The 254,780-nt window shown below is 27.4% G+C and overlaps 2 protein-coding genes across 2 annotated transcripts; one reads left to right on the top strand and one right to left on the bottom strand.

Annotated features, from left to right (window-relative positions):
- Nucleotides 1-13,613: 13,613 nt before the first annotated feature.
- LOC107456718 (Translocon-associated protein delta) lies at nucleotides 13,614-25,372 on the top strand. Its single transcript, XM_016074664.4, has 6 exons — nucleotides 13,614-13,832; nucleotides 14,939-15,057; nucleotides 16,450-16,524; nucleotides 19,507-19,596; nucleotides 20,326-20,391; nucleotides 25,216-25,372. The coding sequence occupies exons 1-6, from the start codon at nucleotides 13,778-13,780 to the stop codon at nucleotides 25,318-25,320; spliced, it is 510 nt and encodes a 169-aa protein (XP_015930150.1). The 5' UTR covers nucleotides 13,614-13,777; the 3' UTR covers nucleotides 25,321-25,372.
- Nucleotides 25,373-76,407: 51,035 nt separating this feature from the next.
- On the bottom strand, nucleotides 76,408-226,220 carry LOC107456705 (glycine receptor subunit alphaZ1-like). Its single transcript, XM_016074642.4, has 9 exons — nucleotides 225,966-226,220; nucleotides 141,929-142,014; nucleotides 128,465-128,532; nucleotides 118,834-119,057; nucleotides 115,147-115,229; nucleotides 99,807-99,941; nucleotides 98,120-98,493; nucleotides 95,773-95,808; nucleotides 76,408-78,114 (listed from the first exon to the last, which is right to left on the bottom strand). The coding sequence occupies exons 1-9, from the start codon at nucleotides 226,040-226,042 to the stop codon at nucleotides 77,932-77,934; spliced, it is 1,266 nt and encodes a 421-aa protein (XP_015930128.1). The 5' UTR covers nucleotides 226,043-226,220; the 3' UTR covers nucleotides 76,408-77,931.
- Between the last annotated feature and the right edge of the window lie 28,560 nt (nucleotides 226,221-254,780).

Raw genomic sequence — 254,780 nt, 5'->3', positions numbered from 1 at the left:
TACAGAGATATTATATATATATATATATCCGCTTGGCCGGAATGTTCAAATTTTAGTTTGTGTCTATGGACATTATAAGTTTAAGTTTCAGTAATCTTCCTACAGCTAAGCGTAAAATTTCTAGCTAAATGGAATTTATAGTCAATTCAAATGTAGACCTTTTTTTAAGAAGGAGAGATTTCTCCGACATTTACTTATAGATGAGCTGTTACTGCATTCTCACTCTATTTTCAATTGTTTTCTCTCGATTCTCTATTTTTAATTGTTTACTACCGAACAAATTGATGCCACTTGACTCTACAATTAACAACAACTTATTGATAAATTTAAAGTGCAAAATAATATGCATAAAAGTTAGAGGAAGAAAAAAATTAAAGTAAAGCAAACATTTTAGAAACTTCGTTTTCAATTGGCCTAAAAGAGAGAAAAAACTCGATCAAACCTAAAATGTACAGCAAAGGATGTAACATCTCGGTTGTAATAAAAAGTTAGCTCAAAGGTATGCGAATGATGCTTTAATTCAAATGAAGGTTTGATTTTATAAAGGGAAGATATGACGTTATGAATTTTAATATAAGAATATAATAAAGCTTTTGAAAGCTAATTTGAATTCAAAAACTTTTTTTGTTCTAAAAAAGTATCTCTTATATCAATACTTTGTCATTCGCCCTCCAACTCTTATAACTTCAGACATTCGATTCGGCAGACTGTAAAATAAATTTTCAATCATTATCTTGTTTGAAGACAAAGAAATCCATGCATCCCAAACATTATTCCATAAAGTGTCTGGTGAATTTGACCTACTCCGGCAAACGTTACTCTTCAAAGCAGGCCAGACATTTTCGATTAGGTTAAAGTCTGGGAATCTGCTTGGCCTTGTCATGATATTAAATATCTGTAGGTAAAACTATTCTTTGCGAGTTCGCCATGATTAATTCCGGCATTATGATGCTGAAAAGCAAAGTGATCATCGTTAAAATCTAATCATAATGCATCTGATATCATGATATGCTCATGCAGATCCTGATAACACTCTACACAAATAAAAACGAATAAAGCAATTTGGGTGAGCGGATGTCATGTACTTACGAATAAATTGAAAAAAATTATTTAAAAATATTTTCGTAACAAAGCAGCCAGTTTATAAAATATGGTAGGTAGGTTCTTTATTTACATCACACTAGAGTTGCACAATGGGCTATTAGCGACGATCTGGGAAACATCTCTGAGGATGATCCAAAGACATGCCATCACAATTTTGATCCTCTGCAGAGGGGATGACTTCCTCACTTTGGTAGCCCGACGACTTGCGAGAAAAATTGAGCATTTTACTGTAGAACAGTTTAAAGAAGACCGATACCGCCTACCCTCGGTTCCTACGCAGGCTGATCAAAGTGGCCACACTCCCGCTTACTGAGGGCAGCCATACAAAATATAAAATTAAAGCGTAGATAGAGGTTAATGGGATAAATTTTTAAGGCGTGCTCTTACTGAAATTAAGAACCGCATTTGATTTGTCTGTTACCTTGGATTAGCTACTGAAAAATGGATTTGCGCAAGGTAATAATATATTGTTCTGGATAATTCAAAAACTATAATTATTAAAATGTCGAATTTTAAATACAACATTGTCGTTCAAAGATATGCATAACATATATCCTATTATTTGAGAACCAGATTTCATGAAACTACAGTTATTAAAATACATTCGTTTAATCATACATTCATTTATCATTTTCTCAAAAATTCAAAAATCATTGTTATCCGGGAAACAGGGAAAAATCATCTGTATGCTTGAGTTTCACCAGCTATAACCAGGACCGCCTAACTTAGACCGCAGTTGGTTGAAACAAGCGACATTAAGATCATATATATTGCTAAAATAGAGACTGTCAGTTTGAGAAATTTTCATTATTTTTTACGATGAGAAAATTGTTTGAAGCTTGTTTTAAATCAAAATCCGAGCGTCAAATTGAAAGAAAATAAATAAAATATTAATTGAAATATGTATAGAAAATTTTTAAAAACGGTTTGCTTAGTTCAAAACAAGCTACACTGAGAGCATGTACTTCACTAACATAAAGACGGACAGTTTGAGAATTTTTATAATTTTTTGCAATGAGGAAATCATTTGAAACTTAGTTTATACTAAAAAGCTTCCGTCAATTTGAAAGAAAATGTAGAGATATGCAGAGAAATAAGTTAAAAAAACTTTTTTATAGACGATTGTTTATTCCGAAACAAGCTTCTTTGAGATCATACATATTGCTAACGTAGAGACGGACGGTTTGCGAAATTTTAAAAATTTTTTTTCAAAAAAGAAATACATTTTCAATACAAAAGGAATACATTTTCAATACAATTAACGAATATACAAAGATATGCAGAGAAATATAAATAAAATTTTTTTACAGAGATATGTTTAATCCGAAACAATCTACATTAAGATTCACATAGATTGCTAACAAAGAGACGAACAATTTGTGAATTTTTATAGTTTTTAGAAAAGATGAAAGACAATTGTAAGTCCTTATGTAATAAGAAATGTAAGTTATTTTGAGAGAAAATACATATTCCATGAAATATAGATAAAAAAATTTTGAAAAAGGTTTTTAGTCCAAAACAAACTACACTGAGAACTTATATATCGCTAAAATAGAGACGGGGAGTTAGTAAATTTTTTGCTATAGGGAAATGATTCGAAACTTATTTTTTATTAAAAAGTAAGCTCCAATTTGAAAGAAAATACAAAGAATTGCAGAGAAATATAAATAGAAAATTTTAAAAAAACTTCATTTAGTCCGAAATAAGCTTTACTGAGAGCATTTATGTTATGTTTATGGAAGCGGACAGCTTGCAATTTTTTCTATAATTTGTTTTCATTAAGGAATTGAGACTTAATTTATGTTAAAAAGTGTACATCAATTTGAGCAAAAATACAAAAATAAGCAGAAAAATATAAATAGAAATTTTTTTACTTAGGTTTGTTTAGTCTGAACCAATCTTCATTAAGATCATATATACTGCTAACAAAGAAGCGGAGAGTATGCGTTTTTTTTTATAATTTTTTTGCAACAAGTAAGTCGTTTGAAACTTAATGTTTTGTAGTAAAAAGTGAGTGTCCATTTAAAAAGGAAAAAAAAAGATATGTGGAGAAATGTGAATAGAAATTTTTATGGATGTATGTTTAGTCTGAAACCAGCTTTACGGGGAGCATTTGTATCTCTGACATAGAAACGGACAGTTTGAGAAATGTTTATTATTTTTGCAATGAGCTTGAACGAAACTTGATTTATATTAAAAATTAAGTTTCAAATTGGAAAAAAAATACAAATATAGGCAGAGAAATAAAAACAGAAAAATTTTAAAAAATAGTTTGTTTAGTCCGAAAAAAACCAGAGTGCAAATATCTCTAACAAAGAGGCGGACAGTTTCAGAATTTTGTATACTTTTTTGCAAAAAGTAAATCGTTTGAAACTTATTTTATAGTAAAAAGTGAGTGTCGATTAAAAAGAAAAAAGATATACAGAGATATATAAATAGATATTTTTATAGACGCATGTTTATTCGGAAAGCAAGATTTATATACGGAGAGCATTCATATCTCTAACATTAAAAAGGATAGTTACCGAAATTTTGAATCGATGAGGAAATCGATTCAAAAATGCAATGAGAAAATCGATTTAAACTTGATTTATATTCAAAATTGAATTTCAAGTTGAAAGAAAGTAGAAATATATTCCATAAAATAAGAATTATAATATATTTGTAAAACATTTTTGAAAACTTTTGCTTTTGTCCCAATTTCTCTATGCCCAAAGCAGAGGTGGCACTTAAATCGTTGATTGCACAATTATGATGTGAGAAGAAATGAAAAAAACCTTCAAAGCCTTATAGTTAAAGGGTTCAAGTTTCAATTTCGTTACTTCGGATTTTCTTGCTTTATTAATATAATATTAATAATTGTTGAATTTAAGGAGTTCAAATAAAGGACAATTTATATATTTTTTTATAATTTTCTAGTAAGTGAGAGAAATTTGATATTAATATCAAGTGAATGGATGGACGTCACATTTTTCAGAAACTCACACAAAAACTATAATATATATTTTTAAGACATTTTTAAAAAAAAAATTCTTTTGTCCTAGTCTTTCTATGCGTAAAGTAGAGGTGGCGTTTAAATCGCTGTTTATACAATTATGATGTGAGACAGGAAGAAAAAATATTCGAAACCGTACGTTTATCGGGTTCATTTTCAGTCTCGTTATTACGCTGTAGTTTTCGTAGTTTGTTGTAGTTTATTTACGTCGCACTAGAGCTGCACAATGGGCTATTGGCGACAGTCTGGGAAACATCCCTGAGGATGATCCGAAGACATGCCACCACAAATTTGATCCTCTGCAGAAGGGGTGGCACCCCCGCTTTGGTAGCCCGACAACCTGCACGCGAAGTCGAGCACTTTACTGTAGAACAGTTCAACGAGGACCGATACCGCACACCCTCGGTCCCTACGCAGACTGATCCAAGTGGTCACCCACCCGCACACTGACCGCAGCCAGTGATGCTTGACTTCGGTGATCTGCTGGGAACCGTGTCTTAGCGATCAGTCCACTGCGGAATCTCGTTATTACGCATTTCCATGTTTTATTTACATAATATTTTTAATTGCTGCATTTAAAGGGTTTAACTACGAGGAAGTTTAGAATTTTTCATAATTTTCTAATATAAGAGAGAACTTAGATATTATTATCAAGTGAATGGATAGTCGTAAAATTTTCCAAAAACACATACATTTGCTAAAACATATTAGTAAAGCATTTTTAAACATATTTTCAATTGTCTTAGTCTTTCTATACCTAAATCGAAGTAGCTCTTAAATCTCTGATTTTTACGATTATGATGTGAGACGGGTTCAAAATGTCTTAGAAGTCATAAGCTTAAAGGAATTAAACTCAATTTTCTACTTACACAATTCCGTATTTTATTTTTTAAAAAAAATATTATTTGCTGTATTTGAAGGATTGATCTAAGGGAGTGGTTATTAACTAGTTTAGTGTGAGAGAGATCTTTAAGATTAAATTTAAATAACTGGTTACGTGTCAAATTGTTCAAAACACATACATATTTTCATTTATCTTAGTCTCTCTATGCCTGAAGTAGAGGAGGCGCTTAAATTGCTGATTATAGAATTATGACGTGAGATAGGTTGAAAATGGCTTAAAATCCATACGCTTAAAGGGTTCAACTCTCAATATAGTTATTGCACATTTTCGTGCTTTATTTACGTAATATTATTAACTGCTGCTCTTGAGGGGTGCAATAAAAGGACAGTTTATTAATTTTGTATAATTTTCTGGTATAATAGAGAGAACTTTGATATTAATATCAAGTGAAAGTATGGGCGTCATATTTTCAAAAAATATATACACATGCTATAATATATCATATTTGTAGGATTCAGTGCTAAGATTTAATCTCATCAGAAAGTGTCATACCACAATGCATTTTATTAGAACATTAACTGTATTAGCATTAATTTCGGAAGAACACCCAACAGTAAGCAGCAACTACTTGATAATTAAATGAATATCATTAGTGATCGTGTTATTCAAAAACACTTTTTATACTTATAAAATGTGCTATAGAAATTGATTAATAGTCTAACAAAATAGTTACTCAAATTATAAAGCCTCTCTACCTTAGAATAAATTTCAACATATTTTTGAAGTAAGAATATTGAAATCGTCAAGTATTGAAATTCGTTAAATTTTTTTATTAAGAGACAATGCATTAGCCAATACAAAATTAAAAATAAACTGAACTCTCAAAATAATGTTCTTTTTATTTACTTCATAAATAAAAGTTTTTTTTTTACTTTTATGATTCAACTTCATAATGTGTACTTTTTAAGTACCTTAGAACTAAAATTACTTTAAATTTGAAAATATATTTCATGTACATGACTAATGTCAGTAAATGATTGTTGCATGCTTTTGCTTAAATATTGATCATTTTTCTTTTTGTTAAATCACGAAGGTTAACACAATTAAAAGTGTTTTCTCAAATGCTTTTTTTAAATTATATTTATTTTATTATTTAAATTATAATTATATTTAAAAAAATATAAGTGGAAAAATAACCATGGATATTTGATTTAAGCTTAATTACGCGAGATATGTTAGTAGTTTCCATTTTCTTGTTTACTTACAGTGCAAAATTTCTGATGGGATAAATATATTCTGACGTCATTAGAGATTGTGGGAAGAAATAGATAACAAAATCTCTTCTTAAATCAGTGTTTCACTTAAATATCTATTTAAAACTAGTATCGTAACTTCCCGAAATTAAGATCATCGTAACTGTCGAGTGGTGTGTCTACAGACTGTTGCAGTTGAATTCCAACCTTGAAACTTATTTTATATAAAAAGTGTAAGTCAATTTGAAGGAAAATACAAAGATATGCAGAGAAATAAAAAATTTTTATAAAAGTTTCTTTTGTTCGAAACAAGCTTCAATAAGATCATATATTTATTGCTAACATAGAGACGGACAGTTGGCAGTTTTTTCATAATTTATCTAAATGAAGTGATCGTTTGAAACGTGTTTTATATTAAAAATTGACCATCAAATTCAAAGAAAATACAAAGATATTCCATAATATATGTTGCAACTTTCTAAAAACGGGCTTAGTCCCCAATAAGCTTCACTGAGAGCGTATATCACTAACAAAGAGCCGGACAGTTTGTGAATTGCTTATAATTTTTTTACAAGAAGATAATCTTTTAAAAAAATTTTCTAGGTGGTTTAGGAAAATATTACCATTTTTTCCTTCAACTATAATGATCCAATTTCTTTATTCAATTATTTTTTATCTTTTTAGGGAATTTGATGATATATCCAAGTCATTTTCCAGGAAAAAGTGAAAAAATTCCAATTCTTGTTTACCCTTCAGGAGTATATAAATGAAATTCATTGGAAAGGATCGAACTTTTAAAGATTTTAAACTTATTTCAATTTTTTTTTTATTGAAAAGTTAGCATTTTTTTATTTCCTGACAAAACTATGCATGCGATTCAAGGGCGCCGGCAGCGGGGTGCAAGAGGGTGCACTTGCAACCTCCTGGCTATAATAAAAAAAAAAATAATAATAATTAAAGCGATACAGAAAAACAATATTGGCATAAAAATTTATTAAAAATATTTTTATTCAAAAACAAATAATTAATACATAACAATTAAAAAATTGTTTAATCAAACAAGAATTGTAATAGTCTTGTTTGCTGTCTAAATCTGTTTATAACTTTTTCAATGAATTCTGAGTCATCTTTGATTCTTTTCTTATGCACACAGAGCATGCTCGAACCTGGTAGATATCTAAGCTATATTTTTAAATTTCATTAAATAAAATATAAATAATATTATATTTTCTATTAGTTATTCAGTTCAACAAAGGTGTATAACGCAAACTGACTTATCACAACTGTAAAACTTCATCAACACAATAAATACCAATGCTAAGCGTGTACAAACACGTTAGTATACGAAACTACTGTTTGTAGTTATTTGTGTTTCAAAGTCAGTAGCTATGCCAGCGCCATCAGTACAGTTTCTACTGGCAAAATTTGCAAGTACAAGAAATTCATACCTTTTTTTAAATACCTCGTTAACAATGAAAAAATGTATCTTGAAAAAAATTAACAGATGAAAGTATGCAATAACAAAACAAGATGCAATGACGGAAAATTTTAATTTTTTTGGGAGGGGGAGGGGTAGTTGGTTAGAGGGTTGCACCCCCTTTTATATTATTCTGCCGGAGCCCTTGATGTGGTTAATTTTGCAATATGGAAAATCTGTAAAAAAGGGATCATTCGCGATCGCAATCCTCGAATGCGCCTTCTGGGCAGAAGACTGGATCCATGTCTTTACACTCTCCACTACTCTTTCTAGTAATGATTCGTATATAGGAGCATATTACGATATTTCCCCCTTCCATTATATTTTTCGCCTTTAACTGTCAAAATTATTTTAAGGAATTTCCATGATGCTCTATTTCAGAACTATATTTAATGCGGTTCTGAATTTCTTATAGTTTCCTAACTTAAAGAAAACTCAATTAGTTTGAAGATCATAACACACTATAGTACTATTGAACTTTAACTTATGAACTCTGTTCCCTTATCACACGCTAATGGTGAAAGAATGTGAATAAGTGCTGCCATAGGTAGACAGTTTTGACAGTAGATGTTTGCCCGGGGGTGGATCAACGCCTCCTAGAAGAAGGAAGGCCTCAGCACTGATCAATTTAGTAGTCCGATGAGACGAAGTTAACTGCGCAGTAGATGAAAAATAAGTAAGATGTCATTACGTTCGGGGTACTAAGCTGCGCAGTGGTTGAAAATACAAAATATGTCATTACGTTTGGACTACTAAAGGATATTTATGGTAACCTGTGCTGAGGTCTGCTCTTTTCTAAGAGGTGTTGGGTGGCTACGAGTTATGCCTTTCGAGTTGGTTCCTTTTTTCTGCGGTGCTTTTTTTTCTTTTAGTTTCTTGCTGGCTGCCCGGAAGTTGCCAAGACTTGGCGATTATTCGGCCACAGATCACGATACGGAAATCTCCCCATTTTATTAAAAATGCTCAAAAAACAATCGAAATTTTCCTGTTTTCTTCGTATAAGCTTGTGCGATGTATAAAAATTAAATCATTTAATTTGATATATTTTTGTATCAGAATATGCCTGAATGTTCACTCCAACTAAAAGTAGATCTGAAAATTTAAGTTTTCAACTGGTGGTAGACTATAATGTCTTAGCCACTTTTTCCTTAAACCTAATGAGTTGGTGACTATGGAAACCTAATGTTGGAAACCTAATGAGTTTTAATAAGTGATAGTTTGCTTGGGGTATTTATGAGCTAAACTCTTTTAGTTATTCTCCTTCCCACTGTGTTATTATTATTAATTTTATTTAATTTTTTTTTTTTATGTGGCACTGCCGAAATTTTTTGACGCAGGTATCGATACCGGAATTTGCCCATTGAATTTCATTGTTAAGGATATTGCAATTTTTCAAATTAAATAATTTAAGTTTCAAATAAATATCCAATGTTAAATAGTTTTAAATTCGGTTTTTTCATAGCAAAATTTATTTTATTTTATTTTATAGTTTCAGCTACAGCTCTTTGTTTTCAAATGTCTCTTCGAATGAAGCTTCTTCTCGGAGTCAATCCAATTTTGAGAAGGACTGTTGGATACTACAAATGGGGGAAATTGCGCATTCTGATAGAAAGCTAGGAGTTCTAAGTTCTATCCTCATAGCGAATGAAGCAAACAGTGGGGATATTAAGCAAGGAAAACTTTAAATCTGTCACGGCGGAAAGTCCTCATATTGATTGTGGTGTTGAAGTTTGAAGAAAGAGGAAAACCTGTGAGATTCATCCCTGTTTTGCATGGTACGCACATTTTTAATTGCTGCTGAACGCTTCATAAATGCATTCATTGACCGCTTGAAAATATAATTTCAAGTAAATAAAGACTTACAATTGGAAAAATAAACTCAAACTGTATCAAATAGTTCTAAAATCGTAAGAAAAAATATATTTTTTAAAAGCAATTATGTATTTTTAACTTGCGTTTTACTAGAAGGCTATTGATGTTAATTTTAAACAATGAAGGTAATGTATTGCATTAAAATTGGACGAAATTTAATTTATAGTGCGTTTTGTTTTTAAATGCAATTATTATGCTGTGAAATGGTTATGTTTATCATGGATTTTTTTTTAATTACTGTAGTGTGTAATTTTTTCTACAACTTTGCAATAAATCTTCAACATTTTAAAAAATTTGATTTGTTAGGTATGATATTTGCATTGATAAAATTTTATAAAATATAGCGTTAGAAAGTCTTTATAGTAAATAGTGGTTAAGTGTCACGAAAACAGTTGAATATATTTAAAATTAGGCTATTTTTAATCTTTCAGTATGATATCGGACGCAATTTTCTTTTAACGCTGATTTTAAAGTCTATCTCAAACTTGTGAGTATTTTTATTATCAACATTGTATTTATTCGGAAATTTCGGAAATTTTCTCATGATTATTCATTTGAAATTTGAGACCAAAAGCTTATGCTCTTTTATTTTTATCATGCTTAAAATAATATAGCTGTAAAATAATCATTATTGTGAAAAGTTCTTTAACTTTAAGCTGAATAACATTTGCATTATGATGAAAATTCCCTATCAATGTAGAAAAGAATATTGCTTAAACTTTCATCTAATAGGTCTTGTATATTCTTAATGAAAACATGTTGTGAGATTGAATCTTCTTTTTTTTAAAGAGAAAGTCCCATTTAAGACGTTTACACATAATGTTATGTTTGTTTTTTGTTTTTACTATGTTTATAATGCATAATCTCTTACCAACAAAATACAAACAATGGAATTGATTGATTTTGAACAAAAATTTTGTGATAGCAGAATTCTCAAAAAGTAACGGATGGTAGTCAAATTTGAATCATTAATACAAAAAGCAACTTATAGTAAAAAAAAGGTGTTATTTTTTTGTCTCATTTTTGTACGCAATTAAATGTTTGTGCAAATTTAATTTTGAAGAAAATACAATGCTTGCTACTTTTTTTTGGTTTCGAAATTTAAATGTTACCTGAGTTTTTTGACTAAAATTGTTGGTTAGTAAATAGTAGCTTTAACTAATTATCGAATCGCTAAAAATTTCTGATGCGCCAAAGTAAAATTATTTTTGCATTACAAAAAGTTTTTGGCAAATGTTTTAATAAAAAATATTAAAGACTTTCCTGGTTGCACTCCCTGAAAATATTTCTACCGGTGCCTTTGCGTTTGTTTAAAGTGTTTTATTAAGTAAAATTTCAGATTCTAAAATGATAAAGTTATGTAAGCATTTTTCCATTTAATTTCAGTGAAAAAAGAAGTGAAAAGGTGTTTGCAAGTAAGTAATTTGAATATTTTAAAATTTTACTTATTGTCTCAATTATTACGAAAAATAAGAATTTAAAAATTTGAGATATAATTTTATTTTAATATTTTTGGAAATGAATAACATAGCTATATTTAAATAGAAAAAAAAGTTTAAAGATAAATTTTACACTAAATTCAAATGTAAATTTAACTTGGTAATTATGAACTGTGGTTTTTTATTATAATTTCAGAATATAAATAATGACAATTGTGAAATTACAAAGAGCTGAACGACTTTTATAAAACATGTTTTACAAACTACCAAATTCAATTGAGATTTTAATATAATTGGCTGATTTCCAAAAAAATTTATGAATACATTTTTAAAGACTTGAAAATTATTAATGATATAAAATACAACAGAAAACCCCATGTCTGAAGAAAAGAAAAAAATAACATGAAAAGTTGTAATATAGTATTATTTCTTAAATAAATTTGAAATGTTCAAGAATTTAGCTGAACATAAGATATACTTTTGAGAAAGAGGGAGGAAAGTGGATGGTAGCAGAGCACTAATATAATTTTATTTAGTATTTCCGTATTGCTAAGTAAACAATGCATGGATAGCCATTATAAAACTACTGTTCTATGTTTTACTGCTTCACAGCAATGCAGAAAATTAAGAAAAATTATATTGCAGAATTATTCTACTGCCATCCAAATCTTCCTCCTGCTTACTTTAAAAAATAAGAAACAACGCAATTACAAAATTTAATATTATATAGTATTAAAACTAATGCAAAATAATCTTACGGCAAGAACTAGATAATATTAGTTTGCATAGAATCTAATATTATAAAAAGCAGAGCAAAAAGTGATCTTTTGTATTCTTCGAATGTTAGAAGTTGTGCAAGATAACGTAAAATTTTACTGTTTTCTGATGTTATTTAATATTAGGTGTTACTTGGGAATGGAACTGCAAACTACATTGAACATAGTTCCAAAAGAAAGCGTCATGAAAATTTTAAAAGTCATTTGTGACCATTAAATGCAAAAAATGATAGGAAAGGGGAAAATACCATAGTACATTCCTATACCATTGCGCATTGCGAGGAGGAGGAGAGGGAAATAGAGAGGGTTAAGACATGGAACGGGTCTTCTCCCCAGATGGCGTTGCGATTGCGAATAAATTTTTTGATGACTCCAATAAACAGAAGAAGTATTCAGAAATAATATACTTCAACTCGAACAGAAATAATTTTTTTAATAATTAAAATGGTAAAATTGTCAGTTTTCCAATATTATGAGCATTATTACCCTCCTAGCCTGGTTCTATAAGTAGTATTCACACTGCATGCGAAAAATATGCGTCGTGCGTAATCAGTTAAGTAAAGAGAGCAACTAAGTAGAAATTATTTATCGCTTTTGGCGAAAAAGCACCCTTCACAAATTTGGAGAGGGTAAACTAACCAAAATCGTCTCACTGATTTTGTATGTAGTTCGAGCGCACGTCTACAGCACTTAAATGTATTGAATGATCAGTATATAGTGAATGATCAGAACAGCAGTTCTTAAAATCGTATAAATAGTGGTTTCAATATAAATGTTGTTGTTGTTAATTTACGTCGCACTAGAGCTGCACAATGGGCTATTGGCGACGGTCTGGGAAACATCCCAGAGGATGATCCGAAGACATGCCATCACAATTTTGATCCTCTGCGGAGGGGATGGCACCCCCGCTTCGGTAGCCCGATGACCTGCGCGCGAAGTCGAGCACTTTACGGTAGCACAGTTTAACGAGGACCAATACCGCACACCCTCGGTCCCTACGCAGACTGATCCAAGTGGTCACCCACCCGCACACTGACCGCAGCCAGTGATGCTTGACTTCGGTGATCTGCTGGGAACCGTGTCTTAACGATCAGTCCACTGCGGGACTTCAATATAAATGTAAACAACAACAATCTAAAACTTTTGACCTTGTCTACTTTCGGTAAAGAAGTATACAGCTGTTCACTACAGCGTATTCTGCGAGGCGATATTTTCAAACAGTTAATTTTGCTTTTGATAAAAGAAAAAAATTATATAATTTCTGAGTTCAAATCTGATGTATTTCATAAGATATTAATGATATTAAGTAATTCTGGTAAGTTTGAAGGGAAAATTTGTTTTAGTTATTCGAAAATGTATTGTTGAAAAAGGTGACATGGTTGATAGATTTGAAAAAAAAATTGCTTTTCCGGCATTTCTGATTTGGCCACTTTTTATTTTTTTATTACTGTCTGTTTTTGATGCAAGCCGTGAACCATCATACATTAGTATTAACAAATTGTTCGAGCATCGAATAAATTTCATTTTAGAAATTATCATTTAGGTTTGAATTTCAAAGTTGGTATAGTGTTTACAAGGTAAGAAATGTTTTATAACGATTCTTTTTTCAAATGACAATTCTTATGTTTTAGAATGACAGGTCTTCAAAAGATGATTCTTCTTTCAGACAGAAATAATAAATCAGTTAACAAATAAACGTATAAAGGAAATACTGTTCACGAGAGCCTAAAAACACAAAGATCACGTTGAGGTAATGTAGGCAGTCAAGAGCTCGCAGCGTTCTCTAGTGTAGAAAATACCATTTATTCCACGCAGGTTACTATGATTAAAAAACAGATTTTTTTGGTGATAATAAATACGGATAGAAACAGAGAGCCGGAAGCGTGCAACAAAATATGTTCTACTTGTATTGTTGACGTGACGTTGCTTTTGCCGATGTGTATCTTGCCCCTCTAGAATATCTAATTTAAATCAAAATCTTTAGCAATTAAATTTTATTCATAAGTTTGATTTCAAGATGTCATTAATATTATTACAACTATTTTCTCTTCTCATTTTTCACAGTGCATTAGGTGAGAATTGTTAGAATTTTAAAATAAATCTTAAATATCTCCGGTTACTTTAAGTTTATCTTAATACTAATTATAGTCTCGGTGAAAAAATTTTGCTATGCTTTCAGATATTTTGATTTTATAGTTTTCTATAAAACTATCTTGTGCTTAAATTGCATTTCAATGCTCTACGTTTATATTTCTTATAAGATATATGATATTAGGGTATTTCTCAAATTGTGCTTTAAAACTAGTCACTTAAAATTGTTTGTAGCCTCCTACTCTAAAAAAGAAAGCCTTGGTACACATTATTTATTTTAAGATTAGGTTCCTTACTTAATTGATTCTGTTTTAAAAATCTTTTCTTATCTGATCCTTCAACAACAGCATTGAAAATTCATATGTTGGTCTTTTGAAAAAATTACAATTTCTGTAAATGAGCAAAAAAACTTTTTAACTAAAGTATTTTTATTGCTCATAGAATCCAACGTTAGGTTTTGAAAGTTTTTGATAAGCACCAAAAAGAGCATCAAAAACTGTTTAAAACTATCAAAAACCTGTGGATATAGTCACCCATTTGTAATGCATGCAAAGACATTTTATGTAAATTAATATAAGGGAAAAATGGGGTGCAGTGGACCACCTCCTTTTAAATCTATTTTTATCCAGTATTTTTTTGCTCATATGAAGCTTCGTAACTGGTAGCATAGTACTAGTTATATACAAATAAAAGAACTACATGGGAAATACCAAGGAAGCCATTTTGATCAGATTTTAACTTTTGAGCTGATTAAAGTAATTTTTTTAATTTTTAGAGATTGAATTACTCCCTTTTAAGTATTTCCAGAAAAGAAGTATTGTAGCTTTTATATTTTTAAAAATTATTTGCATTTGTATAGTCTGTATAAAATTTCAGTATTTCTTTTTCCATATGAGGTACAGTGGATCATCATTCACCGTTCCTAAAAATCTTTTGAAAACTTGTGTCTTTTGTAGTTTTGGTAAATTTTATTCTAAATTTTCTAAAAATTTAATTCCAAAATGTCTCTTTCATTCCATAAATTCCTTAATGCAGTCAATAAATCTAAATAGTGAAAATATTGCATAGTGCTTTTTGTTTTTGATAGGTGAAATATGTAAAAGTCCGAAAGTGGAGCAAAATACTTACACAACTACTGATGGCATGGTGGTGTCTGAGGTTGCTCTCATAAGTGAAATTTCTGTTTCTTGTACTCCATATGTTAAGGTAACTAATTTTATTACTTTTAATGTGAAAATGTATGCATTGTTATATTTTTCTAAAGATTTTGCTTCTTTTTTTCTTTCTTTTGGTTAAAATTTTTTGTTTTCTGAAACACATGGTTAACAAACAGGAATCTTTCAACGGAAATAATGTAGTTTGATAAAAGTTTATAAAATGTTCCAAAGTTTTTTTTAATTAGGAAATTTAAATTGAGTTTGAAAGTACAGCAATTTTTTATTCAATAATAAAGATATTTTCAAGTTGAAATGGTATTTAATCATTTAAAAACTAGCTAGTTGTTCCTCCAAAATCCTAAAGCTGCTTTATATATTAGTCTGTAGGAAAATTTCTTAGTTGTTTTCTCATTAACTATAAGTTTAAGGCCTTAATTGCTATTTTTGAAGAAGAAAAAAAATTTAGTTGAAATTTTACTTACTCTCAATTTTTTTAGTGTAGTGAATATAGTGAAAAAATTTTAAAAGTATTTTAGGAGGTTAAAACTAGTAAATTTCTGGCCCTATTTTATCAATAGACCTTTTTTTCCCTTTTAAAATTAAAAGTTTAAAAAAAAAATTCATTTAAGAAATTTTTAAAGAATATTAATAGAAATATTTTTAAAATTATTTTTTTTTATTGGAATTTTCTAATTCTGACCTTTGTCCATAAAGAGCTAAATGAAAAATCATTCATAAACAAAGGGACATCCACTGTCCTTGCCTTACATAGAATTAAACGGAGTTTATGGTAATTTATTGCCGAGAAATGGCTAAATGCTGGGTTAAGAAGTGAATTTACTATTTTCATAAATTATTTATCATGCTTTTGTTTTTATTTTTTAAACAAATTGTATTTTCAGTTTTGTTTATTTTTATATAAAAATGTATTGTATTGTTAATTCATATTCAAAGAAGTGAATCTTTAAAGTGTTGTTTTTATGTATCACAAAACATATTTTAATGGCTTTATATGTATCAATTATAATTCAATCAAGTGACCAAATAATGCCAAGCTTTTCTTTTTGTTTATTTCTTTGATGATTTAATACATAAACCAATGAAAAAAAGATATGAGATTAAAAATATACAAATATTTTAAGTAAATTCTATATCATAAACATAATTTTACATCAAACATAGCAGTTTTAAACTTCAATAATTTGAGTATATAAATGTCTTCAATTTATAATAAATTAAGGTTTTAATATAATTGTATATCTTTGCAATAATATAAAAATTATAATTATTAAAAACCTCACTCACATGAAATTCTTTAATTAAAATTAAAATAATTACAAAAATTTGCATTTCTGATATTATACCAAAAGTTTTATACTTAAACATGAATAGTTCAATCAGTACTATGATTTATAGGTGGTTGTTTCTTTTTTTTATGCAGGAACTTGCTTTATATGCTGAAAAATCTGGCAAATCTGTTCCAGCTGTAAAATCTCCTGATAATTTAAAATACCAGGTAGTTTTTCAATATATTTTGTAATTGTTTGTGTATTGTATTAAAAGGAAATTTATATTTCATTTATCATGATTTGATTTTTTTGTTCATTATGAACTTATGTTCATATTAAGATAAAAATATATTGATCTTCGTCATTAAAAAGGGTATTTCAATGTTCTGCACATAGTAATTACTTTCATCAAGTGTGTGTACTTTAAGATATAATGCTGTAGCTTCTAAAATGTACGCTTTATTCTATATATTTTTTTTAAATACTTAAAAATTTGGAATGTTTTTTTTTTTTTTTAATGTAGTGATGAACTTACAACTTAGAATAAAAGAGAAAAAAAGAATTAATAATTTTTAACGATTTCAGCCATGTATTATATTCTTGAAGTACAATTTTAATAACTTCTATTTGAAGCAAGTTGGCATTGCATTTTGTCTAGCATTTCTTGTCTGTTATTCAAACTAAAATGGTTTAGTGGTGAATGATTTAGACTAATCCCCTTATCAGTCACCTTAGTAGTTATTAGCTTTTTCAAGGACTGACAAAAGTTGTAAAATCGTAGGAGCTAGTGGAATCAGAAAAACAAAACTGCAATCCGCTTCATAAAATAATCGTATGTTTAAATTAATAAACAATTCTATTTTTAATTAAAGCAGATGTGATTCCACATTACGAAAAACTTGCAAATGATACCGCACTTCCAAGGAGTCAGAATTTATTCGACAGGAAAAGATTTTATTTTTATTAATCGGTGTCAAATAGATAAATATATTTTTCTCCACCACTAGCATAGCTGCCAACTGTTCAGAATTTTTCGGATTTGTTCCTAATTTTTAAATCCAATCTGATATTTTTATAAAAAATCTGAATTTTCATAAAATTTTTGATTTTAAACCAATCCTTTTTTTCTGATTGCCACAAGCACGCATCCTGTGATTATTGTGCTAAAGTAATTTTTAGTAGCTTTTTATTGGAAAATACTATTCCAATAGCTGTTGCTGATTATTTCACTATATTATTATTTTTTGAAAATTTTTCTTTGTAGTATTTAAACCAGAGTTGGCAAGGTTTAGGACAGAATGGATTTGTCCACGGTTTAAACCGTCCTGTCCAAAACTGTCTTAAACTGTCCAAAACCCTTTTACAAAAATTATGTCACAATTTTATCTGAACAATATTTAAAGGTAAAATAAACATAAAACTAATAGCATATTGATAATTAAATCTACTAGAGAATATTTGTTTTTAAAAGTCTAATGTTTTATTAATATTGTTTGACTCTTCAATTTAAACATTAAACAAAGAAAGATTAATCGGTAATCAAGTTCAATTGCTCCTCTCATTCAATAGTACATAACTGAAGTTTGACCTAGCCATGCAGGTTAAGCTAATAGGGACTAAGTGCTTGGTTAGTCATAAACAGGTTTATTTTTCTATAGTACGAGTCAAGAATACTTTTATTTCATTCATGTTCGATTTTTTTAGCATAGTGGTGATACATCACCAGTGTCAGTAACTGAAACTGATGTTATGCCCTTCAAAACTGTTAATACATTAAAATAGATGTCTTTTTTTATCATCCTGTGATGCAGAAATTATAACATTCCTTTAAAAAAATATTGCGAAAAGTAAAAGGTTAATTTTTAAACAAATTTAGTATTTTGTTTAAAAAATTATTACTTTTTAATATTGCTTTATCTATCCTTATGCGAAAACATTATTTATCAGTATTTAAAGCATATTTATATTTAAAGGATAAGGTATTCAATTTTGTTGTTCAATGAATTATGGATCTTCAAAAATTATAAACCTTTTCATATTATATTATTTTCCTTTAATAAGTTAAAGTAAATTGTATAAAAAATATCAAATATTTATTGATACATGTAATTATTATGTGTACAATGGTTACACCTATAGAATTTTTATCTTTTTCCAAAGTTCAAGGTTTTGGACACTTTAAGACAGTAAAACCCACGTGTCCTGTCCAAAACCAGTTTAGGACATCCAAAACCGCAAAAATATTTGTTTATGATGTAGATTATTATTTACCTGTGTTTTATAATTTGGAGATAAATAATTATATATTAATAGGTAATGTTTGTTTTTAATCTATTATACCGGTATTCCTAATTATAAAATATTAATATCATAAGTTTCCCACAAAAGATAGTGTTTATAATTTTGTTTTACTAATTTACATATTTAAATATATGTCTATTAATGTTATGATTTAATAGTTAAATTTTTGTCTTACTCCTGTAATTAGTGCGTATAATTTTGTCGCATATAGTGTTCCTAATTTTTGATTCCTAAGGTTGGCAGCTATGCACTAGCATGCCACTCCTTTGAGTTTGATTGACGGCCTAAAAGAGAAAATAAAACATTCCTCCCTTCCCTGCCTCCTCTCAATCTAAAGATCTTCAAGGTCAAGGAAGAAATGATGTTTCTCTGGGTAAACGGGTGAAAAAATGCTCCCCTTCCTCACATTTTCCTCTACTCAATTTCAAGGATGAGTCCAATTTCCGCTTTTTTTTCATAATTGTTCTAGTTTAAAATGGCGGGAAAACCGAGAAAACTTTTTCCCGGTTATCTGGATACCGGATAAATGTTTCTCTACTGTATTGTTATTTTTTTTAAGAATTTGTAATCTAAATTTGTTTATGATGCGTTAAAATACAAATTGATAAATTATAAAGTATGATTTTTTGATATATTTTATCAGATTTCTATGTTATATGATTCAGTTTGATATATTTTATCAGTATTTAAATTATAAGTTAGCTCATATTTTTAATTATTGCTTTTGTTTTGGAAGAATGTAATCAAATAAATTGCCATAATTATGATTTGCTTATTTACAAAACAAAAATATTCCTTTTTTTTTGTCTTTTAGTGGAATTTAATAGAATGTAAATATTTTAGAATTTTGTTTCACTCTTTCGTCACATATTTCTTTTTAAATCTGATGGAATGAAATATCTTTTCAGTTCAGCTGGACTGAAAATGCAGAACAGATATTTAGTGGTGAACATGGCGTGAAAGTTTATGATGAAGAAGGATATGCTGCTATCAGAAAGGTGTGTTTTTTTCTTATAACATCTTTTAGTTTTCTTGCCCCGAATGAGATAAACAGTTTTAATAAGTATTCCCTTTACAGGCACTTGGTAAAGTTGTAATTATCAAAATATTATGGGGACTGAAAAGTAATGTCGTTTCGGCGAGTTAAATACTTGTTAGTCTTAAAAACCAATTCATTTTTTTTTATTCACCTTCAATCCGGCATTGAAAGGTTGTTGCTAACGAGGATGAAACATTATTAATTAAAAATAAAATCTTGGTAAGAGATATCAAATGCACCGAAACGACATTACTTTCCGGTTACCCTAATATAGTAGAAAGAATATTAAGATTAATATTGCAATGCTTGAGTTTGATATCTAATAGATATATGAGTGCATGTTTATATATATATTTATATATAGATATGTATATATATACACACATACATATACATACTTGCATACATGTTTACAGTGGTTATCGATAGTGTACAACTGTTTAAATTGAATCTTTTGTTAATGTAAATTGTCTCCCCCCCCCATCTTTAAGTATAGAAATACACAGGTTATTGAGACAGGAAGAAGTTTGATATTTCTTGAGCAAATATGATATTACTGTACATATGAGTTAAATGAGTTTATTATTACTGCTAAACTACAGAAGCCATATTAGTCTTGTTTTCTTGAGTGCTAGAATGCTTCCTCAAACTGTTTTGTTTGATTTAATTTTATATTTTTTACATGCAGGCACAGCGCAACAGTGAAGATGCATCAAGCATTCCATCTGCATTTTTCCTGTCACTTTACCATAGGGTAGGTATAAAACCTGATTTAATATTCTGAAAATTCAGGAGTCCTTAGCTTAGATCTAGAATATTTTTTTTCTTCAGTAATATGCCTGAAATTTAGTATTTTCTTTATGATTTTATAACAGAAGTTAATAATCTTTATCGAAAGTAGTTAGGGCTCTATAAAATATGCAGCAATATTTTTGAAGCCATGCAACACTGATGCCGTGTGAAAAACTTGACAAAAATACAAAAATTAACCTGAGTAAAAGTATCAATAATTATTATAGTGCTAATGAAATTTTTTTTAAATATAATTACTTTACATCATCTGCTGAAAGATCTTAAAAGCATTGTTTTTGTTTTTATATAAATGAGATAGACCAAAATGCAATACTGTGCACCCCTGAAACTAGTTCTGCTTTCCGGCATTCAGTTACATTTATATTCATTTTTGTTTTGTTTTTTTACAAACTTGGTGCTTATAGTATACAAAAAAGAAAAAATAATAATTTTCAAAACTTAGGTCTTGGCATTTTTTAACCAGCTTACTCAATGTTAATTGTCATTTCACTACAGTTTTAGTCCAACATTATAACTACAAAAACTCCATTGTTATTTTCCTTAGTAGGATGTATCAACACTGAGTTGTAATTTAGATCTCAAATAAATTTTATTAGTATAATCTTGTTTGAGTCACTAATATTATTAAGTTAGTTATATATAATCAGTCAATTATATTATAAAATCGGTCATATGCATGTCAGTTTTGTGTAATTTTTATAAAAATACAGGGTGCAGCAAGAAAAACTAAACTATTTTCATTATAAATTTACGTAAAATAAACTTAACAAAATATAAGAAATAATAAGAATAATAAGACTTTTAAAAAAATAATAATTTAATTGTTTTCAAAGTAGCTGCCTTTTATAGCAATGCAGAGATCCAAATGCGTGTTGAAATTCTCAGCAATGGATGCAAGTCTTTTATCTTTAATCTATCCCATTCTTGCTGAAGCGATTGCTTTAGAGAGTCCTAACTTTAGTGTGGTTTAGTGTATTCCCTAGCATAAGAAACTTAATTCCTTGCCTGGAGTTTTGAGTTAGTTGCCTAAATATTTCTATAGCAGATCTATTGCTTGACATTGTAAAAAAGCTGAAAAATAATATTTATACTAAGAGATATATTGAAAAAAAGATTTTATAACTGAAGTGGGTGACAACACACAAAAATTATAAAAAAAATAGTTTACTTCTATTCTGTGCTGCTATAACTTTTAGTTTTTTGCCACACTCTGTATAGTGTTATAGTGCCTGCCACTTCTTAAATACACATTTATTCTGAGACAATGTTTAATTTTATAAAGCAACTGATTTTATATACTGGCATATCCAAATTTTAGAAGAAAAAATACAAGGCTTCTAGGTTTAAATTTGCTAATGCACTGAAAGCTAAATTATTTAATGCATTTATATTTTATTTTTTTGTTTTATTTCACATTTACTTGTTAACTAAAATTTATAATTTGAAAAATATTAGTGTATTGTTTTTTGATTAGCAGAATTTAAAATAATTCAGATTCATAATTTCCTTAAATAGGTTAAGTTAATTTAAAACATATTTTGTAACTTTCAAATATTATCTCATATTTTCTGTAATGTTTATTGTAAGTTTATTGTTTGCTTTTCTGATATTGATTCTATTCGGGAGGACAGGATTGGAACTGTTATTTCTTTATTCTCCAAAACAGACTTCTCTTTTTCTTGGAATTTGAAAAGATTTTTCTCCTGAAGTTTCTAAATTATTATCTCTTGATACATAGTGTAAAATATTTCATAACGCATGGTTAATCTTTAACTATTTTTACATTTGATGATTCATTTTTAATCTGTAACATGTGTTCTGGATGTACAAAGAAAAATAATTATAGTTTATTTTTATGAAAAAATTCACCTGTTTTATAATCTTCAATCAATATATCCTTTACTCTAATTCTCAGCTGATGCAGAATATGTATCTTGCTGTTCTGTTTACTTTCTTTAAAGCCAGAATTTCCAAATAGATTAGCAAAGTCTTGTGTCTTTATGTAAAAAATAAATTGCCTTTGACAGGGAAATTTTACAATCATGCATATTTTTGAATCATTCCAGCAAAACAATTTTGATTTCTCTTGATTTTCTTTACATTCATGTCCTATTAATAATTTTTTCTCTTTTTCATTTCATCAGAATTATTTTTTGCCTCTTTTGGAATGTTGAAAATTGGCAGCTTGAAAAGTTTTTAATTTAGTTGCTACTCCATGTTGACTACATTTGGGAAGTTTGTCGTAGATTTGTAGAATTTTAAATTTATCTTTGACATGCAAATCTTGCTGTTTAAGTATGTTGCTAGCTAACATATTTTCCTCACTAAATGTAAAAATGCGCCATCAACTTTTATTCTTATCTGAATCATAGTAGAACATGAACAAAAACTAATTAAACTTGGTCAAGGACTGTTGTGATGGCTTTATACTTTCTTTTTTTTTTTTTAACTGAGAAGGTTTATCTTATTGAGTAATAAGATGTACCAATACACACAAGACTGTTTTGCTGATGCGTGATGGTATGTGATATTGAGTGGTGGTGGAAATGCAATGAATTTCCCAGATTCATAAGCAATTTTTATATTAATTTTTAATGATATTCCTCCTTATCTAAATCTGACTCTTCAATCTCACCGATAAGTGTAAAAATACCTCTGCCAGTGGTGGCTGACTGGAGTTACTTATCTGTATTTTGCAAAATTTGAGGGAAAAAATTTATTAGTTATGAGACAAGAGAAAGTTGATTTATGTCATGTCCCTTCCAAGAGTTTTATTTTATAAAACCAGCTGCAATAATGATTTAATTTATGGGTGGTTTTGATATTGTAGTGATTCTATTATTGTAAATTTAATTTTTAAACTTAGCCAATATTATAATTGACTAGTCATCTGCACCTACCAACTGGTCTGCTTGCATGAACTCTTCACATCCTGGCTCTATGTTGTTTCCTGTTGCTTTTGACAGAGTTGTTCGGATTCTGAAGCATTAGTATTTTAAGTTCAAATTAGAGGATTCAAAATCATTTTCGGACTTGCTTGCAACAGCCAGTTGGTATAGCTACACAAACCCACGGTATACCACTATACCATTGGTATAGCTTCACGGTTCCACATTGTCCACCTGTATTAACTTTCCCCTTTGTGGTTTGATGGCACAAAAGCTGTAATCAGTTTGTGATATGCCAAATACTTGGTGGGAATTTGCATTACTGTCAATTAGACTAATTAACACTGTCAAATAACGAAAACTCTTTTTAGTTTATCCTTATAATTTAATATGAAACATATGGTTCACATTTGAAACTTTTTATTTTGGTTGGAATGTGTCTTTTGCATTATTGTAAACCAAGTCAGAGGGATTACTACTCCTAATTTACCTGACAATTACAAAGCATCAGAATAAAACGTTCTTAGTTTTCCCTTTATCTATTAAGAAACATTTTGCCTTAATTTGAGACCTCTGTCTTATAGGCAATTTTTTACTTAGCATAACTTTCAATTGGGTTATTACACAAGTAAGTAATATCAAAATGAAACTCGTTTTAGTTTTTCCTTGCACATGAAATCGAATACATAGTTGAAACTTTAATCTTGGTAAAAACATGCTATTTTACATAACTGTCAGTATTCTAATTAATCCAATTATTACAAAATATTAAAATGTAACCTTTTTGGTTTTACTATTTATCTCATAAAGAACATAATTAGCTTTATAATTTCAAATGGAATAGGAGAATTGGTAAGGAGTAAGTGAGTGAAGGCCTTGTCTCTTAAGTAATAAATTAGTTAGGGTCTGTGATGTGATACAGAAAATTTATTATTGTTCATTGTAGCAAAAAATTTAAAAAAAGTGATTAGAAGGAATATTTCTTTTATTTTTTCCAAAATAACCAATATTTTTCATTTTTGTTTCTTTTTATTAGATTTTTGATAACTAAATTTCTAAAAAGAGGTTTTCTTAAAAATCCTTGCATCACCATACATGCTAATCTTTTCACTTTCTGGGGAAAAAACACTATAGACTAATCATAAAGATGTGGTTCCCAGTAGATCACTGAAGTCAAGCATCACTGGCAGCAACTAGATAGATTCTTTGATCAGCCTGTAATGAGGCCGAACCTCATTAAATCTTCCTATTATAAAGTGCTCAACCTCACATGCAAGTTTTCAGGCTACCATACCTGCCAACTTTTAATCCCTTCCACTATCATTTTTTCCAGTGGTATTAAAATGGAATTAAAACTTAAATTTTAAGCAAACAAATACGTTGTATTTGAGAAAACTTAAGTTGACAACCATGATAGTAACGCACATTAATATATGTGATTAATTTTTGTGAGAATAGTGGTGATCAAAATCATTTAAAAATTAAGTTTATAAAAGAAAAAATAGTATATATTTACTACCACTTTAAATATGAAAATAAAATCTTCCGGAAAATCCGGAAGAGTTGGCAGGTATGGGCTACCAAAGAAAGCCATTTCCTCTGTAGAGGATCAAAATTGTAATGAGTAGTCTAAGACCACATGTTTGCTAGTTGAATAAGGTACTACTTATTGAGGGTGATTTTTTTCCAATAATTTATAATTAGTGAAGATTAAAATCATTTTAAAATAAATAACATTATTTTTTTTAAAAAAAATATTTTTTTTTTGTTTTATTAATAAATGCCTTAATATGCTGAATCCTAATTCTGTGATATAACTTTACCAAATGTGAATCATTGAGAATTATTTCTAATTTTTAAAATTGCTTTGTTTTTAGGGTACATATTATGGTCCCATGGTATCTACTGAATTCATTGCTGCTGCTACAAGTATGGTCCTATGGTATATTGCCTTTACTCAAAAAGCAAATTTATGTTCTTGAAATTTTCTTAATGTGTACTTAACGATGATTTTAATAAATTTGTAAATAAAAATATTGTCTGCTTTTTTGCATATTTTTATAGCACTAATGACTAGGTGCCTCTGAAATAACTAATTTGAAAAATATAAGAAGAACAGTGAAAATATTTAAATGCATGGTTTGATTTTCTGTATTTTTCTCAGAAATGCTGTTAATTTATTCCCATAAACTGCTGTGAAAGCTCAATGTAATCAGTGTGGAATATTATGAGAATTCTGCTGTTCCAAGACTTTAATTTTAAAAAAATTACTCTTATTTACTTGTTTTTCAAATTTTTTAAATCCAATTTATTATATGCACTCAGCACAAAATTTAGTAATATGTTTTGTACATTTACCTCAAATAGAACTTGAATAAACATCTTTCGTTTTATTTTCACATTTTGAACTAAGGCATTGAACTCGTTTACACTTAACTTGTTGTTCGTCGTTTTCAGTGGTTGCTTGTACACCTGTGATATTTTTTTCTGTTAGGAGTGAACAAATTTTTCTCGGATCTCTTCAATTAGGCCTTGAATAAATTGGCGTCTACTAGTAGACTTTCCAGTTACAGCTTTGTATAAAACCCAAGCATTGATAGCAGCTAGGTCCAAAATGCTGTCTTCACCAAATTTAGTTGTAGAAAGCAATGGTATCGGGTTATTTTTTTGAAATATTTGTAATTTCATCAGTTGGATGAAGACTACTTAGCAAAACATTTTCATCTTTTCCCCCTGATAAACAGTTAGATTGATGTCCTTATGAGTTAGTACAGCAGTCTAATGCAATTTGGATTTGGACACTTTTACGGAGACTGGTATTTCTCTTAAGCATTTTACAGTTCCTACAAGGCTGGTGTTTTCGGATTTTAATGCCTCTGTAAGTTTCAATGTAGTAGAAATGTTATCTGTAGTAACATTTCTACTCTTGTTCTCATATGAACTTATTAGTCACAATACAGCATGTTCGGAAAGAGGAACATTTGATGGACACTGGTGATCTTTTCCAAGATGTGGGAATCCATTTATCAGTTATTTTGAGTCAACATCTGGAGAGTCATAGAAAAAGGAAGTACGTTAGTTTCACTCTTGATTTTCATATAGATTAAAATCTTTTTAGTTGGAAAACTATATGGAACTGAAAACTACATTAAATATAGTTCTAAGGATAAACACCACGGAAATTTTAAAAAATATTTTTATTAAATAAAAAAGAAAAATATTAAGAAAAGGGAAAATATCGTAGTATATTCCTAAACAACTGAAAAGAGGAGGAGATGGAAGGGAGAAGGGCCAAAGGCATGAAACCGGTCTCTCCCCAGATGGCGTATTCGAGCGTTGCGATCGCCAATTGAAAGAAATAGGGTTCGAAATATGTTCAAATGATCGCCGGTTGGAGTACCGATAAAAAAGATTCTGGATTAAAGTAATGATCATATGATAGTAGCATAAAGTACTTATTAAATGTTTGTGGGTTCGAGTACCTATAAAAATAGTGGATTGAATTATTGATCAATTTATAGTGGGTTCGAATACAGAAAAATGAAAACGGGTTCAAGGACCAATAAAAAGATGGTGGGTTTATTTATTGATAAAAATAGATTGGAGATTCGAGAACCTGGCTAGGTTTTAAAGTGTTAAATGATAGCGGGTTCTAGTACCAAAGAAGAGATAGTGGATAACTGGAAAACTATCTAGATCACGTTTACCATTTGCGTCCACAAGTGGGAAATTAATAAAACTTCTAGGGCAAGGATGCTGATGACAATTTTTATTTTTAAGCCCTATTTGGTTGCTTTTCCTGCATAGGATATCATTCATCGGTTTTGAGTCCTTTCCCCCACTTTTTGGTTATGTTTCAGTAAACCATAAATTTTGAATAATATATATAATTTTAAGAGCATTTAGCGTGTGGACAAATTTCTTTTCTTACAAACTAGCCTAAGTTTTGTAATAATTTTTATTATTTTAAGTATTTTTAACTAACAAGTGTTAATAGTGTTTTTCAAGATATAAGAATTTGCATTTGGGCACTTTTACTTTTTATGTTGATTTGTGATTTTTTTTTTTCTTTTGCATCTTTTTTTAAGATAATCAACATCCTAGTTCTGGCAATGATCTAGTATAGTTTTTCAGTTAGTTCAACAGTTATGTAAATAATTAAGGAGCACTCTCAACACTGAAAAAGAGTATATAAAGTAAATTAAAAATAGTAGCATAAACACAACTTGCTTCTTATTTTTTAAATTGATCCTGGTTATTTTATTGTTTAAGACACCCATTTTTTCTAAAATTTAAATACCTTTAAAACAAAATTTCTGTTATTCACAATTAAAAATGGTAGTTTTATAACATTGCTTTACATAGTTTTCTTTTGTGACCTTTTTTTATTATTTGTTTCTCTTATACATTTACTCTCATATTCATCTTGTACAGCAGCTGCTTGTTCCGACTTTCTAGTGAATAGAATTTCCTGAATCGCCTTTTATCGGACTAAACTCCTTCTGATAAAATTTCTCCAGTTTTAGTTTAAAGGCATGCAGATCAATACGGTTGCAAATCTCTGCAAATACAGGACTTTATTCCCTTGTTGTTTCCTCATTTTAGACCATGTATATTATTCATTAAAATGAACTAAAATGATCTCTTTAGGTATTTTTTTTAAAATTTCTTTTTTGCTTTAATATGCAATAAAATATTAAATTGGTTAAGGGTTACTAAAGTTTTTATTATTTAATTTGAACTGCGTTCACAAAGAACTGGAAATTAAAAAGATTATTCGAAAGTCTTTGAAATATACGAAACAAAGAAAAATCACACAGTGAAGGTTAAAAATACACAAATTAAAAACTATACATTTTTAAAATTGTATAACTTATATTACAGAATCAGCATAATGGAATAAATATTTAATTTTGCTATTCATTTAAAACAAAATTTAATTTTTTTTAACTAACTATTATAGAAACAATATAAAAATTTAAACAGTAGCTTTGAGTTTTAAAAGTACATATTTTGTAAAATTTAAAAGCAAAATGATGATGCTTAATATTAAAATAAAAAATAATTATTGCGATGTAAAAAAAGATATATTTTTCTTGTGTTTCTTAATTAGAATCCTATTTAAAATTTTTAAAGCATAGCGATATTTATATCAATTGAACGCTCAGGGAAAAAAAGAAGCAGTAATATATTTTATGTAAAAAAAATTATATTGTATGCAAAAAATAACAGTAATATATAAATTTTTTAAATATATTGACTTTCATAATTGTATGATAAAAAAATATTTTGCAAATACGAGTTACAAACATCAAATAAAGTTCATTCTGTTTAAATGAAAGTAGTATTTCATTCTCTATTTTTTGAGTGCGTAAAGTTATTTAAGTGCTGCCATCTAATGTAAGTCAGCTAAACTAGCTTTTATAGGTCTTAAAATACAGAGAGAAAATACTGTGACAGAGACAATGTAATTTCAATAAAATAAAATTAAACACGCTTGTTGAATTTTGTCACGAAATAGTTTTGAAGGTTGTAAAATCCATACGTACAATATTTCAATTGAAAACGAAATGTGACCATATTCCTCAAAAACATTAAATATTTAATTAAGAAGATCCAGCTTTCAATATGCTATTCATAATATTTAGTTTTCAAAAAGTTGTAGTTTTAAGATTATTTTTGAATATTTTGGTACAGGAAAACTCTTTATTCAAAATTAGGGAATTGACTTTTTAAAGTTTATTATCTGTTAAAGATTCAATATTAATTCATAAAATGTTTTGAAGAATTTTATTTTATTATTTCGTATTGTAGGGGGAGGAAAAAAATTCCTTAATAGAAATTGATTTTCATTTGCAATTAAAATTTTTATTTTAAATTTTTGAATAAAATTTTGTTCTAAGTAGGGGCACGATATGAATTATGTTTTTGGCAGCACACAGGAGCTTTAATAATTTCTATACGCATTCAAATCTTAAATTATTTAAAAAAAATAAGAAAAAGGAAAAAAGAAATAAATTAAAAGCAAGAATATATTTTAACACCGCCACTGACATCACGACAGTTTTTGAGCTTTGCGTAGTAGAGCAGATATAATAAAATTTAAAAGCTGATCTCAAAATATTTCTGATAACATTAGTATTGAAAAATACTCAAGTAAAAAATTATTCTGTGCAAAACCTTTAAAATAAGGTTTTCTAAAGGAAAGTAAAACTAAATTTTTCCTGATCATAAATGAAATTATTCAGCAAGCTTAATATTTCTGCAAACTTAAAATTTCGACAATTATGTTATTGAAGCACTGCTAGCAGACTGCACCTGCATGATAAATTGTTTTGTTTGTCCGATTTCAAGAAAAAAAAAGGTGTAGGGGGTTCGTTCATCAGAGAGGTTAGAAGGAAAAAATCTCTACTTTTTTATTTGAATTCTGCTTTATTTGGGAATTTTATTTACTCAAAAAAAATTAGATATTGCCTTGATAGAAGTTTATTATTTTAATCTGCATATGGTGTGATAATCTGCAGCGCTTGCTTCCGTGATGGAAGGTTTCTGCAATCAAGTTTCTATATAAAAGACTGAAATTAAGCGCAGTAGTAATAATATTGATAGCTTATTTTTACACTGTAAAAAATTCCAGATCAAAATATGGTATAAAGTACCGGCACTTTAGGCGCATCATTAATAAAATACACTTTATAGTAAAATAATATATCGTAATGTTCACCGTAATATTCATTTAATTCGAGTAATTTAATGATTTTACAGTAATTATTACTTTTAATTTACGGTATATGACATTTTTTTTGTTTCCTAACATGTTACTATACAAATGCTTTTTACGGTAAAATGTACCTGTACCCTGAATTCACTTTATACCGTAATTTGAATTTTTTACAGTTTACATGGTACAAACGACAAGATCGATGAAAATATTTATAATTATTGATGTAAATATTATTCATATAAATATTATTTATATCTAATTTTATATAAAACATATAGAAACGGAAAAATTTTTTCTGAGCTACTTCAATTGTACCCAACAGTCTACTTTTACTACCTTTGTGAAAATTGGCAATCTTGGTAAAAAATATCAATAGCAATTTACGACGTTTTATCGTGGCACTTTTTTCTGGCGATAATAAATTTATTCACTACATTTTCTCTCAGCTGAATTGCATGAACTTAAAAAAGACAAATTCCAGCTCAGTTAGTAATGAATAACCCATGTTTGATTGGACATAACTAAGACATTTCCAATTTTATTTCGACACATATGAAAACAGAGATGGTATTCATCAATAAAGAAAGAAAACCTTGTTGTTTTGTCAAAAGTAAAACGATGATTGTTTGTGTATAAATAAAATGTTGATATTTCATCTCGTGTCTTCCAGACTTAAGGATTTCCTGACTTTAAATTCCAGGTTGAAATGAACTCACGTCAGAATTAGCTAGGATTAAAAACGCAACAGAGATTCAATATTCGCCCGATATTTCGCTCGCTTAAATTGAACTCATAACTGTTTAGGTTTTGTGGTTTTGTTAACAAAACCACAAAACCTAAACAACAAAACCACAAAACCTAAACAGTAAACTTACAATCTATTTAAAAAATAATAGAGTGTGTTGAACCATTCGTCACATTTTCTACAAATCTAATATGATGCCAAGTGATCGTGTACATTAATCCTTCTTAAACCTAATTACACGATTGTATGGTTAATTTGCCTAACCTAATTGCATGAATATAGAGTGAACCTAATTACACGATTATGTGGCTAAATTCTAATTACTTGAACAGAAAAACTGCACAATTTAACTCCTTACTAAAGTTACAGCAAATTCTGGTGCCAGTATTATGGCTCAACAGTAAATTATTTATTTCTTTTTCTCTATTTTTTTTCTTGAAAAAATAAATATGCTTGCAATATAATACTAGAGACTCCAAGACAGGTATATGTAAATTTATCATGTTCTAATTTTTTGTAATTATCTAAGTTTTAAACTGTCTTACATGCTCTATTCTAGTAACTTATTATTTGTATTTATTTGAAACATACATGGAACTTCAATTGTCAAATTAAGTTCTTTAACAATTATTTATAGAAATCATCAATCATCCATTTTTGTTGTAGTTTTAATATCTTTTAATAGTATTTGTCTTTTATTAATAATAATTGTCTTTTGTTTTCTGTTATTGTCTTTTATCTTTTATTAATAATTATTTTATTTCAATTTCAGATACTATCACTTTAACTTTTACGTAAAAAAATAAATCAATAAAAATCTTAAAATATTGTTGAAAAGTTTAAAAATAAACTATGTAACTATGTTAAGAAACTAATAAAAAATGCAATATTTTGAAATTTTATTTTTGTTGCATTGCTATTTTCATTTATTGAAGTTATTCCATCTTTTAGTTTCACAAGTGAGAAATAAAATTATTATATTAATTATTCTTAAACTATTTTGTTAATACGTTCCACATGAAATTTCTCAGTACAATATCATACATGAATACATAAAAATAATTTTTTCATATGGATGAAAAAACACGTGCAAAATCATAATTTATAACTGTCCTTCTGCCTTGGGAATCACCCATTGAATTTTTAACTTTATGAAGCATAGATAAAATTGTTTTGAAAAATAAAACGTTTCACATGCTCTTTCCCAGGCATTACTTAGTAAAATAAATAATTGAGCTCGGAAAATTCCTTTTATAGCCCATTAGCATTTTACTACTCTACGTTCTTGTATTTGTTGATCAGAAAGTACCAACCAAGCGTCAAGGGGAAAATCTTGAGGCACATTTTTCTTATAATCGATTCCGTATATTACTAAAGTAACATTTACTACTTAACGCCACAATAAGGACATAAATGACCCGTTCTTCTTTGAAAACGGGTCATTGACTATTAGCAAAAAGAGTAGTTATGAAGTTTAGACGGTGTTAGATGATAGTAGTCATCTATTACTGCGAATAAAGCTAAAATTTTAAAGATATCTTATTTCTGAAGACATTTTCTTAACTTCTAGACTTATTTTCAAAAGTTTATCTGGGGTACATTTTTATTTATAAATTTTATTTATTTATTTATAAACCAAAACAAATAACATCATTTATTGAATACAATTATTGTTTCGCTACAACTGCATACCAAGTGCTAGAGTTAGAAATAAAATTATAAAACATTATTTTTGTATGAATTTTCTTTCATGGTAGTTTTGGCTATTTAAATACGCACAATACTTTATTGAATTCAGATTACATTATAAATTTCTTGGTAAATGCAGTTACTTAACAGGTTTAAACTCTTGGTGTTTATTCATACAGTACTAATACAAGTATTAAATTACTAAAAAATGATTGTAGCGGTTTCAATTTCCCCCAAAGTATTATATCAACTTTAAAAGTATACAGTGTCAAAAAAAGTACTGTATTTTAAAATTAAATAATTTTGAAATTGTTGGGAATAAAAGGATAGAATAAACAACAATTGTATTGATAATGAAACCAGCAAGAATTATCTTCGTTATTTTTAAAATTACTATATTTTTAAGCATTTACAATAGCTGAAAGCTGTTCAGTGCTCTTGAGATGGGTTGCATTACAATAACAGGTTAGAGCACTGATCTTTTGGTCATTTTTGTTGATTTCCAAAACTGTATACAGTGTACAACGCCATATGCTGAGAGCTTTAGAAACTATTTCTGATAATTATTTATAAAAATATTCACAATTAATATCTTGTTTACTTCACCATTTTTATTTCCAATTGATACAGAAAAGTTAACGATTTGAGGTTGCTTTTAAGTTTTTGATGTTATTTAAAAGTTTGCTGTGTTTTGTTGTCTCGAAACTATTTTTTCATCTAGAATAGCTTCCTCTGTATAAATTTTTTTATCGACGAATTGTCTTTAAACTTAACATGTGTAAATTGGAGGAAACCGTTCCTTCTTATTCTCTACGAATTAAGAGTAAAATAAAGACATTTTTGACAGATACATTGACTATTGAGTACCAATATTTGAATGCGTTTATGTCTGTTTTAGATGGCAAGACAGCTGCAAGGAAATATTTATTTAGTTCAGCACTTCACTAAAAAAATTTAAAAAAAAATCTGTGATGTTTAAAGGAAAATCTGAAAAAAATCTGTGATGAAAAGTTTATCTAAATAGTGCAACTTCGTCAGTCATGCAATGCACAAACTCAAGATTAAATCAATTTTACACATGGCGTGCATTCTTGAATCAATATTTTAGATTATAACTTCTTTTTCAGCCATCATTATGGTATTATTACGCTGTAAAAAATTACTTTAAAAAGTAGTGAAACCCGGGTGCTGGATTCGTAAAAAACCTTTAACTGCAAAATCTATTTTTACCATTAAAAATTTCATAACGCAATTTTAGCAGCAATATTAATTTAATTACAGTGATTTAATAATTTTACAGTAAATATTACTGTTAAAATTATAGTAAATAAAAGTTTTACGATGAAATGGATTTTACGGTTAAAAGTACAGGCATCCTGAGTGTCTGTACTTTTTACCGTAAATTGATGATGAATTACTTACAGTGCAATTCTTTTCCCAGAAATGCTTATGCTCGATCATATTTAAATTTTTTTTTTGTGCAAAAATATTTTCCGTAGCAGTTACATTAAATGTAACAATTATGTTAAATGTATAAAAAAATGCATCTATCCATTACTGACAGCATAGCTTTGTGGTATCAAATTCACGTATGAAGAACTCTGAATTCTAAAGTTTCAGTTTGTAAGTTCATAATTAATAGGTTGAATTGTCTGAACATTTATTACAAAGTTTCGAAACAAAGTTTTTCTCTTCGTTGCATGGGATGCGTCGCCGACCGTATGGGCACAAAAACGCCGATGCACAGCCGACAGAGAAGAGGTTAGTTCTTTACAGTAGGTAAAATTTTGAAAAAAATAAATAAATAAACTTTAAAAAAATAAATTTAAAAAATCCAAGTAATTTTAGGTAATAAGCTAAATGAATTTCGTTTTATAAATTATTCTCAATCCAGAAAACATAACATGACTAGAAAAAAAAAAAACAGCTCTGTAAGAGACTAATATTAATTAAAAAATATACTATTTGGCAGTGTTAAGTAAGTTTAGTCAAAAATGAATGCATTTGCGTACAATAAATTTTAAATTTCCATACTCAAAAGCCACATATCACATAAAATTACTAGGTAATTTCATAAGACACAATACAAAATTTAAATGTGAAATTATTCAAGCAAACTTTTATGCTTAAAAAAGCAAGAAAATATAATATTGTTTGGGTACTTGCATAACTAAATACATAGTTGTGTCTAATCACATGGTTGTGCATCTCGTGTTAAGGTTACAGCTTTAAGGCTCTGTTTATTCAAAGAGAAAAGTAATGTGCTGCGTGAGAAAAAAAAAAACAACTGACCACCCTGAATTACTTTTGATCTAATGATCGGATCGTGACGTTCTCGGACTCAATCTTAAAGGTTCGCGGGGGTGACCTCAAATGAGCAGACGATAATTTAAGTTACTAAATCAGACACAAAAACGCACTTTCTCTGAATAAACATATCTTTTTTCGACAGATTCAGGTATCTGGTACCCAAAATATAGGGGAATATTGTCTGCAAACTGGGCAATATCGTCCCAATTGTTTGGTCAGGTGAGCGGTCTAAAGTTTGTATCCTTAATATTAGTTTTAGTTTTTGCGTATTTCTCCATACCTCAAACTTTTTAAACGAATTGAAAATTTTTCACGAAAATTCGTTTGACCTAAGATAATTTAATGCAAAAAAAATAACTTTTAGTAAATATTTCTTATTATACTTAATAATGGTCAAAAAGCTTTTGCATTGTAAGGAATTTAATTTTCACATAATTTTCAACAATGCAATTTTAAATGGCATAGTACAAAATTTGAGAGAAATCTGCCAAAACGTTCTTGAACATTTAAAAAAAACTTCAAAATTATATTTCTCAATAACTATTTGACTGATTACGCTCAAATTTTATATTTTGCTTTTTAAAATTACATTCTTTAAAATGGCGTTAAAAAACTTACTTTACAAGTCAAAGGTTTTCAACAGTATATCTGTATATATCTACTTTATTTAATATGTTATTTTTGCATGGAATTATCAATCTTTGCATAAACTCTGCTTTGTGATAGTTGAATGTGGTTTTGTCGGAGTTTTAATTCAGTTTAATACAGACTTTAGAGACTTAGATTGAACCAAACCTAAATTAAAACTAATCCAAGAGTATAAACAAGGTCACTTAACTAGGGACATTACTGATCATATCTAACTAAGGAAAGAAAATCTTCTTGAAGAGAAATGTAAAAAGATTTTCATCCTTCGAACCTTCAATACAGTACAGTGAAGCTAAGAGATTAGACAACGACTTCGTTTTAATTGTGTTTGAAATATATTAAAATAAAATATTGGAAGGCGTAATTTAATAGGCCAGTCATTCTTTCAGACACATTTGTTTTTATTTAACAATAAAGTTCAGAATTTAACTATTCATAAACATTTTTAATTTTTATCCTGGTCGAATTAGAAAATTGTTTGTTTAAAAATCCTAGTATGACTTTCATTGACACCTTTTTCAGACTTTTCTCAAAAATACATAAAAATGGAAGTTTTCTGAAGAACTACTTATCTTCAAACTTTCTTTTTTAACTGAGATCAAATATTGAAAGAATTCCTATCTATATAATGAAAAAATTTGGAAATAAAAAGAAATTTGTTAGAAAAATATCGGCCGTTTGTGCGTAATCACATTTTAAACTTGCAAGTGTTGAGGAAAAATATTGTACTAAACTTTCCCTGCTGTACAGTGCGCAAAGTAATGAACCACTCTGAATAATTTTGATCTAATGATCGGATCTTCATTTTAGACTCAATCTTAATGGTTCGAGGGGGTGACCTCAAATATGCTAATTTGTGCAGACGATAATTTAAGTTACAAAATCAGACAACAAAACGTACTTTCTCTGAATAAAAATCCCTTTTTTCGGCAGATATGGGTTTTCGGCTCCCAAAATATAGGGGGTAGCCGCAATCTGGGTAATATTGTCCCAATAGTTTGGTCCGGTTAGAGGTCCAAAGTTTGTATCCCTTAATTTTAATTTTACTTTCTTCGTATTTTCACCATAACTTGAGAACTTAGTAAGCGAATAGCAAAATTGCTAACACCCAAATATAAAATTGGTTCATGCCAAGTAAGTGTAATATTTTTTGAGAAGAAGTGTTTTTTCTTTTGAAAGGGAAATGAATTAAATAATAAAGAAGTAATGGCTATGAAATAAAGCTAAGTTAGTTATGGTTTGGAAATTAAAAGAAATTATAAATATATATGAAATTGATCTGAAGATGGCAGCACTGCACTAATTTTTGATGACGTTAATAAAACGTAATCGTTCGTGTATAATTTTATTTACTTTTGCATCATTATTACATCATGTTTTTCTTCAGAAAACACAAATCAGTACAATTCTTTATTTTTTTAAAAATAAATAATTTAAAAAATAAAACTTATGTTAAATGAAATAGTTTTAATCACACATTCTGTAATCTGTATTAATCACTATGTTATACTTTATATAATGACATTGATAAAATATGGATAAAACCCAAACGTCACCTAATGAAATCAATTCAGTAAAATTTTGTGAGAAATAGATATAATGGCTCTATCACGTTCTGTAATCAGTATCCATTAAACTTTATAGATACTTTTGAATAATTCAATTCCTAATTTGAAAATAAAGTAAATTATTCTCAATATTATCGAATCAAATAATAAATAAATTTATAAATATGTTCATTTTAATCAAATTATGACTGAATAAATACTGTGAATATATTATTATTCATTTTTTAGTAGGAAAATAAATATTTTTTCATAAACAAATATAAATTAATATTTCATAAATATCTTTATTAATACTTACTGGAGCTCCTGTAATATCGAGAAACTAAATATGTCTTCCGCTTTCACAACTAGCAACGATTCACTACTAAACTATATTTATTTTGCTCATTAGTGTAATTACCCAATTGGTTAATTAATTTGTAATAAAAGATGGTGTCATTACATCTTACTATGCGAATTCTTCTCCAAATAAACGGAACTAAAAAGTGTTGACACCTCAAAGAGTAAAACAAAAATTCTAAGTGTTAAAATCAAAAATAATGAAAAATCAAAACCGATGTTGTCACCGGAAAATATATAAAGACTTCCGGCAAGCAAAAATAAGCCAACTTTCAATTCGCAGAATATTTTCATTTCCCCCATGGGCGGAAACAAGCACCTCTTGACGTCCCATGGTAACGTAACTTCCGTCCCCTATACAATGCGATCTACTACTAGTGTGAAAGCCTATTTTTTTTTTTTAAAAAAAAACCTTATATTTATAAATTATAAAATTATCCCAAAAAGGAATAGGGCGATTGACGCTGCAGTGCTGTCCCTCACCAACGCAAGAAGGAAAAAGCTAGTTAAATTTTTACATGTTGCGAAACCCAATGAATTTAAAAATATTAATTACTAGCCTGTTTTCGTGACTCGTTTTGACGTAAAAATAATTCTGGGCTCACATTATAAAAATATCCAGTATGTAGATTAAAATGTGAAAATTTCGTACAAATCAGAAAGGGATTATCACATACTGTTTTACATACATCCGTCGCTGAACAGCCGACCAAATTTTGTGTTCACGACTACTAATGTTCAACTCCGTAGCCTTGTAATTCTGCACCAATCCAGAAGAGAAGGAAACTCCTGGATCAGTACCCCCAGAGGTTTTGATTTGTTATTAGAATATGGAAGACTTTGCAATTCGACAGATTTAACTTGCAGAAGTCACCATTTACTACACAGGAAGATTTCGGCAGTCGGGGATCGAACCCTCGAACTCATGGACATGGGCCCAGCACCCTACCAACCAGACTATCCCGGCCCCCACATAATGGTTTGGTCATCGCAGGTGGTCAGCCGACCCACGAAGCAGGTTTTCGTCTTTTTGCGACCACTGCGTATGCTTTCTCCCCACATTTCCGGAGGTCCGCAGGACCCAGGCCCCTTGGAAACGGAAACCACACAGCAGTCACCCAGAAGACGCGTGTGCGGTCTCGCACACCTTGTGCCCTACAGACATACTAAGCCCGTTTGCCAAGGCTCACTGTAAGGGAAGAGAGTTAAGACGTATAATATATATATATATATATAAACAAATAGAGGAGCATTATTAAAACAATAGGTTTTAATAATGCAGTAATTATTATAATCACAATTTCGATTGATTTAAGTGTTACATTATAATTAATTTTTCAGGCAGTCTTAAAGTTTAATGGGAAAACATTATCACTTACGGAACAAGTTATCACTTACTGTAACACTTTAGATATGTAAATAAAAATAAATAATTTTTCTCGATTGCTTTTGTTTTATATTTTATTTTTAGAAAATATAGTCCTTAAATAATTTACCATTTACGCTAAAAGACAAACGCATTGATTATTTTGCATTCACTCAAAGTATTTCGATTATTTTAAGTATTAAATTAAAAAACTTATTCTCGACTTTTTTTTATTGGTAAAAATTATCTTAGAATAAATTATCATTTACATTAATAAATGAAGTATTGAGCTAATAATTGTAAAATAAGTTATTCCTTACATTAATGGAGATACTCAATTCCACAGGTTTTAATAATGCAGTAATTATTAAATATTTAATCAAAATATCACAATTTTGATTGATTGAAGTATTTAACAAAAATGAATTTTTCCTATACTGATTTTTGTTTTATTAAAAATAATCTTAGAATAAGTAATAACTTACGGTAATAGACGTACTCAACTCCATTGCTTTTAATAATGCAGTGATAATTTTGTGTTCAGTATTTAGTCAAAATATCACCATTTCGATTGGTTTAAATATTTAACTGAAAAGTAATTTTTTCTCGACGTTTTAAGTACTTAATCCTGGTTTATGTGTAAGTATTATAACTTACGGTGACTTAACTAAGTAAAATATGACACAAAATCCAGATTACTTGTAGAGAGAAGAATTTTAATTCGTGAGTTTTTTTATCTTTTGTTCACTTAATATATTCTTTTTAATGCTTATAATTCCTGCGTAGCTAATGAAAGGATAGTAATTGAATAACGCATTTGTAGATTTTCTACAATTTAATAGCTTCTACAAAGAATCTGATAATTTGTAATGCAACTTTCTAATAATAAATTTAATTTTTGATATGATTTTAATTTCTAATACTATAAATCTACGATAAAAGAAAAAAAGTTTCTGCATAACCTTCAAAACTATTGGGCATAAGTATTCTTTGAATAAGGGATCCTAAAGTGTTTTTCCTCTTAAGAAAAAATCCAATTTTGCGGATAAGACACACAATTCTTACCTGACTGCGCTTAAAAGTGAAGCTTTAACATTTTAGGTATCAATAAATTACCTAAATGAGTAAATCCTGACTATTTATGGGGCTGTTTTTATGGACTATTTATAAGATTTATTTAACTAACAGAGTTTTATTTAGATCGTTTTTCATATCATAAATAGTGCCTTATTTAAGCAATATTTGGCCTCTGTAAGAGTTGCAACTGCATGTAATGCAGAAATAACATAATTTTTCGTTTTTGAAATTATAAATTCACCTAATATGTCTTAAAGAAAACAGGTAGTTTTCTTGAAGACTTTTTTGCAACCTTTTACCAATTTTGGTATAATCTTCTTACGATGCAATATGCAATGCCATTTTTTCTTTGTTAGTTGCAAGCTGGACATAACTTCCTCGTAGCAATAAATCATTTACTAAACATGTCTGACCCTCACTCACTGCGAAATAGAGAAGTGATCTGCCTTCAGAATCAACTGTTTCTTGTCCTAGCAAATAATCAATTAGTGATTAATTCGACAAGAAAGCATGCAGTCCGTGCCTAAATTATTAGACGCACTATAACATTCTTTGTAAAATCTTAGTTATCAGGTGATACTATACAGCTTTATTCTTTTAACGCTCCTGAAACAGGTTTACATTTGTTTACGTTTCTGTATCAATTGGTTAACATTGTAATGCAATGCGTTAAAAATAAATACAAACTGGAATGTATATAAGAAATCTCCTAAGTAAAAATCCATTACATCTATGTTTAAATATAAAAGTATTGCGTATAAATTCGCGCAAATCATGTAATTTATTACAAAACTACAGTGTGTCTAATAATTTGGTCTAATTATTATAATATACCAATATAATGCTTGCCATAATAAATATTCTATATTTACATAATATATCGTCTAATTTATCCCATCGTCAAATGTATATTATATATTGTCTAATTTAACCAATTGATACACGAAAGTAAACTAGTGCAAACCGGTTTCAGTCACATAAAAACAATAAAGCTGTATAGTATCACCTAATGATTAAGATTTTACATAGAATCTTATATTGCATAGGTTCTAAACCTTTTTAACGTTGCCGCCCCCTTGAGGAGCAAAAAATATTTCAACGCCCCCCTTTACAAAAATCCTGTTATTTTGAGCATGGGGACAGAGGGATGTGTGCTGAATTATAAGAGGCAAATTTTTTAAGCAATTTTTTTACTCTTTGAATTTGTTTGGTTTTTTAAAAAAGAATAAATTAACTCGATAATTTTCTCACGACAGGTAATCGCCGTCTATTTGTTATGATCAAAATAAATACGTTGAATGAAAAAAAAATACAACTAAGAAACCTATGCTTAAAAAGAATAATTTATTCTAAATTAGATAATTAAAATAACACCCAAAATAATTTTGTTACACTAAAAAGTAGTATCAACGAAACATTCAAGTAACTATGTTAGTGGGATGATTGTACTTAATGGTTCAGAACCAATTCCTTAACGCTCGGTTCAATACTTTTAGTGAGATGAAGATGCAAATACCCACGTTTGCACAATTTCGAGTCGATTTCTTCTTTTTGTGACAAGATCCGTAACAGCACTGAATCCACATTCGACAAGTTAGGAGGCAGGGAAGGCAATTAAAAAATTTTTAACGATAGTCTACAGTCCAAGATAGAGACGACTGTTACCTTTAACACTACATTGCCCATGGAAGTCATTTTGACTGCCTTTTAATTTCAATTAGAAAAACAATGATAACACAATTTCTTAGAATTTTGTGACTTTTTGTACAACATATAATTTTTTATTGTTAATATTTACAAATAACTTGTTATATAACTGAAAATAATAACAAAAATATTAAATTTTATTTTAAACAAATTTCGTTATACATTAGTTATGCTTTCTTTATTTATTAGTTATTCTATGCAGTCATTTTGACTGCTTTTGAGCAATATAGGTATTTCAGTCTTTGTAGGCTTAAGTAAAAATTCTGTGAGACGATCACCATTTCAAAGTTTCATTAGTTAAAAGTTCGACCAATTCCTCGTAAATCTGAACCTCTGCTGTTTCAATATTTACAAAAGGGTTCATAAACCCATTGAGGGACTTCGAGGGAAAAAAACATCTTTAAAATGGTAAGAAAAGTCCATGTGCAAAGAGTCAAGGTGTTGACAACATTCTTGTGCATGTGCATCATCAGAGAGAATTTTGCCTGCATGGCTGAACTCATTCCAAACAAAATTCTGCTAAAACAAAATCAGTTTTTTTAGAAAGGCGAAAATAACTTATTTTTTAGGGATCGAATTGAGCACGTCGCCTTGAAGTTGCAAATTAATGCCATTAAATTTTACAGATAAATCAGCCAAAGTCTTTCTTAAATTCTAGCAATCTGTCTCTTAGAGCTACATTTCTGTTTTCGAGGAACTCAAGCACAGAGTCGAAAAGATTTCAATACCTATTGAGACGGAAGCTTTTGGAAAGTCAGTGAATCTCGGTGTATATTGCAAGCGATTGAATTCTTCATCGTTTTTCGTACACAGTTGTCTAAATAATCGATCTTAGAGAGCATTACTGTGAATTTTGTTCCCAGCAGATACGACATATTGCAATGATTGATGCAAACGGTCACTGAGATTTTTTCTTACTAAATACTGTCTGTGAATCACGCAGTGAACAGCTAAAATATCTGGTACCTCCCTTTCCAAAAGGGAGATAAACTCACGATGTCAACCCACCATTGCAGGAGCCTATCAGTGGCAATGGACATAATATTCGCAAGAGGAATGTTTTTCTCTTTAAAATAATCTTTGACAGTACTAAAAATAGATTTACCTTTGATATCTACAATCAAGCTTCCTGCAAAAGGAATATCTTGCATAATTTTCCCTTCCTTTACAAACCGGACCTATGCCTACAGTAAAGCCTGCATTACTTGGCAAGGTAGATTCATCAACTTGAACGGAAAATTCGTTGGACATCAAAAGTTTGCATAAAGAAATTTCAACGTCTTTACCCATCTCATCATTTCGTCGCCGCACTGAATCGTTGCTTATGGGATAGTTTTTTATTACATTGGATGATGTAAAACTGTTTCTAAAACTTCCTTGACAACTGGCAGTATCAACTCTACTCCGATGGTTTGAGCTTTCCCAGATTTAGCAATAAATTTTGATATATTATAAGAAGCGATCAAACCATCGTCGCATTTTTGTGATGACGTTACTAGTAACCCTGAGACCGAAGGTGCCTTCAGAAACGTGAAAAAAGACGTTCGTCAAAAATGACAAATCTGTATCTAGTTTTTTGCAAATGCTTTTGCTAACGGTAAGATCTCCTTACCTCATTAGATAAAACTTTATTACAAAGTAAACACATAGGTAATTGTGAGTTCAACAGTAATTGAACTAATCCCAACTTCAAGTACGTGACACTGTATTGATGACACTTCTTTTTGTCAACCGACATTGCTGGTGTCAGCAAAATACAAACGATGAAAGAAAATCAACTATTTCTCAAAATTAATAAATACTTTATGATACTATAAAGAATTAATTCGCGTATGTACCAGGCCAAATAAACTATGAGATCTAATCGAAACTGGGGAAAAAAAACCGCAAGAAAGCTAACGAAAATCATTATAAGAAACAGGGGTCCAATCAAACATTCATACTGAATGCGCATGTACTGCAATTTCAACCAAATGGCTTGAATGAGTCAGAGGCAAAAACTACTGGCTCATGCGCTGAGCTGTGTTGGTTCGGATCGAAGAATAGGTGTCGTATAAGTTCGTTTTATTGCTGTTTCAAATAGTGTAAAGGATAATCTTTATTTATTATATTAATTTAATCTTTTTTTCTTTATTATAAATTTTTTTTATTAAATTAATCTTAATTTAGTAATTTTATTTGTAAGTTTTAAAATTAAATTTGAATGACAAAACATGCTCAACTGTAATTATTGACTTTTTTTTATTCATAAAAGGAAAAGAAGCAACGCAATTGCACGTCCTAGCAAATTATCAATGGGTAAAATATTTGCTAGAGAACAGTAATCACTGTTATTGTAACACATAAACTTGCTGATGAGGTTTGATTTAACAGGTATAATGCCTGCTAACGAAGCCAACTCGTTTTTCCTTCCTTATGCGATCAAGCTAAAATTTTTAAACTCAATTCTTACGCTTTTGAGTTATCATTTCAAGAAAAATTCAAATTCTCATTTTTTTCATTATTTTTTACGATATTGCACATAAAAGATATTAGTCAATTAGGAAAGACAAGAAGACACTAATGTAACCTTTTCTCAAAATTTGCATTATACAGAAATTATTACGACTGGCTTTTGTTTTCATATGGAAACAGCGTATAAGTTTATTTTTAAAAAAAAAATCGGATTATTAAATAAATTATAATAATTTATTTCTTTTATATCAATCACATTTGAGTTTCTTCCTCAATTCTAAATCCATGTGCTAGGGTTTCTAAAAGATCCATTTACGAAAGAGATGATACATTGCAAAAATAAATTTTATTTGAAATTCGATATACAATTTCTGTTAGTTTTATTTGAGGAGGTAGATATATGCATGCTTCTAATTTGCTTTTCAAAGAAAAAGAAAAAACAACAATTGTTTGATTTTCACTCCTAATTTTTCTCAGTTCTCTTATCGATAATTTTAAAACTAAACAACACAAGTTTATTAAAAAAAAAGAGAAAAAAAGAATTTTTAAATTTCTTTTTAATTAAGATTCTTCTAATACAAATGGGTTAAGCGTTATTGTAGAAAAATGAATGGGGCATATACAGCAAGTACTACTTCATATTTTAAGCAACTCCAACAATTTATGCATTAAAGTTCAAATAAAAATATTTTAATAGAAAAGGCATTATTAAAGAGTTATTTAAATGATTGTTTGAACTCTTAATTTTCTATAATTGTATACCTATAATTCTATAATTGTATAAATTTATCTTGATTAATTTCTAATTTTGGTTCATGTAGTATTTAATATTATTTAATTTAAAGTAATACATTTGGAGTGCCTTGGATAATATAGTGATTGACCACATTTTTACCTGATTACTTTTTTCAATGGTCATGATTTTCCATCAAACTGTTTTCCGTATAAGCCTTTTGCAAGTTTCCGAAATTTGCTTTTGATGATAGCACATTAAAGAAATATATTTTGCCTATACGAAAATCGTGTTGTTTTTAACCGAAAATGTCTTATGAGAAATTGAAAATGTGACTTATCGCTATTTTACCCCAAGCCCTTTATTTCAAATTTATGATGTAAAATAAAATTAAGGAACAAATGCTTATATCAACAGTTTTATTATATTTTAATCCTAACAAAATACTTCAAAAATAATATATCAATGTTTAGCATTATTTTCTGAAATTGAATCAGACGTAGAAATACAATATAAAATGAATCATACATTTCACAAATCTATATATTCACACATATCTGCAACAAAATTTTTGAAGTATCATTTTCTTTACAGAATGGAAAAAAAGAATTACAGAAATCTATCATAAAGACGTTTGTCAGGATATTTGTGGGTATTCTCTTTTTTATATAAACGGAACTAGTATCCTTCTGAAATTGATGGCCTTACATTTATATATCCGAAAATAAATTTGGCTGGTTGACTCACCCCTTTATCATGACCAGAAATAAGCCTTGGCACCTTTTTGTTGATGCAGATGGTAAGTTTTATCTTTCAAGAATTGTATCAAGTCGTTACTTTTATATATTTATTAAAATTTATTAAGTTATATTCAGATTTCAGTCGAATATAAATCGAATTTGGTTGGAAAATAAATAAGATAAATTTGAATATTAGGGTTTAAATATTACTTATGTGCTAAATGTTTGAGTTATTTTCCAGAGCTACGTTGTTTTTTTATTATATCTATGGATACTTGTTTAAATGCTATGTAAATGAAGATAAAAATGACAAGAAGAAGGAATTGTTTAAAACTATTTAGTAATTTTGTTATATGTTTAGTGTTATTTGAGCATTTAGTAACATTCATAATATATCTGTATGGATTTGTATAGCTTTCTGATTTTAAATACGTTTTTATAAATTATTTGTCAATCAGATTTTAGTGTATACTTTTATATTTTTATCCTGTAAATATTTTTCAACATATGTCTGGGTATCGGAAATTATTTTCTCCTACTTTTCAATTGCTCATTAAAGTTTGAAACATTTTCAAAATGTGTTCAGGACAAGCAAAATGCCTTTTTCAAAGTGATGCATTTTATTATATTTGGTGTTGGCAAAATTGTCTCCGCTTAACCTGCTAGTATTATCTGTGTCCTCGGAGTGTGTGGTTGCACTTTTCTACCAATAGACTAATTTATTATTTTTTTAATCAAGACTTTCAATTATTTGTTATTGGGTTGTTTGTTCTAAGTACGATTGCTCTTAAAATTAAGAAAAATTAATCCTGAACAAGAATATAAAATTAAGTTTCAAAATCAAATATCCCCTTAACCTAAACAAAATAAACTATTTTTTCCATATTATGCTTTTATTAAAGATTTGTTGTACATAAATAATGACATACGATTTGTATTCATGTTTTTAATAAAAAATAACAATATCAAATATAGTAAGTGTAGAATAACATATGGGTTACCCTGTTAGCTGTACAAACTGTATTTTTAATACAGCTTATTAAATTATCAATTATTAAAAATTGATAGTAAAATGGCTAAAAGTAAACATCGGATGCAAATTAATCAGCTATTTAAATTAATTAAAATGATTTAACTTGAAATTAAATGAATGAAATTGTTTTCATAGGCAACAATAGTGTTTTTTACAACTAATCTTTAAGATAAGTAACACCTGCGAAATTATAAAATATTTAAATTTATTTCCTTTTGGCCACAGAATTGGATTTATTTTCCTTTTCAGGTACTGTAATGCAAATCATAGTTTAAATATTTCTTAAAGATAAATATATTCAGTTTAGAAAGATTTAAATAAACATTATTTGCTCGAGGTTTAATTCAAAGCACGGGGTTCAAATGCTTTTAAATATCAATTTATTAGTTGAAAAATGAAGGAAATGATTATATTTCAGCCTGGAAAATATTTATGCTGCATTTGGATAAATACTTGTGTTGAAAGAAATTAATTTCAAATGCTTAATATTTTGAAATGACAATGTTTAAAAGTAGAAAATTGATACTGAGTTTAAAAGTGTTACGTGAATAAAATAGATTAAGATTTGCGAATAAATGTAAATTCTATAATAAGTAGTTTAGGATGCATAAAGTAGGATAATTTTTATCAATGTGATGCATGGCTATTTTATGGTGTGTTTCAGCTGTTAGTATTTAATTTCACTTTAATGAAATATTTTCCAAGTTTTTGATATTATTTTTGAGGATAAAGTAAATGAGTACAAAAACTAATTGTGTTTTCGAGTTCAATTGCAAAATAAATTTACATATAAATAAGTTTGTGTTACATTGACGTGATGATCGTTTTTTTTTAAAGGACTGAATTTCTATTCCCGGGGGCGACTTAAATGTATTTATTTATTTTGCTGGCACTGTGTATTTTTAAAACGAGTAACGTTTATTCCAAATGGACATTTAAAAAAAATCGATTATTTAATAGAAAATCCGAAATATAAAGGACAATTTTAAATATACATGCAATCAAAAAAACTTGCTTTAATGACTTAAAATGTAAAAAAAAGCGTTTAATTATTATCTCCATAAATTGTCAAAAATTATTTTATGAAACTTGGTGCGTAAGGTTCTCTTGGGTATGCTTACTTGGCATACAAAAAGTTTGACTTCTACAACTGAAAATGAAAAAATATTATATAAGGTACATTGTCTCTTTTTCAAGATATATAGTTAATGATTTAAGCTCTATTTTAAAGAATTAACGTCTTCAAACGTGTTTTAAAATATTTAATAGTGTGAAAATTATCCGTACTATAGTTTTGTTTGTACTCAAGTATCGAAAAATTTATTTATTTATGCTGTTTAAAACTGCAATGCATGAACATACAAACATTTGATCTAAAGTTATTAAAGATGAATTTTTTTGTCGACTCTAAGTTTATTTGAATGTTTAAAAGTCTGCTTATCATTTACACATTGTCTTATAAGGTTATTTTAAAATGAATAGTTTTTCTTTTTAGCAATAATTTTAACAGTACAAAGAAATAGTTGAAATTTTCTCTTACACACAACATTCCCAAAAATATCTAATATTAAAAAAAAAAATGTTCTGCATCGTAATATGTATTTTATTTGTTCACGCGTTACATCATGTTTAGTTGCACGAAAAAAAATCAAGAAAAATTCTTCATTTATAAGCAAGGAAAGACTGCCTTTAACTTAAGTATTTGTAATAATGGCAGATATAACTCAAGGTTTAAACTTATCACTGCTCTTAGGTTTGACTTATATTCTCTTCATTTTAATCATTATTTGCATTTTAGGCGAGCATTTTTTCTGCTTTATTATGTGCATTTTCTATTTAAAAATTTTTTTGGTTTCTTTTTCTTTTTATTATTATTGCTGCAAGCATTATGAGATACGCTAAACTTCCTAATCTTCCGCTTTGAATGTATAAAAATTCATACAGAGAAGCTGTAACAATGATGAAAGAAATGAGATGTATATTTTATCAGAGAGAAAGTCAAAAAATGTTAGGAGTAAACTTGAAAGTCTAGATTTAAATGAGATTTTATCTATTGTATCATATATGGGTTTAGGAAAATTTCTTTTTTGAAACACAAAAGGAAAGTTTCTTATGGAATTTTCTTACGAGTGGAGATCATTAAGAAAAATATCTCTTGAATAAAAATGTTTAAGTGATTGCCGGAAAGTTTACTAACTGATAATTTTTGTTTATAAAAGTAGAATGCCAAGAAGTTACACATTAAAATAGATTGAATCAAAATTTCGAGTTACTCACTATGAAGTTGAAAGAAAACTCTTTGAAGTATATGTAGAAAAATGGCATTGCCTTACAGATAATATTAGTATGAGTCATTAATAACTTCGGGTACTTTCTATAACTCACAACTGGGTTTAAAATTTTGAATTAAAAATGAAAAGGAAAACAAATTGACTACATTAGGTTGAGGCATAACTGTAATTCACTATTAAGTTTTAAGTAGTATGAAATCAGTAATTTTTGTGCAAGGAATTGCAGATTTTAAAGGCAAATTCGGATGAAATATTAAAAAATTCAGGTATATACTATACATTCCATATATTCATACTATATAAAGGGTATAATATTACAGATTATATTAGGATAAGGACCGACCAGGTGGCCGAGTGGTTAGCGTGCCTGACTGCGGAGCCGATGGTTGCGGGTTCGAATCCCGCTCAGGGCATGGATGTTTCTTTCTCTCTGTGTTCTATGTCCTTTCGCCTATGTGTGTGATTGCGTGAATGCGACCCGCCCTTGAAACGGATTTGTGACTGTGTGGAGTAGGCGACGCTGCTCCACCACCGTGGCTTCGCCACAGGTGCAAACTGGGTAACTAGAAGAGAGTAACAGTTCTGGCACTCCTGATCAATGGGACAATACATCCCAAGTGTCAGTCCTTAAAAAAATATTAGGATAAGGAATATAAAACTTCCTGTGCTTCCTGTAATCAATTGAGTTAAGAATGAACTTTTTAAACGGCACACTGTAAAACATTAAGAATCAAATTTCAGTAAAATGTACCGACATAAAAGGTGCTGGTTTTTCTACCATAAAATCAATTTTTACCGTAGAATTTTTGCAGTAATACTTATTGCAAAATCAAAGTCGTTAAATAATTACTGCTGCAAAATGTACAGTTTAAAATTATACGATAAAAATGAATTTCATGGTAAAATTAATTTTATGGATGATGCACACAGAGTGGCAGAATTTTTTACCGTAATTTGATCTGAAATTTTCTCAATGTATAGTAAAGAGTATAGAATAATAGTTGATATTTGGTTGAGTCGCAAATAATTTTTTTGGTAAATCGGTTTAAAATTTTACAACTGGGATCAATTCTAAGAAGATCAATTCTAGAACAGAGTCGAAAATCTAGAGCCTAAGCTCAAATCGTACTTTAGTTTTATCAAAATTAATCGGAAATATTAAAATAAAAAAAAATAAATAAATATTAACATTTATTTTTTTTTGAAAGTTTGTTTGTTTTAAATATAAATCAAGTAAAGTTTTTTAATCAATAAATATGTTACAATTGGGGTAAGGGTAAATCTAAAAAAGACGATTTTTTATTGGATTATTTTTAAATTATGATGGCATATCAGTGACATAACTTGAATGGAAAAGCTTGGAAACAATAGAAAAATAATTTTTAGGTCATAACTACTTTTTTAATTGTTGATACTTATAAAATTCCTTGCAAAGCAGCTTAAGTTTTTTCTAAAATTTTTACTAAATATAATATTGATACAAATTTCGATAGAGTTAAGTGGCTTTAATGAGCAAAATAATTAATTAAGTACATTTGGAAAAAAGCACGTTTCAATTGTATTTCTTGAAGAATTTGGAAACTAAATAAGAGCATTTAGCTATTGAAAACCCTAAAAATTATGTAAGATAAACCAATGAGTATTTGAAAAAAAATTATTTAAATAAAGCAAAAAATTACACATGAAAATTTCTTAAGGTTGTAAGGAAATTGAAAAATTCCATTATGGGCAAAAGAAGCTTTGTAAACAGGAACTACATATTGATATTTAGAGTATAAAGAAGCGCTTTTGAATATATTTATATTGTTTAGAGGTATAGACATAAACACGTAATTATAAATCTAAAATAAAAAGTTAAGTTCAGTCATTTTCTTCAATGCTGCTACTCAAGCAAGCATTGTTTTTAACTTTTGAATCTAAAACTAAAACGTAAGTCCGTGATCTTACTATTAAATTATTGCTTTAATTTTTTGATGGATATTTAAATGAATGCAGTAGTTTTTACTTACTATACTTGTTTAATTCAATACTTAACTAAAATAGGATTGCTCTTGATTGAACGAAACTGTACGTGATGGAGCATCTTTGAAGAAAAATCTGAGGCACATTTAAACTCCAGAAATACACAGTAAATACATTAGAATGTGTCAAATTTTATTAATTTTGAAATATTGAAATGAAATAATAATTGACAACGAAACTAAAAATATTTAACTGCTTTAATTAGTTTTCTAAATACTTTATTTATTTATTATTTTGAAAATTAAAGCTGTATATTTTCAGCTTCAAAAGAAAATAAAAATTAAATATATGAATATGAAATGTAAGTTTTATATTCATATAAAGAAGGAAAATAATGAAATAAGAAGGGGAATAATAATAAGTAGAAGTTGAATATGAAGAGAAGAAGATGGAGAAACTCAAGTAGGAGTAGAAGAAGAAGAAAAAGAGGGAGACAGGACCAAGATAATAAAAACTTTCGCCATAATTTGACAAAAGAACAAGAAGGTTTCATAATAGTAGGTGTACCTTTATCAAATAGGTAATTTTGTAACCAGAATCGGATTCCTTTTTCCGAACAAATGATATAATTCCAAAGAAGCTGGTGATGAATGAATTAATTGGCTTCTACTAAAAATTATGAGAATAAAAATTCTTAACTAAGTAAAAGGGAGAAAAAAATTAACGACACATTTCACTTTTTTTAAGAAGGGATGACGATTCTTCAAGTTTTAGACCTGGATAGTTTTTTTTTTATAATTCAGCTGCTTATATTTTCTGTTTTTTTATAATTCAGGTGTTTCATTTTAATCTTACGATATACTTTTCTCAATTTAGTTATGCATTAAAATCTCTTTTTAGTAAATATTTACGCAATTATTCATATGGGCGTCAGCTTTGTTCAAATAACCTTTGGTACTTTAAGAAGGGGCACCTTTAAATAAAATGCTTTTGTCAAATTTATGTATATTTTTTAATTTATTCTGAAAATTTGTAGTTTTAGTTCTATGAGTAAGGATATGAGGATTTAGTTCTATGAGTAAGGATGCATATACCATTTTCACTCAACTGTTCAAATTACGATGAATGAATGTTAAGTGTGAAATTTACCAAAATATCATTTTATTGTGCCCTCCTTCTATATAATTGCTTACAAATTGAAAGTGTCCTAACTTTTGTAAATTTTTTTTAATAACTCAAAATTTCAACATTGAATATTTGAAGGGTTTCTCTCATTCTGAGCAACCACTGATCCTTTAAAAAGTCTAATGATTGGTAAATCGAAATGTAAACCTTTATTACAGAGCCTGTAATAGAATTTTTTATGCTTTGTTCCCCTTTTTACCGTATATAAAAGGGGTAGTTTGGTTTAATATTTTTTGCTAGAGCTTTTCATCATATTTTTTTTAAAAAACTTGTTTCGTAAATTGTGAGTTTCTTGGTGCAAGTATTATTAATTAACTTTTGAATCAAAATTCACAGTTGAACTAATATAAAACTATTTATTCTAAAATTTAAACACGAGATTGCATACGATTTAAGTAATTATTGGATAATTTTTTTGAAAAGTTAAATCATTGTGCTTTTTAAGGTACTAATGCTTTAACTTTAACTATAATTTTTTGTTTAAATCCATGAATAGAATTTAAACATTAGTTATTTTCAAATGTAGTGACATGATGATGAGGACCGTAAACTGACGTTTTCCAAAAGCATTTAAAAATTAACCTATTAAAAAGCACTTTCAGAAATTAATTATTTTAGCATAAAAATTAAGTAAATTAATCTTTACATGCTATAAAAAATTGAATAGCTGTGGCATGAAGTCATAAATGCGTTTTTTTTCGGTATATGTATTTTGGCAATCAGACCACTTAAATTTGGTCATTTTGTTGCATGGAATATTGTATGAAAAAAGTTTTTTTTTCTTGCAGTTTCTTTTAATCTAGTCAAATAAACTATATTTTCATTAATAAGAAAATACATAGTTTACTTTCAAAAAGTTTTTTAAAAATAACTTGGTACTGTTGAATAAAAAAATAATGTAAATTCATTTTTATGAAAATTTCGCATTTATATTCAAACTTAGGCAAAGATTTAAACATTTTTACACACTTGTTCAACCAATAGATATGATATAAATATAGCATCACTTTTAATAATTAAAAAAAGTGTATTTTACTATTTTGTTAACTTACGTTTTTACCCTCTTCACAAAGCACGAGTGCTTTAGAAAATATTCTGTTCAGTTCTTTGTCTCAAGTATCTCTCAATAGCTAGGTTATTCTCCCTAAATGTGGCGGAAAAACATTTTTGCCCTTCTGGAATACTAAACACAAAGTCCAATAAAATAGTACGTAAAAATACTGACATTGATTTATGTGGGAAAAAAAGAGTAAAGGAATATAATTCCCGAGCTTGTACTCGTAAATCTTTTCCTTACATGTAAGAACAAATACTATGTGAACAGCTGATACTGATACAATGCTTAGTATTTTTGAGACGCCCACTATAATGACAAGTCACAGAAATCTATTGCTTTTGGGAGTAGTTTCAATATAATGATATAGTGATGAAAAATCAACGAAGTTTATTGGGTGAATTAAACAAGATAATCGATTTTTTTTTCATATTAAAGTTTCAGATAAAAGAAGAATTTTATTTGAATCAAAAATTTATATAAGACTTTTGTTTTTATATGAAATAACATGTTGCTTGAAGAGAAAATTGTTATAATTTTACAGTTGCTGGAAACTTTTTTTATATTGTATTTTTTATGAAGTGCTTTATCAGCTTAGTATTTTTGAGTCATCTACTACAACGTTATTTTTCAAACATCTACTTCTTTTGGGAGTAGTTTAAACCTAATGATTTAGTGATGAAAAGATCAAATAAATTTATTGGTGGAGTTAAATTTTATGCAATTTCTTTTCTCGCTGAAGTCTCAGATAAAGATGACTCTCGTTTGAATCAGAAACTGTAATTTACTTGAAATTCTGAAAGATCTCAGTTTTAGTTATAAAATATTTCCTGGTTATAGTAAAATTGAAATGTGCTGCTGAATCAGACCGCTTCTAACGTCACCTATTGTCTAAATTCGAAGTTAGTGTTATGAACTTGAAAATGATGATTAGAGGAAAAGTCTTTTAAAATGATTTAAGAGTAAGCTATGCCACGGAAAAAACTCTTTATCGCAAATTCTGTTTCATCCCTATTATTAACGTAAAATTTTAAAATATACAAAAACTGAGTTCAGGCAAACCTAGAGTTAGAGCCACGATGGCTCAGGGGATAGATCGTTCACCTTCCAATGAGGTGAACTTCGTATCCCAGCGATGGCTGGTCGATACGAGTTCCGCACCCGGCTTACACCAACCACTGTGCAGAAGTGAAATATCCTCAGTGGTAGACGGATCATGGGTTAGATCCCCTTGCCGTCAGGCTAACCGTGGGAGGTTTTCGTGGTCTTCCTCTCCATGTAACCCAAATTCGGGTTAGTTCCATCAAAAAGTCCTTCACGAAGGCAAGTTTTTCCCAATACTCCATCCAGAGTTTCTTAGTCTTCTGGATTGGGTTCAAAGTTACAATGCTACGTAGTTGAACGTTAATAGTCGTAAACCCAAAAATTGGGTCTGCTGTACAACTACGGTTATAAAATAAAAAATATATATAATCTATAGTTTTAAATCATCGAACTGCTACAATTGTAAAGGACTTACATTGAGGCACCGTTTCGACGGAATTTTTTTTTTTCGACGGAGCTTCGAAAAGCAGCGTTAAGGAACAATGATGAAGATTACAACGATAAAATAAAAATTAANATATATATATATATATATATCAAAATGCAAACAAATCATTGGAAGAGAACTTCCTCATTGCGTTATCCTAAGTTATCCTCTTATGATTTGTTTTCATTTTGATGTTTTGAAAATTTCTTTGCAGTAATTGAAACTTCTTGTCTTACTCAAGGTTTTCTTTAAATCTCTTTTTCTATACTTTAAATTTTAATTTACTTATGGAGGTGATAGCGAATTTGTCATGGAAAGAGATACGATTTTTTCCCGTTGTATAGCATTCTTTCAGATAACAAAATTACGTAAATATGTTTTGTGTATTGACTGAAATATGAAAATGGTGTATTTCTACTTAATATAAAGGAGTAAGAAAAACTTCTTACTTATTTATTAATAATCCTTTTTTTTAACAAATAAAATACACTGAAATTGCACTGCATAGGTTTAACTACATGCGTGTTTTTGTACATAGAGGATTTTAACTAACACATGAAGTAAAGTGTATTCTTATTTGGTTTATGCAGTTATTTCATATAAATGACATCGTGAAAAAATTCAATAAGCTTCACAAAATAACTAAGAATAGTTTTATTTCCTGTAACTAATAATCAATGTATGTAATGCCAATGCATTTTTAAATATACATAACATAAAGATTTAAAATTATAACAATGTTACTTGCTGGCACGTTTATCAATATGTTTATTTTAGAAGCAAATTGAAATCAACTCAACTATGTAGACATTGATTAAAATAATAACTCTAAGCAAAAACAAATGGATGATAGATTAAAAAAAGGACATACGTGCAAGAAAGTTTGTAGATTAAAAATAATGCAAGGCAGTTTTTTAGTCTGTCTCTCCTATCTCATGGATAAACTTTTAACTCATGAATTTGTCATGCTGGTTTTTAAGCACCAAGTTTTTTTTAAAGGATTTCTCTAAAATATTATCAAAATACTCTACATTCTAGTAGTATAAACAGTTATAATATGAAAAAATCAATACTGATTATAATATTTTAGTTATTTTGGCATTATAATTAATCATTTTTAAATAAATTTCAATTTTGATACTTGCCTTATTTATTACACTGAAATCACATTTCCTTTTTTCCAAGATTCTTAAGCTTACCCTAAGATATTTCTTTAAAAAATATTGAAAAACATATTAGATTATAGTACTTAAAAAGTTTCCAACAACAAGAAACTTTCAGTTCCATCAAAATTGCATGCTTTACTTAAGGTTTGATTTTGAAAATGAAAATTGGATTCCCTTTTATTGCGCCTAGGTAAAAAATCGATTTTCAGCCTTTTCTTTGGCAAGAGAAGCTGAAATATGTCATTTAAACTGATGAGCTATATTTTATCCAAAAATATTGAAGCATATATTTTCTGAGACGAGTTGAAAACTGATTGCAAGGAAAAGTACTTTTCCTTTTCAGTTTTTTTTATCATTTAAGGCTTAGCAAGGGATTTGTGGCTTAAACTTGAATGATTTAAGTCTCGATCTACTTGCGTATTTTCAATCAACATTTCTATTATAAACAAATTTCCGACATAAAGCTTTGGAAGCCTAGAAAAATTCGCATTTATAACTTTTAATAGTAATTTAAAAATTAGAATATTTATGAATTTTTCATTCTATATTATGACAACAAGGGAACACAAGATACGTGAAAAATACTCAGTTGTGCTTTGGAAGAAATTTTGTCAAAAAGTTCAATGTTGTGTTGTAAGTTTATCAAATTTTCTTCGGTTGAGCAACTGAGAAGAGTTTGGTGAAATTCTTTAATTTTCCCCATCAATACTCGATTCCCACTCCCCATAGTTTGCTTAACAACGGATTTCCCTAGATTGAACTCACGACCGCTTTCGCTAACTGGATCGAGCTTCATTTGACTACGTCAAGCCGTAAAAATGCCTATTGTATCTCAACACTAAAAATGGTTGCAACAATTTTACATCTTAAACAGTAAAACGTTGTACGTTACTCTGGGATCTAGATGTTGCACTGCAACATGAACCAAGGACAGTTCCTGATGCAGTAAAGCAAAAAGAATGCTCTTTTTGACTATTTGGTGTAAAGTAGTCGCCACCATTTTTGTTATTCAGCAACGCTAGAACTCATAATTACTGTAAGATACAATAAACATTCAATAAATTTATTTTTAAGATGCAATATAAAGTAAGAAATGCTGGTTTAGGATTCATATTTATAATACTCTATAAAATAAGATTAGTTAATCAAGCGAACACACATTAGTATTTTTGAAATATATCTTATAATATTTATTAATACTTATTATTAATTAATTACTTACATAATTGCATAGTAATATTCTTGAAAATATTTAACGCATGGTGGGAATGCGTGTGATGGGATATAGATATTTTACATTATAAGTGATTCAACCACATCCTTTAAATTGGATAAGAAATGTCTATTTGATCTTAACTTGATAAAATGAAGTCTTCCTTCAAGCAATTCTTTTGGGTTGATCAGCATCGAATTCGGAGAAGTAATATACCACAGTTCTTACAGTGCAGAGAATGCACGCCAAACGCGCTGTTATACGCAGCTGCGTCAATCACATAAAATAATTCAAATATTTAATTAGTTTGATTATTTCTTTAAATAGACATTCAGAATTTACTTGTCTTACAGTTTTTTATCACAGAAAGATCAGAAATAAAAAATAAAAAGGTGCCCAATTGTATTTCTCTGAAAAATTATTATCTCGGATTTCAAAAAAACACTGGGATATACAAGAGTAAAGCTAAATAAAGATAACAAAAGAAAAAACACTATAATTTTTTTTTTTTTAAAAAGTACCAGCACGTAGACTGCCAGTATTTTTTATCGTATAATTTATTTTTACCGGAACATCTTACGGAACAAAGAATCTGATATACCGTAATTTTTAAAGTGATAATTACTGTATAATATTTTACGTTGAAAATGAGTTTTATTATAAAATGGATTTTACAGATGATGCACTCAAAGTGCCAGTACTTTATACCGCAATTTCATCCGGTATTTGATCCGGTATTTTTTTCCAGTGCATTTGAAAAGGTGCGTAGAATGTATTATAATGAGGACATTGGGGTTTGCATTCCATTTTCTTGAATATATGTAAATTCCAACTACATTTAAAAAAATTTTATGTCTTGAAAAATAACAATTATAGTCCTTTTCCAGTCTTGCAATGACTTTTCAAAAATAATTAAAATACTCTCGACGTTAGGTAAAGAAGTTTTTTCGACTACACATGAAGATTTTTACGTACTAATTAAAATTATTTGTAATGCTTGCTGGACCGAGTAAAAGTTTTATCAAGCACTTGTTATATAGTATCTGTTCAGCTAATTATTATATTACAAAACTTTTATTTGTTGTTATATTTAAAACCCATTTTTCAACAAATTAACATCACTTCAAATCTCTTTTTAATTTAAAACTTTCTAGTTAAGAAACAAAATACAACACAATGCTGATACCTAAAACTTTTAGAACAGTTTAAGAGAGTTAGCCTTCGCTTATTTCGAGATTTACCGAGATAAAAAAAGCACTTACAAACGAGGCAGAAAAACTTCAAGCAAAAGTTCTTAAAAATCTAATCTTCAAGTGCAAAACCATTAAAATTTACAACCTAGGAAGCATTTTATAATTCTTAGTGAAGCCATAAAAATGTTTCTTTGCAAAAATGAGTGGAGTATGCATAAAGAAAATATTTTCCATGTTGAATGACGTGTTCTCTAACAGCTATAAAATAGAAGAAAAGAATGTTATTACATAGAAAAACAGCATTAAATCGTGCTTCATTAAACGTTTAAATGATTCTTTATACATTATCTATTAGTATAAAGCCACCTAAATATATAATAATGGAACTTTCTCATTATAAAGGGTTATAATGAGATCATTGAATTGACAGTAGACTTGGTTATAATTTTACACCTCATCTAACGAGATATTTAACCTTTGATTTAGGTTTAAAAATTGAGGATTATAGTTGTTAATACATAGTAAACCTAACTTAAAAGTTTTAAAGCAGTAATCAATCTAGATTCTTAATGATTCAAAAACAAAGCTGAGAAGTCGATTAGAAGTTAACAACTTCTCATTACGTTAAAGCCTTGCATTTAAATTTACGATAGAAATTTAGAGTAAAAGCTATTTAGAGCTTTTGAAGGCCATTTAACCATTTTTTGAATGTGTTTCAATGTTATTTTCAGTTATAAATTATTTGTGTTCACTTTCTCTAACATTATTTTCTGTCAGTTGTGTGAAAACTAATTCACTCGCTTAAATTCAAGTGAAGTAAGTTTCAATATTAGGTTAGTCCTAGTTAGCCTTAGGTTACCCCAGGTTAGCTCTATAGAGGCAAAATGGAATGAAATGGAAATTAAAAAAAAGTGAATTGGCCATGTTCTGTGTAAACTTGAGAAATTTAAAGTAAAGCAAACTTTTGATTGGGACCCTGAGGGCAATAGAAAAAGAGGAAGACTTAAAATACTCAACGAAGGACAATTATAAATGAATTGAAAACAATAGGCAAGGCATGGACAGAGGCAAACTATATGACCACAAATAGTGTGAGATGGTGTGAGATCATGCATTAAATGTTTCTTCATATGTATTTTCCATAGCTTCAAAAAATTTCAAGATTTGACATGACTCAACAGTACTAATACATATCAGTATTTGAGTTTCTCTTCTTCCGAGTCATTACATTGTAGTCACTATATACGAGGTGTTGTGTCAAGACCACCCTTAATATGCATTTTTATTGTCCTTATTAAAAATAAACACAAGAAAGCAAGATATTGGGGGTCGCATATTAATATTTTAGTGTGGAAAAAACAAAAAAGCTGTTGAAATTTGACATATCACAGCACAAGAAGGCAGACGTATTAAATAATAAACCAGGTTTGGTTTGGGGGAAAGTAGTTGTTTCCAATAATTATCTTTCAACTACTTTCTGTTTCCTCCAGGAATGAAACCTTTCTTGTTGTTGATTGCATTCGCCTTGCTGTACTGTGAATTGTCAGATTTCTGAAGCGTTTTTGTTTCTTAATCGATACAATATTAATTTGAGACCACCAATGTTACTTTTTAATTTTCATTTTCTTTTAAGGATTTTCAAAATGTATATTAGGGACAGTCTTTAAGGAACAATCTGTATATTGCTTACTGTATTTTCTTTTGTCATTAAAATTATTTCTCATTACTTCTGATATTATTTGATTCTTTCAAATTATTTCCTTTGCTATATCAGAGAAAAAGTAAAGCAGTTGCTGATTAAAAGAGTATACCGTAATACATTTACAACATTGTACCGAAAAAAACGCCACTTTCCTAGCTAAATCCAAAATATCGTTAAATTTGGAATCGTTATATGGGGTACTATAATAGATAAAAAAAATTAAATTGGATTAAAAAGAAGACACTACAATATTAAATGTTTCAAAACAAGTTGAATAAATTTGAACTATATAATTGTCTATAGATCATAAAGTTAGGAAAAATTAAAAATGAGGATGACAGTTTCATAATAAATTTTACACTCGACTTACTATCGATTTATTGAGAATTCGAAGCATGTCGCATCGAGTAATGGTGAATTATGTGGTCTAAGCTTACATTTCATTTTTATTTCACGTAGAATGAAGGATAATTATCCAGTTTAGAAAAGGTGTTTAGAAAATTATTGATTTTATATGTGATTGAAAATAGCGCGAGCATTATTTTAAATAGATGTGCTTGTGGTATTATTACAATAAATACATTTGAGTTATTGCACAAATGTGCTAGCGATTGAGAGCACTATTACAGAGCCATAAACTTGCATTAATATTGTTAACTTAAGGCTGTAACCACTTTCTTCAGCCTGATTAAAGTTAAAAATGCTAACAGTTTTAAGTACACTGTAAAAATTTCCAGTTAAAATTATGGGGAAAAGTAGTGGCATTCAAGTTGACGGTACCTTTTACCATAATATCCACTTTTACCAGAACATGTTATGGTAAAAAAAATCAATCTGATATACAGTAATTTTTGCATTTATTACTGCCTTAAAATTATATGGTAAAAAGAAATAATGATAAAATTACCGTACTGTATGGTAATGGTATTTCTGGTGTAAAAGCATAATTATGTTTATTAAAAATGAAACATATGGTATTTAAACCATTTATTTGGTAATTTTTTATTTATATGGAAACGGTTAACCAGAAATTGTGGTTTTCAACATTTATTATTCTTGTTATCATAAATTTAGTAAAAATAGAAAACTAAAAATTTAAATTTAATGTAATAAAGTTTTTTTTTGGCATGCTCTTAAATTTGATAAAATACCAAATTTACCCAGTCCCGCAGTGGACTGATCATTGAGACACGTTTCCCAGCAGATCACCGAAGTCAAGCATCACTGGCTGCTGTCAGTGTGCGGGTGGGTTACCACTTGGATCAGCCTGCGTAGGGACCGAGGGTGTGCGGTATTGGTCCTCGTTAAACTGTTCTACCGTAAAGTGCTCGACTTCGCGTGCAGGTCGTCGGACTACCGAAGCGGGGGTGCCATCCCCTCTGCAGAGGATCAAAATTGTGATGGCATGTCTTCGGATCATCCTCAGGGATGTTTCCCAGACCGTCGCCAATAGCCCATTGTGCAGCTCTAGTGCAACGTAAATGAACAACAACAACAATCAAATTTACCTCAACTACACAGTACCAGTTTTATCACAGTTTATCAAACTATATTTTTAATTTTACCAAAATCATTTACAAGGCCCTTTAGTAAAGATTACTGAACTTTTTGGTGTTCCAATAAAGCCAAATACATGGTAAAATTTACCATATTCTGTTAGATTTTACCATACTCTTTATCTCAGTGCACTGACACTAATTAAATGAATATTATTGTAAAAAGTACTGCATAATATTTTTTGGGTAAAAATGGATTTTAAGGTAAATTTAACTTTATGGTAAAATGAATTTTAGGGATGATGCCTCCAAAGTGCCTGTACTTTTTACCGTAACTAATCAGGAACTTACCGATAATTTAAGCTGAAATTTTTACAGCGGGTTTGAATTTTTTGACAGTGTAAGCAGTGCTGCCTGTCCAGACGGCCTGCGGCCTCAAGCCTCAAGCAAGTTCTGAAGACGGGCTCTCAATTAAGCTTCATCTGCTTATGCCATCCGGAAGTTTGAAGAATTGGTGTAATTTTCCGTTAATTTTGTTTTCTCTCAAAATAAATTAAATTATCCATTTTAATTATCCTTTCGCTACCATTAGACCGGTTTCTTTCTTGCGCGATTTTCTTTATTTGTTGCAATCAGTAGTAGACACTATCAGTTGACTATTGTGTACACTTTATGAAGTTAGAAAATTTTCATCCTTATTGCAAGCTATTTCATGTTTAAAAAACGCCTGTAGAAGAAGATACTAATTTTGAACTTCAAATATTTCACTGTAAAGTAATAATAAACACCAGTGAGATGTTTTAAGAGCATCAGTTGTTACTCATAAATTTTAAGACTGTGCTGAATCAGCCATATTTAGCCCTACTTACAATGGGTGTATATTTTGAAGTCAAATTCACGCATATGTCATTTACCGACTGCGTGGTCTTCATTGATCCCGTTTGATTTGCTATAAATATGCTGGTGACCCAAATTTTTTGAGTTATACCAAAACATACAATACAAAAAAATACCTTTGTATTGGATTTATTAAAAACATATAATGTAATATCTAAGCTTGTAAGTAGGTATTAATCTAAATTTATTCCCTCCAGATGGACACTGTCCAGTGCGCACAAAAAACGGACCACCCTGAATAACTTTTGATCTAATGATCAGATCTTCACGTTCTAGGTCTCAATCTTAATGGCTCGAAGGAATGAAATCAAATTTGCTAATTAATACGTTCTAACGATATTAAGTTACGAAATCAGACACAAAAGCACACTTTCTCTGAATAAAAATACCTCTTTTTCGACGATTTCGCATTTGTGACCCCCAAAGTATAGGGGGTAGCCGCAATCTGGGAAATATGATCTAAATAGTTTGGTCAGGAGAGCGATCCAATGTTTTGACCCCTTAATATTAATTTTACTTTTTTGCATATTTCACCATATCTCGAAAGCTTTTTAAGCGAATTGAAAAATTTTTGCATAAAATTCGTATTTCCAAAGGTAATTCCATGTTAAAAAATTTCCGATTCTATTAAAATTTTTCTTTAAAATTATTACTAAACTTATTACTTAGTGATAAGCAGGTATTTCTGCTCAATTATTGAAAAACATGTCTAAAATTAAGACTGAGCTTAAAAATGTGCTCTACCATCTTACATTTGTCTTTTTCAACTTTAAAATACCTTTCTTATATAAACTGGAGTATATAAAACATGTTTAGAGCAACAAGGTGCCTTTTAGCTATAAATTTTGTAATCTTTCGAGGTTAAATTTAACCGAAGAAAATAAAACAAGAGAATAGAGAATTTGACTGTTAGTTTACTTCAGGGAGCTGCTTTGTATATTTATTTAATCACATAGTCTAACAGTATTGTTAATAAAGTTTTACCTAGATATACTATATGGTCTTACGGTTTTATTCTTTTTAGATTTAATTATAACTTTTAACATATTAATTAGAGTCAAGAACTATAACGCATACAGTTTTAATATTTTTGCTATGTTCTCATTTTTGCATAAATAAAAACTTTTTTTCTAAAATTTTTTTTGATTGAACTGATTTTCATAATAATGATTGGATCATTCATTGTCAGTAAATTAATTTCCAAAAACGCGTTTAACATGTTTTCCATTAAGCTTAAAGATACAAGTTGAGTTTAATGGACCTGCCAAGATTTATTGTCTTTTTCAATCACATACTGAACTTTTAAAAATAATCTAATAAATAATTTTACTTGAATTTTTTTCCAATTTTCTGAAAAAAATATTTTTGTATCTTAAAGTTAATGGTCGAAAAAGGTTTTCTAATCGATTTTGAAAGCTTTTCTGAATAAACAATAATAATATCTTTTTCTTTAAGCATCCGTTTTGGCATTGATTTTATTTTCAATTGAATAATGCGAACTGATTATCGTTAATGCTATTTCCATTACTAACAGTTCGACCAATGCAAGTTCACTATTATCTGTATTATTCATTTTCTACTCACCTTTATTTTCATAATCAATTTTTTACATCATCATATATGCTTGATTTTGAAGTTTTTTTACATCTTGCAACATTTAAAATGTTTGTAATAATATTTGTAACAATTTAGAAGGGATGAACGGAAGGATATTGATTTTTACGTTTACTATCTTTTTTGAGCAAACTGTGAAAAAGAAGCAACTAAAAATATCATAAAATAAGAATGATGTCCAAATGTGTATGTCTAGAAAATGATAAGTTTCATTATAAAATTTGAAAATAATTTATTATGACATAATGAATTATTAGGAAATCTTTCATTATTATAAAAAATCATTATATTGTGAGTACAAATATGAAATTTAATATGTATTTTGGGCTTTCAATATAATGATTTGTTAAATATGCAGCATTTATTTCTTTTACTTTGTATACAGTTTTAAAGTTTAAGCGTTGTTAATTTGCTACTACCTTATTTAATATATTGAGAGTGATTAAAATTTAATTGCAGTTAAAATATTTAAAATTTTTATGTTAAACTAATACCTTTTAACTAATACTTTTTAACTAATACTTTCTAATACTTTTTTAACTATACTTTCCAAACTAATACTTTATTGTTTTCTGCTTTACTTAAAAAACAAAGGCATTTGGAAGAAAAATTATCAAGCATATATTATTTTGTAATTATAATTTAAAGTGTAAAAACAGTGCAGTTTGTTCGTATAAAATATTTTAGGATAGCAGTAAATATTTTCAGAATTATTAAATTTAAACTTTATTTTTAAATAACCTTGAGAATAGAGAGCTTTTTTATTGCAAAATTGCTGACATTTAAATTTACAGTTATATTAAGAATTAAAGTGGTTAACTGAATTTGATTGATGCCAAATAGATTAGGTAGTTTTTTTTCCCATCAATGACAGTTTGGAAACTAATTTTAAAGGAATGATACAGGTTAGGGACTGTTGTAAGTAGCTTTTTAAAGTTGTTATACGATTAGATTGAAAGAAATATTGGCAGTTTTTCGGAAATCAGTGCCATATGCTATATCAAGAAGTCAGTGCCATGAACTGTTTTTAAGGATGAGAGAGAAATTAAGTATAAAAGAGAATATATTATATTATTATTATAATCGGAAAGCTTTTTTTTCTAATGATGAATTGAATGTTATTAAAAATTTATATAAAAAAATGTTATATGAAATTAAAAGAGGGAAATTATGCATAAAATATAATTTATTGATTGGAAAAAGTTGACCACAACTATTCTAACGTATACATGTCACTCGCATTTTTGATTTCTTGATGGACGGAGGTGTTCAGTGAGTCGAGCTTGACCCTGCAGCCACACCCTCTGATCCATTTTCAAAATTTATAATTTTATTTATTTATCTATGCACAGTGCTTCAAAAAAAAGGACCACCCTGAGTAGTTTTTGATGCAATGATCGGATCTTCACGTTTTACCACCTTATCTGAATGGTGAGTAAGGGTGACCTCAAATATGCTAATAAATTAGCGCTGACGATATTTAAAGTTACGAAATCAACTGCAAAAACCTTTTATCCAAGGTTAAACATACCTTTTTCCAATGAATTTCGCTTTCTGACCTCCAAAATATAGAGGATAGCCTCAATCTTGGAAACATGGTCCCTATAGTTTGGTCAGGAAAGCGATCCAAAGTTTTAACCCCTTAATGTCAACTTCACTTTTTGCATATTTCGCCATATCTTGATCACTTTTTAAGTGAATTGAAAAATTTTTGCGCACAATTATAAAATTCGTTTATCCAAAGATAATTCCACACAAACATAAATGTTAGTAAATACTTATTATTTTTTATTATTTTATTTCATAACAGTACGAAAATTCTTTGATTGTAAATTGTAATTGTTTTTAACATAATTTTAAAGTATATATTTGTAAATGGCAAAATAGAAAGTTTGAACTATTCAACTGATTTTGCTCAAATTTTGTATTTTGCCATGTAAATTTACATACTTCAAAATGATAAAACAAATTGCATATCTTATCATTCAAAATGAATTGAATAAAATAATATTGAACAAATGTGGTAATATTGAACAAATGTATAACTATTGAACAAATGTATTAAATAAAATAATAAAAACAAATAAATACTTAATAAAATTTATTTTTTTCATAGAATGGTCTTTGGATAAGCGAATTTTATAATTGTACGTAAAAAGTTTTCAATTCGCTTAAAAAGTTCTTGAAATATGTTGGAATGCGTAAAAAGTAAAATTAATAATAAGCTGTCTAAACTTTGGATCGCTATCCTCACCAAACTGAGGGGACCATATTTTTCAGATTGCGGCTAGGCCTATATTTTGGAAATCAGAAAGGCGGATTCATAGAAAACAAGGAATGTTGTTTATTCACAGAAAGTACGTTTTTGTGTCTGATTTCGTAACTTAAAATATTGTCAGGGTGGTCCATTTTTTTTTCTTGCCGCTCTGCATACTGAAACATAAAAATGCCTTTTATTTTGATGGAGCATATTTTCATAAATAAAAGATTTTGATTATTTATCATATTTAATAAGTAATTGCTTATCTTCATCACTCTAGGCAATATAATATTTGGACAAATGAGTAAAAATAATTTCCTAAAATGATTCAGATTTCTTCAAACATTGTTTCCAATGAATTATTAATTCTTTTTCAACTAGTGATAAGTATCATATTTAGGATAAATAATCTACTAATATTGCTTTCCTCCAAATTCTTTCAACAAACCAAATTTTCATCATAATGTCAAACTAATAACTTTTCGTTAAATAATTTTAGAGATATTGTAAAATCTTAGGGGAAACATAGTTATGGCAAATCTTTATGGTATTATATATATATATATATATATATATATATATATATATANGATATATATATATATATATATATATTTATATAATGCATTAGCCTTGGAAATAAAGAGTATCTATTAATAGAGTTTGATTTATCTCTCAGTAGTGCCTTCATGGAGAGAGCTTTGAGAAAAGAAATACAGGGTTATATACAAATGCAAAAAAAAATTTAACGGAATTAAGAAGCTAGGAAATATTTAACGCTTATAATTGAATAGCCAGTATGAAGTTCTGGAGAAAAAAATAGACAATATATAGAGCAATAAAATTAATTTTAACTTGTTCCGTAAATGCATTATTAATTAGTAATTATTTTCTTTTTTGACATTATAAATTCAATAATTAATCATCCTAAGTTAATTTATCCCTCGGAAGCACAGCTGTTTTAAGGTATTTTAAACTAATAAATCTTTTATCTACCGCTTTAAGCATATTCTCTTATATGTCCTTGCTCTCACCCCATTTTTTAAAAATTAATGAAAAGCATCACTAAAAAGAAAATGGTTTAAAATAATTTTTTAATACTCCTGCAATATTATGTAGAGTGAAAGAAAGTTCTGTAAAATTACTACAGAAAAATATAAATTTTTTACAGCGTTCTGTAAAACGTATGTTTAACTTGTTATGTAAAAGTTTGTTTACCCTATTCAATCCTATAGCTTAGAACTCGTAATGACAAGTAATCAATAATATTGTGTTAAGACTTTTTTGATTACCTATTATCCCGGTAACAGCATTTACGGAGTGAATCTGCAGCACTGTTTTCATTCCAAATTTCTCTTAGATCTGATCGCAATCAGACAAAAATTATTATTGTAAAAATTTAGCTTAATCTAACATAAATGTAGAAAATTTGTAAATACAGTTTTACATAGATTTTTACATAGAGTCCTTATGTAGCTTAAATTTATGTTGAATTTCGTACAATGATGCTGAAAATAGGGAATAAATCCATATGCGGTTAAGCCTGCTATCAAGTAAGAGAAAAAAAAAAACATTTCTTAATTTTTGTTCATTGTAAACATTTCTTTGAATTTATACAGCTCACAGCATCAATTCAATTTCTCAATTTTTATCAGGAGCGAGTTTAGATACATTTGGAAATGGAGTCTCAGCAATTTTTTTCTGTTTATTTGGTCGCTTTTTAAAAATAAAAGGACAACTTAGATGAAAATTAATCAGTAGACACTGTAATACTGTAATCAGTAGATACTGTAACACCTGCTGCTATGCTAGGGGGTTTCGGCTACCAGGCTTGTAATCAAGAAAGCTTGCATTCTAAATTCTCCATGCATTTCATTACATTTCAAAACTTTCTAGTCCAAAATAAATACTTAGTTTCAATTTTAGAGTTTCATGCAGGTGCTGTTGTAGCATTAATATTTAAATAGTTTAATCAAAGTCGTCGTCTCGAATAATGGATCTAATGTCAATTTAAAGGCCTTGCTCGTCTCGAAAACAATGATCATTCTTTTATTTAATGAAGGAATCAATTATCAAAAACATTGTTTCCAACCTATTAAATATTCTTGAGCAACTTATTTAAAGTTCTATAACATGTAAAATCCTTTACTTTGAAGGGATTTTAATTAAAAATGAGTCTTTTTCATTCATTTTTTGGCCTTATTTAACCAGTAAAGACGTTTTATGCGATGAAAAGTTTTTGTACATTATGCAGTTTGGTAGTATTGTGATTCCTTTACAATCTAGATTTACTGGTCGTGATTGGTTCCTTAGAAGATAAAATGTATAATGAGTTTAATCAAATGAAGTTTAATTAATGATCTAAATGTCACTAGTGATTATATTAAATCATCACTACTATCTTAGCGAGACAGGAGCAACATAGAACATTATTAGATTTAAAATATGTTACAGATTAAGCTTACTTATATAAGCGTGTGTGCTAATTGTCTTTTAGAGAAATTCGACTAATTGTAAGGTGATCATATTTAAATTTTAAATTTTTTTTCACCGTGGTTCTTATTGAATTCTCTGCAAAAAAATATTGTAGTGAGGTGAAAAAATTGTGATGAAAAAAAAATTTGGTGAAGTTTTGCAAAAAAATAAATAAATAAATTCTATTGTTCTGAATAAATAAATAAATCTAAATTGGTCATTGATACTTAAGCTTTATATTGTCGTAATGATATGATTTTAGATTGATATAAAGACACTTACAATTAATGAAATATAATTTTTTGTTTTGTTTTTAGAGAATAAATGCAGATGGTGAACTAATTTAGCTATATGTCTTTATTTTTATTAAAAACACTGACTGTTCCTAAATTGTGAATAAATTGGAAAAAAATTAAATTAACAACTGTGTTAAGAATAAGGCTAAGGTTCAGAAATTCTTTATAATTTCTTTTTTGAAAATCAGTGCCTTTTGTATATTTATGTTTGTTTTGCAGTGTTGTATTTCAACGGTACCAGGTACCAGGTTAAAGGTAAAAGGAGAAGTTTTGCTTTCTTTTTCAAAAGTTCAAGTATCTTTTTTTTTATTTCAAACGGGAAAAACAATATTTAACTACAAAATTATGCTTGAATATTTGCAACTAAACAGTTTCCGCTTTCAGGGATGTTGTGCCTCTTACGGTAAATTCAATGTTTATTATAAACATTAGTGACAGAAAAAAATAAGTGAAAGAAAAAAATAGTGAAGTATGATTGAAGGATTACTCAGTAATTGCCAGAATTCAAACGCGGAGAAAAACATGTAAACGTATAATCCCTGTAGCATGTCATCCTTCAGTGTCAGTGGCTTTAAAATCAAATAAAACATGTAAGAAAACTGATAGTGACGCCATGCAGGGTAAAAAAGAAGCTACCATGGATCTCCAATAACGTTAAACTCGACTACTTTCCCATTATAATTTTCAGTAACATTGGGATACTGTACTTTATTGTAAAATTGTAGGAACAAAATTTTCCAGTAATTTTTATCTCAAAAATTTTTTGGAATCTTTTACAAGAAATTTTTATTCAAACTAAGTTCAACTTATAACTTTTTATGATACGAAGTAACGAATTCATTGTTATAATTATTTCCTTTCACAGAAAATCTGCCGCTTCAAGATAAGGAATTCTTCCTATTCTTTAAATGAAAAGCTATATTTAACTTGAATTTCTTCTTTAGTTACGTACTATATTCCTACTTTGGAAGAAAAGAAATTTATTTTACTTTAGAAAGACCTGAAAGGTTACTAATAAGTTTCAATATATCTAGTTGAATACTATAAATTTTTATAATGTTCTTTTTTCTAATAACCATAACTTAGATTCAAGTATTTTTGTAAGCTTTTTAAGTAAATTTGTTTTTTTAACACCATATTTTGATGGAATTTGCATTATCTATATTTATTTTTCCAAGAAAATACTTTTTCTTATTTAACGATTTCTGGAAAAAGTTTAGCTGAGTTTGGTTAAGACTTACAATAAAAGTATAAAAACATACATTGCTCATACACATAAAGCGTATCATTACTACTACAATTGTATCAAATATATTAATTTTATTATATAGTGGGGGCTTTGTTTTCTTATATTGAACTAAATATTGGCAAACAATATATAAGTATATTGGATATTGGCATTTTTATGTTCGTGTATTGGATATTGAAAATGAGAAGTTACATTAGTTTGGTTACTGAAAACTTAAAATACAGAGTTTTAAAATTAACTTTTTAAATAAAAATATTTTTGAGTTTAAAGAGAGGAATGATCTAAATATCACGTGTAGGTCATTTAATCATTGATTCATTTTAATAAATCATATGATTTATTATAATGGGTACTGAAAATTGGAGTTTAGAGAATTCATATTAAATATAGTTTAATTATTGATTATCTATAAAACAAATTTGAAAATAATAATTTTTTTTACCTATTTTTACTTTTAAGGAGAAGGATGATATAAATTTAATGGTTTATTTTACCAGTAAGAGCTAATTTCATTTACTAAAACGAAAACTTATTTCATTTGCTATAATTTAATCTTTCTCGTGATCAGATTGAATAATCCGATAAATTATTGCCATTAAAGATTATTTAATTAGGTCAAATGTAGTATTATATAACTCTCAATCCTGATACGCCAGATGCAAATGATATTAAATCAATTTTAGAATTTTGGATTTATCAACTTCATCATACGTTGATATGAGGTTAAGATTTGAATTTGTTATAAATGCAATCCCTTTCGCTCAAAGGCTTCAGTTGTTGATGAGCCGGTTGTGAGATAATGTAGAAATTTGATATGTGTGATACAATAGCTGATTTAATGCATTTATGTTTATTATATCATAATGATTTCTTATTCATTTGTTTAATAAAATTTTAATCTTATGATACTAGACATAACTGAATAGGTTTTATTTCGATCGAATTGCTAATTTGTATTATGATTTTTAATATTTAATGTAGTAGATATAAATACTGTACCAAATAATTGAAATAATATATATTTCTAAAATGAGAGTATAGTAATTTCTTATAAAATATTTGTCTAGATATAGTATTATAAAGTTTAAATGTTTTTATTCGCCTGAAATAACTAAGTTGAAAATTAATTCGTTGCAAAGGTTTTAAAAAATAACAATGGAATATTTTGATTTTTAGGGCATTACTTTCAATTCTGATTTTTAAGTTGTCAAAAATGAAATCTCTAAAATAAAAATTAAATATCTTAATTTTGTGTTAAAACACTTTTTGCAATCATAGCTAAATTTAGATATAAAAGTTGTTCAGTAAACCAACAAACACTTATTTAATACTATATATAATGCCTAATTTGGCCTTTATTTTGTTTGCATGTATACTGTTTCACATGCTATTAAATTAAAAGTATTTTGATTCTTAAATTATGGTTCTGTCAATAATTATGTTACTCAATTTGAAAGAGATCTATAAAATCTTCTTAATTGAAAATTAAAAGTTATATGGTTTATCTTAAATTAAAAATTATATTGTTTAAAAATTTATATAAATGAAAAATATTCTGCACTGTTTTTGCATAAACATGTGTTAGGGTGAAATTAACTTTAGAAAATTTAAAAAGGGGCGTTTTAACAGAAAAAATATTTTTTAGTAATATTTATTTTAACCAAATATTTTCTTTACCAAACAATTTGATTCAATATTTAGCTATGCAAAGTGTATAGCTTCCATAGAATGCATAGGTTTATTTTTCAATTACGAATATAGATTTTTATTAATTAATTGATAATCTCAGACCTCTCTAAAAGTCAGAATTAACTGGGAATTTATAAAAGGAATAAAATTAATTCAGCTAACAAAGAAACTTCATGATCATTTGCTGTAAATGTGTAACTAAACTGAATAAAAATCTAGTAAGTATTGTGTTTGCGTTTGTTAAAGATATTTGTTTGAGTAACAACACTAAAAATATGGTATCCATACGCACATCTATTTCCCCATTTGTTTTAGACCTGTAAGACTGAAACGAAATAATTTCTTTGTCAAAGTCATCATCAGAATAAATTACGTAGCTACAGCTGCCCTTGTACAGTTTTAAATTAACTTAATAATAAATTCAAGCTTTCACGAAAATTGGAGATTAATATTTGACTGATCAAAAATTATAAGCGTACACAGAAGCTACATTAGTTATGTAATTTCTCTCTAAATTGAACTTATTCTTGTGCTTAGGAATCTGGAAGTCATTTTTGTAATAAAAAACATAAATGGAAACTTGTGAGAACTTATCTCAATTATACTCACATCACTACAAAAAATACATGCTATATCATTATTTCTTATTTATATGAGTTATATAACGTGATAATTTAACGATTAAAATGATTGAGTCCACGATAATTACCATTAATAACCACGATTGCACTTTTAGAATTGTTTTTTTTGATTACACATATAAAGTTTTGATAAAACTCAGGTGTTTATATAAGTCAGGGTTCAGCATTTAAATAATCAAAAATTATAAACAGAAAGAGTTTAGACTTGTAAAAAAATTCTGTAAAAATTACTGTACTGAATGGCAATGGCATTTCTTGTAAAAATAACAACAACACAATTCTTTAAATTAAAACCAAAATATAAGGTATTTAAACCATTCCTTTGGTAATTTTTAAGTTCATAAAATGACGGATTTCCAGAAATTCGAGTTTTCAAAAATACAGTTGTTCTTATAACTTTTAATAAAAAATATAAAACTAAAAAGTAAATTTAACAAAAAAAGTTGTTTTTATGCCATGCTCTTGGGTATCACAATAAAATTACAGAATTTTTACACATTTGCCAAATTTTTTCGCAAATTATGAAACCATTTTTAATAAACGGTAAATTTTTCCGTATTATAATAGTTATGGCCATACTTTTTTCTCAGCTCAGAAAATGCAAAGTTATACATACTATTTTAATTTTATAAATAAACAAAATAAAAATTGAAGTGACTATTATGTTTCGAGTGCAAAAGACTTTGTTGATGCCATTAAAAATCTGTAAAGACTTACTTCATTCACTGACATGTCAATTCAAAAAGTACCACAACAGTTATTTCGTTTATATAGGAGAAAAGACGTAACTTCCTCGTACCAAAGATTTGATCTATTGTTAACAGTATGCGTATAAAAGTGAAATGTTATTTCTCTCTCCTGAAGAATTTCATAACTACTTGATTTGAAATCAAATGATATCACTCAGTTTTAATGTGATTCAAGTTTTTTTATGACTCGAGTATAAATGTTAAAAGCTATAATAATCATTCAAAAACATGTACACAGTGTATGCTTTATTTCTAATTTGGCACATAAAAATTTACAAGTCATTGTTGTTTTCCAATTTTTCAGAGTTTCTTGAAATGTGAAACACTTATGCAGAATGAATTACAGATAAAGTGCTGCCATTAACATATACAATAAATCTACATTCTAAACATATAATAAAACAATAATCTTAAAATAATTTGAGAATAAATCAGTGAAATAGTTTCGTTAATAAAATTGAATAAACATTGCTAAAGACTTAAAAAAGCTATTTTTCAAAACGAAAAAAGGAAGAAAAAAAACAAACAAATAAACAAACTAGTTTTTAAATTTTATAATATTTAGGCAAAGACAAATTTTACTGAACTCAGTTCAAATCACCAACTAATTTTTCACAGCAGTTTCGTTTTTCAAACCATCGTCGCTTAAAAATTCCGATGTTTACTTAACACTTAAATATACAACAATGTATTTACAAGTATCACTGGCTCAGATATCTGTTACAATCAGCAAAACAGCATATCATTTTAATATATGTTTGCTTTGGAAAATAAAATTTAAACATTTTTAGAGAAAAGTAATTTTTTTAAAAAAAATTACGCAACATATATTTACAAGTCTCACTAGCTTAGATGTGTGTTACTATAAAGCAAAATACAACATCTTTTCACATGTTAAAATTGATTAAAATATCAAATAAGTTAAACATGTTTTTTCAAAAATAAAATAAATAAATAAGCACATAATAAATTATTTACACTTATCACTAGCTCATATGTATAAAGAGTACAAAACACATTATCTATATTACGTATTTTTTTCAAAATTAATCATGAGAAACAAAAGAAATGGAATGTGTGTTTTAAAATTTTAAAATCAAATAAGCAGAATAAATCACTATAGCTAATATGTAAAGATGAAAATACTTTTATTGACTGGACAATTATTGGTGCACTATAACATTACTTTCAAATTTATATTTACAGTTCTCTCTACAATGTGATAACTACAGTAATAATATTGAATACAGTAAAAAAAGGAATAATAGTTAAAACAATACCGATGCAATATTCTGTTTTTAAATAAAACTTAAGTTAATAGAATATTAGAAGAAATAAAATATTTATATAGAACAATTGCAAATAAATACATAGTTGTACACATTACATAATTCTACCTGACGAAGCTCAGATTTTGATGTTACGCGCTTCGTCAAAATAATTTTACTAAAGTAATTCTAATTAGGATTAAATAATTCTATTTGACAAAGGATTCTATTCGAAAATGTAAGTTTTGTAATGGCTGTGAAGAAAATAGTGAAAAATTTACTTATAAAGTAAAAAATGAGACAGAAAAGGTAATAGATATTCCAATTTAAAAACGTATTTGTACTTGAAAAATTTTGCAATATATAGAACGAGAAAATTTCTTCCATACTACCCAAGAGTATGAAGTCAAAAATATAAATACAATATTTTTAGATTTAGATTAAATTTTGTAATTCAAAGATGATCTACTGTGTTCCAGTCTCAAGTCACAGTGGACTATTTTTTCTAGTTTCGAACTATAACTCTTTATAAAAATTTTTAAGAATGCCCTACTTTTGCCCATTCAAGTACATTCATATATATTGTAGACAGTGTATAAATGAAATAAACACTGTCATATGAGTATATTTATATTAGGGTGGAGAAAAATTTCAAATATATTTAAGAAATGTGAAATTTCGATTTTTTCTTCCTGCAATTCTATGTCTGTAACTAGTAAACTTGAGTTTTCGCACTTTTTTCGACACTACGAAGTCTACAAAATAGGCATTTTTACTTTCATTTTTATTTAGTTTTCATTTAGACATTTGATATTTTACATTAGGGAATGATTTTCATCTATGTCGAATAAAAGGTAAGTTCAAGAACTTTAAATTCACCGTGAAAAAAATAATAATGTTTATTTTAGCTCGCATAATGAAGCCAAATATGACGATCTTAGTGATCTTTTTGGTTTTCCATGTAGTTATAAATTCGGTTATGGACATTGAAGAATGAATTTTATTTCTGCCAAATTAAGGTTTAACATGCTGTTCAAATTTAATTTTTAATTAATGAAAGTTAGTCTTTATGTATAACGAAAGTAGATATTTTGGGTACTGAATAAAAGTTTTGATCAATAGTATTTCTTTTTAGCATGCCTTTCTTTCACCATGAATGTAACTATTTTCTAATGCTCAAAATTGAGTTTATATGAAACATTTTATTGCGCTTAAGAACGGCCATTTTTGAACAATTTACTGGAGGTTAATAGCTTAACAAAACTTTTTACTGCAGTTTGTTTAAAGTTTTGAACAGACATTTCATTCGCCACCAGTTAAAAACCACTCCCTAATGTAAAAATTAAATTCTTAGAAAAATTGAATAATTATAATATAACGCGAATTTCCTCAAAACTTAATAAGATGCTAAATTGAACCATGTTCATATTTAATTTGCACCATAAAACAATGCTAACCAAGGTTAGAAGGATTTAATTTGCACGTCTTTGGTTTAGTGTAGCATTCTTTGAAGGTTACAGAAAATTTTTGCAATATTCAGTTCACTTTCTGAAAATGTACAAAAATGGCCGTTTGTTTATTCTTTGTGAAAAAGTAGTGTATTATGAAAAATCCGTGTAATATCTGTCACCAAAATCTTTCAAAACGCTTTAAAATACTTTCGAAATTTCATGCGGACAACAAATTGAATTATTGATTCACTCAAATGCACATATATATATATATTATATTGTTATAATGATCAGCAAAGTTCTAATTAAATAGTGCATAGCTACTTTAATATTGAGGTAAGAGTTTAGACTTTGTGATAATGTATTTAATGCATAATATAAGAAAAATGAAGTGAACAAGAAAATACTATTTAAAATGTTACGTTTTTAAACCATATTGCACATTTTTTCTCTATATGTAAGACTTGACATGTCCTTTTTTACATATTTTTTATTTTAATTGTTATCCTCAATATACCCTAGGGCTATTTAGATCTCTCTTTTGAAATAACAGATTTTCTTTTTGTTATTAGATATAACATTTGTTTTCTTTTCCCCTTCAAAATCAGATAAAAATTAGATTACATTTATTACTTATAGATAAGAATAAGGTACTTCCTTAATTATAAACTATTTTAAATTTCTTTTAACTTGAGTCCATATTTTTATTTAAATTTATAAATTACAGCAAATTAAGTTAGTTTATCCGAGAGAAATAATACTTTAGTACGAGGACATTATATAAAGAAAATATGGAAGAAACAAAATATATTCTACGTTCATATTTTTATAAGAAAAATGTAAACAAAATATTTGATCTTGTTTAAAATTGAATTACTATTTTGATTTACTTTGTACTATTTTAAATATATTTGTATAATATATAGATTAGTTAAATACAAAATATGTCTGTATTAGATTCAAAATTTGTTCTCTTCTCATTTATGTTAACTTTTACTTACTGTAATGACTATATTTATATTAGGTAAGTATTTGGTAGAATATATTAAATGCATTAGCCCATACTATACGTTTTCAGTACTTATCTTTTCCCTAACAGTATCGAACTTACAATTCGAGAAAACATGAGCTGTGCATGATAAATCTGATCATATATTTCTATAATTAATTTATTTAAATAGTTGGAAAAAGAACAACATTTTGATTAATATTTACAATGTTGACTTACTGATTGCACCTTCATTTGAAAGACTCATTGAACTCAATAATATATAATTATTAACTATTATCTTTATTAGGTTCAGAAATACGTATAAAGAAAGCTATAGAAAGTCAATTTCAAATTTATCTTACCATCTGCAGAATTTATATTTTTAATGAAAAAATGCCTAAAACTAATTATATTTTTATCTATGCTGTTTTTCGTAGTTTCTTTTCTTCCTCAATTGTAAAGAAAGTGTAATGCATTTTTTTTTTGTAAATCAACCAAATTTCCATAATTAATTAGCATCTGTAAATTTAGAAGATTCAAAAAATAATAAAGTAACCATTTACAAATAAACAATTCATCAACTTAATCTATATATTTTAAAGATTGATGAAACAGATTAGCAAAACCGAAAAAAACAAATATCGCATATTTGCAATTAAAATTACAATTATAGCTGTAAATTTTTATATGAAATATGTATATAATGTTAAATTTGATGTAATATTTGGCACTTTAAATATAAATATCAATATATTCTAAGGAAAAATAAAAGTACAAATTCTGTTAAACTAAGTGTACAAGTTTAAAAGTAAATTATTTCTGTATACAATATTTCATTGATATAATTCGTATCTCTCATAGAAATCTCCTTTATATATTCATTTATCGAAATATTATTCATTAATAGAATGTATTTTAATGGCATAAGGTAATTGTGAAAATAAAGTCTATTAAAGCTTCTGAATGATTTTGTAATGACATGGAATACCAAATTAAATTTAAAACTGAGATGAATTAACATTGAGACAGATTCGGTGCCATTTTACACCAACTTTAGTGAGAATTAAAGTAACTTAAACCCATCTCTTTAAACAATTAAGTAATACGGCCAATAACAAATATTGAACACCAAAAACAAAATAGGAAAACCCACTCTGCAGACTTGATCAATGCGCTTGGCTGATATTTTGTGCGTCCCAGCGTATGCTTTGACTCTAACATTCTTTCCGACATTCGGCTCATCATCTTCAGATTCCTGCAGTTTTATTGCCTAAAAAATAAACATTTAAATGATCAGAGTGTAAAATTACCAACTATTTTTCTAATAGAAACTGTAAGCAAGATTTAAATTTATAAGTTTTGCTTTTTAGAAGTTTTTAGTGGTTAAGGTACTGAGGTTTCATGGTGAAGGACCGGGGTTCTTTCTTGGAGGTGTCTTGAAGTCCGCTTAGCTTCGGATTGATGGATGTTAGCAAATCAGGGAAATAAGGAATGTCTGCCTGCAATACTGATTCGATTGGCACCATTATGCTGTTGGTATCAAAACTGTAGAGCATTTTATCTCTGTGATCCTCCAACACCTACAGCTGGCCATTGCGAAGGTACTTTACTTATTTTAGGATGTGTTACTTTAAAGGAATATAAGTTATAAGAGGAAAATATTGAAATGATATCAAGATAACTAACTTTAATGACTAAATATCTTAAGGCCAATGGTTTTGAAGTCATATTTTTACATTAAAATTAAGAAAGATAATATTATTTAATTTTATTAACAAATAATACTTAATTTTTTACTTGAAACATAAAAGTCAATATTAAGGGCTTAGTTTTAATAAAGGTCCTTAAATAAATGCTACTTAGCCTTTGCTTTTAAATAGTATTCTTTGATTATTTAAATTTAAGACTAATCAAATAATATTTTTATTTTTGCACTTTTTTTATTTTATTTACATTTGTTTTTAGTAGATAGAGTTGATTTCCATTTTGCTATAAGAGCGGTTATTTTTGATTTCAATACTCCATATGCATGTTGAAAATGTTTTTCATATTTTAAAAGGAGATCCTTGCTTTATCTGATTACAATCGTTTTTTGATCACTAAAAGCAAATTTTTATTGCCATTTTATCACAATCAAAACTTCGGCTACTTTCTGAGTTAATCAAATTAACTTAAGTTTCTTTTTCCTTTTTCAAATAAAGTTTTTTAAAATAATGATTTTCAAAAACACAAATTATTTCTCTTTGTCATACATAAGACAGAAGACGTAAACGTGCACCACTCTCCTAATAAACTTTTTTCCTTTCCTAAAATTTCCCCAAGTTTTCCATTTGAAGTGAGGAGATGTTTTCTATATTTTTTCTTTCTTAGTCCATTTGGAAAACGTGTTTTTTCTAAATTTCATATTTTAATTTTTTATTAAAAAAATAACACTTATGTGATTAGTACTTGAAGCAACAAATCAAATGATACAAATTCAGAACTATATTTTCTATAGTTGGAAATATTAAATTCAAATTTATAGCTAATTTTTCCATTAGCTTTACTAAAAGCACTACTATAATGCGTTAAAATTGTTTATGATCGAGAAAAACTTTTATTTTTTTATAGTTAAAATTATGTTTTACAATAAAGATTTTTATAAATATAAATCTTATTATGTATATTGTCAGTAAAGATTCATTATTCCATTTAAAATAACATACACAGTTTGCAAGTTCATTAACTAAGCTACACAAGATTAACTAAGAAAATATAAACTATACGACTATAGCATAACAAAGATAATTTTTAATATCAGGGAAGATATGTTTTTACGCAGAAATAAATTAGAAAATATTAATTTGTAAAAGATTAAAAATTTTAAAATGTATATATTAATTTTAATGAATATCTTTATTTGTAATGTTAACATAAGGATTCTAAGATATTTCCGAAACTCAATCTGAAGTGAAACAAAATCCGAAATACTGACATAATTTATTCGTAGATTATTACTCACACTCTTTGATTATTATTCTTTTACAATAATTTATAAGCCTTGACTTACACTGCGAATATAATTTACCATATTTTTGAACAAAGTCAAGTTGGAAGAAAGGATCAGTAAATTAATGATTTAGTATTGTTTAGCTCGCTTTTCTTCTTTCGGAGAATCTGAAATCTGAGCAATGTACATTTGTAGATGAGAGAGCAGCCATTTTTGTCTTATAAATTTTGCAACTGCATAAATCATCGAAAATTTCGCTCATTATTATTTCACAACAAAGCTATTATACATAAAAGCAACCTTTAATAAACGAAAAGTAATTAGTTTATTTATATATTTATAGTAGAGAAAATCAGTCCGCGGAAGAAAGAAAAAAAAGAATTTTGAATAAACTTAAAATCTAACGAAATTATTTAAAAAAATTGAAATCAATTTAAAATTCAGCTAATATTAATTAAATCTCACCTAAACTAAATTATCTCAATTTGAAATTATACACTATTTTTACGACAATTTCTGCTGTTAAATTTTGATTCTCTTTTTCGATACAATAGCAATGAGTTAAAATTTTGAAAAAAGCTTTAACAAAAATAATTGAAGCTAATGCATTAATCATGTAATTTAATCTGGCAATATTCATTAAACTATATTTGTATTTTAGAATGTATTTTTTTCAGCATTTATGTTACTAATTTCGTATATCTCTTTTTTACAAATGCAAAGCGAAATAAATGTCGTCTCTTTTTAAGAAGCAAGACATAATATTTTGTTTGACTGAATAGAGTATTGTCAGCGATATTTTTTCACTAACTATTTGTTAGAAATCATAAATATTCATTCTTGGAGAAAAATCTCTCTTTCTATACTAGCCTATTCAGCTACAATGTGTTGTGCAAAGCGAGCTACAATTTTTACCATTGTTAAATATAAAGAATGACGATGAAAAATTTGTCTACAAAGGACAAAATTGAAACATTACTTCTATAGTAGACATTTAAACACTGTAAAATAATGGATGCATCTCTATAGAAAATACTCTTTTATATTTTCTTTAAAGAAGAATGAAAATGTTTTTTATTTTTACATTTTACATCAACACATCATTTCTGGGATATTAAGAATTCCCTCAAAAACAAAAATTAAAATAAATTCTTTCTTATAAATGATAACAAAATAAAACACAAGTGTGGAACCGAAAAACAAATATTAACACTTCTTAAATTATATCAGATGAAAAAGAAGCAGAAATTTCTGTTTATTTAGAATGTGCTTCAAAAACGTTTTTATTTATCTTTTTAAAACTATATGTACTCTTTATTACTATTAAAGTTCCCGTTTACGTTTTATAAAGGTCTTTTATATATGGCAAGTACACTGCAAAAAAGTCCGGATCAAATTACGGAATAAAGTACCGACACTTTGAGTGCACCATCCATAAAATTCTCTTTACCGTCAAATAAATTTTTACCTTAAAATATTACTGCATAGTTTTTTCACCTATATTTAGTTGTTTAGAGTGATTCAGAAATTTCACGGTAATTATTACTGTGAAAATTACAGTATATAAGATATTTGTTCTTTATATGTTCCGGTAAGAATAAATTTTATAGTAAAAAGAGTTCCGGCACCGGTTATCCGGAATTAACAAAGAACAATAACAAAGTTTTCATTATTCATAAAAATTTCTTTCAAAATTTTTATTACTTCTTTCAGAAAATTTGACATCTATTTCTTTTTAATTAGTGCATACTTTCTTTCCTATCGAATTATGAAATAGTTCACTCTTAATTAATATATTTAAAAGAAAATTTTTAATTCATCTAAAAGTTTTATTTACCGATTAAATTAAATAATTTACTTATTAGAAAAAATTTTTTTGTTCCCTTAATAAATCATGGAATTCATAATTTCTTGTATATAATTAAGTTTCTTGTGCAATGTGGATATTTTATGTTTAATTAAACGAGAACATAAGTCAAATAATTTCATGAAAAAATATAGAATATTGTTTTTATTCACGAATCATTTTGATGGCATCTTTTCAAAAATGACTTACAGCAATATAAATAATATCCTCGGTCATTAATCCGAAGAAATATCTTTAATGACTGACATCTTTAACTTTTTCCAACCTTTCGATATTTCAATATCATGACATTTTTACAGATTTTAAGTAATGTTTTTTCTTGTATTAATTTGCATTTAAATTGAAATATGCTTCCAGTGTTCTTTTCTACTTAAATCACTAAAGGAGCTTAAATCACTAAAGCTTTAAGAAAAAAGAGCAATATATTGTTTCATTTTAAGCATTATACGACCCTAATCAACGGCTGAAATTAGTTTATAATAAGTACTTAATGGCAAAAAATAAATAGTATTCGCATACAATTATTTTAAAGGAAAATTATGATGTAAATGTGTTTAAAAACAAATTACTTATGTTCTTCAAAGCGTATATGAGGACTTTTACGTTATGCGAAATATTTTTGCATTCAAACTTTATGATAGAATTTACGGTATTAGGAGGAATAAACTTTTATTGCAATAAGAGACAAATTCTTTTAAGAAATGGCGTGGTAAGACAGATATGAATCAAAAATCTAATTTTGATACTTTTATTCTTGGAGAGGAAAATATTATTTTAATTTCCTTTTTTTTTACTTTCTTATTATTTTATTGCTATTATTTGCACAGTCAAGAACATTATGACATATTTTTTAAACATAATTACAAAAAATTAGGGTAGTTTTTATTTCTTTCATCAACACTTTTTCTGTATTTCATTTTAGTTTCTCTTTTTTTCTTCAAATAATCAGTTTTAAATTGTAATAATTCTTAAAGTAGCTTCCATTATGTTTTAATTTTAAAACATTGTATGTGCACATTTACAATGAGAAAAAAAGTATTGTCATAACTACCAGAACATGGTAAAAACGACATTGTTTCTGATTCTATGGGAATATCAAGACGCTGACTAATTTTGAAAATAATTTAATTTGGTAACATTTTTGGCTTTAGAAAAATAAACAACGAAATATGGTTTTAAAACATGCAATAAGTTTTGGTAAATGTAATAAAATTTGATCTTTATTATCATGATACCTTAGAACATGCAATAAAAAACCATTTATTCGGTTAGATTTGCTTTTCAGAATTGTTTTTTTTACTAAATGCATAGTAAACTAATATTTTGAAAGAACTAATATTTTGAAAACCCAGATATCGCTGTAAACCATTACCATATGAATGGAAAAATTTCCAAACGAATGGTTTAAATACCGCATATTTTAATTTTGTTAACCAAAATTATGTTTTTTTTTTCCTTTTTTACTTACCATATGTCCATACAGAACGGAAATGTTATTAAAATCTGTTCTCCGTGTGGTATTTAAACATGATAGATATTTCGGTTTTTGCTAAGAAAATTCAAGTTTTTAAATGTAAGTCCCACAATATCGTTTTATTTTTCCATTCAAATTTATTGGAATTAATTCAATCCAATTGGTTCCAATCACTTGAGTTCTTTCAGCCGTTTAACACGCAATTGTTTTAAGCTTAAAATTAATTAGTTTTAAAAGTATTTATAACTGAAGTGGCTAAATGTTTTAAATAAATTTTTATTTTTACGTTTTTCGCATATTTCACAGAAACTGAAAATCTTTTATTTTTATTTTTTTAATAATTCCAAATAAAGATTATCAATGATTATCATTTTTAGGCGAAGTAAAAACTAATATTTACCTTTTTACATATTTATGTGAGTTTCACTGTTGTGTAACTCAGATCATATAAGAGTTATTAAATTCACGTATAGAGTTACACCTAGTCTAGCTTCGGTCTGTTTGAAACTTATAATGATGAAAATTCTTCAGCAGATGGTGTTCACCATAAAATTCAATTCAATTTTTTGAAACTTCAAGATAAGATAAGATAGCAAATATATCAAGAAAAAAACTGGTATATTTTTATCTATAAAAATAGAATATATATTTTTTTTTTCAAATAAAAATGCAAACAAAACTAGAAATTACAGTGAGAGGCATTAAATTGATTTTTACGTTATTTTATCTCTTGAAAATTCTTGAAGTATTCTATTCGATTGGATTTTAAAAATTATCTGAATTCGAAATTTTTTTTTTAGTTTCTTTTACAGTAGATAATATTTTTTTATGATTTTATTCTCCGTAAGAAAAAGAATATAAATAAAATATAATATTTTTTCCATTAATTGAATTGAGGAGTTAGAAAATATGCCCTCTACATTATATTTTCTGAAGAGATTGTCTGTTTTATACCACAAAGATTCATTTTTTTTAAATTTGATTTATGCAATCCAAAAATAGCTTCTCAACCTATAAGACACAAGATCTACCATTAAAGGAACAGTTAAATTTTCTTTTCTTTTCTTGCTTAGGTGTGTAATTTAAATTTTAATATTTCATCGCGAAATATAAACTATTATAACCTCAGAGTAATTTTTAGGACAGAAAAAATATTTTCAAAGTCTTCAAATATACGATAAAAACGAGCAAAGTTGATAAAAAGTTTCTTTCTATTTCCGTTTTTGGATATAAATCGCAAAAAAATTCACTTTAGGTTAATCTTTGTAAATTATTTTTAATGTTTAACTAAAGCTGAGTAAAAAAAAATATAAAAAATAGCTCATAATAGCTTCCATATTTAATGTTCTCTTAAAGGAAGTTTTGTTTTGACGTATAGTTCAATTTTCGTGCTCACCCTTTCCTCCTTGACATTGAGCTTCAATATTATGGAATTTCTAGAAAAGAATAGGATTCTTACTAAGACCAGGTACCACTTAACTACTTATTAAGGTACTAATTACTAGTATGGTGCTAAGGTACTAAGAACCAGGTACTAATTACTACTTATTTAAGACCAGTAGGTATCATGGAAGTTAAGGCTCCGCTATATCGTAATCAATGGCATGACAGGGTTAAAGTGGTAAAAATTTCACACCGACCGCCTTTACTTCCCGGATAATCCAATACTAATCAATCTGAAGTTGGGTGGGCTTCAAGCTGCCACTAGGAATCGAATTTCAGTGCTTCTCAATGAAAGTTTGCCTAAACCAGTAAGCCATCGCGGTTCGAAATAAGATTATTTTTTGTTTATCGTTATCTATCCCCAAATACTGGAAAAGAAAATGGGTAATCTTGTAATAGTTGTTTTGGAAATGTTATTCATTTTTTCCAATTATTTTGACTAATGAATTGCTGTCGTCACATTTTCCCCCAGAACTTAGAAATACATTAAATCTGTTTAGAGCAAAATACATTGAAAATACCGTACGATCCGTACTTAAGTGGAACTCTTAAATGATGATGAACTGTTTGTTAATAATTAAATTGTAAATTTTCTTCCTGAATCTTAACTTATAAAATTTGAACGTTATACTAAAGAAACGTGTTGTTTTGAGTTATTATATATTTCGAAATATTAGAAATAGCAATTTTATTCGAAATTTATCCCTCAAATGAATAAAATTATTTCAATTCTACGAAGTTTTAGTAAAGTTTTCGCTCGCTTTTTTTTATTTAAAGTATTGTTTGCGCAAAATCCAATTAATCAATATATANTTTCAAAAACTCCAAGTTAAATTAAAATGCATATATATATTATTAAAATTAAAGAATACAACAAACGCGTTTCCCATCTATCTTTTCATAAAAAAAGGAACAACATGGAAAGTTGATATATATGTATTGTTGAATAAAAAAAATAAATGATTTTTTGGAAGATTACTTTCAGGTATATTAAATAAATAAAATTCACTAAAAGGTGAGCATTATAAATTTATGATACGTAATTAAAAATGACAGTGGATGATTATTTTTGGAATATCAAAGAAAACAGTTGTCAGAAGCAAGTTTACCTCGAAAAGTTACATCAAATAGTAAAAAAAACTATTGGTGATATTAATCTTATCAAATTGTAAAACTTTCTTGAAGAAAACTTTGAAGAAGTAGCACTTTTAAGAAATCCTTTTTACTTTGATAGTGAGCTATAAATTTTAACAATAAAAAATATCTCACAACTTTATTTATAGTGTTTTATGTTTGAAAAATCTTATTTACTTTCAGTTTCAAAGTTTTAGTCTTCACAGATTTCATTTTAATGCTTTACTGCTTTAAGTATTCCTTTTAGTTTTCATTTTATTTTTATGTTGTTTCCATAAAAAATAACTTGACGAATACGAAAGTTCGACTATTAATCAAAGAAAAGTTAAAAAAAGTATACAAATATTTGTCCATATTAAGCTACTTTAAATTTTCTAATTTAATGTTTTAAGATTGTTTATAAGATTTCGTTGTCATCATTTCTAACGCCAGTTTAAATTTATACAAGTTCATGATTTTTATTCATTGCATTTAAAAAAGGATTACAATAGAATTAACAATGGAAAAGATTACAAAAGATAACAATGAATTAAATAGGTAACTTATTTATTTATTTCGAAAATTAATTGAATGGGGCAATTGAAATATTCATTTTCATGAACGATTAGAAACTTTTTCAAAAGTGAAACGGCTTTGTTAATTTAAATGGAAGCTTAAAAACGTTTTCAATGGTTAATACTTTGAACTTTCTTTTATGAAGAAAATTACATACTAATGAAATAAATTAGAGGAGACTTTCTTATAGATAATGTTAATCGTAAGGAGAATGACGATAAGAATACTGATAAGAAATTTTTGAAAAATTTTTTTAAATAATAATTTATTCAACTGATGTTTAACAATATATTCAACCAAAACATTCAACTAAGTACGAAAAAGAGATATTATTCAGGTTATTAACTGTGAGAAATTGTTTATTTACTTTTTTCACCTTAAACCGTCAGGCAACTGAAATGAGTCAACTAGAGTAATTTTATTTCGTGCAACTGGGTACGTACTACAGCCGAGATTAATTAATTAAGCAACAATCCGCGCTTCAGTTAGCAAAATACAACTCAACCACAGTCTATTTTAAATGTCCACTACTCAAAAAGTGTAACAGCTCAATCATTTAAACGATTGCCTTTCATTTCAATATCAAACCTTAATAGCAAAGAAGAGTAAAAGTATCTGTTGAGTACAGTGCCGCAAATGCAATATTTTTGGGGAAAGTGTATCGTATTCGAGTGATGAGATTAGAATACGATTTGGTCATACCATAGTTCAGAAAGCAACCATATTGGAGAATCAAATATAGTAGGATCATTTAGATTGCTAAATGAAGAATATAAAGGGTCATGTAATCCATGGAGTTAATGAATATAATATTCAAAAATATTGTATAGATATGTATCTAAGATTGAATTATTTTAGTATTAAATTCTGTGATTATATAAGACAATTTTATTCACATCATTCATACAAAAGCATATATGGAATTGTAATTTGTGATTGTCTTCCTGATGTGGAATAGCCCTAAAATTATCAAGCCCTAAAATTTACAAGCTAAAATTATCAGTTACTTCTCATTAAATGCAATTATACAATTAATATAGATGTGTATCTAAGATTGAATTATTTTAGTATTAAATGCTATGATTAGATAAGACAATTTTATTCACATTATTCATGCAAAAGCATATATGGAATTGTAATTTGGGATTGTCTTCCTGATGTGGAATAGCCCTAAAATTATCAAGCCCAAACATTTACAAGCTAAAATTATCAGTTACTTCTCATTAAATGCAATTATACAATTAAACGAACTCCGGATCCGAACCGTTGGTAGTCAAATCTACCAACAAAATATTCCAAGTATATTCAGCAGTGTTTTTGGTGGTAGTAGAATACATAGTTTCATACAAAAGATTATACAATAGACTAGTTAGAAATTCTAAAATTATATATATATATATATATATATACAATATATATATATCGCCATGGAATTACTCTACTGATGTTTTTCACTACACGCAACTAAACGCTAGAGTTTGCAAAGTATGAAATTAATATATTTTTTATTCTTTTGTAAAAAGTCTTATTATTTAATAAAAGTTAATTTAAGAAGTTATGATTTATTTTGGTTAGCTTATGATTTGATAATGTGCATTGAATGTTATGTATTATACTTAGAATTTGCTGCAGAATATTATTAAAAAACTGATATATGATCTATAAATATTTCAGCTCAGAAAAATTTATTTTTACACCAATGATTGTCACATTTTTTTCTTTGTCAATACTAAATGAATCTCATTTGAAGGAAATAGAAAGTGCATTTATTTTCAATTTTATTTACTACAAAGCAACTTCAGTCACGACTCTTTCGTATAGCAAACATCACTTTTTGGTTTTCAGTTTTTCCATTGCTTAATGGACCATTCTTTCTATGCTTGGTGTTGAAATTCTTTTAACAAAATGAAAACTCTAGAAATTGCGTTGAGCTTTCTTCCTACTGTATATTTCTTTTAATAGAAAATAAGCTTTCAAAATTCTACGTTTGATATGTTCTTTTTCCAGCATAGTTTTTGATATGTGTCACAGAAATATGAAAAATAAAAAAAATTAACTCAGTTTATTTTTTATTTTCTAACCTCCGTGCGGTAAAATCTAAAACGATAGGACGTAAGAAAAGCATCCTGTTTGTTTTTTGAAAGCTTAAGAAATAAGTTATTTTATTATATTACAAAATGTTAAAAGAGAAAAAACAAACAAAAATAGGTTTATTTTTTTCAATGAATTTATTTCTATTGACGTTTGTTCTCAATTTGCTAGACATTTCTAAAAAATCGAAAGTTTCAGAAGTAAAGTATTTTGTCTTTTAAACAGACATTTCAAGCAGACATTTTCAAAAGATTTTTTTATGCTTTATCATGTATTTATTTGCCTTGTTGAAATATTTCAAAAGTTTAAAATAAAGGAATTGGAATAATTGGCAAAGCGTATTTCTTTCAATAGTTTCATGTTTAAAAAAGATTGCTTCGCTCAATATTTAACAGGCTTTAAGATTTAAATAAAACTCACATTTAATAACTTGATCAAACACAGCACTTGTTTTTAAATCAAGTTCGCAGTTTACGTAAGTAATCGTGAAATACCTTATTGAAGGAACTAGGAGATTTACACAAACATTAATGAAGTAAATGATGGGGTGAAAAGTTTGTACCGTTAATTTTCAAAAGCTGCTTCAACCCAAAATTTCTTTAAGATGGGTACTTGGCGAAGTTTTAATTTAGACTCTTTAATCTCTTTTCTCCTCGATTTTGAGGAAGTCAAACACGTTATAAACTAGGCAAAATGTTAAAATAAATGAATAAAAAAAGACTCACATGCTCAAAGGAGTATGCTTGGAGATGCTCAAAGGAGTATGCATGCGTAAAAAGTAAATTTATTTAGTTGCTTTTCAGTAGCGGCAAGATTATTAAGAATTTACTTTGCCCAAAGGATATTTTGACTTTAAATAAACTAATTTGATAGAATAATAACTGGATCCTATAATTTCTTATTTATCAATAATTTTGAAAAATATCCTTGGAATTTTGTTTTTTATTGTGAAATAAATCCTTTCAAACAATTCTTAACTTCTTCTTGTACTTGGGTATGAGTATATGTGAGTAGTTCTTCTATCGTATTCAAACGATAAAAATTAATGTTCATAAAATTGAAGTTGCATTTTTCAAAAAATAAAGATTAAAGAAATTGCTCAAGTTACTTATGATGAATGAATCAAGTTATTTATGAGTGATATGAAATACACATATGCAAATAATTTAAAACATTTTCATCCGTAATATTTAGTGGAATTTGATTTTCTTTTGTTGATGACCATTGTTTTAACACATACATAATTTTACTAAAATGAACATAATAAAATTTTATTAACAATATCTGAAATTGTTGAAACATTTATATGTATCTTCTTTAAATGAACTATTCAAAAATATTTTGCTTGAAAATTTTTTAAAAGCATTTTAAATATAAAGAAAAAAGTGCTAATTTGATAATATTTTTAATAATGATTTTAAAAATTACCATTGATAGAAAAGTATGTAGTAATATCTTTAATAGGAAATGATATTGTTATTAAAGTTAAAGGCCTAAGGATAATAACTTTAATAGGAAAATGTTAAAAACTCAGTGATGGTCCACTTTCAGGCATAAGGTTTGCTCCTTGTATGATTATTGTATTAGTTTTTGTAAAATCTTGATTTCAAAAACTCCAAGTTAAATTAAAATGCATATATATATTATTAAAATTAAAGAATACAACAAACGCGTTTCCCATCTATCTTTTCATAAAAAAAGGAACAACATGGAAAGTTGGTGAGTTGAACCTTCTCAAAAAGGTTACGTAATTTTATTATGCGCTTTCAGAAATGCTTCTTTGTTGTGAAGCGAAATCAGTCAGGATAGAAAAATATTTACATCTTCCCCGATCCTTACACAAATAATAAGTATTAGTCAAAAGAATTCATTAAATAGAATTTGTTAGCGACTTTACCCGGAAAAAAATTCCTGTAAATATTTACAAAGAATTTTAAAAGAAAATAGGAAACTTTTATTAAAAATTCTCTTATTAAATTCCATTTCAACGAGAGAAAAAAACACGTGACTTCAATCGCTTACATTTTCGAGTGGATTGTTATGTTCTTACATAATTTAACAAAGGAAACCAAATGCGTTGTGAATTCCCAGTTTATATGATTTTTTTTCTCTTTTCATATGCAGTAATGAATGGAATTTCAGAATAACCTAATTCACTCGAAAGTGAAAGATCTTTCCAACACAGAATTGCACACATTTTTTAATTTTAGCAAAAAATTTCCAATTGAAATATATTACTTAAAAAACTTTTTTATTTAAAGGCGATGAGCAACCTATATTTTTATAAAAAAGAAAAGAAAAAAAACAAATACAGTGACAAAAAATATCTTACCCATGGAGAATTTAATTCTTGTTTCTGTTTCAATTTTTATTTCGTTTCCGCGTTATCATATGAAAATTGAAGTAACGCTATTTAATGTATGATTTACAAGGACTTTTTTTATTTCAATTTTTCTTATTTCGGTCTCAGAACGAATTATGTTTTCCCAAGCTGCGTCCTAGAAAGCAGGGCTTAATGTGTAACATTTTAGTTGAGTATATTACTCATAACATTGTAAAACGCAAATTTGACTGCTGTGCATCGGTGAGAATAATTTAAGGCAGCAACGCCGGTCCAGTTAATGTTTCAGTACTGTTGTCATTTGTTTGCCGTTGCCATTCGGTACCACTGCCTTTGTTTTAAGAAACACATAATTTTGCTAAATTGAATATAATAAAATTTTATTAGCAAATGTATGAAATTGTTAAAATAAATTTATGTCTTTATTAAAATGAACAGTTGTTAAAATGAAGCTTTATTTCATGGCTAAAAATTGAAACTTCTTAAATTAAGTACTTTTTTTAAATTAAAATGAATATAATAAAAATTGTGTTTTTTTTCTAGTATCTTTAGACAAGAAATAACGCAAATAAATTTAAAATATGCTTTTTCCATTAAATACAACACTAAACATAAGGTTCTGCTTTGGAAAATCGTGAAAGGAAATTTAATATCACAGTTGGGAACGTATCCAATATTGATTGACATACAGAAATACAACATACATTAAGAAAACGTGTGTTTCTTTTTCATCACTATTTCTCAGAAGAAAGAGAAGCTGAGATTTATTCTACCCTTTTTCTGGTTTTAGTCATCCATCTTAGTTATTTTTTATGTAGGTAAAGAGTGTATCGAAAAAATCAAATTAAACCTTGACGTAAAAGAGAATTCCCAATTAATTTTTTTTGCTTTATTAGTAGAAATCATGTATACAAAAACATACTAGAAGCAATTTATTCACTTACGTATTTGCAGTGTTTTTTAACCAGAAGGAAGTATGTACTTATTTATTATTAGATTACCATTAATTTTATTCGATTAAAGACGAAGGCAAGTAATTCTCAGCAAAAGATTAATAGAGTAATTTGCTATTATTTATGTATACTGATATCATAATGGCTGAGAAGAAAATATATATCTACATACTTAATTAAAATACATATTATTTTTATTTTTATGTATTGATAAACTATCAATATATGTTTAAGATAATAACTTACTTGCATCGAGTAGATTAAATAATATAGTCCTATAAACTACTCAAATATATTTTATTTGAAAAATACATAAAAGCGTTTTAAACATAAAAAATAATAATTTGATAATATTTCTAACATTAATTTTAAAAATTACTTTCGAAAAAAAGTACCTAGCAATATTTTTAGAATGAAGTAAACAAGGACATTAAAGTTGCATGCCTATAAATAATAACTTTAAGAGAAAAACGTTAGAAACTCAATGATAGTCAGTTTTCCATCATAAATTTTGCTCCTTTTAATATTATTGTATAAATTTTTGTAAAACTTTGAATTCCAAAACTCTAGTTTTTATTAAAAATGGATCTATATTTATATAATTTAAAAATACAACAAGCGCGTTTCACTTTAAAAAAAGGAAAAAAAAGGAACAGCATTGAAAAGGGGGGTTTGAAACTTCTCTAAAACATTACGTAAATTCATAATGGTCTTAAAAATGTTTCTCTGGTGCAACCCCATGAGCGAAATTAGTCAGGACCGAAAAATATTTGCATCACCCCCCTTTACACAAATAATAAGTATTAAAATAATTCACTAAATAGAACTTGTTACGGTCATTATCCAGAAAAAAATTCTAGTAAATATCTGCAAAGAAATTTAAAAGGATATAGGGAACTTTTATTTAAAATTCTCTTATTAAATTCCATTTCAACGAGAGAGAAAAAAATTTGAACTCAATCATTCACAGTTTCTAGTAGATTGTTATATTCGTACATAAATCAGCAAAAGAAACAAAATATATTGCGAATTCTCTACTTTTTATGTTTTTTCTCTATTTTCATGCGCAGTGATGAATGGAATTAAAAGAAAACCTTATTCACTCGGAAATCTTTCCAATACAGAGTTATATAAATTTTTTGTGCTTTTAGCAAATAATTTCCAATTGAAATCTAGTGCTTAAAAAACTATTTTATTTAAGGGAGGTGCACAGTCTAAACTTTTATCAGAAAAAAAAAACAAATATACACAGAGACCAAAAAATATCACCCATGGAGAGTTAAATTCTCGTTTTCAATTTTCATTTTGTTTTGCATTATCAGCATATGAACTTAGAAATAACGTTATTCAATATATGATTTGCAGGGATTTTTTTAATTTTTAAGAATTCCGTTTCAGATGGAATTATGTTTTTTTAAACTGCGTCCTAGAAAGCAGGGTTTAATGTGTAACATTTTAGTTGAATAAATGACTCACAAAATCGGAAAAGGCATCTTTAAAAATGAATACGGCAAATCTGATTGCTGTGCATCAGTAAAAATACTTTAAGGCCGTTGTCACCGGTATACGACATTTTGGTCCCACTGTTTTAGTCCAGTTGCTGTTTCAATACCGTTGCCATTTCAGCCCTGTCCCGAATCAGTTCCATAACTGATTTATTCTTACCATTAAATTAATACCATTTTCACATTTTTATCACGGTGGTTTTTCAATGGCCTTAAAAAAACTTTTTTAGTTTACTAAATTAATTATTTATTATTTTTAATATGATAAAACAAGAGATTATAAATGATTATTAACTATTTATAAACTAAAGTTTGGGAAGGAGAAAATTGAGTTTTATTTTTAACTCCTTTATTCCCATTCTCTCAATGACTTAACTGCGGAAGGGGTATGGGACTCCCTCCCTCACTATAATATGAAGTCCAAATGCAAATTTCCATTATTCAAATAATTTTATTATTAATTATGGAATAATGAGTAATGATTTTTAAGCTCGGAAAGAAAATAAATAAAAAAATAAGGATTTCTTCAATAAATACCTTCACCAAGTGCAATTTTGTAACTCTTTTCAAATAATTCCCATGTTTGAAGAACGAAAGTTTTTGAAAAGAGGCTAAATGCTAGGGGCCAAATATTAATGAAATAAAAATTATAAAAATAAGCATCATTTCAAGTACATTTGATTTTTCATCTGAATGAGAAAAACCGAAATAGCGAGAAAAGGAATGATGTTAAAGTCAATGAAACAGCCACGAGACCGTAATGACAGGACCAAAACATCCTGCTTCGCGCGTCAGATCAGAGCTCGTGTCCCAACGAAAATGGTAAAATACTTAACAATCGAGATATGGTGAATAGTGAGCAAGATTTCCTTTTTAGCGGAACAGAATTCCATTATATTTTTGTATAATTTCCCCCCTTTACTGCTTGATATATTAGTTAATTTAAAAAAATGAAAAGCTGTAATACAGGCTATGATACAGCATTTAAAACTATTTTAAACGTTTTCACGACATTTATGATGGGTGACCGATGCTTAAATATTCGATTTGTATAATGGTAATCATAAATTTCGTATTATAATATATTGATATAAATTATTTATTTTTCAAAACTACAATAGACAGTTAAGGAAAATAAAATTTTATTAAAATTGAATTCAGTCTAAACCATAAATATTCATTATAATTTCTAATTTAATTAAAATAATTTGGTTAAACGCCATTTTTACCAATCCTTGCATTCACGAATAAATTTTGACGAACTTTTTATATGAATGCTTTTTTGGCAGCTTTCGGCTTCAGCCTTTAAAATATAAAGAAATCTATATGAAAAGATGTTTCCGTAACAGGTGGTATCGGTTTTCTTTCAGTGTGCTTCTGCTTCATAGCACCGCATTTATTAGATGTTGATGGTATAAGCGACTACTTAGTTCATCGATTTGATTTTTATGTCTAATTATATGAATGGGCAATTTCTGTCTTTCAAACCTCATGATAATTAGTTTTGGATGTAGAAGTAAAAGAGGCAGAAGCTTTAACAATTTATTCGTAAAAATTGTTGAGAGAGAGCTCACCTATTATTGTTATAAATATTGTATCTTTCAAATTAAATTATTACTAAGATTTTTCTATAGACAATTGTAAGGTTCTAATTGAAATCTGTTATACATAAGCAATATTGTTATACATATTATGTAACAAATTGTGGAACACTATCAAAATAAATGACATTAAACAATAATGACAATTTTGCACTTTTCAATGGAGAAAAAAATCCCGGTAAAATTATTGCTGATGAAATTTCATGGTGATGAAATTTCTGGTAATAAAAAAACAACAACATAATTCTGGCCTATGGAGCCAAAATATTCGGTATTTGAAACATTTATTGGGGGAAGAGTTTATCAATGAAATTCTGGTTTACAAAATTATGATTCTTATTGCCACATATTTAGTAAGAAAAATAAAACAGCAAAGTAAATTTAGCCGAATATATGGGTTTTATGCCATGCTTTGAGATATCATGTTTAAATGATCTAATTTTACCACATTTACCAAATTTCGTCACACGTTATGAAACCATATTTTATTGTTAATTTCACTGAGATTATAACGAAAGCGCTTCGGTAAAAATATTGGGAGGGCTTGATGTTCCCATAAATCCAGAATTACGGAAAATATTACCATATTCTGGTAGTTTCGCCATACTTTTTCTTCTCAATGCGTTATTTAAAAATAGTTTGAATGTATCAAAATCTTATTCCCAGATTTTGATATTATGCTTATGAGTTATTGCTAATTATTTGCTGTTAATTTATTTCTTAATATTAATTGTTTCTAAATACAATATGATTAGTATCATAGTCCCAATTTATTTCATTTAAAGATTCTGAAATTTACTATAAAATACATTTAGTTAAAATTCATGTATTAAAGCTAAGATTCAATGTTTATTATTTCGAAATGCTTGTTATGTAAATAGATCTTAATACGGGAAAATAAGCATACAGTTTTGGGTGTAATTTATTAAACAGTATTAATGTTGAAAAAACGAGATTAATGTAAATCATACAAACCTTCTTAGTTCCATTGCATTCTTCCTTATCTTCATACTACAATAAAAAGTAACATGATTCATTCATGTATATAAAACTGTTTTTTTTAGTGAAAATTATATCGTTAAATTGTAATTTAAGAGAGGATAAAATTGATAGAAATTCTAATGGCTAATTTTCTCAATACTTCCTTACACTTACATAGATTCAGAAAAAAACGAATAAATAGAAAAAAAAGAAAAAAAGAAAAAATGAAAAAAAACTTTTTATATTGTTTTTAGGTTCCACAAACCTTTGCACTAACGTGCATGACTAAACAGCTTACTTTTTGTTAAATGCATTTATCTAAGTTTTGTTTTGTCGGTTTTTCTTTATTACGTGAACAGAGCGCAAAACCGAAAATTTAACATCTTAATAACTTTTATAATAACTTATTGTATAATGATCAGGTAAATTCTTTTTCAGTCGGATCTGTTAAGCGTATTTAGAAACAAATGTAAAGATTTAAAAGACTCACTTTGAAATCGCCAATCATTTTGTGCAGATATATTTTAAGGCTTAAAATTGAAATATTAAGACTTCATCTGAATAAACATCTTTCGAAGGATTTAGTCCTAACACTTCATAGTTTTTAACCATTTCCTTTTAAGGTTGTTATTTATAGGTATGCAACTTTAAGGTCAGTTTCATTTTATATAAAAATTTTACTTGGCAGATCTGGATTCCACCAATTGTCGTTCGTAAAATGAATGTTAAAAAAAATACTATTCAAACTATTATTTTATAAATTTACTATTATTTTTTTGTTTACTTTTAAAATGCTTTTGTGTATATTTCAAACAAGATGTATTTGAATATTTTATAGAACTACATAATTTAATTTATTCTAATATGGCGTATGTGTCAATTAAAAAATAAAATCTGATCAATTCCTTGAATATTTAAGATTGAATCTTAGTAAATAAAATGTTGACTTTTAGATAAAAGGTTATTCAGGTATTTTGTTGTTTTTTACTTTGTACATTATAAAGTCCTTTAAAGTTTTTTATTTTAAAGTTATTTCATTAAAATGCGAAATTAAAAAAAGTAAATTAAAAAAATACCCTAAGCGCTTGTAAGTAACTTGAATTTCAATGCAATTAATACATAATTTTACTAGTTATAAATCCTTAACTCTCTGTGTATTAAATTAAAAAATCAAAATCAATTAACATAACCTTGTATATAATTATATAATTTTCCCTAATCATAATAAAAAGTTACCAATTTTATATATTTACAATTATTTTTAACAGATTTGTTCTGTAAGAGACTAATACTTTTTCAATTAAATAAAATTTTTACATAAATTATTCAACATTAATTTTATAAACTCTTTATTAAATTATTTTGGATTACAGAAACTCTTCATTTATTGTATTTAGGTTTAATTTTGTTTTAAGTTCAGCTCTTTGAGTTATTTTTATGATGCATGCAACAGTGGCAGTTTTCACTTTTCAATTAATGTATTCATGTATTAGATAATTTATATTATTAGCAGTAATACGAGATCTGTTTTTCAAATGAGGGCTGTAAAAACCAATGGAATAAATAAAGGAATACCAAAGGAAAGAAAATGTTCATGAAGCAAATTTATTTTTTGATTCGGCATACGTTTCTCTTTTCTTCAAAATAGTTGCCAAGTTTACTTTAATACTTATCATACCTTACAACTAGATTTAGAATTCGTTCTTCATAGTAACTTACCAAAAGTTCCGATAACCAAGAGGTCACGACCTATTTCGCATCGTTGTATTGATTGCCGCCAAAAAGATGTTTGAAACATCGGGAAGGATGAAAATCACTTAGCGCAAGATCTGGGCGGTACTGAGGGTTAGTCTGAAACTCTCCAGACAGAAGAGTCCAATAAAGCTCGGAACTGAGCTGTCGAGAGAGTCATTCTCATGGAGAAGCAAAATTTTCTGTCAGCATGCCAGTAGGAAGCTTCGTAAACTGCACAAATCTGCCATTTAATGTATGCAGCAGATCAGCTTTTTGCGAATAGAAACGCATCACTAACCGTGCCTCATACGCGGAGGGCGATTTGTTAAACTTGAGCATTTTAAAGACACAGAACTGATAGGTTACCCACACAGCGAACTGATAAGTTACCCACACAGCGAACTGATAGGTTACCCACACAGCGAACTGCTAGGTTACCCACATACATAGGTTACACACACCACTAAGCACAGTTGTGCCCAAGATATGCCAGAACACGAAGCAAGCACTCGTTGCGACGCACGAGTCAGCTATTAGGGCACACAACAAAACGGCCCTTACTTTGAAAACAGAACTTGTAAAATTAAAAAAAAAAAATATCTTTTACCATTCTTAATGATATATTTTCATCAGCCACTTTTACGTTTGGAGGAGGAGAACCTCTTTTTCGCCACAAGTAATTTACGAATGTAAATTCCAGTAAAGCAGTGAAAACAAAGGTTGTGCAAGCTCCCATCCAGACGTCAATAGCTTTTACATAAGAAACGGGTGGCAAGTTGCTTTGGATTCCTGAACTCTTAGATGAAATGGTCAGCAAAGTAGTAACGCCAAGGGTAATACGGGCTGGAATAGCTTCAACGTCCAGCCAGAATGATACCCAAGAAATGACTACTATCAATATCGTTGGCAAGTATGACTGGACAAGATGGTAGCCAATTGAACGCTGCAAGTTGAACTCTGCTTTTAAGCAACTGTATTCACCTAAAATAACAATTTGTAGCATTATTTGATGGCATTCAAAGATTGAAACCATTATTAAGTCTTTTTCAATTGTTATAAATTCAATTAAACTAATTTTAAGTTAATTTAAAAAAAGTATGAGGGGACAAGTGCAATAGACAATTTTTTGTATGGCTCTTTTTTTTTCTAAAAAATGATTAAATAAACAAAATATCAGTTATAGTTTAGAAAAAAAGGCTTAACAGAGTTGAGAATAGCATCCCACTTTTTTTTTAAATTTGTAGGTTGAGAGAAAATATTTGGTTTGTTTGTAACCAAAAATAATTAAGAAATATGAAATTTGTTTTTAAACCCCTCATAGTTGAATTTTTTATTAAAAGTTATAACGTCATACCAATTTTTTTTATTAGTTTCATGATTTATATTTTAGAAAATAAATGAAAGTACGTAAATTTATATGAATTACTTGAACTTGATCTAAAATTTCTTTATTTTCATTAATTTATTAGTAAAATATTCCTTTATGTGTTTGCGTGACTCCCTTTTTGTTTGTGTTAAACGTTTCGTAAAAAATAGGACTTGTTTATATGCATTTTACCATATAGAAATGATGTAGTAAATAAAATAAATTTATTCTTTTATTTATAGAATATTTGCAATAAATTGAAATTGTATAAATACATTAAAACAATTAAAAAATTTCTGATTTTTTTTATCTGAACCAAGCAAGAAATGAATCATCTAATAAAATAAAGTAAAGTAAAGAACTCAAATCAAAAATAATAAAATATAACCACCAGGACACCCTCTCCGTGGTATGGATATTCCTGAGGAGTTGAGACATCCACAATCTACCCTTGCATGCAGGTTTATATTGCCGTTTCTTCACCTGTGTGTTGGATCTTTCCTTTGTGATAGTTTTTAAACTTCTTTCCCCATCTTCAACGATTGTGTTAAATGTTTATAGTTTATGATGAATTGTTAAACGTTTGTTTAACAAAAACAAAATAAAATGCATTGAAATTAATTGCGCATATGAAATAAAATGATATAAAACTAATAAAGTTTAATGTAAGGAAAAAATAATTAAATAAAATTAAGATTAGACATTATAGCAAATATAGCGTTAATTTTTTATATTGATTTCGCAGGATACTTTGAATAAAATGCTATTAAATTGGAACATGCTTCAAAAATAAATATTTTTAGAAGTTAATTAATTTTTTTAAAATTTGAGCAATTACTTATTCATTACAATTATCTTGACATTTTTTTTACAATTTACTCTTAACATATTAAAATACATATAAACATATTGTTTGTAATCTACTCACCAATATGAAACTTCTCACTGCACAAGGAAGTGGTAACATTTTTAATTTCAAACTGGGGTAGTTTCAGCTTCTCAAAAAGGTTCACCGGATTTTTTTCAGACCATTTCAAATGAAGTTCACTCGTCGTTTTAGAGACTGTGTATTAAACATAGTTTAAAAATTATTATTTATACCGATATTGAAATCATGGTGGTTGCGTTAACGTACCATATTAAAAAATCGTAGAGTATAGAAAAAAAGTTTTTTGTCATTAAATTTTTATAATTCAGAAAACTCAATTCAACGCTTAACCATAAAGTTATCTTGAATTATAATATTCTGCAAATTTGTTGCAATCTTAATATGGTGTCAAATTGAATTAAATCAACGTGAAGAATTTTAAACTCCTTTAAAAAAAACTGAAAAGCTGTTCAATTTAGTGGGCCAATTAATTAAAACTAAAGCAAAATATGGCGTAATATAGTTTAAAAAGGATTACTTTTCGTAAAAAAAATAATTCAATTCTGCCCCACATGAAGGTTACAGCATACTTGCACGATATTGTGATTACGCACTCATCAAGGAAGTTCATAAAATATGCCGTAGCAGTAGGCGTAGTTAAAGAGAATAATATTATAATTTTATAACTTAGTTCATGCATGAAAATAAAAATAATTTTAATTCATAAGTCGAGTTATTAATTTTTTAGAAAAAAAAATCAGATTCTTAAGATTTTGTTTCAGCTAGATTAGATGCATTTATAGGGACTTGCAAAATATCTGATAGTTTTTTTCTTAAGCTATGCACGAATTTTACAATGAATATACAGGCACGACCTGAGTAGTTCTTATTCGAGTGAAATGATAGATATCCGAAACGGCCGAAGATCTTCAGTTATGTTTTAAAATGTCAAAACTCAATTTGAAAATGGAATCACTGAAACAAAAATGTAGCTGTTCATTGGATTCGATTCCCGAACACCGAAGATTTTCTGGAAATGAGAGAGCTGACAAATTAATCAAGAAGGGAACATCTTTATAAAATATAATAAGCCGGTCCTCTTACTGGTTATAAAAAGAAAAGTTGTTATTAATCTTCATTTATAATTACTAGAAAGAACTATTAAGATTAAGTGGGCAGATCTCAGACTTTCCTGACTGGATATACCATGAACCAGCGGCGCAGTTTCGAATTTTCATAGGACATGTCGGTTTGGACACACATCTGCACCACTATGGTCCACTAAGTCGTACTGTTGGCCAATTCTTTATGGCCTCTACCTTATCCAATGAAGTGCTCGTTGTGAAATGTATATTGCAGAATGGTGTAGGAAAGCAAGATGATAAAATGAGGAAATGAGTATTTATTTTATTGTTTTGTTACTTTCCGCGTTCTTTTTGCTATTGTTAAGATACCACCATTCGATGCAAAGAGTGGGCAGTTTTTAGCCACCCGTAATTTAGTGATTTCTATTAGTTTCATTTTATGATTATAAACTAACAAATAATTGAAGTGAAGGAACTGTTACTAAATTATTATATGGTATAGGATTAAAGAATAGTTTTGAAATTTTATCAAGGAGCTGTTAGCTATTTATTGCTTAAAATTAATGAAAAAATTTTTTCGCAATACATGCAAGTTGCATGCATTGATTATTGACATGTAAATCAACTTTCATCTATGAGTTATTTGGAATTTATCATTGAAAAATCATTGATTTATGATTTGATTACTGAAGAGTCAATAATTAATAGAAATTTATTTTTTTCAGTTACTTAAGCCAAAAACTGAGTGAGAAATTAAAAGAATATGCTGATAATTTTTATTATAGTTTAAATTTTTTCATGAGTCGCACAATTTCTTTCATAAGTATTTATTATGCGTTTCATAATAAATACTAGAAGGTCAATAATTTTTTTTGTTGAAAAAACTATGAAGGACTTTAAATGTATATGCATGCCGAAAAATAAAAAAATAGAATAAAATGAAACCTTTATTTAATATTTTTTTAGAATTTATTTAGAGTTTACTTCTGATGAATAAATTCTTCCTATTTATCCTACCTTCAAAATCAAAGTTTATACATAATTTATGTTAACAAAGCTGAAAATTGCTAAACTGCTATTGAGTAGAATTGAATAAATACATTTCAAACTGAATTATTAATGCTAATTCAATCAATGAATAACATTACAATCATAGTTTATTCATGAAATACGATTCAATGGTATTGCAACAGCAAAGCTCACAATACTATGCAATATGAGGAAATGTTATAATGCAAATATAACCTTTGCACGTTTTGATTTGGCATTAAATTAATTTTTAACCATAAAATGTCAAGTTTTGGCGTATTATCTATTACAGAACATGACATATTTGCTAATAAAGCGAGAGGAATGTTATCTTTATATTATTAGTTGTTCTTGAAGGTATATGTATAATTTTTAAATTGGATTTCTTCTATATATATATATATTAAATGTCGAATGCTTTGTTCATTAAAATCTTAATATACCCAAATAAATGATGAAGTATTAGAATGAAAGAAAAACATTAAAATTAATAAATATTTTAAATAAAGGTATTTAATAAAGAAAGATAATACGTTTACTTCAATTATAATTTGCCTTAAACAAGAGTTTGAAGTGTTCTTTTTAAACAAATGCATTTCAGTTTCTTAAATCTGAATGGGAAAGTATATCTAGCATTTCAAACGTTAAATCAGTTTTTCAATATAGTGTCATAGGCTCAGCTGAAATGTCAAAACATAAAAAAAGAACCACTTTGACCAATTCCAATCAAGTGAGAGAAATTTGGTTTTCACTCCTAATTTATTGTTTGTTATTAAAAGGATAATCATTAATGAAATAATGTATGAAAATTGGATACAAACATTGAATGGAAATAATAAATATAAACTAAAATGATGCCATAATAATGGAATTCTAATATTTTAGTGAAAAAATATAAATATTCTAGAACAATTAGCAGTTTAATTTAAAAACCAAAAAAGGACCAAAACGTAGAATTCATATTGAGCAAGGGAAATATTTTTAAATGTGGGAGTATTTTTGTCGTAACTGTAAAGACTTACGTCTTAGTAGCTGGCATTGAAGTAGTAGAACACAAAATAAGTGTGAGAGTCTTTTCAAAAAAAATATACTACATATAAATTTATGAATATTTCGTGAAAAGTTAGAAAATTTTCAGTTATAACCTCAAAAAAATAAAAAAAACTTTAAAAAATTTTTTTTTCTCAAAAAAAAAATCCAACCCTGCCTGATTTAAAAAAAATAGCATTTAACTTCTCATTTAATATATTTTATTATTTTATTAAAAGTGAAAATATTATTAAAAATTAATAATTGAAATAAAATAATAATATTGCATAGAAGTTGTAGTAATGAAATGAAACAATACCATAATAATAAAATTCTTACATTAAATCAAATTTTATGAATAACGAACAATATGCAATTTATAGTACATGTTCATAATTCGAACAATAATCAGTTACAAAACTTCCGGCTGAGAAATAATGTTTTAAGTTTAAATAAATTAATATATATTTTTTCTCGGTTAAAAAAATATCAAGTTTTATTAATTTAACATAAATGATTTATCAGCAATAAAAATATATGATTATGAAAAAAATTGACTTATTTTTGAAAATCTATTTAGTGAGCAATATTATGCATTCAATTCGGTATTTCTAAAATTTGAAACACTCTTTCTATGGTTGAAAAGCAAAAATAACCTACACTGTTTGATATTTCTCGGAAAAAATGGGCAAATAACAGTTTATTGAATGGTTATTTTACCATATTTAATCAAAACGGTCAAATAACCATAAATAAAATGGTAGTCAAACTGTTAAATTTGAGAAAAACTGTTTATTAACTGCTTTTACCTAATACGGTATAACAACCAAAATTTTGACGCACTAACTAGACGACCTAATGAAGTTACTTAGTTGTTTGCAAAAGCGTACATATCATAGCCGAGCGGCTTATCTGTCAATCTCATGACTGGCAGAACTTGAGTTCGAGTCCTAGTGTTGACATCACAATATTTCCTCCATTCCCTTCAGCACATAAAGAACTTCCAGTGTCCGGCACTATCCAATGCCTATTGCCTTATTAAAAGCCGAGCTCCCATGTCTAGTTACATAATTTTTTCTTAACGTTTCTGAAAAATGCTAGTTTCAAATGGTTAAAAAACCGTATAGTTTTGTATTCATGGTTTTATAACCATACTTTTTGTAAATGATTTCAAAACCATAAAGGAAGAAAATTTTCTTTACCGTAAACTTAACGGTTAATCGGATGGACAGACAGCTGCCAGTTATTTTATCATAATTTTAGAATGAAAATTTTAACATTGTATGATTTTATTGAAAAACGCTTTTTGCATTTTATTGTCAGCATTTTAATAATAATAAAAGAATTCAATACCTTAAACATCCTTTTCTTAATTCACTTATATTTTACAGCTTTTTTATACAGCTTATTTATAAAGAAAACCAACTACCTAAGCTATTTGCACAAATGTTGGTGAGACTTTATGACTACGTAGTTTCTACTTTTTTTTAACAGCTTTTCCTTTTTGCTTAGCATAGATATTGGAAATTTAGACATTATTGCAGAACAACTTTTGATGTGTTCACTTGTATTAATACTTTTTTCATCAAAGCAGCAAGTGTCTTTATTAAAACTACCTTGAAGAAGAATATTATTAAGAATGATACTTGGTGTCAGAAATACTTTACTGAAGAAACTGTACTGTGTATGGTTTGATTATTTAAAATATTCATAAACAGCCTGTGGTATCTGAAAAACTGCGAAGAATATTAAAATATAATGCAATGCAAATTAATTTCTCAATCCTTTTATGGATACTAATATGGAAAACGTTTGTTGAGTTTTTGGTTTCTGTTTGTTTCCTTTCCGAATGTGTCTGAATCAATTTCGAACGTTTTTTCAAATATCTAAATGATTCCATGCTTTACTAATTGTAGAATTTAAGGCAATATGCAAAGTACCTTATTTCTCATATGTAATATTTTTATATCACACCTTTCCTTCATTTCTGGTAAGTACTTAACAAGTACTTTTAATTATAAGTACTTAACAAGTTTCTGAAATGTCTGTTAAATTCGATTTTTGTTTCTAGACGAGTTGATTTAAATCCACAATAGCGTCGTGGTTTTTTGTAACTACCAATTTTATGTAGTAATCTTACACATATTTACAATAAAATTGGACCAACTTATTTGAAATGTGAGGATTCATTTTAATGAGGGCAGTTTTCAAAATTTTTACAAAAAGTTTTCATTTAATTTAAATTTCAGGAAACTTGTAAGTAATAAATAATTGGTACAGCATAAAGTAGTCATCAATTGCTATCAATAGATTTAAGCAGTATTTTTTCCTTTTTTTTGCTTTATATATTTTTTTCCTTAACACATATTTACAATAAAATTGGACCAACTCTTTTGAAATTTGAGGATTCATTTTAATGACGGTAGTTTTCTACATTTTTGTAACAATTTTTCATTTAATTTAAATTTCAGGAAACTTGTAAGTAATAAAAAATTGGCACAGCATAAAGTAGTCATCAATTGTTATCAATAGATTTAAGTAGTAATTTTTCCTTTTTTTCTGTTTTATATATATTTTTTTCAAAGTTTGGACACAAATTCAGTAAATTTTACTTCTTATTTGTACATTTTTGTTCAGACAAATACGAAACGAATTTAATGTATAAAATGAAATGTAATTCTTTTTCTTTAAGGATAGTATAAAAATTTAAAGAAGTTTCAATCCTCTTTTAAGTATTATTTTGCGTGCTCTTTCTGTCTGAAATACGAAAAAGTATCACGCAATAATTCAAGACTCATCTAAAAGTAAATAATCTAATGAAAGCTAAAGTAATCCGTAGCCATAATGCGTGCATATATTATTCAGAAATTATAATTTATGCTAGTTTTAATTAAGTAAGAATAATTTGAATAGACGTTGAGGAGGGAAAACCAATAATTGGGATGATAGAAATTTTGAATAATATTCTAATCAGAATTTCCCTTCGAATTAGAACCTTGATTACTTTTATGATTGATATATATGTCAGAAAAATAATAGAAATAATTAATAGAACATAAATTTTATAAGAGTATATATCTACTAATTAACTTTGTACCTCTTTGTATTTTTTTAAAATAAATATCTTAGAAAAGTGGAAATAAATAAACTTTTTGTTTGATTATTAAAAGTTCATATTTTAAGCCAAAAATATTTTTACCAAACACATCTACTGGCTGTATACTCTTTAACTAATTTGAGAACTCAATTGTCAATGAATTTCTAGCCTTGATTCGTAAGATAAGCTAAGTTCAGCTATTATCAATTAAGTATTTTATCTGGTGAAAAATAACTTATACTAGAAAAATACTAGAGGGTGGGTCAAATTAAGCGTGCAGTTGGTAAGGTTAATGGTACAAGGTAATAGGTAATTTTCCAAAAAACCACGAAGTGTTTTAAAATTTTGTTATGGTAAGCTGTTTGTGTAGAAGTTTTGTTCTGCCAGGTTTTTAAATAATATGTTTCTTAATTTGAAAATTCATTTCTGGTCATTAAAATTGCCACGCCATCAAGGTAAGTGAAAGAATGATTTTATTGGACTCACATATCATAGTGGAAAAAAACAAAGCAAAAGTAAATAAATTTATACCACGTTAGAATGTACAAATCCTGGGAATTCAGCATCTGAAGTTGCCACTTCTGGTATAAATGGCATTATTCATTGTACATCATGATATGTATGTCGCATTGTTCACTGTTTAACAGACATTGTAGGACATTTTTAAGGACCTCAGTAATACAATTTCATGCCAATGTTCCAGTTCATTGGCAGTATTGATTGGTGAATCGTGATGCAACAATAACTTGGAAACCACTGATCTTGCGTTTTCAATTATTCAACGCTTGTTAAAATGTGCTGGACGTGACTGCAGTTGCAAATGATATGGATCAACAAAAATCGAAACAGAATAGACAACATGCTGTCGATATTTTCTTGCTGATAAGTTAGGCCTGGAAGAAATATCCGAACGTGCCTTATCACGTCCGCAATGTAACGGTAGATGTTCTAATTATCTGTAATGTAAACAAGTAGTGATTGACAATTGTATTCAATGACGCACCTTAACATCATTCCAAGTGATGGGTGAACATGACAATGTCCAACGTACGTTTGTGACATACGTTCTCCATTACGTTGCTCAATATGATTGGTGCTTATAATATTATATATACATAATCTGGATTCGTCTGAGGTACCATCAGTCTTTTTTCTAGAATTGTCGTTAATCACATCCCTGAAAACACTTCTGTCTGTGACTCACGCCCGTATTCACCATTAACCCTAACCCTCAGTCAGAGCTCAAAACAGGTTTTATGAGAGCAACTCTAGGCCAGAGTCCAAAATTTCATTTCACCGTCTACGTAACTGCGAGTTACTCTAACNGAAATGAAATTTTGGACTCTAACCTAGAGTTGCTCTCATAAAACCTGTTTTGAACTCTGACTGAGGGTTAGGGTCAATGGTGAATACGGGCGGAAGATATTCCCGGTTAGAGTAACCGCGCATGCGCAGTAAACGAGTGTCTGTTCATTTACTTCGTTGGTATTTATTTATATTTCTGCTCTTTTTAGTTTGATAATTTTAAATGTTTTGAATTTCGATTCTTTTTTTTTTGTATTTTTAACCTGCAGATTTCCCCGGTTTGAGCAAACGCGGATATGAAGAAAGAGATTTTTTATTTATTTATGTTTTCAAAAATAGCACTTTTGATGTTCCGTTGCTTATGTTCAATGAGGTCAATTTTTTCACTTGATGCAACTATAATTAATTTATATCTTTGCCCTGCCTTCAAAAAAATATAGCATACCATAATATTAATAAAATGAAAATTAAATAACACTTTATTTTGATGTTCGGTTGCTTTTTTTCTGTTTAATAAGATCATTTTTTTTACTCGATTTAACTATTATTAATTTATATCATATAAATGCTTATTAATAAAATGAAAATTAAATTTTCTTGAATTAATATCTTCTACAGAAGATACTATATATATTTCTCAAATTATTATTAGCAGTCGTTACAGCACTTAAATAATTTTTCACTCGAAAAAAAAGTCGTGGATAATAAAGATTTCGGCTACAATAATTCAAATGAATAGTGTAAGTAAGAAGATTGTAAATAATTTAACTAACTTCTACTTACCTTTTTAAAAGAAAGAAAACAATCGATACTTGAAAGAAATATAAAATTTAAAAAAGAATATAATTCATTAAATGTTTTTAGATTTCGATAATATCTATCGAGAAGATAGATCTTGCCCAAAAATTAAAATAGTTTAGAGTTGAACTTCCAAAATAATGTGCAATATTTAGATATGAAGATAACGAAGAGAATTTAAAATTTTTTTAATCCATAAAATAAAGCTATTAATTAAATTTAAAAACATATACATTTTTTAAAATATATATTAGAAATTATGCTGAAACAAATATTACTTAATCTATGCAAATTTTGATCCGAGGTAACATTTTAACTACACAATAATTTGCATCAATTAACTTTGCAAATCAGGAAATTTAGAATTTTATAAGCATAAAATAATCTGCTGAATATTTCGAAAAAATAGGATCATTTGGAAGAGATTTATTGCTTAAAACTATATGAAATTGAAATGCCCGTCTTTAGTTATAATTTTTAATATATAGCCTGACTACTTTATGACATATGGGGCATTTATACAACTGATATATTTCCATGTATAATTATCTAAATAATTAAATTTTTAAAGGCATAATTCTTTTTAAAATTTTAAAGTTTCGGAATATTTGTTCCGATTATGACATTTTCCTTTAAAAAAATAGTTATCTTATTCACCATATCACAGACGTTGATTCTCTCTTATCATCAGCAGATGGCAGCACAATAGTAGTTATTTATAACTTCTGAATAATATGAATGTGTTGATTTATGCTTATCTGTGCTAAGAAGTTTATTATGTACAATTTCATTTAAAATTTAAAAAAAAAATTCTTCTCAATGGTTTAAGTTATCGATTATATGTTATGAAGGGGAAGAAAAGAAAAGATTAAAAATACGCGAATAAGGATGATAATGATGTTAGCATAATCCCCTTGATCATAGTGTAAAATAAAAGTATTAAATAATTGTATGAAGTAAAAGTATTTTTAATTGAATTTCAGTTACATTTCTATGGTTGCTTGCGGCTTTATGATATCCATAATAATAAAATATCTAAATTCATTATAATAAAGCTCGGATCCTTTTGCTCATCAATACAAGTCAGTTAGGAAAACGAAATTAAACATATCTTTTATTTGACCAGTGGAAGAGAGATTCAAATTTAATTACTCGATGCAATCTTTTTTTCTTCTTCTTTTAATAGAAATTTAAAAATAAAAAAAATAACAGCGAAAATTGAAAACAAACGCTGTTAATACAGATATAAATCTACGGCCGGGATGCAATCTACCTCCTGTAACTGCAGGTCAAGTAACCCGCAGTTAAGAAAACGACGGTCAAAAAATAATGGTGGATTCGCTTTTGAACTGTCGGTCAAAGTTTCCAAACCGGGGGTTTTGGAACTGGGAGTTACGCGTTAGGTCAGAGTCAATGGTGAGTACGGGGGTCAGTGACAAGAGTAACTGAAGCCATGGTTGCCACGTTGAAAATTCATTTTTCTGCATCGTCAAATCGTTCAAGCAAAATTTTGTTTTCTTACAAATGATTCTACTTCTCAAATCATTGTTAGTAATATGATTGTGCTATCTCCTGTAGTTATGTGGATACAATTTCTGCCATTTCGGCTGTTAGTAGCAGAGAGTGTTTAAATTTCGTTCTATGAGCGTTTTGAACCCATTGATTTAAAATTCTGTTCACAGTTAATGCTCTCGGATGAAGCTAGCTATAGTGCTGTATGATGAATTGCAAACCGAGTAGATAATAATCATTCTTCATTCAAAGTCAGGTACGCGCTAAACGTTTTTTATTCATTTATCACTTTTTAATTATTTTTTACACGATACTACATTACGACTTCTTTTCTTGTCGAAAATAGCGTTCAAATGCAAATTGAGTATGACGAAGTTGCTGCCAAATCTCTGCTTTTATGCAAATTTTAGGTATCTTTGCTGCCACCTGCTTTGTATGACTGTGCTGAAAATCTAACCATTTGCTTAGCACACGAAGTTTTATTCGTTCAGAAAATTACAAGCGTGTGACATACCGCCTTTTTAATGTCGGAATGTTAATTGCTAGTAGCGTATACTGCATTCTGTGAACAGCTTTCCGCCGATGCTACATTTCAAAGCAGTTCTCTTTCAACTCTCTAAAATGTTACTGCAATTGTTTTTGAGCTAATTTGTTCATGTTTTCAAAATATGTTTTGTTTTATTTTGTTTTTATTGCTAAAAAGTTTCTCCTCTAAGATTTATTGTGAAAAGTAAGTAGTTGAAAATATTTTCAGCTGATAAAATGATGGAATCTATTTGCCTTCGATGCTTAGAGATGTCTTTGGAAAAGATTTAGAGACGCAGGATTATTTTATTTAAAATCTCCAAAGCGTTGAGTCTCTAGACAAATTTTTATTGAAATATCACTGCTATACACTACTTTTCTATTGAATAACGTAGCAACATCCAAGGTTTTGATACAGGAAAGCCAGCAGCACAAATTTCAGAAAAATTCCGGACTAATGCTCGGATTTTTTTGACTTTTCAATGCTTCGCACCCATCGAATGAATACACGCTTTTTAATCATATCAATAACATTACTTTTCAGACAGGCAATCTATATTCACTCCCTTAAGGTTCATCGAATGCAATTGAATCACTGAAACATATGTAACATAAAAGTTGCATGCTATAAACATGCAGCTTCATATACGCATAAAAGTTGTATGCTGCGAAAGAGGCTAAGTATTAGAGCAATATTTATCTTACATGAGTACCTAATTAGGCCTCGAAACATCATTGACTCCCACAATTCACTGGAATTATATAAGAGGGTGAAAGCAGTTTCGTCAAATATTGTGTTCATCAAAAATGACAATATATCGCGCCAGCATTCCTTAATCATGATAAAATATTTCTGAATAATAAATTATTAAAATGTCATTCATATTTTATTATCAATATTGAGTTTAAATCAATGTAAAAGAGTTTTCTCAAAGAAATCAAATCGTGCTATACCAATATGGGAATTTTTTAAATCTAGTCAAATTTAGAAGTTTTTCTTTTAATTTTTATCTAATAAACAACTTATTAAAACACTTTCGAATATTAAGAAAATTTAAACAGTCAATTAATGATCCACAAAGCTACAGCAATAATTAAACTAAAAACAATTCTTAATCTGTTTGAAAATTAGAAAGCAATCAACGTGAAAGTTTATTTAATTTTTCATTCATAATTACTTGAAACTTTCTTAAATCAATACTTTTGGCCATTTTATAGTTCTGTCTTATAAAAGAGTTTAAGAGAGATAAAATGCAGAAAGGATAATTGGGTTAATGACTCTCATTAAACAAAATAGATGCATTTTTTAGTCAAAACGATAAGAACTTTTCAAATTCATTATTGAAAATTGTTATGAATGCGCAGATGGAATTGTCTTGCAATTAATCTTTTTTGAATCATATTTGTGTGTAAGAATTCACATTTAGTTTTAATCTTCTGTTATCTATTTAGTTTGAGTAAAAAAATATAGGAATTTAGTTATAGCATTAAGTGATATAAAAATCATTGATTGTTTCTCACGCTTTATTTTTATAAATTACACTTTACTGCAAGCTTTTAGTTTTAAATTGCTTGCTTCAAAAAAGTATAAATTATCTTTTTTGAATAAAAATATTTTATAGCTTTTATATAATCTTTTTAATTATTTTTTCAACTCATGAAAATAAAAATTACCCCTAGATAGTTATGTTTTAATCATTCAGTCAAATAAAATGCGTCGTAAAAACCAGTGATTGTTTAAAAATTGGAAATGTTCACTTATTTGAGGCTGCAATTTTCCCTGACTTCTTTAAACTGCTGTTTCTAATAAAGCAAACCATATAATTTTTAGATTTTGGAAAGATAATTTTACTTTCGAAAGTTAAATCTGATTAGTATAAAAATTACTGTATATTTTTTTGCTTCTATTGGAAAAAAATCACCAACAAAAAATATTTTTGCCATTTTTCATGACTTTGCGCAAAAGTCATAAAAATTGCAAAATGTTTTAGATTATGTGTTTGAGATAGCGTAGGCTCGATAACTAATATGACCAAAAGCTAGAAGCAATCCGATAATTAAGAATCAATCTAGTAAGAATATAATTCCAAAATTAATAATCGTTAAAATGTTTGTAAAGCTTGATTTAAATAGTTTTAGTGTAATATATATTTTTACAAAATGCATGCTGAAATATAGCAGTTTATTTAAAAAGGTTTTCAGTCAAAATATAATGTAATACATACTTTTTTAATTTCAACACCTCAAAAAGCTGAAAACAAAATTAGTTAATAATTTCTGATGAGTAGTATCATTCTGCGGAAGCAACTAGGCATGTCAAAAACTAAATTTAAATTTTGAATTAAACTTATACGGTGAAAATAATTTAGCTTGTCTAAAGAGCCTAAACTTATTAAAAAGGTAATATATTTTAAATAAAATCTTTTTTCACAAACTTTTCACAATAAATTGATTCCCAAAAGCTTGGGAGTTCAGTTAGTAGATGGAAAAAATTGCTTAACGTTTAATCCAGTCAATTGTTTACTCGATTTAAATATTAAAAGTAGCTTGACATTTGCTTTCATGTTATTTGATGGAATTTTGCTCATTTTATCGATAATTCAAAATTTATTTAAATAGTTATTAATTTGGTGAAAAGCTAGATATAATTAAGAATTAAAATTATGTTTTTATTTTTTTCCAACTTTAGTTAACAGTGCAACGCAAAAGTCTATGGACTATATGTTTTTTACATCTTTCTTCAACTTCTCGATGTTTAACTTAAATCTTAAGAAAGATTAGTATAAAAACCGTTTATTGGAAGCACAATGCTTGATTTGAAGGGCAAACTAATTCAATTTTAAATTTTAAGAAAAATTTATGGAAGGAGACTTTTACGCGTTACTGTTACCAACATATAAGTATAAATAAAACAAATGATATTTTTTTAGCAATTTGAACGTAATAATGAATGATTTGAAGAAGAATGCACCTTTTACTGATTGCTATTATAAAAGTAATAAATTTGAATTTGAACTTGGAAGTATATTAATGAAAGTCTCATACTTTTACAGGCGATGAACATTACGTCTGTATTACATAATTGTCCATTTCAACTGAGAATTAGTTACAATTGTGTTAAAACTTTATTTCAAGATGACGCCATACTTTTGCTACAAGGGGGAACTATCATGGAAGTGCTATTACATAGTGTTTCAGTCACACGTGGTGGCAAAATTTAGATTTATTTGAGCACAGTATACGTAAAATAATTTTCTAAAAAAATTCTAAGGAAAGTGTAGGGCAGAAAAGGGCAATTTATTTTTTAAAAAGTATTTTTAATATTAACTTTCAAACTGAGTCAGTCATTTACAGTGTTTATTCACCTGTTTATATCAATATGCATTCAAATGAGACAATATATTAGATTATTGCTCGGCTAAATGCATAAATAAAGGTTAACGATTTTTTAATTTTAATTCATCTCCCATGCAAAAAAAAAAAAAAAAANAAAAAAAAAAAAAAAAAAAAAAAAAAAAAAAAAAAAAAACAGTCCCAGAAATAAACTACTTAACCGTCATATGATTTGCTCGCATATCAGTTTCAGGAAATATTTTTTGTCACATTATGTAAAGTTGCAAGCGCAAAATGAAATTATAACCATTGGGAAAATAAATTGAATAAAAAAATATAACAGATAAAATTTTATAAAGATATTAATGGAACTTTTGGCATCCTTCCAATCCAGAAACACATGTATACTAAATCATTAAAGAGATATAACAGCTTTATATTCTTTTTTACTATAAATATCAAAATTAGAAAAATTTTTTAAATTTAAATGTCTCCACATCTTTTTAACGGTATTACTGCAATTTCTTGTAGCCGAAAAATAATGTTTACCAATATATTAATAGCTTTTATACTTTAAAATTTTTTATTTTATGCTATAGTTATATGCAATTTATCTTGTACAATTTTATTTATTTGATTTTTTTGCAAATACCCTCCTGTAGCTGTTGTATTTTACTTTTGCAAAATTACATTCTTTTAATTTAATATTCAATAGCAATATATTATAGAATATTCAATATGATAAAAGTAATTATTTTATCATATTGCATTATACTTTAAAATTTGATACCCTGGTGTTCAAGAGACCCTGTTAGTTATTAGACGACCATATGAAATATTACTTTTTAAAAACTCAAAATGGTTGACAGTAATGTTTAAAACGCTAGTGTTTTTTTTAAAAAAAAAATGGAACAGATGGTGAAGGAAAATTACAGTTAGTTTTTAGAACCTAGAGTAGAATCAAGCAATTTCTTTGGCATGTATAGAATATTTGACATGTTATATGAAAAATGACATTTCATTTTACCATTATAAATTTGTTTAAAAACTGTTAAAATTGATAACGTATTACTATTAATAATTAATGATCCCAGAAAATAGAATTTCAAAAATATTGTTAAGTATGTTTATTGAATATTATATTATTTGCATTGATATTTACCCAACTTTGATAGAATTATTCGTTATTTTATTTATGTCTGTGCTGCTTTTTTGAAATAAATAATGGACACGGTTTGATAAAATTCTATCAAAAGAAAATCTATCGCAAGCAATGATTACATGAGCAATGAAATGGGTGATACACGAAAAGAAAATAAGAAAATGTAGAGGCAAAAAATTATATTATAATTAATGTTGTTATAATGATATTTTAAGCTTACATTTCAATTTTAATTTAATGTAGATAGATCAGGAATAAAAATTCAGGTTTATATTGATGATTATTTGAAATTTGTTGTAAGAAAATAGATAAAATTATTTGTTCGCTAGTTAAAAAATTCTTTATTTCCAAGTTTTGTTTATAATATAGAAATCCGATTTGGTTGAGTTCTACTTATCGCTTGTTAATAAAAGTTTTTTTATATTTCCACTAATTGTCGGTAGAAAATTATTTAAAATTTTTTAAGAATTTAATTTTTGGGATATTTTTTAAAGTAGTAAAAAGAAATGTACAAAACAAACTTACATGAAGCTAATTCGATAGTACACACTTGAGAATCCAAAGGAAATCGGTACAGGTCCATCATACAAGAAAATGTTAATTTTAGCCTAAAAAATGCAAAACTTTAAACCTAAGAAGATGATAAGTAACAAAATCAAAACATGTTTGAAATTTGTAATTAAAAACAAAAGATTTCTTTTCTTTTCAAAATGATTTTTATTTTCAAGAACTCTTAAATATAGTATTCTTAAAAAGATCATTATGTGTATGGTTGCATTGAAATTTAAAGCGATCTTTATATTTTTATTATGACATATTTTTTTAAAAAAAAACTTTAAGCAGCATTTCGTATGTATCACTTTAGAATCAAGTTTTATGAAAAAAAGAAAACACTATAAAAATGTATCGTGACCAGCATTTATAATTACATGCAATTTAAAGTAATCAAGGCAACTCCTATCCTTTGTACCCACGTGAATCATACAAATAAGTATTATTTTAGAGAGAGAGAGAAATCAATTTATAAGTATATGATAATGGTTGAAACAACTTTGTACAAAATTTGAATACATAAAGAAGATTTTATTAATGCTTGTATCCAAAAAATATTCGTAAAAAGTAATTTTTTTAATTGTCTTTGACATTGAATTGCCCTTAAGTTATTATTTTAGACCATCAACTTTTAATATTTGTTTTTAATGGAACATTGTGCATTAATAAATCTTAATAAATAATGAACACGAAAACTTTAGATTTCTAGTAACAGAAATTAAAAAAAATATTTTTAAGGTCCACTGACTCCTTTTGTTTTAGGGATATAAGCACCACTTACTTTTGAAAAGATAATTTTATTAATTAAGGAGAGCCAAAACTAAATACTGCGAAAATTAGCAGTATTATTATTTAATTGATGCTCCGAAAGTCTTTTCACTTGTAGTTGTATTATTTAATTTTTTTTCTAGGAACTAAGCAGTTGAGTTGAATAGTAAAGTCAGTCAATAGTACACTGTTAGAAATTTCTCGGAAAAAAATGGTTATATAACAATCTATTTTACTCTTATTTTAATATATTAAAACAAAACATTCAAATAACTATAACTAAGATGGTATTCAAATTGATAAAATTGTGAGAAAAACAGCTTATTAAATGCTTTCACCAAGTATAGTTAAACAACCAGAACTTTATCACAGTAACTAGGCCTACCTAATTAAGTCATTTAATACCTTGCAGCTGCGTGCATATTAAAGCGGAGAGAGCGAATCTGCAGTCTTATGACCGGTAGAACAGGCCTTCGAGCCCCAAAGTTAATGTTTCCTCCAACATATGAAGAGTTTCCAGTGTCTTACACTCCCTAATTTGTGACCCTGGACTATTAGAATACGATACTCTCATTCACGCATAGATGAATGCATGATAAAGCTGCATAACACAAAAAATGTCAAGTATTTCTCATCTCTGATAATGGGTAAAACAACCAGATAAACTCATTTGATAAAACAGAACTCGATTGCAACCTAACATCAGTGTCCATTAATTATCGAAAAGACTAGCTCCAATGTCCATTAAACTTTCTTTTTACATTCAGGAAACAAATGATGGTTGCAAATTGTTAAAAAAAACTATATAGTTTTGCATTTATGCGTTTTTAACCATGCTTAATAGGCTTTGAAACTGTGAAAGTAAAAAATTTTATTTACTGTAAACTTTGCGCTTAATTGGATGGGCCGACTGCTGCCATTTATCTTACCGTAATTTTAGAATGAAAAGTGTAATAGTGTAATTAAATTCTCGTTAGTTTACACATTTTGCATAGCAAAATCCTTTAAAATTTAAGTATTAATAAGACAAGTAGTTCTCGCTGTAATAATATAAAGCTTTAATTTTTTTCAATACGTAATGAATATTATAAAATGAAAGGGTTTTAAAGAAATTTATCATTCTTAAAAGCTTTCAGTTTAATTTTTTTTAAACTTTATATCACGAAACATTTAACTTTTTATTTTGCAATAAATCATACTATATTTTTGAAATCATACTTCACTGTAACTGTAATGATCATATTACAGGAGGCGTGGAAAATGACATCGCAGTAGTTAGCCATTTCTGCTCTCATTCATAAAAAAAGATATTGCGCGGAACCATCCATAAAAAAAGGAAAACAAATTACTCGTGTCTTTTTCGCTAACAGTAAATTTAAGAGTAAATATACTTGCGGACATCATTTAAGTTTTATGAGGTTTCTTGTAAAACTTAACTTTAGAAAACAATGTTCTTTCAATGCATCCAAAGTCTTGTAAGATAAAATCTATTTCGGTGTGATAAAATGAGATACAGTGGCTTCAGTCGTTGAAGGAGCAAATTTAACAGAAAAAAGACAAAGTTTTCTGTTATTAATCTTACTCTTTTGAAAGCCTCTTGACATATTTTTCTCAAATAAACTATTTGCTAGCAGATTTCACTTTAAAAAGTAACTTTTTTTTATAATTATATTCCATTCGCTTTCATATATATTAACTTCTTTTGTAAAGGAATTTTTTTTTTAGGTTACATTAAAATGGTTTTTTAGTAAGTAATATCTTTTTCAAAAGTTTTAGTTACCATTGTTACCATTATTCCACACAACATAATATTTTATTTGTTGTTTCTTTTGATTGACTGAATAAGATTGACTGGTTTATCATTATTCCTACAAAGCAAAACTGTTACAATGCAAATATAAGATTGAAAAAATTCACGCCTTTACAAAAAATATATAATTTTGTAGTTTTTATTTCAAACCATGTTTTTGAACTTTTTCTTTTCTTTTGTATGTTAAGGTCCTCCAACTGAATTATAAGAAATATGAAACATTTTCAATGTTGTTTGAATGATAGAATAAAAAAGATGCACGCATGTTTGAATGAAAATGGCTGTACTCGTAGTGTTTTAGTTGATGTGGAAATACAGTAAAAATATTTCGGAATACTAAGAATAAGAAATTTCGTGTTTTACTAAGAATTAAAATCTATTAGGTATCAAATACTTAGTTGTAACTTGTATTGTTTGAATAGAATAATTTATATGCAAAGATTTTAACGAAAAATATGGTAAACTGCACTGTTCGAAATTTCTAAAAAATTGGTCAAATATCAACTTATTCATTTGTTATTTTACCATATTCAAACAAAACAGTCAAATAACTATAAATAAGATGGTATTCAGACTGTTAAGTATGAGAAAAGCAGTTTATTTCCGGCTCTTACCTAATACATTTAAACCACTAGAATTTTATTGCACGAACTAGTCCGACCTCATGAAGCCACTTAGTTCGTTGCAGATATGAGTACATATTTTAGCCAAGAGGACTGATCTGTTAATCCCATGACCGACAGAACGGGGGTTTAAGTCTCAGAGTTGACATCACAAAATTTCCTCCATTCCCTTCAACTCATAAAGAGTTTTCAGTAACCTGCACTCTCTAAAAGTTCTTTCTTACAATTTTGTTGTAAATGGTAAAAAAAAATCGTATAGCTTTGCATTCATGATTTTTTAACCATACTAGTTACAAATGGTTTCAAAACCATTAAAATAAACGATGTTCTTTACCTTAAGCTTTACAGTTAATTAGATGGACCAGTTTAATAAAATGTTGCCGGTTATTTTAACATAAATTAAGAATGAAAATTCTGACAGTGTCGGAAGTTAATCTAAATAATAAGATATAGAAATACCTGAGCATGTACAGCAAATATCCACTAGGGTCTATTCGAACTAAGACATTAGGTACTGTCACGTATTGAAATTCAGCATGTTTAGCATTGGCAAAAAATACTTCTGGTTTCCATATACGTTGAACAAGTTTAGGATCATTCAAATCCAAAGGTCTGGACATTTCAGGTTTCTTTAGTCTCTCATCATACCATTTTTGCCTTAAGTACAAATCAACTTCATAATCCTATAGAAAATAAATATTGAGACCATAATGGCGAGAATCAGACCTGTATAAATATTTTTTCATAAAGAGACTATGCTAGTAGGGAAAAAAATGAGCACCTCACTCGACCATCTAAGGCTTGATGATCTCTCTTATTATAGTGTTATGGGATAAGCTCTTCACCCACTTCGGATCGATGACCTCTCTCCAATAGGATGAGCACTACACCCAACTTCCACAGTATGGATGAGAGTTCAACCCTGCTAACAATCTCTTAGTAGAGATGACGTAACATGGTTTGGTCTAAGCAAATGCTTCTTAAAAGGTTAGGGTATTTATTTCTTCACATATATGGTTATTTTTTGAAAAATTTGACACTATTTTGCAATCTGAAAGAAGTTTTAAATGAATTTCTAATTAGAGAAAGTTACAAAAAGTTCTCAAAGTGTCCTCCTTCATTTTTAAATGCATGCTCTTCACGTATACTTGTTTGTACTAAAAATTGCTTCTAATAAATTTTTAGTTAACTATTTTTGACATATACGGCTATTTTTGAAAGAATTGACGATCGCTTCTTAATTTTAATCAAGTTTCAAATGTTTTCCTCATTGTAAAAAATTATAAAATATTCGGAATATATCCTTCATTATGTTAACTATAATAATGCACTTAACGTAGCAGGGTTTTACTAAGCACATATATATCTTTAAAATTTTTGGTAATTTTTTCCCATCTATTGGTATTTTTGATAAAAAATTGACACTTACTTTGTGTTCTGAAACAAGTTTTAAAATATACCCTCATTGGTTATAATCCTCATTATCCACTATATATGTGTGCATTTTACGTGGCACTTACGTAGCACTTACATGTCAACTTTGGTCTAAAAATGCTTCTTAAAAATTTTGGATATTTATTTCTTCACATTTATGGGTATTTTCTAAACATTAGATGCTTACTTGACCATGCCATTATTTGTACTGTGCCACGTTGAGTGCATATATATGGTTAATGTAATAATGGACATTTTGTGATTTTTTTTAAATATTTTTTCACAATGAGTAATTCATTTGAAACTTGTTCCATATTTCAAAGTGAGCGCCACTGCTTTTTTCAAGAAAATACCAGTATGTTTCAAGGAAATAAGTATTCAACATTTTTAGGAGGGATTGTTTACTCACTGTATGAGCATATTTATATGTAACATAATGGAGTTCATCTTGAGAATTTTTTATAATTATTTGAAACAAGGGATTAATTTGAAACTTGCTTCAGATCAAAAAGTTAGCATCAAATTTTAAGAAGTATTTGCTTAGTTCAAATCATGCTACATATAGAGCCATGCTACGTCATTCCTACTAAGAGCTTATAAGTGCTTAATATAATAATAAGAGCTTAAATATTTAAATTCAGCTTTAGGACATAATTATTGCATACGCATAAAATTGATGCAATTTAAAACTCCCTGATTCCAAAACGACTATTAGAACATATATCTTCAAAAAAAAAATTTTTTTTTTTAAAATTTGAGTTTATAATCTCTGATGGAGGGCTGATAAGTGTATCAAAAATTGTTTTAACATTCAGATGTGGAATCAGTACTTCTAAAATAGATTTCTTTTAAAAATTCCACCCAATAAATTGTACAAAAATCTTCAGTCTAAGAAATATTTCAGTAAATAATTTCCTACGTAATTAAAGAATGAGCAAAATTTATATTGAAATGCAATTATGAACATTATAGTTGAGCTTGTATTTTTATAGGCTGTAGAATAGTATTTTGTTAAAAGAAGGCTTAAAATGTTTCTAAAATACTTGCAAATTTTTTTAGTGAAATAAAAGGTGCATAAATAAGTTTAAGACAAACCATAAATCAAAGTTTATGCTTTAATAAAGTTGACATTTTTACCAAAAGTAGTCTTTTATGTGAGAAACTTCAACATTTTAATATTAATAAAAAAAATTTCTTGCTTTTAAACTTAGAATAATAAATTGAAATGGGTCATTTAGAAAAACATCCTTGATTCCCCGTTTCGTTAAGAAATTTTATAATGATCATTTTGTGTCGTATGATTTATTCCATGCACGCTATAAAATGATACATACTTACACTTTAAGTATGTAAAACTTAATATGTGATGATAAATAAACAATTATAGATTTTTTTAACAAAATAACGTAGTTTGAAAAGTATATTTATATTTTTAATTGGGTTAGGAAGGTAATTTGCATCACCTGCTTCTTTAAAAAATTTCATTTTCTTCGCAACAGCCTCCATCAGGGAGACATTAGACTTGAAAGAAGATATCATACTTTCTTTATTAAACATGAAATTTTTCAACTTAGATTTTAAAATAAATTTTTAATAGGAAAAAGCATTTTATATTTTATTAAATTCTGGTTTGTGAAAGTTTCAAAAAATAATAAAAAAAAGTTTTGCTACTGAAACAGGGTGTATCTTTATACTATTATTATATACCTTAGCAATCTAGGCATTTTTTAAATAAGTGCTCGTTTTTTTCGTATTAATAATTATTTGATCACAAAATAAAATGATAATTTGGTACCTTCAGGATAATAAAAAAATTTCGAGATGGTAGTTAAATAGGTACGTCTGAATGATTATATGCCTTTGAATTTGTTGAAAAATTATAATTCTCTACTTCGAGTCTAAAATAAATTTTTATTTATGGTCAAAGAAATTTATTTATGTTTCATTAGCTAACTATATTCATGATTGAATAAAACAATCTAATTTTAAATACACATTTTTGTTTTAAATTTATTTGATGTTTGTATTTTCTAAATTGCACTGTACTAGGAATAAAATAAATGGGATCTGTACGCGTTCATTAGTGTTGTATCATTTTGGAGAATTCAGGTTTTTTAGTAAGTAATATCTTTTTCAAAAGTTTTAGTTACCATTGTTANATATATATACAATAATAATTTGGGAAATAGTTCAATTCTTATGGGGTAGATAAAATGAATAAAAAAAAGAGATACAAACACAGAATTTGTTTTTGGACTCTTCTTGTTTTTGTCTTTATTGCGTTTGCGTGATTTAAATGTCTATTTTGGATATATTATATGCAAATAAGTTGTTTTGACGCTTTGTATTCTTACTGTTTCTATTTTTGGTCATATACACAACAAGTAGAAACATGTTTTAAATACCTTTTTTCGAGTAGGCAGCAGTTCTTAATAATACAAATAGTTGAGCAATAATTATGTATTCAAACAGAGTTATATTATTACGAATCATGTTTGCTTAGTGAGCCTTAATAAATTGCTGTAATTATAAAATTTTTTAGGCGTTACATTATAGGATTATATTATTAAAATTAAGTAATTCATTACTATTTATTTGCTAAACATATGTTAGGGGAAAGTTGACAAGTCTCACGGAAAATACTTTTTTGGCACTCGTTTCATTGCATTTGTTTACATAAATATTTTGTTATTTTCAAATTTCTTTGTTTACGTAAATCTTTATTTTTACTTCTATTTAAATATCATTATTAGTAAAACTGTTTAAGCTTTACTCACATGCCCACACATGCGAAAAATGAGTTAATTAGTTTTAATATCCTGCAGATTTTGAAATAATAAAATCTTCTTTAATATTGAACTGTATACATATTATTTTTATAAATATTGAAGCGAATGTTATTATTGTTATTTAAAGAAATTTAATTTGGAGTTGTAGAATTTGTGTAATGATTTAATTTTGCTTTTCAGTAGGGTTTTTTTTCCAATTTACTTTCCGGAAAAAATAATTTACTGTGTTTATGCATAAAATATTGCAAAAAATGTTTCAAAATTCCCTGAAAACCATGAATTGAAGTTTAGCATTTCAAAGATGTTCAATTTGTAGTTTAAGTTTTGACGTACGAAGGAATACTTTTACAAATAAACTATCCTTAAAGTGAAAGATTTAGCATTTTAAATTAAATAAAACCAATTTTAATTTTTGTCAATATTTCTAATGCAATGCAAATTTATTGCTAATTTGATGCATATTTCTGTAGATAATCTTTGCAGCTTAGTTTTTCCTCTTTCTCGAATTTTCTATTATGATGTGTAAAGCGTCGAAAATTATTTCTTTTAATCTTGTCGAACTTCCTTTATTAAATTCATTTGGCTTAAAGCTATGACATGACACAATCTGATATATTGATTGTAATGTAAGACGCATATTTTTCTTACGCAAAAAAGAAAAATTTATGTTTCCACCAAAAAATACAGAAAACTGCCCGAAGGAAGAAAAATTTGACTCGATGACAGGATTGCAACTTTTATTTCTTATAAACAAATGTCACTAACAGTATTCGTTCCCTAAAGGTTTCAAAAGCCTCAGACACTGTTTAGAAAAGTGTTATTTCTTTTATCAGTTGAGAGTTACAGAAACATCGGTTTGGCTTTTTAGAGCTCTATAACGTTAAACTGATAATCAATAAGTCCGTTGTGATAGAATGTTTTAATAATGGCCTCTGGATAGTAAAATAAAGAATTTATTTATTGTTCGATTGAAGGAGAAACATTGTAATTTCTACTGACTCTTCTTAGGTTAATTTCTTTGCAAAGTTTGATATTGTGTAGTGCTTAAAATAAATAAATGAAAAGCTAAAATGAAATTATAAAAGCTCTTTTAAGTAACTTTTAAGTTAATGATCATATTTTTACACCTTCGGCGAGCTATAAGAGGTGATTTTCCTGGTTGAGGAACCCGCTTGAGCTATACCAAAGATTTAATTTAGTGCTAACAATGACTTAATTTAACAAATAAGACAAAATATACTTAAACATTGTTATATTTACTCCACAATTTAAATATATTTACATCAATTATTAAAATGATCTTTTTTACTAAACACATTTCTTGATGAATTTAGATATTAGACGCTCGAAGCAGTAGGTTGACTCTGAAATCTGGAATCGACGGTTGGTCACAAAGGTCTAAACAGAAGACTAGTTGAAAATTTAGACCTCCTAATGTAAATATTTGCAAAAAAAATTTTCCTACCTTTATCTTTGCTTAATTTTTCACTTTTTTTTCAAATTTAATCTTAATGGGGAAATTTTCAAGCATTAGTTCTTTACTTGAGCACTATAAACAATTATAACAACTAACATTAAAATTTTTTATAACGTTTTGATACCTGTACTAAAAAAATGAATTAAAAGTTTACTCCATATTTCATACAGAAGTAGGAGTATTTCATATTTCATGCAAAGTTTATACAAAATAAAAAAGCGGTGCTAAACATTAAGATATTACAGATAAAATTACGGTATAAAGTACTGAAACTCAGGGTTCCGATATCTTTTATTGTGAAATCCATATTTACAGGAACAAGCTAAGACAAAAATATTCCGATATACCGATGAGATTTTACCGTAAAATGGATTTTACGGTACAATTGGTTTTATTGGTTACAATTGGATGATGAACCCGAAATGCTGGTAATTTATACTGTAATTTAATCCGGAATTCTCTATAGTGCGCGAAGCGAATTATAACCTAAAAGAGGATTTTGGGAATTACATTAAATGAGTTATTGATTATAGTACATTATTACAGTTAATGATCGCAAAATAATTATGTATGAAAATATATATCTAAGTATCTAAAACGACTTTTCTACTGATTTACAGTGACAATAGTTAGAAACATAACAGCAAAAAATGTTTTTTTATTGCAGGATCCTAATTAAAATAAACCACTTATTTTTCAACCAATTTAAAACACTTCGTAAAATTGGTATTTAAAATGCAAATGTTTTTGACGGTGTTTTAAAATAAAAAAATAACAGACATACAAGTTTTTTTTTTTAATTTTTAAAGTTTAGTAACAGTTTCGTTTATTTTTCCTTAATAATAAATTTTCTGATTTAATTTCTATTGGTCTATTTAAAGTATAAAAGTAGAAACACCTTTCACTTTTAAGCTTAAAATGAAGTCAAAAGATTTTAAGTGTCTTGAAAGAGATAGACTTTTTGAAATCACTATGAACTCAAACCCGATTCTATAAAATCGGCTTTAAAGGACTTTAGAAGAAAGTCTTTTCCCATTTACTGTCTGATCCTCGGAATTAGAGGTTTTATCTTTTGTTTTTCTTGCTACTGTTTCTTCCAAACACTTGAATCGTGGTTCTGACTGTTTAGGAAGTCACTTTGTGAATGTGTATAATACATTTGACTGGAATTCTCTTGAACGTCGGTTCACGTCGACGTAAGAAACAACTTTAGTGAAATAAAAGTTTTTATTTTCTTAACGTATTTTGAAAAAGATTCTTTTAATACGGTAGTTAAAACGTACAAATTTTAATCAGCAGTTGGAAGAAAACTTTTTGTTGGTTCAGAGTCTGTTTTGAAGTTAATTAGTTTATAGAATCCTTCGTTACAAAGTTTTATTTACCGTTATGTTTCCAAACATTATTTTCTAATTAAGGGCATTCAAGGTAGCTCAAAAGCAATCTGAAATTCCTTTGAAAATAAAATTGCATTGAAAAGGAGTTGGTTAGTTGAAAGTTTTTAAATGTTTTTGCTTTGTCAGTATTCTGGATTAAATAAATTGCAATCGAAATAAAGCTCATATATTTTCCCGGTCAAAATTTCCACAGTATGGCAAAAGTTACCTTTGAGAACACCGAAAAGTTTTTAGAATTTTTACTGAAGCGCATTAATAATAATGATTTTCATAAAATAAGCAATAAAAATAAGAGACAAAACTCGGTAATTTTATTTTAATATCTTAGAAAATGGCATAAAAACCATTTATTTGGTTAAATTGACTTTTTAATTTTTACTGAATGCGTGGTAATAAGAAATATAATTTTAAAAATCAGAATTTGAGGTAAACTGTTATGGTATGAACGAATAAATTGCCAAATTAATAGTTAAAATACCGTATATTTTGGTTCTTGTTACCAAAATTATATTTTTTACCATAAATGTCATAGCCATGCAATATAGTAACTTTACCAGATTTTCTGTCTCCCTTTATCTACTTAACGACAATATGTAAGAATGTGAAAATGAATGGTAAAGCGAAATGAAAATCTAAACGTTCTTAAATTTTTCTCTCAGATTTAAAAGAAATTTTCATAACATTAAAAAAAAATTTTTTTTTGAAACGGAATGTGATTTTATTGTTGCTTCTAAGTTTCTTTGCAAAATATTTTTTGCTCATAAAATCGATAAAACTACGATGGTTGTAATTAAGGGAGTTGAAATAACGAGAATATTCTTTGAACACGTAATCAATGACCCATTTCTTACACTCTTTGCAATAATTAGCCTATTCCATTAAGGAATTTTCGTTTCTGATAAAACAACTTTAATTTTTGCACGATTAGTCTGTATTATGTATTATTTTGCTGATTTGTTTTTCTAATGATTACTGTTATTGATATTATTTAAGATATATATCAAGATACTACATATTTAATATTAGATACCTCAACACAAATGATTTCATGTATTTTTAGTCAGTTTTAAAAGCTGAATAAAAGAGCTGTAATCCATACTTCTCTTGATATTGCAATTTATAAAAATTTGATGAAAAAGGAAAGAAAAATCTATAAAAATTCGATGGAAAATCTATCTATAAAATTTTTTTCCCGATGTAAAAAACTAATAAAAGCTAATAAAATTCTGGGCATGACCACCTGTGTCCAGTAATAGTTAAAAAGTTTCCTTATCAAAAATTTAATTTTTCAATTTTCGGTAAATAACCTTATTTTTTATGTTCTGTTTGAAATTTTTGAGAACCAAGATGAATACTATCGATATTCAAGGATAAAATATTTTAATGCATATAAATATTATCATAAATTACAATTGTTTTTTTTTCTAAATCATTCATATAAGACAATACTTCTTTTAACTATCATATAAGTAGCTTTTTTAAAATGTAGTTGCCTTCAAGAAGAAAATACATTACACATATTAAATTAGCTTCAAGGTAAATAAAGTTTAGAATTTATGAAACAAGTCATAGGAAATTATATACATGTCTTTTTTGAAATCATAAAGTCGATTTTCAGAAGACTCTAAAAAACTTTTTTCAACAATTTAGTTATAAATGAAGAAAAGCAAGTAATTTTATATTCATATATCTGTCCAAGCAAATAGTTGAAAAAATGTGTTTCTCAATACTTTTCCCGATAATTTTCGAAGCGTGATGAGAAACGAGAGAGAGATTATTGAACGAGTAGATTTCTGTAAAGTTAAATCGTTATACATGTTCGTGTATGTCTACTTAAAGCCCGAAAGTTTTGTTTCTCGTCATTTTATCGAAAAAAATCATGAATTTTTTATGCTTTTCAGTTGCGAAATTAATTAATTTCTCTAAGGTTGATTATCACTGCTTTTTTGAATTTTTAATGGAAATTCTATACATTACACGCCATAAATTACCTGTTGAAAAAACCATAACATATAATAATGTAAATAAATAACGCTCTACCATTAAAACATCATGAAAAACAATTAAAATAAGTAACCATTACATAGTAAAAATTTCCAGATCAAATCAAGGTACAAATCAGTACAAAAAATAAATTTATCATAAAAGCTTTAATACCTATTCAAATGAATATTAAGTTGTATTAATAATTAAAAAAATATTAAACCATTAACACAACTATCTTAACTAAAGCTAAATATTGCAGCTTTGGTAGCTGAAATATTGTTCGATTATCAGTTTGGTGAAAAAAGTTTTCCTGCTTTAAATATACCTTTAAAAACAAACATGCAAATTAAATTAAATTGACAATTTAATTAATAATGCAAAATGAGATGGAAGAAGAATCTAACTTTATTCAAGCATGCAAATGGGATTGTTTTTGTTTGAGAGATGTTACTAAAATAAGGTTTACATTAAATATTTATAAATTAAAATATTTATTTATTAAAATACTTTTAAATTTTTATTTGAAATGAACGAAAAATGGAAGTTTTTCCAAGAATGCGTTCTTTTAGTTAATGATTTTTTTTCTCAAATGTTTTTAGTACGAAATTTGCTTAAATTCTATAAACAATTCTATAATTTCTTCATTTTTTGTATGCAAAAAATTATAAAATATTTAGAACGCTAATATTTTTATTTAGAAAATATAATAAAATATGCTTGCAAATATGATTCAGACTTTTTGTTAAACAATACTATTTGAAAATCGAACAAAAAATAGCGAAAATCAAGATGAGTACTAGGATTGATTTTATTTGCATAAAATAGTAGAAGGATAGAGTTAAAGAAAGAAAATTTGATTTAAAGATATGATGTATTTTAAATAGTTTTTTTTAAAAAAATATAATGTATTTCAAGCCTTTCAAAAATTTGGGACACATCTTTCGCAGAAAAACTCAACTTTTTGGATTTTTAAAACACTTGAGTAAAATTAAAGATCTTAAATAGTTTACCATTGTTGAAGGGTTTATTGATCCGAAACTTCGAATATACATTTCACATGATACTTCAGTCGGCTTCCCTAATGAAGAAAAAATATATATTATATTATGATGCACAGTTAATTATGTTAAACAAAAACACTTTTGATTGATTTTGAACTTAACAATTGCTAACAATTTCGAGACAAAATATATTTTGTTTTCTACCCAAGCAGAAAACATAAGACACACAATTTTTTCTGAACTATATTCTATTTTGATCCAAACATTTGAGAACATAAGTGAAACCATTCTACAATAAGCACATTTTATTTATGCATTTATTTTTCTTAAGAAAAACAGAAATTGAAACTGAATGATACGCTACAGTACGCCGTCATGCGCCGTGATGAGTAGTACGCTACACATACTTTGGACCAGAGTTTTGTTTATTGACTTAATGTTGTGTTAAGACATTAGTTCGTATGATTTTTAATGTTTTCACGATAAAAAAGTTTTTCCTTCAAAAAATTAGTTTTTTTCTTAAATCAAACAAACAATTATTAATCTTTAATTAATAACTTGTGTTTTCTTATCAACATTGCTTTTTGGGTGCAATCTGGGACACGTTTTGTTATCCTCTATTGTTCTTGTAACATTTCCAAATATATTAAAAATATAACAACTTATTTTTTGCCAATTTTCTTACTCGTTTAAAAGATTAGATATTGTTGCAATCTAAAACTTTAGTAAGTTAAAAAAAATTAAAATTATAAGGTTCGCAGATGTCAGGATCATGTTTGCTCAAAATTATGTTCAGTGAGAGTGATGATATTTAATGATCTCTGTAACCTATTAAATTTAAATTATTTTCCTCTTTAAATAATTATAACTAATCGAAAAAACCTTTTCCACCCTTCAGAAATATATAACATTTTCAGTCATTTTCATTATTTGTGAAATGTATCTATTCAGCTCTTAGATTTTTAAAAAAATATATTTTCTATGTAATTTGTCAAATAAATCTTCATGACAATATATAAATTAATCATCTTAAAACAGCAAGTCTCGTAAAAAATACATATTGGAAGATAACATTTTTACCAAAGACTACTTTCTTTCAAACGACTGTCAAACAATAAATGAAATTCGAAAGAACAGTCAATTTTATGAACAATGGAGTGAATGTTCGTTCGAAAGAAATATAGTAACCATTTACTATTTCTGTCATCTGCTCCTGTTTCTATTCGATGCAATCGAAAGAAATTTGCAATTTACATTCACAGACTTATAGAAGGGAAACATCTTGAAGTTTTCAAAATAAAACGATGGTTATGTTGATTAATGAGTTAGTTTTCAACTGTCAAAGCTCTTACTTGATTTTAAAATTTTATTTCTTTTTTTTATTTCGTTTTAAATTTATTCTTTTCTTAAAAGTCCTTTCTTTCAATTGATTAATGTTTGAGTAAAAACTAACTCAGACTGCATATTGAAATATTGATGTTCCTAATGTGGTTCTCAAAGAATCAAATTTAATTTTTGACAAGTGACAAATTCACAAATTTTGCTTACTTGAAGTATTATATTTTAAGTAAATAAAGTGAATGTGTTCTTTCAAATTTAATTCGTATAACTATAACATATTCTTGTTGATAATAACTAATCAAACATATTTTCAAGAATGCTTTTAGACAATAAATAAATAAATATTTATATTTGGTTATGTTTATATAAAAAAAAGTTAACACTAGCATCATGCTAAATTTTTGAAAAATATCAAATATTAAAATTAATAGTTAACCTGTCGACATATGACCAAACATTTTGCGAATTTTTTCATGAACATTTCATTCGTTCTAATGTTGCTATTTCCCACATCCAATATTAAAAATAAAGTTTTGCTCATTCTAGTCATAAATGTTTGATTATTCTAGTGATAAAAACTGTCACCTTTACAATGTTTAATTCTTTCCCACTCCAATGTTAGAATTTTGTACATTAACAGTTTTGTTTATATTTCGCCCACTTAAATGTAGCAATTATTTTTAAATATCTTTCATATGCCAATTTTCCATATTTTTATCCATGCAAGACAGATAATGAAAACTTTGCATCTATTAAATCTTGTTTGATTTAAAATTGATTTTATAACATACACCCTAAGTAATGATTATATTGTGCATACGTATTGTGCAAGAATTGATTAAATATTTGTTTAAGCGTTTCCGTGTAATAATATTTACGTTGTTCTTCAAAAGTGATGCATTCATATAAAGTTTTAAAATATACAAGCTCTAAATCTCTTACGCTGCAATACACTTTGCAATATATTTCATATTGTATACACATATTTTCGTTTATTTACCGTGAGTTAATTATTTGTCAAATAAGCAATAATAAATTAGAACATTAGAAAAATATTCAAGACTCACATGAACTGCTATTATTTACTTTCATTTCCCAGATTTCCTTTATTTGGTTAATGAAAAATAATATTTTCATGTTTTCTAAACAAAATATGATTGATTGGTGATTATTTTTTGTTACTTTTGAGAATAATTTATTTTTAAATATTAAAGACAAATTTTAAATTTGAATTTCTTTGTATTTTAAAAATATTTTAATTTTATAAAGTTTGTTGTTTTTCTCCTTCAAAATTCAATTAGTAAATCCGTTTGTGCTCAAACATCATTCCTCTAAAATGACTTAACTTAAAAATCAAATTTCCAATCCGATAGTTAAACTATTGGACTTAATTATGATAAAGTAATAATGGTTTAATATAATTTTCGAATTACTTTAATTCACTATTTAATTTAGCATTCCAGTTAGAACTATTAAATTGAAAACTGGAGTTTCCAATTCGAACTCAAACTGGCTGAAAGCTGCACTGATTAAATTTAATATCCAATTAAATGAGGTTTAAAGTATTTTAAATCGAAGGTCAAACAAATTAGCCAGAGCTTTGAGTTAAAACTAATACCTGCGAATTGCAAAGGAGTGCATTTGCTTTACGTTATTCTAAAGACAAATTAAATGGATATAAACTTCAGCTAAATTCATTTTCGATTTTATATTAACTTAATTAAATAAATAATTTCAAAAAAGATTTTAAAATAATTGCAAAAATAAATTAAAAGTTAGATATATAGATTCATTACCCTCCAGGATTCATAAGCCTTGAAGATAGAGAACAAGTTTTTGGTGAAATGAATGTAAATGAATTTTTATATTAATGTGAATAAACCGAGAAATCCTTGCTCTAGTTATGCTATTTTTTGCTCTGAAAGAGAAGAAAAGAAAAGAAAACTAAAGAAATAAAAACAAGAATTATGCGATTTAATAGAAAATCTAGGTGTAAGAAGCAAAATTTTTTTCCTTAAATATTCCTAATTTGAATAATTAAAAATAATAGATAATTCTTTTATTAATTTATAGTAATTTAAAACAATTAGTTTTCGAAAGAAAGAGAAAGATCATTGTCATGTACTATATAGAAAGAATAATTATGCGTATTTTTAATTTTTCAATCTTAAGATATATTTTCGAAAGAAATACTCTCAGGTAATTCAGTTTAACACTAAACCATTCTATCTGTATATTGAATAAAAATACAATCTAAATTCGCTGTGACCTTACTAAAGTGTTTATCTGAGCCCTGTTTTTGCTCAAATTTAACCATACTATTGCGCATTGAAGATCATAAAGTACGATAATACGGTTCAAATTAACACTATATTTTGGTTGAGATAAATTTGAACGATATTTGGCTTCCGCATTATGGAACGCATTTTGGACTAATTAACATTTTTTATTATTTCTAAACCATTCATTTCTCACATATGCATTTGCATTCACATATGCATTTTGAATGAGAGTACACTGCAAAAGAACTATTATAAAAACTATGAGAATATGGTAAAATTTACCGTGTTTCGCGCTTCACGGGAGTAAGAAGAAGCTTAGTAATTTTGCCAAAATGCTTTGGTAATGATTTTGGCTAAATCAACTATAAAACATGGTTTTATATTAGGAGATTAAGTAAGTTACCTTAGACAAAATGTTACCTTAGTGTAAAGCATAAAAACCGGTTAAATTTTGTTGCACTTACTTTCAAGTCTTATATTTTTTACTAAATATGAGGTAATAAAAGCTATAATTTTGAAAACCACACCATTACCACACTAACAAAAAAAATATCAAATGACTGGTTTAAATACTGTATATTATGGTTTTGTTAACATGAATTATGCTTTTTTTTACCAGAAGTGCCAATACCATACAGTACAATAATTTTACCAGAATAAATTTTCCTTTCTGAGTAAAACAAAAATTATATATATATATATATATATATATATATATCTTANAAAATCGCTTTTTCATATATATATAATGCAATAGCTGTGAAAAAATCAATATGAAGGAAATAAGTATAATATGAATGCTTAGACGCATATTATACAAATATGTTCACGGATTTGACATATTTTTACTTCTGAAATCGATGAATTTATGAATCTCAATTTTCTCCTTGTCACAGAGTAGTGTTACAAATCAAAAACAGACGAATTAAGGAACTAATATATGAGACTAATATATGAAACTGTTTAAGGTATGAAGAAATTTATTCTCTTTTAAAATTCTTGTTCACGTTTTTTTTTGACGCACATGTTTTGCCTATTAACTTCAAAAAATTCAAAATATTGCTTATATTTTGCAATCTTTCTCTATCTTGAATAGTAATACCCCTCTCACAATTTAAAACTTTATCATATATACTTAAAAATACCGATAAAAAGTACCGGTACTCAGGACGACGATACTTTTTACCGTGAAATCCATTTTTAACATTTAAGATCCACAAAAAATCTGTAAAACAGTAATTTTTACAAAAATAATTACCATAAAATCACTAAATCACTATAATTACATAAATATTACAGTGAAAATTAGGATGCAGTATTTTATGATAGAAATGGAGTTAATGGAAAAATGATTTTTACGAATGGTGCAGTTAAAATGCCGATATTTTATACCGTAATTTGATCCTGAAGTTTTTACATTGTAGAGATAAACATATTTTTCATAAAGAATTAAAGGAGATAAGAGGGGCAATCTATCTCCTTCCCAGTAGGTGTAACCAAAAACAAGACAGGACAGGAAATCTTTTAAATTCTATTTTTTTCAACTACAATCTTTAAGTTCTATAATCTTTTAAGCTCTATTTTTTTCAGCAAGAAACTTTTCTTAGAAATTTACGTTATTAAAATGACCAAAAATATGCTAAGAATCTCTTAGGGTTGTGTCTGTTTTTCTTATATGTGCTTACTAAAAAGCATATAATAAAAAATTATTAGGTCCGATCATTAGATAAAAAGTTATTATGAGAGATAGATTCACAGTTTTTACCAGGGCATGAGACTTTATTTTGTTTTTGAATTTAATAAATCACATGTGGCAACTTAATTTCCCATTTTCAAAATTTTGCATAATATGTTCAGGCTCTTAAGTAAGCATTTCACTGTATAATTTATAAAAATTGAATATTATAACAAATAATGAAACTGCATGAAAGCCGCTTTAAATTGGTTTTGTTTCATGTATTTACGCTTGTATAATTTTTCACGTTAATGCTATTTCCCCATCGCTTCTAAACGCATGAAAAAGACTGAATTTCAATATAGCAATGTATTGTAAAATAAAACATGAGAAAGGGACTTGAAATGGAAATCAGTGTAATTTTATATGTCATGCAATGCTTGGAATTATTAACAAGCAAAAATCACAAAACAGCGTTTTACTAAAGTAAAAAATAAAAGTATTTTAAAAAAAACCTGAACTGATTTAATTTTTCATGACTTTTTATTCCGCAAGTCTTTCTGTTACATTAAGTAATGCAAAATTCATGAGATGCAAACAGTGAGACGGAGAAGTATTTTAGAAATCAGACGGTCTGTATATTTTGAATTCTATATTTCCGCAATTGAGTGTTGAAATGGTATTTGGAAAATATCTGTTTGATACCTAACGCTATTTTTCAAAAATATATTTTGTTATTATCTAAATGGATGCGGTGAGCGGCTTGCAATAAGAATACAATCTTTCAAATTTGTTTACGAGATATTTGAAAAAAAAAATGAAAAGAAACTAAAATAAACCTAAAGAGTTTTTTCGTTAAAATTGAAATGCTATTTCAAGCAGTTTTAGTGCTTTGTTTTCTTAGTGAAATAAACTTTAGTTTAAATATGAAATTTTTAAATGACAGAGTTTTCTTTATGGAACTCATTTGAGTATAAACATACTAAAACATTACTTGCCTAAAAATATGATTTAAACTAATTATAAGTCAATTTGATTTTATGTATAAATTAATCGATCTTACCAAAATTATACTTAATTAACTTTTCTTTTTCTTATAAATTTACAGTGAATGTCTATTACGAACACTTTATAGATTTACTTTCCATCTCAAACGGAAAACTTTGTAAGTTCTAATAAAACCAATATAAAATATTATTAATTTAGTTTGTGTGAGTCCTAATTTTTCAATTTAGGAAAATGCTTTTAAGGTCGAAACATTTTCTGAAGGTCGAAACAATGATCTATTATGAATAATTAAACAGTCATAAACTATGATCATTTTATTTATTTAGTTATTTAGAACAATAAAAAAATTTGTATAGTTCAATTTTGCAGTTTAATAAGTTTCTTAGATTAAAAATATGAATGCTATGACGAAGAAAGAAGAGGATAGTAGCAATTATATATTAGAAATAAAAGAAAATTGGAACACTGGATGCATTGAAAGTCATTAAAATGTTAACATGTTAAGTTACATAATATTTCCCCCCATTATAACAGCCTCCCATCGCAACAGAAAAATGCGCTTGACTTTTTAATTATTTGCTTTTAAATAAATTATCTTTGTCCATAAGTATTTGTTACTTTCAAAAAATTTTAAATTAACTTTTTCGATATTTCAAGAAAAAAAAAGATTAAAAAAGACAAAATTTCAACAAATATCGTAAGTCCTCAAATTGACAGTTATTTTAGAACAAATGTTGACAGTTTAAAAACATGTGTATATTTTTCTTTTCTATTGATTATATTTTAGATAAATAAATTAACATTTCTATATCTTTCAATTAATCTAAAAAAGTAATTAAATAAAATCGCTTCTTTCATTCTATCACAGCGGAAAAATTTTAATTTCATCTATCACAGTCATTATTTTATTCATTAATTGAAACGAAAAATTCGAAGCATCTAAGTAATAATAATATTATTATGGAAGTAATATAAATGAAATTTCTCGTATAAATCACAGTTGTAAAGCTCATTTTTCTCTGGATTATTGGGCCTAGGTAGCGAGGTTAAAGCTATAGTTTTGTAACTGTTTTTTTACAGTTATCATTCTGAATACCTTCATTATTATAGTTATGTGACTGTCTTGAATGAATGTGGCAGAATAAAAGTTAAATAAATTAGCATTTAACATTTTTTTTAAAATTCTAGAACGAAATTGGTCGAATAATTTCTGGGAAATCAAATTTCAAAAAAGTCGTATATTTAAAATTCAATTTCTCATTAATGTTTCAACAAATTTCGTTCAAATTTTGTATTTTGGTAGGGAAATTTAGGTTCTTTGCAATGATATAAAAATGTTTGTTTTTTATATTCCAAAAAGTTTCGGCTTCTATTATATTAAATAATAGAAAATAATAGCTAATAATTAAATAGAGTTTTTCATTTACTCATCTGAGGATAAGGATTTTTTAAAATTGTATGATGAAATTCTTCAAACGCTTAAAAAGTTGTAATAAAGCAAAGGACAAGAAAAAAAAAAAAAGATTATTAAGGTGTGCGAACCTTCGTTCGCTCTCTAGGCCAAACTGTCGGGACCATATTTTCCAAATTGCGGCTAATCTCCATATTTTGAAGATCAGAAATCCAAATCCTTCTTATTATATCATTCATTATATCTTTAAGCACAGAAAGTACTTTTTTTGTCTGATTTCGTAACTTAAGCTAAGATCTTACTAGTGCAAAAACATGATTTTGAGCAAGATATGAATTTGAGTACTTTTAGCTTTCTAAAAAAATTACTTTTGTTTTCACTCTAACTTTTAACAAAGTTATAGCAGTTTTTGTGCAAGATGATAACTGTGGATGGACAGTGATTTTAAGTCTTTTAATGAGTTTATTTCAAATCAGGTTTTTTCATATTTCACACCACCTTAAACAAGATATCTCATTCTGCTTTTAAAATAATTGTCTACAATTTTTTTATCATTGTTTATGATTATAGTACACATGTTTTAATTCACACACTAAGAGAACAATGTAGAATTTCTTCTTTTATGCATGTCTTAAAAAAATCGCTTTTTCAACTACAATGATCCCTAACCCAGTAGTATCTGCACTTGTTTTAAAGATAATAGTTCAAAGCATAGTTGATAGCCTCATAAATAAAGTCTTCAAAGGATTTTTATTTTCAGGCGATGGCATTTTTTTCTCTTTTGCAGTGTTTAGCATCTATTAAAAAAAGTGCCTTATTTTTACCTAAAAATGGCTTTATAAAAAGAAAGTAATAAAAATGATAACTTTTTTGCTAGTTTTATAAGTTCCTGCACAAAATAAAACAAATAAACTAGTTTTCTAAAATTCGATATTATTATTTAAAAAATTTGTTGTTGAAACTAGTCAGATATCTTAAAAGACCGTCTGCATATTTAAAGTCACTCCTTTAAACCATTAAGAGTCCTAGTAACCATCATGCATTAAGAGTACTAGAAATTTCTTCTATCATAGTCATATCACGTTAATTTAATTGAGTCCTAGTATGTGAAGATCCGTTCATTAGATTAATTATTATCCGATCATCAGGTAATTCAGGTTCTTACGTTATATTTGTTTATTTTTTATACACAGCACATGATGCTGGCACTCTATTTCTTGCTGTTAAAAGCATTTTAAGACACGCAATGCATCCACCTTTATAATCAAACATTTAAATTTGAGAATATCGAAAAACCTGTTTTTTTATCAATAAAAAACACTGAATGATAGTTTTGAACAATACTTTCATTTAACAATGAATGTGATTTTTATATAAGGGTAATTCTCTAGAAAAGAAATCATTCGTTTTATTCTATCGCTTAAGATTGAGTGTTAAATTAGAGAATCGTCTTTTATCTTACAAGACACCAAGACTCGATTAATGGAAATCAATGGCAATTTCTTTTGCAATATCACTAAGCCAGCTGATATCTTGCTATTTAAAGATTATGTTTATATTAGTATAACAATTTTCTATCCTTTTAATATACAAAAAAGGCATGGTGGGAAATATCAAATCTTTCACTTTCGTAGTTTTTTATTAAAAAAAAATAATAAACTTATCTGTAAATTTCAGACGCAATTGAGAATCAAAACATGATATGTATGTATATATATATATATATATATATAAAGAGAGAGAGAGAGAGAGAGAGAGAGATTATAGTAAAGTTGGATAAAACGTAGTAAGATTTTGATTAAGTTTTAATGGGATTATAATATTAAGAATTCTTTTTATAAATATAGCTCATAACAAGATTCAGAACTCCTTCTTTTGAAATATAAGTTATGGGTACTTGGATACCACCTGGTGTAATTTTGAAACAACTTGTACTGAATTAAAATATCTCTATAATGAGAACTAGATTTTTAATGAGAAAAGATTTTCAACTTATAAAAAGACGTATATTAAATGATATTTTTAAATAATGCAAAGCCTTAAAAATATTTCTTTAATAAATTTTTTTGGTGAAGTCTAGCATGTATGGCATCAAGAATATAATAAAAATGATACGTATTCTAATTATTGACGGTTTTCATTGTTAATTATACCCAAATTATTGTCCTATTCATAAAATATAAAATATTTATGATTAATTTTTAGACTCAAACTTAATAATAATTTTTATCAAGTAGGGAAAATTATCAAAGGTGATATGAAATAAGACAGGCACATTTAAACATTTTCTCAAAATATAACAGAAATTATAAATTAAAATATATATAAAAAAAAACAAAAGCACTATGAGGCATTAAAAATGACAATATGTACAGTGCACAAAAAAAAGAGAAAAAACAAGGACTTTACCTAGATAGCTCTTGATCTAATGATCGGATTTTTACGTACTAGGACTCAATCTCAATTTTCGAAGAGTGTCTCTTTAGAAATGCTAATATGATAGTTTTGTCATAAAAATGATCCTTAATGTTCATTCCATTTTTTTCGTATTTCGCCATATCTAGAACTTTTTATGAAAACTGAAACAATTTGCCTCAAAATTATAAAATTTGTTCATCCGAAGATGACTCCATGCAGAAATAATTTTTAGTCATCACTTATAAATTTTCATTATTTTAGTTTTTAAAAGTCGAAAACACTTTTTTCGAAATTTAGATAACTCTCCTAACCAAACTATTGGGACCATATTTTCCAGATTTTTGCTACACCCTATATTTTAGGGTAAGAAATCCAGATACGTCCAAAAAAAGTTGTGCATTACACATTTATTCTGAGTACTAAAAAATCACATTTTAATTTATGAACCAAGTAAAGGAAGAATAAAAATGCTTCTGAAAATTTCAAATACGGAGAAGATGAGGAGCACTTTAATCTTCTCATAACCACAATACAATTTAACGTAACCTTTGATCTTAGCAAATGATTAATAGAACTAATTAATGTTTAAGATTTGGCATTCAATTCCTTCTTCTTTTTGCTGTCTTCTTAACACAGTAAACCTTTTCATTGATTTTCCTATAGAAGAAATATTGAGTTTGGCATTCAATTCCTTTTTCTATTTGCTGTCTTCTTAACACAGTAAACCTTTTCACTGATTTTCTTATGGAAGAAATATTGTGGAGATGGGAGTCTTGCTTATAAAAATTCCAAGTGTCAAGGTTTGCTCCTTGGTTTTTCATATCTTGAGCCTATTACCAGATTTTTCTTTTTACTAAAAGCCGATGGTATCAAAAGATGAGTGGACATAGTTTCAACAAGACAGAAAAAAAATAAACATAAAAAAATGACTTTTAAAGTATGAAGTGAAATATTCCTTGTTGTTTTGTTTAGTTTCAATATTTAATTTTACTCACCCTAACACATACAAAGATTAGTTTAAAGTGTTTTGAATGCCAACTTGGACGCAATTTAATGAATTACAAACGCAAAGCTGGCACCTTCTGATTTATTACTGGGTTGCGGATGGTAAGACTTAAAATTGGCTTTAAAATTGTGATTTTTAGGAAGGAATTTGAATAGGTTTTATTTCAATAAAGTCTTAAACTAAGCATATATTTTTCTGAATTTCACAGTATTATTCTTTTCAGTTACATCGTTTCAAATCTGTCTTATTCAAATTTTTCAAACATTGAGATTGATGTTGAAATTAGTTTACACGCATCTCTTTAGTTTCGAAATTTGATTAAATTTATAGAAATACAAAGATTATCGAATTTCTTCTATGTATCTTCATTATCTTTCTTAACTGATCACCTAGAAAATAACACCTAGATAGAAGTTGAAACTGCCGTATTACCTTTTGTAAACTTCTCTCCAGGGTATAGCATAATTTATAACTTGAACAAGAAAATAAGCTAAAGCTAAATAATGGCAAGCGAGTAAAATAAAAGTGTCAACATTTTCTCATACTTGGCTACATCGTGGGTAAATAAATCTGTACAAGTATATTTTGTCTTACATTTTTAGGTAATCTAATATAAAAAATAATTTAGATTATTTACAAAAGGGGCAATAAGATGTATAAACCAAGTTATTAAAAAACTATGATAAAATTTTAAAAAATACAAAATAATGTTAGGAAAGATTATTCTAAATACTATTTGAAAAATAGATATTTTATAATCGGAAAAATGTATACAGTGTAATGTACACCCCATTAATTACTTCATAAATGCAAATTGATATTAACAATAAAACCAACTTTTTTCCTTTCTAGAACTTTATACTTAAATTAAATGCTTAAAAACTCATAAAACTTACTCTTTATAAGTTCAGAGCAGAGAGATTAAGAAGAAAATCAAATATGTTTATTAAAATGTGCTAACAAAATCTAACAAATTAAAATAAAATATACATTTGTAATTTAAACAAAACACTAATAATTTTCTGAAATAAATTTTTTAAACCTTATTTTAAGCAAATGAAATCAATAAGAAGCGATATTAAAAATTAAGAGAAGCCACTTTAATGAACAGCTTTTTAAGGGAAACTTACCTGCACTATCGCTTGAGGAAGAAAAGTATATCAACAACCTTCCACAGTTTGACCGGAGACAAATAAGTTCTATAAGGCTGTTCGGGAGGTAACATCGTTTTTTAAAATGTAAATGGAAAGTGATTTTCTTATAGTGAATATTTTAGTGAATCATATACTGTCTAATATCTTTCATCCTCGCTCCGGGTGTAGCGTGATTCTAAACTCATAAAACTTATGTTCCTTGATGGCAAAATAATGATCCAAGTGATTTTTGACCTCCTAATTTGAAAAAGAAGTTTTACAGTCTGAAATGTTTTGTGAAGACTGGAACATTGTTGTAGATAACCAATTGTTTGTCCCCTGCAAAGGTGAAGTTCAAAAATGGATAATTTTCCTGACGTTTGAGAAGTAAATCACAGACATCAAAGCGACGGGAAAAATTTCTTTCCTTAAGAACACGAGAAACCCATATGCCGCGTTTTAAGATTTAACACCTTTGCTTTTCAACTGACCATTTATGGTGGAAGTCGATAAAACTCTCAGTTATCTCAGGAGTTGCTAGTCACCGGCTTGCATCAATTAATGCTTTTATTGGGTCTTCATCAGCATAAACTGGTGTGGTGAATCTTTGTGCAAATTTTGCCAAATCAAAAAGTTACAAACCAATTTTGATACTGGTATACTGCCAAAAGTCTACATACACATCGTACATTTTTCTTCTTACATGAACAGTATTTTACCCTTTTCGATAGTAAAAAAGTCAAATATTCCATTTTTTCACTTTACGTATTTAAAAGGGCATCAACCAAAAACCACTGAGTAGAATCAAATGAAATTTTTTCACAAGCAAACGTTGCTATTTAAGTTGTCAAAATATATAATAACTATGTGGCTTAAGTGTGAAGTGGACTAAAATATAATAAGTCCTCTCTTGGAAAAAGAATAAAATTGATTTTCCAACATCTTAATAATTATAATTTGGTGTTTGATAGTTTCGCGTCATCACGAAGCCACCATGAAAATTCGAACCTGGGCTAACGAATGCCTTACTCCATTTTCCACCACAGTTTTATTTAATAGCAACGAAACATGCTATTGTTTAATGAACTTACCTTCAGTAACAATGGTTTTTAATGGTAATTACAATGGTAACTCAATGTTAATTATAAAAGAAACAAAATATAGCAAGCAGAATAATCTAATAAAAATAATTCCCTTACCTTCGTGACTTGTAGGTAAAGCTCTTCTATCATAATTTTTGAGAAGAGAATCCAGTAAGTTCAAATCATCAATAGTACTGTTCGGTCTAAAATAAAAAAATTTTGATATTCAAATGTACTTACTTCGGTTTATTTTTATAATACAACATGAAATAAATTTTTTCAATGTATATTTATAGCTAAAAATTATCGCTACTGTTTGTAATGGAAATGCTAAATACTTACCATCTAAAATAATCAGTTGAGCTATTGAAAGCAAACGCAAGTATGAATCACTATTTTGATATTTAAATCGCACTGATTAAAAGAAAACAAGCAGTTTTAATCTGAAAATAATATAGTATAGAACGGAGAATGATTTGTAATAATTATTTATTATTATAATTTGGTAAAGTGAAGTAGTAGAAAAATGGGATTAGTTTCAGATGGATGCTTAGCTGAAATTTTTTTGCTTTTTCTAAATGATTAACTTTTGCAAATGCATCTAAAACTGCATATTTATAAGTTATATATTTATTCAAAATGAATAATCTTTTCCTAGATTCTATATTTAATCAGAAGAAAAAATCCTTTAAATAATGTATGAAGCACTTAGGAACAATTAAAAATGGGCAAACTCATGAATAATCGAAATTAAATATTGAAACAGCACTTGAAAAACACTTCTTCATTGAACTTCCAACGAAAAAATGAATATAAAAAGTCATGTTTTTTAATAGTGATTATCACATTAAATATCAAAATGGACAAAGAATTTATGCGGAGGCAAAGATATTCATGAATTTAGATCGGTGGCAAAGATATTTATGATATTTGTCTAATTTTAAAACTCCACAAATTTATACTAAAATTTAAGTTTTATCTTATAACAATAAGTTTTACGTTTAAAATATAATTTTAATTGTTTAATTTTTTGGAAGTTGACTAATAAATTTTTTGGTTTTTTTTGGAAAATAGCGAGTAAACATTTTATCAGCTTAATGTAATACTTTAGAATAGAAAAATAATTAAACTTTAGCATGAAGGGCGTTATGTTTAAATTATTGGTACTTATACGAATAATGCATTTTGAATAAATTCTGAATCAGAATGTTTTAAAATAAAACTATATGATTATAAAATAATATGCTAGTTATGATTTAATTTTTTATCATATAGATGTTATCAATTATATTATTATCATTTATAATGTAAAAAAAACATTATAACTAATTAAGCGATAATTACTGAAAACTTTCAAACATTTTCCAATTTAAAATGAGAAAGGTTGTGGTTTAAACACAGAAGTAATTCATTTAATTTTGAATGTAATGAGGTTAATAAAAGCTTGGAAAAAGCTGAGTTATTCTCGTTTTCAAAATTATTTAGTGTTCTTCCTGTGGCTTAATGCCAAAAATATTAATAAAAAATGAGGTGTTTCTTTTCAAAAAATAAATGATTCATTATTCGTAATTATTTATTTGAGACTTTGACTCGTAGAGGAGATTTAATTTGTTTTTAATTATTTTATTTATGATCGCTAAATTCAAATTATTTGAAATGATGACAAATAAAATGAATACTTCTGCTAAGATTATGAAATTAATTTGAACGTTAAGAATAAAATAAAAATGTTTTGTTCTTATATCTTGAGTTCCACAAACTAAATTATAAAGTTAGCTAAATTATGAAGGAATGGCGAGTCAGAATCTTATTAAAATAATAATTTCGTTTTCATTTTGCACTAATGACAAGCGTAAGTGTAGGCCATTTTATGGTACCCCGAAACTATTTGCAGATGCAACTGTAATCAAGGCAACAGAAATTGTTTAATTACAATTCTACATTAATTAACTTGCAAATGCAATTCGATTAAGGGAAAGTATAACATATTTTAATTAAACTTAGATATTTTTTATTTTTTAGTAATGCAGAAATTACGAACATTAATTACTCAAAAGCTTATTTACAGCACATGTTGGAATTTCAGTTTACTAGTAAATGTTTGTTCACATACTTGCACTAAATAGATGCATGCATAATAGTTGTAAGTTCTTTCTTAAGCGCATTGATTTGTTTTCTTTATTTTTTTCAAGTTAGTGTTTTTTGTCAAAGCCTGAATAAGTCATATCTGAACATAACAACCCTTTAATCTTCTGATTTCCCTCTGTTTAAAAATATATAGAAAAATAGTTAATTAGCAATTTATTTTATTGTCATTTTACCATATTCAAATAAAACAGTCAAATAACCGTTAAAATGGCATCCAAACAGTTAACTGTCAGAAGAAGAAAAAAAAAAAACAGTTTATTAACTGCTTTCACCTAACGCGGTTAAACAACCAAAAATTTATTGCACCAACTAGATTCACCTAATGAAGCCACTTGGTTCCTTGCAGCTGGGTACATGTTATAGTCAGTCTCAATCTAGCTAATCTGTCAATCTGGCTAATCTGTCAATCTCATGTCCTACAAAACGGGGGTTTGAGTCCCATCTTTGACACCACAATATTTCCCCTGTTCCCTTCAATACATGAAAAGTTCCTAGTCCCCCAATTTGTGACTCTAGACGATTAGACTACGATACTCACTCACGCATAGAAGCACTGTCTGCTTAACACAAAAAAGCATAGCATTTCTCACCTCTTACGATAAATAACCAGATAAACTAATCAAACCACATTCCGCAGTTCATTTGATAAAACTCAACTCGCCACAACCTAACTCCCATGTCCATTACCTGACGAAAAACCTAGCCCCAATGCCAGTTAAATTTCTTTTTTTTGTAGTTTTGAAACCATGCTAGTTGTCAATGGTCAAAAAACCGTAGAGTTTTGTATTCATGTTTTTTTAACCATACTAGTTGCAAACGGTTTGTTTCAAAACCATAAAGGTAGAATATATTCTTTACCGTAAACTTTAAGGCTAATTGTACGGATAGACGGCTGCTGGTTATTTTACCGCAATTTTAGAATGAAAAATCTAACAGTACAACTTTACTTAAAGCGTTATATTTGCAGTTTCTTTTGATTGGTTCAATAAGATTGAGCGGATAATTATTATTTTTACAAAAAGATACGTCTCAATGCCAGTATTTTTCTTAAGACTGAATGAAGGCATTCATAGAACGAAAATAAAATATATATAATTTTTTAGCTTTATTGCAAATCTTGTTTTTGAACCTTTTTCCCATTGTATGTTAAGGTTCTCAAACGCAATATATTTTTAATGATAAAGCGTAGTGTTTTTCCATTATATCACGAATGCAAACTTGATGCAAGCTTAATGCCAATATCAGTGCATGTAAACAATCATTGTTGTAAATAAGCAAGTTATCATGTTTTACTTGCTAATTATTTATAACCCTTGTTGAGGTCTTATGATAAAAGTTATCACTAATTTTTTTTTTTGTTGATAAAAGTTGTTACTACAAAATTCCGATTCAGCTGGGGAAAAAAATTATTCAGAAAATGCATGTTTTTTTGTAACTAAACTTTAAACTAAAAGATATATAAATAACTAATTTACTTATCAATGTGTAATTTATAATCTTTAAAGAACAGATATGTTTTAAGTTTGTTTTATTTAATTCATTATTTTATTTTATTTTATTCTATTTCTGAAAAAACAACAGTTTAGTCTTAAGTATTTTTAAGGTCTGGAAGTCTTTCTTAAGCGATTTTTTTCGTACGTTAAATAATCCCTGCGAGAAATATTAACATATTTTTCTTTGATAAATAGAGAGCTTGTAGGTTTCTTATAATATTAATAACAAAAACGATTTATGCAACATAAAAGTCAAATATTTAAGTTAAACTGAAAATTACGGAGTTCAAAGATAAGGTAAAAACATCTTTTGATTAATTAACTGCAGAAGAAGTGTTAATTAAAATTAATTCATGTTTGCTAAATCAGTGAATACTTTTTTTAAAAAAAATGTAAGTTTGATTAACGTTTAAGATTGCTCTATTTATTTTCTAAGTGATATTAGCAAATAAAAGAAGGTACATTATTTTTACTCGCAGTTTTTTTAGCTCACAACTTTATAGTTTTATTCTTTTGAATAATTTATGAGATATCTGACAATCACCTTTTAACATTTGCCTGGTCCATGAATACTGATATTGTGTATAAAATTTCTAGAATAATTTAAATAAAAAACATATTCATGCATTATCAACCGTGTTTCAGTATTTTATCCCTTTGGTGAGGATTTTTTATTAATCATTTTCTTTTCATGCTTTTTTTCATTATTTTTTTTAATTTAGGTCAAAATGAGTGATAAATATTCTATTTAGAATCTTAACAGTTTATGGGTATTAAATTAAAAATGAAGCACCGGTATCTTTTTCTTCGCTAAAAGTAAAATCTTCCAAGCACGATTTACTTCCGAACAGTAATTTTTCAAATTTGCTATTATCTACAGTTACATATATCGAAGAGAAAAAGTTTAAACTTCTCCAACTAACCTCAAAACTTAACTTCAAAACATTTTTCGTAAAATACAATAATACAATTCGATAATCTAACAGAATTTTTTAGTAACTATTAGACTCTTTTTCATAATTGTAATGTACCAAAATGTATTTTTACTTCCAATCAGAGTGTCAAGAAATATTTGAAAGAGACACTGGTATCCCATCCTTGTCAAAGAGTTACATGAAAAAACGTGTTTAGTTACCAATGACGCATGCTCTTTTTTATTCTTGGGGAATAATAATATCAATTGCTATCGCGGAACAGTTTATAGTAAGACAATAAAACCAATAAATCAAACCCCTTATTAACAGTTTCGATCATACATCAATGTTTTTACATATTTATTAGTTTTAAATGCCCATTAACGACTTGAATTCTTTTTTAATAATACGCAGTAAAAAAATTGCAAAATCTAATTTTGACTCCACAAAAATATTTCAACAAATATCAGACAACATCATTTTAATAGCACGTGTCCGATCAATCGAGAAGCATTTATTTAATTTTCGAAAGTACGAAACTGAATTGCACTAACGCCGATTCAGTTTCAGAAGATTCCGAAATATTCAAAAATGTTTTTGAAAACTACATTCACCGTAGCTGCCGCATATATTCAGTGACGTTTCCGGTTTTTTTGACAGTGCAGTTTCAATTACATGCTCTTTGAAAATAAATGGCTGCAATAGGAGAATTCTGCAATTTTATATACAGATCGATAAAACAAATAAAAAGATGAAAATAATACTTACGAAAAAATAAATAAAAATTCAATTCTTAAAAAAAAGAACAATTAGTCCAAAATAAGTTATTTTTCGACAACAACAAACCGTGAAGCATTTATAATGCTATCAACAAAGCAAAATATAGATCATAGAAATTTTTTGCGAGAGTTGAGAAAAAAACCTAAAAAATGCATGTAAAAGTTATAAGGCTTAAAAAATTTCAGAAAATTATTAAAAATTAGTAGGATTAAAAGAATAGGAGTAATAGTAGGTACATCGAAGGAGTAACGATCCACCCTGAACATCAACTGAATACTACAGGAAAAAATCCAGGCTCTCAAAAGTAGACACACAAATAAAATTACTCAAAGCAAAAGACATGACTAAAATACCTTTTGCAGCTCTAGATGTAGATTCAAATGGTGACATTTTTAACCTTGTGAAAGAAGAAAGCCTGGTAAACGGATGTGATACAGAAAATACTGGAAGAGCATAAGTGTGACAGAAAAACTTTACTTAATTTTATCTTATTGAATTTTTCTAAATGCAATTTAGGACAAATAGTAGAGGATTTTTCAAAGGACTTACTTGCATGATTTAAATTGAAGGAATGAAAATTTGCCCTTAGAAATCTATCCCTCAATTGCGATGACCAACAGCATATAAAAAACTTGCTTGACATTTATTTATTAATTGCTGAAAAAGTTTCTGCTAACCAATATGCTAAATATGTAAAAATACAAATTATACTTGCTTTTAAAATATAAAGATTTTTTAGATGCTCAACTAGCTCTAATTTATTTAACACAATTAATATAAAATTACTTCAAAATTATAAATTTTAGCTACCGTAATTTTCGCTAGTCTTTTTTTATAAAACTTCAAAGCGTTATTCATATTATTCTATAACGCAGCTTTTAAAATTTTAAAGTGTATTGCACATTACTATTTACTCTTGTTGTCGTAGGCCATTAAAGCTTTGAGGGTGCAATTGTTCTTGTTTTCCAGTGGCGCCATTTCTGGAAAAGAATTTGCCCTACCCTTATATCATACCTATTTATAGGGCAGACCCATTCATACATTCATTCATTCATCCACTGATCGTAATTTGCCCTGAACCAGAAAACGATCAATCTTTAATTAAGAACCCAACGAGGTATCATTTGTTATGGGAAAATGGATGACTTTGTGACTAGACAGATTTAATGTGCCCCAGTCTCCATTAACTACACGAGGAGTCTTCAGCCGGATGGATTCGAACCCCCGTTCTTATGAGTCCAGCGCCCTGCCGACAAGGCTATCCCAGTAGATTAATGTTTACTAATTCAAAAATATAGTTCCTATTTAATTTCGGTCTAATGAGTAAAAATACTAATTGAAAGTAAAATATTAATTACGTTTTTAAATTTAATAAATTTTTCTACGATAGCTCAATAGAAAAGGCACTGGAGTTTGATCCTAAAAGTCAGATTGAAGCCACTAGGGTTTAGATCACTGGGTACCAACTTGCCTGGAAAGTAAATGTGGTTTTAGCGCTATCTTGATCACATTTCCAACATCATACTGTTAGTCACAAAATCGTTGAACTTTCACAAACCCCTCATCCCACAGCGATTTGTTGTAGAATCGCTTATCTTTTTAATTTGTGCTTATTTGTTTTATTGAATTTTATGCTGTCGTTAAATTAATTTTTTTAAAACGTCGTTTCAAATAAATTGCATTTATTTATAAAATCCTTTTATAATGACTTGCTTTAGCCTTCGTACTATTATGTTAGAAATTTCTACATTATAAATCAGATATAGAGAAACATTAAAAAATATCTTTAAACAAAGACCAATACTTTATAAAAAGAAAAAAAAACTAGGTCAATAGAACATTTCTTTTCTCGTCACAAGTTAATACAACTACAAGAATACAAAACTCGAATGTAGTCGAACAAGTAAGGGAATTTTCTCTCCCTCTTTTCGAATTCTTATTATCGGAAAAAGTTCAAAATACAAAGGCTTAAAGACGATCGAAAACTGGGAATTCTTCTAAAAATACAAAACGATAATGATAATATTCGAAGCAAAAGACTAAATATAAAAAATCAATATTTTGAGTAATATATTGAGATTTATTAGTAAGCAAATAAATTTATTAATACAAAATCAACAGTTATAAACGCTACTTCTTTAACAAAGAAGAAGTAAACTAAAGTGTAATTTATCAATCACGCCAAATAAATCCTTTATCAGAATTTAAATAACAACATAAATAATATTTAGTCTAAACTTTTCTTAAATGATGTTTGACTGTCAATTTCGTTTCGGTTATTGAAGGAAATATATATATATATATATATATATATATATATAAAATTCTAGCTTCGTATAATATACATAATGGAATTTTATGAAGTATCAGAGACTTATGCAAATGGATCCAAAGCTTCTAAAGAGCAGAAAATTTACAAAATATTAGCTTGTAAAAAAGAAAAGATTAGGATGGGTATGAAAGTCATGCATTTTTTGATAGAAATTCAGCAGGAGTGTTTTTAGTATGCGATGGAGCAGCATCTTAAAAATAGCAATATTCGTCAATATTTATAGTTTCGAGACTCATGAAAAGCAGTTTCAGTAGAATATCTTTTCGATAGACGATAGTACAAGTTGGAAGTTCTACTAAAACTATTCTGCGAATTCTACTTTTTTTGGAAAACTAGCATAGGTTTTCCGTTTCAAAAAAAGCTCTCCAAACCATTATTAAAAATAGTTTCGAAGTCTGGGCATTGATTTTGTTTCATACGATAGATCTTAATCGATACTGACTACAATAGATTATTTTATTTTTAATAATAATGGCTTTTAAAATTAATTCAAAGACAAAAGTGGGTGTTTTGAAAAAAAAATTTCTTCTTTTATTTACGAAATTTTGAAATTGTAAAGCATATAGCTTATTGCATTTCAAGAACTATATTGTTTTAAATGACACTTTTCAACTTCTTTTGAATAAAATCATTCCACTAGTTTCTTGAGTTATAAACATTTCAAAATAAAGCTTATTCTTAAAATTTTTTTACTAATGAAATTTTTAAACAAATTCATTGTTTGCGTGTGTACTTTACGTTCTATCAGTAAATAACTTAAAGGAAAGTAAACTGTAAAAATGGAAAGATAAAAAAATGGACATTACTGAGTGCGTTGAGTATTTTTTTCTTGTTTTGCATTTTATTTCCCACAAAGATTTAACCTAATACAAGACGATTGAACTATTTAGTTTTTAATGTTATATCTAAATAAAAAAAATGAAATTCTTTTTTGCTCACTGATTTAAGTTTTCTTCAGTCCATTGTTGTTTCCAATGAAGTACTCTTGGCATGACAAAAACATAAAAGAAATGCTTGTTTCGTAAAAAGTGATTGAAAAGAAATCCACTCTAAATTAAACTCTGATAATAGTGTCAATAAAGTTTTAAGATATAAAAACTGTTTTAAAGACATTTAAAAATGCAAGTTAGCTTTTAAAAACAATTGATTTTTTTATCATCAATTTAAATGAAGTTCTATTCTGCGTTTTCTTTTATTGCTTAATGATCCAAGACAAATATTTAACAAAAGAGAACTTTTAAAACATCTTCCGCTCTTAGCTCCATGGCTGGTCGAAAAGGAAATTGCTTGCGAAATTGAACCAAAAGAAAAAACTTTATAACAAACAATGTTTTTTTATGTCTTTGAAATAAATTTAATTAGATAATTATTTTAATCGCTTGCATTTAAACTCTATATCAAAAAAGGTATACTTTAAGTTTCTGTTTTGTTCTACTGCAATATGTTTTCTTTAATCTGAGAAGCCATTAATAAAATCAGGAACTGAATTGCTATTTCTTAGAGCATATATAATCATAATGGTCTTACAGCATGTTTAACAATATAAATTTAAGAAGTACTAAGCTAAATTATTGCTTTATTGTCTGAAACCAATTTATTGTGCATGAAACGCCGATTCAAATTTATCAATAGAACTTTTTAAAGGTATAAACTCACAAGCGAATTTATTACTCATTATATTTATTTTATTCACTATATTTATTTTACTTATGTTCATTGCATTCATTTTATTCAATACTGATGTTTTAAAAATTTTTGGAAATATTTGCATTTATACCTGATTTGAGCAGGTTACGTTGAAGCTTATTGATGAAAGTCTTTTAATAAGTTTTGAAATTATAATAACCTAGTGAAATTGGATTTTTTGCTTAAAATCATACCCAGAAAGCTGGAACTGATATTTTCTTAATTAGGGCATATCAAATAAGAATGGTATGAGTTTCTGATGGTTTCTGAAGTGAGTGAAATGAACTTATGAAAGCCAAAAAAACTGGGAAATTTTAAACATTATTTTTATTTTTGCCTTATTACATTTAAACGATTACTCAAACAAAAAATGTTGAGTGCACCAAAACTAAAAAACAGTAACTTTCGCATTCAATGTTGTATTTAGGCATTAAATTTTATTGAAGAGTTTAGTCAGAATTACTTGTCGCGAAATAAGCTAAATTCACTGCTTTTGATGAAAAAAGAGTTGCCCTCATTTTTAACCGTTTATGATTCAAAATTGCAACTCTAATTTTCAAAAAAAATGCATATGGTATGAAAGTTATTGAGAATCAAACTATTCAAAAATTAATGCTTTTTTTTTATTGTTAATTTTGCCAGGGAAGGCATGGCATTAAAAGGTGCAGAGCAGGGCCACCGTTAGTTAATAGGCTGTTTTTACAATGGAAAAAAATTAAATTGTTAGTGAAACTGTGAAAAAACTTGAACTTTTATTTTACTTTGTTTAATATTACATAGCTGTCAAACTAATGTTCCCGAGACGCTTTCTAGTGACACGATAAAACTTTCGAAAATCTTTTCAAAACATAATTGCCAAATCATTTTTGTATTGGAATAAAACCAAGTCTGAGTGCTTCAAAACAAAATTTTGTATCAGAGTAAAACCATATCCATTTTAAGATTCATATGAACATTCGATGAGAAATTTAATGCTTTTTAACTTCAAAATTCTGTGTCAGATGCATCGCTTAGATGTTGTAAGGGAAAAAAAAGAAAAATAATGCTAAAATTTTGGCTATTTTTTGACTCTAAAAAGCTTAGGTTGGTAAGTAGTTACTTTATTTACATTGCACTAGAGTTGCACAATGGATTATTAATGGTCTGGAAGCATCTCTGAGGACGATCCAAATATATGAAACCACACTTTTGATCTTCTGCAGAGAGAATGGCTCCCCCGTTTCGTTAGCCCGACGACCTGAGTTCGAAGTTCAATAGAGAAGAACTTTTCAATAGAGCAGTTTAATGATGATCGATAATGCACACCCGGGGTCACTACACAGGCTGGTCAAAGTGGTCAATCACCCGCTTACTGACCGTAGCCAGTGTGAGGTTTGACATCGGTGTTCCACTGAGAACCGTAGTCTTTACGATCAGTCCACTGCGGACACTCCTAACTTAAGCTCATGTCAGAAACCATCGCAAAATCATGTTAGTATTTGAGGAGTTCTAAGTGAATCATTTTCAACTTTTTGTGAGTTAGTTCGAGACGGCGCTTTTTCAATCTAATTTGTCTGAACTTTGAGAATACACACATAGTTTAAAATTATTTAAGTCTTTCCAATCTTCAGAATGTGTGCTGCCATCTATTTACTAAACATCAATCTATTTCATTAAAGAATAAAAACTGATCAGAGAAATATGAGAAAGTCACTAGTAAATTTTTTGTCACTTGAAGAATTCTGCTCGTAATTTACTGTCGAGCGTATACATTTATAGACTATCTTCCTTTACGCTGCTACCCTACTTACGCTTTACGCTACTACTGTCTGCGGGACACGACTCTATTGTACTATCCCTGCACTAGACTAGAGACTTATTAATATTTCAATGTTAAGTAAAAATATTCATTTTCCAATTAATTTAATGTTATTTAATTATAGAATATTTAATGTGGTCTTATTCATTTATATATTTTTCCATATTTGCTACAAAGAAGAAAATATTTAAAATAATACCTCATATTTTGCAACGAGGTTTTATTTTTAAAATAGCATCACTCAAATGCATTTGAGAGCTTTTGAGAATTATGTTTCAGAAGATTAAAAAAAATTGTTTCTGAAACATAAAACTGAATTTAAGAAGAACACAGAACGCATAAAAATTGTTAGGGTTAGTTCAATTAAAAACTCATACGTTTCAATCATTTTCGAACTTATATTTTAACTTTCAAAGTAAGAACCCATATGTTTTGTACTTAAATTATTTAATACAGATATTTAGCTGAATTTTGAAATGATTTATAAAACAAATCTCCGTAAATTACGTTTTTAGTACTAAAAATATTCTGAAACCTTCAAGGTTAAAAATGCAATTTGATTTACTTCTACGGTATTTTTTTAACGAAAATAAGCATTATATTGTTTTACCACTGCGGTCATTTTGCAAAAGATAAGTTCAAAAACACATTTTCTAACTAATACGCTATTTTAATATTCTTTCACTAAATCAGTTTATTTAGAAATACATTTTAATTCAAGTCGGCCGCTATTACCAAGTTACGTTTCTATCGCAAAAGGTTTTCGAAACTCTTTAATTTTACGAGTTTTATTCCATTAAAGAAAACAATACCATAAATTTAATTGTTATTTGAAAGAGTTTTAAGTACACTTTAAGTTACTCTTCCTTTACAATCAACTTGCTCCTTTTTACTTGAGATTTATTAGCTTTTTTTATACTGATCTCTGGTTTTAAAACGAATTTTCCCATAGGGAAAGAAATTAACGAATCTTAAATAAAAAAAAGCGATAAACTGTAGAGTAAAAAATTTTGATATAGATTTTAGAAATTATTAAGTTTGAGGATTAAGAGTTTTTACCCATTCTATAAATATGAAAGGGATTTATTTAGTGTACTAGTGTGAAAATTAATTAATATTTGACTTCTTTAAAAAATATCTATACATAATTTTGTAATATAAATTTAACTTTCATTGAAAGCATATGAACTTAAAAAAATAATAGATTCCTTTTCATTGCTTGAATATTTGAAAGTTGCTAACTAAATTCATGCATTTTTACTAAAATATTTTAGAATACGGAATGGAAGTTCACATATTAAGCAAGAATTTCGATGAATTTGTTAATTTCTATTAAAATTCTTTCAATAATTAAATTTTTTAACATTGTTTCACTTAAAATGCCATTTATGCATTAATAAGGCTTGCTCAGGCTTGTAAAATTACGCTTTGCTGATATTTAAAAAAAAATATTGGCTGCAAATATATATATTTGATGAAACAAATATGTAACACAGTAGTGAAGGAATATTGATTGAGAATCGCTTTGTGTTAAGTTTTCAGCAAGCAATGTATTGTGTTTAGTTACAGAACATTTGCCTACTGCAAACACTTTCCATCGATATCACCAATTGCATCTGTATATTTAACTCTGAGCAACCATGGTTAGAATGTTAAATTTCGAATAAAATCTTACATACAATCTAAAGACACATCAAGAATAAAAATTGTTTCATTGAATTAGTTGTTAAGCAATTTATTTTATTGTATATTTATGGAAAATATAAGTAATATATATTAATGCGTTGGTGTAAGATAGAAGTACCGAGTGTCAATGCTAATTCAGTTTACCGATGGAAATTTGTATTTTGAATATATAATTTAATCATATTACATGCAAGCAGAGTTTCGAGCTTAAAAATTCAAAAATAAAAAGAAGTTGGTTAATCATGAAATAGCAAGTTTTGACTTAAAATATATTATATTTCTCTACAAAAACATCTAAAAGTAATGTTTTCTATATCCACATATTTTCAGTAGTATAATGCTTCAGTATTTACAGGTAATTATAATAAACCTTTTACATTATCACCTGATGCAAAATCATCTCTTGTTAAAAATTAAAACTTTTTAACAAACGATGCTAAGAAAAATTACCGCAAAATAATTAAAAATACGACGACGGTAATGAAATTCCATGTTCTATACTAGATTTCTCAAATATGTATTGCGAATTACCAGACATACATGCTCATCCGTAGCAATTTGAACTTAACGAGCATTCTTATTAAAATAACATGTCCTTTAAAACCTCTTCAGTACAAGCAGTACACAGAGAAAACTATTCTGGTAAAATTACCATACTGTGTTTTAATAACATTTCTGGTAAAAAAACACATAATTCTGGTTAATTAAAACAAAATATACGGTGTTTGAACCTTTCATATGGAAATGGTTTACAGAAAATTCAGATTTTCAAAATTATCGTTCCTATAACCACACATTTAGAAAAAAATACATAACTAAAAAGTATATTTAACCGAAAAGAGTCAGACACATGGTAACTTTTACTACATTCTGGTGGTTTTGATCATACTTTTTCCCCCCGTGCATGGTTTAATATTCCCTAAAGGGAAAAATTTAATCTTACTAAGAGAGTTTACTTCCCTAAAAAATGGTTAAATGAACTCAAAAAATATAAAATAAAAGAATACCAGAGATGCTTAGTTAACTGTACTCAAAAAATTAACCCATCGGATATATGGCTAACTTTTTACAAGCACATTAGGGCTTACAAGCAATCTTAGAATTTTAAGAATAAAAATGTTTTAATTGGGTCACACTTTTACATCCACAGTAGTTTATTCATTTCAATCGGTGTATGCTATAGTTTAAATGAAATACTTCCCAGTAGAAAATTTTTTAAAAGTCAATTTTGTAATATTATTATTTGAAAGCTAAAATAAATTAAGTTCCTTTCATGTATGAAATAAAGATGACAAGAAACATTGACATTTCAAACTTCAAAATTAAATATTATCTGAACACACTATCATATAACTTATAAAAATAAGAAAGGATATGAAGTTTTGAAAGAAAATGCATTTGATGTTTTGAAACTCTTGAATATGTTGCTTTAAAATTATACGTCAAAAACCTTTAAGGTAAAGGAAATATTTAATAACTATTTTATGAGTCTCGCTTCTTTATTACTTTTTTATCTTGCAAATTTATTTCACGAAATGAATTTTGATCTATAAAATTTGTTGACTTTTTAAACTTCATATATTTTTACGAAGAAATATATAGTTAAAAAGACTTTTCATGAATAGCAAGTTTACTATCTTCTTTTAAAAGAGAATATTTCAAAGAAATTTTAAATAACTTTGAATAAAAGTAAACGAGTTATCATATTTCTTTTCCTAGATTAAAGATTATAATATTTATGCTTAACAGAAGATGAAGCTATGTACGCAAAAGAGTTTACATAAATTCATTTAGAAGGAACAATGTATTACTCTTTTTAAATCAACTCAATTCATAACTTAAATTAAAGATAAGCCTCTCAAGGCTGTCTTATGTGCAACTTAAATTTATTTATGCAATTTAGGAATTCTGCATGGATTTTGTTATGCTGGTTATTGTAATAGGGAAAAGATACTCATAATAAGTAAGCATCCTATTAAGAAGCCTATATTTATATTCCTAATTTTGTTGTTAGGAATATTGCAACTTTTCTGGATATCATATTTATTCAAAGAAATTTTATTTGAATTTAATTATACGATTTATAAATATTTCATAGAGTTTGTCATGCTTATTATCTTAATGAAGAAAAATATATTTAAAATAAGTACCCTATGAAATAGGCTAACTTTATATTTCTAATTTTCTTTTCTATTTCTAGGACTAAATTATAAAACGTGAAATAATAAGATCTTTAAAACAAATTTATTAAATGTTTCATCGTATCACTAAAGAATACCATGGTACATAAATAAGGTTCCGCAGTAACCCTTTATACAACTAGGGAAATTTTGAACCCCACTAATAATATTTCCATGTAGCATTAAAACAGAACAAAATATCACATAATTATCATATATACAAATCGTTCAAAATATATATCCCTGTAACATGACTTATCATTTATCATTAATAATTGTTAGAACATGATTACTTTAAGATGAATGGAAAAAATATACTTCAAAGTATAAAATAGCCATTGCAAAAAGTGGCACAAATTTTCACTTATATTTTGTCATTATTTATTAATTTGGTATACAAATGGAGAATTGTCCAAATCATTCAATTGCGATAAATATAGCTATTTTTTAAGCTATTTGAACGAAATTTTTGGCAGTATTGTAATAGTTAGTGTATCCATGAGTAAATAGTGATCGTATCGGTAAGATATTGCATGTATTACCCTGAATTTATATTTTTTAATCGAAAAATGAGTCGATAAAATCTAATATTTGTAGAATGACTATATAACATTATTTCAACAAAAAAACCCATGATTGAATATTAAAAAAAAGCTAATTTTATTTTCCCAGATATTTTAAGCATATAAAAATTCACGAGATGTTAACTAATTACAAAACATAAAATTTATAGTTAAAAACTTTGAGAGTAGCTTAAAAAGATCAAGTATGTTTGTTAAATATATTTGATACGCTCGAAGATAATTGAAAGATAATAACGGATGAGAGCAAACGACTTAATAATAAGTTCTTCGAAAGAATTCGAAGTCACAATAATTTTTATAAATTACAATTGACTTACTCCTAGTAAAAAAGAACATTGCTATATTTATTGTTTTAACATAGTATGTTCTTGCAAAAATGACACTTTGATATTAAAATTTGCGGGCCAGGGTTTGCTTGTTTTACAAGCGACAATGAGTAGCTAATGTTTCTATATTTGTTATATCGGTTCAAAATTTGTTTAATTAAGTTTTAGCATATTTAATTTACTTTAACATAACTTTAGTAATTCATGGATTATTTAATTAATTTTGAAAATTGTTATTTTAGAGTTTGCTCGTGAGAATATAAAACAGAATTAATGGCGTAAAATCACGCATAGAAAATTAAATAATTCTTTTAGCAGTTTTGTTTCAAAAAATCTCGAAAAGGAAGTTGTATTCCTACGCTAAATTCAGGAAAGTTCGAAATTTTTAAGTCAAAAGTTTAGTCTGAAAGGTTAATTTAATCCGAATTATTTCATTGAGAAAAAAGTATTGTAAAACTTATTAGAATAAGGCAAAATGTACCATGTTTTGGACTCTATAAAGCACCAAAAAGTTCAGTAATTTTCACCGAAGTATTTTGATATTGATTCACGTAAAACTGACAATAAGATATGGTTTCTATAATAAGTGATACAGTTTTGTAAATGAGGTAAAATTTTGTAATTTTATTGTGATAATTAGAGCATGGCATGAAAACTATTTAGTCGGTTAAATTTACTTCTGATTTTTCTATTTTTTGCTTACGGCAATTCGAACTATAAATGTGCAAACAAGATTTTCTTGTGAACCGTTGCCACATAAACGTAAAATTTACTAAAGGAATGGTTTTCAATAAAAATATTTTAAATCATTCTTGAAAAATTTCCCGTTCATGTAAGTTTATTTGAATTCGTTGCTCGCCTTATAGATTTCGTTTTATGTTTTATTCTGCGTTTTCTTTACATTTTATTTTCTGTTTTTCCTTTACATTTTATTATTTTTGTTTTTGCGTGTTATTTTTACTTAATGTGTTCTATTTTATTTGTTATAAATTTTTTGTAATTTTTTTAGTGCTCCTCAAACTGTTATATTGATGTATTTTTGATTTGGCTATATTGATACAATATTAGAAAGCCCTCGTTTTTGCGGATATAATCGTGTGAGCTGATGAAAAGATTATATCTTTTATATTCCAGATTTTTATTATTTTTTTTCTTTTGTCGGATTTTTTTCTTTTTTTCCTTTTTTTTTCGAATTTGGATTATTTTTATTATTATTATTTTTATTTTTCCCTTTGCTCATTGCTCTGTAATTGTTTCGTGTTTTCTCTACATTTTGAACTTGCTGTGGAATTTCTCTACCCACGTTACAGTTTTTTAAATGAAGCAAAGAAAAGTTCATATTTAAATTCCCACACCATAATTAAGCAAGATCAAGTATCTCATAAATGCAACAAAAAATTCGTTCCCAGTTTAATTTTCAAAAATGTACCAAGAGAAGCTCTTTACTATAAAATTCACTCTCATTTGTTAAAACTACTGCAGTTTGAAATTCACATGCTTTTATATAATTATTTCACCATGAAGATGTCCCAGTTGAAATTCAATTTTTATGTCAATGGATAAAATCTAAAATATTTACTCCATATAAGCTGGTAGATTTTTTCTATATGGACACGAAAAAAAAGGTAGTGACTGTTTGAGAATTTTTTTTATCCTGATTAGATTGCATTGAAATAAATTTTTGAATAACTTACAGACATTTACCAAACCAACCAAAAAATGTAAAGATACTTTTGGACTAATTATTAATCAATAATTTTATGTTTCAAGCCATTTGAACAGAGCTTAATTTGCAAGTATAAATTATGTATTGTAAGTATAAATTATTTACTGTAAATTATGTGCAAACATGTCTGTTGTGCATTTATTTTAATATGTTAAAATATTTTTTTTATGATTTTATTTTTTTATAATAAAGTAATGGTAATCATAGTAATAAAGTATAATCTTCAATTTTCATTGTTTTTTAAGTAAGTCTTCTAGAACTCAAACCATAATTTATCTAACTGTCACAGAAAAAGTTATTAAAGTTTAGATGAATATCTTTAGATTTTATTTCTGTCAGCAACTGCGAGCATATTTCAGACTAAACCTACCAAATACAAGAGTAAAAGTATAATTTATTACTTGGACAGATTTCTTTCAAGACCAGACGAGAAGACTTTTCAGAAAAAAATTTAGGAATGAAGCGGATATGATCTCTATAAAATGATAAATGAAACGAATGCATCCCTCAAACATTAAATTAATCGGTTCTTTTAACATTCAAGCATCTCTGGCACTCAATATTGAGTAAGGCTAAATTGAACTTCTAAAACTTCAGTTATTTTTGGTATTTTCATGAAAAATAAGAATTGAAAAGTATTTTGTATCATTTTTTAAATGAAAATATCTGAATATAATCAGTTAGGTATAAAATAATATTTTTTTAATATTTTAATTGAATCAAGCAAACTATATAATTTTTTGTCATAACTATGTCTTTGGTAAAGCGCAGCAAAAACTGAATAATTTTATTACAAAGTTCATGATAAGAGATAAAAAAATCGATACAGTACAGTATCGCTTGTACGTGAGCTGAGCTCAAGATTAAAAAAAAAATGGAACGCCCTGAATAGTACTTAACCTAATGATTAGATTTTCATAAATTTATGCTAATTATGCTAATTATTTCGTGTGAGCCACGGTAAAACAGTTAATAGAGCGCTCTCCGCCCAATGAAGTGTTTCAGGTTCGAATCCCAGCTTTCGCTGAACGATAGGAATTCTGTTTCCGGCTCACACCAGTCAAAAAGCTGACATAAAATATCCTCAGTGATAGACGAATAATGGGTTAAAATCCCCTTGCATCAGGCTAACCATGGTAGGTTTTCGTGGTTTTCTTCTTCCTGCAAGTTAACGACTGACGCGCACGTACCATCAACAAGTTCCTTCAACAACTCCACGAGGGTTAGTTAGTACCAATGATCGATTTAGGAATTCCTTTGTCTTCTGAATTGGGTTTAAAATTGCAACGCAACTTAGTTGAACATTGAAAATCGTAAACTAAGAAATTGGGACAGCTGTTCAATAAAACAATTTAGTATAGATTATTTTCTGAACTATGCAGTTTTAGACAAAACGTACATTACGTGATAAAAACCCAAGCCAGTACAGTACATAAATAATAATTATTTTGCTGTTTAATGTAATGATGATTGAAACTTTTTAAATTGTAAAGCACACAAATTCTCTTAGCTTAAATTCTGGCAAAAATTTTTGTTCTTTTTAAACGATAAAAAGTTTTACATCAAGTGCGTACGTTTTGCATAATTATGCATATTTTGTTAAAATTTGATTCAATTTTTAACAAGAGAAATATAAAGTTTAACATATACACATGGATCTACATAGGTTAAAAATTTCTTTGAGCTTGGATCAATTTTTAAGAAGCAGAGTGTTATGGAATAGAAAGAAACGTAACAGAAAATTACATATTAAAGTTTGCTGCAATTTTGGAGCAAGACTACAATCTATAAGCTTCTTTTCGGAAAAATGCTCAAACTTGTTTTTAAAAATTCTGGATCAAATTGCAGTGCAAAGTGTCAGCACTTTCAGTAAGTCGTCCGTAGAATCTATTTCACCGAAAAATCTACTTTTAACGTAAAATCCATATTACCGTAATTCTTACAGTAATATTAATTTAATTATAGTGATTATGATTTTGTTCCTTAACATATTCCGGTAAAAATGGATTTTACAGTATGAAGGATTAATATCCTGAGTTCTGATACTTTTTATCGTAATTTGATCTAGAATATTTTTCAGTGTGCATTTTCCTGAAGAAAATTTAAAATCATATGTGATCTCAAAAATAAAACAATAGAATATAAAAATGTAAATCTATAACTATCATTATTTAATAATTTAGTTTTTACATGAATTTTATACATTTTTCTTGCAGTTTGAAATATTTTGAAAAGTAAAGGAAATATAAATTTGTCACTATCTCCTTTTACACAAATCTAGCTGTTATTCTGCTTTCAGTAATACGAACCAAAGGAAACGAAAACTGAGGAATGTTTCTGAAAGAATTAGTTTTCCTATCATGGACAGATAGATTTAATGCAACAGATAAAGGTAATGGTTTTTATATTGAAACCAGTACCAATGATCATTTCCAGGTTGTTTCTGAAGGCTAGGTTTCTAAAGAGATATTGATTTTTCTTCAAACTCTCTAGAAATATTTTCTTTGAAGCTAGAAATAATCAATTACTGATTGATAAATATTCCTTAATTTGTTTCGATTTCAAGAAATTTATTAAATTTATGAAAATTTGTATTGACAATTGAAATAAATAAAGAAAGTTAAAATTTTGAAACCGCTTAAAAACACCCGGTAAAATTTATTTTTATTTTTCTCGTATACCTTTTATCATTTGAAACAAAAAATTATTATTTTAACAGTGCTAATAATTAGTCTAAAGTACAAATTTCAAAACTATTGCAAAAGTAATGTAAGTAAAATGTATCAATACTTTAAATTTTCTAAATACTTTTTGCTAAAAATGAAGAAATAGAACAAGCTGATTTTCATTTAAAATTTAGTGTTTCAATGATCAAATATGTACTATTGTGAAATATTTTAGAAAATCCAATGGATTGAGGTTTCTATCTCTATTATGAATTCGACGCTTTTCAGAAAATGCGACTAATCAAAAAAAAATCACTCAAAAGCTTTATTAATTTATTGCTTCATGATATCTTCGAAATTTATTGCATGAACCAAAAAATTAAGGTTATTTATATATTATTTAAATACGAGACAACATACGATTTTTTTTCTAGCCATTTATTGCTAATCTTTGATTTCTTACCCTAGATCCCATAAAAAATATAAATATAAAACATTAAACTTAGTTATTATAAAGCTTTAAATAAAACTCAATGTTATAGTTATACACTTTATATAATATAATATACCTTATGTAAAACTTAATTATAATGTTATAAAATATAAAACTTTTATATCATCACTAGCAGCATGATTTTAAATAACAATTACAAATATTGGAAATTGAAAAGAGAAAAAATAGGAAATGAAATTGAATAAAAACAGTTCCCAACAAATAAGCATTTAAAAATGTCATAATTTTAAACCATTTATTCTTAGAAATTAAATTAGAGATTAAACTCAAAGCACTGAGAATATTTAAAGGCAGCAAAAGACTCACGTTTAAAAATTATTTTTATTTTTAAAAAATGCCTCAAGATTATATTTTGAAAAAATTTCAAAATTCTGCAGTTATATTTAAGATGGAAAATACAATATAAAAAGAGCTATAAAAATAAACGAAGAATATACATTATTAAAAAACTTATGAATCTTGTGGTTAAAAAATTATAAATTATATTTAAGAAATTCAATTATAAATTTTGTTTATAATTGAATCGTTTATAAATTTCGTTCATTCGTAGAAAATTAATTACTCAAAATTGAATTTTCGAAAAGAAAAAGGAATATTAAACGCTAGTTGTAAACGTAGAATAATATGCGAAAAAAATAGAAACTGAAAGAAAAAGCGCCTTAATTATTTATCAGTTACGCTCTTTAAATATTTCAAATTTTAAAATAATTTAGCGTTATACAGTTAGATTAGCTTCTTGAGTCTGAATAATTGCTTTTTAATATTGTTAAATTATAAATGAATGGTTACGTTAATTTATTTTCTTTGTTGGTTAAAGTATGTAAAAGAGGCAATTAAATATATCCGATCGCAAATTATTATAATCAAATTGCTTTTCACAAATATAATCGACGCCTGATTTTTTTCTTCAAAGTCTCCGAGTTAATAATTTTTTTTCAATTTTCTTTCAGCACTTTAAGTAACTACGCAAAAAATAAGTTATATAAATAGTCAAAAAACGCTATTCACAAGAGGCTTTTTATGTAAGTTTAGAGAGTTAAAAAACACTAATTGATTTTTAATTCTAATTAATTTACATTGTCTTCAATATCTTGATTAAAATTAATTCTATTCAAGCTGTCTCATTAAGCAAATGGAAAATTCCTACAAATTACAAACGTGTTAAATACATTGCTGTTACAAGGACACATTTTTTTACTCGTTTTTTATTCGAAACGAATTCTTCACAATACCAAACTTTGGCAAATGTCTTTCGGAAGAAATCTACATCACTGGCATTTCTTTTATCGTGTTCATTCTTTTTACTTTTTTTATGGAAGAATGTTCTTTTGGAACTCTTGGAATCTGACTTTCTGTGCTTTCTTCTATTTCCCCCATCTTCTTTGAAGTAGCCCAAACCAGGTTTATTCCACTATCAGGAAAATAGCTTCTTACATTTAGTTTACTTCTTTGAGTTTTCTAGTTCCCTAAAACTTTTGATTACATCTAAAATACAATTGACTGCAGCTTTGAGAAAATACATCAAAATATAAGTAGCCTTAAGTAAAAATATGAGAAAAAATGAAATATAAATTTTATATCTTTTAAGTTGGCTAATGTGATTTTTTTTAAATAAATGTTTTTTTTCTCATAACGAAGCAAGTTGTAACAGGTTTTGTTATTGAGATCCACAAATAAAAAATAAATCATTATAATTTGGAGTTTTGTGATAATAGTGGTAAAAAATTAATGTCGCTTTATAATACAAAACTCTGCTTTGGAAAAATATGTTTTATTGTAACCGAAGCCTTAAATGGAACTACACTGTAAAAATTCCGGAGTAGATTATGGTAAAATGTACTGGCACCCTGAATTCAGCATCTAAGAAATCCATCTAAAGTTAAAATTTTATACTGTAATTTTTAACATTATTATTTATTTAATTACAGTAATTATTATATTCAGTTATGCGGTAATTATTTAATTAATTTAATTCAGTTACGTCACAGTAAATATTTCTGTAAAATTTGAGTAAGTAAAATTTTTTGTTCAGTTAAATTTTACTGTAAAATATTCCGGCTCTCTAAGTGCCGGTACTTTACAGCTTAATTTATCCGACTTTTTACAGTATAATATACATTAATATAATATACATTAATATACATTACAGTGATATATACTATACAAAAATATAATATACATTTTTATGATGTTTAGTTCGGCTATTTCTAGTTTCTTTCAAAACTTGATTTCTTTTTGAAATTAACTGCATTTCAAATGCTATTTTTGTGTTGGACGACATGAAATGCTTTTTACACTAAACATGATAATTTCAAGTTTCATAAACTTTAAATACTACTAATATTTTTACTTTAGAGAATGAAGATGAGCTTTTTACATAAAATAGCCCAGTATACTCTATAAGCAAGTTAAAAGCTATTGAAATTCCTCTTAAATACATGATTTCAGAATGTAAGTGTATTTCCATCCACAATTTTTGTTGCTGTAAATGTTTCCTCAACGAACTTTTAGAAGTGCTTCTGCAAAAAAATAATGCGTCAGCTTCTAAGTTGATGCATTTAGTTTGCTTACTTTTACAATATCACAATAATGGAATTTTTGCATAAATTAAATGCATATTTAAAAAATAGAAATATCATTGTACTATCCGAAATATTATTAACTGTATGTTTTTCTCAAATATTAAAAAAAAAGAGCTACTTAAATTGTTTCTTACTTTCATATTTTTAAGTACGAGCAATAAAAATAAATAAGTAAAAAAATACCTCATAATTAGTTAATTATACCTTGCATACATAAAAAAACTTAAAATGGTTCAATGAGTTTAAAATGGATGAAATAAATCAATCAAAAAAATCAATGAGCTCAAAATGGTTGCTGTTAAAATTTAATGTGATTATTTTATTTGAAAACTCTTAGCTGTTGATGAATATGTCTGACTAAATGATTTTCGACAATAGTGGCGAACCGAAATGGGGGTTTTAACACAAGATTGTCTCAGAAAATAAGAGACCGCCTTAATTGAGTATTGGGATATTTTTTCTACAAACCTTTTTGATTAAAACTACCAATTGTTAGCCTTGCAGATATTTTCACACTCTGCCTAACATGTTGTAACCATGATAAAAGCAAAATATCGGGAACAAAATGACTTAAAAGAACCTAAATGGACGTATAATTATTTGGTTCTATAATCCATATCTTCTTCAGTGTCTAAACGCGAAAAGAAAGCTCGTTTAAGATTTTTGCTCCTACCCTGCTGATCTCTTATAGCAAAATTCTTATCGCGTTACTTTTCTTCCGTCATTTTGTGTTTAGACAATGGGGAAGGTTTTTGTTTATAGAACCGAAACTATATTATGTTCATTTTTGTAGCTTTATTTGTGCTTTATTCGTGTTAATTTGCTTTATTCACTCATGGCATAAGGTATGTCCTACGTCATTTGGATGTTTTAAGTATATTCATATACTTTTAAAAGAAACAAAATCAATGTCTAAGAATAATAATATATAACTTCGCAACAACTATAAATAAGTGATACACTGAAAGATATTTTCGTTTAGCTATTTCATTATATGATAAAATTGAACAAGGACTAAAATGCACTCCGATATTGTACATCATAGCATGAAATTGAAGTTGCATCAAATTTGCACGATATTATGGTTCAACGTGCTGCAAAATTTCTGACTGTGTTGTCCAGTCCAAATCAATGCATGTACTGATTCCCTCAAATAATTTTAATATCGATGGCGTAGTTAATAAAAAAATAACATTAATTATGCATACATTATACTATTCTCAATACATTTCTTATACTTATTGTGAATTACATTTTCAAGCTTTTTTAACTGTAGCTATTTAAGATTATTTTTTAGATTTAAAAATATGTATTGGAATAACACAGAAGAGTATAAATTTGTAACATGAAGCACTCTAAGAGTTTCAAATAAAAATTACTTTTTATTAAGATTGTGGGAACGAGAAATAGCGTTCCTACATTTTTACGGAACCAAAGACAGCATTAAAACAATCACAAGATAAAATTAAACACTTTTATTTTCCTGGAAAATGATAGAGTCACAAAAGCTGCGTGACTAACTTAAAAACAAATTAAAATTCAAAATAGTGTATAACAGAGTAGTAGTGGTTTTGTGGTTTAACAGATGCATATATATACTGGAGAAAATGTGCGATGAATAATTATGACTTCAGTATCCTGCAGTCAGTTGCAGTTAATTTCTGACAGCAGAAGGAATATCAGGATGAGAGGTCGCAGGTTCGGTATTCCAATCCGCAGGTCTGATCTAGTGAACTCTACAAGATCATCAATTGGCTTTTTTATGTTCATTCAATGAAATAAAGAAAAATATCTTAATCATTAACAAGTCTGTGGTTTCTTTTTAAAAAATACAATCTTGTCTAAACTTGAACAAAAGCTTCAGTTTAAGATATTTAATGAGAAGGATTTTCAGATATGTCTTACTTTCATCTTAATTAACTTTTCACAGTGAAGTTAAAATGTTTCTAGTTTAATCAGAACGTTAGGCTCGTAAAAAAAAGTTAAAATTGATAAAAAAAAGTCGAAAGGAAATCAATACCAGCTTTACATTTAAAAAAATAATCAAGAAGCAGTTTTTATAGTATTGAATAACATTAATTAAAACAATGTGAATTTAATAGAATTAAAATGATAAAATAAATTCCTTTTTTAATTTTGGAACTAAATACCTTTGGTATGCAATTTGTTTCTTTCAAGAAAACTAAATAATTTTTTTTTTACAAACAGAGCTTCAACATCCGTAAGCAACTATACTTTTATACAAACTTAAAATTTTAGTGCTTTAGAGCTAAGACATGTAATTTAATTCAACGTAATATAAAAATAATAAATATTTCTTTCATTAGCTTTATATGTTGAAAAATTGTAATTATTGAAATATTACTTTTATTTAGCTAATTCTCTAGCTAGTAGCAACTGCGGTCATTACGAAACATTGCCACTAAGAAATAAATAACTCTGAAATATAAAACTAAGTATATAAGATGAAATAAAAACGCTTTTAAAGGATATTTTTTTTAAGATTTAAATACAAAGTAAAGTATGAAGCATTTATTGATCATTATTTACTTTTCGTAATTTTATTTCTCTAGAGAATGACTTATAAAAACTCAGGAAATAAATGTTAAGAAAATATTGAAATTTCCTTTTTTTACTTTCTTAAGAATATTAGGTAAACAGTTTCGTATTTTAGTTTTGTTTTGATACTTATAACAAATTATGACTGAAATTTCAAGAATTTTCAAATAGAAAAACATAACAAATTTATTTAAATAATTCACTTTAGAGAAACGTTTAAAAGATAATTCTAAACAGAAACTATTACATTAAAAAAATCAATTTGAAAAGCATTTATGAAGTGGTCTTTTATAATTAAGTAATTTTTTTTAACATTTCATAATATCTGCAAAACAAATGTTTACACATTTTTTTCCAAACAATAAGTACAATCGATTATATGGGCCAGGTTTTAAAAAGGGAATTGCTCAGATATTTTTATACTACTTTTTTAAATTTCTTAATATATGTGTAAGTAGCTTTTAATAATAGCTTTTTATCTTACAGCACAATTTTATTCGTTTTCCCTAATATGACTTATTTATCGATTGGATGTTCTGAAATTGCGATAGTAGGTTGCGTATCTAAATGAAATTTTCTATATAAAATTTTTATTAAAGCTTCTGTGACTAATCAATATTTTTAAAGTAAATCAGCAAAATTTCTCTAATTAAAACAATAGAACATATTTTAATAATTATAAGAATAGAAAATATAATTATTAGTCGTAACGGGGCTAAAGTTTATAGAAACTTTATAAATACGTAGTTAAAAAGGAATAAAATAAATACATAAATGCGCCGACCAGTTGGCCGAGTGGTTAGCGTGTCTGACTGCGGAGCCATTGGCCGCGGGTTCGAATCCTGCTCAGGGCGTGGATGCTTCTTTCTCTTTCTATGCTCTATGTCCTTAGTGTGAATGTGACCCGCCCAGTAAACGGGTCTGTGGTTGTGTGACGTGGGCGACGCTACTTCGCCACAGGTGCCCACTGGGTAACGAGAAGAGAGTAGCAGTTCTGGCATTTCTGTGGCCAATGGGAGAAACCCCAAGTGCCCGCCATTAAAAACGAAAAAAGTAAATAAATGCATAAATGCAGCTAGCTTGATGGTAGAAAAAATCAAGTAATTCTGCCCTAGTTGGAGTTTACAAAATAAATAAAATAAAATTTAAGAAAACAATAAGAAAAAATAAACGCATTAAATTGAGTTTTCCTTACTTAAAATAAAAGACATAAATTAATTTTTTCCTAATTCTTGAATTTGATTGATACACGGTAAAAAATTAATGATTTTTTTTCTTACTACATGTGATTAACTAAAAAAAAATTTTTTTTTCTCTCGTCCACGAGCAATTGTCTTTTGAGTCAAGTATTAACTTTAGTGTCTTGATTATTTATTACCGAGATCTCTAAAAGAAAATTCTCATCTTAACCAGTTTCTGTTCTAGGGTGTATCGTGAAACTGTAAGTACCGTGTTGCAACTTGACGTAACTGAAAAAGCACATTCTCTTAATAACGTGATAGAAGAACTAATAAAACAGGTTAACAAGATTTTAAAACATTATTTAAAATTGTGCGAGTAACGAATTAGGGAGCAAACCACATCCCCTGTCCAGTGACGCACTTAACGGTGTAATGGGTACCTGAGCAGAGCGATTGTAACAGTTAAGTTGATTGAAATGAGTGATGAAATGAGCGAGAGATGATAATGACTAATAAAATGAGTGATAGATAAAGAGAGGAACGGATTCGTTTCAATTTAAAATGAGAACTATGTCCAACACAATGGAAACTAACGGATAAAGTTAAACCACAAGTTTGCAAATTAAATCACAAGATAACGCAAGTAGGGTAAACATATTTTTCATACTTTTTTATTATTTTGTATTAATTTAGGAAAAAATAAGCGAAAAATATAATATTTAGTATTTTAATAATTCATGGTTATGAAATATGTCATGAAACACAGGTGTCGTTTTCTGCGTTAGTGGTAAAATCTTTCAAACACGACTCACTTCCAAACAATATCGTTTTTCTTCATATTTGCACTTATTTACTGTTATTTAGATCCAATAGAAACAGTTATTCATCGTTGAAATTCCTTGATTTTATCAAATCAGTTATTGAGAAATTCTTAAATAAGAAGGAACAGAAAAATAAAACTGCTTTTTTGGGATTTTATATTTTAGTAAAAATTTTTGTGCCCTCTTAAAGCATTGGTTTATGAAAATTTTGAACCATAGTACGAGGCTAATTTGCTGTTAAATCAGATCTTTAATTTAACTATTTTTCCCTGAAGTTTACTCATAGCTACTTGCAATCAAATTTAAGAATTACAATCGTTTGGTTCAACTAAGCACCATATTAATGCTGAATGCAATCTAGAACACTATAGTCCCTACCCGAATTATTTGACCGACTGTAAGCTTCTATGTAAAATCTTAATTATCAGGTGATACTATACTATTCTTTGGCCAAGCTATACAACTTTGTTGCTTTTACGCGACTAAAACCGGTTAGCACTTGTTTGCGTTCGTGCATCAATTGGTTAAATTAGGCGATATATAATATAAATTCGACGATTGGATAAATTAGACGATATATTATATAAATGTAGAATATTGTTTTGCACGAGTTTGTATGCAATACTTCTATATTGGGGGCCGGGATAGCCTGGTCGGTAGGGCGTTGGGCCCATATCCAAGAGGTCGTGGGTTCGATCCTCGCCGGCCGAAGACTCCCCGTGTAGTAAATGGTGACTGATGCGCGTTAAATCTGTCGAGTCTCAAAGTCCTCCATGTTCCCACAACAAATCAATACCTCTGGGGGTACTGATAAAGGAGTTTCCTTGTCTTCTGGATTGGTTCAAAATTACAAGGCTACGGAGTTGAACGTTAGTAGTCGTAAACCCATGAACTTGGGTCGGCTGTTCAACGACGGTTATAAAATAAAATACTTCTATATTCAAACATACATGCAATGGATTTTTATTTTGGAGGTTTTTTATATACTTGTAATTATTTTTAACGTATTGTATTACAAAGTTAACCAAATGATACACGAGCATAAGCAAGTGTAAACTGATTTCAGTCACGTAAAAGCATTAATGCTGTATAGTATCACCTGGTGAAGAAAATTTTACATGGAATCTTATAGTGCGTCTACAGGGACTGTATTATGATTCAAAAGACTATAAATTTATAACAGTTTCGAATAACTTAAAACTGAAAAAAATACTTTTATAGAATGATTCAATTCACCGGTTATAAAATGGTTGTTTTAAAACTGTTAGTTACGAGCAACAAAAATAAAAATTCTCATTGGATTTAGTTGCATCGCATTCATGAAATATGTCTAAGTAACCTTTCTTTTAAGTAGCTCAAAATTTATCCTCCAGAACGTCTTAAAATAAAACTTCGAAATAAATCGTTTGTGAAACTGAAAAGAATCTAAAAATATTTTTTGCATAGCACTCTTTAATCAAAACATAACTAGATTTTGAGAAATATGCGTGGAACTTGTTATCTTCTTGTCATTTTATTTTGAAAGAGAAATGCAATAATGGTACTGAAATCATTTGTCTTCGTCACTATCTCTGAACACTGCATTCTTTATTTCAAAAATTTCGGTGTTTTAGAATGTGTAGCTGATGATTTTATTCTTTTTTGACTGCTAGAGTAGAACAGTTAAGTAGAGTATTTCAATAAAATTAGGCTAGGCAGTTTTTATTTTAATAACAGATGAATGATTGATAGAATCGAATATATGAAACTCATAATTTTTAGTGATATATGATATTACTTCTGCATATTTAAAAAATAATTCGCTTAATTATATATTATTTGATAAATATGAATACATTTTTCATCAAAATTTTATTTTTCTACAATAGTGCTTCAAATGGTTAAAATGATTACTCATACCAGAATATAGCTAGGGTGTATCATAGAATCGAATGATATCCTTAAAAATAGATGACCCAGATTCGAATCCCGATGTTAGTCGATGAATTTGTACTCTATCCTCTCCATTTGTGCTATTCACAGTGCTGAGAATCGTAAAGTACCTTAAGTGGTAGACATATTATGAGTTCGAATTCCCTGCCACTGTTCTAACTGTTGAAGATTTCTGTAGTTTCCTTCTCTGTGTTACATAAATAAAAGTTATTTCCATAAAAAAAGTCCCCCATGAAAAGGAGTTTGTTCTTGTGCTTGATGCGTAAGCTCACTTGGGTTTGAATTCAAAATTTGTAAGCAATGGAGTTAAACAATTAACAGTAAATCCATTATAGATAGACTGTTGAACATCGTCAAAAGTGTATTCATTCATTCAATATCTTAAACATAATTGGCTAGTATCAGTTAAGAAATATCTGTATAAATAATTTTTATCTGAAAAAATAATTTTAATTTAATATTAATTGCATAGCAGAAACATACTAATAAGCATATTTAAAAAGATTTATTACTATTGAAGTACTTTTTAAATTCAGTTAATTGCAAAATCAGGGCAAAAGAATATTATATAATAAAATGCAACCATTTAACAGTAAAGTAATTCAGAGTCACCCAGTAAGAAGCTAACGAGTTCATGTCTCCAAAGTTTCAAGACCAACATCATAATTTTGCCAATGTGGTCAGAATTTAACATATGCTGATTTGATTTCTCAGATTAACTGGTATCAACCGATTTGAAGCTAGGTGAGCTTAAAATCACCATAACGCCCTGAACCTCCAGCATGATTTCTTTGCTCAGTGCCTTAACTGTCATCGTGGCCAACTAGAAAATGAAAATATTTCACCAGATCCAATATATTAAAAGAAGTTATGCAGAAAGGAAAGTTTAAATATGTATATAAAAATCAATCTTACTCAAACATGAAATAAAATATTTTGTTCTAGTAAACAAGTAAAGTATTCCCGGAGGACCACGTTGTAAGACAAGAGGTCATGGAAGTTGAAGCAACACAATTTCATGACCAACGGAATGATTGTGGAAATGTAGTCAACGTAGCATTGTTCATAGGTCGCTTTTACTTCTCAGGCAAATTAACACTCAAGCCACTGCTGAAGATCGAAACTCAGTCCTTCACTTTGTTCACTTTACTAGTTCAGTGCCTTCACCAAAGCAAGTCAAAATTATATTTATAAATCTAAATTGTTTAATGCATATTACGATGCATATTATTTAAAACATCCCGTTTTGCAACTTTAACGTCATATCATGTCAATCCAGGTTAAAAAAAACATATAGAATACGAGGTAACAATAATGTAGCCTAACGTTTTAAAACTTGACAATAATTTTAGAACAAAGTACTCAAAAATACTATAAGACAAATAATGCCATGAATTCCTTTTTTTTTCCTTTTGAAATTTTATTCCTCTTTTTTTTTTTTTAAACAAAAATTCATTTTTTTCCATTTGTCTTTGGTTTTCGAATGTGAGGCATTTTCAATATTCACTTTCTCTTCTGACAGCAAAATACTCGTTTAAAAAGAACTAGATTTTATGACTTTTTCTCTTCTAGTTTAGTGTTAGCAGCAATCTCTACAAAAATTTCTTTTATTTTAAACAATAAATCTTAGCTGCAACACCATAGAAGTAGGTTACCCAAAGCAATTTAGATATTTTTTTTCTTTATTGTTCAACGGTCGATTTTAAGCCTGCTTCATTTTGCAGTCGTATGCTTAGCTTAAGAGTTTTGAGACATGGCTCAGGAATTTACTTTCTTTTCAAACAATAAAAAAGTAAGTAATGTTGAATAATGCTTTCTTTCCTCTCCATTTAGTACTTGCTGAACAATATTCTCTACATATTTTTTCCTTTGTATGCATGGTACCTTAAGATATGTTTGACTTAAATATTATTTCGCATCTTTTCTTTTGCAATGCACAACTATAATATTACCTCCAGAGACCATTTTAAGAGTTATATTTTCTTTGTAAAAGGGCATTTTAGATCTGATTTGATGCGTATAAAATACTCGAGAAAAATTTATTCGCTTATCTGTTGCGTGTTTTACAAAATCCCCATAAAAAAGTACAAACTAAATCAAAAGCAACTGGTTGTTTTGCAAATACTTCAAGATGCTTGATGAAGCAATTTTATTTGATTTGCTGATTTATGTATATAAAAATATATTTTTTAATCAAGAAATGAAGCTAAATTTGCATAATCAGGTCCATTATTGTCAGATTTTGTAAACGTGGAGAGAGGTTTGTATTAGTTAAGATTAAACTTTCAAAACTCTATAAGTTAGCACAATTGCACGAAAGTGTCCTAAGATTTATATAAAAATATCATTCCCAATAGAAAGTTTTGATAGTTGGTGGTAAATTAGCCAAATTAAGTAGCTAATGAGCTTACAAACAATAACAAGCTTCCAATGTTTCTGGTTACAAACAGGCTTCGGATGCTCTTTATTTCTAAACATAGAAACGCTGATACTTATCACTTTAGTATATACTGAACTAAAGATAAAGATGTAAAAAGCTAATTTGGCAAAAAATAAATACCATTTAATTTCAAGTGACAGTGGGGTTGTGTTTAAACAATTTGAGCAGACGGAGATTTTTAGAAATATTGTGTTTTAAGTTCAGCAAAATATACTAAATTAATATTTTATGTTTGAAAATTAGAAAGATTACATCAAAGAGAAATTTTAGCTTTAAGGAAAGTAAGAAAATTTTCTTTTCATGTTTAAGTTTGTAAAATATTTTTCTGAGTATGAATTTACTAAATATTATTCTTTTTGACCTTGCGTCTAGAACTGATTTTCGTTTTTCACAAAAACTGCTAATAAAATCGTTCACAAGAGAGTTTTAAAAATGTAGGATCAAAACTATAAAAAAGTGACTTTTTTAATTTTTACTTGAGTAAAAATATTTGTTTAAATTATTTTTTTAAATTTAGTCTGCATTCAATATTGTTTTGTTATTAGCATTTAAATTAAAATTTCTAATTTAAAATTCCATATTACTTTTCGTATTAATTGTTTAAAAATATGTATCACGATTAAAAACAGCAAATTCAATTATTTGAAGAAAAAAAATATAAGTGGAATATTTAAAACATACTTATCCAAATATCATGAAGTTATGTTTTTCATCTTTTGAGATAAATCATTTCATGGTTTAAAGATTGCGAAAAAATTCAGTTATGGAGGAAAATTTTTTTTTAAAGCTTTATTTGAATCTCAATGGGAGGAAAAGAAACGAAATAAAGTCTTATCTCGAATTCAAAATAAGCTATCAACATATTTTCTTACCACTTTAAAAATAATTAACAGAAATATTTTTCATTAAGAATAAACTATGGGAATGATTTTTTTAAAAATATTTGTGTCTCATAACAACCAAAATTTCCCAGACACTTTATTTTGAACATAGTAAATTGTTAAATAAATGGTAACTATTTTTCTGCACAGAAATGGTTATATGTTTTGAAAAAAGCAATAGTTATACTGAATGCAAAAAATAAAGAAAGATAAATTGCATTTCAGTTTAAATCTACAAGGCATCTATGCCTTCATATATTCAAAATTATAAATATAGAACTATTCAAATGTTTTAATTTTATATAAAATTGACATAAACTATTATTTTCTGATGTGTATCAAAAATATTTCACTAGTGTAATCATATTAACAGCTGTTTTTTGAAGAAGATTGCTTAATAATTTCTTAAAATATTAACCATCTATGTAATCAATCATTCTCTATTGCCCGAAAGCTGCTAGAAAACATCAAAATCGCTACAATGTATCATAGATGACAGGTATTAAAAATTTACATTAAAATACTATAAAAAACGCATATTTAATTAATGCAATATTGGTAAACCATTTAAAACTGCAACTTACTGACCCAGATATTTGATGTAAAATTTTATTTCAAATTAAGTATATTATGTGGTTTAAATTTAACTCAAAAATGTCATTTTAAATGAATTATGAAGAATAAAATCATCGAATTTTATCCTCATCATAAATTTTTATTTTTAATTAATCTTTTCATAATTTTTATGGCTTTTATGAAAAATATACTCTTTTATATTTTAGATTTAAATTAATGGTTTAAGACATTTTAGCAATTACTTTACACTTTTCTTCATTTATTTAGAGGGATATTTAGTGTTATTAGATTAAATTGAAATAACTTACTAAAAACAATAATATACATTATAGTATACTCCAAATTTTTTCACAGAAGATAAATATTATCTAAAAAAAATGTTTCAAATTGGAAACATTGAAATAAAAAACTCAGATACCTACAAAATTAACTAAGAAGGTATTTTCTGGAACTATCCATTGTATTTTTGCTTCAGTTTCGTTTGCTTTATTTTTTGTTCATTTTGTTCACTAAACAAATATAAAAATATGGCGAATCATTTCAATCACCAAACTTTATAAACATTCCAGTATATTTCAAATATAATGCTCAAACCAAAACTTCAAAACATAGAAACATTGAGATTCACTTTAAAAATAAAGAGAATAATTTCAAAATGACAATTTTTTTGTGCATTTTTAAAATTATAAAATTACTAATTAGTATACTATTTTTCCTTAAAAAATTCCCTTAATTGAAATCGATTTTTACTTTCTGCATAAAATCTTCTTTGAAATGTAATGTTTCTGAAAAAGCGCTGCCAACAGAAGGTGAATAAAAATAATCTACATGAAAGGTGTAACATACATTTGGGCTCACTGGGAATTTCCAGGGATGCGGAAAAATGTCATGAATAATATTATGCTTTCAATTGGCATTTTTGAAGGGTTAAAATAAAAATTGAATTTAGAAAATCGCACTAAGTAGATTGCTTAAATTAAGCTTAAATATTTTGCATGAAAATAATAGTTTTTAAACGAGTTTTCTATTAATATTGACTTCAATTTGAGCAAAATAGTTTGGAAACTCACATTATCATTTTCAGGGCGTTCTTTGCTTTTAAATTTCAGTCATCTGTAGAAAGGAAGGAAGTAGAAGGGAAAAAAACGTATTTTCCTCTTAAATTCATGCTGAGAATCTCAATTCAGAAGGAATTGGATAGAATACAGGAAAAAATGTGTAGATTATATAAGATTCTCTGATACTGAAAGAGATATATTGGATCTCTTTTTAAAAGTATTTCAGAGATTGTTTGGTCTAAAAAAAACATTTCAGATTTTTCAAATTCTATAAATTTTTCTTCAGCTTTTGCCTTTAAAATAAAGTACTACACAATTGAATTTTTTTACTCCTTGAATGATGATTTTTTCTTTAAAAGTGCACTGCATTTTTATTTCTACAATTTACATAAAATAATTGAATTAAGCTTATTGTATAATGTTTAAAGGAAAATTTATGATTGGAAAAACTGTGGTTAATATATTTTAATACTTCTAAAGAATTAAAACTTTATTAGTATCACACTTGATATTAATAACATAACTTGATATCAATTACACTTGAAATTAAATTCGCATTTTATTAAATATTATATTATCATCATTCTGTGATTGACCTAATCTTACATAATAATCGAACAAGCCTTACGGTTCAAATTTTGAGCCTTTTTCTCATCGCTTAAAAAAAGGCATAATTTCTTTTATCACTTAGGAAAAATTCTAAAAATTATGGTTTTTTCTTTTCAAATCCACAAACAGAATCATTTTACAAATTCATTATCTTCAAATGAAATAGTCCTAAATCCTTCTCCACTTAATTAGAACTTATGTAAATTTAGGTTACAAAGTCATAAAAGAAGTGAATAAAATATTATTCCTTCCTTCTTAACTAAATAATAATTTCCGTAAAATTACGTGACCAATTCATAGAAAAACTAAGTAAATAATACAGTATTCGTTACTTCTCTGCTCAAATATAATATACGTTAATGAATTTTAAGTCATAGAAAGAAGAAGTGAGCATATAGTGTTCGTTCTCGAGTATATAATTTCTGCAAATTTACATTACAGAAAAAAAAATAAAGTTATTAATAAATTGCTTGCAGCTCTGCAGTAATCCCCGCTATTCACTATTATGTTTCAGATACAGTAAAATTTTTTAAAATAGTGGTTATGAAGATTTCTTTTCCAGTTGTTTTGTATGATTTAGCAGCAGGTTTCAGAAGTATTACATTTGCATCCAAGGTAAGATGTAAATAGAGTACATGGAAATTTAAAATTAATTTTGTTTTTTTTATTACGTTAGAAATGTAATTTTTTTCCAGGTTAGGTATGATCAATTTTAAAAGCAATTTTTTTTAATTTCTAACTCGTAATGTACACTGAAACTTTATAATCACAGTTTTGAATCTTACATTGTATCGTAGTCTTTTGAGTTCCGAGTTCAGGATGTCTTTTCCTTCAACCTAAGTTTTTTTGCTTTCTCATGTCACCATTTATTTTTTTTAACAGGTAAAATTTAGCCTAAGGCAAGTATTGAAGATTTCTGAAATTCCAGTACTATTTCTTGCAAATATAAATCACAACTTCTTTTATAAATTTCAACGAAGTATTTTGAAAGTTAATTATTAAATGCTTTAAAGTTAGGAAAAAAATCCTATTAACATTGTTATTTAAGAGTAATTTATCTGGTCTTATCAATGCAATATTGTATGTCTGCTGAAAGCACCGAAAAAAAAAAACACTTTTGGATTTATGAACATTTTAGAGATTTGATATACAGAACACATGGAAAAAACTATGCTCAAATATTAATTTATCCAGAAAATATCATTTCTAATGTTAAAAAGTAGTAGATTATATTTGTACATGATTGAATTTTCTACATGAAATGATTTTTCTACATTAGAAAAATCATTTCTAATGTAGAAAAAATCCTTTCTAATGTTAAGAAAAGTATTACTTACAAACATTTTTATGGATACATAAAGTTCTTTAATTGGCTTCATTTTTGCATTTTTTCTCAGTTGCTCTAGATTTAAATTGCTTTCGGTGCTAGATTTTTGAAATGCTGCCAAAACTTAGATACAGCTTAGTGGAATTACATACCTTATTCATTGAATAAAACTTTATTTCGTAAGAGGATAACGATTATTTTAAAAAGAGCAACTTTTAAATTAAACTAGTAGAAAAAAAGTTATCTCTTAAAGCTATTGGGAGCAAATGTTTATGAAATATTTGGGTTTTACGCTCAGGAAAAGCTGTCTCTGTTTCAATCTCTTTTTTTTTTGTTTGTTAATTATGCAAATTTATTACCTACAGCAGAGTGCAATTAGCTATATTTTAATACTAATTCACAAGTTTTTTTTTTTATATAATTCTTCATTGTTATAAAAATTACAATTCAATCATACCAACTTATAAGTAAATAATTTAATTTCCCCCAAAATATTAAAAAATGTTAAATGATAAAAAAGTTAATTTAAAAAGATGTGCAAGCAATGAGTTGTTTGAAGAGAACAACTAATATGCACGGACTAATTATGGTAACTTAGTCTAAGGGAAGACATACAGTCTAAGAGAAGACACAAGAAATCCTATCAAAATAATTTCAGTCTTCTATTTTATATGCCTTGTGTTTCCTGATAAGCATATTAATGATTATCACAGTATTAAACCCTCCGAACACTTGTTCAGTATAACAATAACTAAAAGTATGTTTGATCTCATTGTTCGAAATTCAATGCTGATTACGTTTTTATTTATCTGAAGACATTTTGCCTGTTTTTTTGCAAACTATTTAGTAAATCAGGATTTAAATTTGTTGTCATTTTATACAAGGTATAAAAAATGAACTTTATTTCATGAAACCTAGATATAAAACATTATTTGTATTTTTTATTTTAAGAAAGCAATATAATAATTCCATTGATTTTTGTTGTTGATAAAAATGACCCGTTTCTGTTAATCAATTATAATTCAAGCTTTCAATATAGGGAAAAGTTCAACAGTACTTTAAGGGATGATCGTTAATGACGAATATTGAAGTCGTAAAAAGTCCATTAAGATTGAATCATGGAATGATAAGATCTGATTATTAGATCAAAGGTTATTCGGGGTGGTCCGTTTTTTTTTATTTTGCACACTGTGCATCCCCAATTGAAGTCAGAAGCTTTAAACAGGTGATTGATACCCAACTAATAATGAAAAAAAAAATTATAACAAACCAAGAAAATGTTAAGTTCAGCTTCAGTTATGAAATAATTTTAGCTTAGTATGAATTAGGCTAAGAAATTTTTAATTTTATCAGTTCATATTTTATTCTAATATTTCTTTTCACCATTAGTTTGAGTAGAAGTAATTTTGTTAGGGAAAAAGGAAAAAAAGAGATAAAAAATGATAAAAGTAAATTTAATTGCATTGGACTTTTCGCTCACAGGAAGGACCTGCATGTATAAATTTAAGGTCAACTCTATTAATTTTGCAGAACTATATGCCAACTATATTTCATATAATATGCGGTGCTTATATAAATGATGATTCCACCTACAAATTTCAAATTTTCAATTCTTAATTCAAAATTAGAATGAATTTTACAGCTAGGAAAATTATACAATAATCATATTTATTTAGGAGGCAATTTGTGAAGAAATAAATACTTCATTTCCATGTCCTTGCAATTTTTCATGTTGGATTATATATTGGAACATTGTTGTCTCGTAATATAATTAGGAACGAATAATTAAGCAATAACTTCCATATCTTATAGTCTTTTCAACGAGGCAATATTTTTTACAAATATACAGAGTATAAATAGTCACAGAAACAAGGCAAATGTATGCATATAAAATATGAAACATTGGTTGAAAAAAAATGCTTACTTTCTAAATATACATATCCAAGAACTAACTAAATGTTTCTAACCATTACACTATTTGAAAGATAATAGCAAAATTTTATTATGGGTATATATCATTTATTATTATTTTAGCGTCTCTTATTATCAAGCCTTAAAACGATTATGTTCTGAATTTAATTTAAATATTCTCAAGAAACAGCGAAAAATGTTTAATATACAAACTAACGTGTAAAACTTACTCTAAAAATATCGAAAAATTACGTGATGTATTTAAAGAAAGCTATCTGTTATTTTCTACATGTGGACTATGAAGAATGTATAATTCAGATTAGTATACTTTTATTTGCGTAAGTCACACGAAGAAAAATATTCTGATAAAATTACAGTACGGTACAATAATAAAATTTCGAATAAAGAAAAAAAACATACTTTTGGTTAATAAATTAATACGGTATTTAAACCATTCATTTATTCAATTAGTTATTTTTTTTGTTTAGAAAGTAGCTGTTTACCGGTTACTCAGCTTTTCAAAATTATAGCTCGTATTAGCTCTTTAGTAAAAAATACAAAAGAAAATTTAACCGAAAAAATAGTTTCTAGGTATCATAATGAAAGTAGGCATTATAATCATCATCATCTAAGGCAAGGTAGGTATCAAAATCATCGAAGGTATCATAATTAAATTACCAAATTCTGCCACATAAATCAAATTTTATCACATATTATAAAACCAAATTTTATTGTCAATTTCACCAAAATCATTTCCAAAGAGCTTCGGTAAGAACTACCGAGTTTTTTGGTATTTTGGCCAGAGAAACGGAAAATTTTACTATATTCCGGCAGTCTTGACTATACTTCCTTCTCAAAGCTTAATTCATATAAACCACATTCTCCAGATATTTAATTTATGAAATGATAGGTAAATAGTTTCTTATTAAAAAAATAGTTTAATATTTAATAATAATTAATAATAATTTCTTTGCTTGCATAGTTATAATTCAGATGTACCATATTCTCTAGATATCATTTCGTTTATGAGATAATTAAAAGGGTTGTTAAAAATGAATAAATAATGAACTAAAGTAATATAAAATATTAATGAAATATTAAATGCTATTTTTAACATTAAACTTTTCCAAACTTTTTTAATAATTTACTTGCAGTAAATCTACATCATAAAATATAAGAAAGCATTTGAAAATATAAGTAAAACATTTTAAACTATTCCTTGCATTAAATTTTTCAAACTCATTTATAGTATCCATGTTATAAATCTACTCTTCTTTATTTCTTTTAGCTGATTACAGTATCCATAAAACAAAAAAAAGTAAAATACAGAAGTATTGTTTAACTTCCAAAGCACTTTTTATCGAATTTCATGGTTTAGTATTTTCTAACTTTTCAAAAAGGTGAATCTCTCTAATAATTTTATCACTGTTAAAAGCAAAATAATTTTCAGTATTAAAAGCAGCAGTTGAAAATTTATCCACTTAAAACTTGAATAAAAGAGTTGGGTTTTATCTTTTCAATGGGAGAGTTCTATTTTAAGTGTTATTGAAATAGAGATTATGCTCACAATAAACCGATATTTGAGACGAGAATCGTCGTTTTGGAAGCACTTTAAAATATTGCTGAGTGGTCAGCTTTGATTTATAGCCAAAATAAATAAAGTAGCTTATCCAATTGCACCGAGATAAAATGTTATTTAGGAATTAAATTTTACGAACCCATTTAAACCATATATGAGTATTTTGAATAACTGTTTGAAATAGAATAAATGTTTGAGTTCGAAAAGGAATGAAAACTAAAATGAAAATAGATACTTTTATATTTGGTGTCAACAAGAACTTTTATAGATTTAATCAAATACCACACATAATCTTATTGTCTAATAGCTTATAGTGCATTCTATTTTTTACCTCTTAATTTAATACTTAACTAAAAACTTATTTATAAATCAAAATATTTAAAACAATTAATATTTTTTGCTAATATTATGTCTTGAGGTATTCGTTTTTTTAAAAAAATGAATACGCATATTAATTGATTAATTTAATTAATTATATGTGTTAATAAACAAATAAATTAAAATCTAAAATATCACACTAACAGCATTTAATATTTATTTTTTTAGTTTCATTACTTAAAATGACTTGTAATAAAACAAATTAAGTCTATAAAAACATTTGAATGAGAAATGATATTAAAATTACTTTACTTCCCAACAAAAATATATCTCATCATTAGGATTGCATCCTTTTATTATTAATAACTTCAAATTATTCCAATAAATATTTCAATTTGTACATGCTTTTAGTTTGTATTAGGTCAGTCCTAACATTTTTTTAAGAATCAGTTCAACATTGAACCATATCAACTGTTCCTAGAAACGTAATGGAGATGAAACATGCTATAACTTGTACACTGCAATTTTATTGAACCACTTAAGATGAAACAAAGTATCGTTTAATCAAGTTTCAGATTTACGATGATATGATTCAATAACCGTATTAAAAGTTGCAGCAAATTTAAACACTATTTCGGCTCATTGCGTCTGTTTTTTTCTCTCTTATAATTAGAGTTTTTAAAGTGGATTCAAGTACCAAGTGAGTACAATACCAAGTGGCCAATTTCTTATCTGTGGCCGTGAGTTTTTGTTGACTTTGTGGAGTATTTAGACAAGCTTCTCGTCCCATTGGGTGCTACGTTTTTTTTCTTCTTTTCTTTTTACCTGTTCCTGTTTCGCATCAGAGAAAAGTCTTGTTGAAGCACCGTGAGAATGGAAAGCCAGAGTTTGATCTAGAATGGTCTACTTTGAAATAACTTAAGATGAGGAGGTCTCGAGAACTTGGATAATAGAATGTATTTAATTACTACATCGATTTAAACCTATCGGACGGACTTCTGAATGGATTTATGTTCTTGTCAAATGCGTTTCTTAAAATAGTAGTATCGATAATTGGTGAATTTTTACATATTGTTCCTCAATGGCTCTGTATTGCTGACACCAATAGATGTTCATTGTGGTGTTTTATAGAGTTTGTCTTATTTTTCAGCCATAAAATCGGGTTTAAATGGGCTATTCTGGGTATTTGTGCAAAATTGTATTATCTCTATTGAAATTTATTGGTTACTTTGATAATACGTAAACTAAGTCATAATCCACAACACAATACGCTCTAAAACATCTGATAGTGTAATGTTTAGGTTTTATCATATCACCAAGATAATGTATATAGGTAAAAATGGATATTTTTTTCATCTCTATTGCTTAAAAGTAGTATTGCAAGATTCAATCTTCAATATCAATGTACGTACTTATTTGCAAGGAATGTTTATGTGTGAAAAATCATTTTTCCTATTGCGTATTGGCCTAATAAGTATTTTTATTAAATTTGTAATCTTATTAAAGAAAAATAATTAGAATTATTATTTTTCTTCCTTCTTCTTATTTTTCCAATAATTATAATTATTATTATTCTCAATTATAATTATGGATAAGTAATTCATACTTTTCTTACTTAAAAGTAAATTAATCGTGTAAATATCAAATTGAGAAAAGGTGAACAAAATAACTTGCAATTCAATAAATGTTTGAATAAAAAGCATCTAAAGACAATACAATTTAAAAAAACAATTGGAGGAAAAAAATGTAAGTCCGTTTTAACGATGTTCCATTTCTGGAATATTGGCGTTTAACAGGGTTTTTTTTAGTGATCATTTCAAATGTGTTCCACTAGTTTGTGCCTTCGATCCTAACAATATAGTATCCACTTTGAAGTTCATGGAAATGTAAAATATCATCAAAGGAAAATATATCACTAGGTTAAACTTTTTTAAAACAACCTCATTCATATGAATCTGCCGCCGCCATGCGTGTAAACAATCGGAGCAAGCAAGCACGTTTAGTCATGAAGAAAGCGCACCAGTTCCAGCGGATCAAAAATTGAAGAAGTTCAGTAATAATTTGCTAATTGAAATGAATAACAGAACATTTATTCTGTTTATTCTCAGTGAACGCATTTTTATAGAATTTAATAAAAATGTGCAATTTTTTTCTTTCTTTTTTATAATCTTAAATAATTTTTTCCTTCTAAAGCAAAGGAATGTTACTACTAGGAATGCTTTTTATAATTCACATAAATATTTATGAGAAGAGCAAGAATTTGAAAAAACAAACAAATTAACTCAAATAACTAAATATAATTGATGAAAAATAGTTTTTTTAAATGAATTTTTCAACTTTTTACTTATTTATTTTATTTAAGAAAAAAATATATTATGACAATCAGTTATTTATTCATTTTACAAAAAAAAAATCAATTTTTTGTTTATTTTCTTTTTTAACTATCTTGTATTAGGTTTCTAGTTGTTTTCTAACAGTTATTTGTATACAATTAAGGGTTCCATGCTCTTTGTAATAATAAATATATATTTAAAATAAATGTATAGATTTAATAAATCTAAATAAAAATATTTAATAAAATGCATACAGACAATAAATAAATATATATATTTTATCTAGTTATCATAAAATATACTTTTAATTTAAAAACTGGTTGTGAATAAAATGTACTTTATTTCTTAACTTCACGTGCAGTAAAAGAAAAAAAGTTTCTGATAATTGCTTTCGAAGATAATGACAAAATTGTAACAAAGACAACAATTGTGATTAAATAATGACAACATTGTTCTAGCCATTCTTCACTTTTTTATTGATTTTTTTTGCTAATGTACCTGCACATTAATTAATAATGAAAGCTAACGTGAATATTTTGTTAAATCTTGTTGTCTAAATGAAGCTTTGAAAATCACCGCCATCAAACTTAATGCTGGATACTGCAAGGATCTCGAAAATTAATTAAATTGAACAATAAAGCGCATACTTTAAATAAAAACCTAAGTACGTTTGCTAATTTTTCACGAAAATGCTCTTAGGTTACATTGTGATTTGGAGGAGAAGCAAACTATGCTCTTTATGAACAGGTCTTTGAAATTTATTCTTAAACGTTAAATAATTTAAGATGTTAAACATTTGATTTCTAAAGCTGTACGAGAGCTGTGGCTGACTTTTTTATGAGTTTCTAATCAGTAGCGTAGCAAACTTTTAGAGCACCAGGGCAAACACACTAATTGCAGCCCTTATATCTCTTGATACCTAATACTTTTAACAGGTAATGAAATATCTTTTTAACTAAAAACTATTTTGGGAGCCACGGGGCATTGCTATGTTTGCCCAACTGTTAAGACACCCCAGTTTCTTATGACACAATGGCAATTCAATCAGCACTTATTCTTTACCGCATCTTTGGAAATGAAACCATAAGGCATTTTCATTTGTTTAAAATGGTTTATAAGTTTAATAGTAGAAAAGTGAGATATCAAATGCTATTTTTATTATAAAGTTAACACAACAGCTGGTTAATGGGTTTGCAACGAACTAAATGAGAATCAAAAATATGATTTAGGCAGCGCCGTCGCACTAGAGATCGCTGTTGACGACTGTCTGAGAAACATCGCAAAGGATAAGAGCGAAAGTTTTTTTTAATTGTTTTTCGTATAGTTTTTTAGATTTTATTTTCAATTGAAAAATTCCTTAAACGATAACTAGTTTAATAATCGAATAAGCATAACATTCAAATTAGAGTAATCACTGCCCATATTAACACGAGTGAAAAAAATCTAAAGAACCATTCAAACTGTATAAAAAATATTTTCTTTTATGATGTTTTGGTTATGAGAATGAGAAAATGATTGGTGAAATATATTTTCCGACGAAAAACTTATTAATCAAGTTTTTGCTTGAATCTCCATCAAATTCGCATTTGTTATTTTGCTCGCAAATAGCGTGAATGGCCCTATTTACCAAGCAGGAAAAAAACCACGTGGGTTAAATTTTCACTTGTTACGTAGCCTTTTGTCTTTATAAGCACTAAATACATGATTTATAAAACAATAATGGTGACGTAAAAATATTCATGACTTTTATTATAAAAATAAGTTGGATGTTGTTCAACACATTGTGATTTAAACGAATAGACGAAGGCCTGTCATATTATAATTTTATATTTTTATATTATATCCGTCGTTGAACAGCTAACCCAGTTTTTCAGTATACGACTACTAATGCTCAACTCCGTAGCCTTGTAATTTTTAACCAATCCAGAAGAGAAGGAAACTCCTGGATCAGTACCTCCAAAAGTATAATTTGTTATGAGAATATGGAGGATTTTGTGACTCAGCAGATTTAACGCGCATCAGTCACCATTTACTACGGGGGGAGTCTTCGGCTGGTGGGGATCGAACCCATTAACTCTTGGACATTGGCCCAGTGACCTACCATCCAGGCTATCCCGGCCCTTCATATTATGATTTTTTAATATCCGTCGTTAAACACTCGACCCAATTTTGGGTTTACGAACGTGCATTAGTCACCATTTACTAAACGGAGAGTCTTCGGCCGGTACGGATCAGCACTCTACAAACCAGACTATCCCGGCCCCTTCATATTATGATTTAAGAGAAAAGCATTTATTTATAAACTATAAAACTATCAATATAGGGGCTGGTGCATTTGACACTTTGGTAGTGTTTGCTGATAACGCAAGTGAAAAAAAGTTAGATAAATCTTCACGTATTACAAGCCCTTTAACTTGAAAAATGTAGCTATATGATTAATAAATAAATTTTGGTGATGTAAAAAATATTTATGGATTTACGTTATAAAAAAAATCAGGATGTCGACGCGCACGTGGCCATTCATGAAAATCAATAAGGGTTGACCATGTTATGATTTCAGAGAAAATCATAAATTTTTTTATTTAACCATTTAAATTTTACATTAAGCTGTAAAATTTTATGTATGATTGTAAAACATTGAACGTTAAAAAGCGCCATTTGTAAGATAGTTACAAATCTGCCCAACATCACTAGTTGGGAATTTTCATGTTGGGCCAGCATAGCATACCCAACATAGTATGATATTTCTCTTACATTGGGCCAACATAGCATACTCAACTTAATATAATGGATTTTTAGAGAGAGAATGGGCCAACAAGAAAACTCCATCATGATCCAATATAATTATTTCCTGGTTACCATTATAATTTCTGTCACCAACCATCATGCTTTATGTTGGGACTATCAAATCTGCCCAACATCCCAAGTTAGAAATTGGCACCTTTTCATGTTTGGCCAACATAGCATACTCAACATAGCATGGCGAATTTCTAAAACGGACCAATACAGGACACCCAACATAATATATTGTAATTTTAGATTGGGCCAACCTAGCATACCGAATGTAGTATGATGGATTTTTATATTGGGCCAACACAGCATACCTAATGTAATATGATGGATTTTTGAAATTGGCAAACATAGCATACCTATCGTAGTAGGATGGATTTATGGATTTTTATAATGGGCCAACAAAATCCTTCATGTTCCAATATAATTTACTTGTGCCCATTTTAATTCTCCATCAAAAACCATCATGCTTTTTGTTGGTAAAATCAAGATTACGCTACACCTCAAGTTGTTCAAAAACACATGGCGATTCAAACAAATAAACGAGGGTTTGTCTCATTGCAATTTAAGAAAAAAGCAGGCTATTTAAATTAAACTATTTAAATTTTATATTAAGCCACAACATTTTATGCATGGTTGTAAGCCATTTACAGCATTTAAACATTGAAAAACAACACTTCTAAGATTGACTGTTTGATGTAAGATTTGAAAGATCGTAAAACATCATTTTACATCATAAAATGATGGAAATTATTGACCCAAAAATTTCCAACATAACATGTTAGTTGATCATCATATCGTAAAATATAATCTTTCAAGATAAGATGATAGAAGTTTGTTGGCCAATCAAAATCCATTACGGCGTGATGGGAATTGTTGGATGTTGATTACCATCAAATAGAGTTGGGTCAACATGAAACCAACATAAATCATCAAAATATATTGATGGACCCGTCAATAATTTTGTCTTGGGGATATGGAACTAAGAGAAAAAACTTTGTTAAATGATTAAAAAAAGGGACGCACTTTTATCTCATTCGATAACAAAAAATTCAAAGTAGCAAAATAAATCACAGAAATGAAAAGCTATTAATAACAAGAATCTACTCAACAGCATTGTTGGAAACACATTGAAAAACCACTTTGATCTTAAATTTTTAACTGTATCACTGTCAAATAACGCAAAAAAAGTATAACAGCTCCTTGAAAGCCATCATCTAATCAAAAAGATTTTTTTCAATAATTAGAATTTCAGCAAAAGAGGGTTAGAATTTTGCATATCTTGCATTACTTTCCAGGTATTCTGTCACTGTCACTCTGTTATCAACCACCTGCAAATTCATGTCAAAAGACATGAATTTGCATGTTGCTTATTGCCTCTTCTTCCATTCAAACATCATTTAGCTTGAAATAGTGTCCCTCATTGTACATCATTATACCCTAATTATACCCTATACATCATTAAGCTTGAAATACCCTTTGAATAAAATAGGCATAATATAACTCATGGAAATACTTGAAATCTAAAAATAAAACTCTTGAATAGTCAATATTCTAAAATTTGAACATTTAGTTTAAAATCAATATTTATTTATTTTAAATTTTTAATTTGATGCCTGACAGAGGGTTATACCATCCCTTTAGAAGTGGCAAAAGTACTGCATAGTTTAGAAGTATTGTAGTCGTATTATAAACATAAGATTTTTTGTTAAGTTATACTACAAGTAGTATAAAAATGTACAAATTACATCAAATTTCTAAAATTTATAAGAAATTAAAAATAATGAAATGAAATCAAAATAAATGCAAAAATACTAACGTTAAATGAATGTACGAAAATTAATGTTGTTTGGGCTTTATTTGCGCATTGGATTCAAATTCAACGCCCATGCTCCATTTTTGAAACAGTAGCATGTAAACGGTATTAAATAAAATCAAATAAAAAAATATGAGTTTATTTCTTCAATTAGTTTAATTATTTTATAAATAATTAGAAATATTTTTTAATAAAATGGTAATAATAATGCGATGAATAAGTATTATTTATTTTTACATCAATATCTTAGGCGTGTAAAGACATTAATCTTTCTCAATTTTGAAAAAAAGTTTTATTTCGGAGGGAAATTTTGCATCAAACTATTTATTATAATTTAAAGTTTAGATTAACAAACATATTAATCTCAGTTTAATTCTAGATACGGAAACATTAGAAATCAACAAATGAAAAGTTATGGTAAAATGGTTCAGGATTTTAAACTAATACTTCTAGTTTCATTTATTTTTATTTTTTAAAACTCTTTTGATATCAGAATGTTTAAAGTATTTTAAAGTATTTTGGTAAAAGGAGTTAAAATTATTATTCTGAAGCCATAACAAATGGTTTAAGTTATGACAACGGAATATTTATATTGCAATTTGCTTTATAAGTATGAATATATTGTATAAAAATACTATTACTTTCCGGCATTATTTTTTAAAATTAACTTTTACGAATAATAAATATTTTTAAAGTATGTTGCTTATCGACCAATTTTTGTTGTTTTAAAATATAATTTTAAACAATTTTCTCAGTATTACATTTTTGTTGGTTACTAAGAGCCGTTCTAAACTGAGATCGTATTTGAAACCAAACGAACTTAAATGTTTCTTCAGAAATTGAAGAAAAAAAAATATTTCAGTTAATCCCATTGCCCGTTGGCGTCAAGGGTAATGAGCTGGCATACATTATTACAAAAACAGGAACTAATATTCAACAAAATGTTACTCCGAATAATCTAGATGCGTTTTTAACAAAATTAAGGAAATTAATAAAATTATAATTCAGCTAATCTCATTACACGTTAGAATCAAAAATAATGAACCGGCATACTTTCTTCCAAAAACCGAAACTAACATTTCACAAGAAAATAAACAAGTTACAACCGGATTCCCTAGATACGTTTGTAACAAATTTAATTAAATGAATGGCAGCAACATGTCTAAACTATGAAATGGCAAGTCCTGTATGAAGAAAAATTATCACTGTACTGCATCGTAAAGACATTTCTATTAAAAAAAACAATATGCATAAATTTGCTTCTTCTTCTTCTCATTGGCACGACAGCCCAGGATGGGCCTTGGCCTTCTCATCAAGCCTATGCAAAGACATTCTTCCCTTAGCCAAGGTTCTCCAGTTCATAATCCTTAAAACTTGTAGGTCCTTTTCAAGGCAGTCTAAAAATCTTAGGTTTGGTCGTCCTCTTTTTCTTGTACCTGTTGGCCTGGCACAGAAAACTTTTTTGGTTGTCCTGCTATCCTCCATTCTTATAATGTGGCCTGCCCATTTAATCCTTTGAATTTTGATAAATTTAATGACATCAGGTTCTTTATATGCTTTGTAAAGTTCCGTGTTTGATCTTCTAAACCAGGTACCGTTTTTACTTATTCCACCAAAAATGCTTCGCAGTATTTTTCTCTCAAATCTAGCTATCATATTTTCATCTCCACGGGTCATTGTCCAGGTCTCACATGCGTATGTAAGCACTGATCGTATAAGACATTTATAGAGTAACACTTTTGTTTTTCTTTTTATTAGGCTTGACTTAAGATATTTTCTTAGACCATAAAAACACTTATTGGCCATCGTGATTCTCGTGTGTATTTATTGTGCAGGGTCATTTTTGTTGTTAATCTTAGACCTCAAATAGATGAAGCTATCAACGGCTTCGAATTTGTATGCTTCAATTTCAAACTGTGTTTCTTCATAGCCAGCTTTTGTGCAGGGCATATATTTAGTCTTATTTTCATTGATTCTTAATCCCATCTTTATGACTTCCTTCTCCAGACATGAAAAGGATTGTGTTCGTACTGTCTACGTTCTAGCGATAATATCTAAATGATCAGCAAAAGCCAATAATTGAACTGATTTGTTGAAAATATTTCCTCGGGTGTTGATATTTGAGTCCCTTACTATTTTTCCTAATGCCATATTAGAGAGGAGACATGCCAAGGCATCTCCCTGTCGTACACAATTTTTAATTTCTATTTAATGGGAAAGACTAATCTGCATCTTGACCATGATTTTGGCTTCACACAGTGTCAAGCTAATCAGCTTCACCAGTTTCTCCGGTATATTAAATTCTACATAAATTTGCTAATAAAGCCAACATATGCGGTATTTAAACCATTCATATGGTAACGGTTTACGCTCATATGGTAACGATTCACCAGAAATCCCGGTATTTAAAACTAGTTCGTATTACCATACATCTAGTAAAAATATGAAAATAAAATGTAAATTTCACTGAATGAACGATTTTTATGCAGTGGTTTTTATGTCTAAGAAATTATGACAAACTCAGCAAATTTTAACACATATTTTAAAACAATATTTTATAGGTAATTTTACTAAAATCTACTAAAGTGCTCCGATGAAAATTGCTGCTTGCATTTTAGTGTTTTTAAAGAGTCAGAAACATGGTAGTTTTGACCATACTTTTTTTCTCAAAGTTGGTAAACATGCAAGATAGCTGTAATTTGCTCAACTATTCCCAAAAACACAGCTCAATTCAAAATCCCTACCCAAAAAATCAAAAATAAAACTTGAAAAAACGCTCATCAACAAAGTACGATATTAAAGACGCAAGAAAAGGAAGTTTTCTTTTTAGTTTATTTATTATAATTTATTCTTAAAACACTTGCGACACAATTTTTTTCTCTATAACTCTTTTCCTTCAATGCTTTTTACAGATCTTTTTTTAAAATAAGATCAAATTTAAGAACAATGAATTAAAAATGATTAAAATAGTTAATTAGACATTAATCTGTTTTGTAACACTTTTTTAAACTAAATGATAGTAAGTTTAACAATTAATATTATTGGGTGTAACCACGTAGAAGTTAAATATTACAATAACTAGATGCAATGACTGTAGCTAAACAGGTCAAAGTAATGACTGGATTAATAACTTGGGGAGGAGGGCAAGAAAAGTGAAATGGTCACTATATGAAATGGTTAAATTTTTACGATATATTTTTAATTTGCAAAATATTTGAGCAGAAAATACTTTCGCATATAACTTTGTTTAATTGAAACTTATTTGTCTTTGTGTTACAGGGCGGAAAAATAGCAAATAGTTTACATGGTTAAATCGAAGTCAATGGAATTCCATTCATCATCGTGATTTGAACCAGCAGCATTTACGTCAGCTTTCGTGAACCAATTGATGAAAAATTTTAATATATTTCTTCAATTGAATACACTCAAGTCTAATGATAGATCAAGGAACTCCTTGAAGGCTTCACTCTTTTGCAAGTTCTAAAAAATTTTTTTGAAAAATAATCTGTTGCATTAAATTATCTTCTACAAAACAATTTGAATATTTTGTCATTTTATTTTAATTAATGTGAAGTAGCGGATTGAAACTTCGAATCGTTTTGTGTCCAAACAAATTTGTATAAATAGCTTAAATCACAATTTCTGGCACAAATATCCAAATCAAAGCAAAAATTCCGTCCACGCCCACATACCCAAATCTCCCAAAAATGCAGCTCAACTCGAAAACCTAACCAAAAGAGTCAAAAATAAAACTAGTCAATAACGCCCATCAACAAAATACCATACTAAAGACGCAAGAAAAGGAAGTTTTCTTTTAATTTCACTCATTATAATTCATTCTCAAAAAAAATTGTTAAAGAAATATTAACGCTGATAGGTACTGAGGAAATGAGGCCTGGTGAGAATTTATCAACAAAGCGCTTGTTCAAATCGTTACGTGTAATTATACAGAACAATTCAAAAACTCTTAGTAAGAAAGAATCGTTAATGATTATTTCAGCAAGACAAGAATGAATATTGATGTAATAAACAAAAGAAAATAATGAACGTACAAGTGAAACAAAGAAGAAGAAAAAGAAGGGATCGTATGCTGAGTTATTAAAGAAATAAAAATGAAAACTTTTTCTAGAAAAGATTTTCATTTAATTTTAAAAATATAAACCGTCCTTGTTCATCGTTCCAGAGGGCAAAACTCACAAGAAAGGTCCCCCAAGTGTGATAATCGTGCAGAATATTTTCTTTTTCAAATAGTTTTTTTGGCTATCAGACCATATTATTTTGCATAGTTCGAAATAAATATTGAATTATCAATTATTGAAAATTACCATTTTTTACTTCACAATATTTTTGTTTCAAATGGCTAAATTTAAAATATTAAATTATAAATTTAGAATAATGTTATTGTTTGAATCAATAAATTTCTGTCATGTATAAATTTCTGTTTTACTGTATTTATAGATTAATTGCAGATCTACACAAAGCCACTGCATTTGTGTAGATCTGCAATTTATAAGCATTTTTAAAAGTAGCTATCAATTTGCTGAATTAAAATTCAAAAACAATAAATTATTCGAAATAGTTTTTATAAGTATCTTAATCTTGATTTTTTTCCAACTGTATTATTTTTAACTCGTTTTGCAAAATTTCTGCAATTCTTTAGAAGTAATTTCACCAAATTCAAAATTTCAATAATATACATTCCTGATATTAATGCGAAAAAGACATAATATTTTTTGTATGTTATTTCATCAAATCAAAAACACAAACTGTATAAAAGAACTCATTATGAGTTGCTAGTGACGCTTAGGGTATTTTTATTGTTAGAAGTTTTAAGAAATCGCTCAACCTTTTAATAACTAAACGTGCAACCAGCTAAATAATTGCGTTTCATGGTCTACTTCGGAGTGATTTAAAATAAAAATTTTACTTTAAATGAAAAACAATTTTTGAGGCATTCAATATAAACTTCTTGAAAATTATTGTTTCAAGGTATTACAACGGCACACTATGAATTTCAGGAGTTGTAAAACAGGGCATATCAAAATAAACATGTTGTTATGAATACATATAGCTCTAGTCTACCAGCTTTATTTCAAATTTTCTTTTTTGGAAAAATATCTCTACTTTGCATTATTGAAAGAATTTAGAGCATCCTAAGTATAAGGGTAAGATTTCGGAAATAAGGCATTCAGATTCGGAAATTAATTAGTTTTGGCTATCTGCTCTAATCTGATCACGATATTCTTTTCCCAAAGTTTGGAGCATATTTAATGTGCATAGTAATTTTATTAATGCGTATCATTGTTGTTTCTGTTTCTTAATGACGCTACAACAAATAGTTTTGATGTAAATGTTAAAAATTGAAGAGTCAACTCAGAAGCAGTTATACGATTCTTTTAAAATATAGCTCTAATTTTGTGTTTTAAATTTCCTCCAATATGAATTTTTCGCATAAAAATTTTGACAAAACGCACAAATATATGAGAAAATAATTATGATTGAAATAAAAGTGAGTTACATATGCATTCGCGAGTTTTATTTCCTAATTACTTGTGTTTTTATCTCTTAAAGAATTTAATTGCTACAATTATCAAAATTGCACATAATGTGCTTTCTACTTATCTATGTTTGTGTTAAATTTCTTTTTTGTTGAACAGTTTGGTATCTAACGAAGTTTGATTGTTTTCAGACTCAAATTTATTACAATTCTTAAAAACATTATAACAGAAGCAAAAAGCATTTATCATCTAAGTAATTAAGTTTAAGTAAAAGTTTTTGAATAACCAATATTTTTTTTAATGTTTTCATTATTTTAAGGAATTGTTTAGATAAATTAAAAAAGTGGAAACTTTAAAATTTAAAAGTAAGTTTATCAAGCATGTTCTGATGGAAAAATATTTTGTTTCGTTCATTTTTAACTAAAATGACACCCTGAATAATTCTGAGGTTATTCTTTGTCCTTAAAAAATAATAAATAATAGTAACAATGATAAGAAATAGTAACTGCATATTATCATATAAAAAAGATAGATATTTTAATCATTTTTGTTGATTTTTTTAAATCAGTCATTGAAATTTTTGAAGTAAAAATTTAGTTTTAGTTAAAACTTATACAGACTAATAAACTACTTCTTTAACAAAAAATCTTATAAATGCTTAAAGGATCTGTTTTCTTTTAAACTACTGTGGAAGATATAGATATTTGTGTAAATTTGAGAAATATATTTAATATGCTATATAATATGTTAAAAATTAGTAGATTGGGAGGAAAAAGTGTAATATTTCTGAACTAATTTTAAGTTATTCCAGAATAACCTGTTACTTTTGAAAAGAAAGATAAAACTGTTTAAATTAATATTGAAATACTATTTCTTTGACTAAAACAAGTTGTAATGACAATAATAAATGAATATTTTTAAGGACGTTTTCAAATATTGCTAATTTTAATTATCTACTATATGGTTACTTTTTAGAAATGCAGCCAATAATTTGGTTATGAAACAAATAAAAACTAATTTACAGAATATAAAAGATGATATTTTTATAAAACTGTTTAAGTGTATTAAACTGTGATGTAAGGCAAAGCAATATGTCAATCTAAATTATCTAAGATTTCAATTATATGATTCACAATAATGTTTTAACATGTTAGTGACATATTTTAAAAATGTACTGCATTTAATTAATTGTTTAACTTTCTAACCTTGCTTAATGCCTAAGTTGATTTTACATAAAATAATATTTTTATAGCAATTGGTATAAACAATATTCCCTTTAAAAACCATATTTCAAAAATATTTCGAAGTATAATTTTTCGTAAGGTATTTAACTATTGGTAAATCAAAAAAATGGATACAAATACTTTCAAAACATTTAGTTTTTAATTAACGGAACTTGTGAAACAAATAAAAAAAAAAGATGAAGGGAGAAAAGCAGTTTATGTCCATGGAAGCTGATTGTGAGAAAAAACAACGTATGTGCGCTGGCAGAAATTGTTTTTTTATAGTACGGCACTTCTTCACTGTCTAATAACTTTCGGGGAGAATTGATTTTCCCGGTTATTGCTTTGTCAAAACTTTGTAATCTCATTGGGCAACAGATAGCGATCCTTTTTTCCTTTTTGTACAATTTAACATACACTATTCATTTCCTAGATCTTCAAAGTTTTTTTTCCACTACCCATTACTGCAGTTTTACTGTATTTATAGATTAATTATTTCAGATTTATATTTTTTACTTTATTTAAAATCAATATTTAATTTTTGCAATATCACACTAAAATATTCAGCATTAATGTTCTGAATTTAAATGAAAAGTGTTTAAAATACATTTTTTTGAATCATTAAAAATTATTTAAAATTTGCAGACAATAAATAAAGGATACACAGTTTTCAATATATATTAAGGTTTCTAATTATTACAATGTAACAACTTAAAATATATATTTAAAGCAAAAGTTAACAATAGATCTCTTTTCAGTACACAATTTGCCATGGTAAAGAAGAAAAAAAATATACAGCATTTCTTCGAGCATTTTTTTATATATATATACAACCTAAGACCATTAAAATTTAATGACAGATATTCTTAAGAAGCTTTCGTGCAAGCATCATTTTTCTACGTAAAAGCTTAAATTTTTTGATCCTCGACAGTTTTGGTCATTAGACCTATTTATTAAAACTGCTCTAAAAGTTTTTTTTTTAATCTTAATTATTTTCGTGGCTAAAAACCCAGATCTTAATCTCCGTAAATAAGCTTCTAATGAATTCTTTAGAGTGCAACATAAAAGAAAGATATTGAGCTTACTACCGCATAAAAGCTTAATAGTGAAAATGCCTTTTTCTTGTCGTAAGTCTTATCTATGTGTATTATGCCTGGAAACATAAATTGCAATACAAGATACCGGAGAGGCACTGAGCGTGTAATAGTAATTTAGAAACTATGTCACACTGAAGAATATCTGGACACCTCCCGTCGAGGAGCCAATAAAGTTAACCAAACCAAATAATGTGAATAAATATATAACGGAGAAGCTGCCGGAATTATATAAACCCGTTAAAGCAACTCTTATTTTGCTACGATAATAAAAAAAAACTGTTATAATATGCATTAAAACTTTTTTTAACATATAGCATTGAAAATTCCAGATAATTTGTAAAATCATAAAACATCTGCAGATTTCCTTCAGAAAAAAAAAATAATTTGCCACTTATTTTTTTCTGTGACAAAGAAAAGTACATTTTATTATTTTGTCAAAAATTCATTTAATAAAAATAAAAATAATTCTTGAAATTATTAAGGCATATTTTTACACTTAAAAGAACGAAATAGAGAGCCATAAAATATTTACAAAAAAATATTTCGAACATCTTAAAACAATTACAATTCTTCAATTATCGAAATTCCTTTCAAAATGTATTTATTTTGAACTTGTAACGTAAAAAAAAGTCACTTAGACTATTCTGGGAAATGTAACTAAAATAATGTAAAATTAAGTTCTTTTTATTACTAGTTTTTTTAGCAAAATATAACTTATCTAGGTAAAAGTAAGTTATATAACTAAATATAACTAGAATGCATTAAAATTTCAGAATTATTTGTAGGTGAATCTATCATATTTTTTTTCAAAAATTCTTGTCCAAAACTAATATCAAATATTGTTTATATGATGTGTTTTACATTCTACTTCATATCAAGCAATTGCTTCATAGCCTATTATTGACTTAAATGCTATTAATATATCATGTTACGCAATTGAAGGTCTTCCATCTTAGAACATAATCGGCTTTTTTTATAACATGGAGAAATTTTAAAAAAAATAGTTAAATTTTTTTTTCTAAGTGCTAATAAAAACTATTTTTTCATAAGTTACTTCTTTTCTGGTAAATTTTAAAATTTCATTGCAGACATGTTTGACTTCTTTCTCTGCTCGAATTTTAGATATAATGTAATCATGGAAATTTAAAAAAGTTATGTGATAGTAGACAGAAAACTCTTGGTTTAATTGTAAGGAAAATTTGTTAAAGTCATCTGACGTAATTGTTCATCAACGTAGTCCTTATATAATTTAACTCTTGTCCTCTGATAAGCATTCTTTTTATTTTAGAGTCATTAAACCAGGCGTGAAAAAAGGAGTTGTTTATTCAGCAAAAGTATTTGTGTGACTAATGTCTTTACGAATTATCCACAATAGTTAATAGCATATTTCAGTTAAGACTCTTGAACATTAAGATTTCATGTTAGTATACAGATACTAATTCGATCCCTAGATCCCAACTTATTGATGGGTTATTTTTTGCGGTCTGTCCTAATTCATCTTTTCAAATGTCGTCCATAATAAATATCACCCAATTACCATGATAAACAATAATATACATTACATTTCCGTATCTTAGAGTATAAATATTTTAATTTGAAACGAATAATATATCCACTTATAATAATCAATTGCCAGATTGCGTGTTATTCTATGATAATTATTTAATTATGAAAACGAAAATGAAACATTGAAACTACCGTGTTGACACTAATTACTTCCGCAAAGTTTTAAATATCAATCCCTTTTAAGATTTACTAATGATAAGAAAGGAAAACTAAAATAGAATTTAAATCCTTTTACTCCAAGTAATTGCTTCACGCAAAATATACGTCAGTAAACAACGCAATTTTAAACTTGTCAATGTGCTTAAAATATGCATGATGTAACTAAAATTATTATGATACAATTCTTTGCATTTTTTTGGTTAGTTTATTATTGAAATACAAACATTACTTGTCTAATTTATGCAAAGAAAATTTTCTTTGACACTTTTGAAAGATTAATTAAACTGCACTGATTCAAAACATAACATTTATTTAATGGGGATGAAATATCATTCTTAATCCTTGATACTTACTTAAAATATGCCTTTGAAATAATATTGAGAGACAGGATGTTTGAGATCTTTTACTATATTGTAGAAATAGACACGTCATTTGAAAATAATAACTTTATGGAGTGCTTTGCTTTAACAAACATTTCAATCGGGATTAGAATGCTTAGATTTACCTCCATACAAATATTCACAACGCATTTTAAAAGTGATATATGAGGCATTTTCAAGAAGTAAAGCAAAAATGTGAGACAAGGCTCCCAAAAACTAAGATATAGAAATGAGATATGTCAGATTCATAAGAAAATAAGACAGATTCGTAAAAAAAAATCCTTTAGAAAGAAATTCATAAAAAAGTATACAAAATAAACGGGAGGAGTTTTGATGCACAACATGAATAAATAGCTTTTGTAAAAGTAAATGACATTAAAGTTTAAAACTAAATTGCTGACGTAGTTTATATTTTACATTTCAAAAATTGTAGGAGTCAGACTCTACAAGGAAGCAAAAAATTATTTTTTCTTTTAAAAATTGCTTTTTTTGCTCCTTTTTGTCAATATTCGAAATAGTTTTTTAATTAGTAAGGAACATTTTATTTAAAACACAAGAGGCAAAATTAAGAGTTATTATTGAAGTCAATTTGAAGTTATTTTGAAGTTATCATTTGGTTGATTTATGAAAAAAAATCGTTTCATTAAAATAAGTGTTTAGAAAAGTTTATCAATTTAATACCCTATCTGTAAATAACACTGAGGAAACTTTATTTGTTGCATATATATATTTACATATTTACTTAATCTCTCCTAATTTTAGCGCGGGGATTTCAAATCTGGAATTAGTTTTGTTGCTAAAGCTATAGATATTTTAAAAAAAACATTTTTAGTTTAAATTTTGGTGAAATGTACAAGAATGAAAACGTTATACATAGCAGGGATAATGTAAATGTCGTGACACACTTCTTGGGGAATAAAGAAACATTATTAGGGAAGAAAATTGCATACGAACTATTAAAAATCTCATGCAACAGAGGAAAAAAATATTCCCGGGGTAATTAGGCAAGGGAATTGTTCGGCTTTTTCGAAATCTACAGGTACCTTAGACTATTTAAGAGTCTACCCTGCTTTGGTTTTCAGAAACAAAACATTAACTAGAAATTATTCGCTGAGGAAAAACATGCTATGATTCTTTTTTTACTATACAGTGACCTCAGTAAATGAAAATAAGATAAGGACTTGTGACAACGGCCTGAGAAATATTTTTTATTTAAACGCTGACAATTGCGAAATTAGCATCACTTCATAAAATTAGATCACCGCAGTTCGTACTTTAATTAAAGGAACTTAGAAAATATACAGCTGCTATTTTGCACATAAAATTCATATTTGTATTATCTTGTTAAAACTTTAAAATGTATATTATTTGCCCAATACAACTTTTCTGATCCTCTCCTTTTCTTATCAAAGAATTTACCTTTATTTTCCTAAAATAGCACCTTTAGCTGCTTTTGCTATTCTTTAATATTGGAAACCAACAAAATCCTGAGGTCCTTTTATTGTTAAATGGTGAGTGCAAAACTGAATTGCACAAAAAATGAAGAATAGTTTATTTTTATAAAAAAAGTTTTACTCTCAAAGTATATAATATATATAAGCATATGCTATTATATAAGCATATATATATATATATACCATATATATATATAAGCATAAGAAGTCCATAGATTTGTATTAGTTTTTAAATGTTTGATTTTTTAAATGAATAAATAAACGAGAACAAAAACATTGTATCTGATGAAGTTACAAAATTTGGATTTTAAAATAATAAAAAAATGTGTAACAAAATTATTATTTTTAGCATACGTTTAAATATATTACTTATTTGGTACGTATTATTGTTTCTCTTCTCAAAAAATTCTACGTATGCGAGATTTGTTTAAAATCAGTAATGAGAGCAATATTGCGTAATACGATCTATAAATAATATGAAAAGCAGACTTTTGAAATATTGCATACTGCATTCAATAGTTTATCGTTACATAACTTTTTCATTATTTAAATCATGCAAGTTATTACGTAACTCTGATTATAATAAAAAAGTTAGAAATATATATTAGATTGTATTTCTATAAATAAGTTAATTTGTGAAAAAACTTATACGATCTATCCTACTCTTAAATTTTATTTTATAATTATGAGAGTCCTAAGGTAACCAAGATTCCAAAAGTTCTGATAGTTTAACTTTGAACAGAAATAGATATTTTCATTTAATTTCAAAGTATACTTTCAATTCTGTTCTATAGATCATGTTTTAAGTTTGTTAATAAACAATTAGATTATTTGAGATATTCCAGATATATTTTTAGTACAAATGCATTTTTAAATATTATTTACTTATGCAGGTAAGGTAATTAAACTTTGATATAAACAGTAAGCATAATAAGTAAGCATCATTACATATTTTTATTTTAAAAATTAATCCTAATTTGTAAATATAGGAGAACCAATGTAATATAAGTTTTAAATTCAAATGCATGTCTCTAAATTTAAAATATAGATATCAAAGGTTTTTAGAAGCATTTAATTACATTTTGTATGAGATGAAGCATAAAATTAAAGTTGTGTTTTCTTAGAATGGAACGAAAATTGGAATAGAGAAAATAATTACTTTTTTAGATTCAATACGTTTGCAAAAAAAGTTAGAAAGTAAAATTTTAAGTTTAATTTCAAAAATAGAAAAATACCGAGGTAAAAATTAATGACGACTGACAACTCATATTTTCATGCAATTAGAAAAATAGTATTTTTAGCGCCATTGAATATATAAGTACAAACCAAGCAAATAATAAATTTTAGTATAATAAATTGAATAAAAAATTTCATTATAAAATTGTAACCACATCCTTACGTTCAATGTTAAATGTTTCCATGAACTATTTACTCAACAACATTATCTATTTACTCAACAACATTAGTCACTAATTTTTGCGAGCACAGCATTGTGTAACTACACTCACATTAGAACACATACCCATTAAAAATTGTAGAACTCTCTGGCTCGTTACTCATTGACTGTATCAAATATTTATCACATAATGACAGACATTTTTAACGCATTTTACACCAATTTTTTCATTGTTTTCTTGTTATAAAATAGAAATAAATTAGAATTCGCCATAAAATTTTACCGTTTCTCTGGTGGAATTGCCAATTTTTCATTTCTAAGCCGGTTGCATGCTAATATCATAAAGGGATCTAAAAAGAACAGCGAAGGCAGTTCAGGGGGTTGGCGAGCATTAGCGAGTAGGAAATTGAACTCCTTTGTGGAAAAATAATAAATTTGTCAGTGTCGATCTAGTTAAGGGTGTGAGTGAATAAAATAAAAGAAAGCAACGCAGGAAAAAGGTGATCTATTTCCGAGTAATACACTCTAATATCTATTACGGAAATTTTGACCTCTGTGGAATAACTTCATTTTATCCGTTTATTGCATAACCTAATAAAGTTTTTTATAACGCTATTGAAGACCTCAAGAAGTTAAGAAATGTAATTAATTTGGACAAAAATAATTATTCAACATTATTACACATTCATATCATGATGAAAGGGATAAACAACATTTCAATTTAAAAGTAGGTACATACATCGCTTGAAGAACTTAAATAATAAGAAACAAAAAATTGAATATTTCAGATACGTTTAATTATTAAATCTAGAATTTTTCATGTCAAAAACATTAAAAATTTTGAATTGATATAAATTTGATTAAAGATTTAGAAAAATTGCGCATATGGATTTGTGCATGCTTTTGCTAAAAAGTTTCATTACAAAGCATAAGTTGATTTATGGAATTGCAGAATGCAAGACGATACTCTTAATATTGCATAAAACAAATTAGCAAAGAAAAGAGAACAGAAGCGGAATAACTAGCCTACACCAAAATTACATATTCCAGTAACTATAAATTATTTTAACTTCGCAATGGAGCTGTTAATTCAAGGGTGCATTGATATTTATGTGCCCATAAGTTCTCATAACTAAATTTTCTCTAAGTAAAGCCTACAGATTTTCCAACAATTTCCTTCGATCCAGTAGATTTGATTTATGAGTTCCGATACCATTGCAAGTCGTTTTAAAGCGGGGAAATTTAAGCAACTTGGTTTTCAAAACTTAGAACATAAAAGTGCTTAAAAGGGAATGTCACGAACCTGTTACTATCAATGAATATAAAAAGGTAAAGCATATTTCGTGTTTAGAATCCTAATAATATTTCTTCTCAAATGTAATCCAAGGAACTTGAGAAAATAGGAAAAACTTCTAGACAAGATTTGAATTTTTTGAAAATGGTTGAATAGTTTCCGTGATTTTTCACGTGATAGCCTCAGACTTTCCTACTTTTCAACATGTCAATCAGGGCTTTCTATCTGACAAAATAAAGATTATTTCTGCGTGACAAGCTCACCATTTTCTTCCTTTTTTCTTTTACGCAGTAAACTGAAAATAAATTGAAGTTATTATTTTTTCTAGAAAAGAGACTTTAGACAAATTGTGCGGATTTTAAAGTATTTTAAAAGTAAATATTTGGAAAGAGAGGTTTTATGCTAAACTTTATGAATGACTGCAAAGAATTGTTTATTCATTTAATTTGCATATTTATTTCCCGTCTTGAGGCGTTTGATCTATTTGATACGATTAAGTGATATTTCTCAAGAGCGGAAATAAATATATACATTTTACTCGCTCGACAGCTGCATATAAACATGAAAACTAAACTAAAAATATTTTTTGTGATGAATTTACACCAGTTAACAAATACAAATAGCATCATTTTATGTGAAACGGAAATTTTTATAATTCTTTTACATAGATACTGAAATAGTATTTTTTTCTTTAATTACTTAAATCATTTAATAATACTGATATTTTTTTTGCGTAATTATCAAGAGGAATTTATGAAGTTTGTATTTTGGATTGAAGGTTTTTTTTCAAGTTTTTTTTTTCCAATGCATTCAATTTTTATTAATATATCATTGTCATAAGTAAGAGATTTTTCTTATAAATAAAGCAGAATTTTTACTTTTTTGATGGTAATATTGAGTGTAAAAATAAAGTCATTTGTTTAAATATTTTTCTACTTGATATATATTGTTCAAATGAAATATTTCTGTTTAAAAGTAAATAAGCTAAAAAAAACACTTTTAAATGAAAAAAAATGAAAGAAAATAATTATACATACTCCATCCTTGTATTTTTTAATAAAATTTTTTAGGCAAAGTTTGAAATTTTTAGACACCAGGACAAATTTTCAAAATTAAAAAGATACCTTTTGATTGCGAAAATCACTTAAAGAATGATTTGTATTCGACAGATAATGTTATCACGTATTTTTAATCTTTTAAAATTATGCAACATCAACGTACGAATCTAAGAAAACTTACGTATGTGGGAATGTGCATTACGTATATAGAAATAAATTTGCTTTGATTAATTTGTTTATTTGTTAGATAGAGTTATTAATTTCTTTTATTTGATTAAGTTATTGATTTTAATTGCTTTCAAAGTACAAATCAATTTAAGAACTATTTACTCAGGCTAAGAGGTTTTTTAGACTATATAAAAAAATATTAACGCATTCTTTAATAAACTAGTTTTAAAGATAAAGTAATATCATAAATATTAGATTGCAAGGAGCGTATCAATGTTTAATTATAAGAACTCAGTATTAAAACTATTTTTATTACAGGTAGGTACTTAGACCCAAATCTTACTATAAACGACAGTCAATTTCTTGAATATTTGTTGAAAACTTTTCAACTTCCAAGCTGTTTATTTTTAATGCATAATATTCTGAAAGAATCTAATGTTGTAGCGAGATAAGCCTCCTGCTCGCTGCCGCTCTCCATTCCTAATCATTGCTGTGCAATAATTGTTGTTTCTTAGCATAGAACAGTTTTTTCTATTGAAATTGAAATTGATCACTTAAAATATATGTATTCAAAGAATTTTGTTTATTTTACGCTAATGTTCTTCTTCTCTGATGCTTCTTTAAAGTTCATTTAGCAAATATTTTGACGGTAATTTATAATAATATATTAATATAATTTACACCAAAAAAATAAATATTTTAAAACAGTTAATAAGTTTAGATGCCAATAAATAGATTTATCTTAAAATGTAGCGTAATTAAGTAATTTTATGAAATTGCGCTATAATAGCAAACAATTCTTTTATCCTGTGAAAAAGGGTTTCTTAAAATTGGGCAAAAATGTGTCAGAAACAAATATTTTCGAATTTGAAACCTCATGTATTCATTATTGAATTTAAGTATGCTTTCATGCTCAAAATGTCTAATAATGCTCAATAATGGTCATTAAGAAATGATCAATAAAGAATTCATGAGGTTTTCAAATTCGACTGTATTTATTTCGAAGTTATTTTACACATTTTCGATTTTCGCAAATTTTGAGAAATCATTTTCACAGAGTAGTTTTTAAATCTTAATTTAGAAAGCAATAAACATCAAAACAGTAATAATAGCAAAGTAAAATAAGAAAAATAAATATTTCAAGTAAATATGTTTAAATTTGTATTAACTTCTATGTTCATCAATAAAAAAAGGAAAAAGAATGTGGGAAAATTCGATCCTACCATGTGACTTCCGGTCAATAAAACTATACCAACAATAATGAAAAATTGAGACATCAACATAAGATTATATAGTTAGATAAAGTAACATATAGAACAGAACCTCTAATCTACCAGTTTCTGGGACGACCTGTTACCTTTTTTGACTAATTGTAATTCCTTATTGTAAGAACTTAACAGTAGATTTAACAGATTTAACGAAAAATCGTACCTTGACTATTGTTTTTGTTTCAGAAATAATTTTGGCAGCTTAATTAACAGACATGAGTTGTTAAGGGTCATGAGTAGCACCAATGTTCTTCTTGCCTTCATTCCTAAGTAACTTTGTAGTTGGCTAATCTTTTGATTTTTAAGTATAATAACAACTGGTACCTTTAATATGGTGAAAAGTTTTAATGAGTCATATTCTGGGCAATTTTACCCATGGCAAGGGGAAGGACATAATGTATCAAACTATAGCAATCTTATTATTTGTAGGTATGTTTACTGTTCTAGGCTAACGTGATCAATCAGCCGTACGAGATAAACACTAAACCACACTAGACCAGCACGTGACACATGCCCATGTCCTGAAGGAGTACATACAGGGCGATGGTCATACCCAGGAGAGCAGCACTACAAGATCAATAAATTAAGGCGCATACAGATAGTTTTTAAATCACTGTATAAGTAAGTGACATATACAGGGTGTTCGTGAAAAACTGCCTTCATATTGGAATGTTTTCAAGCCTGTACACTTAACAAGATGAAGCTAAGCTTCAGAAAGTGTTATTTGGAAGCATGAAATTAAAATCGTTATGTTTAGTAATAACAATAGAGATAACCCGTTTACAGAGAAGATATTCAGAAATGTTCAAGTTGCAACTCCCACTTTGTTATCAAAACGTGGTCCTCCCAGTAAAAGCAATATAAAAATAAGAGAATATAATATTTTTAGCATGAGAGATGATTTTAACGATTTAATCAACTGAGATAAAGAGAGGAAGATGCAGCATACAAAACGTCGTTTGTTTATCTTCTTTTTCGATGTTGTCAGGTCACTTTTAGTATAGCTGTATCGTTTACAAGAGTTAAATATATCGTGTCCTTCTTTTACTTATCTTCATCTCAGACATCTTTTTAAACATACTACTTGCTTCATCTTTGTCTAGTGTTTCGTCGTTTTATGCTAAAAATATCGCTATGGCTCTATTTTATGTATTTTTTTCTTTTTAGCGAGATAATTATGTTTTATTGAGAAGAAGTCGACGTTGCTGTTCCCAAACTTTTGATTTTGTAACTGTAACCATCAGATCTCTACAGTTGTCTCTCATTACGATTTCAAAACTCACTATCCGAAGCTTATTTTGATTGAATAAGCGGATGGGACACTAGGGGCTCATGCATAGAGGAAATTTTTTATGATCATACTTTTTTTTTAAAAAATAGAATATATTTCGAGTATTTTAGCAGAATGATGAATGTTAAATGCACAAAATCGTTGTATTTGATTTAACGAGCTAGATAATTTAGGATAAGTTCGATGGAATTGAACATCAAATAAATAAATAATGTGTTTTCCTGAAACGTCATTTCTTGAAAAATTTGAGCCAAAATTCTACAGAAAATTAAGGCTCCATAAAGCATTTTAAGTTTTAATAAAAAGTAAAGAAAAAGAAAAAAATATTTATAAAATAAAAGCCATTAACAATAATTTTGAGCTTAGAATTTTCAGGATTGAAATATTTCTTATGACTAGGAAAAAGTACTATATAACAAAAATCATCAATAAATTATTTCCTTAAGTTGTATTTTTTATTTATTTATTTATTTATACACTTTTTTTTAAACTTTATAAATTGAATATACGCGAAACTAACCCATGCATTCAATTCGGAACAGCATATACTCATCTTTGAGAAACATGCATAGTTTCAAAGGTAATGTGGGGAGAGAAATGTGTAAGAGGATGAGTCAGGAAGCTTTTTCTAGGACTACCGTAATGACATATAATGACACACATTCCATTCAATTGAAAGTTTTAAAAATACAGCGAAGTAACCAATATGTGAAATTAAAATTATCAATCTCCTGCCTAAGCTATTGGGAAAATATTTTCCAATTTTCCAGCTTTTATGCCCCTTTGAAATTGCAAATTAGTATACCATGATGTGTAATTGCTGCGGCCACAATTAAAAGTTTCCTAATTCTCCTTGTATTGGTGGTTGAACTTTGGTAGTAAGAGAATCCTACTACGATTCGAAAGGTCCTTGGTTCGATTCCTGCTGGCAGTCAACGAATATCTCTATCACACATATCACCCTCTACATCACTCTTTAGACAGTGCACTTCGCTCAAAAATGAATACGTGCTGCTTCAATTTTGAATTCAAAGCTTGTTAATTTTGACTACTATTTGTTTCGGAGATATTTTGGCATATTATTCTTCAATTTAAAAAAAACCTTTTTTGCTGTGTAAATAATAAAATAATATTTTTTTCTTTCTTTACATTTCGGTTTATATTATAACAACCATCAAATGCACTTTTAAACGCATGTAAAACAGGTACATTTTAGCTAACAATTTGTTATATTTATGGCGTATTAAGGGAATGCATAAAGTAATATTTGGGAATGATTCAGAATCAGTTCTTGCGATTAATTATGATTTGGATTATGACGAATTTTAAATATACTGTATAAATCTACTCAAAATGTATTTATTAATTTCAAATACATTTATTAGAAATATTAAGAATTTTATAGAGAGTAACTTTATTCTAATTCTAGTTTTAAATATTACTTAAATTTTGGAGGCTACTCAACACTAATGCATGTACGTTCATAAATTATTATGAATATTAAAATATCAAGAATTTGAAGGATCGTTTAAGTTTTACAATAATTAATGGCTTTAGCCTACTCTTTCAATCATCATGAAATGTCTTTGTGAAATTTCATGATGATTAATGACTGTTTTCTAATTAAATATTCAAATTTTAAAGCTATACTAAAATTCATTATTATAGGTTGGCAACCTAAAACTAATGGAAATTACTTCTTCCTTTAATCATCATAAAATATCCTCCCCTACTTTTACACAAAATGTATCATTCAATGAAATTTAGTTATTCCTTAGCTATTTAAGTAGTCGCAAATGTAGAGACAATTTCAATTTTAGAGCTTTTGGCTTAAATTTAAGGTGGAATAATTAATAATGAGCATTCTAATAAAATTTCCCCCTCATATTTCAAAAAATGAAGAATATTTTTTTTTACTTCGTTAATCTTTAACACAAATGAAGAAATAATTAAAATGCAGGCGTTTTTGTAGCTATTTTTTTTAAAAATTATATTTTGTTTGATAAATGTGCAACAATAGAAGCTATTTAGCGTAATTTTGAATGGCACATTCTACAAAACAAAAAAAAAGTTAAAATTAAAAAAAGTTTTTTTTTAATTTTTATGCTAAGCTGTCGTCAATTATCATGATTTTCTAAAGTTGTCGTCAATTAAAAGTTAAATAGTTAATAAAAAGTCAATAAAAAGTTAAATTAAAAAAGGTTTTTTTCAAATTAAAAAAAGTTTTTTTTAAATTTTTATGCTAAATTGTCGTCAATTAAAAGTTAAATAGTTAATAAATAGTCAATAAAAAGTTAAATTAAAAAAAGTTTTTTTCAAATTAAAAAAAGTTTTTTTTTTAATTTTTATGCTAAGCTGTCCTCAATTATCATGATTTTCTAAAGTTGTCGTCAATTATCATGATTTTCTAAAGTTGTCGTCAATTATCATGATTCTGTGATAAACTTTATGAACAATTTTATCAAGGCTGAGCGGCAACTCTAATAATGCGTAAAATTGAACCATTAAATAGAATTATCATGCAACTGCGCAATTTTTCTACAATAATGCTTATTTGATTTAACGGGCACCTTATTATATTGTTGATTCAACTTTACTGATACTATAGTCAATCCCCACAAAAACAGTAACAAAACACAGTTTAATGAAGCCTATCTTACCGTGAAATCTTCCTAAATTTTATGCTTAGTTGAACTTAACAATATTAGCGATACATTTGCAATATAGAAAGAGATATATTTAGCTTCACAAAGAATTATTAATTTTTAAACAATTTAAGCAAACTAAATATAAAGAAGACGTCGACCTAGTTTACGTGAAAATAGGAAAGATTTAAAAAACAAAAAATTTGTAGATGTACAACAATAAAAGCTATTTAGCGTAATTCTGAATGGCACATTTTACAAAACAAAAAAAGTTAAATTAAAAAAATTTTTTTAAAATTTTTATGCTAAGCTGTCCTTAATTATCATGATCTTCTAAAGTTGTCGTCAATTATCATGATTTTCTAAAGTTGTCGTCAATTATCATGATTCCGTGATAAACTTTCTTAAAAATTGGATCAAGGCTGAGCGGCAACACTAATAATGCGTAAAACTGAACCATTAAATGGAATTATCATGCAACTGCGTAATTTTTCTACAATAATGCTTATTTGATTTAACGGGCACCTTATTATATTTTTGATTCAACTTTACTGATACTATAGTCAATCCCCACAAAAACAATTAAAAATTTTAAAGAGACATCCGTTCAAAATACGTAAACAAGTCAGTAACAAAACACCGTTTAATAAAGCCTATCTTACCATGAAATCTTCTTAAATTTTATGCTTAATTTAGCTTAGCAATATTAGTGATACATTTGCAATATAGAAAGAGATATATTTAGTTTCACAAGGAATTATTATTTTTTAAACAACTTAAACAAACTAAATATAAACAGAACGTTGACCTAGTTTTAGTAAAAATAGGAAAGATTTAAAAAAGCAAAAAATTTGTTTACTATCATTACCATTTTTGCATCAAATAAATTGTAACTAACATCTCCTTTCGACGAAATTCTATTCCCAGACTATTCGTAGACTGTTTTAAACCCATTTACAGTCAATATTTCTAGGACATGGAAGCTGCATCATCAACAGAGCTCCGACTCTTATCCGTAACATTTTGACTACAAAATATCAAATGATACTTAAAATTCTTTCGACACAATGTTCTGAAAGAAATTTAGCACCTCAATGGCGCTTTTGCGACAGCTAGACTGTAAGCTAATCTAGAAAACCAAAAAGGGAAACTCAATTTGCTACAGTAGGACAAAAGAACGAATGAAAAATTAAAACACTGACACAGATAACGTGTGGATCAATACAATGTAAGTTAGTTTTCGAGAGCAGTAGAGAAGTATTTATTAGTAAAAAATATAAATTGTGAGTGTGAAATATTATTTATAAATGTTCTAAACAAAATAAAAAATTTTATGCTAAAAAGTAAAATTATATATATTTTTTTGGTTTTAGATAAATAACATGATTCAAAATACGGAAAATTATGACATCGTTTAACAGTGTGTACTTTTCCTAATTCAAAGTTATTGCACTTGCCTTGAATTATGTTTGAATAAAACATCTTCGTAATGTTTAATAAAAGAATGGATTCAAGCAATCAGAATTTGAGATATAGTTAAAAATTCAAACTGAAAAACTACTTTCCGAAGCTGAAAATTAGAAGTTCAAGTTCTCCAAAACTTAAAATAGTTGTAAAATAATTAAGATACACGAAAAATATACGCAGATATTCTTTTTAAAAATTTATCAGTACTTGAAGAAGGGACCAGGTAATCCTAATATAATTTGAATACATTTGAAATGCAATTTGAATTCATTTGAAATACAATTTGAATACATTTGACAAACAATTTTTAGCAAAAGTTGAAGTTGTCAAGATTGTAAGACGAAGAATGAATTTTCATTATTACATTGCTGCCCTACTTTTTATTATTTTCATAATTTCTAAGGCGTTTCCCCTTCTTTTAAATTTTAACGCAAATGAATCTTAATTTTTTATGATAAGTAAACAAAATAAATACCAGCAAAAGTATACAAAATCTATGAACATTTTACAAAATAAGTACATCATCTTTACCGTAATCTGAAATATCTTCTTGAGAAATTTGATCTGCATTCTTAACGAGCTATTTTCAAAGACAACGTTTTCAATGAAGATTTAAAAAAGTCTGCGTATAGCCTTATTCCATATAGTTTTATTCCATAAATTCGAATGTTAGTAAATTTTAAAATTAAAGTATATATTTTAGATTGTTATAACTTAATAATTAATTGTATTTTTTATATGTAGAGAAACTATGCTTAAAGCTCTAATCATTAAATTATAAGCTATACCATCTATTTTTTTTATAATTTATATTCAATGAATTTTGTCTTATTTGCATAAGTTAAAAAGAGACGTGAAGCCCGTTGCCTGATGGGGATTAAAGTCTCATAGCCTGTTGGCGGTGTTGTGCGAATCGTAAATCAATGAGAAATAAGCCAAATGGAAGGATACCACACAAACATTTATATTCAGATTTTTTGGATGCAAAGAAGAGCTTTTTCGAAAAAAATCTTATTATATTTCCATAAACATATTCTGTAACACGCTGAACGTAATATACCGTATAACATATTACTTGAGAATTAAACTTCATTAAAATTTTGTTTATATAAAAAATAGAAAGCAAAACTTTGTAACAAAAGTATGTATTCACATGAGATAGCCAGTTTAATACTTCTAGAATAATAAGTTTTAAATATGGTAGTAAACCAATCAAGCAGATAAAATTCATTAGTTATCAGCTATTTAAAAGGTGTCAAGTATTTTCGTAACGTTAAATCATACATTAAACAAAACCCCTTTTTGTATAAACTTTTCGATTGAGGATAGTGTATTAATAAGGCAAGTAATAAGCTTCATTTTTTGCATTTATTGTAGAAAAAGAAATTCTTTTTTAACTTTATGTAATCCGCTTAAGTGGCTCTACAGAAAAATAAAAATAAAAGTGTCGAGAAAATTTTTTTGCATGATTTTACTCATTTAATGTGTTGAAAAGTCGTAAGTGTGACTTTGTCATATTTTTAGCATTAAAGAAAATAATCCTCCTTTTTCTCGGAGAAAAGTAATTTCTTCTTGTTATACTTACTTATTTATTTTTCGTGTTGTTTATTTTTTCTAAAAGTTTAATGACTAAGAGATAAGTATAAACAATGGATGTTCTAGGGCAATGACTTTTGAAGAAATAAAATATTTTGTGATTACTTCTTTGAAATACGGTTAAAGTGTAGATTAAAAGTTCGTGACTTTACTTGTTAAGCGAAAGACGATATAAAAAATGTAGGAAATTATGTTTCAGCAATTCTTTTCTAAAAAAAGATTTTAGTATTATTTAACATCCGTGAAAAAATGAGATTTCACTTTTAAGTGCTGACTTCAAATTTAAATTTTTCATGACTCCTTTTTATCATCAATATTTGGTACTTATTATTTATGTATTGGAATTATAATTTTTTCTGTCTTGAGGCAGAATTGGTTAGGATGAACGATGCTTATTTCTCTCTTAGACCGATTTCCTTATAACCAAAACAGTATACAAATTTAAAAATTTTCCTTTATTTTCCCATTGCACCACTTAAATTGCTTAACACTAGAAGCACCGTTAGGGTCATTTTCATCGTTTTTTACCATTTATTATATTATTCTTAAAGATACACGCGAGCTTCGAAGCTCATATTTTTTGACAAGATAGTATTGGTTAAAAACAGTCATTGCCCTGTGAATAATAATGAAAATTTATTGTATGACATTCAAGCTGCATAACTTTGATTTCAAATGATATAAATATGAAGAAAAAAAATTTATATGGCTATTTTTATTCATGTAAGTTGTATACCAAGTCTGCTTGGGAGCTAAACACTGGGGTTTCCGCGTTCGGTTGCCCACCTGAGCGGAACATCTGCTCCTGCACCCCAAAGCCCAAGGTCAAGAAAACTGAGATGGGCACAGTAGGCCCAGGCCCTCTATGGGCTGTCGCGCCACTGAGTTTAGTTTAGTTTAAGTTAAAAAACGGGCAAGTGAATTACCACCTGGGAAAAATATAGTGCTCTAATTATGGCGTAGCGGAAGGTAGCGGACTCAAAGCGTAGCAGAATGACTGTCTTTTACCTCAGTAAAACTTGCAGATTATTTTGTTTTTGTGAAAAACTCTAAATTACAGGGATACTATGCTCAAACAAAATAAAATGTCCTCCTAATTTCACTGTCACGTCAATGTCATGACATTAAACTTTTGCACTGCAAAATAAAAACAAAGTATTTACCAGAGCAAAAGGAAAATACCATAATTCGGAATAGTATTCATGCGAAAGAGTTTGCAAATGATAGTACAGAGCACTGTCACTGACTACAAATGTACGAAATGTGACGTAGGCTTAGCGGTCTAAATGCTAAGTAATTATTCTGCAAGAGTTTTTTTTAAAACGTCTGTGATATTGCTGTACTCAATGCTTAGATCCCTTGCTACCCCAATTACAAATTGCGAATTCATTCTTGCTTTTGTTGAAAAACTATGAATTACTACTTTGCGCATCAGATATCCACTAATTGATAAAATTCAGTTTCTTAAATATAAGAAACACGCCTTTTAACATCACAAGGCACAGGATAAAACAAATACTAACTATGAAAAATGCTTGGAAATAATTTGTAGATGTTTCATTGTCACTTTCACATTGCGCGCATATGCTGTATACGCCTACTCAAATGCCTAACTAGTGATGAAACTTAATATTTTAAAACATGGTATGTGCTGATGTATATTATTTATATTCATGTCACTTGTTTATTTTTGCATTAGTTGTGCACTTGCGAAAGAATACTATGTAATACAATATTGCATTATGATGTAATATTGTTATTGCATTAATGAAAAAATAAAAAAAAAGAATAAAAAAGTAAATCTCTAAAAACTCTTACGTATTGTATTTGCAACAGTATTCATCATTAATAACTTACTTTGAAATAACATCAATTTCATATGAGGGTCAAATTGACTCCAAATGGTGACTTTAGGTAAGTTCAAAATCCGGTTGCTTTAGCGTTAAATAATTCTAGACAAGTAGAAAAAACAAAATAAAATTTACAGTCCTTATAACTAACGTTTTTTATTTAGCAGATTTATTTTTTACCCTAAATATATTAGTTAAATGGTAGAGCCAAATGAATGGATTAAATACCGTATACACCGTAATGATATTTAAATATCGTAATGGTTTAAATATCGTATACCGTTTAATTATCCGAATCTACAGTGGATGCAAAAGGATTATGTAATATACTTGAGTTATAAAAGTGCTAAGTGCTAGTTACTTTGGAAGTTCTTAAAAAACTAATAAATTATCTTAAATGCAAATACATATTTTTTTTTGTTGAAGTTACTTATTCTTTTTAGTTAAATGAATACTTCAAAAAGGAGTAAATAAAAAAGGCCTGCCTGGCCATTGAAAGTTCTACACCGAATTAACTAGTTTGGAAGCCAAATATCTTTTTAATATATTCAAATATAAGCTATAAAACTCTTAAAATTCATTGAAGGAATCTTTTAATTATTTTGATATGATTTAATTTAAATTCATCAGCTTAAGATATTTCTAACCTCTTATCTTTGCTTTATTAAGACGCCTTCGTATTTCTTATCAATACTGTGAAAAAGTAATCTTCTAGAAATATTGTTTGAAACTCCCTCATTTTATGATATTTTACAATAATTTAAAATCATTTTTTAAACTAATTTAATTTAAATATTTGAAATCTTCGTCGGCAAAGTGAATAAAATAATTTAATAATATAATTTTTTTATCATTGTTTATTTATTTATTTATTTTCGTATTTTTAACCAAACTTACACAGTTCTACTTCTTTAAAAATATTAACTTATGTTTTATGCGATGCTATGAGGGTATAAACTACAATTATTGCAATTTAATAAATATTTTTTATTAGATTAACTCTTCAATTTAAGTCATGATACAATTTTAAAGTTCTTTTACCTATTTATTATAAAATCAAATTTCTGGATTTTGAGTTAGGAACATCTGTTCTTAAATAATGATCAATTACCTTGTTATTTATGTATGCTTATGCCATTTAAAATATACTTTAAATAGTAAGATGCAAATGTAAAATAAAGAGGACTTAAAATAGAAATTTAATATATTACTACTGAAGTACAGTTTACAATATATAACTGAAAAAGAGGCATGTTTATAAATAAATGTATCATTTTAATTAATAAATCAATAAGAATTTTATTTTTCTAAAAAAACAAATAAATAAGAAATTATTCATAAAAAATTAAGCTTTAAAACCTTTACTCACACCTTTAAAACAAATAAATATATAAATTCTTTTACGATTTACTTCCACCAAACGTTACAAACCTACTAAACATCTTTTTAAAAACCCTAGAGAAAAATAAGAAGTTTATATAAAACAGATTTTCAGCACCATCCAAAGCCATATAGTCAATTTTTAATAAAAATATATTTTATTGAATTTTTTGTAACGAAAAAAAAAGAACCTTGTATTAAAAAGTGAACACAAATCTAAAGAACAGACTTAAAATCCTAGGAGAAAAGTATAAACAATTGGAGGAAAATGTAGGCTTTACATTTAGAAAATTAAATGTGCGAAATATTGGTGGAAAGTACAAAGCAGTTTCTTAAGCCAATTTTCATCCTACAGTCTAACTGAAAGACTATTTCTTGTCCCAAAGCTAAGGTTTGAAATAAAAAATATTTCTCGAGTTTTAGTTTCTTTTTATATAACCGTTGGAAAGATATATTATTTATTTTCACGTTTACTTCAAAAATGTGAAATTTGATGCAAATGAATCAGTCTTCAAACTCGCATAGTGATAGTTTGAGAATGCTTTAAAGGGATATTATACTATTCAAGAAGGTTATTCATTAATTTTTCTATAAGCAGAAACATATTATTTTCCGTTTTTTGGAAGATCCTCTTGAGAAATTTAATTCGCTTTTTTGAGAGATTTTGAATCTTACTTTCAATGACGACATTTTCAATTAAGATTTAAATTATTTTGAATATGACTTTATCTCTTATAGTTTTATTCTATGAATTCGAATGTTAGACTCTTTAAAAAATTAAAGTATACAATTTAAATATTAATAGCTAAATAATTAATTGTACTTTTTTGTTTGTAGACCAACCTTGAATTTTTTATGTTGTTATTAAAAATGCTATTATATAAACAGAAAATAGTTCAGAAGCTAAAACTTTTTTTAAAAAAATGTCTTTCATCCAATTGGTAGATGCAAATTTACGCGTCCTCTATAAGGAAAAAATCATATATCAGGACACAATATTATTTTCAGTTTTCGAGATAAAATAATGAAATTTATGTACATCTGTTGAATAATAACACATATGTTTCGATTTTTAGGTATTATAAAAGAAATAGGGATACAGTATAATCATATGAAATTTTTGAAGCTACTAGGTTTAAAACGAACTTCTTCTCTTGTGAAAGAATATGGAAATATGTTGTTTATTTATTATAATATACCGAGATTTTTATACAGATTTATTTTTCATACGAAAACAGCAGAAGTTGGAAATATATCATTTGCAAAACATGCTATTGTTCACTGAAGAATAGCGACTGTAATTCGCATAATAATCAATGTATAAAATACAATGCATTTTGTAGAATAGGAAACGCTTAATACAAAGTTTGGTTTTCATTTAAATTAAAAGAATTTCAAAATAAAACGAATTTTGTAAAGTGAAGACAAAAAGATATACACATGGTGGTGACAAATTAATATTTAAGAGGGAAAAAAGCGCTATCGAAATCTGACTAATCGCAACACAGGAAACCGTATGTAAGAGGCAATTAAACTGGTTTGATCACCTTAGGGAATCAAAAGGAGTTGTAATACAATTATGAGAAACATCTCCAATCAAAATTGTTTCTATGTTAATAGCACTCATCTTCTTTGTTTTTAATATTTAATAAGGATTCAAATATAAATATTACAGGTTCTCGTTACGAAAGCCGTGCAAGATAAAAATTGCCAAGCTTGTTCTAACTTTTTCATTCACGAACTTTTGTATTCATGAAAAACTTTGGCATTCAACTTTTGTATTCACGAAAAACATGGTTCAGTCTATGTACGAAAAAAAACATAATTTTGAAGTTAAAAATACAAATACAATTAAGCACATAATTTTTGGCGTATTTTATACATGTAGAAAGTAATAAATATTTCATTATAATACTTGAAAACATTATTCTACTGCCTCGCTTATAATCACTACTGGTATTATTGTTCACACTTATTTATTAATTAAAACATTAAGCAACTCAAATAAGCGATGCAGTAAGAAAATCTTAATTCCTTATGACCCGTGCCTCAAAGAATTACAATAAAATATAATATATATGTGCTATAAATAATTGAAATGTGAAATTGTCAACAAAAACGAACATTCACTTATTGTTTTCAAAGAATTAGGATTTGGCAGAAATTTCAAACGTATGTAACAAGCAATGTAATTTTTTCTTCGAAAGGAGAAAAGTGAATTTCGAGTCGTCAGAATATGCGTAAAAATAAAAAATTGTCACACAAACACTTGTACACAATATTGGAAATTAATCTCTTTTATCGAGGTTTAATCTCTCAAGAACGAGAATTAAGTATTAACCAGAATCGTATGAGAATAAAAAACTGGCTTTGCTCTGAAAATTTTATTTTTAATTATTTTTCAAATTTTACTTTAAAAAAAAAATAGTTTTCATGTTTTATTACGAATTAATACTTATGCATTTTTTTAAATACCGAAAAAAGAAGTTGTTAAGTTTATCTTCATACAGAATAACATAGAGAATACACAGGGGGTGGACAAAATTTCTTAACTTATCATACATATCAATGAAGTTTAAAGGTTTTGGAGGTCTGAGGGAAGAACAATAAATTGCAAACGAAAGGTAATATTTTTGAACACCCTATACTAAATCAAAGGAATTTATGCTATTTGTGGTAATTATTTTGGTTATTATATGAAATAATTACACAAAATTTCGCAAACCTAGCTTAAATATTGATGGAGATATAGACTTTTTTATGAAAAAAACTAATTATTTTTGTTGTATGTATTTCAACTATAATTTTAAAAATATTCAAGAAAACTAAACAAAATTTTTAAAACATTTTGAAATAAATTATAAAATTTTCTTTTAAATTTGAGAAAAATTCGTTTAAAACTAAGCAAGAACTAAATAATAAAAGTAGTTCCTTAATACTGCGCAGGCTTGGGAAAAATTAAAATAAATTTTCTCTTAATTTTGTATTTTGTAGTATTTGGCAACTAATAAAAAAAGTCCAATTTGAATATTTTAAAAAGTACAAAAACAACTTAGAAAACTGCTTGAAACTTTTTAAATATCTAAGAGAATGCACGGGATTTCCACATATTTCATTTTGTATTATTAAGCAAAATTTATTAAAAATGACCCCGTCATTGTTGGGAATCATCCCCTGTAAAAGTATCTCTTTTTTTAACCTGTTTTCTTTTCTTATTAAATCACATTTAATACGAAAGTTATTTCAAGTTATTTTTTCCCTTTTAATTACCTTTCCTCTTATATTTCTATTCATGTCAGTTTGTAAAAAAAATTACACTTAATCAGACAGATTAATTAATTAATTATCTTCAAAAATATGAAGTGCGGAAATAGTCAACGCGCTTCTAGAGAAATAAATAGAGCTAAATAAGCCCTCATTCACAAGATTCGTTATAAAAACCAGACACGCTTTAAAATTTAGATTAAAGGAACACGATATCTATGTCCGTCAATGAGAATTTGATAAAAGTATTTATTGCCGCACATTGTTTGACCCTTGAGTACAGGTTTAATTTCGATAAAGCTAAAATTTTTTCTACCTCTGGGACATCAGCTTATCTGAAATCCTGCCTCATGCTTGTTTCACCCTGTAATTTTGCTTCATTCATATGAATGCCGATTCCCTTGTTACTGACACGAGTTCTTCACCATAGAGCATGAAAATGTCTCCAGATTTGATTTGCCTCCTTCGGTCCACTGTGGATTTTTTTGTCTTGTCTCCTTTCGCGCTTTTATAATTTTTCATTGGCTGGTTTACGTTTCTCGTTTCAAATAGTGTTTGACATATTGCATATTTGATCACATTTGGTAAGTTTTAGCCCCTGTTTTTGAAATATGTCAATGAACTATGACATACTCGAAATATGTCAACATTTTCCTACTCACAATTTTTTGAAGCTAATGTAATTTTCATATTATCAAGTACAAATTTCCATTTCAGCTTCTTAGGGTTATTCATTTACGACTTAGAAAAATTTTGAATTCTTATCATATGACATTCGAACAATTAAGTACTCAAAACTGCTTTCATTTTGTCAAAAAGTATTCATGATTCTATGGTTTTAGACTCTAAATGAATAAAAATATTTCAGTCATGAGTAAATTAGTGTATGAAACCAGGAATGCATAACATGATCCATATTTGACGTTACAGAGCAATGCTTTGTTTATAACTCAATCTAGAATACAATTTAATTAGGTCTATCTAAAATGACTTTGATAGAATTAGCACAACATGATTTATGTCCCTTCTGTTCTGGTGTCAATTGAGTGATATGATTTGATTATAAAAGCTTTTGATTAATTTGTGAAATAATGAATAATACTTCCCTTATATTTAGTAATAATTATAAGAGATGTATCTGATTTACACACCTTTTTAAGTTTATCTAAATGCTGGTTTCGAAATCTAAATTTTAAAGTATAAAATAGCTTAATGATAAATATTGTGCTACGGACATATATCAAAATTACTTGAGAGAGTTAGTAAATTATTCGTCTGAAATTTCTGAAAGCAGAATTATTTTGTTAATATTTATAAAACCCGACTGGAATATCACATGCAACATTTTCTTGTCTGAAAAGGTAATAACCTCTGATTTTAAAATTTATCTGCTTCTAAATAAAAGAAAAAATAAAATTAATATTGTAATTATTAATTGCTTTGCAAAAATTAAGTGATAATGATAAAAAATTTATGATGATAATAAGTTGAAAATGATTAAGTCATGATAAAAGTATATTAAATGATAATGACAAAAGAGACTTTTAATAAGAATGTAATTAGTGATATCTGAAAAGCAGCGCTCTTTAGAATTTAAACGTGGTTCTTATTTTTTTCTGCCAGGTCAATAAATAAGAGTATATTTAATGACAATTTTTAAAAATATAATCAGCTTGCTGTTGTCTGTTTTTATTTAAAGAAAGTTGATTTTTCATATATCACTAAAATATCACATTGAAACTCCATTCGTTATCCTCCCTCATTCATCCGTTTCACTTCTGACGATTGAATTTTCTTAGTTGCTTGTTTGAAAAGTATCAAATCACTCATAAGCTATAATAATTTTTTATCTATGTAAAAAAATCCTACCTTTGTTACATTTTTGAAATTCTCATTAATCTACATCACTATGAAGAATTAATTAAAAATAAATATATTATCTTTCAAGTTTCATTTTTGCTGATCGTTAACTTTTAACCGGACAAATCATTTTTCTTAATTTAAATTTAAATGAACAAAAATATAAATTTGTTTATAATTAATCTAAAAAACAACTATTATTTTTTTTTCTGTAATGAAATTATTATTCTTAAAAGTGCTTAGTACGCAAAGAATGAATGTTTTTAAAACTACACTACCCTATGATAATTCAAGTGACGCATTCAGTTTTTGACATCAGTGATTTCAATTTTCAATCTTGTTAAATGACATTTGTGGAAAACTCTTTATTTTGAACTTTTTTTTAAAAAAGGTACAAAAACTACTGCAAGCTTTTTTAAATTTTCGAAATATTAAAATCGGACTTTTTTCATTACTTACTAAATACGATTCACTACAAAAATAGGAAAAATGTTTTTTTTTTAAATTTTTTCATTGATGCACAGTAAGAACCACTAGATCTACTAGAACTAAAATAGTAACTTTAAATGCCCATATCTTGTGCAATTTTTAATTATTTTTCTTCAAATATTCAAATTATATATTTTTTTTTATTAATCTAAATGTTGGTTGTATTTCAAATAAAACTTATATCAGTTATAATATCGCTTTCAATGTCAGTTTAGAAAGTATTACGTTATTTCTTAGTTATAGTATTATATTAACTATATGAAAGATTCTTTTACCAAAACTATTTTAAATGCGCATTTCAAAATATGTTTTGTATAATACCTTTCCTTTCAAAGTTAAGCTTTTTCGCAGCATTTTATCCTTAATGCATGTGCAAGACATACATACATCTTTATAAAGTCATAATTCTGGGTGCTTAATTCTTGGAATGGTTAAAAAAATATTATTTTAAAAATCTAACTATATATTTATAGTTAAATGAAAAGAATTTATATTCTTCAAAAAAGTCTGAGAACGTGACTTCAGATTTTAAAAGATTATGTTAAGCAGAATCAATTAGCGTAGTATATTATTCAGAGAAAGAAATTATTTTTCATTTTATTTTATCATTCTTCTATTTATTCAAAAATTAATTCTGTTTTCTGAAAAGTCAAAATAACTTTCATGCCGGTCAACTAAGAAGCGAAGGAAAAAATCTTATTTAAATTATGATACCATACGCATAGAGTTGGAATATTTTATATGGAAAATCAAAAGAAAATTGTCAATGTTTGTGATCCGAAATGATAGAAATTTTGGTGCGCGTATTTGTAATTTTTAACAGCCTTGATAAGACTAAATTAAGAAATATTATTGTGCTTTTTTATTACAATTACATGATATTATAATTCAACTTGAATGGATTTATTTAATTTAAATCCTTCGAAATGCTACAACAAAGTCGTACCATATTATGGTTAAGTATTAACATTATGGTTCAAGTTTAAACCAATTTTTCAGAAAGCGTACAATAAAAAGCAAGAATTGAATTTAAGTACCCAGCCTTTCAAATGATAAAGCATTACCACACTTATGTGCAAAGGGTTTGATGGCTAAACGCCTTCAATGTTATAAACATGGTGCAAAAGTAAAAAAAAATATTATTACGATGATATTATTTATTTTTATACTTTTATTTAACCCAGAACTATTTCTAAAAGAATTTACTTTGCGCAATGACTGGATAACTAACAAAAACCCAAACTAAATTGTATAAGTTTAGTTTGTAGTTACACGTTACAACAAATTACTTAATGTTTGAAATGTAACAGTTGAATGTACTATATTGAAAAAAATTGTGCAATAAGTTCAAATGGTATATAAACACGTTTTTGAACTCTAGTATTTATACATCGTACAATTGGATGACCGCAACTAAAAGCTTCTAAAATATCAATATTCATAATGAGAGTAAAATAAAACAGCAAAAATATCGTCTTTTAATTTAATTTTTTCAAATGCCTTGAAATAAATCAATTTCAAATGTTAAATGTATTATTTATACATATAATTTATGTATATTATTTAACCATATCGTTTAAGCTTATTCTACAAAAAAAGCTAGCATCAACAATATAAATTTATTTTTCTATAGTTCATAAGACTTTGGCTGATACTCAATTTTCCATAACAAGCTATAGAACTCTTCTAATGCCTTTACAACTAATTAACTTCTTAATTTATTATAAATAATGATACTTTAACTAGTTATTATTAACTTCTTTTGAAAGAAATCATTTTTCACAATCAAGCATTTTAACGAAGTCAACAATTGTTAAACGCCTTAATTAAAACAGAACAACTTGACATAATAATTATTATTACAGATTTAGGTACCCTGTTAAATTTTCAAAAGGCAGTTTTTATTGTTGGCACTTAGAACATTATTTCATTAAACGGTTAATGAGTAAAGGAAGCGCTGAAATGAAAAAAAGAAAATTTCAGTATTTTTTTATTGCTCGCTCACAGAATACGAAATCATTTAAAATTGAATGCCAAATTATTTTTATTCATGTGATAAAGTATTTCATTGCTTGAAAAAAAAAATGTTCGAATCATTTAGTTAAGTCATCAATCTTCACGTCTTAAAATCATTCAGATAATAAGTCAGAAAGATTTTTCTTGAGCGAAAAAATTATTGCTTCGAGAATAAAGGAAATATCACAAAGCATTTCTTAATAATTAAAATACATTTCTACATTAAAAGTAACACAGAATGGTTAAAATTCAATCTTCAAGAGATAGCAGCATTTTCATATTGTTTTTTATTTTTAAAAATTCAAATAGACGCACAGTCCACCAGTTGACAAATACCAAATTACAAAAATACTGTTAGGTATTCAAAGTTTTCGAAAACAGGCATAAATGTAAAGCTGAAAAGGGAAAAGAAACCTCTTTTTGCATCGAGAAAAAAGCATGGTCAAAATTATTACAATAAGGTAAAATTTAAGATGTTTCATGATCTATTGAAACACCAAAAATTTAGGTAATTTTTTCCAAAGAGCTTTGGGTAATTATTTTGTCAAATTAACAATAAAATATAATTTTATAACATAGGCTAAAATTTGGTAAGTATAGTTTGATTTCGTAATTATATTATGATTCCCTAGAGCATGGCATAAATCAATTTATTCGTTTAAATTTACTGTTTTCAGTTTTGTACTTATTCACTAAATGAGTTGTAATAAGAACTGTAATTTTGGAAACATAAATTTCCGGTAAACCGTTATCATAGGAGAGGAAAATTTCCAAATGAATGGTCTAAATATTGCATATTTCGTTTTTATTAACCAGAATTATGTTTTTTACTAGAAATCCAGAAATGTCATTTCCAAACAGTACGGTAATTTCACCTCAATTTTTTTTCTCCCTGTGTAAAAATCATAGTATTGAGTTTCTTTATAGGTCTTAACCTATAGGCCAGCGTGAAGGCATAATTTATTTTCTTTTTAAAATTACAATTGTAATAAGAAAAAAAAGGCAAGCGTTTTATTTTAAATGAGGAAACTGCATAAAACGTACAAAATATATTTTAATCTTTCATTAACATATTGCTTTACAAACTACCAATATGATATTAATTAGTATTGTTGAGTGCAATTATAATAAGAAAATTATACATTTTATGAAGAAATTTTTGTTGACTAACATCTTTAAAAAATTGTTTGAAGAAAATTCAGTTAACATCAAAATAAAAATACTTTGCAAAAGATAAAGTTTTAAAATACAATAACACTTTGGAACAAATTCTAATATTATTATACTTGTTAAATAGATATTAATAAACAAAAACATCTCATTATAATTAAACGAAATTTCTAAAAAAAATATACGTCTTCGATTTACAAAAAAGAAAGAGCATTTCTAATGATTAATTACCTTTAACAAAAAAAAATTGCCAGTTAATACCTGGCAGAAACAATTATTCATAAATGAAAGACATGCATGTGATTAATGTGGTAGTAAATATTTGCATTATGCCAATGAATATTTTGTTCTTTTACCTATCACTTTAAAATTTATTACGCTTTGACTTTTAAATTGAAAATTAAACATTTGCAGAATAAATATATTGCAGTAAATGGAGCTAACTTGCAAGTGCAGAATACAGCTTCTTAGAAAAAACTCCCTTAAAAGGAATACTTCATAGACACAGCATAAATTGAAAACAAGAACATATAAATTGTGTATTCCAACATATGATAAAGAGATGAACAGTTTGCAAACATGAAACATGCCGCAAAAAATAAAAATACTGCATAAAAGTTAGTTATGTTAAAAAATATATATTATAATTATATAAGTGCATAAAGGATAGGAATTATTAATTCTATTAATATGTATCATCAGAAATAATTATAAGACTACGTATTAAGTATACATAACAGTTGTTTTAAATGTGTGTACATATATATATATGTATATAATTATGTGTAATAAATATTATTAGACCTGAATCTATATAGTTAGTTTAAAAACAATTTATGGATTTTAAATATACACAAAGAATTTTAATTACTATTAAACAAGCGCGTATAATAATTTTTTCAAAATATTTACTTTGAAATTCTAAAGAACACTATATCTCTTCTGTTTGCAAATACTTTTTAGGACAATAAGAATAAATTATAATAACTTTTCTGAAAAAAAATTAAATTTTTTCTTACTTGAAAGTTTCCTTTTCTGAGAAAACTGTTGTGGAGAATAAAAGATATAATAGGGAAAAACGAAGAAAAAGCTTCATCTTTAAATTACGATGAAAATATCGAAGGGATAAATAGTTAATTACAGCAAATAAACTTCTTGCCTTGAAATATAAGGCATTACAGCTAACCAAAGAGTAATATTCAGACTACAGCCGTAGTGCTCGTATCACGTGCAATCGTTTGGCCAAAATCGCCTTTAAACCGCCACTTTTCTCCAAAGATAGGTTGTACAGCGCGCGCGCATTTGACGTAACAGCAAGGAGGAGGGACTTAAAAAGCACTCTTTTCTAAAATTGTTTTTTAAGTTCATAAGCCAGTGGAATAGTTCTTACTGATTCAGATGTAAATCAAATACGGTTTTTCATTGATAGAAAATGATGATCGAAAATACATCATTATTATACTGATTTTTATTATTGTATATCGAATATTGTATTTAGAATTGTTTTTTTTTATTTTTTTATTTTTAGTTTTAGATATTCTACTATTTTGAAATTCGATTTCTCAAGATCTATTCAATTGATTTTACCCAAATTTTGTATTTTGCTAAGTAAAATTACAAACTATAAAATGGACAATTGCATACTTTACAGTTCAAATTTTTTTTCCACCATTATTAAATAAAATAATAGAAAAATAATGAATATTTACTAACATTTATTTTTTACACAGAATTTTCTTTGGAGAAACTTATAATTGCGTGAATCGAATTTTATAATTGCGTGTAAAAAATTTTCAAAAAAGATCTAGATATGGCGAAATACGCAAAAAGTAAAATTTAACATTAAGGGATCCAAGCTTTGGATAGCTCTCCTGACCAAACTATTTGGAACATATGTCTTGAATTGCGGCTACCCCTTATGTTTTGGGGGTCAGAAATCCGAATCCGTTGAAAAAAAGGCATGCTTATTCAAAGAAAGTACGTTTTTGTGCCAGATTTCGTAACTGAAGATATCGTTTGTACTCATGACCATTTTCTAGATTACGTCCTGGGACCATTAAGATTGAGTATTATAATGTGAAGATCCAATCATTAGATCAAAAGTTATTCACAGTGGTCCATTTGTTTTGGCGCACTGTACAATGCTCAAAATAAAATAGAGAACACCAGAATAATAATCTAATTTTTGTATTTTTGCGTACTACTATGTTATCTTAATGTTACAAGATATTAACCTTAAATATGATACTTAGTTTTTGAAGAACTACTTCCCTTGAAGGAAATAAGGCTATTTTCTTAGAATTTGACTGCCAATATCTACTTATGCCAACAGTGACCCACAAAGGTATGGTGCTCTAATGAAAAAAAATAACACCAAGTATAACTTTCTATCTAACTGTCGGATTTCACGCACTTGTACTCAATTTTTATAGCTTAAGAGCTTACTTCTAAATATTTTAATTAACTTGCGTAGACGATATGGTCAGTTACGAAAACATACACAGAACGTATTTTCTCTGAATTAACGTATCTTTTTTTTCAGTAAACTTGGACTTTTGCACCTCAAAATTAGGGGGGTAACTGCCCTCTGAAAATTATGATCCCAAATTTTATTTAAAATTTCATGCCAGTATTTCTATAAAATAAATCTTTAAATTAAATTTCTGTATTGTGATGTATGTAGCTTTCTGAATATTTCTAGAAAATAAATTACATTAGGTATAAAAAAAGGTATCGTCATTACAGTAGGCATTAAAAGGTATAGTCCAGTTAANTTTCGTAAAATATAGATTTTAATAGTACCTTTTGAAAGAGTCATCTTTACTACCTTTAGTTTGTTTTATTTTCCCATTATTATTATATGATTTTTTGCTATCTAAGTATTTCCCGTATTTTACGTTTTCCCGGATTTTACGTTTTTTTTACCCAGTCCCCTGAGAAACGTAAAATCGGGGTTTCACTGACACCAAATATTTTGCACCAAAGTTGGTGTAATGCAGCACCAAGGCTAATTTTTGGTGTAATCAAATATAAAGGACAGTTCCTGGTGCTGTGAAAAAACAGGAATGTTCTTACAAATTCTCGCCATTTCATAACCGATCTACTGATAAAGATGAACGTACATCAGAATCGGCGTTTTTGGAATCGAAAATAATTCACATATAATGCGAATGAACGGAACTTTGTTATTAGCATTCTCTATTATAGGAGTTTAGATTTAGTTACCAGCTTTAAAGTGTATATAGAACCTCGATTTGGTGTTAACTTCAAATAAAGTGCATTTCAGACAATTTTTCAGGATGTTCAGCACCATTATTTGAAGAGATATTGCACCATAGATTTTATAAAGTGTAAATAAAAATGTGTTAAATCCATACCATTTCCTATCAAAGCCTTGAACTGGGTAACAATGGCACTATAAAATATTAAAATGGTTAAATATTAAAAAAGTGCTTTACGAATAATGATCTCTTGTTTTTGTGTTATATTGTTGAATTAGTTTTTTTTAAGTAAGTAAATTATTATAATAATTTGGGCAGTTAAAGAAAGATAAATTATTATAATAATTTGACCAGTACTGCATTAATGTAAATGATTAATGATCGTATACTGATGATGATTAATTGCAGATACAAACTTACTGATAGAGTAAAATAACAATAGTAGTATGAGTTATAGGATAGGAAAAAAGTTTAAGAATAAAGTTATTCTAAATAAGTTTATTTTTGTAGTTTCTTATAAGTACAAAAGAGTAAAAAGTGTAGAGTTTATAATTTTTGGGGGGATATTTTTATATAAATAATTCTTATGAAAACTATTCTTTTGCAATTTAAGAAAAAATAACTATTTGAATGCTTCCTCAATAACACTTTCTAATAGTATTTGTGTAATATGTAATTAAAAAATTGAGTTTTTCAAATAATAAAAAGCGGAAAAATATGATTATTTTTTAATATTTGAAACTGATGCTGCAGATTTGTTTTTTAATTGCTTTAAATTTTTTATTGGTGAAAAAGTTTTTTTACGTAGTTTCAGGGATAAAAATGTACATATTTTTTTGACATTAACATACCATAAACTCATATAGAAATATAAATTAGTTGGATAACATTTTTTAAAAATGTATTGAAGCAGCTAATAAAAAACGCATTATTTCATTATGTTCTATGCGTAAGTGCTTCTGAATTTCATTAAAATCTTCGATAAAATTATTCATAAGGAATATTTAAGATTATGAGTACATTTTCTTTCATTCATTTATTTATTTCGTCATTTTTAAATTCGATAATGTTTCTCCGATCTCTTTGTCTTAGAGAATTTTAGATTTCAATGAACTTTTTATTTTGCTTTGAAGCACTGATTGCCCTCCTTTTCGTTTTCTTCTTCTTTTTCTTTGGTAGAAGTTATTTAATGGGATAAACTATCAGAGTACATGGTAACTCTTTGGGGAATCTTTTCGATATTGCATTATTAGCTTTATTCAAGAAGATTATTTTAAAACTAAAGGCGACAGTAATCTCCCAGAAGAAGATTTATTTCCATTTTTTTATTTTGGGACGATGATCCTCAGGTAAATACAAACAAGTTATTGCTTAATGATTTATTTTTAACATATAAATTTGACCGTTATACCAACTTCAAAGATCATACGTATTTCTTATATGGTATGCAAACAATAAAATGTGAACTTTTAAGAGCATTAAACCTGAAATCATATTATAACTGGCCTAAAGTAAATATTCAAAACTAATTATAATAAACTACTGAAACAAAAAGAAGCTACGATATAGCTAAAGAAAAACAAAATGAAATCTAATTACAAACACAACATACATCAGGAACAAGTAAAAGATTTCCTGAAGTGATTTCAAAATAAAATAAATATTACTGTCTATTTTTCAACGGAACTACTTTTTTTATTTTATTACCAACGTTGAGCCGCAGATCCCATACTGAGTTTATGACAACTCCGTATTCTTGTAGTTTTGAACCCAACCCAGAGGACAAGGGAACTCCTGAACGAGGCATTGAGAAAAACTAGCCTTTATAGAGAACTTTTTTGATGAAGCATTTGCGTTACATAGAGTGGAAAAGCACAAAAACCCATAATGGTCAATATGAAAACAAGGGCATTCTAACCCATAATCCGTATGACCACAGAAGACATTTTTACGTAAGTTCCGTGGTAGTTGCGAGTCGGGGCAAAATTCGTATGAACCAGTGACCTCTGGAATTCGAATCTAAATTACCTAACTAGGAGGCAAACTTTCAATTATATGAACCCCCATGGCTCCAATAAAACTAATGACACGTTCGATACTCGAGTGCAAAAAGTAATTTTCAATTACTAAGAGTAAAAATTAAAAATTGTTCGAGAAAATTATACAGTGAGTCTTTAAATTCGGAGGCTGATGGTACACTGTTAGAAATTTCTCAGAAAAAAGGGTTAAATAGCAATTTATTTAATTGTTATTTTACCACATTCAAACAAGAAGTGAAATAATCATAAATAAGATGGTATTCAAACTGTTAATTGCGAGAAATACCGTTTATTAACTGCTTTCACCTAATACAATTAAACAACCAGAATTGCATCACGCCAACGAAGCCCACCTGATGAAGCTACTTAGTTCCTTGCAGCTATGTATAACTGAGCTGGTACATAGAAGAGAGGGCTAAACTGTCAGTCTCATGACCAACAAAACGGAGGTTCGTGTCTCAGCGTTGACACCACAATATTTCCTCCATTACTTTCATAACATAAAAAGTATTCAGCGTCTTGCACTCTCCAATGATCATTACCTAACAAAAAGCCTATCTCCAATATCCAATTAAATTTATTTTTTACCGTTTTTAAACCATGTTAGTTGTAAATGGTTAAAAAGAACATACAGTTTTGAATTCTTGGTTTTATAACCATACTAGTTGTAAACGGTTTGAAAACAATTAAGGAAAATTGTTTTACCATAGACTTTACTGTTGATTGGATGAACAGACTGTTGTCCATTATTTTATCAGTTTTAGAATAAAAATTCTAACAGTGTTGGTAAAATGCATACCAAGAATTACATCTTGCACAGTAAAACAAAGTTGGAAATAAGAAATATATACAGAAAAACTTCGAGAAGAAAGAAAATATTTTTTTACACATTACTATAGTATCAGCTCCAATGCGCCACCAAGAAAATCGATTCAGTCCAGGTAACGTCCAAAATATGACTGGACTACAATTTGGAAGATGCCGGATGTTTCTCGAAAAGTTACAGAAGCACCAAACTCTTTGAGAATATGTTTTATCATTTCTCGTTCTTGTCTCAAACCCAACCACAACCGGTCTCTTGAAATTAAATGAATTGCTCTTACAAAACTGTTAGTATGAATGTAGGAAAATTTCGTGATCTGGTTTTGTCCTCTAGGAAATGTTACAGAGCGAAAAGAATCGTTTGCAGCTAACGATATGCCCTTCAAATTCAAAACGTTTTACAAACGATTTGATAATGCAGCCCTTTGAGGAGTTTACTGGAACACTTTGAGAAGACTACTAAGATTCACGGAGTACAAACGTCGTGACCTGCTGTCATCTGGGGATAACTGTGCACTGTTGGATAACACTCGGTCTCACAATGCTCGTGGAACACATCTTTTGCAGCAATTCAAGCCGGTTCTATTTAGCCTACACCTAAATTCTGAACTGGACTTATTTTGATGATTATCTGTTCATTAAACCTATGGGGTTTTATTATTATTCACTGCGAAAAGACGATTAATCTCCCATTCAGGACCAATTAGACAACGTGATATTTTATCGAGACAATAACAAATTAGTTAGAAGTAACGCTATTTAACCGCTGTGAGATTTGATGTATAAAAATATGCATCTTAATGCACTAACTGAGTTAACCATTAGGATTGAAGTCATGGTCTCGTAATCTAAATCAGATTTTTTCAAACCTTTTGGTTTGTTGATCCCATAGTAGTAACGAAAATTTTTGGATCCCATTAACATTGCGAAAATTCCACACATCCATGAGCGTGAGGAGATTCCTTACTTGTGTTGTAATATATTATATGCTATTACAGTTCAGGGTGATTAATAAGAAGACATGAAAAAATAACTGAAATGTTTAAAAAAATAACGAGTTTAATATGATATAGAAAAAAATATATTTGAAAACTTGGTTAAGTTTAAGCTTCAAATACAGTTTGTTCATTAAGTGTAGCAACTTGGAAGTTCAGTAGTGAGAAAACACACTTCTAATAGAGCATAGGTGAGGATTATGTATAATTGCCTTTTATATTACCAAATCTTGGCAAAATAGTCGACATCGCATGATGAATCTCTTGAATATTCGTTTGATTTGATCAGCACCTAGAATTTATGGTGGTTAAAGACAATTTGTCGTCTCATACAAACATGTTGAAAAAAGCAAGTTCATGGCCATTTCAGACATCGTTGGGAATTATTTAGCAACTCCTAGCATAAAATCTTCAAAAGACCTATATCTAATTGTTTTCGAAACAATTAGATATATAGTGTAAAATATTTAGTAATTGTAAATAAAGTTATTAGATATACTATGTAAATTGTTAGCTATTGTAACCTTTTTATGATTCTGTAAATATTTCACCAGTACATAAAATGATTGAAAGTGAATTTAATTCGAGAGAAGAGTTACTTTGTCCTCACGAAGTACAAACAACATCCTCAACACAATTTTTTATCAACAAAAATTCATGTTTTTTTATTGAAACTGTTCAGTTTATCGTTAAAATACTTAAGATATTTCTAATTCATCAAGGAAATGCTACTATATGGGCGGTATATATTATTTTGAATATTTTCATAATTTATTTGACAAATTAATTAATTGATGAAACTTGAACAGAAATTTCTATTTGAACAGAACAATCAAAGTACTTGAACAGAACAATCAAAGTACATGACAAAATAAACTTATGTCATTTCTATTAGATCATTTTTTTATCTTAATGTATGTTTTTATTTTAATGAATGTCCATAATTAAAGCTTCGTGTTTAGTTACTCAAGAAAAGAAATTGAAAATCTTATGTAAGAAACCGTTACAAAAAATAATAAATATAGAAAGTTGTTATTTAGATTTCGCACAAAAGTTTAATTTTGCATGCTGTAACAAAAAGTTAATTGTAGTTAAGTTAAAACTTTAAACTACTAACTAAAATTTTAATTTAAACTTCTAACTAAACCATGAAAGTACTTCTTTCGTATGACTAAAATATTTTTGTGCAAAATATTACGAAAAATTGTTTTGCAGCTTAATATATTTTAATTATTAATATTATTGATATAAGTTACATCCAATGTCAAAAATTAAGTATTAAAATTTTTTTTCTCCAGTTATCTCATGCATTTTTCATAATTAATAAAATCATGAAAATATTGTTTTCTCGGGTCAGTTTTCATGTTCCAGCAAAACTTTTAAAGGTCATCTTAAAATTTCCACTGAAATATAAATGTTTTGAAATCATTCGGTATTATTTAATTTAAATTTATAATGTGAAGTAAGTATTCCTGAATATAATATCTCAATTTAGTACTATTTGTTTTTAAGTTGAAATTATACGAATGAGAGTTGTTTAAAAATGCTTTATCGAGAAACCTATTCCGAGAGCTAATTAATTGACATAAAATTTTGCAAGTAGCGGTAATTGCTTTTAAGACAAGTTAATTACAGTTTAAAGCAGTGGTGGAAATTTTTCAACTTTAGGTATTGCCTATTTTGAAAAACTTATTTATCAAAACAATTATCAAAATATATGTCATGTAGACTTTTCAGGACTGAAAATACGATTAATATAGAATTAATGAAGGTTTTAAACTAATTTATAATAAATTTTTGCTTTGCATGATAAAATTCTTTTTCTTTTCCAATTACGTAATTAATTAGTCTTTTCAGATGTCTATTTTAGAGAAAACAAGGCAATGACGAAAAAATTGTTCTCTCCTTTTTTTAAAAGATAGCTAATATTTTGCATATTAGATTTTTATTTCTAAAAATACTATATATTTTATGTAAGTACTACTTACTTTCAATGAGTTAAAATAAAAAATTTGGTTACGTCCTCAAAAATTCATTTTTAATTATTTGTTAAGTTTAAACAATATTTTGTTAGTGCAAAAAGCAGTTCAGAAAGAAAAGACAAACGTCATGAAAAAGACTTAACACATTTTGTATATCTATTATACCTCGAATAAATACCTCCTGCTCCAGCATTTATATATTGTAACAGCCTGCAGCTAAAGTTAGCGTCTATAGCATAAGCTACAGTTAATTTAAATTTTATGTTTACCTGTCTGTTATGTTGTGTTATTCTGTTACATTTAAGCAAGAGGAAATTATACCATTTCCATTTTAAACGATAAATAATTTTTTACAGCTGTTTTGATCGTATTTTAAACACTGGGAAGAAGAACATGTTTAAAACTATCAGATATAACAAAATTGAACATGTTTCTGACTCTACGGGAACACCAAAAAGCTCGGTATTTTTTACCGAAGCGCTTTGATAATAAATTAGGTAAAATAAGCAATGAAATATGTGATAAAATTTGGTAAATATGGTAATTGTATCAAGATATCTTAAAGCATGACATAAAATTTCGGTTAAATTTTCTTTTCAGTTTTGTATTTTTTACTAAAGGTGAGGTAATCCGATATATATATATAATAAGCCAGAATTATGCTTTGTATTATTTTTATCAATTTGATTAATTTATTTACTTTTTACTAATATTTTCATTACCAAAAAGTAGAGTGGTAATTTTATGAGTTTGTTTTTTCCGTGAAAGAACTAATAAAGACAAAGAGTAATAACCAGATAAGATTTGTTATCTTGGAACTAATATTTGAAAAAAGATATTGCTTTTCGCCACAATATCTTACTTAAAAACAATTGTTAGGACACAGTTTGCAATTAGCTGAAACCTGAAGGTGGCAAAGAGGAATGCAATGTTGTTATACTTATATTCCATAGAAAGATTCAGTGTACAAATAGAGGAAATTTTATGTCAAATTATTTAAAGAGAGAAAATTAGATTCGTTTGAACTAAAATGATCGGAAATGATGCTTTAAATTTTTTGACTTACCCTTTATACTTGTTGCGTGTGTATAATGGAATTTTGCTTCACAAGTTAAGATTCGTTTTGCAATACTTTTTGCAAAAAAATAGTACAGTACATTTATAATTTTTTTAGACAATCAATAGAAAAATTCTGCAATTATTATAATGTTTATATTCCAATAATAAAGCAATGCAAAGTTCTGTTTAATTTTTAAAAAGTGAGCATACACTTACGAAATAAAGATATTTGTGCTTATTAAAGAATTCTATTCTTCATACCTTGATGTGTAATTGTCATTTCATTCATTTGTTGAAGGACTCCATTAAAGTTTTTATTGTATCTGCTAGATATAAAGAACTTTCGAAAATATATAATTCTGAATAAAACTTATGATGAAATATTTCTAGCACTAACTGTATTAAGAGTAGTTGCTTTCTGTATAATTTAAGTAAAATTGGTTAACATTTACTCACATAAATTTTGTTTTAAGTTCATGATATTCATTAACGAATAAACGAATAAAAACTAATTAACTGGTTAATATAAAGGAAATTTTTGCTTTATTGAGTTCATTATCATTATGTAAAGTATTGCTTTGAAATACCATCAAATTATTTGCATTTTAATGCATTGTATTTTATGCCACCAAGATCTTAAATGAATTGTAAAATATTTCTTTGTGTTTCATACATTACTTACAATAAATTCTCAAGTTTTGAAAGGGAAGCAGAATATATAATCAAAATGTCTGAATAAGCACTTGGGAAAATTATTCGAACAATTCATGTATTCATTCGAAGAATTTAAATTGTCGAATATATTCAGAGTTAAGTAGATATTAATAAGAATGTTTAATGCGAAATGCTGAATATATTCAATTAAGTGTTATATATATATATANAATAAATATATATATATATGAAAACTAGTGAAAAATAAAAGTATATTTCTTTGTTACTCATTTATTTTATTTTCCGGTACAGAATTATGCCCAAGAACTCTTATTCACTATATTACCAACTTAACTTGAATTTTCGCCTAAATTGTATACTGTATGATGAGCACTGTTATACAATTCTGGTACAAGCAGTCTTTTTTTGTTAAAAAATTGCAGATTAGACTTGCGTATGATAGATTGTGTGTTACCATTATTTCTGACTTATATTTTCTAGAACAGATTTATGCTCAAGAACTCTTATTCTGTGTAGTAATAATACAGCTTAACTTTTTGCTGAATGTTACTGAAAAAAATTGCAGATTTTTTTCCAGACATACACATGACAGAACATTTGTTACTATCACATTTTACTTTTTTCTAAAACAAAATTATGCTCAAGAAAGAACTCTTATTTAGTATATTACCAATATAACAGGAATTTTTTTTATCCCATCGTTAATAAACACTGTTATCCAACTCTGTAACAGCCATTCTAATTCTGTTAAAAAATTTTGAATATTTTCTCTAGACGTATGCATAAATCTTTTGAAATAAGTCGTAACTATTATTTCCGAAAGAGTGTAATCGCAAATTCTAAGTTTAATATAAAGTTAAAGTTCTAAGTTTAATATAATATGCATGGCTAGTAGTATACTTCGTCAGGGCATTTAACGGAAAAATTAAAACAAAATCTGCTTGACAAACAATTTAAAAATTGTTTGTCAAGCTCTCTTATCAATTGTGTGAATTTTAGAACAATACCAAGCTCGTCATGATAAAATGATTTTTTTTTTTGTAACGTGAAAATTAAAAAAAAAACAATATGAAAGATAAATTATTCTTAAGGTGTTTATTCTTAAAGATTTTTTAAAAGATTTAGGCTTATTAAAGACTAGAACCAAAAACGAGTCATTTTGGCCTACAATTAGTTCAATTATTTGGTTTTTTCCCAATGAGTTTAAAACTGAACTTTCAAATTTTCAACAACAGTATTGTCCCAATTTTCAATCATTCATTGTGAAGGAACTCTTACGTACCTCCAAAACGAACAAGTGGTATCGTTTGATGGAAAAATTGTTTATTGGTCGATTAATTTTGCACTAAGCCAACTATCTAAAAATCAGAATATAGTCCATGGGATTTTTCTTAATAAAAAAACTACTACAGAAGAATTTGCTAGAAAATGATTATGTTAATGATTAAGAAATGAACACTTCAAAGACACATCACGCACCTAGTGTGCTACAAAACCATTTATTGTACCCAAAATCTTATTTTCACTTATAACTATTAATGAGGACGCGCTTTTCGAAATAAAAGTTGCTTTTTCTGGTATAATTTTAATAAAATGTGAGGAATTTTGTACATTTACTTTTATAAGACACAGACTAAAAAGTTTTTCTGCCTTAAAAATTGGTAAAAAGGAAGGAGATTACTCGAGTTTCCTGTACGTATATAAAATTATAAGCATATGCTTACATAAATACAAAAGTTATAGAAGTTTAAATCAGTAAATCGAATTAATTTCCTAATGTTAGAATAAAAATAAATAATATTCTATATTGGTAAAGAACAGCTTAAATAAGTTAAATTAATAATAACCATATTTTTTCAGTTAAGTTGTATTAATTATTATGTGCTGAAGGCTTTGACTTGTATGTTTAATTATCAATTGCATGCATGTATTTATAGTCATAAATAAATTATGACATTAGTTGTAAAATAATATCATTTATATGGATATATCATAAATAAACATCATCCATATACAATCTTTCCATTGCATTTGCATTTCAACTTAGAATCGTATAACTCTTGGATAATTCGACCGAACTTGTGGTTCTATGTACATCGATTTTGTCATAGTTCTAGTGTTAAATTTCGATATTGAGCATTGATAAGATAAATTTAACAATAAGTAATGAAGAAGTTATTTATAATACTGCAGTGGAGGAATTTTGCAATCAGTCTAAGTTGTTGATTCCTAAAGCAACAGGAACTGCATTCTGTTCTTAAAGCAATTTTCGGTTTTCCAGGCATGTGTTGGAAAACCTTTTTTCTTTCTTTTTTTGTTGTTTTATTTTTTAATCAATCATTTTTTTTAAAAATCAATTTAAAAAAAAGCACAAAACTCTATGTTACAAACAATTATAAAAATTACAAAAATAGATGTGTACTAAAATGCGATTCTCCTAAAACACAAAATACTGTTTTTGTCAGGTCTAACAAAATAAAAAAAAAAGTATGCTTTTTATACCTTAAACCATTAATCTTATGGTACCATGGACGTATCCAGTATATGTGCAACAGATGCAGCTAGCAAATATATATTTCTTTTAAAACTATGCAACTCACAATACTTAAACAATTTTATGTTCTTAGAAAAGCGATAAAGAAAATTTTTTAAATATTCTAATAAAATACTCTTCTGTAATACGTTTTTGATTAACTATTTCTGCTTTAGCTAAAGCAGACTACATAAAAAATAATTTTAGTTGCATAGATATTCAAATTCAATAATCGTGTTACAAAATAATTCAAAGTGAATGTTATCTAAGTGTACAATATATGGAGGTTCAAGTTACATAAACATGCTGTACCTAAGACGGTTTCTTTATTTAAAAAAATAAAATTCCCAATTTAAGAAAGTAAAATAAGTGTCTGAAAGAATTAATTCACACAAAAAAATTACATTAACATGAAAAAAAAGCATGCATTTCGCATAAAATTTCTACGCTCTTTCAACTATTACTTTCTGCATAGGAATAAGGAAATAATCAAAATTTATCACAAGGTATATCATTTAGTTAAATGCATGCCTAGAATTTACATGAATATCGAAAAAATGTTTTAATAATTGCTAAGAAATCGTCTAAGGTGTAATTATCAACAAAACCAAAACTCATATTTAAAGATAATAAATATTGATATTTTTTGTAAAAGTGAATATTTAGATGGTTATTTCACCTCATAGTCAAACGTCAAATGTGTACCAATCAACAAAATCAAAACTCATATATAAAACTGAAAAATAGTGATATTTCTCTATAACTCTCTACATGCAATATCATGTTTTTTTTTGTAACTAACTTTGGAACAATGCCAATTTGAAACAATATTATATAATTGCATCATTACCACTGACTAAACTTGCGGAAGGAATTGCATTCACTCGTGTGGCAGTTTTTCGGTCAACTGCCAAAAAATGTCTATAATTATGTTCATAAAACAGGCTCTGATATTTCTAGATAAAACATACTAAAGGTATTTTCGCTCCTTTAACTGCTACATGGTTCTTTTAATGCATTTTAATATGTTTCACACAAATAATTATCTTTTATTTTCTCTAATACCTAATGGTCTTAAAAATTACATATTCTAATAGAAGTATATTAAATTCAAATATATATGAACTTGACAAAATTAAATAATTAATGATCCGAATAAATTAGTAATTGAAATATGCATCAGTGGATTTTGTAAAACACTTTGAAATAAATTTTAGTATTTTTTTTAATAAAAGTAATGGTTCTAATTTGTATTTAGTAGTATAGTTTTCGTACAGCTGCGAAATTTTTTTAATTAACGTATAGCATTCGACTTTATTCTGATGATTATTTAACAAAATTTTAAGAGCAAAATACAGGTATGTTACTATTTCTTTTAATTACCAAAGATTGAATTTTTAAAGAAGTTCTAAGCAATAATTAGAATTCTAACAATATTGAGCAATGTAATGTTTATTTCTTGAGTTTTATATCGGTTTTTGATATTCATTTTTGGGATACATTATTATTAATGATCTTCCAAAATGAATTTCTTTTTTTTAAAATTTAAATAAATTAATGAAGGAATGTGCTTAACGAGATAATGAAAGAATGGCCCTAATAAGTGAATCAAACAATAAATACGCTTATTATGAATCCATTTTTTCCCAAAATACACTAAGATTTTTTTTATTTGATTTTTAAATTTTCAGTAAATAGTTCTTTCAAAATTATCATTCAAAAATTACTATAAGCTAATTTCAACATCCAAAATGAACATTTTGTTAAAAATTAAAATATCGTCCAGAAAAGTGATTCTGTAGATAACAGATAATCTTAAACTATCATAAGTCATCGGATATAATAGTTGAATAATAGCGAATATATTTTAATAACATTTAATATTTTATAAATTTGTTTCAGTTTTACTCTATCATTTTATACAGAAAGCTCTATAATTGAAATTATTTTTTTAGAAATCTTATGGAATAAAATGTCAGGCATGAAATATCTACTTAAATGCCAAAAAGAAAATAACTGAATAATTTAAAAACTTCCTGTGGTTAAATTTTGTTTCTGACATACAGATGCGTTCGAAAATAACTTATTTTAACAGTGCAAATAACTACTTCTCACCCAAAAAGAGTGAAAAATTTTCAGTTCTGCATACATATTTTATTTTCTGACAGATTTTAAAATTGAATTGCAACAGGGTCGCACAAATTTACTTTCTCATAAATCGTTTCTTTTAAAAGCAATCTTTTTTGAAGAAAGATCTTCGATCGCGAGATTTCTATAACGCTTTTTTTAAATTTTTGTGAAGTATGAAAAGTTTTTGGGATAAATTTTATTTAAAGAAAATTTTATTAAATATTTCTTTTCCGAGAATTTTATTTTAAAATTAATAGACGCAAAATAAATTATTGAGGAAAGTTGTTTTTCAAAAACTTTGTATTACTTTCATCAAGCCATCGTTTTAACATGCTATTTTAAAAAAAAAATTGAACGTTGGTATTAATTTTTCTAAACTTTTTACATTACCGACAATTGTATTTATTAAATAGATAAATATATTTCCCAATATAAACAAATATGAGATGAAATTACATTGCCTTCACGATACACGCTAATTAGTTTTTTACTTTATTTTCTCCTAATCATATATATCTGACCACAATATACTTTGTCTATAAACTTATTTAGCACAGTTACACGTAACACAAAGTTAAATTACCTGTTGTCTATTTAGATAGCCTGATATCGATGTAACAAATTCGAACATTCCTATTTTTTCAAAATCAAGAACTAGCATCTTGGCATTTTGATATAGAAAATGCTTGTTTTCAGAATTAAAAAAATGAGTTAAAATAAAGCAAAATTTTAATTAAAAAATATTCAATTCTGTATTTTACTATCATGTAAACTCATTTTCTGAAGCTGTATAAATGCTAAATACATTTGAAATTAGGGGAAAACATTAGAATAAAACAATTTACATCAAGTTTTAGACATTTATTTTAATTAGTTTTCAACCTGAAAACATTGCATCAAATATTTTACATTAACATAATAAATAATATTAAAGCAGATAGAAACATTGGTACAAAATCATTAGAAAACAATTTCTACCAGTATCTGAAAGAGACACTTAAACTATTTTGTTAACCTTTTTTAAGTGTTTTTTTTGCAAATTGAAATCGTTCAATTTAAAAAAAGGTTTAAACACAATTTTATTGTTCACATATATTTTTTAATGTTAGTATTCTTTCTTTTCAAATATTTCAACAGCAATTTAGAAAAAGCACTTCTTATTTCACAATTGTAACGATAAAATTTTTTTCGGTATAAAATGATTAATAATTTTAACTTATAATTCAATTAACTTGTAAAATTAATTAACTTGTCTGAGAAAAAATGCAAAAAAATAGATTTTTTTTGTTTAGCTGTTTTCCGATAATATCTAATTATTTGTTTTTCACCATCAGGGTCAAAATATAGTGTGTAACAAGTAGTTTGTTTTTAAACAAACTTTTGACTATCATGATTTATGTTTTTCTTCTTTGGTATTCTGAAACTATATATAGCATTATATTTTCCTTTCTCCTTTTAAGAATGCAAGGCATAAACTTAAGTTTATATAATTTTCAATATTTACAAAGATAAATACTAAAATGTGCATTGTTTTCTTTAAAAAAAAAAACAGATTCTTTGAACAAGACAGAGAGTTTAAAGAAGGAATGTTATAGAAATTGTTGACATTTTAATAACTGAAGCAAATGTCTTTCTGTCAACGGAGATAGTTAAGTTGGGAAAATAATAGAACAGAATATTTATAACGCACATGTGACAAAATAATACATAAGAAAATTTCAAAATTTTGTTGAAACATTTTTTAAGATAATATATAAATGTATTCTAATAAGATTTAATATAAAACAAGAATATATAAATATATTCTTGCTAGATATCATAAATGTGTAAATAAAAATCTTTAGAAAATATTTAGATGAATTTATAAATATGAATAAGTATGATTTAATGCAGTTTCGAAAATTTACAATTCATAAATCAAAGTATCTCACAGAGCAATGCAACGATATTTTACTAATTAAAAATGAAATTTAGTTCATATTATGTATTCAGTTCTCATAATTTCAAACAGGAGAAGATTTCACATTTTGTTAAGTTTTTAATAACTATAAGCGGATTAGAGTTGCGGACTGATCATCGAGCACATAATCAAAATGATAATCAGAGAATTTCGTCACACTCTGCAGATTAAAATATTTGTTTTGCATGTGAAACTCATTCGTGTGGTTATTTATAAATTAAGTAAGGCAACTGAATAAATCCTTTAGGTGTATACAGAATTTTTAAATATCTTCTGTGGAGCTTATTTTTCCAGTTGATTACGGTAGGGAGTGTATAAATTAAATTAAACACATATTTTATAAAGCAAAAATTTATTGGAAAAGTAATACATTAAATGTATTTTTAACAAATATTTCTTTTTCAATTTTAAAATCATTTTTATTCATCTTGTCTTAGATTTTACTTCTCTTTTGCTGTTTTAGACAATCCATGCAATCAATAAACGAATGAGACTATCGTTTGTCCTGCATTCGTTTTCTATGACCCTATCTATCACCTTATGCTTGTTGATACATCACCTTATGCTTGCTTGCTTATTCAGGCTGTTCGACTTCAGTTTTCCCATTAAAATGTAAGCAAATTGTTTTATAATCCTTCTGTTCCGTTGTTTTATAATTCATAATTCAACTATTAATTGTTTTCGTATAAGAGGTAAAAGGTTACTGTTCAACTTTTTCAAACTGCGGCCCGCCAGGTGATCAGTGACCGGAATTCTGGCCCGTGGGGTCTTTGCAATTGGACAGGCCTGATATAGAACCTATGCACTGTAAAAAATTTTGAATCAAACTGAGGTAAGAAATATTGGTAGCCTAAGTGAAGCATCTGTAAAATAAATTTTATCGTAAAAATTAATAACGTAGTTGTTTTTAAATAATCTTTATTTATTTACTTTGATTCAGGAATTTCACAATAAATGTTACTGAAAAACTTTCGGCTTATAGGATTCTCCTGGCGCCCTGAGTACCGGTACTTTTTACTGTAATTTGATCCGGTATTTCTTCCTGCAATTGATTGATTTAGATTCAGAGAGTTTTCCACCAGTATGACTTGTGGATGTCATTTTTTTCCTATTCTTACTTTAGAGTAGATGTAAAATATTTAAAAAAAACTATATCTAATTATATTTTGCTACAGAATTTAAAAAGATACAAAAAATATTGAAATAGTCTTTGTAAAAAGAATACAAATCATNGTGGATGTCATTTTTTTCCTATTCTTACTTTAGAGTAGATGTAAAATATTTAAAAAAAACTTTATCTAATTATATTTTGCTACAGAATTTAAAAAGATACAAAAAATATTGAAATAGTTTTTTTGTAAAAGGAATAAAAATCATATTTTTACCATTTCCAAAAGTTCACAGACACTATTGATCTTTAAGTACTTTTATGATTTACAAGGAAGTAAAAAAGAAATCTATAATTTGCATGCAAGCTTAAGTAGAAAAATACTTTCTTTCGTCTTCCTCAAACTTACGAATTTTTAACATCTGCTGTTTTTTCATTCATTGTGAAATATATTTTTTTCAAAAATAGTGTAAGATAAGAATTAATACATAAGGGCGTTTTATCATAAAAGCCAGAGAATTTTTTTCTCTTCAATAAATTTTACTAATACTTTTTGGATAAAACGATTTTTTTTTCTTCAAATTTCTGCAAAGAGAAAAAAAATTGTAATGGTAACGGCATTTGTGGTAAAACTCTATGGAAAAAACATCTTAGGTAATTACATCTTATACATTACATCTCAGGTAATTAGGTAAAAACATTACATCTATGGTAAAGTCATTACACAAAAAAGGAAAAAAAAAGACATTTCGAATATAAAAAAAATCTAGTTAATAAAACCAAACGGTACGGTATTTAAACTAATCCTTTCTTTTCATAAAATAACAGTTTACGAGAATTTCTGACTTTAAAAATTATAGTTCTGATTACCATATATTTAGCAAATAATAACAAAACTGAAATGTAACCGATTCAATGGATTTTATGCCATGCCCTTAGGCATCGTGACAAAAGTATCAAATTTTACCACATTTATCAAGTTTTAACACTTATTATCACACTATATTTTATTGTTAATTTTACCAAAATCGAAACCAAAGTACTTCGATAAAAATTACCGAATTTTTGGTATTTCCGTAGAACCATAAACACGGTAAATTTGGGTAGTTTCGATGATACCTTTTTTGCTCAATGTAGTATTCTCAGTGATATTTCATTTTGCCAACATCTATTAAAGAGAAAATAATTTTAACTAGACTCTACGTAAGTGGATATAATATTGTAAGAGGCTTTGAAATCCACCAAATTTGAGCATTGTTCTAAATTGAAAGGTCAACAAATTATATTAAGTTCAAAATTAAAACTCCATACAAAATCAGAAAAAAGGTACCGTCATGTGAGGCTACTTTGTGCAGCGGGGGCTACTTTGTGCAAATTCGAATTTGGCACTTTTCAAGTGCTGCTATTCAGTATTATGTTTTTTTCACGTTAAAAATGAGTGGAATTTGAAGATAGAAGTCTCCTCTATTACTACAAAAAAATTTCAGAATTTTAAAACAATCTCAGAGTGTGTTTTGTTTATCCAATGTCAACAACTTTCCGAGAACGTCGAACGTCGAAAAGTGTGCGTGGAAACTTTAGCTGTGAAATGCAAAGACGTTGATAAAAAAATTGTCGTAAGTGCGAAATATTTTATCTATATATTAATAAACAATTATATCATGTTAGCGTTAAAAATATTTGAAAATTAATCACAAATAAACGGAAAAGGAAAAAAAATGTACCGTGGGGCTACTTTGTGCAAAGTTTCATTCGTTTTTTTTTTTCGACAGAAAAATTGTCAGACGCTATAAAAAAAATACCTGGGACGAGAAACTACCGTGATTACAATTTAGAAAAGCTGCAAAAATGTTTGTAAGCAGTTGCTGGTGGCATGTCGATTGCAGAAGCTTCTCGGAAGTACAAAAACCACAGAAATATTATCTCTAATAAAATTCACAAGTAAAACGTGAAACGTGCTGGTAAACTATTATTTCTCTTCTAAAAAGATTTTTCTAATGAATTAATCAAACGATTTACCACATAAAAATATATTTCATAGGACATCAGGGGATTTTGACAGAAACTGAAGAGCAAGTTCTGTCATGTTCATAATTTCATCCATTTCAATGTTCAAAAATGTGTATGGTTTCCTTTTGCTTAAACTCAAATGTTTTGAAATAAACATTCTTTTTAAGAAATTTTTTTTTATAAAAAATGTTTTTTTAACGCTGAAAATTATTTTTAAACTAATATCTTTACATATCTTGATGTTTTTGTTATTAAAAAGCTCAACAATTAACTTTTTTAACANGTTATCAATTAATAAATGAATATAATATCGATAAATTTTACTAAAGTTTGAATTAACATTGCTATTTTACATGTCAAAGCTCAAAAACTGCGAAATCCTGCACAAAGTAGCCCCACATGACGGTAAGTCTTATTTAATTTAATCTCTAATTCATGATACGAATACTACCGTATTCGAATGCTTATTGCGTAGGAACCAAACATCTACCTTATTAAAAACATATTACTAAGTAAGTAAAATTTGCTGCTTATCGTTCTTTAATTATTCTTAATGTCAGTTAGTTACATTAAACATTTAATATTTTGTTACTAATTTTTGGGCACTCAGTTTTCCTAATGAAAAAAAACCTATAAAAATATTGTAAACCACCTGAGTAAATCATGAATGGAATTAAATAATACGACAAAATTGACCCCTATATTTGTGTCAGAGAATCGAGTATTCTACTAGAATCTGTATAAATAATAAATTTTATTAATAAATAAGGAAAAATAATATTTAAATTTAGAAGAATTGAAAAACTAACATTTGTTATGGAAAATATTCCTTTCAGAAAATTTGAAAAGAAATGAAATTGAATATAGACAAGATAAATATGTCGATATGTATAATTTAATTTAACTTTCTTTTAAATTATGAAAACTCCATAGAAGTTTTAAACGATATTAAATTTATGCATAAATTAAAAGGATGTAATTTCAATAAACTAGTTTAGACTTCAGGTTTCTTAACTGAAACGAAAAAAAAGTTTGGAAATGGGTTCTGAAAGCTATCTAAATAATAATATGTTCCCAACCGTTGATTTAGAATTTTTTATATATTTATTTTAATTTATAAAATTACTGAAATTCTTTTATTTATCTTTCAGGAACGAGAATTTCTGTAATTCTTTTAAATTGGAATTGCAAATTATATCTTTATTTGACTTTAAACAAAAATAGTTCTATGTTTCTTAAATAAAAACGTTTGATTGAATTACCATTTACAAAGGTTAAAAATTAAACAAAAAATCCATGCTCCGGCTAAAAGCTATAAAACTTAAAATAATTAAAAATAGATAAATAAACGAAAATTCAAAGATATAACTTGCTTACTTCCAGAAATTTAAACAAGGTTTCTTGGTGTTTAAATCTCAGATTATGTTTGTTAAAGCAAGACAAATACATTTTATTAAACTTGTATTTTCTTTTTTTTGAAACATCAAAAAAGAAGTAAAGAAAGATTCAGTTTGACCAATTATTTTATTTTACATGAATACCAATAGAAATTGATGTAATAAGGGTATGAATATACTCTCAGACAGAATTCATGATCTTCCAATAGTAAACAATAAAAGTGGGAATTTAAATACATCAAAGCATGACAATAAAGAGCTGGTTTGCCCTTAACTATTTATACCTGTGTGCAAGAAAACAAAACTTACCCAACTTACTTGATCTCTCTTTCTTAACCTACTTTCTTTTATATGTAATCCGAATTGCCGGAATATAATTTTATGAAGTAATTTTTTATTTATTTAAATAGACTTAACAAAGGAAAGATATCACATAAGCAATATATATTTTTAACTATAAAAGATTATTTGTAAAATCAAACTTATATAATATAGTGTGCCTAAATGCGACACTATATTATAAAGGTTTCTCTCAATTAGGCCAAATTTGAACTTTAATTGGATATAATTGCAGAAAATGACTCAAGCATTACCACTTCAGTTGTAAACAATTTTTTCTTGAATTATCTGTTGTATAAGCTAAGATATACCTTTGTCGCATTTAAAGCATTTTTGTCGTATTAAAGGTAACTAGGTCATAAATACGACACCCAAGGTACCTAATTGCGACAGTGCATTTATACTTCGTTTTTCTTCACTTGGTTTTTCATTGGTATCTTGCTATTGAATTTCCGAGTTCTTTCAGACTACACTCTATAACAAAAAAATCGACGCACCAGTAACGCACTAAGACGCGCAAAATCGACGCTCGATCAGGCTGGAATGATGCCGACTGGGGACGAATAATCTTTAGCGACGAATCCCGCTTCCAACTGTGTCCTGACGATCATCGAAGACGTGTTTGGAGACGATATCCTAAGACTTGTTTTGCTATCGTTCCTTTTGCAGCACCTTGGGCTGGTTTTTCAGCAGGACAATGCCAGACCACATACAGCACGTGTTGCTATGAACTGTCTGTAAGCTTGTCAAACTCTTCCTTGCCCTGCCAGATCATCAGATCTCTCTCCCATCGAGCATGTCTGGGATATGATGGGAAGGCGATTGCATCTGGCAAGGAATGTTGATGACCTCGTTCGACAATTGAATCGAATTTGGAAGGAAATACCGCAAGAGACCTTCCGGGAGCTTTTTCGGTCCATGCCACGCCGTGTGGCAGCTTGTATTCAGGCTAAAGGTTGGTCAACACCTTACTGAACTCGTTACTGTAACTCTGCAATAAATTATTAAATTGTTCTGATATTTTAATCATTTACTATTCTGTACATTGTCTTCTTATCCACCTATTTTCGCTTCAATCGGACAACTTCTTCTTGGTGCGTCGATTTTTTTGTTATAGAGTGTAGATAGAATGTTTCGTACCATCTGACAATGCAAATATAAATCGTCTGATAAATGCGATCAGCATTTATAGTTATTTTATTGCGAAATTAAGTTGATCGTTAGTTTAAATTCCGACCATTTTAAGACTATAACATGAATTGAATAACTTTAATCGTGCGCGGCAATCATCATGGTATATTTTTACAACAAATTTAGCTCTAAAAGAAATTAGAATATTAAAATGAAATTCATTGTTCCACAAAAGTGTTTAGATTTAAATAATATCGATACGTATGTAAAACGTTTGGAAAAAATTCAAAATCATAAGTTAAAATTTGAATATGCAAAGATGTGTGCCGGAAAAAGTAGTACTTTCTCGAGGAAATCAAAACTACTTAGACCCTTTATAGTATGCAAAAATTAATAAATAACACCAAAATATACTGAATTTATTTTACTGTCAACTGTTCCCAATTTTCTTTTATATAGATTCTCTAGTAAATTGTTTAAATATAAAATGTCCTGTATTTCCTTTCGCATAACTCAATATAAACTCAATAACAGATTAAACTCAAAGACCCAACATAATGAATGCACGTTTTCAACTAATATAGAAAATTATTCATCTAACGCTAAGTTGCATGACTAAACACTCACCAACGTACCAGATGTATAAACTTTATTGACGCAACGAAACTTCATGAACTAAACTTATTTAACTGGAAACAATTTGAAAATACAGCATAGAACCTCTGAATTCATTAGCTTGTATTACATTAAAATTACACAAAATAGTTTCTGCGTGATGATATTTGCCGTTAGGCACGTTCTCTCTAAAATAGACGTGTCATTTTATATTGCATCATAGAAACTATTTTTATAGTCTCTTGATAATAATATCAATAACTATCAGTGATTAAAATGTAATAAAATATGATTTATAAAATAAAATATCTACTTTTCTAATTAAAATTTTAAGGGAGATGGAGGAAAATTCCCATAATTTCCATATGCCATTCGTAAATGAAGTGTAACCTAATTTTCCACGCAGATGGTTCTGATTTTCTGTAGATGGTAAGCAACGTGAAATTTTGCTGTTAATTAATGATAATTCATTCAGTTCATTCTTGCCTTCAAGTATTATAGGGTTAAATCTCCTTTACATGCAACTATGGTGAAAGTCTTAGTAGGAAGTAATTACTTTAGCATGCCAGAAAATCGGTTTTAAGCATTTTCGTAAAAGAATATGTTGAGTTTCCCATAATAATAAGAGATACGAACCATTAATGAACTCATTCTACGATATGCTTTAACTTGTTTAAGTTTATTTACTCTAATGTACACTTGCTTCAAAGAGTAGATTCAGAATACGGCCTTAGTAAAAAAATGTTTTTTTTTTAAGGATCAATTTATTTTTTGATGAAAATAACGATCTCAAATGTACTTAGCAATTAAGAAACTGAAATTTTTATTACTAATATTTCATCGCTGGAAATTAACGTATCAAAACTTTAGATAAAATAACATATGATACGTTTATTCTTCTTCTTTTTAATAAAACAAAATTAGTTTTGTTGCTTTCTCTCTCATTCAAGTCTTCAACTCTTTGCAATTTTTGTACTGAAATTTGCACTTCTCGTTTAAAGTTTTATTTTTTGAAATTTTTTTTTTACAGAAAAAAAATATAATAACATAGCTGTACGCATAAAAAATAATACGATTTTAATTTTAACTCTATTCTAGAGGTTTTAATTAAGTCTCTAGTAAAAGCTATCATTATTTTTTTCCTGACAAGAATGGTACTTCATTGAAACCGACTTAATTTAATACTAATATGTATACTTCAATGTAATTTAATTTTTTTCATATTATTTCTAAACGATTTTGTTAACTTTGCTCAATATATAAAAATCGAGATTTGTTTTTACTTTTATTGCACACTTTTGCTAATTTTACGATTAAAAAAAATGAATAGTACATAATTAATATTTAATTATCATTGATTTTGCGAAGAAAATGAATTACGGACAGAATTTTTCGATCAGATTTAGTATAAAATATAAAATATAAAAAGGCTTATGTCTTGCACATTTATAAGCATTTGCAAAGTAGGAAAAAAAGGTTGATAACTGTAATCAGGATTATTTTGTAGATATCTAACAAATATCATTAGATGTATTTTATAGTTTATATACACAGTATAGTTTGTGGATGTGATCCGCAAAATAATGTGACATCTTTGTTTTTTTTTTTACCATACTTCTTAATTATCAGGAATAAAATTTGATACGAGGTTAAACTGCGATTAAAAAATAATATTGCATCGATACAATTCTCGATACTATTAAGTACTTAGTCTGCTTTAAAACAATCTGTTTATTGATACTCTTGCGTTAACTCGAGCTATGGATGCGTTTTATATCCTATAACGGAGATGGTAAATAACGAATTTTCCCCATCCCGTGAGGAATTCAGTTCGATTGGAATTAAATTACGGAGAATCAAGACCATTCCCTTGGAATCGGTTTTATCGATTTAGAAATAATGAAACTTAATATGAAATTTGTTAATATAATTTATATGCAATTGCTTTCGCATGTAATCATCTAGTGAATAAAACTTTTGAAGAGAATATTAAAAATCACATCATTGAACATTGAGCATAGTGATTGTCACAGAATAAGGATTTCGGACTCTTGTACCGAAAAAATTTAACGAACCATTTCAATAGACAAACACATAACCAGGATATTTATTGATGTAGATAGCTACTTTATTACTTAACCTATCCATAATTGTGTGATAATGTGAATCTTAAGAGGAAGCTAAAATAAAATTAAAACAAGTCAAAAAGTTTGAATACAACATGGTATAAAATTTAGTGTACACTTCAAAACCCAGTTAAACACAGGGGAAATAATTTGAGTTCTCTGAAATCCAAAATAAAGATCAATCAGAAATTTAAAAAAAAAATTGTTAGTTATTATTAAGCACACTATAATTTATCGATATCATGTTGGTAAGCATTTACTTAAGTAAAGGAAGGAAATAAATGTTGTCCAAAGTCTAAAATATCCATATATGTTCTTGAGTTTCACAGGCGAGTAAATTTATGAAAATATATATGATGGCAGAAAAAAATACATGTTTTGTTTCAAGATGAAAAGTACGAATAGAAAAACAGCATTTTTTTAAAAAAAAAATAGTTAGAAAAAGAGAATTTTTCTAATCCTTTTTCGCACTCAAATTATTAAAGTTTATGGAAAAATATATTATTATTTTTTTATTACGGGACATTACTTTTAAAGAGTTTCTGGAAAACTATTTTTATTTTTTAACATTATATTTACGTTTGCAATAAATGTACAGCAAAAAAAAAGTATCAAAAGTATAATAATTTTATTTTGAATAATGCGTTTATGTGTTTAGTTTTAAATAATATGAAAATAATCAATGCAAATATAATTTTAAGATTATATAAATAATTAGTCGTTTGCCCAATTACTTTTCTTAAAAGTAAGTACTTCTAAAATCTTAATAGATTTTCACAGGCGTTAAATTACTCTTTTTTTGGAAATATTGAAAACAGCCTGGGCTCAGATGTTTCATTAAATCTTAATTCTTAAAATTTGATTATCCTATTCTGCAAAGATGCGGAAAACTACTTGTGCCATAACAAATTAATTTGAATTATTTTTTTTTGAGAATGGTTTCAAATATTTCTTTGCATACAAATGTCGTTAAAAATATATAAAATTGAAACATAATAATTTGAAAAAACTTGGTGAACACAAGAGTAGAAGTTTTAATGGATAAATGAATGGATATATATATATATATATACAATATAATTTAAGATGCATAACGCAACTACACGATTAAAAATTCATTCATGAGAATAAAAGTAAAACATACACAATTCCAAGTCTTAACAGCGCCAAGATATTAATGATATAACTAGAAGAATATTTAAAGAAAATATTTGAGAAAAATTTAAATCAAAATAAATTACTTCAGGACATGAAACAGATAACAATATTATAACAAAAAAAATTCCTATAACAATACTATAGTAGGTAAAATTAAAAAAAACACAGATTATTTCTGTTATAATATTTATATCGGATTTGTACTTTTTTAATATTTAAAAAAAATTCACAGCATCTAGTACACTGTAAGAAAGTTTGGTGTACAGTTGCCACCATTTTTGGGGTTTAGATAATCTAAAAGTTTTTTATAGTGCATGTATAACCAATTTTTTTGTTATTTTTTTCACTGTTATAGTTTTGCCTTTTTTTTCCATTTTTGTTTCTTCGTTAACTGACAATACGCTTTTTCTTGCTTATTAATCGTCATGGTCTACAATATTTCATGATATTAAATGCTCATTCAATTTTATTGAATCATTGCAAAACTATTCCGTTTAAAATACAAGTACTTTTTTTGATATATATTTGTAATAGTTCCTTCACATAATTGTTATTTTGTCAATTTTATTTAGTTTTTTGCATAATAACTAAAGTTCTGTCTTAAAATATGTATTTAGTCCATTTTAACACCAAAATCAGTGGCAACTGCACACCAAAATGTTTTACACTGTAAACATATTTGTAACATAATCAAATATAACAGCTAAGGAAATAATACTGAAACAAATATAATTCTTAGTGTGTTTTAGTAATAGGCAAAGCTGCTGATTTAAATTTTGAAACTTTTATGACTCAAATAGACTAATTTAAAATATTACTCTTGAAACGCTTTGAATTGCTTTTACACATTTATTTATAAATCAGCAAGGGTATGCTAACTAATAGCTATCTATGTAAACTTTCGCCTCATGATTGCACATGCTATACGCTGCTGACTTTAAGTAATTACAAGCAGAAATAAACATTGCAAAAAATATACCATGAGCCGAGTTCTTAAACACATCTTAACAGTGAACAATCTTTATAGGCTCAACATCTAAATTAAAGGAGGCAAAACAAGGAGCAGCATTTATCAAACATCAGAAGGAACAGACTGCAACTAAGCATAAGATACCAGAATATGAAACTAGTAATAATCAACTTAAATTTGATAATAGAACATTAATTCAGCCAATTAATATAACGTATTGCTGTCCTTTTAAAAACACACCAACCATTACTCGCGTTATTAATCAAACATGTAACCAAATTTAGCAGAAATAAGCATACCTCAATGGCGGAAGATGGTAGATTTTTTGCTTGATGGAGCGTGTACTGGAAATCTGGAAGGCTCTTCCTGCTAATGTCAGGTGTTGGAGAAACGACATATTGATCACACGTGTTGTTGAAGCTCAGGCTGTGATCTCGCAGTCTGGCGGGGCAGATTTCTGTGGTACTCACATTCATACTGGGAGATGAGATTTATGCGCAGTAGTCCTAATGGCTTAAAACTACACTGGTAGGTTGGTTACCCGTGGTGTATTACGGACTCTCTATTTTTATAGTATATGATTAGGTAAATATCATAGTGGTAGAGCAATGAGTTAGTAGTTCTCTAAATTTGTGGAATCTAACGTCAAATTTAATGAAATTAGGATTTTACTTAGTGCTAAGAAACATAATAGTAAACAAGTGAGAAAAGTAATTATATTATAGTTAAGTGTTTTGGACACAAATACTCAATGTGACCTGTGATTCGAAACACGTTAAGGATTTGAAGCACGTACTTAAAGATAATGAGGAATCATACATGCCATAAATTTGAATGAAATGACTAATTTAATTAATTAATAACTAAAAATTTTTTTTTGCACTTTAAATGCATTTCTGCAAAATAGAAAATTTGAAACACATTTTATGTACCTAATGAAATACATTTTTTAAATAAATACTTATAAAAAACTAAAAGTTCATGAAAAGAAATTTCATGAAATTAGGAATTATTAAAAAAATCAAATTCTTCCAATATTATTAATACTGTCGCGATTAGTTGAATTAAGTATGGTTCTCTATTATGCATATGTACTTCAAGTAATTCTCATTTAGTTGAGCAGTACATTGATTTAGAGTATCCACTATTTCTTATTTTCGTAAATATAGCATTTACATTTTATTTTTCTCAAAAGTAATAAGAATTTCCTACTTCAATTTACACAAAATGAGACAGAGTGTTAGCTTCATATCACGATAGTAATAATCATTTGTAAGAAAGCATTGTGTGGATATCATTTGTATAAGCATCACATGAATTTTCCGTTATTTCTTTCAGATTATTACTCAGAAAAAATGTTCGTGGTTATTCTACAAATGAGTAAATCTTTACAATAAAAATACGGATGAGAACAAATGACCAACAAAGCAAAATGAATGTATGAGTGACAGAAACTTAGCAACTTCATCAGCTTCAGATTGAATTTAATAACGGTGCAAAGGCAAATCTTCGTATTTATATGATAAATTAATTCCTTCTACTTCGTAATACGATATATATATAT

The sequence above is a fragment of the Parasteatoda tepidariorum genome, chromosome X1, assembly GCF_043381705.1.
Source record: "Parasteatoda tepidariorum isolate YZ-2023 chromosome X1, CAS_Ptep_4.0, whole genome shotgun sequence".
Taxonomy (NCBI): Eukaryota; Metazoa; Arthropoda; class Arachnida; order Araneae; family Theridiidae; genus Parasteatoda; species Parasteatoda tepidariorum.
This window is presented reverse-complemented; position numbering and strand designations above follow the sequence as displayed.

Bases quoted from the DNA above. Each gene is read 5' to 3' on its own strand.
- LOC107456705 (XM_016074642.4), bottom strand. From the start codon at position 226,042: ATGAAGCTTTTTCTTCGTTTTTCCCTATTATATCTTTTATTCTCCACA. The intron at 95,809-98,119 runs GTAAAAGATATT...TTTTTATTGTAG, and splicing joins AAAATATATCATTAAGAATG to TATGAAGATAAGGAAGAATG. The intron at 78,115-95,772 runs GTTTGTATGATT...TTTATTTTTTAG, and splicing joins AATGCAATGGAACTAAGAAG to GCAATAAAACTGCAGGAATC.
- LOC107456718 (XM_016074664.4), top strand. From the start codon at position 13,778: ATGTCATTAATATTATTACAACTATTTTCTCTTCTCATTTTTCACAGT. The intron at 13,833-14,938 runs GTGAGAATTGTT...TGTTTTTGATAG, and splicing joins CATTTTTCACAGTGCATTAG to GTGAAATATGTAAAAGTCCG. The intron at 19,597-20,325 runs GTGTGTTTTTTT...TTTTACATGCAG, and splicing joins GATATGCTGCTATCAGAAAG to GCACAGCGCAACAGTGAAGA.